We start from the raw sequence: 261,344 nt of genomic DNA, 5'->3' as shown, positions 1-261,344 counted from the left end.
ATTTCAAATCGGACTAGTAGTTCCTGAGATTAGCGCGTTCAAACAAACAAACAAACTCTTCAGGTTTATAATATTAGTATAGATTTAAAAAACAATAAGCAACTTCGATATAATATGGTAACCAAAGATTATCTATAACCACACAATAATTCACGAAACCCGACGGTAGTTCTTATAGCCTCATCTAATAATTTCCCGTGAGACTGTATTCTCACGTTTATTAGTATTACGAATGATTTATTTTCCTTCACCTGTGGCTAGCTTTGATTAACCTCATTCATAGTTCGGGTAAATGGATTTTGATATATAAACAAATACATAAATAGTTGTGTTTGAATATCTGCGCGATTAAATAATTCAAATCAACTGAAAATACTTATGTTTTACAAACCTATTTTACAATATTATCCATTTATATTATCTTTACGTAATATTGTAAAATAAAGTGATCCGACGCCGCTGTCTGTCTGTATGTCTATCTGTTTGTTCGCGATAAACTCAAAAACAACTGCACCGATTCTCATTCTGGTTTTATCTATGGATAGCGTGATTCTCAAGGAAGATTTTTGTATAAATTATTTAATTAGAGACAGCGCGAGCGAAGCCGTGGGTGGAAAGCTAGTTTATACTACATAAAACTTATTTAGAAAACTTCGTTGTTTTAATAATTTATTTCTTTCAAACTGTTCAGTAGCATTGTCTGTACATATGCATATAAACAATAGCATATATAAAACTACAATTCTTTTAGAAGTTACTGTTAACAACTTCTAGTCATAAAAATAATTGACCGTTCGTTCTGAAATCACGTAACGAGCCAATCAAATCTTTTGATGCCATTCACGTTATCATGACTCGACATTTTTCACCAAATCCGATATTCATATGGAATATTTTTAATGATCATTTCTTTTGTTCCACCGGGACAGAGCTTCCAATTTAGTATTAACTTTGACGTTAAGCTTTTTCACTTTAATACTACCTAGGTACCTACAATGAAACGCGATTTACGACAAATTGAAAGACCAACTTACGTTTTATACAACAACTTACATTTTATACAATAGGTAAGTAATAGTTTAATAATTATTTATTGATATAATATGAAATAGAACATGATCTACACACATTTTAGGGCGGTAAAGCATCTAACACTACCAGTGTTACAAATGTTTATGGGCGGTGGTGACCACTAAACATCAGGTGGACAACCAGCCTCTTAGCTCCTTCTATCATAGAAAAAAAATAGCTACAAATATAAAATATAAAAAAAAACTACGAGTAAATGCTGAAAGAACTTCGCCGTGACGATAACCTTTTAAAACGATTAACCGTTGAAAAAAACAATTTACCACTAAACATGTGAAAATCTAGAACGAAACACGTCTAGGGAATGCGGGATTTTTACGGCCGAACACATAAAACATAGGTTTTTACTCAACACGGCAACGCTACGAATATAAATAGGTTATAAAGACGATACCAGCCCAGGGGAATGGTATTTGTTGAAACTATGGTTAGTCGCAACGCGTCAACTTAATACAACAAACGCCCCATTTATCCGAATATATAGTACTTTCTAGAATACTACAGGGAAATTTTCGCTCCTCTTTCATGGATATTTTTGTAAAGAATACGATATTAATTGCTAGTCCAGCGTTGGTGTATTCGTGTGGATGATTTAATAAGTGCATTTTAAGTTTATCTATTTACATAATATTATGCTATATTTCTCTGGTACGTTTTATGGGCTTGTTGAATTTGATATTTTGGTTTTCAGGCATTTAAATGTATATTTTTTTAAAGAATAGAATAAGTAATTCGATCACGAGGTGGTAAATGCTAAAAATATGTTATGACCATTCAAAAGTGCTTCTAGAAGAATAATAGTCTTATTGAATAAATAAATGTTTGAGTTTGTTTGAGGCGGGATATGAACCCGCGTCTTTCCGCCAATCCAGGACGAACTTAAATATCCTTTAACTATTTCAGGAGTTTCCATTTAAAGCATTAAGAATATAATACAGTTCCATAAATACATTTAATTTAAATTGTATCAATAATTTCGTTTATCTAAATACAAAATGGCTTCCAAATATGAATATATAATATAATGAAATCAAATTAACATTTCTGCCTTATTTGTTCCCAGTACTGGCACATAGCGTTTGTTAATGAATTATTTGAATAAACATGTAAAAGCGACATGTTTAGAAGCAATTAAGAATTTCTGAATATCTAATAAGTAATTAATTGCTTGTATATTAGGAAAGGGAGGTTAGAAGCTTGGAAGAGGTTTTTATTGTTACTAACTCGCCACGAATCTTATCTTATAATATATAAAAATGAATCGCAAAATGTGTTGGTAAGCGCATAACTCGAGAACGGCTGAACCGATTTCAATAATTCTTTTTTTATTATATTCCTTGAACTACAAGGATGGTTCTTATGTAGAGAAAACGTAAATATTTATGTACCACGGGCGAAACCGGGGCGGACCGCTAGTACAAATATATAATTGTATACGTAGTATATTATTATTAGTCTGTGAAATAAATATAGAAATTAATAAGAATAAAAATTTTCATTGTGACTGTAGTAAATCCTCCAGTAGTACTTTATCTCGCATCTATACAATATACTTATACTGTACATTGTAATATTAATTGGTGTGGTACAATAAATGGTTAAATAAATAAATAATCTAGATTTTACCAGATAAAAGTAGTTTTTCAGCTTATTTAATAGGAAGTAACATATGGATTTCTTTTTTAAAATATTTTTTAGATTATATTAGATTACATTGGGCTGACTCTCTTCTACATAAATTTTTGATTTATTCTCTTTTATATGATAAATGAGTAAAGTGTGAATACAATTTAAATATAATTTTAAATTTAAATATGTTATTGATAAAATAATATATTATGGTCCTCCTAACAGGAAATAAATTTCAGTTATAATATTAAAATAAAATTACTTCAGTACGATTAAATTCAAAGTTCATCAACCTTTAAAACTCACGCATGATTTAAACGTTCTCAAAACTGAAAAAACCTCACAATATTCCAAACATATACATCATAATGAGAATTTGTAATGCCCTTTATAAAACCACGTAGGAATTTGTACAATAGCCTTTGTTAGACTGAACCAGCCTGGGGCAATGATATGTCCTTAATTAAAATCAAAATACGACGAATTTTTAGACAAACACAAGCTAATTATTTGGAAATATATTGAGGTTATGTTTCGCTTGTTCACAAAAGCTTTTATGCTATGGAAATTGTGTGTTACTTTTGCGTATATTTATTATTTATCTCCTTAATTAGGATTTGCTTATTCACAAATTTCCATTAGGCGTCTAATTTTAAATCGTATACTGAGCTTAACATAATATAATGTCTAAGATTACAACATCTTATTTCAATTTAAACTTGTATTTCTCCTCAGGAATCGCACCTTGCAATCTACATAATAATATATTTTAACGCACTAATAACTGGGCCACGATATAGAAAATTATTATAACTTTTGGGCCATTTTTTATATTCATATTTTTTTTAAATTTAACCAATCCAATCCATCAACAGCTTCCACAAAAACAATAACAAGTTGTACACGTGTGAAACAAATTTTTAAAAACTATTGCAACTATAGAAAATCAATCTAAATCACGGTAAAAAAGAACCGACATCCATTCAAATATGGGAATAGCCTCTCGTTAGAATGATCGCTTGGCCAAAACAATTTCAACAATCACCCTCCCCTACTATAGAACTATTAAATTAAATAATATAGCGGGGTAACTCGACACAGTTTTGAAATCAATCGAGTATACACTCGATACAGTTCATAACATGTTATGTATTAAAACATCGTAGTATATTAAAACATAGTTTTTATGTTGAACCAATATTTTTAACTACGATAAAAATACATGCAAGAACTTGTAACTTTGTTTTGAAAAACGACTTTCATTTCATTGTCATTCTCAAATATCGAAAGGTATTTCGAATCATGTAAATATTTACTATACCTAAAATACAATGTTGATATAATATGATAAATAAGAAAATAGCAAAGTAATGAAAAAAAATCTTTATAAAATACAATAAGCGGTTTCTTTAAAATAAGCTATCGATGCTACTAAGCATATCTACATTGTAGATAGCTTATACATAAGATATGCGAAACTCAAAGATATCAGTTCAAAATCATCAATGTTTATGATTAACAAGTAAACATCGTCTAATTTCCTTGTTTACAATAAGTTCAGGGGAATGTAAACAAGCTTACACGTGTTTAATTCTTAAAGTTAAATTAGTTCACAACTGCTTACATTGAGGAAACATACACCTTGCATACAGATTTATCACTAAAGAATTCCTTTATAAACTTTTACTGTGCTTGTAAATATTTATGATTTTTTATTGAGAAGTGTAAGATTTTAATAAGCAGTTTATGTAACGGGTAGTATATTATAGGTAGTATTAGGTAGGTAGGTAGTATTATAGGTAGTATTAGTCTGTGGTAACGGGATAAAAATTGTAGATAGGTTCTAGAGTAGAGCCTAGATGTAGATGTAACTTAGATACTAACGGTACAATATGTTCGAACTATGTATTAATTTTTGAGAATAGTCGTAAGTATCTAACAACCAAAAAATCGTCAGTATATATACAATAGGTATAGATTAAAAATAACGTTAGAAAATTGTAAAAAGATAAGTTACGGCCATAGTAACGATTTATAAATTAAATGGTTAGGGAGCCAGGTGCAAATTTGGTTAACTATTTCCTCTCAAGAGATAATTCGTCAGACGCATGAGAGTATAGTATTATAAAGCCTCGTGAACGTCAGCTGGCGCTCGGTTGGGGGGGTGAGCGGTTGTAGCCTCCCACGCACATAGGAAAAAAAATACATTCATTCATTCATTTCCTCTCAGCTAAAAATTTGTCAAATTGTAGCTAACCCAATATCTCAACGAAAAAAAATAGTCAGCTGGTTACAACATGGTGTATTATACGTCAGCTGGTGTCTCGAACATGAAAGTTAAATTTAAAGAAAAATTTATTATCCGTTATTTCCTCTCAAACAAAAATTTACCTGATGATAGCTTATATGTAACTGTGGATAAATATATATGTCAGCTGGCTGTATCTTGGTGGAAAAACCGTCAGCTGATACGGGAGGCTACAACCGCTCTTCCCCTCAACCGAGCTCCAGCTGACGTTCACGAGGCTTCATAATACTATACTTTGATGCATTTTACTAATTACCGCTTGAGAGGAACTTGGTCATAAAATCTGCTGCTGGCTCCCGGACCAAATGTGCTAATTTAATTACATATCGTTTACCACAACTTAATTAAACTTACATCAATGAAAAAGTAAAATCGCGATCGACATTCCCGTGACAATAATTCGAGAACCAATAGTAAATAGTTTGTTAGTCCCGATTGTAGCATATTGGAAGGTTGAATATCCCACAATTTTTCACTATGGCAGTCGCTACTGTAATTCTACACTCTTTCAACTATAGTCCTCATGACATGGGTTTGCTTAATTGGATACTGCGTTAAGAAGTTTTCAAGCATGTAAGCTGTTATAAAAAGCTTTCTTTGTTTAGATTTAGTTGAAAAATGAAGCTGATACACAATCATAGATGATAGAATTAGAATTGCTTGTACTTTGAGTGATAAATATCTTATGTGTGTGAATTTTGAATTCGCGTCGAAATTGCCGTGCGCGCCTTGGTTCGCATGTCTTCTATAAAATTACTATCCAACACAAAAAAATTCAGTTCGAATCAGTAAATCCGATAGATTAACGCATACAAAACAAACAACTTCAGCATTATAAACTAAGGCCCGGCGCAGATATGGCGAAGCTCAGCGCAGCGCATTTTTCATTGTCAAACTATTTTCGACATTGTTATTTTTGACATAATTAAAAATCAAATAATAACAATTTATTTCGGGGAGCATCGAAGCGTCAGACGCGAAAGGTAGCGCGGTGCGCTTTTTTGAACGTTATTTTAAAGAGGACAATGTCGATAATAGTTTGACAATGAAAAGTGCACTGCGCTGAACTTCGTCATATCGGCGCCAGCCCTTAGTGTCGATATCTTTTACTATTTCATACCTTTATCACTTGATTTTCTCGAGTCAATGACAATCAGAAGCTGGATTATAAGTGTGTAACGCAATCAGATAAGATATATTATAAAGTAATTCCGATAAAACAATGAAGAATTAATTGAAGTGTTCATCGATCTTATCAATGCGTCATTTGCTTTCATGATGGATTCTTGCAACGGGTGATTGATATTTTCAAATGAATATTTGTAGTACTTTTAGCTTTGTATAAGGGTTAGGAAATTTATTTCGCAAATAATCGAATTATCGATGTACCTATGTAGAGTTTAGTCATATTTTTAATTGCAATAAAAAAATAGGTTAAGGAAACTATCCAAATTTTAATGCGAATTTATAATACTTTTTCAGATCTTTAATAATCTTCTCTTTCTCGAATCGATCTTTAATAAAAGACGTGTGGCACTCGGGGACTGCCGCGGTAAAGCTCTTGCATGCTATGCCTTCAAGCCACACCTCCGCGCCCGTCGGAGTGGGGAGCGTGAGGTTTTTTCGTTACGGAATTTCTCGATTGGGTCCCGCGCTCAAGGCCCGCGATAGAAGCTATGCAATAGCTTAAAAAAAATATTTAATTGAAAGTATATTATTGTACCTATTGCATGATATTCAAGCATTGTGTTAAGTCATTTCTGTACTAGTACAGTTCCTAGAAACTTCACAGAAATAGTAATGTTAGTTTTTTTCAACAGGTTTTTTTAAAAGAAACTTATTTTCAGAAGTATTTCTGGACTAGGTGTCTATTGAGGCGTACACAATATTCGTAACTTTTCCTATATTCAAAGAACTGTGGCTTGATCTGAGATTTGACGCTTTACATTTTTTATGCTCTATTCATATTTGTTATATATGTAATTCGTCTTTTATGTCACATGGTAATATTTTGATGATTTTTAAATAATGGAATTGGTAGTAGGTATCCTCAACTCAGAGACAAATTCGTTTACAAGTTTTTGGGCTAGAATTAGAATGTGAATTACAGGACTTTGTTTTACATATTAACTTTCCGAAACTTCAGAAAGTTTTCAATTCCTACCACATTTTTTATTAATGTCAAATACTTAATTCGTAAACTAGTGCGTATGGTTGTATGTGTCCAAAACGCAAACAAGCACTTACGTATCGTGACAAAATTGAATTCTAGGCACAGCTTTTATGCAGTTTTGTTTGGACATTGCGGTCATAACTTACAAGCCCGTCCTGTACCGCGAATGAAAGTCGAAAATATGTCTCTACCACATGCGTCCAAGACTTTTTTATTTGTTCCCTGACGGCTAAATGGATTCCGCGCGGTTTAAAAGTCCTGTCCACTATATACGAGCGAGGGTAACTTTAAAATTGTGCCTAGTGATATTGGTTAAGCCGTCAAAGGCCGGATTGGACGAATGTAAATAGGTTTTCTAGATGATAGTTTTTATATATAACGAGCTGTTGGTCCTCGAAATTTTAGAGTACAAAGAAATGTTAAATGTTGTTTGATAAAAGTTTAAATTGATGTGGAATATTGTTTGTTTGGTTCTGTTTTAAATTTGAATGGAACTGACATTTTTCGTTTGCACATAAAAAAAGTTCTTTAAAATGTTTTTTGTTAGGTTTCGGAAATATATGAAACTCAATGAAAATCCCAGTATTATTGTTATCAATATGATAGTGTAGTATAATAAAACTAGAAGTTCATTATAGTCGGTGAGATATCAAAGAATTGCAATACAGTCACAGCTTAGTGTTAAAAGATAAGAAATTTCTTTAAAAACACTTGGATATGTTAATCGTGAGTTTGTTGATGGGAAAAACAGGAAATGTCGGTGTTTAAATTAGTTATTGTTTTAGTGTTAGTTGGTGTTGTTTCAGCCAATGAAAGTGAGTGAAAAAGTATAATTATTTGAAGTATAATAGTAAGTTTGAGTTCATTGCCGAAAACATAGAACTTTTAAAGAGAGAAATACATTTATCAAAGTGTTAGAAATAAAAAAAATGTATTTGAATTTTGTCTCTAAATGTGTGTAAATATTGAATGTACTCGTACCAAAAAATGTAAATGTATATTAAAATTTCAATACAATACAAGTTAAATAAATACAATTAGATATTATTGAAAATAGATGCACACAAAAAGTTAAACATCCGAAAACAATCAAACATTAAGAACATCAATCAATCTTCATTTAAATCGTTACACAATTTTTATTTCATATTTTTTAATTATATTTAATTAATTGTTATTTTTATCAGAAAAAATCGTCTGTTACTATGGCACATGGGCGACATATAGAAATGGTAATGGGAAGTTTGATGTTGGTAACATCAATCCAGATCTCTGTACACATTTAGTGTACACTTTTGTAGGAATCAATTCACAGGGAAATGTTGTTTCTTTGGATCCATATCTTGATTTACCAGATAATTGGGGTAGAGGTAAGTAAAACGTATCCTTAATAGCATTTTTCACTTTAAAAAAGGTACATGCTACATAGCAGGAATTACCTCTTTCTTTAGTAGTATTTTTAAAATTAATGAAACGGTAAATAAAACGCGTGTATATAATTTTGGGGTTCCTACGCATTAAAAATGTACTTACAAATTAACAATTTACATCTCCTGCTATCTATTAAAATTTATCGTTATCTAACTATAGTAATCCATATTATACAAATAAATAATTAAAATTCTAATCAATTAATCCAAAATTTTAATTAAAAATTTTCACATAATATTTTATCTGTAGTAATGTTATCAAGTTGCTATGTTTTATTAATATATAGACCAAAGATACTCCTAGTCCACCCCGTGGCTATGCCACCAACTTTTCTACTTAACTTCAAGAATTTCTTAACTCTTTGTATATTGTTTTCTGATAAATTAGCTAGAATATTCATATTTTACAGTAACGAAATTTATTTCTAAATATTTCAATCATAAAAAATAACTAATTAAGATCACAACGTGCATTATTCATTTTCTTCGTGATTTTGAAAGACTCTATATAACTCTTTATCTAACGTTATCTGAGAGCAATTTATTGCATATAATAAATATATCAAACATAATAATAAACATTAAATGTCATAGGTACCAAAAGCTATACAAAAATATTCAATCCTTAGTCAGCGATCAAAGGCGGCAAAAAAAATATATAAAAAAATCTCTACCACTCAAACTCTTTCATCAACATTGTTCCGAAAATATTTCAGATAATTTCCGCATTTTCAACGCATTGAAACAAAAGAACACAAAGCTGAAAACTATTCTGGCTGTCGGTGGCTGGAACGAAGCATCAGCAAAGTATTCGATTGTAAGTTTTTTAACCATTATTTATACATAATTTTCCATTTTAGTGGCTTTCCGTCCTGTCCACGGAGATTCACTAGAATAAATAATTAAATAAATAAATATTTCAGGACAATTTTCACACACGGCACGATCTGATCCTTACGCTTGTGTTAAGGAAACCAGATGGCTGATAAACATACATATATAATTTTAAATAAATACTTATATAGATAATTAACACCCAGACACAGAGTAAACATCTATGTTTATCACACACATATTTGCCTCGGGTGGGAATCGAACCCACGAACTCTGGCTTGTAAGGCAGGGCCACTAACAACCAAGCCCACCGGTCAGTCAAATGATAAAGTCAGGAATGAGATGTTTCATAGTAAAAAGTAGCCAATATCTCAATACCCAGGACTCTCTAGACTTCTAATTGCACGAAAATTGGGATTCAGATGTTACACCACTGTAAAAAGTAGCCTATGTCACTCTATGCTTTCCTAACTATCTCAAGACAAAAATCATATCAATAAATCGCTCCCCAACGATGGGAAACAAAGACAAACAAAAAATACACTTTGGCATTTAAAGGTACAGGTATATATTAGGTACTAAGGATTACTCTTCTTACACCAGATGGCAGCAAGTTCAGCCCTAAGAAAGAATTTCATATCAAGTGCAATCAAAATGATAATGACCCATGGTTTTGATGGCCTTGATATCGACTGGGAATATCCGAACCGGCGAGATTCTGTCAATGGAAAGGCCGATATTGAGAACTTTACCAAATTGCTGAAGGAATTGAGAACTGAGTTTGACAAATACGGGCTTTTGCTAAGCGCCGCTGTTGCTTCTACTCGAGACACTGCGTCACTATCATATGATATTCCATCTATAGGACAGTACGTTGTATTCCTTTTTATAAAAGAATTTATGTTTCTATATTTATTAATAATCTGATTTGTTTACTTAGTTCTAAATTTCCCTTTGAAACAATCTTTATTTTGGCACAATAATGAATTATGGCGCATTTTCATTGATCGTTAGCTTGTTAGCTTGCGAATTTTGATTAAAATACTTTTACATTATTCAATTTTATTCATGTGTACTTTTTTATTAGAGAGACAGTAGAAATAAATCAGTACTCACACCCCTGTATGCGAGCTCTATCGACTATAAATTGTTCCACAACTTTTCTAAAGTTTATCTTTGTATATGATTGGCACTTGAAAGAATTCAACAGTTAAATCGATGTTTCTGTAATAACCAGATATTTAGATCTCGTCGGCCTAATGACTTACGACATGTATGGTCCATGGGAAACTGTGACGGGTCACAATTCACCACTACATAAAGGAGAAGGGGATGAAAATATAGCTAGAGAAAACCTTAACACCGTTGATGTAGCTGTAGAGTATTGGCTGTCGCAAGGTATTGTATTTTATTAATCCTTACAACATTATTATTTTTTTTACGATGATCATATTTTGTTGACCTTGTTATTATAGCTATAGCATTGATATGATTTTACGAGCTTATTATATAACAAAAAAAAGACTAAAAAGTCATGATTTTTACTGACCAATTTATTAAAGTTGTTACCACATTAATTCTATACTAAATTATCTTATCTATTCTAATACTAATTCAATATGATTCAGGTTTTCCACCAGAAAAACTAGTGATTGGCCTACCATTTTACGGCCATACATTCACTTTAACAAATCCCAATATTTATTCGGTAAGAGCACCTTCATTTGGACCTGGTATTTCTGGCCCGTACACCGCTACTAGTGGAAACATTGGATACAATGAGGTAAGCTAATATCAATTTTAAGATAGTGTGTGAAGAAGTGATATAGAGCTTAAAATGAAAATTATACTAGGAATTCATAGGGCATTTAAAATACTACTTTTTCATAGGATCTCTTGAAACCATCTTCTTTTCTTCTTTATGGTCGTTAAATAGGCACAATCGTACGTCAAATAAAGAAGCACTTTCTTAATACACTATTATAAATAAAGCAGCTTTCACAACTTTTACACAGGGTATATTTTTTACTGTTTCGAACACTTTACAGCTAACAAGTCACGCTCGGTAAATTATCTGTTTTTAAAACTTCGTAACAAACAAGCTCCTTTATTTCAATAAAGTTCAGTGTCTCTAAACTAAACGAGCCTTAACTTCTACAAGTTTGATAAAAGTTGTCAACTCTTAAGGACCTCATTTACAAATTAAGAACTTTGACATATTTTGAAACAAGGAATGGACAAGTACTTGAATATATTTAATTATATTGTTTTTAATTACGGGATTTCAATTTATAGAAGAGTATAAAAAATGTATGTCAACTATTAATAGCATTAGAATATTTTTTCATCTTAATATATATAAATCTCGTGTCACAATGTTTGTCCTCAATGGACTCCTAAACCACTTAACCGATTATAATAAAATTCGCACACCATATGCAGTTCGATCCAACTTGAGAGATAGGATAGTTTAAACATGTAGGTAACACGGGCGAAGCCGGGGCGGACCGCTAGTAAAAATATATAAAGCAGCATAATATGACATTGCAACTATAAATATTATAATAAGTAATCTGTGCCATAAGTATTATTATTTATTACTGAAGTTTACAAATTCAAGATCTGCTTTATAATAAATTTTAGTGCGAGATTTTATCTGTGATATGTGCTATAATTATCAAAGATACCTAACGAAGAGAAGTTATTAATTATGCCCGTATTAAATACCGCAGAGAAAGTTATGAAATAGGTCACGAATCGTATGCGTAAACTTTCACCAAGTTATATTAATTTATCTCAAGCCCTGTGTAGTAGAATTAATTTCACATTATCACTGTCAGCTACAAAAATAATATAATTTCTTTCAGTTTTGCACTTTACTTCGTGAACAAGAATGGAACATTTATTTTGATAGCTTGGCAAAAGTTCCTTATGCTGTTCAGAACAGAAACTGGGTGTCATATGACGATGTAAATTCTCTTATTGCCAAAGCAAAATACGCTTTAAGTATGAACCTTGCTGGGGTCATGATTTGGAGTATAGAAACTGATGATTTCCATGGCTTGTGCAGTAATGAAACCTTTCCTCTATTGAGAGCGGTTAAGCGAACATTGTCTACTTCAAACTCTACTAGCTCTACTATAGGTCCTGTGTCTACGCCTACGACAAATAGTCCTATAACGACATCTGTGTCAACTACACAACATAGTACAAGTTCTACTAGTTCTGTTACGTCACCGGGTTCATCGAGTACTATTTCTACTGTAACAACTTCAGGTATTGTTACTATGACATACAATTTGAGATAATTATGCAAAGAATTGTTTTTACGTTTCTTGTGTACAGTTCTACTTGAGAATCAGTTCAGTTGTTTTTTGTTTATCCTTTAATTTTAACTTAATGTGTTTGTTTATTGATTACTCAATATAAGTATTTTATTTCCCTTCATAACATTAGCATCTATAATTATTGTATTATATACCTTAACTATTGGAATGCTTCTTCTCTTTCGATGTGCTGTAAAATTTTGCTTAATTCGCACGTCGTTTAAGATACGTTTTGTGTGTTTGCTTCTATACTATAAATAACTTCATTTCCTTTTTTTTAATTATTATAACCATATCATTGTTTTCAGCTCCATCAACTCCAACCACAGGCTTTACCTGTGAATCAGCTGGAATGTTCCCAAACCCAAAGGACTGCGGATCATTCTACGTGTGCATACAAAATTTAGATGGATCGTTCCTTCCACACTTCTTCACTTGCCCAGCAAACCTATATTGGGATGAGAATAAGATGTCATGCAATTATCGTTATGCAGTTTCTTGTTCAGTTTAAAAATAATAATTTTGACGTATCATAGAAGAAATCGTGTTAAATTGTTTTAAAGTAACATAACCAGAAGTGGTTTTAAGTTAAAGAATAGAAATGTACTTTATAAAAGATAAATCTTTGGTTTTATTGTTGACAATATGTTTCGAATTTAATTGCACATGTTATAGATGTTAAAAAATAAATAACTTACCATTATATACTGTGTTTTATTTGGTAACTGACTTGTTCTACTCCTGGTTGATCTATCTTAATACATTTTTCTAATTTTTTTCAAACATAATTTCCTCATTTCAAAAAGGTTAAAAACTTTGAAGACTGACTTTGATATATTATCACAGTGGGCTCATTTGATACAAAGAGATAAGAAACAGAAAGAATATTAAAGCTTACATTACCTAACGTTATCCGATAAGGCATTATCTTCAAATGTAAGGTTCAACATCAAACTTTGATCCGATTTCGTGTTTTAGACAGTTCAAATGTAATCCGATGGTTTCGCCTTAGGCTGCCTTAAAATCGGAACAATCTCTCTGTGTAACCTTTCATTATATTCTCTATTATTATAAGTCTATGATAAAATTGAAGAACAAAACATCGAAGTACAGTTTCTTGGCTTTGTTATTTTCTCTGCTTTCTTGAGTTAAATATCAGTCTGTATTCAAAAGCTGGAGGCTAATGTTATGCACTTCTATGTTAATTTTTCAATTACAAAATCTATTTAATTTAATATTGTTTAAGAAACACAAAGGAAAATATATTCACTTTTTGTGCAATACTAGTCCCGCGGTTTCACGCGCATTGCTCGGCTATTATTGGTCTAGAAGCGTGATGATGTTATCGCCTATAGCCTTCTTCGATAAATGGCCTATCAAACACTGAAATAATTTTTCAATTTGAACCGGTAGTTGCTTGAACCAAACAAACAAAATCTTCAGCTTTTTATTATTAGTTATAAAAGATCATACGAAATAATCCGGTACGTAAATCTGGTAAAGTACATATTGTAGTCTGTACATAATATAGTACCTACTAGCTTACCGCCTGCGGCTTCGCCCACTCTGTCTAAAGCCTAATAAATTATATACTACAACCTTCTTCTTGAATCGCTCTATCTATAACTAAAAAAACCGCATCAAAATCCGTTGCATAGTTTTAAAGTTTTAAGCATACAAAGGAACATAGGGACAGAAAAAGCGATCGTTTTATACTATGTAGTGATAAGATTGTAAGGTAACAAAAAGCCTCATGCAATATGATTACGCGAATACATCATAGAAGCAATGCGGAGTTCATAATTCCAAGCTCTCAACTGCACACAATCTGAATATGCAACAAAGAGATATAGCTCGAATTAACATGATATTATAGGGCATCCCATTTACATTAGCATCAAATGGAAATAAAGCCTGGAACAATTCCAACGATGATTTCGATTTCTCGACGTTTCAAAATGATCTCCACGAAATGCAAATTACGCGGTGCTAACGTACCTTGCCTTGTTACTTGCGGTGCCGTTTATTATATGCGATATTTTGTCGGAAGGTAATTATAATAATATTATTTATAGGTTTTAATAAAATATACATTAGGTGAGGATAAGTAATTTAACATATAAAATGAAGAAACAGTTGTAATATAAATTCTTTATAACTGTACAATTCTGTCCTTGCTAAGTTAGTGAAATATAATTCATGCCGAAATGTAAATCATGTTTATAAATAGGTAGCAGCAATTCTGAGTTAGGAGCCAGATATAAACTCGTAAGAAATTGTATTTCACTATAATAATAGTATTTCATTGCTCACTAAATAGTCGCTTTTCTCTATTCAGTCCATTAGCATTTATGTTTTTTAATTTCAAAATTTCACCTGAATATCGTATTGCATATGCCAAATTACAGATTTATTTTAAGTTTTCACTAAACCACCTTTTTATCAACTGGTTGAATCAATGTCAATGTAGAGACTTCAATCTAATCTCAATAAACGTTGTTCGATACTTTAACTAAAATAAATATATAAGAGCAAGCAACGATTTATCGTAAGCACTAAAACATACTTCAAACTGCAATTTGAGATTCAATCAGTTTCTTCTCAACATTGTCGTCTTCGATTGATAAAAACTGTGTAAATTCATCGGCTTTGTATAAATAGATAAGATTTTTCTTTTGCCTCGATTTTAATAAAGGTCCCTGATATTAATTGACTTTCAATTTTCATTTTCCTTTAGCAACATTTATTGAGTTTGAAGCAACTTCGTTTTATATAAGTGCTGGTTTTCATCGTTTGAATACCAAATGTTTAAAGTTATTATTTAAACAGCATAATATTAGGTAAAAAGGATACATGAAAATATATAGATATTGGAAGGTTTAATTCTCACTTATAATACCACAAGAGCTTCAAAATTATCGGGTATTTTCCGATAGGTTCGTTGCAAACAAATGAAGGAGTCAAGTTTTTAGTCAAGGTTAAAAAATCACTCGCGCTTCGCGCTCGTGATTTTTCCTGAAAGACTTGACGAATTTATTTGTTTGCAGGGAACCTTGAGGGAAATGCCAGATAATTTTGAAGCTCGTGTGGTATTCGGGAGATTATTTTTCCGTCGCAAATGTCGGCCAATAATTTCACAATTGAATTGAACCTGTCAGTTTGACGTCAACGACCAGAGAAAATTTTCAAAAAATTATCAGTATAATACCATGTAGGTTGTACCACGTGACGCCGAATGGTGCAATTCTATTGGTCGATATTTGGGTCGGAAAAATAATCATTATTATTCGCTTTAAGTAAAGCAATTGATGTTTTTTGTAAACGATTTGCTGACAATTAAGTGTGAGAAGAAAATACTTATCTGTCACTATCTTCTTAAGGGCTTGGTCTAGTAGTGCAAACAAATGCATCCTGTCATCCTATATGTAAATAATACAAATGTACTAAGGGAAAGTTACTCCACTTAATTTTTAAAAATTAAATCATTCGTATAATTTAATATTCGTAATAAGTACCAAAAATGACAATTTGAAACAATTTTCGTGAAAATTACACCGGATGATTTTTTTTATCAGTACACAAGATTTGCGAATACTTTCTATTGATATCTTCAACTTCATGTTTATATAACTGATCAACTTTTACAAAGAAATTTGGACGAAATATAAAAAAAAATAAGCTTTCCATACAAAATGCATATACATTAATATACATTAAATATACATTTTTTTCTACCTAAGTTTCTTAGTGAAAGTTGTTCAGTTTTAACTAATAAATCGGATAAACAAATTTTGTATATAATAAAAAAAGTGTAATGTTTGTGTTAAAAAATTATAAAATAGAAAAATACGCAAATGAAAACAAAAGATATTTATTTCTGACTAGCTTCCGCCCGCGACTCCGTCCGCGCGGATGTCAGTCTTCGCGTCTTCTACAGATTTATTATATTATGTATAATATATAGATTTATATTTATAAACCTAATAAATCTTTTGCTAGCATTATGATGCTTTATCGGTTGCACTGGATTTATCTCTTTTTTTTCAATCGCTTGAATGATATAGGATGGGTCCTTGATGGCATCGAATGCTGAAGTCTCGAATCAATCAATTCTGACAGTAGGCAATTTATGTAAAATCTTGATAATGGTCCATCATTTTATTTTGCCTAAACGTTACATACTTTTTTATATATTCTATTTTTAACGAATGATTCACTCCAGTCCAAACAGCAAATAAGCAGACTTCTGCTTCTGCAACGTTTAGTTGTCCCTGAATTCGGAAAAAATAGTCATGATTCTTATCTATGACAAAAGTGTTATTTTTTGCATTGTATTTCAAATATTAAATTTTTTTTTAACCGCATCTTCCGCATTCATGTCTTTTGCCGGAATTAGACATTTAACTTTTACTAGTCCCATTTTCCCTTTTTGATATGGGAGTGTATAAAGTAAATTTTTTAGATATTTCTCGTTATACTTTTAAAAAGTTATTATTGTCATTTTGCTCATTAGGTAAAGTAATTTCGATATCAGTTTTAAGTTTTTTGATTCCTGCAATAATAACGTCATAATCGCCTGCACATACTTATCGATTACACCCTGTATACAATCCACCATCCACATTCATAATGTTTTCCTGTCCTCCTCTCCTTTACGCTGTTCACCGATACATTTTAAATGAGTAAATCTGCTACCACTGAAGGATGTTTCATTGTGATCAGCAAATTTTCACCACTGTTGTCGATTATTTGTTTTTCATTTTTAATCAGCAATTGGGAATCATCAGTTTTGTTTTTTGCAGATTGGTGATGTACCCTAACAATACGTCGAAAAGGGAAAGCATCAACGAATTATCGTTTTCGTCCTCTTTTTTTATTCTTCGCGTCTCTGTTACTTCTGTTTGTTTAGTTCTCAACACCCACTGAATTTTCTATGTTATTGTGATCTTCCATTACATCTGAGTTTTGATGATGTGATGATAATCCATTCGTTTTAATATGGGTACTTAGAGTTGGTAGACTAAACTAGAAATGGCGGACTAAATTTGTCAGCGCGTCTGTAAGATCAGAATATAAAACCAACATCCTGTATTTAAGTTACAAAATTAATAATCAAACAACATGCCGCTACGTTGAAAATGACTAGAAGAAAAAATTAAAACACCTCGGATCAATTTTGGAGTAAACAAATCATTTTCCCCGTATGGGGATTTCCCCGGATGAACTTGGGAAGTTCAAGTTCTCAATACAAGTTTATATTATATTTCGTATTTCTCAAACGAAAAATAAACATTTTTGGAACTTCAAAAAAATTATATTATAAGAACATTTATGAGCTTACTTTAGTTTTAAAGAAATATACATCCCTTTACTGACACCCCGTAAAATAAAGAAATTGTTGCCAATCACCTTTGCAATCTATTTGGTTTCATTAACTTTATGTTCGAAGATAATTTTTTTTCTAGTAGTTACACGCGTATTTTTTTCGTTTATTTTCCATATCGAAATCAAATGTTTAAAAATACGAATATTTGCACAAAACTAAGATAAAAATAATCAATTAACAAAAATATTAAATTTAATGAAGTAGAGCAACTTTCACTTCGGTATGAAGGAAAATCGAGCGTAGAGCACACGTCAGAACGCTCCGGCCCAAGGAGCGCGACTAAAGAAATTCGCTAGGATTTTTCCTAATTATTTTAAATATATTTTAATATTTAAAGAATTATCAAAATTCAAAAAAAAAATTTTTTAAAGGATTAATACTCATTGGTCTTCAACCAACTCGAATAAATTAATGGAAAAAATAACTTTTAGCAGTATTTATCAATAGATTTTGTAAGGCAAAAAATGGGAAATTTAATGAATTTATAACGTTCTAATTAAGAAAATCATAAGTTTCTCGGCAATTGTATTCAGCAGTTTTTAATAACGACTATATAAGGATAATAATGTGCTGATCAGATTGTGTAAATTGTAATCGGTTGCAACGTAGTGAGTGCACAAACTTAGCTCGAAATGTCTTTGGGAGAAAGAGACTTATCTTGAAGGCCTGATTAAGGTAAAATAAAGTAACTTTATAAATGTGAAAAAATTCACGCGCATTGCGTATATAACACTAATTGATGAACAAGAAAAAAAAATTCAGTTTATCATTTCATTAGCCGGGAAAAAATTGTCAAATAACTTGTTGAAAACGCAATTTTGCTAGACTGCAGCCTTAATATAGATAATAGACAAGGAAATGTACAGGATGGAGGGATATAGGAATTGGGTTACTCTTTCACGCGGAACCAGCGGATATAAATAGAATAAAATAAAAATATTTTTCATAAAAAATTAAGTTTTATTCAAAATAATATTATTTTTTTATAAAAAAATGTGAGAAGTTGCAATAGACATTTTCATAGCTATAAGCGTGTTTAAAAATTTCTGCGATCGGTGGTGTTGACACCTGTGACTCCTGTGACATGACAACGGTGGCCGCTCACATCCAGGCCCTTCTTCCGATGTTCACACATGCGCCTCCTGTAAAAGACAAATTGCTTAACATTTCACTTAATTGTATCAGGTAAAATATTGATAACTAGCTGTGCCCCGCGGTTTTACAAGCGTGGCTCCGCTCCTGTTGGTCTTAGCGTGATGATAGCCTACAGCTTTCCTCGATTAATGGGCTATCTAACACCGAAATAACTTTTCAAATCGGACCAGTACTTCCTGAGATTAGCGCGTTCAAACAAACAAACAAACTTCAGCTTTATAATAAATTTGCATTACGAAAAAACTTAACTGTACGTCAAAACAAGCAAATTGATTTTACTATAAAACGTTTGTAGTACATTAGCGATACACAGTAAATCTCAAACATTATGTTCTGGGGTAATTAATGCCGAACATAAAATATTAAGCGCAGCGTATGCACATTATTTATTATATGAACTCCTCGAAATAAAGCTGTTGTCTATTTATAAGTGAAATGTAAGGTTAGGGTAAGGTTTAAGGTGCTTAAAAACAATTTTGAAAGCTTGTATGCAAAAAAAGATATGGTTTCTCTGTCTGTCGGTATATTTCCACATACTAAACTAATATCACTATATATAATTAGCTTAAATACTCTAATTAAGGAACAGGATACCTTTTATTCCGTTATTAACACGTAGAGCCGTCTTACAATCCAGATAAAAGTATTACTTATAGAGATGAGAGAAGTAGGTAGAGATAAACTACGATAACATGGCGCGCCCCTCCAAATTACTGTTTCAATGTGTGTAGTGACATCCTTACGAAGGAGTTTGTATGTAGTTGTACGTATTCGTCTTTAGTACTTTACGTCCAGATTTGTTGGTCAACTAATCATAAGTTGCCGAGCGCCCAAGACAACGCACGTGTCGTTTTCATAAAATACGTCAGTGCAGCGCCATTACTAATAATAATGAGCGATTAGAGCGTGACTAGTCGAGCAACAAATCCGTGGATTTGTTTTTGTTTGACGGCCGTCTCATTACGCACACATGCGTTGTGAATCTTGGTGGTGCATTGTAAATACTTTCAAACGTTTTGAATTTTGGAGGGGCGCGCCATGTTATCGTAGTTTATCTCTACTGACTAATAATAATTTTCTACTATTCAAATGATATTTTTATCGTTTTAATTAAAACTTTAAATCCAGCAATTTCAGTATTTTTTTCAACAAATCGAGCTAAAACGAAATTATTATTCTACTATTCAAATTTAAATTTAAATTAAGAACGACATTTTTTTATATTAGAACAGGATTAATTTGACAGCTGTTTCTTTAGTCAAAATTTAAGGGGAATAATAAAACGAGCGACTGAAAATAAAGTGAGCGACTGATTATGAGATACTGATTTAATAACTTGAGCGGTATGGATTTGAGTAAGCGACAAATAATCTAAACAAGCAACGAATATTAGTTGATAATAAAATACAGATTGAGCGTACTAAAGGAGGATTGTGATTAATCCATTTGATATATTAGAATTCTAACTGTGTGATTACATTACTATATGAGCGACTAAATTACTAGTTGAGCGAATAGATTACTAAGTGAGCGACTAAATTACGCTCATCTAGAGCGACTAAAAACACTAGAATAAATTGTTCAAATAGTTATTTGATAAAACTTTCAAAAACAAATTGAACTGATAGTACCTACTCTGTCCATTATAGTATTTTTCAAAGTGATTTTTCTATTCGAAATACCTCGATTAAGATAAAATGCCACTCAGTATAAATAAATCATATGCCAAATAATGAATATAATACAAGACGTAATTTTGTCACTCAAACAACTAATATTAGGTCACTCAAATATTATGAAGCTGCTCATTTTGTATTTTATGTAACGCAAATTAATGTTTGTTAGCTGTTGCTGATCTATTAATTTTTCATCGCTCGCAGTCAGTCGCTCACTTAGTAATTCTGTAACCCCAATTAATTATTTTTGATAACTAAAAATTTAATTTACAGTCACTCGTTTAAATACTACCCAAAATTTAACCAACCAGACCACAACGCATTTGTTTTTAATTCACATTCAGCCAAATGTTTAGCTAAATCGGTATTAGGGTATGTACACACTGCGGATTATTCGTAATCCGTTCTAAATAGTCTGTCATCCCTCTTACATGTACAACGGCTCATAAATTATGTTATTAAACACCGCACCAACGTTTGCCAGCAATTAAATATCAATTTTGCATTCATTTATCATTTTCGGTATACATACGTTATCTTTGATAATGCTGAGTTCGCAATTATCAAAGTTTCACGCGTATAAGTATTTAAACTATTTTCTGTATCGTTGTTTAATAAAAAATATATCTATAAATTTTTATATTATGCTGAGTTTGCATAATTATTAGGCTTTATATACATAACTGTATATCTATACTAATTTTATAAAGTTGAAGAGTTTGTTTGTTTGTTTGAACGCGCTAATTACAGGAACTACTGGTCCGATTTGAAAAATTCTTTCAGTGTTAGATAGCCCATTTATCGAGGAAGGCTATAGGCTATATTTATCATCACGCTAAGATCAACAGGAGCGGAGCAATGCGGGTGAAACCGCGGAGCACAGCTAGTTATTTAATAAATATCATCAAGAAAACGTAGCTTTTCTATTGTCTATTTAGAAATATAGTAAATAATACGAAATTAATTCCCGTTCTATTTGACGCAAGCAATTACGTAATCCTGTTAAACCGAGAAATGACAAAACACATCCAATGAATTCACCAACAAAGGTCTGTAATTTATTGGAGCCCCTTCGTTATAATGAAATTTAAAAATGCGTCTGACAATCGAATTGGGTCAAAGCGAATTGATGCCTGTCCTATTGTATCACTTTACATTGAAAATTGTTGTATATACTTAGTGTTTTTTGGTAGATAAGAGGGAGCATTCTTCTTCTCTTAATCAACGGCTCCAATAAGCAGGGACTCTGCCAATATCCAGTATATATGGGAGAGACAGGACTCAAATTTCAGTCAGATAGACTTGTCTTTGACATTTAAAATTTGGTACTGAGTGGAAAAATGCAGAAATTTTGATCAACTTGGAGCGGCTAGAACGAACACATAAGTCATAAGACAATACAAGAGAAAGCATGATATTATGGTCAACTAGCTTTCTACCCGTGGCTTCCCCTGCGTGGTTAAAGAAAATTCTCATGGGGTGTTTCATTGCAACAAATAAACATGCCACTCTCTGGTTTCCTAACTATCTTCAGAAACAAAATCATACCATTAAATAGCCCCAGAAAGAAAGACAAACAAAAACAATTTCGCTTTTTACAACGCGCGGTTTCGTCCGCGGACTTACGCGGGCAATCTGCAATACCATATATTTATATAGCTTATGTGTTATTCTGCTACATAAGCTACATCTGTGTTAAGTATCATCAATAACTGTTCAGTGGATTCCACAAGATAGAGTAACAATCATACTAGTAACAATATATTCGTACTAACTATAGCGTTTTAAGTAGGACTAGTAGGAAGTAGGATTGTACCAAATAAAGAAACACAACACCAAACATAAAACACGTTGAAAAACATAACGTTCACCTTCACATCTTATCTGTAACTGTATTTACGATTCTGGAAACTATGAATAAATAAACTTCCATCTCGTTTCTCGTCTCGTATAAAAACGTAAAACCAATTATTCCAAGACGGTGTTATTGTAGAAGGATAATGAAAATTATATTTTATTGTTGCTTTGTGACCTATTAATAGTTACTTTTTCTTGTCTGTTCATTTTTATGGAGCGTTTCTTTATTGTGAACTGTTTATTTAGAAAGCTTTCCGTCTGCGGTTTATTTGCATTATTTCTTTCTTTTTAAAGTAGCACAGATAATATAATACTGCTTATAGTTGAGTGCTGTAGTAAAATCGAAATTATTTGCAAATCCTATCCATATTTACTTTTAAATGGACTTTAAATACGAACCAACCATAAAAATATTATAATACTAGCGGTCCGCCCCGGCTTCGCCCGTGGTACATATTTACGTTTTCTCTACATAAGAACCATCCTCGTACTTCAACGAATATAATAAAAAAAGAATTATCGAAATCGGTTCAGCCGTTCTCAAGTTATGCGCTTACCAACACATTTTGGGATCCATTTTTATATTATAGATTAAACACTGCATAAATCTTATACATATGGGTGATTATACAAAAATGGGGTAACTCGATGTCATCAGCCAATTTAAACAAAGTCTTATTATATTTTATTCAAATAACAATCTATTTTAAAACAATGAAGCGTCCTTTATTTGGTCACTCAATTTCACTTCTTTATTTAAAATACAAATGAATAAAAATAATAAATTAATACCTCAAACGTCAGTACTTTGGCATGTCACAACTCCGAAATCCAACAATCAAGTGACTATCGTTTAAACATTATCATCGATTTAAGAAAACTTACTAATTCACTACAATCTTTGATGTACATAGTATTATATACTACAACTTTCATAACGCAATGTTTTCCATTTTATTTAAAAAATAAAATTAAACTTTGTCATCGTTTTCACTAGTCAGTCCGTTGTGTGTTTTTTAAATTCGAAATTCTCGCTAAATATCACCAAGTCGAGGTCAAATCCCTGTCTAAGTATTAATGTTGGTAATGAAGTTACTTGTGCACCGCATATTTTGACGGCCGTCATAACTGTACCAGCGCTAGGGTTGTGTTTGTCCTCTAAAATCTTGCTGCGCCAGTCAACATTTCAGTCCTATGGTGAGTCGTTATTTTATTGTTAATCCGATTTTTATTTTCATTTATAAATGGTTAACTATGATTTGTAAAAATATAGTTTGTTGATATTAGAAATTAGGCAAAAAAACCTAATTTGTGATTATAACCTCATATTAAGTCCCTTTTCATCAATCCGCTGGCATCAGTCCTTTGTCAGATATCGCGCCAGAGGACTGACGGGGCCCCATAGTACTGATGACTCTATCATTTTTGAGAACTTTTATCTTGATTGCTATTGGTATAAGCATTTCTATATTATATTTCAGTTAAAAACATCATGCGCCACGCTAAAAGAAACTGAATTTGACTAGGGAAGAAACATTTAAAAAAGAGTAGCAAAGAAAAGAGCTATTGAAACAAACTACTAATAATTTTATTAAAAAGATCTTATTTTCTTTTAATTATTGATTTTGATGCTTTCAGGGCATAGCTTTTTATATTTATCAGATAAATACGTATACGTATAATACTGTGAAGTAAAATTACCTCAAAATAACATAAAAGTTAATTAATATACTTAATAACATTATAAAAATGTCAAGGGGCTCTTATGAAAACTCAGATGAGACTTTCATTCGAGCCTTTGGTTTTTAATTTTATAATAATTAGTACTTTTAACATAAATATTGGTAGATTTTTAGGGCTCCGAACCTCAAAAGGAAAAAACAGAACCCTTATAGGATCACTTTGTTGTCCGTTTGTCTGTTAAGACGTTTTTTTGGAACGCGTGGAGGTATCAATCTGAAATTTATATTGGATACTCAAGATTAAGAACCCTTGGGGATGTAAAATAATCAAACTTATAACGCAACGCAATCAAAAGATACCTACATCCGTTAATACTGCAAATTTCCACAAAATTCAATATTCGCAAGGGAATAAAAAAACACACAGGATGCTTGCCGTGTATACAGTCTACTATAGTTTACTTCTACTCGGTAAATAGCAACGTCTTATAACACAGATAAAGGAAAAATTGCTAAAAGTGTAAATTTTAAGTTACAAACATAATAAACAATAGGTTTGTTAGGAGTCCAACTCGCACTTGGCCGTTTTTTTGTTTCTATTGTTTGTGAATTACTTAAAATATCAAGTAAAACTAATTCAAAGTAGTAAAAGTTAAGTAAGAGAGTAAGAATATTCACGTTGCGTTAAATGTCAGAAGGCTGTTTTGAAAATTGAGACATTGTTTTTCCCAGTATCACATATTATAAATTATCATTTTTAAACATGTTAAGTACGTAAAATACATGTGCCATTATTAAAACTGAGAGATTTGTAGTAATTTTCATTGAATTTCTTTAAGAATATTACAAGTTATAGTTTTTTATCAGTACCATGTTAGCCTCGTCAGTCCCCTGGAGGCCAAATCCAGAAAATTTAAAATATCTCACAATCTATTTAAAAAAGTGGCTGGCCCGATTTGGAACAATATATTCATTAGATTAGCTATCATATACACCCTAATTTGTAACAATCTGATATAAAAAATATAGTAAACAAAATATCCTCAAAAGTTACCCCATTTTTGTATAATGACCCATATATTATAAAATTCTCGTGTCACAATGATAGTCTGCATACTCCTCCGAAACGGGTGGACCGATTCTCATGAAATTTTCTGTGCATATCGGGTAAGTCTGAGAATCGGCCAACATCTATTTTTCATATGTACCACGGGCGAAGCCGGGGCGGACCGCTAGTAACATATAAGTCTTTAATTTTAATATCACTACATAGTATAAAACAAAGTCGCTTTCCCTGTCCCTATGTCCCTATGTCCTTATGTCCCTATGTCCCTTTGTACGCTTAAATCTTTGAAAATACGCAACGGATTTTGATGCGGTTTTTTTTAATAGATAGAGTGATTCAAGAGGAAGGTTTATATGTATAATAACATCCATTAAATAGTGGAGAAGTACTGTTATTTTTGAGGTTTCTAATGTGATGTCGTAAAAAATTACATTTTTTCCGCTTACATTGCAAACGCAGGCTGAACCCTACGAGTTTTATGAAAATAATGTACTAACTATTATACACATTGAAAAGGTCTACAGAAAAGTCCGCGATGGTATATGTCTATCTCTTCTGGGTAATCCACAATAACTTTTTTTTGTCATTTACTTTTTACGACAAATAATGGTTAATTTTCGATGCGATTTTAACCAATACAGCATTAATCCTTAACCAATTAAATACATTGTTCATTTAATATAGATCTATATGGCCTTTTACACCGTATGATTTAAGTGAATATTTTCGAAGATATTATTACAGATTTAAAAATTACGGGACGTAGCGTTTGCGACGGTACCGGCCGGCCGGGCCGCTATGTTTTTATATACAACGTTCACAGTTTTTCTGTAGTGTTTAGTATCAGCAGTGCACCCGTGCGAAGCCGGGGCGGGTCGCTAGTGTACCTATAAATATTAATTTAGAACCTATACAGCTAATACAATCAATTATCATCAAAACCATTAAAGTAACGCTTTGTCACCGAAATATCAGACTTCAATTACAGGTGGTTCAAATATCGTAGATAACCTCTTGGGATAATTGAATGTTCCGGATTCTATTAGAAAATGTCGAGACGCGCGAAATTCTGGCACCTTAACTCTTTTGTACCTTACTGCGATTAATCGCAACCAATCGCAATACAAGAACCACGCAGCTAACTGCGTCGTTCTTGTATTTGAGTTAAGTACATTGATATTAGATTTCTTTGGATATTACAGCACTTTACTGAAGTTATTATGGTTATGTATCATGTGTAAGTGAAAAAAAAAATGACTATCACTTTATATTGTTTGTAGTATCAATTAGGATATATTAATTGAACATACATTGGATGGCTTTTTTATTTGATGAAGCGAAACTGTCAGTTTTCTATATTTACGTTTTTCAGTCTGCTTAACATCTCATCATTCCAGCCTTTCAGGACGTCCACTGCAGGACATAGGCCTCCCCCAAAGATTTTCAAAACGACCGATCACCAGCGGCCTGAATCCAGCGGCTCCCCCCTTAACATCTATTTACAACAATTATTACAAGTACTGAACAAATCGTGAGAAAAAAATCCGAACATCTGTACAAAACTCGACCATAGAATGGATTGAGAGTTGCCAAGAAGTTATAACTATTTATACCTAACTTTCCGCAATTGAATTCAGGACTATATCCTAGTCTATTACTAGACCTATTGGAAAGAAATAAAGAAATAATTTATAAAACCAAATTTCAAGAAAGTAAGGTTCATATTAAAAGTAAAAATAATTGCACAGTCCCTGAAAGGGTGAAAACTGAAAACAACTCAGTGAAAGTTAAAACATATACATAACATATAAAACCGCTTGTATATTATTTTCTGTAACCTTTTATACTATAATGCTAATATCACCTATTATACTATAATTACTCTGTTATACTTACTTTGTAATGTACACACAACCACAAGCATTATTCCACAGTATTCCACTGTGAAAAAAAGACAGCTATATAGCGTCTAGCGCCATCACCTTCCCACACTGGAATTAACACTGCTTTAAGACATGATAACCCCCTAAGACATTATATTGTAAGCTCCTGTCAATTCGTTACATTATAGTGCCTAAGCCCCCGTCACTACATGATGACTCCATAGTAAGATTGTATGCCATCCAATTAGATTGTGATTGGCCGATCGATTGAGATTATGTAAGGTAGTCCTGGATATTCTAAGTGCAAGCATTGTTCAAATATGGATTTACGAAGTTTGAGTTGGGTTGATAGTTTTAGTTAATACTTAATACCTACTCTATGCTAGTGTGAAGGTGGTAATATTAAGTAGATAGTATATCTATTAGTCACCCGCTACCGGTTCAAATTTTCGTAGAATATTGTTATAGCTTTTCTCGATTTAGGTAGCACTTTATTTTTGTGTTGTAAATTTCAAAACCATTTTTATTTCCAATACAATGTATTTGTAATATTTCTTAAATGTTATTTAAGTTAACAACTGTGTTAATTTCGTTCTCAAATTATTCGTGTTATGCAACAAACACAGAATCTAAGCCTGCATAATAATTATCGACTATTAGTATAAAATTGAAATACATTAAGTTCTAAATTATACAACAGAACTCTACCATAAAGATACCCTCTTAATATTTAAAAAATAAACGTTACGTTCGTTATAAACGTTCTATTATAACCAAATTCATCCATCCAAAGTTTTAAAATTCAGAACCTCATCTCAAAAATAAATCGCGCGTAAGAATGATATAAGAAAATCCTTCATTAAATTCTAACGTTAGGTCCACACAAATCCATCTCGTGTTCGGCCCATTACACACATTCCAGTAATCCACAGCCAATGCATTGTAATGTGACATTATTCGCTCGGCCAGTTTTATTCGGTTGGACAAAACTCCGCCGGGATTCGTTTGACCCAGACGTCCTTACTTTCTTAAGTAATGCTGAATAGGTTAGGAAATAATATGCTTTTTTGTGGGAGTAGAAGGCTTCCTGAATTGGACTAGCTCGTATTGTGGAAGGTATAACTTCCAAAGAAGATGGATGTTAAATGCTGGTTTGCTTGGATGGTTGAACGTGCTAATTTTAGCAACTACTAGCTCGTACTGATTTTTAGTGTGGGCCATTTATGGAGGAGGGCTATCACCTACATAAATTAAAGCCTATATCCATAATGATACGACCAATAGAACATAGAAGAGAAGCAGCAATGAAATATATTGCAAACATGTGAAATGCACGTAGAACCCTGCTTTAATATCTGGTCATAATAAGTGTACCTATACACACATGACGTAAATATTTTTCTTTCTATGTGAAATATATATAGAATATAAGAATAACAAAGTAATATACCCCTGACACGGGAATTTATTGAATAAACCAGGCAATTTGCAACCCCATTATTAAAAATTATGTGTATAATTTGGCTGAGTAAGAAAGACGTCAATAAAATTAGGAAATGTCTCTTTCATTGTAACATCAAATGTGGGACCGGTAGTCCTGTAGCCGTTTGTCAATGTGCCTCCTTTATTTGGCTTGTTAAAGGTTTTCCTTATTTTTTTTACTTTCGCTGACTCAATAACGTTTGAAGAAACAAAAATAAACGACTTCCGAAGTTTTCGTATTGTGGTATTATCTTTACGCTAGGTTGGGGTTAGATTTCTTGGAAGAATGCTTTAGAAGAAAGCCGGTGTTTATTGAGTTTCATAGAAGAGCAAGCAAGATATTATGTTACTCTATACCTAAATATAGAGCCCCTAAAGAAGCACAAGAAAAAATATTTAATAGTTTATAGATAAGTTAACTCTACGTTAATATTAAGTATGCCAATAATAAGCGATACGTAGTTTTTGTTTACTTAGGTTTAGGCTTGTTTAGGTATTTTGGGAATATTATTGTTTCCTTACCACAATTCCATCTTTGTATGCTTTGATAAATTATCTACTTAATTCGCAGATTCAATGTTCCGAGAACTGTACTGAAAATAGGTTATGAGTTCGAACTTCAAGCAAGTAATCTATAATATTATAATCCATTTGGTTATCCATTGTTAATCCAAACAAAAGATCCCAAACGTAGACAGTCAGTAGTCGTGTTCAATTCGAATACTTTTAAATCTCATTTTAAATAGTCCCAGGTGCCGATACCAATTGAAAACAAAAATAACATTGCAACGAGCAAACAGGTCAAATGGAAGGAAATATAAAGGAACTGTCGCTTCACTTAATGCTTTTTTTAATTCTAGAGACGCTTAGCTGTAGCGACCTACTTCTTCTCTAATGTAATGAGGTTGAATTAGCTAGTTTATTTATGGGTTTTGTGAGGAACTGTTGGTAAACGATGTGATATGTTATTTAATAGTTCGTTGTTAAATGAAGCGGGTATAAATCTTGGGTTCGAGTTGCTCGAGCATTGAGATGACTTTATTCTGAACTAAACTGTTTGCAATTTGCTTAGCGTGTATAATCGAAATAATTCTAGTATTTACAAACTGGATTCTGCGGTTTTACTCACGACGTACCCTGTATACTATCCTAAACTTATCAGCTGATTTTCCGTTAAAGAAAACAAACATCCATACATCCATAATATATTCTTACAAACTTTCGCGTATATAAGTACTAGAGGTCCACCCCGGCTTCGCCCGTGGTACATATTTCGTAATAAAAGGTAGCCCATGCCCTTTCTCGGGTATCAAAATATCTCCATACCAAATTTCATGCAAATTGGTTCAGTAGTTTAGGCGTGATTGAGTAACAGACAGACAGACAGAGTTACTTTCGCATTTATAATATTAGTATGGATGAGTAGTAAGATTCGTTGTGTAAGTCCTTTGATATAATACGAAAAACGATAACATTCCTAAACAGCTAGTGATACAATAAATAAGTATTTCATCGTATAAAATATGTAAATAGGATACAAGAATGGATATAGACACGCTTGACCAGCCCCTCAGGCTAGTCAGGCGGTAAATAACAATGTAAATGAGAGGGTTTGGAGACAAAAGGATATGGGATCACATTAGGACGTGTTTTTACGTAATGTCGTGTTCTGAATATCATTGATATTCAATTTTATCAAAATAACTGACTCGGGAAAGGGTTGGACCCATTTTACAGATTCATAAGAACTTAATTCCGAATATTTACTAAAGTTTTAACGTAGATATTGTAAAATTGTATTTTCTATTCATTTTGATCTGTCAAATGCATTATGGATTGCTACTAAATAATAAATCGTACCTTTTTTAATCAAGTAAAGTTACAAATATGAAAATAGACAAGTTCATTGGTTCATCTGTTTGATAGACCCAATATTTTTTTATTAATAGAGATTGAGACTTTACTCTCTAGCGAATTCAAATCGAAATAAATTATATTTTGCGTATTTCAAGAATATTCTTTACCTTTGCCAGTATTAAACTGGATGTAAGTAAACAATTTTCTTTGCGCAGGAACTCCATGTATTATATTTGTCAAATCGTAATAAGCTGACGTAGATATAAGTTGACATGAAACTCGAGATCTCTCAGTTCCGGTTCAATTTATCGATATGAAAAGTCAACACTAGCGTATGTGATGAAACAGGGTTGTCACTTGCAGACTAACAAGAAGGCTTTTCTTTTAATTTTCGTTGACCATTTCTTTATTCCCGTAAATCCATTCTTTATCTATTACACGTATTTGCAAAGACACCTGTACAAAAATTCGTGGGCGGTGGTGATCGGTCACTATGTCATATATCTATGCCGCTACGTCTTAAAGTGGTAACGAAGTAAAAACCACTACTATAATGAAATTTAAACGTTATTGATATAACTATCATTCATCCTATTTTATTGGTCTTCGTTATAGTTAAATTAAAAATCTGGCACTGTCTTTAGTACAATAAAAAAATATAATTTCTATAATATTGGCAGCCCTATCTATTCTGAATAGATTGAAACAAGAAAGAAAACGATTGGAGTGTTTTTTCAGGATATCTATAAGTTTTCAATTTTTCTATCTAAAATATTGCTAGTTAGGTATATGAATTCATTATGAACATCTCTATCTAATATTGCATATGCATATTATTTTAAAACAAAGTTACCCGCACATACTGTTATAAAGTTTAAGGTGAACTGAACGAATTTTGTTGAGATTTTGTATGTGAAGTCCCGTGTCCCCAAGTGGGGTAAGGGGCAGATGCATTATCCATACATCTGTTTCACTGATCGATTTTCTTTAGGGACAAGTAGGTGATCGGCCTTCTGTGTCCTGCCAGACCGAGACATTTTTTTTTCTTCGTCTTCACCGGGAATCGAACCCAGGACCCCTCGGTTGTACGCTCACGCGTCAACCACTGTACCAAGGAGGCGGTCAGAGAGATTTTGTATGGTGGGATTAAATAATGCATGAATATCATGTAAATCGTGTAATATGTATATAGAGTAGTAGAGATACAGCTAGTATCTAAACATCAAGATAAAAGATGAATTCCTTCGAATTTCATGACCCGTGAGGGTACCTATCCACCATGTACCATTTTGTCTCATATGACAAGCATTAAGCCGCGAGGTTATTTACAAGGAAATAAAAATGTTTCGGCGCCATTTTTATAGTACTCCTTTGTGGCGGGAATATAAAAATATCTTCGCAAGTTGCGTACGTGTTTTGTTATCCATGTTTATTTACATAGAATTGAAATTTTACGATATATAAAAATGGGAACGGCATTGTTGGGTTTTTATGCTGTCATATTTGTAGCAGTGATTTTATTTCGCGTGATTATTATGCGTGAAAAGTTGTTTGTACCGAGCTTTATTTGATACGGAGTGTATATTAAAAATGTAATTCAGAATTAGCTTGATAATTTCGGCTTAAACATTCTACAACAGTCTTCTTTTATGATTCAACAACTTCTTTATATGCAAGCACTTATAACAAGAAAATATTGTTTTATCTATGTTGAAGAGAAAAGCATACATATTTAAATCAATTACAAATAATAAAGTTACCTTAATTTTAGGTAATGTACATAAATATTTTTTTATTATTATAATATTATATACTACAGCATACTACTCTATCTATACTTCAAAAAGTTACACCTTAAATCACTAAAAAGACATTTCAATTATAGATAATCGAATGATTAGCGAATTAATCGTAATCACCAATAATTATAAGTTGAAATAATAACTCATATCGCTCATTTGCTTCTATAACGTGACAAAGTCAAAATCTCAATTGTTGGGAAAACGCATTTGAAAGTTTAAAATTCCTGTAACTTTTTAATTATTATGCTTAGACTATTCAGCTCAATACAACATATTAAAACGTTCTCGTTTTTTTTAATCAAATTGTATTCAGAACAATAAGTCAGTTATTAAATTTATTATGATTATTTATTCCAGAAAGGGCCCTTCTTGTTGCGTTTTTCTTGTAAAAAGTGTGCAGTATTGCGTTACAAACAGATATGTACCATTTTTCTTGAAAAAAAAATTGAATAAAAATCTAAAACTTTACAAGTTATGTCGTATTGTTACGTTTTATTGATAATCAGTAATCTAAATGTATGGGCAATTTTAATTAAAACGTGTTACTGTAGTAGAATTTTTTTTATTTTTGTATTTTGTTTTACAAAATGAAAGATATTGATGCGAAATTATTGTGTAACTTTCACTGAAATACAAGTAATATACATATTTAAAAAAAATGTACAATTATAACCAGACATTAATATTTTTTGTTTTACTTTTACTCACAACTGTTGGCAATTATAATATTACGACCCGCCCCGAATTCACACGGGTGCAATCCTGATACTAAATCTGTAATAACTTCGAAAATATTTAGTAAAGGGCCATATACCTAGATCTGTATATTAAATCAACAATGTGAAATTGGATAAGGATTAATGCAGTATTGGTTAAAATCGCTTTAAAATTATCCATTGCTTCTTGATCTAAATTTCAGTAATCTTTCAGTATTTCACGGTGTTGTTCTTCGGAAAAAAAAATTGACACTTAAAAATGCAGGTTTCCTTGCAGGATTCTCTTTTAGTTGACGGGGTGGCACAGTTTTTTGTGATGCTTTCGATTCGTAGGACTGTCCTGCGTTTTTTAACTGATTTGTAATTTTTTTTTTCATTATTCTTTATTCAGTGGTATGTTTTCCTCATTTATGCTAGAAAATAAATTGATTGTTTAATTCATTTTTATTTCGAGAATCTGTATGATCTTTTCATTTTTCTAACTTAAGTGAACGTTCATTATTTTCTCGGACAATATTTACAAGCTTCCTAGACCGTGATTCCATCTGAAAAATAAAATATTAAGTAATCAGACAACATTTTTATCATTTATAATGCAACATTGTAGTGTATTCGTTGTAAAAATGTATTATTTTTTATCAAGAATGTGTTAACTTGAGATAACCAACATAAATACCAAACATTTTGTACTTTTATTATCAACTGTAACGGAACATCTTAAATTAACCAACAAAAAACATTGTTTATTTCAGCAACAACGGGACAATCCTATGTAAACCGTAGCATGCGAATACTATTTTTACTACAATAATGACCCACATCCAAATGTCCCGTTATAGCTGCAAATATAAATCAGTAAAAAAACAAAAGGCTATACTTACCTTTCAGCAAAACCGTGATACAATAAGCTGTTACGTTTTTACCGCAATCGGGCAGCAGTTTCTTTCTCAAGGGAGCAGTGACAACTGACTTAAACCGTTCTTGCATTAAATTCAAGAGCGAAAAGAGATTTCGCTAAACCGATAGTCACCGACCTTTTCCCTCATAACTCGGTCATTTTTGGAGCTAGAAATATCGCGTTTTAGCAGCAAGTAGAGCGCGATGCGCCGGATTCTACTGTATCATTATTCCATAACGATACATATGCTCGTTAACACGTTCTTGTCGCAAATGAGCGATATGCGGTATTTCCTCGCTCCACTAACAATTTATGAAGTGCTTAACTCCCACTGCTGTGAGCAAGTGGTTCCCAACATTTATATTATTATCTCTTTCCTTATTATTCGAGTACAACAAGGATAATACTCGGTCTTTTGGAAGGCTTACGTGGGTACAAAATTCAGTTCAATACATCAGAGCCTCTTTAGAGAAATTAATGTGTGGTAGACTAACTCTATTAATATGTAACTATTCTCGAGTATTTATATTTGTTATATTAATTAAGTTTTCTTGTAGTTTCCTCCACTTTATTGGAAAGTTGTTTAAAATCGTTTAGAATATTTTGTCAAAGCAAACGTTGTGATCATTTCCACACAATCATGTTTTTCCGCAGTAAAAGTCTGTAGCTGTATCTAACTCCAGCCTCCTAATTCAAGTCCGCTAGACTCAAAAAATTGTATGATTTCTGAGTCTAGCGGAATGATGAAATGATTTTGGTTGCAAAATAAAAAATTATGTAGTTAACAATCCGTAGTTAGTTTTACAAGTTCCGTATTAAGTTTACACATTGTATACTTGACTTCTAAAATGAACAGATTAACCAAATTAAATTTCAATCTCGTAATATTTGAGAACCTTAGATATTTTCATGACCGAAAGTTCAGGCAACTAACTCTAAAATATTGCTGTGGACGCCGCAAAATTAATAATCGGATTCTTTGGTAATCAACTTCGACTGGATATATATTATGAAATTACGTAACGTTCGATTTTGTAAAACATATTATGAATATAAGTATAGAATCGATTAAGATTTCTTGATTTTTCTATACTCGATATTAGAGTTTTCAATCGATTCTTTTCGTAGAGTTGTCATTTTGAATCTGTGGTGTGGATTTATTAAGATAAAGTTTACATTATTAAATTTTTATGTTTGTTGAGTTGAGTTTTGTGAACAGTAATAATTATTTTAAATAAGGTGTTTTGTGAAAGAAAATTGTCTGTGAAATAATTATTATTATTGAACTAGAGCTTAATTTCATGATTTCATAGTTACGAAATATAAAAAAAAAACTGCTTTACAGAATGTGAGATCTGTTCTCGTGTTTTAAGATGTTAATAGTGAATATTATTTTCTTTTCTCACATGTTCATGGTAAAATCTTTGCGCGAATATGATTATTAATAGAGATGATGCTTCAATATTCCTAAAAGTAAATTATATGGGAAACAAAGTTACGTCATTATACGAAACTTAAATGAAAGGACTTAACAATGCATATTAAACACGAAACGTCGGCTTAAATTGTAATTAACAAATCATACTTTGAAGCCTCGTCTATCAAAATGATTTATTTCAAACGTCAAGCTATTTTGACGTTCTATTGGCGCAGTGGTTTCAATACTGTATAGAGAGTGTAGATTCGATGATCGATCCCTATTTTGGTTAGAATATTATCTAATAGATAATGTATTTTTTATAGTGAACTCTAATACATACCTACTCGTGCTGTAGTCCAATTATTTTATAAAAAAGACGTGTGTCACTCGGGGACTGCCGCGGTAAAGCTATTGCATGCTATGCCTTCAAGCCACACCTCCGCGCCCGTCGGAGTCGGGAGCGTGAGGTTTTTTCGTTACGGAATTTCTGGATTCGGTCCCCACGCTCAAGGCCCGCGATAGAAGCTATGCAATAGCTTAAAAATGGATGATTACTATTAGGTACGCATTTTAGGGAGCTTTTGTTTACAAATGAGTGATAGATATTTTATATTTTTAGGTGTTCTTTTCCAGTTTCCAGTTTTCCACATCGTATCATTACCATTCGCGCCGCCATATTGGAAAAATGGCGCCTTAAAGCATTTTCTTAAGTATATCTTTTCCGTGATTTACGAGGTAAAACAGGAATGACTACCAGATGACTGGAGTATCTACTAGTATTTTTTTATATTCAATCTTAACTATGATCAATGTTTTGCGTTTCCAAAACTTGCCTATCGTGCCAAGATACGCAATCAGGCATTGTACAAACACATCATTACATTTGCATTATAATCTCCGAACAAAGTGCCAAAAGATAAGCATTCGCACGAACGAATCTCAGATCGTATGCGCCAACAGTGATTTGCATATATTACATGAATTTCAACTGCTACTACAAAACATACGATATTGTACTACAAACATACGATATTGTACCTCGAATAGCGAAACAATTTCGGGAATTGGAAATGGTAAAAATTTGTTATATTTTAACGCTGAGGTTTCCTTACCTCGCAGGTTCGTTTTGTTTTTCTTCGCGGTAATTTTGTGTCATGTTGTAGATTGTTTTATATGAATACAGATTCAATTTTATTATTCTAATAGCTTATACGCTTACCCCGTGCGTTCTATCTAGTTAGATCGAAACAAATTCCAGTTTGCGTTGCAAGCATCTTTATCTTTGTCATCATCTGTTTTCTTACCAAATATTATAGAGTCAGTAGAGCAATTTCACGGATAAAATTCTATTAATACTATTAATTAATTAAGGATACCTACGAAAACAGCTCTATCAATATAGATATTGAAATTCTATTTTAGTTACATCATTTGACTTTGAATAGTTTCTATCCAGTAATAGAAGAAAACTAAATATAGGCAAGTTTTAAATGGATGTGATTATAAATAAATCACAATTATGTAATTCAACAAAAAATAGTTCATTATACGATACATAAAACAGATTTTACAACATCAAATAATAAATTGGACCTACTCAAAACATTGTATACAAAACTATAACTTTGCAGTAGGTACTTATTCACTCATAAATATCCAACACGAAACTAGTGTTTTTATTTGAAGCCACTAATTGTTTCAAAATTTACTCGGACATGTCACCTCGGCACATAAATTTATTCTAAACTTCGTACATTTACATGAATAATTACCGTAGCTACGCTCCTTCATTTGCATTTTGAAATCCTTTAAAAGTGCTTAATATTCTGTACTTTTGTTTTGATATCTTTTAATGTAAATAAGACATTTTGAAATGCTGTTGGAACTTATTGGTTTTCGGTATAATTTATTAAAATTATCTTTGTGTGGATCTAAAATGTAAATTCATGTTGGAATATTCATTTGCTACGTTCAAATAGTTGTTAACATTTTGAAATTTTATAAATATTTTAGATTTATAATAAATGAGGATGGTTAGTGGTGAAATATTGTAAAGAGATTGTCATCGTAAACTGTTGAAAAATTATTTACATACTTTTACTGCTTACTATTATTTTTCTCTAAAGAAATTATGTTTTGGTAGATTATTATCTATCGAAATGAAACCATTTTTAATATAAGAAAGATTATCTTTAGTGACGTTTAATGCAAAGCCCTAGAATTGAGTTTATAGTAAGCAAATCGATTCCTATCAACGAGATGTTACTTTCAATCTGCGCCTATAAAGTTGTTTTACAAGCAATCGGCTTACGATATTATATTAGATTCTGATAAAAAAAGGCTTGAGGTGAAAATCAAATCAATCGGTCCGAGGGGCAAACATTTTCTTATAATATTATCTGGAATATATTCCGATTTACCGATTGCATAAGTAGGATTGTGTTGAATGTGTGAATCTATTTTGGAATTATTTTTGGAAAAACTAGTTTATTATAAACGCGAAAGTTTGTAAGAATGTATGGATGTCTCTTTCACGCAAAAACCACTGAACGGATTTTGATGATACTTGGCAGTGAACTAGCTTATGTACGATGAGCATAACACATGAGCTATGAATATTCGATTTTTAACAGCAAGTTACATAATATTTGTAATAATTAATTATTAAAAGTTTTTTTATTACTTAAATAAGTATGTTTTTTTACAACTAAACCGTGTAGGTATTAAATTCACTGATTAAATCACTCCAATTTTATTTTCCAAAACATATTTCATTCATAAAGTCTATCAATATCATCATAAACCGTATTATGAATACAATTTTTACGCATAAATCCCTTATCATAATTTTTCCCATCACCTTATCTATTGTTTAGGAACCTTGTAATTTATTTCTCATAAAATATTTGAGAGTTTCGTACAATATGCCTTTCTTAGCATAATAACGCACATGCGTTACATTTTCCCGTCAACTTTATCTTACGTCATCGGCATTTTTTATCTGTGCTCATAAATTAAATATGGCGCATGGAGTGCTGTGTTTTATATCTTACATTGTGATCGATAATTTTTAAATTAGGTTTATCAACATTTCAGGAGAACATTTTTCAATAATATTAATTGTATGTAATTAGTGGGATTGTAAATAACGGTATTTTTGTAAATAACGGTATTTTTGCCCTATTGCTCCACATTCATATTTTATTCATAAGTACCTATGCTTTACCTACATGGCAATGACAATTTAAAAAATAATTCAAATTCTGATACTTTACCAAAGTAAATAAAATAATGTTAACCTCAACTCTTTAAAAAACTTTTCTATCGTTTGTGAGGAATTTCCTTTAATTTTTCCGTTATTTTATTATTTATTTTGTCGATCGCGGTACCTAACAAAAATCCAACATCGTAAAACAGACGAAACTTAAAATCTTGTTTGTTAAATAAAAGTTTCAATAAATAGGTATTAGCAACGCATAGATTTTTAATTCAAATTGTACTCAAACTCTCGTTTTGTTCATTGTTCGATGTCTTTGTTTAAAATTCAAAGGAACTAGTGTAACGTTACTAAATGATTATCTATCATCCTATTACTATACGAATTTGATATAGACGGCGCTTATGTAGCGTATTCATTCATAATAATAACACGAGCTGGTATAAGCGATAGGCGATGAACTATGAATTTACAAAAAAAATATATATTATAGGTACATTGTTGAAAACATTTTTGGAAAATGACGTAGAAGATCCATCTCTAAGCAGGCGACAACAGAATGAACAACGATGCAATAATTTTTGTTTATCACGAACAGACAAACAGATAGATGAAGTGGTATTCTTTAAATTTGTTTTTTAAATCCGAAGAAAAGACTTATAATTTCTAATTGTAGAATATTCAAATAAAATTTACCACAAGTATATTCTTAATAGTTAGCCGTCTTTCGGCCGGATTCTGAACTGAGTAGGTATTTAAACCCGGTTAAGAACGTCATTGCAAACCTTAGTTGCAAACCATGCTTTATAATATACTAGCTTACCGCCCGCGGCTTCGCCCGCTTTGTCTAAAACATAATAAATTATATATTAAAACCTTCCTCTTGAATCACTCTATCTATTTAAAAAAACCGCGTCAAAATCCGTTGCGTAGTTTTAAAGATTTAAGCATACAAAGGGACATAGGGACAGAGAAAGCGACTTTGTTTTATACTATGTAGTGATATTGATTTTCTTAAGCGGCCTATAATGATGTACAAAAATCGCCTTTATCTAAACTATGAACCAAACAAACGACTATAATTGTGTTATCCTCCCTTCAAGATAGACTCCTTTAATGTCCCACCGTGATACATATTAATTTGCCTTGTTTGTAATTACATACATAGGTATACGATTTTCGCGAAATTGCTGTTCGACAGTAGCGTATAATATCACGTTTATAGACTTGTCCTTTAAAGTTAATTAACGAAAAACAAGATTTGAATTCATGGAAATAATTATAATTAAGAATTCTTTTATAGACTGATTTAGATTACATTAGGTAGGTGAACACATTACTATCATGCCCAACCAATTTATTTTATTAGCCTACAATTAACTATATTCCCAGAGTGATCAAACACAGGATATCACGCTAATACATAAGAAAGTGTAGTGTATGTATTTACCTATATGTACATGAAATGAAAACTCCCGTAGACTTAATAAACGTTTATTACAAGAAAGACGTCAGTCGATACAAGAAACACTCGACTATAATATCTATTTCTAAGTACCTTATACTGCAATACATACGCTTGTAACTTCTCTATAGACTAGCTGCGCCCCGCGGTTTCACCTGGGTGGCTCCCCCTCCTGTTGGTCTTAGCGTGATGATAATATTTAGTCTTATAGCCTTCCTCAGTAAAGGGGCTATTTTATCCAAATCTAAATTCCGAAAGAATTTTTCAAATCGGACCATTACTTCCTGAGATTAGCGCGTTGAAAGAAACAAAATCTTAAGCTTTATAATATCAGTATAGATTACAGTAGATAACTATTTCCTTTTTTATTCCCATACAATATTACTTAGAACTCTATTACAAATACAAAAGCTATAAACAAAAGCCAATACGTGCTGGTCATACTCAAGAATTCTATTTTCTTTCGCAAGATGTTGCTGCTAAATTATTAGCGACTTTTTGTGGGCTTGAACTACGTGGATTATTTTGGTCTACAAAAGGTTATAAGAAATTTAACGACATGTGTATGAGTTATGGTTTAATTTATATACAATGCTATACCTATTATAATAATTGGTGCACTACTAGCTGTGCAGAGCGGTACCACCAGCACGCGGACGAACCCGCGTGAAAAATCATGCATTTCTTTAGCTCATGTAATTCTGATGTATAAGCTATATTCCTGTAAAGTTTCAGTCGAATCTGTGCCGTAGTTTTTATGTGAACAAACATCCATACATATAAACTTTCGAGTTTATAATAGTACCTACTAGCTTTTCGCCCGCAGCTTCGCCCGTGTAGTCAAAGGAAAACCCGCATAGTTTCCGTTCCCAAAGGTTTTTGAGATAAAAATTAGTGTTATGTGTTAATCCAAGTTACTTTCTATGTGTTTGCCAAATTTAATGAAAATCGGTTCAGCAGTTTTTGCTTGAAGGAGTAACAAACATGCAAACTTTCGAGTTAATATTAGTATGGTTTATTACCTATTTTAATTATCAGTTAAATAAGCAGGTGTTATGTGTACGGAGAGTACGAATTCAGCAATTACTTCCGTTAATCGATGACGTCGCATCAACGAGCTATGCACTAATAATAGGGTCGACGCTGTCAGAATGAAGAATGTTACTAGGTATGCCAAATCCCTTGAAATTGTGTCTCAGTAAAGCCTGTATGTATACAAATACACTAGTTTTTGTCGTAGTCAAAAATACCAAGTAGTTTTGATTTTATACGCATTCAAAGTTTCGAAAAATATCGAGTCCCGCTAATAGTCACGTGACCGCTTGTGACGTCACGTCACAACGCGCCGCGCGGCCGCGCTTAGTATCAAGTCGGCAGCGCTGTAGTAGGTGTTATAGCTTGCGCAGTATTTTGATGGGTTTTCATCCGCGAATTTCATTAATAGTCCAATAATAGTAATTACTAATTATTATTCGTTTAATAAAATAACAGTCATGCCAAAGTTTCATCTTTATTTAACAGTTTCTCAAAATATTCTATACGATTGCGTTTTTGCACTGCTGATCTCTGAGGTTTATCTTCATTTTCCTGTTGACATTTGAATTTGTGTGGAACTATATCCTGTTTTTGTTTAATTCTTCCCCCGACCAACTTATATCTTATACTAGCGGTCCGCCCCGGCTTCGCCCGTGGTACATGTTAACGTTTTCTCTACATAAGAACCATCCTCGTACTTCAAGGAATATAATAAAAAAAGAATTATCGAAATCGGTTCAGCCGTTCTCGAGTTATGCGCTTACCAACACATTTTGCGATTCATTTTTATATATAAGATTAGCGGTCCGCCCCGGCTTCGCCCGTGGTACATATTTACGTTTTCACTACATAAAAACCATCCTCGTACTTCAAGGAATATAATAAAAAAAGAATTATCGAAATCGGTTCAGCCGTTCTCGAGTTATGCGCTTACCAACACATTTTGCGATTCATTTTTATATATAAGAAGAAGAAGATATATCTTCTTATATATAAAATTCTCGTGTCACAATGTTAGTCTGCAAACTCCTCCGAAACGGGTGGACCGATTCTCATGAAATTTTCTGTGCATATCGGGTAAGTCTGAGAATCGGCCAACATCTATTTTTCATATGTACCACGGGCGAAGCCGGGGCGGACCGCTAGTTTTAGTATAGTTCTCCATATCATTCTCAACTTAAAACAAGAAAAAATCTTACTAGCCATCTACCTATACCTAGCCCATACGAGCAGAGCAGAAGCACAATCTAGTATAGATTAAAACTTGTATAGAAAACAAAGGATAACGCAAAACAGCTGCAATTTTCTCAAAATATTATAATATGTAGTACTATGTAAGAACACGGAAAATTCTGACACCAAAGGTTTTGCACCTAACCATTTTTTGTTTACGTCCTTTGCAACTATAAAAAAAACAACTTATCCGGCGAATTGGTAGTTGTATTTTTACATTTAGGAACAACCCATGATTTTCTGGTATTTAGATTGGACATTTTTAAAAGTATTTAATTATAATTTCGACGGCACGGGCGCGCGATCGCTAGCGGACTGAGTGAGCCAGATTGAGCGTGTTGTGATGTGACGTCACACCATCACCGGGCGTTTACAACTTGTTTTACTTCTAAATCGGAAACTAATTGACGTATCGAAGTAATTTTTTCACTAGTATTATTTATTTTTGACAGAGAATATGGATTGCTAATAATCAAAATTAGTGAACATTCTCCATTGTAAGCTGCGTTTAATTTGAGAATAATGTATATTGCACGCCTCATAAGCGAAGCGTTGAGGTGGGTACTACTGTCACTTCGCGCAAAACATCTGATTTTTCAAACTTAAAATGTTTTATTAGTACAGAGATAACGAAAACAGCTCCCCTAGACAAGTGGCTTTCTTTAGCGTAAAGTCTGATAGAATAGATTATGAATGTATGAGATTGACGTAATCAATCGTCGTCGTCGTCGTAATCAAACGTCAATCTCATACATTCATAATCTATACTATTAAACTTTACGCTAATAGAAAGCCACTTGTCTAGGGGGGCTGGACGAATAATTTAATTATTAAATGCCCAGTGTCACCTTGTAGGAGCACGTCATACAATAAGCCTGTCCCAAATTTTGGCCATCCAATCTCAACTGAACCAATCACTATCAAGGAAGTATTCCTTTACTGTCCTGTGGGAGGGAATTTTGACCTGAGCTATGTCATGCGTCGAATAACTTTACTGTAATTAATATCTAGGTAGTATGTGTTAGGATTTTGGGGATAATCATTCTGGGATATATTCTGTTGCCTTGTAATTCTTCAGTCTGCAGTTCGCAGCAATTAATGGATAATATATTTCAAAAGTTTATATGGATACTCGCAAATAGATAACTTATTAATAAAAAATTTGCAGCGTCTAATCAAACATTGTTTAAAGTTAATTCTACATTTTTTATGAAAACAGGTGCATCGATTGTTATTCTTTAACTATTCACAGTTTTTATTACACAGTATAATATTTTTTATTCCCAAGATTAAACTAGCGTTATTTAATTCTGAAGTATCGATATCTTGCCGATCGCTCACATAGCCCATATTTTGCATTCCACCCCGGCTTAAACAAAAAATCTATTGAATTTTTCTGATGACGTCACTCGTCAGAGGTCCACACTTTATTGCGTCGTAACTCTTCACAAAAATTATCCAGAATTCTATGCGCTTATAACGTTTTATAAAATCACGACTTACGTTAGGTACTAACTAACGTTAATAATTTGGAATTTGAATTTGAATAATAATTATAAGTTATTAGTTTCGATACGACAGGCAAGAAGAGAGGCTTATAAAGAAACACAATCTTCATTTAATAGGTACTGAAAACAATACATTTTGATTTAGCCGAAATACTACCATTATTTCAGATCACGTTACAACAACCAATACAATTAATTACCCCCCAAATTATATAAAACTTCACAAAATAGTATTTCCAAGCTCACCGCTGACACCCCTGACCACACCACCGCAAGAAACGTGATCAAACCTCGGCACGACCAATTAGTTAGCACCATTAATTCAACCGATTTATTTGTTAACGTACAACCGATACGATTTTAATTGGTCCCGATTGGAATATAGGCCAATAATTGTATGAACGATTCGTTTATTTTTCAAGTTTGAAAATTAAGTTGGGACACGGTAAAATCTCTTAACGTCGCGGTCGTACTATGATATCTAAACTATATCTGTCTAATGAAAATAATAATATTACTACATTGATATTCTTTATTATTTCTATAGCATAAACTTTTGCATTCAATGAAAAACTAATGCTGACCTTCATATTCTTGTTTTAGCAATCCGTACACAAGAAAATATCGTTAAATAGTAGATAGTCTTGTATAAGAATTATAAATCTATACAAGAGCAATATTCCACTACAACCGAAGTTAAAAACGTCCTAATTTATGATCTCATATGCGTAGTCTAAGACTTATTCAACCATAACCTGGTACCTCGAATACATCTTAGATTTATCCTTCGAAATATTGCCCTATTGCAAATTGATCCTTAGAGTGCTCTATTCAGAACTGAGTTTCCTTTGCGTTACCTTGATTTATAGATAGTAAAATTGTGTTCACCGTACATGTGGAATACCCATCGTTCACACATAAGAGGCTATTTATCACGTTGATTTAGGTGACGACACCTCACATTGAGTGACTATTCCTTTGGTCACGGCTTTGTATAGTTGTCAAAGGAGCTGATAAGAGACTACAGTGTTATGGGTTAATCAAACAATGTGTTTTGATAGATTGTGTATGAATTGATATTTAGGGTGTTGTTACTACGGGAACTGGTTATTGCGTTCTGCGTACTTATGATTATACTAGGTTTCCGCCCGCGGCTTCGCCCGCGCAGTCAAAGAAAAACCCGCATAGTTCCCGTTCCCGTGGGATTTCCGGGATTGCGTCATTTTCCCGGGATAAAAAGTAGCCTATGTCCTTTCTCGGGTATCAAAATATCTCCATACCAAATTTCATGAAAAGTGGTTCAGTAGTTTAGGCGTGATTGAGTAACAGACAGACAGACAGAGTTACTTTCGCATTTATAATATTAGTAGATATGGATTCACAAACCTCATTGTTATTATTTCGTATTTATAAACAAAAGTATCTTTCTTCCTTTCAACAATTGTTATTCGATTATTTATCTGTATAGTTCTGGTCCTTTTGTATTCATCATAATTATTTGTGGAATAGATTGAATCATAGTAAGAATTGGAATATCCCATGGTGTTTTAACAAACAGTTAATCAGCTACCTATATTTTCTTGATTATTCTTAACAAGGCTTAATAAATGTTGTCAATATCTACTCCATTTCGTGTCTAAAGTCATATTGATTCATTATTTATTTATTTATTTATGATAAGGTACCTTACAGCTAGTGATACAATTTTTGAGATGAATAAATAAGTAGATACTTATATATATATATACTTATATAAGTAGATAACCTAGAAAAATAGGTATTTGATAAAATTAAGTTTTCCATTTGTTTATGTATAAAAAATAGGTACTTACCTAAACTTAGCAAGACAATAGAACATCTATTATTATCTATCTTACCACTTTCCTTACTTTAGAGTTTTTAGACTCTAGAGGATTATTGATAAAAACTCGAACAAACCTTATAGCTTTTCTAGAAGAAAATGTCAATATAGATTTTAAATCCCTACAGGATTTCTATAATGAAAAGATAGAGTACGGTAGATAATAAAACTTGTTAGTTACTACGTCATTATATGAAAATCTGTTTTATTTCCAAGTTTCAAAATGATGATGAAGAAAATATCAGGTTGTATATTATAAAATCTTCTTAATACTATTATAAAGGCGAAAGTTTGTAAGGATGTATGGATGTATGGATGTATGGATGTATGGATGTTTGTTACTTTTTCACGTAAAAACTACTGAACCGATTACAATGAAATTTAGCACACATATAGAGGGTAACTTGGATTAACACATAGGATAGGATAGGACCGATTGGTCAGTCATTTATTCAGCAGGTTCCATTGACGAGAAGGTTGCGTTATTTAACTCTCTACTTCTGAACCTATTTGACAAACATGCTCCTTTGCGCCCAGTCAAGGTGAAGCATTTACCAGCGCCATGGATGTCGGCTGAGCTCAAGCAACTTTAAAAAAAAAAGCACGTGCGAAATCAAAATTAAAGTTGCCCGATTCTGATGTCAACCGAGCAAAGTATCAGAGCATACGAAATCGCTGCAATACATTATGTAGGGATGCTCAACGACGCCACATCTCTGAATCGATCGAAAACGGCGATCCTTCCAAAATGTGGAAATTTCTCAAATCCCTTGGAATCGGCAAGGCTGCGCAAAGTTCCCTTCCAGATACGGTTTCTATCGATAAACTTAATTCCCATTTTTCTAATCCTCTCTTGGATTTTGACACTAATTCTAAAGCGCGCACCTTAAGCTTTCTCAATTCATTACCGTCTCCAGACTATCTTCCGTTTGTTTTAAGTCAATTTTCGGATTGTGGTGTTAAGAAGAGCATATTGTCCATTACCTCTAAGGCTGTTGGTAGTGATTGCATTGGTCGGTGCATGATTATTCCTATCCTTTCCATCATTAATCCTGTTATTACGCACATCCTTAACTCTTCTATTTCCACGGGCACATTTCCAGCTAATTGGAAAGATGCACACATCTTGCCCCTCCCTAAGACCTTAAATCCTGTATGTCCCTCAGACTTCCGACCCATTGCTATACTGCCTTTCCTGTCTAAAGTCTTGGAAAGGTTAGTGCAGGAGCAGTTAAGTCGCTTCCTTAATTCCCACAATCTCCTTAATCCTTATCAATCTGGATTCCGTCCAGGTCATAGCACGACCACTGCTCTTATTAAAATCACCGATGACATACGCCTGGGTTTCGACAATAAGCAGTTAACAATCCTTACGTTGCTAGACTTTAGCAATGCTTTTAACACCGTCGATCATGAGGTTTTGTTGGCTATGCTACGCTCTATTAACATATCTCCAACGACTATTGATTGGTTTCGTAGTTACTTGCAGGGACGTCGGCAGCGTGTTCTAGTGGAGAACCTAACCTCTTCCTGGAGCAATGTTCATGCCGGGGTTCCGCAAGGTGGCGTGTTGTCTCCTCTCCTTTTCTCAATATTTATCAACTCTATCTCCAATAACATAACTTCTCCTTATCATATGTACGCAGACGATTTCCAACTATATTCGCACGTGTCACTGCCTGAACTTCCTGAAGCGATTTTCCGTACTAATTCTGATCTCGCAGCCATCGTCAATTGGAGCAAGGAACATGGCTTGAAGGTAAATCCCGTAAAAACTAAAATCATTATACTTGGCAGTAAGCCGCTTATGAGCAAAATTAAATGGGATTGCTTGCCAGATGTTGTGGTTGATGGTTCTCGCATTCCTTTCAGCAAAACAGTTAAAAGCCTTGGTTTGTACCTTGACCAGAACTTATCTTGGTCGGAGCACATCATGCAAATTCGCAAGAAAATTTTTGCTGGTGCATCTTCGTTGCGCCGCCTGCGTAACTTCCTACCGATCTCCACCAAAATTGCGTTAGCCCAATCCCTTCTGCTTCCCTTCCTTGACTACGCCGATTCCTCATTCCCTGATCTTTTTGAGTACCAGTTAGACATCCTTGAGAGGCTGCAAAATTTCTGCATTAGATTTATTTTCGGATTGCGTAAATTTGACCATGTCTCGGAATATCGCAAAAAACTTAACTGGCTCCCCATCCGTCTTCGCCGGGACGCCCACATACTTCAGCTTCTGTACTGTGTTCTGTTTGACCCTAAAACACCTGTTTATCTTAAAAATCAGTTTAGTTATCTTAGTGAAAATAGCTCTATCTCTCTTCGCTCTTCCAATCTTCTAACTCTCTCTACACCGGTTCATCGCTCAAATTTCTACGGCTCCTCATTTACTGTTCGTGCTATACATCTTTGGAACGCTCTGCCTGAATCCATCAGGCGGGCGAAAAATATTAGTTGTTTTAAAGCTCTGGTTAAAAACCATTTCTTATCATTATAATTTTGTGTTGCTATATTTAATTTTATCTCTTGATATCATATTTTGTATGAGACATCATTTATTACTTATATTATAATATTTTGTGTGTTATTTGGTATATTTAGTATATGTATTTATATATATTTATTATATGTCTTATGTTATCTGTATATAAAAATTATATTTTATAGTGTTTGTATACAATACAAAAACTATAAAATATAATAGAAAAAATAAATAAATAAATATATATATATATATATATATATATATATATATATATATATATATATATATATATATATATATATATATTTATTTATTTATTTTCTATTCTATTATATTTTATAGTTTTTGTATTGTATACAAATTAGTTATTTGTACAATGTATCAATTTAGACATTGAATTTGCGCCAACGCGTACTCGTTCAACATTCGTTACAATCAGGGTTGCCTGGAAGAGATTGCTCTTGAGCAATAAGGCCGCCTTTTCGTGCATATGTGCCCGTGTGTTATTATTGTATAAAATTATAGTCTAAGTTTGTTTGCCCTGGTATGTATGTACAATAAAGCATAAATAAATAAATAGGTTTTATCCCGGAAATCCCACGGGAACGGGAACTATGCGGGTTTTCCTTTGAAAACGCGGGCGAAGCCGCGGGCGGAAATCTAGTATTTCATATTGTGAATTGTGATGCTAGATAAAGGTTAAATCGTTGAAATATATTTGAATACTAGCTGTGCAACACAGTTTCACCCGCATTGCTCCGCTCTTGTTGGACCTAACGTGATGATATATAGCCTATAAGCTTCCTCGGTAAATGGACTATCTAACACCTTAAGGATTTTTCAAATCGGACCAGTAGTTCCTGAGATTAGCGCGTTCAAATAATCAATCAATCAAACAAACAAACTCTTAAGCTTTATAATATTAGTGTAGGTGTTATTAAAATGATGCCTCTCATGAAATAATCTGCTCTTTTTGTACTGAAAACTGAAAAGTCACATAGTGATGATAACAATAATATGGCACAATTTAAGAACTTGTTATACAATAAATATCTTGTCTAACATGTTGTAGAACAAGGTTTTAGCTTTGTTCATATCTTACGATTTCGATATTATCGAAAGCTTGAAAATAAGCCTGAAAATGAGCCTGAAAATAAAAATAACAATACAAATCCCTTCATATTTCCCCATTATTACTTCATAGCTTGTTTATTTCAGTTCTGTAAAGTTTATGTAAGAGAAAGCAAACTATTTCTGAAGCAATAGCTAGGTTCAAATAAACTTGTGTACTGTAGGACATGAAAACTCTTACGGGACTCGCTCTATTGGAAGTATTACAACACAACACAAGAATATTGGTACAACTTCACATTTATTTTGAAATAAGCACTCTTTGTAACGTGAGCGTCATAAAATAATGTCCTAGATTTGGGTGGTTCAAGTTTCAACATTCAATATGGTTTATTAAAATGGACCTCATAGCGCAAGTTGTGACGGGGTAGATGTATCACACACTCACATCTACACACCCACATAGATATATTCACACATACAAGCTTAAAACTATACACGACAATGATGTTTGTTTAATTTTGCAAAAATGAGGTGAGCTACGTTAAGTTATTGTGTAGTCGTTAGTTACACATTAGCTACGCTAGCTTTGCTTAAGACACGACACGTTTGCTTGGAATTTAGGACAAAACAAATTTGATTAACAACCGTAAAACTTAAAATCGAAACATCTTAATAATATTAGTCCTTTTATAATATACTGCTTAAAATATATAGGATTTACATATTTTTTAAATTATTTATTTTAAATGCTATAAATTAAAACTGCCCAACATTCTTACCACGCATTGCACACTTTTTATATAAAGCATTGTACCTCACACATAGTGCTTATATAGTAATGGCCAGAGATGTTTTCTTTCATGAACCGGACCTCGCAGTTCGCGTTCCTGAATTCAGATCTATTCACATATTTATGCAAAGGAACGTTTTTGTTGGTGCTTGAAGAAATAGCGTCTGGTTAGTTTATTTCTATTTATTTGGAAAGTAGACCTTTTACACATGTTCAAAAAACATCTTTAGGTTTCTATAGCAGATGAAGTTTAATCTTCAGGTGATTACTATATCAGGTTTCAGGAGTAGAATTTTATATTGTAACATTAGGTGAGAAAGTATTGTAATCATAATAATATTATGTACCTACTTACCCTTCTTTTTGTTATACATTTCAATATTTTATCGTGTGGATGGACGCTTTATCCGTTGTATAAAATATTCCTGAGGGTTGAAAATGAAGAGTATTTGAAAGCTATGCGTGATTTATTTTGCATGTGCGGAGTTATGAGTGAAGGTGATTGTACTACGTTTCATAAAATTAAATAAACCACATAAATTCAGAAACGTGAGCTCTCTCTCCTTAAATCATAAAGTACATAATATGTACAGATAAAAAAACTGGTGATCTGATAAAAAAAAAAACCTCCGCCACGTACGAACATGCAGACAGACTGCATGTTCGAGATAAACTCAAAAACAACACTGATTTTCATTCTATTTTCACCAATAGATAGCGTGGTTCTTGGGTTTAATTTTTAATATAAATTTGTTAAGTTTTTGTCTGTACTTTGTATATCACGCGGGCGAAACCTTCAGCGGAAAGGTTATATTTTACATATACATTCATTCAACAGCTGGCATTATCAACAATATAATTACCGCATTACATACGATATTTCAGCACCTAACTTGACACCCGCACTTGGCAGCAAAAGTAACGATGCAAATATTATTGCGTTACAGACCAGTAGCAGTTAATGAAATAAATAGCCATGCTGTGTTCAACTGGCAACGACACTCAAATGTTAACGGGTAGGGTTGTCACTACGTGATTTTGTTTTATTTTGAAAAATATACATTGAACGGTTTGTTGCATAAATTATTTGTATGAAGCAATATTTATTTATATATTCTAATAGTTGAACATCTCTATATATTGTGTCTTGATTTTGTTTTGTATCTACGTTTTGTTTTGGTAATAGCGATCTAATATTACAGACACAATGCGATATGAAGTTGTATGTCAATTGAAGAGTTATTGCATATCGAAGGCACAAATATTATCAGAGATTTGTTTTGTAATCTGCTAGTTAATATAAACATGCACATGGCAAGAATCAGTATTTAATGGTACCAAAAAACATGTATAATCATGATGTAGCAACCCTAGGACCTTCCCTTATTTACGAGCTGTTTCAAGAATAGCCCAATGTTTTAACGCTATTATGTGCAGTTATAGTTTTGAGTTGTGAATTGTGGGCCTAGAACGTAGCCAAATGGCAAATATTATTTAACTCACTGCGCCCCCGGCTTTGCTTGGGTTATCATAGGCGGTTTGTTCTACTTAAAGATTATGAAGCTTATTAAATACGCGTTTTTGTAAGTGCTTCATATAGAAATTGTTGAATATAGATGAAAGAATGACAATTATTTTATGTGTTTGTGAGTTCGTTAATTAGAAATTAATGAACACAGAATGGCAATTATTAATGTTATTACTGAAAAATTGGTACTAACATAAAAATGTATTGGTCTACATACAACAATAAGGACAACAATTAAAAATCAACTTCAATTAGTCTGGGTGGACTCTGAACATCTCTTCTATATCTTTGTCAAAAGTCAAGCTGATTTTTAGTTCCTTAATCTTTCACTGAAAACAACGGTTGCCTACTTTGACAATTTCTTCAAAGTATAGCAATATAAACCGCCCTGTATATCAATGTTAAATAATATATTTTTACTCCACTCGATTTTTATTCGAACTTTCACTCATATTTCATAATGATGCGATTATTTAGAAGCTATTGTTTGCTCGCAAATCCTATTAAGAGTACATTGTGCGACAAAATTGGATGTCATGAAATTAAATTAAACCAAACATTATGTGAAATATAGACTTTGTAATGAGCACTAAAATTAAAATAAGCACCCTGTATATCTAAACTGAATGAAAATCTCTCTTTGGAATTAAATTCGGGTTTGTATTAGGCGCGGTATTCATTAATTACACTTACTTAATTAAGTTTTTATATGCGTAATTAAACGTTGGTTAGCAAATTATGCTTATTTCATCAGTTGAGTATCAAGAGAAATTATTATGTTAAATTAAAAATATGAAGTAAATTTATTGTTTTAGAAAAAAAAAACTATTAGGTTATAGGTAGGTACTAACTATATTGTAATAAAAATTATCTAGCCAAATTAAAAAGGCTTGAAAAAAATGATAAACCGCATGGTAGGTAGCTATTATTGTAGCTAAATAATGCGTAAAACAAAAAAAAATGTATGCGTGTACTAGAGTACACACGTAAGAAGTGAAACTTCTTTATGACCTTAAAAATGTCACGAGTATGGCGTAACGCAAAAATGTCACGCGTACGGCGTAACGCAAAAATGTCACGCGTACGGCGTAACGCAAAAATGTTACACTAAATTTTTGTCCAACCCCGATAAAAAAGTTTCACTTCAATAAAACGCAATAATTAAAATAAAATCTATTCGCGTTACTTATTTTACGTTACGAGGATAAAGTAAAAAGATTGCCGTATGACGTCTTCCCGCTTCCTGAGTCGGATTTGTAATCCCCGACACAATGTAAGTCGAAATTGAATGTACCTACTTATATTTATGAAATGTGTTTTGTCGCCTTAAATATTATTTGAGACTTATATTTTTACATTATTTGCACATTAACTATAATCTGTTTTCAGTTTAAGTACTAGATATCCGCACGCGGATTCGCCCGCGTTTTTAAAGAAAAACCCGCATATGCTTCTGGGTCTTCAGCTACCTACATACCAAATTTCATCGTAATCGGTTCAGTAGTATTTGCACAGTATTACAATATTATTTCCTACAGTAAGGAATCGCCTTTGATGTCGCGCGATGCCGCCGCCAGCGTAGGTACTTACGCTGCCACACGAAAATACGCTAGGGTTGCAACAAATGGGAAATAAAACAATTTTGATTGTTAATATTATGATGAAATCATTTATTCATATGTACATTCAAAATAATTGCGATTATTAAATCTGATGTAATTATTTGTTCATAAATATATAATTACAGATATTGCACTGCTAAATATTATTTACGTGGACACTTTATTTTTGGATGTTCTTAATTGTATATTATACCATTTAACTAAGTAATGCATTCGCATTGGGATGTACAATCTGATTAGAAAATAATGAGGACAACATATACATAGCTTTGATTTTAATTCAACAGATACAATTAATACAATCTTTCTGAAATTTTGTTTCCTTCTGGGATTTCAATGTAGATTTACATCCGTAAACGGAACAGTTTTTGCGCGTCATAATAGAATATGTAAGTACCTATGTATAATAAAATTATTACACAAAAAATACGACTGTCGTCCTTTCGCGATAGTTAATGCAAACTCAGCGTGATTGCATTAAGCGGCCCGCGTCGCCCGACCCCCCGCCAGTTCCCCTCCGTTTCTCTGCACAAGTACATTCGTCGCCATACTGTAGGATGGTAATACTGTGGTATTTGCGTGAAAGAGTAACAAACATCCATTCGTCCATTCATTTTTGAAGTCGGTTGTTTTTAACGTAGTTATTTTTATTTCCGGTTTCAATTTATCTCCAATATAGGCATCAACTGCTGCTTCTCTACATGGTCTTCTTTACTATCTGAACTTGACTAGTCGCTACCAAGATCATCACGACAATGGTCTTCGGCCAACCAAGCCTCGATCAGTCTCTTTCGTTTGTTGTCCATAATTATCTAAATAACTCTGTTTTTACCTGCAAATACAAATGAATATGTTATAAAATTTATAATTTTTAAGTCTGTAAGATTATTTTTAAAATCACAATATAATATTTGTAAAAAATAAATGAAACAGTCACAATCAAAAAACTTACAATCTTATATGAAACAGGTCTTTATATAGTCCACGAAACGAAGCGCGAGCGTTTACCTAAAAATTATAACAAATGAAAACTTCAAAACACTCGAGACGATTACAGTTCACTTTCTGCGAACTTCCCATTGCATTTCGTGCTTTTAATGTTCAAACTCGTTTAAAGTTTCTTTTTCACATTATTAATTAATAGAATTCTCTGCACATTTACTTTTAAGTCCTGCAAACGCGCTGACAGGTGTAGTTACAGAAATAAAAATAAAACCGAGTAATTTCCTGAGCTTTGCGGGATGAAAATATACGGGAGTGTTCTTGGATGTGAAGAAAGCTACGCATTATTTTCTTTCGTGTTTTTACAGAATGGCCAAGGGAGTAATGTGGTTTGAAAGATGTGCTTCATTCTGTTGTAATGAATTGGCTAAATAGTTTATAAGAATTTTATTCGTAGCGTGTAGAAATAACTATGCAAAAAACGAAATTAAGTAGTATTTTAGATCATAATCCATGTACATACCATACATTATTTATTACTTTTTTTATAAACATCTCTCCAAACCAACTTTTAAATCATGAACGTTTATGAGGTATGTTTGACATATTTATTCAATATTTTAAGCCAAATAACAAGCCCAAAATGGATAATCCATTTTAAAATAACAGATAATTTAAATATTAATTGACTGTTTAAATCCACGTGTTTGAAAGATTCCGACATGTAAACAATTCATTAAACGGATTGTCGATAATTCTGTGTAATTAAATTGTTGCTTCTTTAAATTAATGTCGCTGTTATTCAGTACTCATATATTATACGTTATTCGGATAACTTTTGGATATCTCTACTAATATTATTAATGCGAAAGTAACTCTGTCTGTCTGTCTGTTACGCTTTCCCGCTTAAACCTCTCAACCGATTTTGATTAAATATGGCACAGACAATCTTTAGACCTTGAGAAAGAACATAGGCTATATGTGTATTGTGTATATATATTATTATTTGTGTATGTATATAATAATGTAAGCTGAATATATGTAGGTATAGTATATATATAATAAAATTATTATTCTGGCACTTTTATTTATTTTGCACCACCATGTTATTGACTCATTTATTTTCCTCGTCTTTTCTGGGTTGCCTGGTAGAGATCGCTGCCAGCGATAAGGCCGCCTACTGTACATTGTTATATTGTATTTTTAAGTTTGTAAAATGTATTCTATAAGGTGTACAATAAAGTATTTTTCATTCATTCATTCATTCATAGGCTACCTTTTATCAAAACACCACGCGGGCGAAGCCGCGGGCGGAAGCTAGTATGTATATAAGAAAAGGAAGACAAAGAAAAATGATATAAGGATGAGGAAGTTAAAGAAATAGAGTAAAATAAATGATTCGATAAAAAACCTAAATTATTCCATAAACTAAGCACGTCAAAAATACAACTAATTCCCATTTCTAACGTCTTAAATTATTTCTTAATTCACTTAATTTCTGTGGACCACTAACGTTTAATTATATTTTATAAGCCACAATGATATTTTTAGACGCGCAAAATACAGCAAATATAAGCACCTGTATTTTCAATCCACCTATTTCAAACTCGTAATAGGACGATACAGTTGACAAATGGCTGTGCGAGCGAATTTCAATCATATTCACTTTATAATAGGAGAATTTTTCAATTACCCCAGCTTGATTTATGTTGGTCGACTTTTCTTGTAAATAAGCACAATATTGTACTGTTCTTTGTGTTTTTCTGTTTCATTACGAAATAACTAGAGATATTGTGTCTTTAGATGGAAACTTAAAAGGTTTTTAATGTTTTGAATGATATTGGAATTAGGGAATGCAATCCCGACTCGAGATTTCAAATTCGGGATCCCGCGGGATTAGAAATATCAATCCCGCGGGATCCCGGAATTTTCGGGATCCCGTCTAATTAAAAAAAAATGTTGAATTCAGATGACTGAAAAAGCTAATAACTGCTTGTTTGTGATAGGGGGCCATCCATAAATTACGTCACGCGAATTTTAGAACTTTTCAACCCCTCCCCCCCTCCTTGTCACAGGTTGTTACATTTTTAGTACCCCGTCCCCCCTAATGTGACGTCACTTATTTTTCAAACTTTTGCGTGTATCTAAAAATAATCAAAAGAAAACAGTTATTTTCATTTTTTTACTTATTTTTACTTATTAAATAATCTTAAATATCGAAAATTTAAAAAAAAAACCTAAATTTTAGTGTCCCACTTGCATTACAACATGACTCTAGAGTCTAGGAATTAAATGTTGCGTAAGAGATAATCTTATAGCGAGAGTGCGAAATTATTAATAAATACATATAGGTAGGTAGATTAAAATTTTTCTGTTCAAAGTTTTTTGCTCACGTACAAATTTCGTTTCGTTTTATTATGTCACGTCACAAAGCTTTAATTTGATCCCCCCTGCCCTTGTCACATTATGTCACATAAAGATGATACCCTCCCCCCCTATTAACGTGTGACTTAAGTTTTGGATGGCCTAGTGAGGTTAACTAAAAAATTGGTTGTTTGTAAAGTAGGTTTACGATCGAGATGTTTACGTGATAACATAATGCAGTGGCAGCGCTCGAGATGAGACGGGAGATCGGTCCGTCTCTCTCTCATTATACCTGCGATCGCGCTCGTGAGGTTTTGGTGTGACACAAGTTTCTGAACATGTCACCCGACTAAAACGATTTTAAAAACGTTATCACGTTAATAACATATTACTCGAAAGAAAATAAAAACCTTTATTCTTAATCTTCATCAACCAAATCAAATCAACTTAATCAATCTTACCAACTAAATAATAATCAGGTTGTAAGGAAATTAACGTAGATAAATTAAGTAATCAAAACAATAAGCTTATTTCAAGGGAATTAGGAAAAATTTAAAAGCTTGCGCCCTGAGTGGTTGTGTGTTGCGTCGCTGACCACTGCCGCCCAATCCCGTCAATCTCGAACGGGATCTCGTCATATGATGCGTCGGGATTGATCCCGAAAAATTACACGAGATCTCGCGAGATCGGGATCCCGCGGGATCGGGATTGCATTCCCTAATTGGAATGTGGAGTTGTTTATTTTTAATGAAACAACATTTGTTAATTAGTAAAAATTTCATATTAAATGTCTATTTTCGATTAACTGGTAGATTGAAAGCGTTTATCTCAGGAACTGATTGTTCGAGCGTAAAATCGAGGGGTCCTGAGTTCGATTCCCGGTGGAGATGACCGCTGATCACCTACTTGTCTCTAAATACAATCGATCAGTGAAACAGATGTATGCATAATGCATGTCAGATGCATTATGCCTTAGCCCACTAGAGAACACGGGTCATTACTTTTTATGAAGACCAATATGATTGAAGTATTAGGGAACGAAAAACATTGCAAAAACAGTGGCACTACCGCAACTTTTTAAGTCGAGGGTAAAAATAGTAAATAGTTCAAGTCATAAATCGTTAAATGCATAGTTAATTTGGAAATACTTAAGTTTATTAAGTGCTTTACATTAAACAGTAATAAAGTTTATGTGACGAAATTAATATCCAATTTAAATGTAGGAATGAATCTTCTTCAAAATGGCCGCTATAAAGACGGACATAAACAGAATTCTTACGATACACACGGGTCACAATTTCGTACATCAATGTATTAAAATTTATCAGATTATCTTATTTATTAAACATTGCCGAATTGTAAATATTACGTATGTTGTATAAGTTTATAGTCATAAATGGTGCGTTATATGCACAGGTTATATATTTGTCTGTGGAGTACCAGTAATACTGCCTAGAATAAGAACAGGTACTTCAAACATACGATAATTAAGTAAGAAGTCTTTGTTAAAATCATGTATGTAAGTTATGATAGAGCTACGTAAAATAAGACTACATCTCTTCTCCTCTTCTCCGTATCAAATCGGTTGATCTATACTACCCGCATAAAATTCCGTGTTTATTATAGTAGTAGGATAGTATCATTTGTATTTAAATATGCTCAACTTCCTTCAGCCCAAAGAACTTCCTAAAGCGCAATTCCAATTCATCCAGGCTAAATCGCATAAAATGTATTATCGAGTATAAATCCCAACCATGATGTTAACTTTGTTTATGATCTATAAACTTCCTACTGGGTGTATAATAGGCGGCTTGTAACTGTAGCGCTCAGAGAAATGTGGAGGGGATTACTGAGCTGTCACGTCATACCAATAAAGCTCAAATTCCCGTGACTTCTGCGCAAGTTCAGGCCAGCGCTAAAGAATTCGCCGCCAGTTATAACTGGTTCATTTTGCGAGTGCTTCCGCCGATAACCGTAATAATTTTATTCGTTCGATTTGTGAATACTTTATGTGATCATTCAATTAGGATAGTCTAGTAAAAGAAACGTAAACAGCTTATGTTATTGGTGTAATTTCAGTACTGCGATGTAGGGATCCGTGTATTCACATTTGACTCGATTTCGTAGAATTGAGCGTACTATTTTGGTGGATATTATTATCGGTAAAAGTTGTTTGATCGAGAAGTTTTCTAGGAATTATTATATTAGGTAAACTGATACTTAGTATCCATAAATTATCTTTTCAATTAGGCTTCTTTTAGAAACGCTTTTTTTCAATTAACTTCAAAAGACTTAGGTATTGCCTAAAACTATTTCATTAACTAAGAAATTGTTCACTATGGGTGATCTTTTTCTCTTTGTTAAAATATTTTATTGGAAGTAATTTATTTTTAAAAAGTTTTCTTTCTCCGCCCAAATTCCAAGTAATAAGTCTAAGAATGTTATTATATGAATTCTCATATTGGAACATGAAATTTAATCCGTTTTTAGGTTAGTTTGGCCATTTGTCGACATCCTTTAAGAAGAATAACAAAATGTGTTTCAGCAGACGCAATAAAAATATCCAAGAGTGCAAAATGTAGAAGCAATCAATTACAAGGAGGAAAATCAATCAGTGTTCGAGCGACCAAGGGAAGTATACATACCTCCAATAAAGATCTTTAATCTGATTGTTTTGGCTCGAACCCACAGTAAGTTACCGATACTGCAGTCAAGCTAAAATCCTCCCTGAGTTTAGACATCAATAAATTTATGTCCCAACTTTTAGTTTAGTGCTCAGTATAGGTCAATACAATCGACATGGGGGAATTTAAATCACAAAGTTTTGGATAAACACGGTCGAAATGTAAGGTTATTGGATATTTTGGACATATATTAAGGATAGGGAGTTTGATAAAGGTTGTTATTTTAACTGTTTGACTTGGAATTGGAAAATTTTGTATTTATATTCGTTGATCCTCAAACTTACAGGAAAAATAAGTGCCATACTGTTACAAATCGTTTGACTTTCGCTATTTTTCTGACGAGTTCGACTAACGCCCACGCGACTAAGCCGCCGGTACCAGCGTTCACACCATCGTTTTTCTTTTTGTCATTGCGTACTAAGAACCCTGTAGAACCGCCATCCTGTTACAAATGACTCGAAATTTTGTGTCAGTATCTCCCGGTCTATTAGTTTGATAATCAAGAAAATACGATGACAAGAAGCCATGACAGGCAAAAGCAAGTTGTTTACGCTGTGTAATAATAGGTATAAGATAGAAGTCTAAAAGATAAAGGAGAAAGACACCTTTCCGAAAAATTTAATGTATAATTTAAATTTGATAAATTGATTCTACGTTATTCTACGTCAGCAAAGATAATGTTACGTATTTGAACATTTATAGAATAATAATAAATATTATTATAACCACGACTATGCATTTGGATTCAACAAAAATAGTACGTATTGACGTCACGAGAAATACTGAATTTTATAACTCTCCCAATGTATGAGTTCACGTCCAAAACATATTAATATTCCTCAGTATTTCTCCATAATGGAATGACCACTAAATAATATTATTAGAAATTACGTTAGTCAGTATTTATGCTCTGCTGACTGATGTAAAAACAATGTTATTGTCAATAAAGTGGAATGCTCGTTATTTATTTGTGGAGTGATTTAGTTAGGGATTTAATTGTGCTGTGAATAAAGCTTACAATATTTATATAAAGGAAAGGTTTTGGACTACAGTGTTGTAGGTATTTATGTTGAAATCGAATACTTTGTATCACCTTGTTAAAAATATATACCTATGTTATTAATCTTATCGCATAGAATGTTTCTTTGGTAATAATTGTATTTTCCCCGAGTTTTTGATGTTTGACATATTTTTAAGGAATACTACCTTATTTCACGACTTAATATATTGTTAGACGTAACTTTTGATTTAATATTTTTGTGGATGAGTAGTTGTCAATATAGTTGTCACTGTTTCCTGTCCGAACATGCTTAGCTGTCGCATACTATAAATTGCCGCGTTCCTTTGACTCGTGGCGCATTCGTACGAATCGTGCCTAGGGGCTCTGACGCTGTTTATACGACGTTCGACCCAACTACCCTCACTTTACTAATAGTCGTTGACTAGCTGCGTTTTGTTATCAACTACCTACATCAATTAGGTAGCTGTGTAGAATCGCAGTACATTCTTATTACATTCAAACTAATATTTAACCCTCTCGCATATTTTATTTCTTACATCAGAAGTGGGATAGAATTCAAGCCTACACTTTTTAATTGTTTTGAGTTTACGTAGTTTTGTAACGGCATACTGGCGTTTGTGTTTTTTCGTGCGTTGTGTAAAGTAAAAGTTTGTTACGTGGATTATTGTAACGAGAATGTAGTTCATCGAAGGAATTGTGTGTAGTGATCCAAATCGCTAGTTGAACTCTGGCGTTGAGGTATTGTCTAGTCGCTGACGTATCGTAGTGATGCATTTCACTAGTCGTACGAGCGTAGATATACCAAGATACGCGAACGGAGTGCCTATGTCATGTGGAAATGGTTATTGTTCTGTCAGGTCAGTGTGGCCGAGGCAGGATGGTTGTGTAATCCCGAGATGAACTACCGTATAGTGTTTTAATACGAGAAAAGGCGTACGAGGACGTACGATTGTCAGTATGGCCGTGTTAGACGTAACTTTTGATTTAATATTTTTGTGGATGAGTAGTTGTCAATATAGTTGTCACTGTTTCCTGTCCGAACATGCTTAGCTGTCGCATACTATAAATTGCCGCGTTCCTTTGACTCGTGGCGCATTCGTACGAATCGTGCCTAGGGGCTCTGACGCTGTTTATACGACGTTCGACCCAACTACCCTCACTTTACTAATAGTCGTTGACTAGCTGCGTTTTGTTATCAACTACCTACATCAATTAGGTAGCTGTGTAGAATCGCAGTACATTCTTATTACATTCAAACTAATATTTAACCCTCTCGCATATTTTATTTCTTACAATATAAATAATAGTAAGTAGTGACCACTTCTTATTTCTTTCATAGTACTAGGCTGAACTGAAAAATAAAATTAAAAGATACAGAATGAATATATAGCCTTTAGCAATCATTGTAGGTGGGCAGAAGCCTGTAGAAAGGGCAGAAGACAAAGTCGAGATAATTTCACACATTCAAAGGAATTATCTATGCATTACAAATACATAGAAATAAAATTAACAAGTCTCTCCTTACACTACTATAAAATAGACATTAAATTGTATTATTACGTCTTCATACTCTGGAAACGAACTTAACCCTTAATATTGACGTTCACGTTAAACCGTTACAATTAAATTTTAAGAAAGATAAATCTGTTCACGCTAAAATATTCAAATCTTGTTCATAATGAGTAGGTTCTTAATGTGGATCGTTAGGGGAACAATGTCTTCTTTACTTTAGTAATTTAAATGATTTGGGTTTATTACGGAGGCGATCCGAGTAATGTCTGATTTGAATAATTTTTGGATGAAGGAAAATTTGCGAGATCACAATTTAGGTTCATCGTTTTGGGGTTATGCAATCAATGGGCTGATTCAATTTTGGCTTTTACTTTCATTTTTTATATAGAATTTTTGGTATGGAGGTTTGTATGTTTTTAGATTATAATAATAATTATGGCCCGTATTTATTGTAGAAATGAAATGTAAAAATAAATGTTTGAGTTTGAGTTTGAAAATTGTCATTAGGCCCTTACTATGAATTTAGATTTATGTTAATGTATAATTTTTATATAATTTTTTTGTTAATAAATAACATTTCTCATAGTCTAGAATGATTATACCTACTCTGGCATATTAATTTCAATTCACAATTAAGGAGACTATAAATCTATAAATACAAGTCTATAAATTGTGTAAACTTACTTTTATCAATTCTCAAAAGTTTGAACCTCAATTTGGAGCTAAATTATTTTCAATGTTATTTAGAATAAGTTTAGTTAATTGAAATAAAGCCAAGGTTTGACTCCACCTAATTACGGAATACTAATATTTTATACAGATAATGCTATTACGTTTCTTGGAAGTCTGTTGAATTGTGTTCAGGATAAGATGAAAGTTTTAAAATAAATTCAAATATTTGAAAGCTAAAGCTTGTGTTTTAAATTGTAAAGTCAAATTCTACCCTTTAAGTAACTACGATGAAAAAAAGAGCCAGTTGAAAAAAAATAATATATTTAATTGTTATCTGGATATATTATTCGACGACGCGGTTGGCGCAGTGGTAAAGTAACTGCCTACTGAGCCGACTGTCCCGGGTTCGATCCCCGGTCAGGGCAAATATTTGTGTGATGAACTCAATTATTTGTTCTTGGATCTGGGTGTTATTATCTATATATGAATTTATAAAATATTATATTTATCGTCGCCTAGTACCCACAACACAAGCCTTAATTGAGCTTACTGTGGGACTAGGTCGATTTGTGTAATAATGTCCTTTAATACTTATTTATATTTATTTATTTATTTATTTAATTCTGTCAATTGACATTAACATTATGAGTATTGTAAACTGATGATTCTGCTATAATTTTTTTTTAGTAATAATTATTGTAACAATCTTCTTCGATCTACGATAGTATAGATATTAAAATGTAACGTGTGTTAATAATTTTCTTTTCATACTTTCAAACAAGGCTCTTTTTCTTAAGTTCAGTCAAGCTTACTTAAATGTAAGTCCTTTAAATATATTTAAACGTTTTCGGAGAAAAATCGGAGGCGTGGCGAAACAGCACGTTAAATGTTGCCAAGAATTGAAATACCGAATTTTTGTAAACAAATTTTTGGCTTGAACTTCTCCTTTATCGTGACATTATTTTATCTAGACTCGTTTTAGAATGTGTAAAATAGATTTCGAATGTTACTTGTATTGTATATATGAATATTGCATTTGTAATTTCTATTGTTTATTGGTTATTGTTTGAAAAACAAACGGTTTTTAGATTAGTTTTGTGTGTTAGCTTGTGTTCTTTACGCTGCTAAATTCTTCCACATAATAAAACCTCAAGATAAATTACATTTTTAACCCGTTAAACCTTTAATGTCTATATCATTAAATTACTCATATAAATTAGTTTCATTTACTAAAAAAAACGTAACCTTCGTAACTAACTGACTACTTCCTCTACTCAAGTGCGCCATAAATTTTTTCACAACCTTGTTATTAAAACAAGAATAAGTCGCGTCTTAAACCCTATAATCCTATCATTTCCATACATATAAATTAGTCATCTAAATCAGTACTACTAAGTTAGGAAAAACGTAATCAATTGCCTTCCTCAAAATAAAGGTTATCTCAAGTGGAGAGTTTAATTCGAGAGTGCGCCATAAATTTCTTCACACGAATTGATTCGCTCTCTGTTGGTCTCCGATGTGGAAACAATCTCGCTACAGGATTGGCAACTATAAAAATAACGATTTATATTTCTTTTTACAATTTCCTCATGTTTCCATGTTTGGTTTGGTAGATGTTGTAGCTTTAATTAATCTGTTTTTTGTAATTAATTATTGGAAAATCAAATGCCTAATTCTTTTTACTCCTATTTCTTTACAATATTATAGATGGCTCCCCAAAATCGATTAGGTAGTTATTTTTTGTTTTTGGCTGCCTTATAAACTTGTCATGCCTTTACCTATACCTTTTGCCTATACCTTTTAAATTTTAAGGGATGACAATGAAATATATTTTACAGATGCGCATTCTAAATGTGGTTTGCGCAAACCATTGACTTTTGACCAAATCAGTCACGAGGAAGCACTAGATACACTATACTATTAGTTACGTAGTTTCAAATATTTAATATTTCACGTATTAAGTTACATTGCTATATTATACTTTACTTCAAAAAAAAAAAAAACAAGTTTTGGACAGCCCTAATCAGCAGTCTGCAGAATTGTATCGTTGCGATGTTCGGTAAAGTAAACGAATTTTTCTTATTTGTATGATGTTAAAGGTTTTCCTTTTACTAAGAGTTTTCCGTGGATTTTACATTTTTCGATAATATTTTTGTATATTGCGATATGAGTTATGTAATTCCATTTTCGTGGATCTTCGTATTTATTGATATTTTCCTGTTAGGTGTAGGTGTTATATTATATGAGGATTTATATTCATATTCGTTTATAACATTTATTGAGATACATTTTCATTGTATTATACATGTATATTTATTTGATTCGCCTACTACACATATGATTTAGATACTAAATGAAAACTGTTATCACAAGGAAAAACATTACATACTAAATGAAAACAATTATGACGACGAAGTGACGACGAATTTTTATGTTTTGTCTGTCCGCGCTCTTCCCAGCAACTGATAGTTTATAATTTGTTCTATCGAGGAAGGCCATAATAATAGCAATCTCACATGCGCTACGACCAATAATATTAATTATATATTATGTTGCATAAATGCAAGAACTAGGCAATCTTTTGAGAGCAGATCCATTGTCTCAAACTGAGCATAATTCATCAGTTAGAGGCAACAATAGAAGCAATTAAATAAGTAAGTTGTTTTTAATCGAAAAGAGAATAACAAAATACCTTCAAAAACGTAGGTACAGTCACGCAGTCACGTACAAAAGACCAAAATTGTTTCAAATGATTTAGGTACAGTCGCGCTCATCAAATTGTAACAAACTTTTCACAACACACGAATATAATATTCATGCCCAACAAAGTATTTAAGGAGCACGTTAAAATAAAAGTTTCCTTGTTTTGAACACGTCACACGGGCAATAAATTGAAAACGATTCAAGTTTCCAACACAAGATTCTGTCATAACGATCTAGGTACAGAGGCGGCTCGTGACAAAATTTTATGGGTGTTCACTTGAAATAAAACACTGAAAATACATGGTGTAAATCAGTACAATTAATTAAAAAAAATATATACTTATATATATAGATTCCGGGATTCAGGGATTCCGAAGACTCATCATGCCCCCATAAAGCAATTTGAAATGCACCACAAAATACGACACAATCTATTAACCTTCGTAAAATATGTCTGTTTTCATCGACACGGTCATTGAACTCGCGTATTGACTTTCGGTACGCGGAATCTAGTGCTTTACGAATGTCTTGTCGTCCGATAGACGCCAATTGCAGTTCATTCAACAAATGGTACCGAGATTGTGAATGTTTTTTCACCTTGATTAAAAGATGAGCTAAGTCGTCAACGCCCGTTTCAGTCCAAGCACTCTCACCTCCGCCGGCCGCGCCCGCTTTAAATAAAAGACACGGAAAACAAAATAGTTTGTTGCTTTCATCACAACCACACAACCACGGTGTTTTCACATATTGTTCAGATTTAAACACACGCGTATATGTTTTCGTTTTTGTCGTACATTTTTGCGTAAGATCAAGTTCAGGCCGTGGCGGTCCCTTAGCTTTACATTCAAGCCGAATTTGTAACGTTTTATCACACTTTTTAATGAACGCCACATTATAATTATTGTTCATTTTAACACTCACAAGTAATACTGATAACTACAGGCTATTTCAACACGTATTTTATAATTTTAATTAGAAAATTGCATGAATCGCGCGCGTGCATTGAAGTTGACTCGAGTGTTTGTTTATATTATAGAAGTGGAAACTGGCAACATCGCGCCGCGCGCGCGCGCAATCGCTGTCCTGCCTGGCGGTAAAAACGAACCGGCAACGTTTGCGGGTGCGGCGCTCCGAATTTTGCTACTTTTCCATAGAAAATCTTTTGTTTCACGCGCAGCGCCCTGGCAAAACCCTCTCTTTCACTCCTATTGGATTTCGTATTAGGAAATGTACTAAATCTTTTTTCATTGGAGCGCAATCGTGAGCGCACCGCTTCGCGCGTTACATAATATAGTAGGTATTATACAGGTTTATGTGATGATGGAATGATGGATATATTCATTGGTATTAACATTAGTTTTAAAGATTACGATTGATTTTAAATAGTAATAATTAATGTTAATAATTAAATTAAGGAGTATGATTTTATTATAATTATTTATGGGAGTTCACTGCACCAGCGCTCCTTAGGGCGAGCCGCCTCTGTCTAGGTACGTGACTTCCTGTGACTTGCGTACATGAGATTTTTGCCAAAACAACGACTCGTATAAATATTGGCGTGTCAAAAGTTTTGCACGCGACTGTACAGTGTGATAAATCATTTGACAATTTTTGAGATATATTTAGCGGATAATTTGAAATATGCAATACGTTTATGTATTTGGCTGTACTTCGAGAAGTTGGTGATTCAACTGCTTTGTATTAAATGTACCAACAGCTTAGGTAATTCTCGAGGTACGTAATGATTAGGATTTTAAAAGAATGATAAAAGTAGTTTTGTACTCGATTGTACGTTGATACATAATTTGATAATTTTTGAGATATATTTAGTGGATAATTATTTTAAATATGCAACACGTTTAAATGTGTACTTTGGGAAGTTGGTGAGTTGACTGCTTTGTTTAGAATTTATAGCACATCTCTATAGATAATGATTATTTTCAAGGTTTGTAATAATTTCGATTTTAAAAGAATGAGAAAATATTTTTTTGTACGCGACTGTACCTCCTCATCTTTTATCCATACTCTGTTATGATTCTAAAAACATTGCTTTTTATCTACCATTTTTAAAACCACCAAATATAAAGTCTCAACTCTCAAGAAAAGTTCCCGACCTTATTCCATTTCCTACACACATCACATGCCACTATCTGCCTCCTCACGGCGTTCATTAAAACTTAGTTTATTTTTTAATTAAAACTTTTATTTAGCTGCTCGCTAGAACGCCGAAACCAAATACATTTTTTATTTAACGCATTTGCATAATGTTTCAGAAAAATATACGTAAGTTAGCAATTTCAGTCGTTCAAAGCGACCAACAAAAGATTTTAGATGCATTTAAAATAGTGAGATTTGTTTAAAATTTAAATGAGTTGTTTATTTGCTTCGCGTTTTATGTAAATTGTAGTCGATTTTTAATTTTCACGTGGCTTTGGTTTTGAGAGCGGTAAATTGCCTTTTACAGCAGGAACATTTTAAAATTGGTGTGAAGCTGTTTTATACAAATAAACTGATTTACAGTTATTAAATAGGATTACGTTAAGTTTAAAGTGGTTTTTAAAAGGATTTAGGTTTCCATTTTATAATAATACTCTCAAATTTGACCTTATTTCAATTTGCGCTTTATAAATTAATATATTATAGGCCTACATAAAATCTGTCTTCTTAGCTCTAATATTACACGAGTAAGGATATAAAAAAATGTCACCGAATTAATTTGGATTAAAGCAGAAATCCTTTGCGTCATGCATTTCGCAGGCCTTGAGTTTTATATTAATTTCATTCATTTCATTTTAATTTATTACAGCACTCGAGATTTTAATCACGAAATTTTCATGTTTTTCCACCGCTTTAAGATACTGCGAAAGCTTGATTCAACTGACAATTTATTTTGGAATTATTTCACAATTGCTTTTTATTGGAGTGTTTGTTGGACGTTTTTATTGTGAAGTGTAATTTCAGATGAAGTGTTGGATAGCACTTTATCCTTTCTTTGTGGTATTTTTATTCAACTGTGAATGTTTTTATCGTAAAATTGAATGCATTATAATTTGTGTATAAGTCAGAAATACAAAGATATTACTGCAGGAAACAGTGTCTGATATCATTTGTCAGAGATATGAGATAATTTTGAAAGAACTCTACGTGTATACGTGCTCTGTTTGATAATAGTTTTCATACTTAAAATATTATAGTGACGGTTGTCTTTAGGAAGAAGGTTAGTGAGGAAGGTTATGTTAAGGTTGGTAGGTAATTTAAAAGATTTTGTAATGAAACTGCGGCTCATTATTTTATTATAAATAAAAATTACACATAATCTTAAACGTCGGTTAACGTACAGCTGTACATATTTTTCATAATCATGAGATACGTTAAATTTTCATTTTAGTTTTAATGTAAAGCAAACAAAACTGAATACATTTTTATTATCTACTGAAAATATTTGACAAATTCAAAAAGTTTTGTTGCCTGGCACAATGCACTATTACGTAGAATAAACTTTTATGAAAATCGTTTCTATTTACTGTTTTGTGGCGTATAACGGAACTGTTAAGTATTCTGGCAATGTACGGACTGCAAGAACGTATTTTTTGTATATTTAAAGCTTTTTAATGGGTCTTTGTTACTGATGCAGTCATTTAGTCGATGGTAAGACAATGCTCCTCGTTAAGTAAGTACTGAAACGAACGCCTATTGTTACAGTCGCTTACGATTTAAGACAATATACCTATTTATACGTTTTTAGATTGTTAAGGTGTTTGTTAAGATTTTTCATTTGTTACTCAATGGTTGCGTAATGCAGATCATTATTTTTGATTGCATGATGGCTACTATTAAAAAGAATAGACATTGACATATTATTATTCAAATGCTCCACGGTTTTCTCTGTTCATATGCCTATAGCCTTCCTCGATAAATGGACTATTTAACGCTAAAATAATTTTTCAAATCGCGCCCGTTGTTCCCGAGACTAGCGCGTTTGACCAAACAAACAAAGAAGCTCTATATTAACAAGCTTTCTAATATATATGTATTTACAGATTGAAATCGTCAGTTATGAGTTACCGTAGATGGTAAGTCCAAGTAGATTTTTACAGGAACCTTCATTTTCATGACGAAGATATTTATTAGCGGGTTGTATTTCCACTTTAAATAATTAACGTTTTGTATCAATTTATATTTATATTTTTACGCCATTACGTTGAGAGAAGTTTTTAAACGTACAAACTGACACATTTGGTAGTTTCAAAAGGATGTGATAACAGTCACATGTTTTTTGTATATTCACACAGACACTTTTAAAGCTAAAAACTAATCAAAAGCTACCAATAAAATATTCCTACATGCTTACGGAATACAAATGATTATATAAATCAATATCGTGAAATTCATACCGTCGATACATAATTTGAAACTATTTAAAATTCAAATCGCTACCCCGATATAATTTCCAACTTAATGCGCCAAGAATTTTAATGTTCGTCGGAATATTTTATCTGAAATTTACATAGAAATGACACGGTTATCATTTTATAAAATCATATTCGAATAGCGGATATTCGGTAACAGGTTTGGTAATTGTTAATACAAAATGGTTTTATTATTTTAATAATTCAGTATTTTTTTAAATATATTGACGGTATTTATTACCCTGATACACTTTATTATCAATTAAATTTATATAATTAATAAATATTATGTTAACTTTTACTTACGTTAATAATAAATCGTGCAGTGAAAATTTGTCATATTATGTTTTTAATGTATAGGAGATAAGATATCGTTTTTGGTTTACTTCATAGAGATCTAGAGAGATGCCAATCGCTTGCGCTGAGTACGAAACCGTGTCTCATAAAAAATTTACGCACACAACTGCAGTAAACAAAATCAAAACAATACTTCGCGTTGTGTGTGTGTCATCACACAAAAATATGAGAGCGACTATTCGTTCGCACACTAGATTGCAAGGGACGTACGTATACAGCACCGCTACAGTTTGTTCTCTTTTTGTACATATTGCTGCGACACCGGCCCCGCCCCCTAACCATCTGCCTTTAGTTTCTGTGATCTGTGGTTTACTTAATATTTATCTTAATACTATTATAAAGGCGAAAGTTTGTATGGATGTTTGTTACTCTTTCACGTAAAAACTACTGAACCGATTACAATGAAATTTAGCACACATATAGAGGGTAACTTGGATTAACACATAGGATAGGTTTTATCCCGGAAATCCCACGGGAACGGGAACTATGCGGGTTTTCCTTTGAAAAAGCGGGCGAAGCCGCGGGCGGAAATCTAGTTTTGCAATATATTTATGGGCAAAATTTTCGAAGCATATTCGTTATTTTACGTATATAAGCCATGAACCATACAATGTACATTAGGTAACACAGGATAAACATGACATGGCATGTAATTAAACATACAGTACTTTAAGTTGAATAAAAACGTGTAAAAGAATGTAAAACCTAAATACATATTGTTTTGTCCTTAGAAAATGTAGTAAAAAGGAGGAAGGTTTATTATTTACTAGTCTATACGGATAGAGATTTTATATTTTTAAATACATAAATGCAGCCAATCAGTTGTGTGTACCAAAACATCTATAGATATTAACATTCGATTCATTTTTGAACTTCTTTAGGCGCGTTGAGAGTAAAATTTGAAGGTCGCTTCATGGCAATACCGTCACGTCATTTAGTATCTTTTGATCTTTATTTTTTTTGGATGGTATTTTTGAATCTTGCTAATGAAGTTTCACTTCTGACACGTACTCGGCACACACGTTCTTTTTTTAAATAGATATATTTACAGTATGTTAGACCGATCAGTACTGAGTTGAACTAACAAATATAAATAATCAAGCGACATCTTTCAACTTTAAAATATAAATCTTTGAGAAAATTTTCCGATTTATAAAAATAGTATAACTAGGTGACCCGGCAAACTTGTTACGACCTCGAGAATTTTCTTTGCAATCAGTTTAAACAAGGTTTAAACATTTTCGATCCATTAAATACTTATTCTGCTTTTCAAAGTGTGGACAAATAATATAAATCTAACCAATAAAAATGGTTATTCCTCTGTTCTTATCATAAACTAATTCTATTCTTTACAGATTTATACCTAATGCTAATTCGTGTTTATTTACTTGCATTTCTACTAAGCCGATTTTATACAATTATTAATAGACGGACATCCGTCTTGTAGCTTCAATGGTATCTGATTCTTTTGCTAGATATTATTACATTGTTTTTTTACTTTTCTTTCTATTCTAATGATATTGATAGAAGAATAAAGGTTTTTGATGCTTGTTTGTGAGAATACTTTCCCCCATCGCATTCAAAATAAAAGTTACGTTCTTTCACGCAATAAGGGCCCGTGTGTTTCCATAATCTTAACATGTTATCGCAGCCGGATATCAATGCGTCTAATTGGGCATATAATATATGCTCGCCACTGACTAATGGCCCTCTTTAGTTCAATCTTGCGGTGATTGCTTGGAAAATAGTTGAAATGCCGTGATTTATTGCCTACACAGTGATTAGTTTTGTCCGTGTGAATGCTAATAAGTTGGGAATTAATAGTGTTTTAAGTGCTGCGTTTAATATGGATTAACTTTTTCCTTTGTTGAACCAATGTGTACTTGCTAATATTTTTACAAAATCTGCCTTTTAACTGGTATAGTTTATATTTACGATGTTACATTCCCTTAATACATTAAAACAATGCCTTTTTTGTCTTAATATTAACAATTGAAAGTAAAACAGAATCAAATACGTACTTAATCCAATTAATACAATTAATCCAATCCAATCAGTTTTTAAGATGCAATTGAATACCAATATCCACGTCAAAAAAAGATCGGTGAATTAAAAGAGATCACTTTGAGCAAATTAATATTTAATTTCTTCCCAACAATTCTCAAGCAGTAAATTCTACTTTTACTCTACTTTTCAATACAACCCATCTTCTACGGAAAAAACTAGTTCAAGATAAATTACAGTATATAAAAGTTGAAACTGCAACAAACCTTCAATAAACATTTGAAGCAAGTTTATTCGAGCTGCACGATATAACTTCATAAGTCAATACTCACCCAAGAAAAACTTTTAAACCCAATAAACAAGATACATTGCTTCGTTACTCTGCATCTCATAGTTACTCAATCATTTTTTGTCTTGCTCCCACTCAGCTAAGTACTCTGTAATCTATTTTTTGTCCCGCTCTGCTATTAGTGGCACCACAGTAAATAGAATGCGAACAGTAAGGTAACTAATCCATTTCAATAAATACTTATTTACGCACGATTGAAGCAATAGGGTTGTTACTTTGTAAGTCTTAAAACTTGTTACTACGCTATAACTTTGACGCAAAATAAGGCCGCCGTTGAACGAGGACGTTTCGTGATCTTTGTTTGAAGAGAGCACTCGCTACCGACAACACCGCAAATACTGCTTACGAGTCTTGTCGATGCACATGTTTGTGTGTGAGCTATTTATTTTTGTTACTTTACTGGTTGTATTCTATTTACTGTGGCAGCACTTTAAATGCTCGCGAATAGTTTTCATGTCCATTTTCCTTGGCAACTGCTGTGATGTCGATGTTTAAATCGTGATGCACTAAGAATGACTTTACTTTCAAGAAATATGCTTTCAAAGAAGCTATCGCTGAAATTTCTGGATCTTCTTCGAAGATTAAACGGTGAATGAAATAATTAAGTCGTTTTAAAAAGACAATATGTTTTTTAGAAATAAATAAGCATAATTTGCAGTGGTGCATTTTCTAAATATATGTATTTAGATTGATTTTTATGCCTCTGACATCTCGGTTAAAAGTAATCCATTATAAAATATTTAATAATAATAAACCAATGCATGATTATACCATTTTAAGCTACTATCTTTACTTTATATTAGTACCTACTAGATTTCCACCCGCGGCTTCGACCGCGTTTTCAAAGGTAAACCCGCATAGTTCCCGTTCCCGTGGGATTTCCGGGATAAAACTTATCCTATGTGTTAATCCAAATCTATGCTAAATTTCATAGTAATCAGTTCAGTAGTGTTTGCGTGAAAGAGTAACAAACACACACACACAAACTTTCGCATTTATAATATTAGTATTAGTATAAGTTATGCAAATGAAGGCACATTAAATCATGTTCAAAGCTTAATCAAAATTAACTACGCATTAAATAATTAAATAGGGTTATCTTATTAGTGAAATCTAAATTGCAAATTGTTTTAACAGCTTATATACTCGCTTTCTGAGAAATAACTGAACATAATGTTATTTCTAACTGACTTAACTATACTAAATACAATAATCTCCAAACCAATTTATGCTTTTGCGGCTAACTACTGTTTTACATACTATTTTGAAGTAAATAAAATGTGTTACTGAATTGTTCATAAATAATATGGCAAATTATTCTTGTTCAAATTGTATCAACAGCTTACAATTCAGCCTACTTGTTTATAGTTACGAGTTTCAAAATTTTCAGCATTTGTATACATAAGTACAATAGTTAAAAAAGCCTTATTTCAATTCCATTTAAAAAATAAATATGACTAATAAGGCAATCTGTTGTGGGGCGGAAATCGTCTTTACTCTTTATGTGTTATCTTATATATAAAAATGAATCGCAAAATGTGTTGGTAAGCGCATAACTCGAGAACGGCTGAACCGATTTCGATAATTCTTTTTTTATTATATTCCTTGAAGTACGAGGATGGTTCTTATGTATAGTTAGAGAAAACGTTATTATGTACCACGGGCGAAGCCGGGGCGGACCGCTAGTTTTAATATATATTTTCATGTAAATTTTGTTTCTTAATTATTACATACATACCTTCATATCCAAGTTTTCTTAATTCTTATTATAGTGTTCACAAACAAAACGCTCTCAATAAAAAAAAATGGCCGCCAATCACAAAACAATTCAAAACTCAGAAAGAATAAACGTTCCTTACAAATCCACTTATAGTTGAAATTTAAACCAAAATAAAGTTCGGGAGGCGGAAGTTAAAAATACGGCGCTTGGAAAATATGCAAAATATATTACGTACAGTAAATCAGATGTGAAAGAAAAAAGTTAGAACTGCACCTAAAATGGAGTTTTCATTGCAGAGAGAGATTTTTCATAATGCGCGTGTATATAGCGGTGTAAATGCAAACTGAGGCTTAAAACACGTAGGGTTGCCATGGTTTATTTAAATATTGCATAAATTTTTATTAATATTTATTTAATTATTAATTCATAGCACACAGAACTTGTTAAATTAATTAGTAAGTTGTTTTATGCGATAAAAAATGTTGTGCAAGTTGAAATACCATGAAACCATAAAATGCAAATAATTCACCAGTCTTGTTCTTAGTACAAGAACAGACCTGTTTAACGAGAACTTTAATGTTAAAATATAACATTATTTTAACGAACATTTTAACGAACAAATGAATAAGATCGCTCAACAATGAATTTAAACAACGTTGTTAGCAGTTTATGTTGATAAAAGCAGTGGATCATCAGTAGACACAGTATTAAAAACAAAGTCGCTGTCTGTCCGTTCCTATGTGTGCTTAAATATTTAAAACTATGCAACGGATATTGATGCAGTTTTTATTATTAGATAGAGTGGCTCGAGGAAAGTTTCAGTATTTAATTTATTAGGCTTTAAAAAAAGCGTAGTATACTTAATATACAGTCCCTAAAGCTCTAAATTTCTAGTCACCATACTGTCTTTGTGAGTTACAACGGTAAAGCGAGCAGAGGAACTACTGCGTTGAATTAAATAATGCGAATTTAATCTAGACCTTATTAATCCTCCTCAACCATATGAGGCTGAATCTTTCATGGGTACATTACTGCTCATGCTCTTTTCATATATGTTTATGCGGTTTTTGTAAGTTATAAAATATTGTGGGAATAGAGTGGGCTAATGTTTGTTGGAGTTTAGATTTTATTGGGGATATTTTTGCGTTGAAATTTAGGTAATGTAGGTGTTTGTAGGAGAACAAAGGAATAAGGATTTGGATGTAAAGTAAGGAGGTCTAAATGGTCATTTTGATTTTTAATCGCAATTCTTCAAATAGACAACTTTGTTCATCATGCATGTAATTGAGAATATTTAAAGGATCTTTAGACCTTTATATACGAGCAGTTTATGCTTTTGTTGAACATATTATTATAATTACCAAAAAGATTGTTATTAAATTTTTTTTAATCAAATTTAGTTTAGGGATTCTTCGAAAGAAGCATCAAAGAATGTGTTCTTCCAATATTTAAAACTTAGAATATTTCAGCAGTTTGCAAAACCTATCTTCTGAAAAAAATGCCAATATCTATAACATTCTATAATAACTAACCGATATTCAATTTGCACGTCTAATTTAAGCGTGGAAACAATAAAAAGTTTTTGCTCGAATAGAGAGGCGAGTCACGTAGTATCTATCAGGTCGGAACGTTTCAAAGAACTTGCGAAGATTGCAGTTTTCTTTATTTTATATTGACGTTCTTTATATTTAATATGGTAGCAAATTGTTATAATACGCTGATATATCTTTGTAAGTGTTTGATGTTATAGTTAAGATTGAATAGTGATTTTAATGAGCAGAATTATTCTATTTTTATAAGTTTTCAGGCCTCAATCACTGCATTGATTTGAAATTTTATGAAGACAGCTTTTATCAAGAAATCAAAGCTTGTTAGTCTATGATATATAAGTGAAGTATAATAGAAGATGTAGAATATAACTATAATAGAATAAGAATATAAGTAAGTGGGGTATGTTTGTCACGATAAATACAAGCGAACAACGCTGGGGGAGAGAGTGAATCATTTGAATAATATAAGTTATTGCTCGAATATGGACACGTATTATAGAAGTGCCCATGTTGTGAATAATTATTATGGGTTACCTATAGATTTTTAACTCTGAAACATTTTACATGCGTTATTAGAGCTACAACAACAGTTTATTGTTTGTTTTCAGCAAGGCTGTTTTATCAACCTGTACCTTATAATTGTTATATTCCGATTCAAATGCGCATTTGTAGTAAATAAATATAAAATTATTTGAATGATCTTGTGTTTATGTTTCATCATTGCACTTTATGTAAACAAACGGAGATTTCCCGTAAACAGTATTTCGTTCCGTGAACCCAATTATTTTTGAGTGTTTCTCCATTTCTCTTTATAGTGAGCGTAAAATACTAGATGTGACAATCATAAAGGTCTATTGTACGATCGTTTTTGTTCCACGAAACCTTGAAATTTGTGAAACTCGAAGCTTTTTCAATATTGTTATGCTTCGATTCATTATACGCTGTTGGATAGGTACCTAGGTAGGTATAAATAAAATGAAGTTCCTTAGCTTATATTATATAACGGATGATTTGTTTTTCTATACAAAATGTTTAAAACAACAATGTTTGTAAGATAAGGTACTGTAAACTTTATAACAGTTAGATTGATATGAAAAACACAGTAGGTAGGTATAGTAAACATTGTAATATTTTACTATTCTTTTTTTAACACATGTAGGTTTTCAAAGCGTTTGCAAACAAACTCTCTTTTAATTTAAAAACCGTTTCTTTTATTAATAAAGAATAACAAGCAAACCCTAGAAACAAAATTACGCCGTTCTTATACAACAAAAGATGGCAATTCCAAATAAAAAACCGACCAAAATTAGGATTCCGCCGTCCTCATCTACAATTCAACGGGTTGTAAAAACAATTTCAATCGGTCCAAATTGACGGCCATTCATTAAAATAGCTCTCGGAAAATGTTTGAACCTTTTTAAAATACACAAAAGTTTCAGCACTTAATTTAACTTCCAAGTTTTTTTGAACTGATATAAGGGTAATTGTTTATCAAGTGTTTCAATTTGGAAAGAGTTTTATGAGGAATAAGGTGGAACGTTTAAAAGTTTTATGATTTTAATGAGAATTTCATTTGGGAGTATGCGAGGGCAAATTAGATTTTAATATTTATTTAATACTTTTTGCATGGGAATGAAGTCGGAATTTTTGAAACGTATTTTTTTTAAAGTAGACGTATTTTTTCTTAGTACCTACAATGTGCTGATAAAATTCTATAATGCAGGTAGGTACATGCTTTTCCTTTCATTTGATTCATCAATTTTGTTTTCTACCACCATCACCATTCTAACACCATCGATATTAATTTAAAAGAAACGTGCATTTCGCGCTACTATAGAACATTCTAGAACAAAGGCGGCCATGTCGGATTGTTTCCAAAAAGTCTGTTAACACAAAGCGGTTTGACGTGGCACACCTTTATCGTTTAAAGGATTTCATATAGTTTATTCCTGGGTATTCGTTATAAATTGCTTGCGTTACATATTATTATGGAATGCTTTGAGGATTGTAAGTTCTTTAATTTGTATATCACTACATAGTATAAAACAAGTGATAACTGCGTTAAAAACAACCGACTTCAAACTTGCACTTGCAACATTTAGAAATACAGACAAAAATGCTCATAAAATAAAAACTACTGGGCCTATCCGAATAAAATTTTTATGGGACCAATTCGACACCATCCCGCATCGAACAAAAAAAGAATCACGTAAATCGGTTCAGAAACCTCGGAGTAATCGGTGTACATACATAAAAAAAAAAAAAAAAAAACATACCGGCCGAATTGATAACCTCCTCCTTTTTTTTGAAGTCGGTTAACAAAGTCGCTTTCTCTGTCCCTATGTCCCTTTGTATGTTTAAATCTTTAAAACTACGCAACATATTTTGATGCGGTTTTTTTTAATAGATAGAGTGATTCAAGAGGAAGGTTTTAGTATCTAATTTATTATGTTTTAGACAAAGCGGGCGAAGCCGCGGGCGGAAAGCTAGTTGTTAATAAGGTTTTATTTAAAATGTATTGTACAGACTTTTGAAAGCGGTTAATCTGAGCCATTAAATTTATATTGTAATAATTCACACCAAATAGGTAGTATAGTCACAGTGTAATGTTATAAACATATACATAAAGGTTAGATTGTATGATCTATCTATTGCAGAAGCATGTTATTTGAACCAATAAAGCTTTAACAAAAATTTTTATACGGCCGGTTTCTTAATTAAGTATTTGACGTTAAGAATGTCAACAATGTCAAACAATGCTAAAATAGTTTCTTGTGTGTTAAGTACATAAGCTAATTCAATTAACCATAATCAAATCAATTTTCAATTCAGTAACTGGCTTTTGTTATAATATGAAGTTTTGTTACCTGCAAACTATGCATAAACTAAACATAAACTAACCATTACCGATATTATGCATTTTGTAAAATTTACTAAAAAGTTCGAAGTAAAGTTCACTATTTGATTTATACCCGCGAGGTAGGGCATAAATAGTAGGCTTCCGTGAAATTGCTTCTCGCGTTCAACTAATGCATTTTTAATGTAAAACCTGGCTAAAGACCTAAAATTTATTTTTATAGCGTAAAAATGATGTACACATAAATAGGTATCAAACGCTTATTAACAAAACTGCAATTTTTCTGTAATAAATAAATTATTAAGCTATTGCATAGCTTCTATCGCGGGACTTGAATCGAGAAATTCCGTAACGAAAAAACCTCACGCTCCCCACTCCGACGGGCGGAGGTGTGGCTTGAAGGCATAGCATTAATTATTAAAAATAAATAGCTAGTAAAGATGAAGAGGACGGAGAGCATGAAAGGGAAGATCATGAAGAGGATGAAGAGGTTGAAGGTGACGAAGGGGATGAAGGGGATGAAGAGGTTGAAGGGGATGAAGGGGATGAAGAGGATGAAGGGGATGAAGAGGTTGAAGGGGATGAAGAGGATGAAGGGGATGAAGGGGATGAAGAGGTTGAAGGGGATGAAGAGGTTGAAGGGGATGAAGAGGTTGAAGGGGATGAAGATGTTGAATAGGATGAAGGGGATGAAGAGGTTGAAGGGGATGAAGAGGTTGAAGGGGATGAAGGGGATGAAGGGGATGAAGAGGTTGAAGGGGATGAAGGGGTTGAAGGGGATGAAGAGGTTGAAGGGGATGAAGAGGATGAAGGGGATGAAGAGGTTGAAGGGGATGGAGAGGTTGAAGGGGATGAAGAGGCTGAAGGGGTTGAAGGGGATGAAGAGGTTGAAGGGGATGAAGTCAATGGTGATGATGGTCTCAATCATCGTGATGACAAAAAAAACTTACAAAACAGTCCGTCTCTCGTAACTCTTCACCAATTGTTGCTGTTTGTCGAGCGCAATGAATGTTGCCCGCCCTATATCGTTCCTGCGCAGAAACTCGACACACTCCTGCGCTGTGTCCACACTATCCTCTACTATGTTGTCTAACGCCCCGCAACATGTCGATATGGCAACATCGTATTTAGCGTCTATGCCGCCGAGATCACCCTGTAAAAAATAAATAATTAATATAAATAAAAAAATAAATAGCTTTACCGCGGCCACACGTCGTTTTTTAGTATTTCTATGCTAAAGAAAAATAGTGAAAATCATGTCATAACATTTAAAAGCATCAATTATGAACCATGATATGGCCATTGAAAGGAGAATGTTTTACATTTTTAAATCTATAACTAACGGTTAGTTTTACGGAGCACAGCTGAATGCTATAAAATATATTTTACCGACGTACCTACGCTTGTAAGCTTATTACTTTTTCAAATTCGACATTTTACAACGTAAATACGAAAAAAACATATTCTATAAATACTAACTGAAAATCCTACTAATCCTACTAAATGCGAAAGTTTGTGAGGATGGATGTATGTGTAAATTTAGCCCGCTGTAATATTATAACAAACATGACGTTACTCTTTCACGCAAATACTACTAAACCGATTACAATGAAATTTAGCACACATATAGAGGGTAACTTGGATTAACACATAGGATAGGTTTTATCCCGGAAATCTGACGGGAACGGGAACTATGCGGGTTTTTCATTGAAAACGCGGGTGAAGCCGCGGGCGGAAAGCTAGTACTAAATATGTAACAAACAACAGACTGTGCAACAGATACAAGAGTTAAGGTTAATTATAAAAACAGGTACCTACCTTAAAATACGAATCATTAAAAAAAATAACAGTAAAATAGCATAAAAATAACAGTCTAAAATATCTAATTATAGAAAGAATTAAAAAGAAAATGCGTGAACGAGCCGGTAACAAAGGACAGGCCATCTGATAAGCGATGTATTGATAACGTAGGCGTGATGAAAACGAACCGCATGCGATCTGAGCTGTGAAAACTTCCGTATTTTATATTAGCCCTTGGAAGTTAATTATGGTGTTACTATATAGCGTGAACAATAGATAGATTTAGAGATATTTATTTCAAAGAATTGTTACAATTTCACTTCTAATGTTTTAACATAATGTTATAAACTTGTACAGTGTACACCTTGACAAATAAGTAAAATATTGCGGGTGAGTGGAGAATAATTTGTGTAATAATATCGTCCTACGACGGTATGTATGGCTGTGTTCGTGAGGAATGTTAACACGGACATTTTGTTTCCCTTATGACGCAGTGTTAAATAAACAAGTAAGTATGTAGGTACTATATTTCGATATTATTATTATTATAGAACATCGTCAAACCAGAAACGACTAAATATCACATGGCTTTGATATGGTGAATATATCCTTTATGAATGATTGCCCGAAGCTCCTTGAGAAACCAAAGACATATTATGTAATATCTATAAAGAGACGTGCTCAGATCTGAGAACCACTCAAAATATCTGATTTGTGTACCTATATGTACCTGTATTTGGTAATAGGTATAGCCAGAAATTACAGTAGTAAATATGGATAGGATATGGGAGTGATACAAATAAACCTTATTTTACTATCATTTTTGTAAATAACGTAATAAATATTTACAAATTAGTAGGCAGTTCGACATGTTTTTTTTTCTTTAACACGATACAATATAGGCACTATTACGAGTTTAAGGGCGCGTTCCCACCGTGTCGTGACGACAGATAATCGTGTAGTTTTAAGTGTCGTGGCTTATATGTTTAAATGGAGGTGTTCACATTTAGAACGACACAATTTACTGTCGTCTACGACAGTTTTTGCAGTGACGACACTTTGTCGTGACAGTGGGAACGGCAAGCACGACAGTCGTAAAACGATAAAAAAATTGTGGACGGCAACTCTATGACGTCCATTGAACTCAGGAGAGTAAGCGCACTAGTAATCACCAAGCGAACGCAGAGGCGACTAGATTTGTAGCTTGCTGATGATGTGTAAACGACAAAGCGACTGCCAGGAAACGATAAAATGTCGTCGCGATCTAATGGGAACAGCTAGATACGACAGTCGCTAAACGATAAAAAATGTTGACGACAAACAATCGTTATAATGGGAACAGGTAGAGACGACAGTCGTCGAACGATAAATTAGTCGTTACGACATAGTGGGAGCGCGCCCTAACGATAAGAGCAATATCAAGCCAGTTTTTACTGTGTCGCGATCACACAATTATATTCTGTAATTCAGACTAATTTATACAGTAGTGTAATTTTACACAGACATTAAGTATAGTGTTGTTGCACCATTTATCTATTCAAACTTTTATCATACGTAATTTCAAGGCAAAAAGTAACTAGCATACTAACCATAAACTAACCACATAGGTATACATGCATCTAAAAACTACTCACTTTCTGGAAAGGAACCGTAAACAAGTAAAGAGCAAAAAGAAACGTTCATTTGTGGATTGGGAGCCCCTAAAAATAGTAGGCATGTTGGCTTTTCAATTTCCGCATAGCTTTCCGTGGATTACCAAATTTATTAACACGCACACGTACGGCTCGGCCGTTGACTCTTTTAAGTAACGCTTTATTCTTTGGTATTTAGGCTTATATTGCCTATGCTGTGTAGCTATTTGTACTGTATTGATTATTATGTGTACCTTTGTTTATCTTTGTTTTATTGAAAAAAACAGGTTGTCTCATGTCTGTTGTATTCAAATTCAATAACTACAGCACCGTTTTTCATTATATTTTCACTGATGGATAGTTCGGTTTTCGAGGAAGGTTTTAGTATATAATTTATTGAGTTTAAGACGGCGCGGGCGAAGCTACGTGTTAAAGCCTAGTTTTAAATAAAAAGTGATCAGATGCCTCTTGCCAGTCAGTCGTTTCGTAAAAATACAACTGGTTTTCATGTAACATGCCTAATATTTAAATTTTATCCTTACACGTATCCTTTTTTCAGTAGCAAATATCCTTTATAAAGACTTGAAAGTTATTGCAAAGCGTATCATACATCTATATCTATGTAGATATGTACTAAACCTGTGTGAACTTTATTTAACGACTCTCACCTGCGTTCTTGCGTGTAATAATGAAAGAGATTTAACAATCTGGAGTAATAAGAAAACAACGATATATGTATGTACCAACAATACGTAGAGGGTCCCTAAATACTTATGAAAAGACCCACTGCGTATAAATATATAGACTAGCTTTTCGCCCGCAGCTTCGCTTGCGTAGTAAAAGAAAAATCGCATATTTCCCGTTTCCGTGGGATTAAAACTATCCTATGTTAATCCAAGTTACCCACTATGTCTGTGCCAAAATTTATGAAAATCGGTACAGCAATTTCACGTGAAGGAGTAACAAACAAACAAATATACAAAAATTCGCATTTATAATATTGGTAGGATTCCACAGATTGATTACGGATTCATCTGAATTTGTTGACTCGGAAAAAGGCGTAAACAAACATGGCTCCAAAACACAAATGGCTTTGAAAAGCTTTGTAATTAAATTTTCCGGTTAGAAAATTTTAAGGATTAATTTTACAACACACCTAAAAATAAAATAAAAATTTGAATGTCTGCAAATGGTTGTAAAACTTGCATTATTCCAATATGATCTAATTGCAAATATCGAATACAAAAATCACAAAGCAAATAACGCGTTTTATATAAAAATCGGTCGTGAAACACGAGCATGTCACGTACAATGTAGTTTGTGTGAAAATTGAACAAATACAAATGATTTATAATACCTCGAGAGGGCATCGACCTCGGATTATCGAGTATTGTTTAATTTTTAGTTCGGAACAAATATTGAAGGAAAATTAAATAAGTTTTGTTGTTTTGATTTATTGAGGGTAGATTAAAAGAATAATAATTATTATTGAATAATGATTTGTTTATATAATATTATACCGATCTAGTTTGTTGTGGATCGTGGATATGATTTTATTGTGTATAAATATTAAATAATATTATGTTAAGAAGTGATTTTCAATAACAGATATTTTAATATTTGTGGTAGGTATAAAGATTGTTTGTTTAAAATGAACCATATCTCTTTTATTCTTTAAATATTTATGCATAAACATATTAATTTTAATACCAATAACTTGATAGGTTCAACACATGTATAAATTCTCATTTTCAACCCGCGTCTTTCAGCTAATACTAATTCTGTTTAAAATAATTATTGAAGTGAAACTTCTTTATCGGGGTTGGAAAAAAATTTAGTGTAACATTTTTTCGTTACGCGCCATCTTGTTTTTATCCCTACCACGCGTGATTGACGTATTTCTGTAAAGTTGCATATAGTAAATTATTTTTTGAAAAATAAGGTCATAAAGAAGTTTCACTTCTTACGTGTGTACACTAGTACACGCACACATTTTTTTTTAATTATAATTAGCACAACAAATATGTGCTCCGCGGTTTCACCCGCGTGGCTCCGCTCCTGTTGGTCTTAGCGAGATGATATATAAAGCCTATAGCTTTCCTCGATAAATGGGCTATCTAACACCGATAATAATCTTTCAAATCGGACCAGTAGTTACCGAGATAAGTAGACCAAGACCAAACAAACAAACTCGTCTGCTTTATAATATCAGTATTCACATTCAGTATAGATAAAAGCGAAATATAGTTTATGAGTCCTTCATCAATCATATAAACACTAAAACCGATTCATATAACATCTAAGACACCTTCAACAATCCAAAAAAGTAAGCAATCATCAACACATTTACTCCATACACTACTGGACAAATTTAAACCAGAGTGTGTTTTAAAAACCTATTTCCAACCATATTTCAAGGATGCAGGCTCTTGTGCATCTTTCTGAAGATATATGTGCACATTTTGGAGCAATGGTAGTTTAATATTTGAACCCCTACGTGTATTAAATTTTGAAACGATGTTTTAAGTATTTCAAATTTGTCATAACGATTTAGATGTGTTGGAAGGTGATTTGGATAAGAAAAGGAGAACGTAGCTTCGAGTGACACTGTTTTATCCTTCAATAAATACATTGTAATAGAAATTAAATAAAAATTGTCTTTTGACGTGACAACGTCTTATAATTCGATAGAGCCGGCTGCACGCACGAAAAAACATGACTCATGCGGCGTTACCTCGCTCTGAGGCGTTCCATGTAAAGCGTCTTATTCACGGTCCATCCCCGACGTACGTCGGCTCAAGGCCGCGGTGCTGGATCTATCCTACTGACGATCGTGCGCGCATCAAGCATGGCAAGGGTTGCCAACTTTTATTTGAAGAAATAGAGTATATCTGATTTTAAAGGAGGTAAATAAAGAGTAAATAAATATTTTTAAAAATTCATTTTTTTGTACTTTTTGCAGTAACTAAGAATTTTTCATTATTTTTAAATGAATTATATGAATCCAAACATTCCAAATCTAAATTTATATATTTCAAGAGCTCATTTTTAATTAATTTTTAATGAAGCTCGGTTTCTCTCTTCCCGCCACTTCACATTCATGACCGAAAAGACTCTTTCAGTAAATGCTGAAGTGGCGGGAACAGAGAGTATATTATAGCTAATCATTTTTTTAAACAAACAAATTCGTCAAGACATTTTTTTTTTAATAAATTGCCATTTTTCTGCAGTGGACTTTTGCATAAAATCTGTGTTATTCAACAATTCGCCTTGGAGTTCTTTTAAAATAATAACTTCTGAATATAAACTGTCCATGTGTACAAGGTTGATCCAAAAGTAATGATAATTGGGATTTCCTGTGTACATAAAAATATAAAATAACCGTTTCTTGCTTGCTCATGTACTCACTAAGTTATCACAAAAAAATCATATCAATAGGCCACGTTTCCAAGTATTTACATTAATTTCTGTTGGCAACACTAATCTGCTATACGTCCGCGCTATTCACTGTCCATCTGCACGACGCTCGCGGTGGTGGGGGTGCTCGCTGGATGAAAAGTTGGTCGGGCACATCCAGCAAGATAATAATAATAATTATTGACGTACGTCAACACTATTTACTGTCGTTTTGCGTCGTGCATCGTGTATGACCTTGGCGGGACGTACGTCAAGATGGACCGTGAATACGACGCTTAAGGCTTGAAGTGCAAGCGAGACCGCGGAACGAGTGACAAAGAAGCACAATCGGCCTTAAGACGTTGTCACGTTCAACTATCGTCAGTAAACCGACTTTACAGACAACCAATTTCTTTTTAGCAAAAACTAATCGAATATTGCTTTATTAGAAACCAGTCTTCACATAGAAAGTGACTCCTAATAATCAAAGTAATCTAAAATTTACAAAACAACATAATACACAAACTACACACTACACAGTATAGTTAAGCACTTGCAAATTACCCTAAATTATGCGTTACTTCTAACTCCCATCTAAATAGCAAGCTTTAAATTATAACAGAGAATATAGTTTGAAACTCCCTTAAATATAATACAGTACTTAAGATTTGAATTGTGGCCTACATTTAAGCTCTCCTTAAGATCCATCTCAAGCTGTATCTCTCGTATAGAATGTTCGAACAAAAGACGTTCAAGATGTAAGAATTCTTCGTAATGGCGATTAAATCGAACAATTGGTGTGAAAATAAAATGTGAAACGTTTTAATGTACATAATAAGCGTGTGTTTTGAACAGGTAGGTACTTACATTCTATTGTAGGACATAAGTCAAATTACCATACCTATTAATCTTATTTGAATAATCTTTCTTACAAACGTAACTTCTTGAATCGTATTAGATTGGTCTTCATTGTAACTAAATAATATGAATGTTACTTATCAGCTGTCAGTCAATCAGTGGGATTTTCTTATGAGGGTACCTACAATTCGAACTACCCTCAATTTTTTATTATATTTTTATAACGTATCATCACGTACGTGTTTTCAATTTATTGTTGATAAATTAAAATATTTAAAATATTACTTAAGTTTAACTAATTAATAATTATCGCGAAATAATATATTCGATAAAAACAGAATATAACACATAATGGTATTGTGTACGTATGATAAGGTTGAAAAATCCACTCAAAATTTCAGTGAAAGTTTAATTCACAACCACCAACAAATATCTGCCATTACTTTAATTGTAAAAACTAAAAGAAGCACGAATATCAATTCATTGAACGTTTCTATTTATACTGTGACATAATTATAACATCAGTGTCAAGGTTCAACAACATTCAATACTTGTCAATTGTCAAACCAATACAAATAACAATCGATTTGCTAAAACGTTCGAGCGATGCATTAATCTACATTGAATACCGATAAAACGAAGAATAAAAGTTTTTGATTGTTTTCAGATACCAAGGTCTCCTCATCAAATACTTGAATGCTATAACTTTCATGGGCCCTCTTCACAATGGGTAGCGTTGGGTGAGTAGAAGCAATGATTGGCTTAAATGTCTATGATCGGCCGTCATTGTAGATAATTCATAATCGCTGTAACGGCAAACATCGGCGAATAGTTGGGCCAACGTTGCCCATTGTGAAGAGGGCCCATCAATCGTGTACAATCGTGACAAAAATACGTTCCGCTAGATGTATAGAATAGGCGCTGCGTATTGTCAAGCACAAAATCGCTTTCGAAGTTGACACGCGTAAACAAGAGTTGACGCGTTGAACGCCCACTCCACTTTGAAAGCGCTCGTATGTATTGCCGTCTATATTTTTCTGTTATTTTATATCGAACTAGGTAATTTTAATGCGTTTGTAACTGCTAGTGAATAGTGATACTAATATACTTACTGCTTGCTTTATAAATGGAGATGTTTAACTTTAAAGATGAACACACTTTTGTCAAAATACAATTTATATTTTAGCAGCGTAAGGTTAATTACTACTTTAACTACTTTACTACTTTAATTACAACATTGATAAGATAAAAAGATAGTTTGTTGAAAATATAGACGCAAATTAATATTCACGTTTAAATTTTTAGAACTTTTATAAAAAATAATGATCACAGATTAAATAACAAAATGACAGTTTGACATTACCACAGATTAAAAAGGTATAAATACGATACTTATTGAGAGCACAAAACAGGCAGGTATTTTTGTGTATAATTTATAATGGTATATAGGGATATAGAAAAATAATTTTCAGGACCGAAATAAGCTACATTAATAGCGAAAATAACATTTGCAATACGAATGTAAATTAGGGGTTAAAAACATATGAGTTTAGTAAGTCCTAAGCCTAAATGGATCTATTGTAGTCCACATGTCAGAGAATGGTCTGAGACCTTTTCACCTGTAAAAACAACAGACTTAAATACACAATACATCCCTTGATAATAATAGCAATATTTGATGTAACTGTACTAAGAAAGCGACTCATTTCCGACGGCTTCTATCAGCAATGTTAACCAAATATTAAACTGAATTAACCTTTTACTGTAAGCCTGTAAGGGATATGTAACTATGGCTTGAACATACCTTTAATCTTTGTGATGGGTTTGCATTTATAGAATTGGGGTTTTGGCTCATATTATATCATATTATCTTCTTATTGACTTCTCAAACTTAAAATATAATCAATATTATCTAATTACCATAGCAAATTGTTAATTTTCGATGAATTCAATTTAAATATAGTTTTATCTTACGTTTTATCTTACGTTCGTTATCTAGATGCAATTTATTTATAGTTGTAGCTATTATAGTACTTTTTAAATTCCACCACAGATAATATAATAACTATTAATATCACATTTAAGATCACATTATTTTAATTTGTCGCTGCCAATATTCATTTGATACAAATACTAGCTTTCCGCCCGCGGCTTTGCCTTCTTTGTCTATCACCTTGTAAATTATTTACTAAAACCTTCCTTGAGAATCACTTTGACTATTAAAAATAAATTCAACAAAATCCGTTGCGTAGTTTTAAATATTTAACCATACATAAGGATATAGGGACAGAGAAGGCGACTTAGTTTTATACTATGTAGTGATAATTCCTCCTCAACTATGGTATATTATAATGCTTATTAATAAACGTTTTCTTTGCATAAATAATCCTTCTCAGTTTCTATTGTAATTGTAAATTAACTCGGCATTGTTAGACAATGTTGTTTTAAGTTTTTCAATAAGACTACGAAAAGGTGGGCAGAATGTTTGAGTTCAAAGAAATATTCTGAGTACAGACAGCAAATAATATTCAATGATATACTAATATTTTTCTTTAGATCGAAAAAAATATAAGTTTGAAGAAATATGCATATAAAGGTGAATATAATTTATAAATATTAAATATTTAACTAAACTATCGTAGTAGTACCTACCTACCAGTTGTTATCTTTAGCGTATTATTATTTAGAATTGATTGTTCTTTTATTGTGCTATTATTAAATTTTTAAGTATAATATGAATTGTATGTGCCTAAGTATAGGCTAAAATAAATTATATTAATTTTATCGTCCTGTGCATTTTTAACTACATTTTGTATAATCGATGTAGTTTGTGAAATTGTACACAACATAGTTACTAATAATAATCATATAAGAGGAATTTTGAATCAATTAAGTGTTTCAGTTATATTCAAACTTATTAAAGGTGTTTTTCTTGCAGATTTATGAGTTAATGATCTTCTCTTATCACACGTCATCACCTTATCGTAAGTATTTATTCACTTCGCCTGGAAAGAATCGTCACAGTATCTATATATATATAAAACTCAAAGGTGACTGATATAGTGATCTATCAACGCACAGCCCAAACCACTGGACGTATCGGGCTGAAATTTGGCATGCAGGTAGATGTCATACCGTAGGCGTCCCCTAAGAAAGGATTTTAGAAAATTCATCCCCTAAAGGGGTAAAATAGGGGATGAAAGTTTGTACGATGAAAATTTATCTTTTCCACGCAGGCTAAGCTGCGGGCAACAGCTAGTTACAAATAATATTGTAATACTGTGGAATCGTAGTATAAATTACTTTATTTTCTATCCATACCGATTCCGTTTAATTATTTCAGTAATGCGGATAAATGCGGAAAGTTTGAGCATCTTAACCCTTGTCGATTCAAAAGTTTCGAGGTGATGGCCCGTGTTCAGAGGTGTTTTTAGTGCGGAGTTTGAAGTAAATTTAATGAGTTGAGACTTAAATATATTAGAATAAAAACGATATTTAATTAAATTTATTTAACAACTAATTATGGGTGGTATCCTTTTACTTAGTAGAACTGACCCAAATGTTTTAAACTGAATTATCGTTATCTTAATTATGAGCCCGTATAATTTGTTTCCACTGCACGGGCAGAGGCCATCTATGAGCTATTAAACTATACAGGTTGTAGATGTCTTCTAGCCTTTTGATACTTTAACATGATATTTGTAGAATAACGCATTGTTAACAGCTGATTAGGTACCTAATTCTAAAATGAATTTCATATTTGCATGCCCACTCTTACTGACATTAATTAATTACGATGAATTACACTTCCTCAATCATATTACTGTAGGTATTATTTGTATACGTAGTATATTATTATTAGTCTGTGGTATTATATATACACTGCTATCAATGTTCCTAAGAGTTGAGCACAGTCTCAAAAGTAAATGAACTCAGAGAACGGGGCAAACATCTTCAGAAAGCTTATTCTCACCAAAGGCTATTGTGTATAACTCACAAAGGTCTCATTAGAGCTACACTACATTTGCTCCGAGACACTTTTGATAACTCACTTGTTTTAAAAACTTCTGCAAACCTTTTCTTCGCCTGTAGTCTTCGAGTCGCAAAGACAGGTTTTTCTTTTAAAACTTTCTCGCTTTTATCAGTTATCAAGACTGTTTACTTCGACATTCTAGTTCTAATGTTTGCTTAGTGAGACGTGTATTTAAAAATAGATTAAATTTTCACCTTTAAAAATGTTGTGATGCGAAAAGTTGATAGGACTTGACGTTTAAATTGTCGTTAAGTTAAAAACAGATAGTTGAAACAGTTTAACTTTGAAATTTAAAACATTTAGTTATTCTTCTTATTTTAAAGTCGGACAATAGATTCGTGAACTGAAATTTAAAAAATATTTTATGTAATAATTAGTAGAATTATTATGTGTTGCTGTCTGTATAATTTTCTACCTAACCGCAACCAATGTGTATGTGTAAGTATTCAAATTTGTTTTTTTGCAAAAGTTTATAAGATAATAATATGAAGTGAATCAAAACAAGTATAGTTGCAGGCTGAGCTAGTTGAAAATATAAATTAAATTTCAACACATAAATGTAGGTACCTACGTAATGTTTTATCTTCTGAATTAAATATATAAACATGTACTAAAATAGGACGTGAAACACGAAAATATAAGCGACACATAATCATTTATTTCCAACACGATTACTTCATTTCAAAGTAAAGTCAGGGTGATTATGTATATTATAAGTGTATTACCAAAAGGTACACCCGTTCCTAGATAATCTACTAACTAATTGGAACCCTAATTTTAATAATTTCCGAGGGTCGACGATAGTCAAAAGCATTTTGAATCTCTAAGTAACAAGCTACGCTCTTTACTTTGATAAAATATTTTTAATTTTGAATATTTAATGTTGGATTACGGGGAATAATTTTAGTACTTAATGAAATTTTCATTGGTTTTTCGTGTTTTAGATCTATTCGTGACTTTTTAAAAGACCCACGTATTGGAATGATACACACGTACATGATACACGTCTTTTTGTATAAAAATATGTATTTGTCTAATGTATGTTTCATCGTGACATCGTAAACAAGGGCGAGAGGCGTTAGAAAAAAATCTGATTTGAATAATCGTTGGAAGTTTGAAGCTGCTATTTGATTGAATAACTAGCGCGTTTGTGACATAACGTTCAGTCAAAACGTTGAACGTTAGATTCAACAACTTGACGAGTTGTCATTTAGTCATTTAATTAAATGTCGTCATTCAACGAACGCGCTAGTTATCCAATCGAATAGCAGATTCAACCATCACAGCGACAAGGACACCACATTACAACAAATCATAGAAATATAATCGACGCAACGACAATCTATAAAGTGGTATGTGAACGTATTTGTGTGCCTTTCTGTCTGTTACAAAATAACAGTTTATGTGGATTGGCGGTGCGCCAGGCGATGTGCTTTGTATCAGGGTCGCACTTTGCTAGATAAGGTTTTTGTTGTGAGATGTAGCGGGGAGAAATTTTTCTTATTTTCAATTAGATAATATGTACCTTTAATATAATATAGTGAAGGAGCTTGTAAAAGTGAGGGTGTATAATATTATGGATTGGAAAAGTTGTTTCTATTTCAAGGAATTCACTATTCAGTTTCTTAAGTGCGTATTGATGCGAGTCATAAGTGCCTAGCGTTTTTGGTTTCATTTATATTATTTAATCAAAAGCTGATTCAGAAAATTTGTGAAAATTTTACTTTATAGTCATTCATTTTAAAATTAAGAAAACAAGATTGAGAAATCGATTTGTTGTTTTCATGTTCATGTTAATTTGTAAGTTATAAATTTAGATCTATGTTGCAAACGTTTTGCTAACGAATGAAAAGCTGTTTTGCTTTTGTATGAAAATACATTTGTCGATTATTTTATTCCTCAAGAATAAAAAAGTCTATTCGGAGTTTAGCTGGAAAATTTTTTTTGCACGTCGTTTATTTCCACGAATACGTGATTTATAGATGAGTTCTAAAATTATCAACAATATTAATACAATAATCGCTATACCTTAGTGCTTAGACCATACGTAAAAACTAACGCAGCCCTAATTTGAGAGCGGGCTAGCGCAGAATTTATTTTTTCGGTCGCCCATACGCATTCTCCATATTTACCACGCGTTCCCAAACTAGTGAATGTAATAGATTCTGTATTTTACTGGCATTTTTGTTAAAATCCATTACGGCTTTTAGGTTTCCGAAAGAGGGTTTAGCGCGATACTATCGGTCAAAGTGTAGAGATTCAGTCAAGATTTTCGATGTATGCGGATAGAAGTTTATTTTGAGCGGTTTTAAATGCTCTTTATAAATACCACATTAAACTGCAGTAAGTACTAACTAGAATTAAATCCATATATTTCTCTATCTTACCTATATTATGTCGTGTCAATAGTTCTTATTTTACTAACTTTTCATACGCTACACGGCATATTCTAAACTAGATTTCCGCCCGCGGCTTCGCCCGCGTTTTCAAAGGAAAACCCGCATAGTTCCCGTTCTCGTGGGATTTCCGGGATAAAACCTATCCTATGTGTTAATCCAAGTTACCCTCTATATGTGTGCTAAAATTCATTGTAATCAGTTCAGTAGTTTTTGCGTGAAAGAGTAACAAACATCCATACAAACTTTCACATTTATAATATTAATAGGATTCTAATGTCATCATCATCATTCCTTATTAATTATCGTATTAAAGTGAATGATAGAAACTTAGGTTTCATTTACCAAATAATTATTATATTCTCAATATACCCGAAGGTATATTCAACCAATATCCGGCCTCCTTTAAAATAGTTTTTTATAACGAAAACCAGAGACAAGGCACTCATAATCTAGAGGCCATCTCGATTGTTCACCGAGGCCATGTCAAGAGAGCCTAAGCACTCTTCATAAATAGATGTATATCTGACGTAAAGTGTATTTTAATACGGGGATAAGGATTTCGACTATCATGCTCGGATTATCGATTTTTCTAGAAAATTTGGTTTAAGGTGGATAAGCAACGTTTATATATAGTAGTTGGTTGGTTTGTAGTTCTTTAATGTTGTTTTTGAATTAGTCAGGAAGTGCTTTTCATGTTCCTAATAAGACTATACAGTTGAAATAAATACAGAAACAAATACAACTCTTTTAGAGTGATATATCAAAGTACAGTAGCACCTCGTTAAGTCGAACCTCGATAAGTCAAAAACCTCCAAATCTCGAAAAAATGTCTTGTTCCCCTTCCCTTCAAACCCGAAAACCTCCGTTACTTGAAATCTTGACCCTCTGTTAGTCGAAATTATCACCGAGTCCCTCCAAGCCATTTTGGTACATATTTTCACTCTATAACTCGAAAAATTAAATTTGACCTCTGTATCTCGAACATAGCAACGTTTTATTTTACAACCTTTATAACTTGATCATTTGGAATTTATTACCTCTATTGTTCGAACAAAAATAAGTTACCTACCGACTTTAACAACTTGCCGACAGTGCAAGTACACTATTGTTTCTTAGAAAACATTTTAGGAGTATACGATACCTAATAAATTTATGACTCACGTAAACACGTGTTTGCATTAAGTATCTGATAACGAAATTATCGATTCAGTAGCTCAGAAAACCGATACTAATGATTAAGATGACATAGAAGACGTGAATAGTAGTACATGCGCTCCATAGGTTTCCATCAAAGAGGCAAGAACCGCATTGAATACCTTACGGAATTTTATAGAGCAAACCAGTATCTCTGAAGAAGAAGAATTTTCTGCTCTTTATAGATTAGAAAATGCTAGAGAACAACCAAATTATCTAAAGCAAAAAAAAAATGATTTGAAATAATGTTGATTTGTAATAAATAAAAACATGTTTGTCACCCTTGCAAGTTGAATTTTAATGTACTTTACCTCTCTAACTCAAAATTTATAAGAATAAACCTCAAACTCTTTATGTCGAATCAAAATCCGCCTAAGTCGAAATCCTCCATAAGTTGAAAACTCTATTACTCGAATTTTTTGGCGTCTCCCTTGATATTCGACATATAGAGGTGCTACTGTATATGGACACGACAAATAAAGTAATTTTTCCCAACCTCTTGATCAATTATATACGTCAATTACTGATTACACGTCTAGTCCACATTTTAACATTTAAAATAATATAGGAGTTATGAAGAATAAACAATAACATTTGTTTACTTAATGCGTTAGTTTTGAACGTTAGTTACATATAAGTCCAATTACTAATTCGTATTATTGTGCGATAACATATGCGAATACATAACAGTTCAACACACAAATAAAAAACAAGATTTATTTGAAATACATTGTTAGAATGAAAAGTGAGATGTCGTAACCCTAAATAAAGGCAGGAATCGCTGACGTCAGTACTATCAAGTGAACACACTGCATAGACTCCATTACTATTATTACTTACGTCTTTGTTCTAAATCTAGTCGTGAATTTGGCAGACTTTTTGTTCAATCTTGAGGGATTTACTGTGTGCTATAATTGGATTTTATTGCGTGTAAAAATTATTTCTATTAATAATTTTAATATATGACAAGAAAATCAATTAACTACTATAAAATATAAATATATTTTTTAAATATCCAGAATTTATATTTATATTAATAATTTATCGTCATTTTCAGTTAATATTACAGTTAGCACAGACTAATAAGAATATACTACGTATACCAGTTAGCATGTTTGATCAGTCATTTAGTTTTGAGAAAGTTTTATATAAAAAGCTCCATACGAAATATGAACATACGAAATTCTGTGACATGAGCTTAATGTACAAATGGCAATTTTTTATGCAACTTTTTTATCTAGAAAATAGATGTTCATGTGCTTTTCGTTTTAATACACGTTTTGAGAACAAAACAGTCTTTGAGTGCACTTTTTTATTGTAAATATGTATTTTAATGTCCTCTACGATTGCACGTTTGTAGAATAAACAAATTTCCAAATTCTTACAGCACCTTATCGACATTTTGAAAACTTTCATATATTCATATTTGAAATAATCAAATATTCCTGTGAATGTAAACAACGGAGCCGCCGGGACGCGACAATCATCTTAAATATATATCGTGTCTAGAATTTATTCGGTCTGTTTTTAAATTCAATGTATTTTCTGTTTATTTTTCTAATAGTTGTTGAAGTTGGATGGATATTGTATGATTTGAGATGCGATTAAAGACAAATTGTTTAGACCTCTTAAGAGAATTCATCGGTATGTTGTAATGTTGATAGAAATTGAAGTTAAAAGAATAGTAGCTAATACTGCAGTAAAAGTCTACTTGCTTGTACCTACGGCTGTAGGCAAAATGCACAAAAATTTCACATGGTACAAATTTGAGTACTCAAATTCAATCACCTCGACTTTTCTAGAAGCACTTTTGAATCGTCTTACTACGAAAAATCTATTTAACATCACGATTTAATATCTCGATGCGATTTAACAGAAATGATAAGGCTCGAAAATAAACTAAGTATACTGTGTTTTTGTATAAAATTGTAATAAAATTTCCTATAACCTAGGTATATTAATAAGTTAAATTAATAAAAGAAAGAGCGTGTATCCCGAGCATACATGTCAGAAGTGAAACTGCTTTGGCAAGATTCAAAGATAACAAAATCATCGCCTTACCTCACGACGTGACGGTATTCCTATAGGCTAACTGGTAACTGGTATAATATGCGAGACGGGACCTTTAAGTTTTATTCTCAACGCACCTAAATAAGTTTTACTTCAAAAATTATCTGAACATCAAACAAATGTTTATATAAAGATATGTACTTAGTATTTCTAATTAAATAATATCCGCTATTTACATTAAATAAACTGTGTACTGGTTCCCGTTCATATAAATAAATTAGATTCTACGTTCGCTATTGACCTATTTTAAATTAATTATGGCAGTAGTGATGATTATTATGAGTTAGTTGTAACTCATTGTAAGGCTTCAATGAAGCGAAACGGTATAGGTTCTACATTTAATACGATTTCATATTATGATCGATATTTTTTACGTTCAAAATATTATAATCTTATGCTGGGAGTACTAATATATTTATAATCAGATCAATAAAAACATAATTTGGATGGGTGTGTTTATAATGAATAGTCTTTAAATTGCGTCTTTTAATATTTCTCTTGGCAATTGAATACTACTAACTAACTACATTCTAACTAACTACTTACATTCTCTGTAAGATGGAGAAAAACATAGGAAATCGACATGTCGAATAATGAAAAGCTGGACAGCATGTGACATCCGCCAATCCGCACTGGGCTAGCGTGGTGGATTATGGCCTGTACCCTCATAGGCCTGTGTTCCCTGAATCCCTGCAGTTGGAATATAATGCAATGATAATGAATATTCTTCTTTCTCGAACTTACTACTTACATTTAAAATAATAATCAATTCAAAATATGTTATCCTACCGACCACATTTCTCTTTTACAGCGTTTTCATAGCCCAAAATCCATTGAAACGCAAAGAAAACAAAAGCGTAGTTTACACGGGCGAAACGGAATTTCCAAATGTACCCGCTTTTTGCAGTTGTTTAATGTAACGAGGTCTTAACGAATGTGTTGCGGTTAAATCGACTAGGGTCGGTTGTTTAAAGAATGGTCGTAACCGCGTTTTAAAATTGAGAATTTTAAAAATTTCATTGCTAGAGCGGAGTTGTTTATTTTATGTGGAAGTTTAAGGTATTTATCATTACTGATGATAATGGTAAGGTATTGTTATTACAGTTTATCTATTATTAGCCCATCACGGCTCTACTCGGACTGACTACTAATAGGTACGCCGCTTTTTGCGGGTAAAATAATTTTTGAAATCGGTATATACGAAAGCATTTTTTTAAGTTTTAGGCAAAGCGAAAGCCTACGTTCACCTAAGCCTTGGTACTTTAGGCACTTAGGTATTTAGATTATTATAGAACATACTCTTTTTCCCCCAATAGAATTTCATAAGGTATAATATTTCAAAAGTGTTTAATTTTATTTGCATACGATTCAAAATTGTAATGAAAGAATTCTAATTTTACTCGTTTTATAGATACACCAATTTCAAAGAAGTGGCTAAAAGTAAATAAGATATCCTTGTAAATGATTAAAATACAAGGAAAAATAACCGCTAATAATAAAAATTAATCCCGATTGAACCGTAGCTTACTTAATATTAATATTTTATAAATAATAAGGAAAAAAGAAATAGGAAAATCTCTACTTATTTGGTATTCATACAGTTCTAGTAATTAAAAATAACTGCTTATGCTCTAGACGTCATGACATCTAACTGTAATTACACTTTTTTCTATAACACCTACTCATATCTATTTCCCACCGTAGAAAATATTTTATAATTTACAAATAAATTATATTCTCATTTGTCATGGGAAAATCGAACTACGGATCCATTAAATAAAGGTCAAAATACGATACACGTGGCAATTGAAATCTGTACTTTACTTCGACGTCATTCGATTGCATTACGACCGGCTTGGACATAAATTGCGACCACTGCCATTTATTTAGTTCTTGATACGATTCACTACACTAAAAACAATTTATTTTGTGGGAAACTTTATTAAAGATACTATAAAAATAAGGTCAAAGGAAAATGGCTGGTTATAGGGTACTGTAGTTATGAGAAAATAACTCAATGTTTTCTTAGTTTTGCTTTATTCTTCATGTATTAGGAGCCCGCCGCTTTCTTCGCTTGGTAAAAATTATATGAAACTAGCTGTTGCCCGCAGCTTCGCCTACGTGGAAAATAAAAATTTTCATGGTAATAATTTTCATCCCCTATTTTATCCCCTTGGTAGAATTGATCAAAATCCTTTCTTAGGGGACGCCTACGTTATGACATCTAACTGCATGCCAAATTTCAGCCCGATACGTCCAGTGGTTTGGGCTGTGCGTTGATAGATCACTATATCAGTCACCTTTGAGTTTTATATACATATATAGATTACTTCAGAAGTCATATACTTAGTCCTTCTCTGTACAAAAAGTACCTTTAATTATTCCAAAATTGCCCAAAATACTAAAATTCCATGTTAGCAACATCGACAAAGACTCAAAGAACCTTCAGTCTAGTTTAGATTGGTGGAAATAAAATTATTTTTAAGATAAATATTTACTTTCCATTTCCATAACAAGAATATAATAAATAGTGGTTAATAATAAAAAATATATGTGCGTGTACTAGTGTACACACGTAAGAAGTGAAACTTCCTTAAGGCCTTATTTTTCAAAAAATAATTTCCCACTTATATGCTACTTTACAGAAATACGTCGAATCAGGCGTGGTAGGGATAAGAAAAAGATGGCGCGTAACGGAAAAATGTCACGCGTAACGAAAAAATGTTACACTACATTTTTTCCAACCCCGATAAAGAAGTTTCACTTCAATAACCAAGAAACATCAAAAATACATTCAACAGCTATAGACATTTCAAACATTGGATCTATAAATCGCTTTAAAATCAAGACGTATGAAATTAAAATATTTTATGGAAGCGAAAGATTGTCGGTGTGAGGTCGTTAAATTCCCGACGCTTTTACGACACTGCCAATCCATATTTTGAAAAGACGTAAGATAAGAATTCTTTATCACCATGTGAGTTTATTGCATCAACTATATAAGTAATAAAAATTTAATGGTTTTATCACAATAGTGCTTCAATTAAACTCCTGTTTGAGGTTAACGCCTTTCTTGAAAGCTTTATTTATGTCGCTTTATTATTGAAAAATAACATTTTATAAACGACTAGCTGTGCTCCGCGGTTTGGCCCGCAGTGCTTCGCTCCTGTTGGTCTTAGCGAGTTGATATTATATAGCTTATAGCCTTTCTCGATGAATGGGCTATCTAACGCCTAAATAATTTTTCAAATCGGAGTAGTTCTCGAGATTAGCGCGTTCAAACAAACAAGCAAACAAACTCTTCAGCTTTATAATATTAGTACCTAAGATGTTTACACTTTAATATTATTATTAAGTTATAAGATACATAGAGGCTATTTACTGATCATTATATTTTATTTATTTTTTTACAGATGGAGTGTAGTTAATAGTAGTATTAATAATTTGTAGAAATACGACCTGATCGAAATTGAATAATTAATGTTTTTCGTCAATAAATTTTTTCCTATTAGTATATTATGGCAAAAGTTAATTTTACAAATAATCATAAAGAACGATGATGTAACGAAACCAGTCGTATATATAGTTTCTTGTAATAAAAATCTAAATAAAGTGGAACTAGTAAATTTTGTGTTTTTTTTTATTATAAAATGCATTTCCATCAAGAAGTAACAAAAAGTATAAATTATAATAACCATAGGTTTGAAAAATGATTGTTTAAAAAGGTAGGTATTATAATAACGATTTTCGAAAATTTCAGACTAGAATGAAGGATTTTTATAATAGTAACACTAAAATGCACCTTGGCTTAAATGTAGCGTACATTTTGAAGGAAGTTACGATTCGCGTCAAATTGTTAACTGGGTCTTAGAAGCTTCGAGAAAATTATTCTTTTGGTGCGAAAAATTGTTAAGCCTTTTCAGGTTAATTAATAGCAGAAAATGATGTATTTTTTCTGTATGTTTAATTTTGAGACATGTTATACCAACAATAAAATTAAATGAAAGATAATTATTATTACTAAAAAAAAAATGTAATATATAATATGTGTACCTTTTTGTATGTACTTGTTTTCTTGCAGAATTCAGTTAAAAATAAATGAATATAAAAATGTCTTCAGATTTTGTAGTCAGTAGAAGCTATATTTTCAGAATATTTTCAAAATAAGTTAATTTCTACAGTCATGAATATGGTACGAAATGGTACGTTTTTACCGCAATGATTCCGATAAAACCTTGGTTTTGGCGCTTTCCAAATTCCTGCGAGTGGCAAACGTGAAACAGATCGAAGCCTTTGAGTGACTTTGTGGTTTGCTGTGATGTATACATTCATCAACTTTATAGCAAAAGCTTGTTTTAAAAAAGAAACAGGAAAAATGTATGTATGCTGCCAATATATTATATAGTCTAAGCAAAGTACTATTTCTTCTCAAACTTCTTTATAAACGAAATAATAACCAAACTTATCTATCTCCATTATCAATTATCATATCAAGGAAAGCATTTAGGAATGAAGGTATTTATAAGACCTCACAATACAATATGCCTTGCAGTAACTATCCTATCCCCTTACACGATATATCACAGAAAAACTATAAAACCGCGAACATTAATAAAACTGTAGCTATAATCCCGCACTGTCCTAACAAAATTTTACCTCCAAGAACTTCCAGCAGTGATCATTAGTTATGCATTTTGTCGTAAAATATAGTATTGGGGTGCAAAATGACAGGTCTGATCGTGGGTATAAATAATCACCATTACGGGCCGCGTCGCGTTTGAGAAATAACCCTTTAGATGCAGCTGCAAGCGTTCAACTGGTAAATGTAATGTGGGAACATACACGCTATGTGAGTGGTGAGCAAGTATATTTAATATGCCTTGTTTTGACGTAGGTTTAGTTTTTAGCCTCTCAGCTAGACAACAACGCTGCGAGTTGCGTAGTGAATCAATATGCTAACAATTTACTGCATAAAACCAAATATTAAAATCAAATTAAGTGTTTACGAACGAGCATTGAGAGACATTGTTAAGCAGGAGCAGGATGAAATAAACATTATAATATATATTATATACACTTCTCCGTAACTGTATGATCTTATGGCAAATATATGTTTAATATTAATAAGTCTGACTCTAATGTGTGTCCTTTAGAGCGCCTGCACGTTATCAGCGCAGCAGAAGCGCGGCTGTGGCGCAACAGTCACACTGTCGAAATTTCAAAGATTGAACAGAAGCGCAGAATATGCGCGCTGCCATCCGGTGTGGCCACCGCCTACGTTCAAGTTAGGGATGAGCCAGCCAGCAGATGCGTCTTTAGCTTAAAGGAAATTTATTTGTCTACATTCTTAGTTCAGCAAAGGTAGGATCCGTGTGTCCGTTAGCTATTACGGCACGCTTGGACGGTGCTTAGAATTGTTGCTAATGTAAAACAACATTTTGTTCTTTTATTTGTATTTCGCCTTAGTTCCCGTTTTGTTTACACCCATTCAGATCCTCGGTTTTGTTTCTGAGAAATCTGTTGAGATGTCTGAATACTATGTACTTATGTATTCTTTTATGAGGCTCATGCAGGTACCTACGTACTGCAGTAAATAGTGAGTAGTATTGTAACAGTATATTATTTACTTTTTGGTTCTTGTCTTTTATTTTATTTTAAGGCTAGCTTTCCGCCCGCGGTTTCGTCTAAAACCTAATAAATTATATACTCATTACTCAACCTTCGTAAATCCATTGCGTATTTTAAAATATTTAAGCATACATAGGGACAGAGAATGTGACTTTGTTTTATACTATGTAGTGATAAGCCAAAGCTTATTGACCATGTGTACACCAATAATGTTTAAGGTATTTAATATTCATATTGTATGTGTTTATAATATACATTGTGCATAATAATGCTTGGATTTCTCAGAAATGGTCAGATTTTGGCTGCTGTTATTCTAATAACTTTCATATAGTTCAACTTAGTAAAGTGCAACAAAATTAGTTCACCAGCTTACAACAACAATCCATAGTGAATATGAAAACAGTTAATCTTTACCTTATACATGTTCAATATTAATGAAGATTATTAATTGAATTTTTTGTTTCTTTTCAGAAAAAAAGCAAAACATCGCGAGTAAAACAAAAATTTTATGAATGCAAGTAGGTAGATACTACAAACTGATACTAATCTGGGTGTATCCTATTTATCTTAAACTAGCGGTTTTTCCGCGGTTTTACCGGCAGTGCTCCGCTCCTGTTGGTCTTAGCGAGATGATATATAGCCTAAAGCCTTCCTCGATAAATGGGCTACTTAACACCTAAAGAATTTTTCCAATCGGACCCGTAGTTTCCAAGATTAACGCGTTCAAACAAACTCTTCAGCTTTATAATATTAGTATAGATTAGTATAGATATAATAATAGAACGAACATACTCAATTTTTAATTAAAGTAACTGAAATTAGATTTCGCTCCATTCCAAATAGATTAGCATACCTATTGCGTATGTTTAACAAATAAACGCTAACAATAGTGTTTGTACGTGGACTATAATTACAATTAATGTTATGTTTTAGCTTGGATATTAACTAAATATGGTTGAATTTCAGCTTACGGCAAATTTTGGTTTTGATACTTAGAACTGTAATGAAAATATAAGCACCGAATTTTACTAAGCAAAATATAATTTTGGTGTGCATTCAAATTTGTTATTGTATTTTAATTACAGTGGTGGCATATACTGTAATATTAGTTTACAATTTGTAAGATTTGAGTTGCATTTTGCGGTTCCTTTGTTGTTTTAAACATGTGGTTTTTTAGATAAATAATTTTATCGATAATTTTTTCTTCTTTATAGGTAAACTAATGACGTTAAGATTGTATTGTGTTTTATTTAATAAACAATATAATCAATTTTATATAATAACGTTATCATTTATTATACCATTAAATATCAACTATTTCATAACAAGGTCTGAATCCAACAGAAAAGCAATTCCAACGAAACTATGTGAGGTTAACTGACCACACATTTGCCGAATTTTAGACAGCTTCTAAACTATTCTATATGTTGGTGAAACCTTGAATAATTTTGTGTGAAGCTTAATGTTGGGCTGCTTGTTGATATCGTTTTTTCAGTAGTTGAGTTGTGTTGAAAAAACCCCCGTTACATATATAACGGTAAGTAATAATAATAATCTAAGTAATGAGCTAAATAGAGAATGCGAAAATTGTGAGTGAAATTTATAATAAATTTTTAACCTAGGTATAAACCAAAGTTAATTTGATTTCACCGAAAAATCGTTTATTATCTATGCAATAAACTATACCTATATATATTACTATATAATTAACTTATAATTTAAACTTAAAAAAAGACGTGTGTCACTCGGGGACTGCCGCGGTAAAGCTATTGCATAGCATGCCTTCAAGCCACATCTCCGCGCCCGTCGGAGTGGGGAGCGTGAGGTTTTTTTCGTTACGGAATTTCTGGATTCGGTCCCCGCGCTCAAGGTCCGCGATAGTAGCTATGCAATAGCTTAATATCCATACTAATATTATAAATGCGAAAGTAATTCTGTCTGTCTGTCTGTTACTCAATCACGCCTAAACTACTGAACCAATTTGCATGAAATTTGGTATGGAGATATTTTGATACCCGAGAAAGGACATAGGCTACCTTTTATTGCGAAATATGTACCACGGGCGAAGCCGGGGCGGACCACTAGTAATATTATAATAACATTAGGTAATTGTTTGTATTGATGCAAGAAAAAAGAAGGAAGTTTGTTTCTCACAATGAATTCTACTACTTACATTATATTTGAAATCTTCAGTATTATTGTTTTCTCTGTCTTCAAATTAGCTTGTTAATCTAATGTAGGATACGCAATATTAATTGTTGTATCTACAATGTTGACACACGTCCAGCATAAGCAGATGCTCATGGCACTTATCACTTTATACGAATATATGATACTAAATCACGTTTTAAAATGTAACAATTCTATAAAAAGAGAGTAATTTTTTTCTCTTTTCGGACGATATGGCCTTTTCTATATGACTATTTTCTAAGACTTTTTTTACTATATATTTGTTATTATACTTAGTTAAATAGCTGTAAGAATGTTGAACGGATATAAAAAAAACTTAAACTCTATTTTAGAAAATTTTGAATTATTCTTGTGTTTGTCGTTTTTCCCAAAGAGATGAATCAAAAAAGATGAATCCCAAAATGGTAGAAATTTATCCATTGTTTAACTTTTTATTAGTAAGGCCGTAAGTAATTTAATGTTAATGTTATTGGTAACAATTTTCAGACAAAATAAGTATGAAAAGTTATACAAACGTTTTGACCTGAATTCGAATCGTTCAAGTGTAAGTTAAGTTATTCAAAATACCTTTAGAAATCTTGTGAAATAGTTAGTATCTGTGTTTGATTGACGGAGGTTGAGAATTTGCTTGGAATGTTATAAAGCTCGTAATTATTAACTATGTACATAATTATTGTTTGTGTTATTTGATTAAGTGCTCTTTATAATAGAGGTATTACTCAAGAGAAAGTCACTATAATACTCAAATGAAAATAAGATAATTTTTTAACTGTTTAACTCATTAAGTTTGTAGTTGATAATTGATCAATCTATACTAATATTATAGAGCTGAAGAGTTTGTTTGTTTGAACGCGCAAATATCGGGAACTACTGATCCGATTTCAAAAATTCTTTCGGTGTTAGATAGCCCATTTATCGAGGAAGGTTATAGGATATCATCACGCTACAACCAACAGGATTGGAGCCACGGGGGTGAAACCGCGCGGAGCAGCTAGCTTAAGATATTATGATAATGTCATGTTTAAGGTTATTTTTCGTCCATTCATTCCTTTAAATTATATTAAAAAATGAAGAAGAAGTTTTTTGGTGTTTTTTTCTTTTAATAGGTCCTTCTTAAATGTTTAATTATATATTTACGCGCTAATGAGAAAGCGCCGGCGAAGGTCATAGCTTCGGATGAAGACCTGAAGAATTTTTTAGAAACCTGCCCTTAACCATTTATTTCAATAGCAATTCACTTCTTTTAGATATGTTATTAATTTTAAGTTTTGATCATGCCCTACATAATATTACATACGCTTTTATATCTTCAGTATCTACCACTTACAATTTTTTAACACACTTATACACTACACAATATAAATACCTTTTAATTTACATTATACGTGAGCTCTCAATAAATTATTTTACGTCAACTTCATATATAAATAATTATTATTACGACTTCATTATAAAAGGTTCCGCTCCCCTGTACTGCATTACTTTTTTCAGAACTGCCCGCAATGTTTTTAACAATTTTTGTCATGTTCCGATAGTTTTATTCTATAATTATCTTTATAATATTCATGTGAATAGTGTAATATTACTAAAAAAACTTAAGATAGGTATATGTATTGCCGCGATAATACTTTATATAACTTGTAAGTTGATATTATTTCGATCTAATCGATTACTTCGCTATTGTACTTTACTTAATATTTAAATTGTTTTATACTTGTTCTCAATGACTTCCAAACGTAATTTTATTAACATTTATTACCAAAACACTCGCGGCTTGCGAACTAAATTACCGGAACTGCATAAAAATATCGTATTAAGCAATTATGATATTATTATCTTAACGGAAAGTTGGTTGTGTGATGGAATTCTTGACTCAGAGATTTGTGATTCTCGCTATGACGTTTTCAGATTTGATAGGAAACATAAAATGAAAGGTGGAGGCGTTGTTATATGCGTTAAAAAAGCGTTTTGTGGTTACTTAACTCAAAATATTGTGTGCGGTAACGTGGAAAGTGTCTGGCTAACTATACCTGGTAAGTCTTTTAATTGTCAATTTGGTAAAAGTCAAGGTGACCTTCACATTGTTGCTGTGTACTTGCCTCCTAATTCTGATTTGCCTGGTAATATAAGATCTTTAAACGCAGCGTTACTGTCCTTGTATGAATGTTACCCTAATAACAAATATTTGATAGTGGGCGATTTTAATTTGCCGTTTATTACTTGGTTGAAGGATCACTCTTTTATTATTACAGATCCCTGTACCAATGATCTTTTAGATGCCTCTCTGGACCTAATGAATTTAACAACCTTAATTGGGGCTAATCAATACAACCTTTCACCTAACTGTTGTGGTAATATTTTAGATCTCGTGTTCTCTAATTTATCTATTGATTGTAATGATATTATTTCCTCCGATTCCCTAGTCAATATTGATCGATACCATCAACCATTTGTAATTACAATAAAAGATGTTTATATACAACCGTTACGTTCCCAGTTTTCAAAAATAAAAAAATTCTATAAGGCTGATTATACTGCAATAAATCGTGAAATTAGTAAAATAAATTGGACTGACGTTTTAAATTCCGCATCTATTAATATTTCCATCGATAAATTTTATAATGTTTTAAATTCTTTAATAGAGAAATACGTACCGTCTGTTAGGATTTCATCTCGTCGTCAATATCCGAAATGGTATACGCCTGCATTAATTAATTTAATAAAAGAAAAATATAAGTTTCACTTTCGTTGGAAGAAATACAAAAATCCAAACGATTACGCATCTTTTTCACTGCTTAGAACTAGAGTAAAAAAACTTCAGGACGAAGCGTACTTAAAATACATTTTACGTTGTCAAAAATCTATTAAAACCACGCCTAAAGAGTTCTGGACGTATATTAAAGACAAACGAAATAACTCTAGTTACCCATGCAGTATGATTTTCCGTGAACGCAACCTTACTGATGGTAACGACATTTGTTCAGCGTTTAGTGAATTTTTTTTATCCGTTTTTCAATCCGATGATAATACTGACCCAATTACTACTGTAGACGATTTTGAGCTTGCTGATAGCCTTTGCTCAATCACAATTAAAGATCAGGAGATTATTAAGCTATTTCGGGATTTGGACTATAGAAAGGGAGCCGGGGCCGATGGCATACCGGCTGTCTTCATTAAAAACTGTGGAACTAGTCTTAGAACACCTTTACGCATACTCTTCCAACGTTCCATAGCCGAAGGTATTTTTCCAGACTTATGGAAAAAGGCTTTAATTGTGCCCATACATAAAAAAGACTCGAAGAAAGATATAACTAACTATAGGGGCATATCACTACTTAATATATTTGCTAAAATGCTGGAAAAACTAGTATACCAAAAAATCTACACTCATACACTTAAATGTATTCCAACTAAACAACACGGCTTTATTAAATCACGGAACGTTACTACTAACTTATTAGACTTAACACATTACATAAATAACAACATGAGTGAAGGAGCACAGGTCGATGTAATTTACACAGATTTCGAGAAGGCATTTGATAGAGTAAGTCATAATGTTCTTATCCGTAAGCTTTATGCGGTGGGTATCAGGGGTGATCTTCTCAGATGGATAGAGTCTTATATCAGGAACCGCAGTCAATCGGTGATTCTAGGGGGGTTTAAATCAGATTTTGTTGATATTACTTCGGGCGTCCCGCAGGGATCGCATCTCGGTCCCTTATTGTATAACATTTACTTATTCGACATTGGTAACTGCTTTGTAAATTCTAATTTCTTACTTTATGCTGATGATAAAAAAATATTCAGAAAAGTCACTTCCTCTTACGATTGTCAATGTCTTCAAGATGATCTTAATAGATTAAGTGACTATTATAAATTAAATAAAATATCAATTAATATAAATAAATGCCAAAAAATAAGTTTTACCCGTAATAGAAATAATAATATTATTTGTTTTGATTATAAAATTAATAGTGAATCTATACCTGCTGTTACTTCAGTAAGGGACCTAGGTGTGATTCTGGACGTCAAACTTGCATATCGTACGCACGTGGATTTTATTGTTCATAAAGCCTACAAAAATCTAGGTTTCATCTTGCGACAAGCTGATCCATTTAACGACATTACTTGCTTGAAAGTTCTTTATTTTGCCTACGTACGTAGTGTTCTCGAATTTGCAAGTGTGATCTGGCGACCGCAATATAAATGTCACATTAAAAGATTGGAAGCGATACAAAAAATATTTGTGAACAAAATGAATTATAAAACAAAAAATTATTCGTTGAATTATGAACAGGCTTGCTCACATTATGGGTTAAATACTTTGGAGGATAGGAGAGATATAATAGATATTATGTTGTTATACGATATCGTGAACAACAAGTTTGACTATTCCACAGCGTTGGAAAATATAAAGTATCTTGTACCCACACAGCGTACTCGCCACACACGCCTATTCCACGTGCCGGCTACATCAACTAATTATCTAAAAATGTCACCGTTACACAGGCTCCCGGACATTTATAATAAAAAATTTTCTTCTGTGGATCCCTTCTATTTATCACGTACTAGTTTTAAAAAGCAAATTTTACAATTAATTAATACTGAAGCTCAGCTCACATAATAATATAATACATTAGCTTTTACACTCACACATTCTCATACACGCACTTTCACACACACACACACACACATACACACACAATCACATCCTACTTACCAGGTCTTACTTAATTTTACATTAAATTGGTTTTAATTTATTTGAATTCGAAGATATTTAAAACATTTCCTTTCTTTATAAATACTTATTGGGCTTGATCAATGCTTACTTATACCTACAAAAAATTAAAATCTTTCCTTTACCATTTGTAAATTCTTATACTAGTATTTGTTCACATACGTATATTATTTTTACTACCTATTGGTGTACCTTTTAATTGGCGTAGCTTAGTATTTATTCATCTCAAAAATTGTATCACTAGCTGTAAGGTACCTTATAATAAATAAATAAATAAATTAATTAGTTTTATCTCTTCTTATAGTAATATGCTCTAACACTAAATGATTTAGAATGACGGTGATATTAATATTTTGACCTATAAAACTATTTTCAAAATATTCTAGAACGGAATTGCTATACAAAAACATGGCAGAGAGAAGTGTAAAATGTCGCTTTGACGGCGCTAGCATCAAAGTCGTATATTGGCGGCAACGTGATAGCATTCTTTAGATTTGTATATGTTTCATATATTGAAGCGATATATTCGTTGAAAACTGGAAGATGGTTAAAAATGTATGCTGAAGTATCATAATCTAGGCCTGTTATATTACATTTGAAGTTAAATTTGAAATGTTAATTAATATGTTTACTTTTCGTTTTCGATTAGTACGTTACTACAACGTTGTTGTATTGTATTTAAATGTCTGAATTCCCGGAAATATAATTGAGTTTATATTTTGGACTTTATTTAGTGCACATCCAAAATTAAAAGAATAAAACTGAAAGTGTCTTGTCTTTACTAAAATAAGGAAAGGTAGGTAGGTTATGTGACCTAACAAGCTTTTTTTTTAAAACCCCTTGTTTCTACAAACTGTTACTATCCCAAAAACCATAATATAAGTGAATAAATTGACACAATATCATGCTCAATAAAATCAATTACAAGTTTCAGCAGTAGGATATTATCACTTTGCAAGACCATAAGAAAATCAAGACGAACTTCTCAATGGTTCAATGACAAAAACTAATTAGCAAGCACAAGTTCTGGGTTTGGTGCCTGTTAGAGGACGTAGCGGGTATACATAAAGGAAATAAAATTAAAAATAAATAAAGTCACCATTAAAAATGTATTTAATGTATCGGAAGAATTATTATAGATCAAGGAAAGACAAAAATGCTTTATGTTACCATGATACTAGTGAGACATGAAACTTTATCTAGTAGTAAATTGAATGACATACTTATAACAATCTCCTACTCAGGACATTGACGTGGTCTTATCCCACAAACTAATATAAATTTGGTATTTATAAATGTTTATCTAATCTAATATCTAATATATATTATAAAGGCGAAAGTTTGTAAGGATGTATGGATGTATGGATGTATGGATGTTTGTTACTCTTTCACGTAAAAACTACTGAACCGATTACAATGAAATTTAGCACACATATAGAGGGTAACTTGGATTAACACAAAGGATAGTTTTTATCCCGGAAATCCCACGGGAACGGGAACTATGCGGGTTTTCCTTTGCAAACGCGGGCGAAGCGAACTATAAATGCTATGATAAGTAAAAAATAATTTTCTCAATTGAACACGTACATTATTGCTTTTGTTATGTCAGGATAGTCGTAATATTATGTGTTAAATAGACTTTAAAGGTGATTTGGATTTTATTTAAAAAAAAGATTAATTTATCGCTAATATCTTATGACTTCACGTGACGTCGTTTAGTTGTATGTCATCAGTTTAACCACTAATAGTTCCTCATCGTAATTTATGTTTCAAAATACAAGTTTGAGTTCGTAATATTTAAAATTACCTATATGTATATACTGTTTTATTTTATAGCCATTTCTATCTCAAATAAATAATATATTTTAATGTATTAATAGATAGGTAGGTACAATTATTACAAAACATTACCTATGGCTTCCTCAAGCGATACAGGTAAGACATTTCAGTAATTTTAGTCTTAATTTTTTGGAATAAGTTAATTTAGGGAAACTTCTTTAGGCGCGTTGAGAGTAAAATTTCAAGGTCGCGTCATTTTGGTGTCTTTGAATCTTGCTAAAGAAGTTTCACTTCTGACACGTGTGCTCAGCACACACGCTCTTTTTTATTTCCAAATCTCTTTCACTATTGAAAAAACTTGATGATACTTGGCAGTAATGTAGCTTATGTATCTAAATACGATATAGATTGCTTTAATCCGCAGGTGAACCTACGAGTCACAGCTAGTAACGAATGCACCTCAGTCACACGAACCATTCTTAATCCGCAAACGGCCATCCATAAGACTGCAACATCTATAAGTCTTCGCGAAACATAACTTTGTTGGTTTATCGTACATCAAAATTGTTAAATGGTACCCAGTTAACAGTTGACGTAGAATGCTGGACAAACAACGATAAATTTAAGAGACAACGCAAGCTATCTCGGTGACGTAGTGCGAGTGAAAGCGAGGCATCCAGTTGTCTTGATATATTGTAGGTGTGATTTTGATTCGTGTTAATCCCATGTTAAACCATGTTTTGTAGTGTTGTAATCTTAGCGAAATGCTATAAGTGTTAATAGTAGGATGGGATGATTCATTTTTATGTCGTAATGATCTAATGAAACAAATGTTGGCTCTACTATCTATATTTACTATATATTATATATTTGATAAAATTATGATTTTGAATGTTCATTTTGATTAATTCCACTCTATCGTACACATTTTTTAATCTTGCAATACTTTTATGAAGCGGTATGTAATAAATTAAATGTTTAAAATAAAACTAATGAATTTAATGATTTTGAATTAATTTTATATCACTTTAATAATACACCAACGCTGTACGCAACAGAATAAACGTTCAAACGTTTGTTTCAACAACTCAAACCACACTCGAAAACAATTAAAAACACACGCTTTATACCGCTCAATCAGAACCCATTCAAACGACAGCCTAATTCAAATGAAATGGCACAAAACGTACAAATCACATCCGACAAATGAATTATTCATTCAGATGCATTAATAGCAGGTAAATATAACCTTAAGCCGGCTACTCACGCACCTGCAGCGGGGGCAATATTGGAATTGCAGCCTTAATTGGCTCCTTCATTGTGATGTGTATAGGCAAGCAGGGGCAACTTTGAGAACAGCTGAAATTGCTCCAACCAACCGAGATTGTTCCAATATTGCCCCTGCGGCTGGTACGTGAGTAGCCGGCTTAATATGTGTGTATGAGTGAGGCCTGGCTTCGAACGATAATATATCATCGATTGTTTACCAAGGGAGCTTGCATTGATATGTTTTTTATTTCGATTATTAAAGGCTTTTGTTGACGAGCGCTCGACTGAATAGAACGGTATTAAGCTGAAATTCAACAAAGGTGAGCAGATAGAATGGTTTTATGAATTTGTTCTATGAATGTTTTTTGGAAGTGGATTGGATATTGGATTCAACTTATAACGTTGAAGAGATGAAACATTGTTGTGGATTCTACAGCTTCCCAGTTTCGTAGTAAAATATACTCATGACTGTTAACAAGGCATTTGTTTATAAATTTTATTAATAACAGTCATGAGTATATTTTTACGATTCTCTATTTGTTCAGTGTTGGCAATGTTGGTAGAATATAATTTTCATACGGTAAGCTTACTTACTTACTACTTACTAGAGCGGCGCAGGGACCCAAAGAAGTCTTGGCCTTCGACAATAAGAGCCTCCATTTGACTCTAACGGTAAACAGACCAAAGAAAACTGATTTATTATTATCCATACTAATATTATAAATTCGAAAGTAACTCTGTCTGTCTGTCTGTTACTCAATCACGCCTAAACTACTGAACCAATTTTCATGAAATTTGGTATGGAGATATTTTGATACCCGAGAAAGGACATAGGCTACTTTTTATCCCGGGAAAATGACGCAATCCCGGAAATCCCACGGGAACGGGAACTATGCGGGTTTTTCTTTGACTGCGCGGGCGAAGCCGCGGGCGGAAACCTAGTATTATATATATTTTTCTTTCAATTTCCATCGTAAGTTATTGCAAGTACAATTAAAATCACAGAATTATGTTTCTGTAGTAATAATAGTAAATCTGGTTGAACATTGTTCAAAGATAGTAAAGTACCTACTGGAATTAATTTGATTTTTCCATTTAGGGCTGATTTTTCAATCCTTGGTTATTCTTATTCGTCGAATAACGTATTAAACTACCATTTCAAAAATGTATTATTTGCCTGTCTTTGACAGTTTACGAGTGACATTTTAATATTATCGTGTAATACTTTATTGGGCGGATAAGTTTTAACCATGGATTGAAAAATCGGCCCAAAATTAAACTCTCAATTACTTTCAAGTTAAACAATGTGTGGATATTTATAATTACCTGATGGTGACGATGATTAAGTATTTTGTATGCTTGGAATGTTCCAATTGGAAAATAATTATATGCCTGTATTGATGTTAAATTGGTTACAAATTACTCTATATTAAACTGTATTAGGGAACACTGATGCGCGAAACTATATCCATTCCATTTATAACCTTATTCCATGTAATTAAAAATATAATTTGTTTGTTCTAATTTAAGTTTTGATCTTTGAGATGTAATAATTACATGAAATAATATTATGTTATTCTTTAAATAAAACATTTTAAAGAAAATAATATCTTCTTGATTTTTATTTACAAGTAATTTGTATAGGTATGAGGGACTATAAAATGTACATTATTCTGTTTATAATATTTCAAAGCGCTACCAAAATTTATAAGCTATAAAAAGTAAGTGAATCTTATATATTCAACGTATTGGTAATCTCAATTATTATGTTATACACAGACTATGAACTCTAATTATGTTTTTAAAGCCTTATAATTCAACCGTATAAATGTACATAATAATAAGATAAGATGCTACAGGTAGTTCCATTTCAAAAGTAGGTACAAAGCATGCTTCATTGTGTATGTTGGAATTAAATCGATATCTTCGAGTAGAGAATAGTAGTGGCACATTTTAAGCTATTGCATAGCTTCTATCGCGGGCCTTGAGCGCGGGGACCGAATCCAGAAATTACGTAACGAAAAACCTCACGCTCCCCACTCCGACGGGCGCGGAGGTGTGGCTTGAAGGCACGCTATGCAATAGCTTTAACGCGCAGTCCCCGGGTGCCACACGTCTTTTTTTTGTACAAGTTTTACACTGTTCGATGCGAAAATTGTCAAAAAATAGGTATTCATTAATTATAGACATGTCGGATTATAAGGGTTGACGGATAGGCCAGGGGCCGGTGTAACGCGGGTCTACTGAAACTGCTATTACCTACTATTAAATCGGAATTGTTATTTTATGAAAACACTATAATTAAAACAAATATACGCTGTTGAATATAAATAACCTTCTCTTACCCTTTATAGAAAGAAAATTATTAACGGATACTTTAATCGCTCTATAATAAAGGTCATTGTTCTTGGCTTATAATAATTTATATTTGAGTACGTTATCCTTTTCTCTGTCCCTAAACCCGAATAGAATTCAAATCCTATTTAAGGTTAGATACACAAATATGCCTTTACGTGATCACATAGTCTTTTCAACCGACTTCATAAAAGGAGGTGCTCAATTTGACGGGTTTTTACGTTTGTCACCTCAGAACTTTCGACTGGGTGAACCGATTTTGATTATTATTTTCTATTTGAAAGCTTGTGTCTGTGTTCACTTTTTATTATGATCTGTTTCTGACATATTTTAAGGTGTTTTTTTTTGTTAAATATAATAATATTTATTTTTTTTATAATAAAAGTAGCTCATACAGCGGATGATAAAAAAGCCTATGTGTACAAGACTATAATGTCTGCTGAATTTTATACAGACCCATTAAATCCCTTGCATGTAAGAATTGCAAACACACATTCAATCTTTCATTCATAATATAAGGAAAAGGTATTTAGGTATGTAGGTATTTAAAATAAATGAAACAACTACAATCTCACAAGTAGAACTTTATTCTTAACCTTATTACAATATACACTAAATCACTTCAATATATTCCAGGCGAACATATACAATTATACTTATTTGACCATTTTTAAATAAGGCTCATTCTGTACTCAAAAACATTTAATAGTTACTTGAAGCAAATATTATTTCCAAGATCAAATTTTATTAAGGAAAGGAAATGTATGAAAAAACTGTTTACAATATAAATTCAATAAACACATTTGAGTTAAAATAATGAGACAGCTTCAATGTTTTATTATTTTACTCTTTACATAAAAGACATTCAAAGCCTTTGAAAGGCCATATTTATCAATTAAATAATCGAATGTCGTCTTTGTTTTCTGCACGAGTAGGTTTCATTTCAATAATAGACAAAGTAGGTAGTTTACAACGATTATCTATATTAATTAAAACAAGGATATACAAACGAGACCTTTTTAAATATTGCGTATGTAGAACTTCGTAGACAGCTACGCGAGTGTGCTACGCGCTACACTGGAGCTACGTGCTACGTATCTACGTAGCACCAGTGTATGTATTCAAAACTTATTAAAATTACGTACACACCGTATAATATATTTAAAGAAATTAGGTTCAACTAAATTAAATCATACTTTTTATTGATTTATTATGAGTTCAAGTAAGAATCACACACATAAAGAAAAATCGTTAGTAACTTTTTAAATATTTTATTCAATAAATTACACTTATTTACAAATATACAACTATCGTTTTATATAATTGAAGATACAATTTATATACACAAGTAATAAATAGACAAAGAGCATAAATAATAAAATAAAGTCTCTAAATTTCTACAAATAAGATCAAAATAATATGTGAATAATATCTTCAATTACATAATAACAAAAAGCTACTAGTAATGCACCTTTTCATTTGATTCAATACACAAATTAATAATTTTTACAACTATACGTTACACAGCCATAATTACCTAGGTTTAACAGTTATTCGAATAAATCTATTCTTTGTCATTAATTAAAAAAAAATAACAAAAAATGCATGTTTTTATTTATTATAGGAAATTATTACCAACAAATTGCCTGAATGTAATTCATACTTTTAACTTTGCCACATCATCAAAAACAAATAAAATACAAAAATTTCACATTTATTTTTATTCGTATGATGTACTCGTACAAAGTATTCTTGAAACGTGCCAAAACGGCAATTAATTAGCCCGTGTTGTGAATCATTCTATTTTCAACCTTATGACTATTGAAAGAAAATTAAATTTTAATTAGTTTATTAATTTTCCTAAATATACAACAACTTCAATATTACCGTATACCTTAAATTAACCAGCGCAATTATAAGTACATTTAAATTATTTACACAATTATAACAACGGTATATACAAGTAAAATTTTCTATATTCAGTCTATTATAATAATGTAACTTTATTGAGAATACAACAAGTTGGTTTTATATTCTTTATATTTTATAAAGGTACGTGTACACTGAATCGATATGAATAAAATATTAAATATTCTAAGAAATGCGGCTACTCATAATTTTAAGAAACGTTTTATAATACCTGACAATTAAGACATGACTTAATATACGCACTAGAAATTATTATTATGTAAAATAAATTAATTAATTTATTGCAAATCAGTTTTTAATTAAAAACATTCCATTCTTTATTATGGAAGTTATTATTTAAATATAAATTATGGAATTCACATAGGGAGTGCATAGGAATGCGTTATAAAACCGCATTTCATTGTTAAGTCCTTTGTAATTGGAAGTATGGACATTAACTATTAATGGCGTGTAAGTCCAAATTCCACACTGGGATCATTAAATTCCATGTTTATTTTTTTTGTCACATAATTACGGATCAAATAATAGATATTAAGAGTATTTTCATGAGGAAACTGTATTTAAAAAAATATTACCGAAAACCAATATGAAAAATTATGAACACGTACCTTCATAATCACTAATCTACGTCATTTTAACGATAAAAACAAAACAAGCAAATCCTTCAATAATTCCTTAAAATACATTTTAAAACCCTGACTTTTCTACACTCTTACATTATTATCATGACTATCTAATATTTTTGAATCAGCTATCTTATTTCTGTATAGTTTTGTAATAGAAATTTTAATAATAGTTGTAATAGTAACACACGAAGGGTTGGTATGCAAGCTTCTGTGGCGCCACCTGTAAGGAAAACAACGATTTGATGTATTGTGATAAAAATTATAGTAATACATTATTATTAATTTTTTGTACACAACGTAAATATATAAATAAAATAACCTCGTACAAAATAATCTATATACATAATATAATAAATCTGTAGAAGGGTCAATTCTGTACATTGAAAATATTGAAAAAATAAATAGCAGGGGGTATTACTGGATCGATACCAAACCCAAATATGTGATTAAAAAAATTTTTGTCTGTCTGTCTGTCTGTATGTGAAGACATCACGTGAAAACTAACAGTTCGATTTCGATGAAACTTGGTATAATTATACCTTATTATCCTGGGCGTAAAATAGGATACTTTTTATCCTGGAAAAATACGTAGAAAAAAAACAATCTTAATTTTTCAGTTTTATCCATAGACGTTGTTCTGTAGAATCGCGAACACACGTTGGGTATTATTATAGGCCTAGCCGTATTTGGGTCCAATAGATATTTATAAGATGTTATTGTCGGAGTTACTCAAAATGACCGACAAGACCGACATCCGCGCGGACGGAGTCGCGGGCGGAAGCTAGTAAGAAATAATATGCAACTGTAACTGGACAAAAGTATTATACCTACTCTTTGAAAATGGATATATTTTTTATTACTGTTTCTTTTGTGAATTCAATATTCAATAAATATATTGCAAAAAAATTGCCGCCATTACGTCGATTAAGAATAAACATCTACAACAACGCCCGATCACAGACATTTAAGCCCTTTATACTATCGTGATTTTCAACTTGCTCCACACTGCCAACTGTGAAAATGGCGCATAACGTACATTATAAACTAGCCTTAATTTTACAGTCAGGTTATGTAAACTATTTACCCATTCAAGTGCTCACACAGATTGAAAAGCCATTTTATTTACCTGTGAAACTCCGTCCCAGCGCCGAGACTGGGTTAGCATTCCTCTCCCGGAGGACGACAGCGTGACTTGCTGATTTCCACACATCGAATATTGAAGCTTCGCATCTGTAATATAATTTCGTGTATTGAATACCCTTGTGGATGCGTGGAATAGATGGTATTGCGATGGTAGTGATGCTCATTTTTCTTCTTAATAGCACGTCTTGTTATCTTGGTAATAACAAAATAAGAAAGATGTGGTAAGGAAGTCCCATGTTGTCTTATGACTTTCTACATATATTTCTATGATTAATTTTCTTTATAAATTAAAGGTAAGGCCTAACCGATATTTTTGTTAGTCTCAACTTGAACTAACTATTGCACCAAGGTGGCTAAGGGTACTACTAATTATAAGGGAAAGCAAATCTATCAGTCGATTAAGATTAGACGTATAAAGTACTGAATCTATTTTTAACCGATTTCAAAAAAAGAAGGAGATTCTCAATTCGGCTGGTATATTTTTTATGACATTAGGAACAGATATTGCTATTCATAACCTACGTTTACTAGACTTTGGAAAAGGATAGGCTACTTTTTGTCAAGGTAATTTGGTGCGAAAGTAAAAGGTGGAAATATGCTCTATAAATTTATAAAGAATAGAAAAAATTCGATCACGAGGCGGGACTCGAACCCGCATCCTTTCGCGCCTTTCCGGGGCTGATGCCTGACCAATTCGGCCACTCCAACTCGGACACACACGGCGCAGGGTCAAGTGATCGAATTTTTTCTATTCTTTATAAATTTATATTTATAAAGCATTTGAATGCCATAAAACCAAAAATATCAATTTCATATATGGCTCTCTCATGATAACCTAAAGTTCGGAGAGCTAAGTAATTAATAGAAATAGTTCACACTATATCTATTGTGTAAGGAAGACTTGCGTCTAATATTGGACATATAACTTGTCTCAGCAATTAGCAGTATCGCACATGTGGGCACGTGCTTTGTTAGATTTACCTCAGCGTGTCGAGTAATATTGGTACTGGGATGGAGACTAATATAGATTTAGACAATTAAAGTATATTTGTACAAAACTGGTATTAGATAAGAAAAATTGACTTATAACGTTCGTAAAATTCTCTCTGTACTCTGAATGAATTTACCTTACTTTAATGCTCACTGAAATTATAAAATTTGATTGAATTTTGTCATATTTGGGAAACAACATTGTGTAGTTAAATATTTTAGATACTAATTTTATATTTTAATCAATAAAACAATTCAAACTTAATTATTCCATTTATCGTCATTGTAAATTGACGAAGAACAAAGTACTTAATAGTGTTATTTATAATCTTCGAGGTTAACATAGACTGTTTAATAACAATAACAGCTTATGAATGAATGAATGAAAATGTTTTATTGCTTTGAAAATATATAAATACATAAAACAAAGACACGACTGAACAGAAACAGCAAAGGGCGGCCTTATCGCTAGGTAGCGTATCTCTACCAGGCAAGCCAACAATCAAAGGTCACAACATTTGATAAGCTGTTATTCCAGCATCATATTACCATATTATCTAATATTCTAATATTTCTAATATATATTATAAAGGCGAAAGTTTGTAAGGATGTATGGATGTTTGTAACTCTTTCACGTAAAAACTACTGAACCGATTACAATGAAATTTAGCACACATATAGAGGGTAACTTGGATTAACACATAGGATAGTTTTTATCCCGGAAATCCCACGGGAACGGGAACTATGCGGGTTTTCCTTTGCAAACGCGGGCGAAGCCGCGGGCGGAAATCTAGTCATAGCATAAATCTCTGTATCTCATACAAAAACACAAAAGTATTATAATCACCGTATCATAAGCATCGGTAGAGGTGAAAGCACAGCTGTTTCCAGTTCCAAAGTAGACAAACTCGACGCGTAGCCATTACTGAAGTTCGTCACGTGGTTCGCTGTGAAACTCGGCACCTGGGACAATTTAAATAATTGCGTGTAAAACTTTGGAGTTTATTTATTAAAGGTTACACTGTTGTTTATATCGGCGTACACAAACAAAAAAATCTTTTATGTATCAGAGAAAACACGCAAAAGGGGCAAAAGGGCAGAACAACTGCTGGGGGAGCTAGTTAATGTATGTAACTACTAGTCCGATTTGAAAAATCCTTTCGGCGTTTGATAGCCCATTTATCGAGGAAGGCTATAATATATATTATAGGCTATAATATCATCTCGCTAAAATCAACAAGAGCGAAGCACTGCAGGTAAAACCGCGAAGTGCAGCTAGTAACTAATAAAAACACCTCATGAAAAAAACTAAACGGTTGAAAAAAGAATTAGTTATATTATAAGCTTAATAATTTTAGACATAATATATTGAATTAAACAGTGTTAATATTTGCGGAGGCACGATTTGATCATTATGGCAAAAGTAATTATATATCTAATTGCTAATTTGAAAAAGATTGCTAAAGTTATGTCTCTTCGTGATTAGTTAGTTGGCAGTTAATTTGCTAGCAATATTCATAGATAAATTAATGTCTTACTATCTATGTTCACTGACGTTTTTGCTATTAATATTCCAACAATTCAAAGAAAGAATTAAAACAGGAATTTAAAAAATAAATAAATTAAAATTACTAGAAAATACATGTACATGGAATATGTAGCGGCCCTGCCTTCCAAGCCAGAGGTCGTGGGTTCCATTCCCACCCGGGGCATAATATATTTGTGTGATGAACATAAATGTTTTCTCTGTGTCTGTGTAATGTGTGTGGGTGTTAATTATCTATATAAGTATTTATTTAAAATTATATATGTATGTTAATCAGCTATCTGGTTTCCATAACACAAGCGAAAGCTTAGTATGGGATCAGATCGTGCCGTGTGTGAAAATTGTCCTGAAATATTTATTTATTAATATCATTATAATTACCCTCCCTTCCTACCTTCTTTTAGAAATTAGGTTAAAAAATGTACCTAAGCTAATCATTAATCAGTGCTAAAAAGGGTTTTCATTAAATAAATATTGTTCAACTTACTAACAACAGTCATTAGACCAGTCTAGGCTTTTCATAATAAAAGTTGAGTAAATGTTTGGTATTAATCGTAAATAACATTCAAACAAGCAATGTCGAAATGAAAAGGGGCTAATTACAAGTTTTATAAATGCATACATATAGATTATTATTTTATGTGTTGAGTATTATTTTGTGTTACTCTTTATGAACTACTGAATTTATTCCAACATAACCTAAGAGATGGACAAAGACTCATAATTTTAACGCAAATAAAATTTAAAAGGACGTTGGAAATCTGAGAAAAGATTTCCTGATAATACCTACATACAAACATTTTTTTTATAAATGTAGTACCATTAGTTTAAAACTGTTTTAAACGCGTTTAACTTGTAGCAAATAGTTGTTTTTCTAACCATTGAAAATGCTTCGTAACGAGAAACGGGTTTCAATAGTAACATATGAATTTTAAATAAACAATAAATCAAACAGAAGACTATATAAAATATTATTATTTCAAAAGTGTGCCAAGTATCATTGACTTCGTTAATTAAGGCAGAGTGTAATTTTAATGCAAGATAATTCTGAGTTATGAGAACATGTTTTAATTACTTGTGTCACGTTCAGTTCTATTTGTAGCCAGTATGTGGAAATGTTTTCTTGGATTTGTAATGTATCTTTACAAGGTATTTCTTTCGTTGTATAGAAAAAAAAATTCACAGGAAAAACAAAAAATTATATTATTAGTATTTATTTCAAAACTTATATTAATAGAGCTCTTATTTACTTTACATAAAAATTTAAATAATATTTCTTTATATAAAACCAAATAAAACAACAACTTACCATCTGTTCATTGACGTACCACGTGATATTAGCTGCTGGTAGGGAAGGAGGTGATGAGCAGTTCGCTTGTATGTGATCACCACCGACGTACGTCATCCGGTCTGATGTTATGTTGGGCCCGATGAACGGTGGTTCTGTGGGATAGAATTTTGTTCATATACTATTCATTGTTGTAATTGTTGACGATTTAAAACGTCCTAGACCAAACGCTTGAACTAGAATGTTCCATACAGTTTTCTAACCAAAAAGCCAAACACAATGAAAACCAATGATACCTTTGTATATTTGCTCACTCGAAACCTCGTATTTAAACATCCTTCCGAATTCCAACCAGAATTTGGCCAAACGGTCCCATAGAATCGATATTCAGTAACATTTTAAGAGAAAATGTCGTTAAAAAACGGAAAACTAGAGGGTTTAAAGGTTGTAATCCCGATTCGTTTATCTCTTCGCGCCACGTTTGCACGCAGGCCTTTTTATTTCCAATACTGAATCCTATTGTAGATTAAGACAATAAGCCCCGAGTTTTTAGTCTGACATAAGGCTAACGCCTGAGGCTATTAGTTTTAACAGCCTACGCAGTTACATACAAGCCTGTGCCTATTTCGTTGGAAAAGGAACCTTGACACCATTCGTGACGGTATATATTTTAAGTAAATGATACGATATTAGTAATTATTTACCAAAAGTACGACTAACTGACTCTTCGTTTGTTCGCCAAGGTATTTTACATTATGATACCTCTCGCGGATTAAAATTCTAGGAAAAATGAAATAACAGGAGAGGAATTAATTTAACACGTCATATCCTATTAAAAGTTCAAAGAGACTGCAAAATTAAACATGGAGGAGCAAGTCTTAGGTAAAGATTTTTAACTCATTTCCTCGAAATATATTTTCAATTATCGTACCAGTTAAGGTCTATAACGATTAACGTTATTCAATATAAAAATGCTAATTCCAAAGCATTTTTTGCTTTGGTTCGCGCAGTTGATACTATGAGGCTTCGTTAGTCATAGATTCTATCAAATGCGTTGGGATATTCAGTTAAGCCGTTTATTCTCTTTCAATGTTTCACAGTGGACCAAATAAGCTTACAAATGTCAATAAAAATTGGTATTTTTCTTTGTGATCGATTGACCATATAACGTTAGAGTTATTCTTGGTAAAAGCTAGATGAGACATTTAAAAAAATAAATTTATAATTATGCGTATTTTTCCGCCTGCGACTTCACCAACGTGCTTATAGTTAATGCTCATCGAAATGAGATGTTTCACCTCAATAAAAGTAGTCTATGTCACACTAAGCTATCTTGCCTGCCTGTGCCTATTTTGTTGGGAAAGATACCAGACACTAAAGCGCGTCACAGACGGTGAAGATACTATAATATTTTATCTTAAGATACTGTAATGTTTTATATTACAGTATCTTAAGATAAAATATTATAGTATCTTCACCGTGTGTGACGCGCTTTAAACTTATCATAGAATCGTTCGCAACGACGTGAAAGAAGGAAAAACGAGACTCTACAATCTCTACATTACCGTTTATGAAAACAAAATGAGATATTGATGAAAATGGGTTCACTGTACTATAATATAAATTATAATAGTCAATAGTTTTAAACTTAATTAAGATGTAGGCAGTTTACCTTCTGCCCTAGTTGTCTGGAAGAGATCACTACTAAGTGATAAGTCCGCCAAATACTCTATATTGTTTTTTGGTTTTATTCTTATACAGGGTTATTTGTAAAACACCAGCAACCTCGCAGGACAAGATAGCTAACATCATAAGTAACAGCATAGACTTACAAATGTTAGGAGAGTACAATAAAAGCTTAAAAAATCATTTAAAAATAATTTATTGCGTTATGCCAATAGTCATAGAACAAAATGTTGTCACTTTTCACTTATGATGTTAGCTATCTTGTCCTGCGAGGTTGCTGGTGTTTTACAAGTAACCCTGTATATTTTAGTACCTAATCCCTTTTGTGTATAAATAAATAGTATCGGACAAACGCAAAGTATAAAATCTCGTGCCCTTTATAGCAAAGGGCTTTAGTATTAAAATAAAACATACATGACAGGTTTTCAGATCTTCTGTCACTTCAGCAAATGGGACCAGCGTCAGAGGCAATATTTTTTTACAAAGATAAGTGTTGTAGCGTAACAATGTTAGTTTTTGCCTTCGCGACCTATTTTTGTATAGGTACGTTTACGATTTGTTTCTATATGTGAAGTTTCAGTGTTTTGTTATTTTTATGTTGAACTAGCCTTCCACCCGCGGCTTCGCCCGCGTTTTCAAAGCAAAACACGCATAGTTCCTGTTCCCGTGGGATTTACGACCTATCCTATACGATCGTTTAATTACTTGGCAGTCTATAAATTATTGTGTATGTATATAACATTCCATCATCATGTCATTTTTATTAAACTTAGAATTTATTCAAACAATACTGCTATATTTGCGTAATTGTATGTCAATCAATTAAACAATTAGAGATACGATTACTACATTAATAAGATTGTCTAGATATCCACCAAAAAGAACAAAAACAATCGTATAAATAAAACACCAAAATGCCCACAATGAAGGAATAAAGTTTTCCCGCCTGTTTTCTTAGCGCTGACAAGCGTTCTTCATTCAGGACCGAATCTATTCGGCTGTGAATGAGTTGAATTGAATAGGATCTTTCACTCAATTTGTAAACACGCCTAAACAATAATAGAATTCGTTTGATCCGGGATCGTTTGTTATTATAATGTGTTTACGGGAAAAGTCGTCTTATATAATATATTGGTCATAATTGAAAATGGTAGGTAAAATTTGTTAGGTGTACCGTCGAGACGAGGCAGGCACAAAAATTACATAGTATAAAACAAAGTCGCTTTCTCTGTCCCTTTGTCCCTTTGTATGCCGCAACGGATTTTGATAGTCAATAAATTTAATATAAACCTGTATATTATAATATACAGGCTAATTGATAAAATATAGCAATGTCATTCTTAATTGAAAATAATACATGCTATATATCTAAATATATTTTATTTAGTGATGGGTAGATAATATTATAATCAACAAATAAATAATAAAACGGAGATAGAACAAAGAAAATAATAAAATTTGAATAAAGCTTATTTAGCGCTTTGAATATGACTAAGATAAATACGGGAACAAGAGAGAAATAAGGAAATAGTCGGAAAGATTGTAATCTATTTATTTTCTTTTATATTTTGCTCATAAATAAATATCACTTAACCATATATTTGTATTGTATTTTATTACAATGTCGTAGCTTTCCGCCCGCGGCTTCGCCCGCGTTTAGAAAGAAAATCTCGCATAGATCCCATTCCCGTGGGATTTCCGGGATAAAACTTAGCCTATGTGTTAATCCAAGTTACCCTCTCATTATCTAATATATGTGTGCTAAATTTCATAGTAGTCGGTTCAGTAGTATTTGCGTGAAAAAGTAACAACCATACATACCTACACATACCTACACATACATCCATCCTCACAAACTTTCGCATTTATGATATCAGTTAGTAGATAATGCGATATTAAATATTGCATGCTTTATTTAAATGCCGGTAAAACGTCCTGCACCAAAACGAATAAATATACACATTATTCTATATACAATAAAGTCGTATATCCTATATCTATATCGAGGTCGTATACAGTTCAGGAAAATATAAAACGATCCACAATAAAAAGGTTGTAGAATTGAACAAATACTAAAAAACTACGTGGCGGATTGAAATCGAGTCGGCCTGTTTGTTTTTCGACTACGTGTCGACTATCGCAGCTGCTATGCATATGCAATATTTTAGCAATACTCATAAAAATATTGTGAAAGTGTACTCTTTATTGATTAGACTTTGAAGAGGGCAATTCGATTAGTGGAGAGTAAAAAAGTCGGTTGTATGGTAACGATGTTAGAGGACTTTTGATCGACTCGCTTTGGTAGTTATACTTTGATAATTGAAAATTTATATAATGTAATGTGTATATGTACGGTCACATGTACGGTACATATACATTATATGTACATGAATTTGTGTATGTAAAGATATCGCTTAGGACAATTAGAAAATGAACATATTAAAAGACAAGATATGACTATACTCGGCTTCGTTTCGTTGAGCGTTACATGCTTCCTTGACAAAAACTCTATGCTCTATCTAATGGTGAAAATCGTATCAAAATTTGTTGTGTGGTTTAGCAGAAAAAAGACTGCACAGGCAAAGGCGAAGGGTGACTTTCGCTATACATATTATAGTATGTAATGTAAATGAATAAACTATGTGTCTATTTCTTTCGTTACATAAATTAAGTAAGTAGCGTAGTTCCAAGTCTCAACTAATTACATTGAAAGGCAAGGAATGCACACATTATTAGTTAAATCGAGCGTCTTAACCGAAAAGCGAGTAAAGATTGTTCAGAGTAATTATTAACCTCCTATTAGCTCTTTACACAATGTACATTCACCGCACATGTAATTGTTAGTTATAAATACATGTATATGTTAGCTACAGTTGAAAGGAAATTCATTTCTCACCGTTTGAATATAACAAAGGAATTGTATAGACTTTGCCCTGCTAATTGTATGCACGGTTTATTAGATTTTAAAATAACGTTTCCAATTTCTCCAAACATAAAATAGAAGTAAAAACTCTTTATAAGTGGACATTTTTCAGTCTACATTAAAAAATCTGGGTATCTACACCCAGATTTTTTTATCTGTCGTCTACGGCAAAAACAATCCTATTTACACATTTTATTTATATTATCTACCTTAAAAATTGCGTTTATATTTTATAAGTATATTTTTCGTACATATAAGAGGAATATACACATTATTATATTAATAATTTGACCTCAACGATAATTATTAATTTATGAAAAATAATTACCATTAACAATTAAACAAAAATAACATTTTATTTCATTAATTATATAAGTAAATGTCTGATTGTCAACAAAAATAAATTATTTAATTCAAGTACGCTCTTAACAAAATGATTAAATGTGTAGTGTACTTGATAACCCCTCATCTCATTAAACATAAGCAAAATAAACGAATTCCCGTTCAAATCAGAATATTATAAACATTGAAAACACGGAAGCTATTAAATCAAAACAACGTACAATTTAGTATGCACAAGTCATTTGGAACGCTTGCAAAGCGGTTTAATTATTCATGTAAACACAGTTGATTTTCTTACATTTTTCAGCCCGTAACAGATTAAAAATACATTTCAGAAAGCTGATTAGATGTAGTGTTTTCAATTAATCTTTTATGTATAGATACGATCAGTAAACGATTATTGTACTTGAAGTTGTTATTTATAGCGTTATATATATATTAGCGTTATATCCGTGAACTTTTTATTGAAATTGTAGGCTTTAACCATTGAACTACCACTATTCTATCTGACAATTCTTAATTCTTAATAATGAATAACAATCCTATTTGGCCACATATTGGCTTCGTAGAGATCGCTTTGTAACCACTACGTTGTGCATTTGTGTTTGGTGTTGTGTTGTGTTGTGTTGCGTAGCGTTGCGATGCGTTGCTGTTGTTTTTGTATCGACAATACCATAGATAGAAATAGAAATAGAAAAATCTTTATTGAAAAAGTTTCAAAATAATAGAGTTAAAAATACTAAAACGATACTAAAAGATACTAAACTAGTAGCGCCTTCTTACCAAATGTATGCACTATACGGTTTGAAATAAAAAAGTTTGTTCATGTCTGAAACTCGCTTGTTTAAAGCGCGTCACACACGGTGAAGATACTATAATATTTTATCTTAAGATACTGTAATATTTTATATAATGACCCGAAATTTTGTGGGTCATTTGTAACAGGATGGCGGTTCTACAGGGGTCTTAGTACGCAATGACAAAAAGAAAAATGATGGTCAGAACGCTGATACCGGATACCTTAAGATACTGTAATATAAAATATTACAGTATCTTAAGATAACATATTATAGTATCTTCACCGTGTGTGACGCGCTTAATACATAATAGGTTATGTGCCCAGCACGCTTCTACTGCGTAGCTTTACGTAGCGTTGCGCAGCATTGCGTAGCGTTGTGTTGTTGTACTGTATTGTACTCTATTGTATTGTGCCTTAAAGTAAATACATACCAACAACCACCATCTCCGCCGCTTTGATGTCAGTGTGGAAGAGTGGTGCATCTGCAGACACTTCACACTGGTATTCCCCGGTTAATGTTCTATCTACTTCTGTTAGCACCACTCGATTCTGATCCGACCTTGCTACCTGTGAAACAAAGGAGTGACTTTTAACGAGTTTAAAATGTGGTTTATAATTATTAATAAATTCATTGTTTGTCTGTTTCTGTATTGCTCTATGTAAATAAACTTTAGATTAAATATATTTCCTGTTATGACTAGTATTTATTTATTTATTTATTTATTTGACACTTCATTACACACATTATTTTATAAAATATAAAAGTAAATAATAAATCACAAAGTTACAGCTTTAATATGTGTAACGGGGCGGCCTTATCACTTCAGAGTGATCTCTACCAGGCGACCCCTCAGGCAAAGGACAAGTGTTTGCTGTATAAAGGGAGGCATCAAAATTTATTAAAAAAAAAAAACTAAACAATATTTTACAAACATACATATTACTTAATAATTAATAATATATACCTACTAAATGATAAACATACACATATAAAAAAAATAGTTATTAATATTACTTAAAGTATTAAGGTCACTACTCGGAGCCATATTCCAGATCTAAATAATATTTATGTATTAGACGTTTATAAGAAGTTAAAGATTGTGCACGTCTTATATCCACAGGTAAAGAGTTGAAGCAAATGAATAACTTAGGAATTCAGTTTTTCGAGTAGCCACACGCAGTGTGAGTCTTTCTTTCGACCGTAGAGTATAAGTTTCATTCTGGAGGAATTCAAAGTTATTCTTAAGATATGCAGGCGATTTAGGGTCAAAAAGTACTTGATACAAAAGACGGAGAAAATGTATAGTATTCAAGTATTCAAAAATTTACTTAGAAATAACATGAATAAATTAACGTTTAATTAAAAAAAAATACAGAATGTAATTAAAGGGAGACGAGAAAATCTATTAAACACGTTTAATTTGGTTATTTTTGTTATAATAGGATTAAATTAGCGGTATTTTCAACTCAATTAAGGCATTACCCTTGTATTACGCCAATTACAACGTATTAAAATACTTCAGAATTTTCGACGCGTTAATCCCGTATTAGAATAACAATGAGTAAACAAGAACAAAATACAGCTAAATTTACTTATAAAAATATTTTTAACACAGTTTTATTAGCTTCATCTGTATGTTCATATCATTGAATTTGATCTACTTAAAACGGACAGAGTTCATTTAATTACACTTATCTATTTTACAGTAAAGTTTCATCTAAATCCGTCGAGCAGTTTTTCGTGAAAGCCTATCAAACGTACATCAACGTATACTTATAAATTTTTGTATTTATAACATTATCAGGATTATTAATAATTTGAATATTATACTACTACACTTAGAGCATATCTGTGCACCTTCCAGTTAATGTGTTCACATTAGCTCCACGTTTGGCCGGTTAATTAATAATACTATAAGTAAATACTATTTCTATACTTACATCAACCTTAATCTCAGCTACGGGGAACACTTTAGTAGCAGGCGATTCCTTAGGCACATATCTATAAAACTCAATCATGTTACGGTACCACCGTATAGAGTACAGTTGTGCACCTTCCAGTTCATACGTGCACATTAGCTCCGCGTTTTGGCCGGTTAATACCGCCTTGGGCACGTGGATTTGGAGAAATTTTAGCGTGCTGACCGTACCTGCAATAAGGGAAAATTTTATTTAGTTTTTTATTGTCACGGGTTATATGGTTTCATATTAAATGGAAATAGAATTTTTTATATACCATACGTACAGTACATAGTATGAATGTATAAAAAAGTTACATTCATTTTATTGGTTGATTTCTAAGGGTTACAATTTCGTAAAGGTAAGAAATAAAATCGTAATTTTTGAATTTTTGTTATGCTCTATTATGATAGAGCATAACAAATTTTAACCTTTATCTTACAAGCTACATTTTAATATAATGGTACCACAAAACAGGCGAGATTTTATTTAATTAATTTGACTTGTGGTGTGGTGTGGTAATGTGTAATAAATATAGTAGTAGGAAAACCTATTTCTTTCTGATGAAAGTAGTAGTGAAGTAAACGTTATGTGCAATGATAAAATTTCATAGAACTTTTGACTTTAACGCAACACAAAGCTATAAAACATTTAAAATGTTGTAAATAATCAGTACAAACTACTCTATTATAACAGAAGAAATTTCACGCGATTCTAGCCTTTAAACCGCCAAAGCAAAGGTGATATTCGTTTAAAAATTTAACAATTTCGAAACTTGTAACATTTTACGATTCGCAGTACTGAAGGTGGAGTAAATACAGAGTTTATGAGTCTCGTTAGAAGTTAGCTCGTAACGGTAAACGACAGGGAGGTTATCGCAGCTCCTCAAATCTTGCTCTTAATACTCTTTTGAGTTATTATTGCCTGGTACTTCAGGAGGCATGTTAAAACTTTCGCATTTTTTATCACCTAATAACGGGGACAGGAATTTGCTTATTCCTTGATGGTCTACTGTGAACGTATTTCCTTGGGTTTTATTTGAAGCTTTGAATTTAATAATAATAACCACTTGGTATATTTTTGAACCGAATATTTATCCGTTGTATTTTTAAAGTGAAACTTTTATTACATCGTATCAAACTTTTTGGTCTGTGTAGCGCATGTCGCGTACGTATCGCGGTTGCCGAGTAGGTACCTATCTACTCGGCAGCCGACCGCGCGACATGCGCTACACAAAGCAGTGTTCGGAACCGTTCGAACAGTTTCACTTTTACCGTGGTTTCATAAAACCACACAACATTTTTTTATACTTACACTTTCTCCGAAAATATATCATTTAAAGAAATTATTATTACAATTTTGTCATCCTCTCTTTAACTTATTATTATAATAATAATAAAAGTGTGAACAATCTGTTAATTTACAAAGCATATAATACACATGTAATACCCACGTTACAATATCTAATTAGATCTGTTATTTTCATCCTTAATCATTAGATGAGCTTCATTGAGTAAACGATTCGATATGTAACACCGAAAGAATTTTTCAAATCGGACCAGTAGTTTATTTATTTATTTATTTAACAATTTTATGTACCATTAAAAAATTTACAATCATATAATATTAACAGAAAGGGAGATTCCTGAGATTAGCGCGTTCAAGCAAACATACATACTCTTCAGCCTTATGATATTAGTATAGATTTATTGGTAGATTATTATAAAAGCGCAATACAAGTTTGAACAAAATCCCAATCGTCGAACACTGATAATCTTATTTCCATACACCCATTTGTCTTCATACAACACGTTTACATCGGGCAACCCACATTTTTATCGCATTAATACCAATAATTCCCTAGACATTAATTAATATGCCAACGAGAACAGTTTCACAGGTTTTACACAAATTACTGTTTATGTTCGCGACTTATTTAATATTTTATTCAGATTTATAGAAGCGTATCGGATAACGATACACATATTTTCGTTCATAACATGAAAGGTAAATTTTGCATTTATAAAATATTTTAATAAATGTGTTATCTGGTAGTTTTAATAAGTGACGTCATGAGATTTTTGTGGAATATCTTAAAATAGTTGACAAAATCGTTATAATATTGAAAATAAATATATCATAAACGCATAAAGTAGGTACACATAAAGATCTATGCTAATAAATAACTTTGGTAATAATAATAATTGGACATGGACATCGTACAATTTAGTCTCGGAATGAAATCGATACGTACTAAATTTTTATACAAGTAATTAAGCTATTGCATAGTTTCTATCGCGGGCCTTGAGCGCGGGGACCGAATCCAGAAATTCCGTAACGAAAAAACCTCACGCTCCCCACGGGGACGGGCACGGAGGTGTGGCTTGAAGGCATAGCATGCAATAGCTTTACCGCGGCAGTCCCCGAGTGCCACACGTCTTTTTTTATATTACAAAAAATCCTTGCCAATGACGCTGACAACAGCATTTTATAGACATTAAATATTTTTATTATTTAAATATTCCAGTTACTCTTCAAAAGATATTGTTTTCATATTATTTTGCATAACTACAGCATTTTATTTTGAAATATTCCAAAAACTTTGTTTACGCCGCTTTGTCGAAATTCTGAGAAACATTTTGGGTTCATTCCCGTAAAATATTGCTGAATTCTTATATTGTATCCATGCCATATAAATACTTTATAAAGTATTGAGTATTATTTTATTGTAATTAATTATTATAACTCTCATCAACATCGCGATGAAATAACGTTATAATGATTAATGTAAAAAAAAATGAATCGCCAAATATGTTGTTGTATTTTTTACTAGCGGTCCGCCCCGGCTTCGCCCGTGGTATATGTTTACGTTTTCTCTACATAAGAACCATCCTCGTACTTCAAGGAATATAATAAAAAAAGAATTATCGAAATCGGTTCAGCCGTTCTCGAGTTATGCGCTTACCAACACATTTTGCGATTCATTTTTATATATAAAAGTATATAAAAATGCGTCTATTGTGAAATGTGAAAATATTTGAACTTATTCTATAGAAAAATAAATATAGATATAAAACACAGATCGAAACCCGTACAATTTTAGTGGACATTTACTTACGCAAACTATGAGTTCGCAACGAATTTTATTCAACACGGCGCGATTCGTCGCAAACACAGATAAAAGCATTTTAAATCTCCAAATTTATGGTTTGTTTTTAAAAGAGTTATATTATTTACAGGGACGGATTAGGGCGCCATTTTTTAATAATATACAATTTGCAGAAACAGGTAAAGAATTAATACTAAAAAATACCTACCTATTTTTAATGATGCTTAATATTATATTTAAGTCAGTTATAGCAATGTATAAAGATTTTAAGATATTAACATTTTTTATTAGGTACTAAAATACTGACACAAAATAGACCATGAAATAAATGAATTATTGGTTATTCTAATAGCGTCTCAATATATCATAATACAAATCGCAAGTAGTAATTCGACAAACAACCTATTACATGTCACGTTCGCAGCCGACTCTTTACCCTTACAACTACTGTATTCTGAAGATATCGCCTTCGATTTCGCCCTAAGACCTTTTCCTATCAATACGGGCCTGTATGGATTTACCTACACTACGGACAATGTTATTATTCTATGGACGGATAGTTTATGCACGCTCACGGTACTTTGGTACTTTAGTGGTAATCGATACAATGTTTACGGATTTGTTACATGAATAAATGTATTAGTAACGTTAGAATATCGTTCAGAAATGGTAATCGTTTTTCAAATGGTGAGGTTTTATTTAAAATATCGTTTACAGCTTTGTTTTCAAAAGAGGAAGTGGTAGAATTAGATATGAAGTGATATCTTTATATATATAAAAATGAATCGCAAAATGTGTTGGTATTCATTTTTATATATATAAAGATATCACTATATATATAATAGCATAACTCGAGAACGGCTGAACCGATTTCGATAATTCTTTTTTTATTATATTCCTTGAAGTACGAGGATGGTTCTTATGTAGAGAAAACGTAAACATGTACCACGGGCGAAGCCGGGGCGGACCGCTAGTCTCATATATAAAAATGAATCGCAAAATGTGTTGGTAAGCGCATAACTCGAGAACGGCTGAACCGATTTTGATAATTCTTTTTTTATTATATTCCTGGAAGTACGAGGATGGTTCTTATGTAGAGAAAACTTAAACATGTACCACAGGCGAAGCCGGGGCGGACCGCTAGTTGTTAATAATAAAACGAATAAGAATTTTTAAGTTTTAATGTATTTGATGTACATAAGTGTCTGACTGTGTATTAATCATACTAAATACAAACTCGTACTATTCACACTCGTTTTATGTTATTGTATTATACAAGTTGAGATAATAATACTAATTCTAGAAGGTAAAACTAGAACTAAAACATGTATCTGTTAAAAAGTTCAATCTGAAAAAAAATTCAAATAATTTAATTAAATTATAGAAAGCAAATCTATTTAGCCACAAGCGTGTATTAATGATTGTGCAAGATTATTACCTGCACAATATACCTATAAAGGTCAAAATATTCAGCAATTTTCTTTATTCTTAACTTCCAGTATAATCAGTAGTGATAACTGATAAAATATTATATCCTCTTCTCAAACAAAAAGCACGTCTATAAACTATATCTAAACGGGATGTTTTGGCAAAGCTCAGCCGTTTCGTATACGTGATTCCGATGCAACTTTTATGTCGATACTAACTTTACTGCCAAAAGATTGTTTTGTTTACTCGTTTGGAGATAACACATAGGGATTATAGGGATGGAATATCGATGTTTTAGGAATGTCGATAGTTTTGGTGGCATATTGCATACAAGTTACACATTTGGTTTTTGTGTTGGTATATTAACAGCATTAGTAAGTTCTTGTATTTGTTTTTCGCGAGTATATCATTTAGAAATAAAATATTTTAACGAAACGAAACATCGGGATAATATATTATTATTAATATAATGAATAAATCGCGTTTAAAATTCATTAAAATCTTTAATTTCTAAGCATTTAGGAGGGATAAAGAAATAACTTTAAGCCATTTTGGTTACTTGTTTTCGTTTTGTAATACGTGAAAGGTTATTTTTTCATAAACTGTTTTAAGCCTAATATTAACGTGTTATAACACGTAAAGGTTTAATTAATAATTATAGAGAAAACAATTACTCTAGTGTAAACAATTTAGCTCTATCTTTAGTTGTAAGTTAAAAGTTTAGGACGATAAGAAACATTGTTAGTTATATTTGAATAAATATCATAAGCTTGTAAGAAATAAATCATATAGAATAAATATGAAAATATAGGTAATAAGATTTATTTATAAACATAATGAAGCAAAATGTGCTCTCAATTCTCGATATCAAAAAAGTATATCACAATCTCTTCAATGAGGATAATCATAATAATGGGCGTAAAACTATTTCTTAAGGAATATATAAAGTAAGAAACGTATAAAAATAGCAAGGTAATATTTAAGAAATATTGATATAAAATAATATATTTTCTTTATTATACTAACTGCTCGCCCCGGCTCTGTCCGGTCGTATTATTTATCGCAATTGAAATACTACAAACTATCCTATTTTTCAAGGTTGATAAAACTGCCAATGCAAAATTTAACTAAGTATTTTATTTATTTTGGTGACACGTAATTTACCTATATCTTATAATATGATAGAACTTTTGATAAAAAGCAAATTACATACTAATTCATTTCATGAAATTAATTCATCAAATTTATTTCATTCATTTATTACGATTATTTTGCTACAACTAACAATAACAAAAACTATGAAATACATGGTCCTAGTTATGCAATATAATTTCATCAGCATTACTGTTATATTCATTGGTTCGGAAACAGATAACTTACAGGAAAAATAACATGAGAGCTTGTTTATTGCGAAGCCATTTATATTATACTCACCTTTCGATGTCTAAGTAACTGGTAGGAATTAAATATATCAGTGTTGTTAAATAAGGTTACTAAAATGAGTCTAAATTGTATTCCATGAATAAAACTCTTTTTTCATGAATGAACATGAACATCGCAACTATATAATATCTGTATTTGAAATTGTGAGTCAAAATCTGGAAGGTTTAATTTTACCTATCGATATCAAAGTAACTGGTAGGAATTAAATATATCAGTGTTGTTAAATAAGATTACTAAAATGAGTCTGAATTATTGTATTCCATAAATAAAACTCTTTTTTCATGAATGAAAATGAACATAGCAACTATATAATTATATCTGTATTTGAAATTGTGAGTCAAAAGAAAAAAAAACAATAATATTACCTTGATAATTAATTTGAATAATGAAAACCTTTCTATAAACGTTACGTCTATATTTAAGTGAAGATGACATGATACCTTATCAATGAATATTTAGCCAGTTTTCAGGAACAAAATTGTATAGGATATAGATTTATTTTAGTCAATTGATAAACTAAGGAGCTTATACATCGACATAACCATAAAAATATAATATCTACTAATATGAAATCTCCTTTAAAAAATTGAAGACTACAAAAAGCTTTACAATTTCCTTTACCGTTATGTTTTAGTTTCCCACAAATTTGTTTCACAACAACAAATCCAAACTCAAAGCGAAATAAACCGAACTGATATTAAAAATACAAGTTATTATTTTCGTACAGCGAAATATTTCGACGCAGTCCCATTGTTAGATTATTTAAACAGTCCAACGAGTTTTACTGATATTTTCAAATTGATTTTCAACATGCGGCGCTTACAGTGCGATCCTAGTAATTTTATCTGAATAGTTTTGGATTGTTGAATTGTCAAGTAGCGTTAGATTGAATCTGGTTTGGTTTTATTTTTAATCGATGTATCTAATGTGTGACTTGTTTGTGGTTATGGTGTATACTGTTTTTGTATGTGTTAATCCATACTAATATTATAAATGCGAAAGTAACTCTGTCTGTCTGTCTGTTACTCAATCACGCCTAAACTACTGAACCAATTTTCATGAAATTTGGTATAGAGATATTTTGATACCCGAGAAAGGACATAGGCTACTTTTTATCCCGGGAAAAGGAGGCAAACCCGGAAATCCCACGGGAACGAGAACTATGCGGGTTTTTCTTTGACTGCGCGGGCGAAGCCGCGGGCGGAAACCTAGTTGAGAATATACATAAAAAGGTTTTGATTTTTGGGGATGATGTTATAATATTGCTCAATAATAGGCTTTAAAAATGTTAGGCTTCTGTTTTAGAATACAATAACGTTTATCTTACACCAGCCATCTCTATTTTTTACCATACAAAATTGAGTGTTGGTATCTAAGCTATAAATGATATCTAAATGATGCGCAAGGCTTGATGAACATATAAAAAAGTTATTCCCTTTTAAGACATATGCAAATAATATGAACATGGTAGATTACCTAAATATGTTTTAATCGATTAAATAACATTGTTTAACCGCCATCACTTACGCCTAACAAATGAGTCCATTTCATGACACTCACACAAGTACTATATATCCTTACATAAAAATTACACGTAATAACAGCAAAAGCCGCAGTGTGTAACAATAAATTTCGTTAAAGCGACAGGCGTTTCCTGCAGAGCGTATAATTAACGATTCGCATAAAAATATTGTCACAACTTTGTAGAGAAACAAACTTCCTTCGTGACGGAAGAAATATTATATGCTTATTAAATGTATTACCAAAAGGTTAATAAGGAACGTTTTGTTTTCAATCAATCTTTATAATACCGAATAAAATTATTTGTTTTTGAATGATTGTTATGTATAAACGTAATAGTAACTGGTCTGGATTAAAAATTCTACCACCTATGTATTTAAGGCGACATTATTACATATAGGCTTTGTTTATATCCCGGTTTAACGAACTCGAGCCTTATCTACCTACTATATTTTATTAGTCTTTTAACTTCTGTCACAAAAAACCGATATGGTGACTTTCATGTGTTTATTGATAGGATCGTAGAAAGAATCATTTAAGAAAAATATACTTAGATAGATATTTTGTACATTCAAAAGTTATAATTTCGCATTTATTATTTACTAGAGGTCCGCCCCGGCTTCGCCCGTGGTACATATTTCGCAATAAAAGGTAGCCTATGTCCTTTCTCGGGTATCAAAATATCTCCATACCAAATTTCATGCAAATTGGTTCAGTAGTTTAGGCGTGATTGAGTAACAGACAGACAGACAGAGTTACTTTCGCATTTATAATATTATATATGGATTATTATATCGTTACAATTTTTTGACCTACGCAAACAAGTTCATTAGATGAATGGAAAGACAATATGCTACTTATTTATTTGGCTCATTCGAAATAAATACTATAGTCTTTATCCACAAAGATTCAGAGGGTATTGTGTGTTTAAAGGAAAATAGAAAAATGCTTAACTTCGTTAGCCGGCTAAAAACGGTTTTTCCCGCCACTTTATCGACTTGCCCATTTCAGGTTCGTTTTGTTAGAAATTTTTAACCAAAACCCGTGATGTGGAATGAAATAAATATTTACTTTTATGTTTTATTTCTTTTTGGTCAGTGTAGAGGTTCAGTTTCACTTTTAAAATATTCTTTGATTCTTATAAATTAATTAAATAAATCTTATATATAAAATTCTCGTGTCACAATGTTAGTCTGCATACTCCTCCGAAACGGGTGGACCGATTCTCATGAAATTTTCTGTGCATATCGGGTAAGTCTGAGAATCGGCCAACATGTATTTTTCATATGTACCACGGGCGAAGCCGGGGCGGGCCGCTAGTATTATATAATATTAGCGTTTCCGAAAGTTTATAATAAGTTAATTTATAGCTTTAAGTACATTATAAAGTTACAATCTATATGCAAAAGTGAGTTCGTAGAAAATTACAAAATATTATTACATTGGTGGCTACCATATAATAATTTGACCATGTTTTATAACTTAAATAAAAACAATATTCACAGGCTGATGGACACAAAGTTTTTAAAAATTTTTGACTCCAAGACATGCAGTGAAGAACATATTCATTTTATTATGTTTTCCTTACGTACTGCTCTAATGTACTCCTGTGCTATATTTTATACCTTCCTGCAATCCAGTCAGATTTTATATTACCCTGTCAAAATAACAATACATACTTGAAACAAAGAACATAATACAAAACATTAAGCTATAATAACTTCAGTATAATAAATCTCTGATAATATACCGCGATACCATAAACTGCGAATTACAAGTCAATAACTGCGTTAAAAACAACCGACTTCAAACTTGCACTTGCAACATTTACAAAAATGCTCATAAAATAAAAACTACTGGGCCTATCTGAATAAAATTTTTATGGGACCAATTCGACACCATCCCGCATCGAACAAAAAAAGAATCACGTAAATCGGTTCAGAAACCACGGAGTAATCGGTGTACATACATAAAAAAAAAAAAAAAAAAAAACATACCGGCCGAATTGATAACCTCCTCCTTTTTTTTGAAGTCGGTTAATAAATGGTCCAAAACGAAAGTGTGTTAAATCCGAAGAAGTATTAAAAACTGATCCGGCCTGAAAAGTTGAGGGTGACAGTCATTAATCATGTTGTAAACTGTCATGATCTCCATAAAACAAATAGCTGTTTCACTTGACGTGAATACGGGGGTTTAAAATGTTATTCCTTTGTGGATGGCTTTTGAGAGAAGTAGGGTACCTCGTATTTTGGTCGGGTTATAGTTTAAAGTGTATGTAGTAATTTTTGTTGGTTGATTGCATTGGTAATGTATTTTGGTCGGGTTAAAGCTATTTTTTTTACAGAAGGTGTGTGATTTTTAATGTTGGATAGTATAGATTTTTATTAGATTAATTATATATTTTGTACTCGGATGATTAATATCATTGTTTCTCTTTTTCATCATCTTTTTCATGTTCAATTTATATTAAAAACATGTGAAGTGACGTACAAAGTCTATTTAAGATGATTTATACAATATTTTGACGAGGTAGTTCGATGTTAAATGATTAACTGATGGTAGCTCTACAATTCTTAGTAAGTATTAACACCATTTATTATTAAGTTATTAACAAATAAATGGTGTTTTGCTTTAGTCTAACAATTTTTTACATACTTATAATATACTGTAACTAGAAAATTATATTATATTCCTTAGAAGGGTATGAGACGACGCTTAAGCATAGCCTATGCAAGCCTACTATGGTTTCTGTCCTAATTACATTATAACATACTACATACATTGTTTAACCATTTATAAAAATATTGAATACTAGATTTCCGCCCGCGGCTTCGCCCGCGTTTTCTAAGGAAAACCCGCATAGTTCCCGTTCCCGTGGGATTTCCGGGATAAAACCTATCCTATGTGTTAATCCAAGTTACCCTCTATATGTGTGCTAAATTTCATTGTAATCGGTTTAGTAGTTTTTACGTCAAAGAGTAACAAACATCCATACATCCATACATCCATACATCCATACATCCATACAAACTTTCGCCTTTATAATAGTATTAAGATATTAAGATTAAGATTATGGGTATATAACTTGCAGAATATAGCATTTATATTACACTCTACAAAGAGAGATAATCTTCTATATAATAAAAATGAATCTCCAAATGTGTTGGTGAGTGCAAAACTCGAGAATAGCTAAATCGATTTCGTTAATTTTTTTTTATAATATTCCTTGAAATACGAGCATGGTTCTTATGGAAAGAAAACGTAACATGTACCACGGGCGAAACCGGGGCGGCCCGCTAGTAGAATATATAAATTGAATAGATAATTTGAAGTATCTTAAAACAAAAACAGTTTCAGAAAAAAACCTTATTACGGATCACTCGATTATTGTTGACGAATAAGAAAAATAACTAAATAAAAAACATAATTTGACTTCGAGAATTCAGTCCTTGGCTTATATATTCCCTGAAGCTATAATTTGTCTTCTCACATCACTCACTTATATAAAAATAACGAATTAACTTTCTACAAGTAAATATATTATATTCTCGAGTGAGGAATGTAATTTTATTCTAATATGAAACATATTGGAAATATTTTTCATGTTTGAAATGAATAGATACAAAATTGATCGAATCTACTAATTGGCTGATAGAATAATGTTTTAAATAAAATATAATTAAAATAGAACAAAAGTTATAACAATGAAGATATAGGACTTCTAGTAATTTTAGTGTAGTTTGATAAGGATATACTTGTACGTGTTTATATTCAAACTAGCGGTCCGCCCCGGCTTCGCCCGTGGTACATATGAAAAATAGATATTGGCCGATTCTCAGACTTACCCGATATGCACAGAAAATTTCATGAGAATCGGTCCACCCGTTTCGGAGGAGTATGCAGACTAACATTGTGACACGAGAATTTTATATATAAGAAGAAGATATATTCACGTATGTAGGTACGTCCTTTAAAGTATAAGTATGAATAAATGATATGGTATTTTTTGAATGGATTACAGATTGTATAATACATAATATTATGAGGTTCTTAATTAAATTCCTTAAAACAATATATTATCCATATAATATTCTATAAGTGTTAAAAAATATAACTGCCTGGTTGATATAAGGATATTCTATCTACTATGTACTAGAGCTACTTTTATGTATTCTGTGGTTTAGTCAATTTGTCAACTCAAAAATGAATATCCCATCAATTTTTAACAATGTACGTCACATAGACTATAAATTTGATATCGCATTAGCCGTATAAAATATGCGACCGTAAAACTCATCTATTGTACGAAGTTCCAACAATACTTAATCACTTAAGTTCCCGATAATGTCGTATAAAGTTACAATTTATAAGACGTGTGAATATTTAGTAAATACCGTTGTTCACTTTGTTGGGAAATATACGCGACTTTATAAGATGAAGTTGTTTATTCATACTTCTTAATATTGTAAAGTAAAAGTTTGTGAGGATGGATGTATGTTTGTGACTCTTTTACGACAAAACTATGACGATCTACGGATCGACGGATTTGGATGAAACTTTACGGCAATATAGGTAACTTTACGGCATCAAAATAAAATAAATGCTATAGAAATACTCGATTTTTCAGCTTGGATTCGGTAAAAAAAAATATCTTATGATATTGATTGACATACTTACACGTTAGGTGTAAAACTACAACTGAAAATCTGAATTTAATTCCAGGGTCAGTCATTAGTTAACAAATTACATTATTTAAATCTTACATTTGGAGTTTCTCTGTAGTAGAAATTAAACGAGTATTCTACGAGTTATTAATAAATTACAATCAAGTAAAAAGAAAAATCAGTATCAGAGATTATTATTATGTCTAGAGCCTATTAATAGATTCGAATTAATTCAGTAGGTGGATACATTAGACGTAAACATAATAATATTAACTTTTTAAGAAACTCTCTAATTTAAGAAAAATATTTGCGTGATTGTTTGAATATGAGTACACTGTTGGTAGATACCTATATTCATAAAAATAAGACATAGACATAGAAGAAGAACAACATCCTTTTTTATAGCGCTTTTACTGTCGCAAGAATGCCCCATATCAAACGTTATATTAAATTAATTATATTTTTAAAAGGGTCGTATTTATAAAACTCACTCAAATTGGTGAAAAACAATCTCACAATCATACGTACCCAACATTATACCTTTAGGACTGGCTTATAACTGTATTTATTTCTATAACGCAGTACGAGCAGTTAAATATTAGTACCTGAGCATTAGCGTGAAAATAGACTGAGCAAGAACCACGAACATAAAACTGGTCCACGAGTTTCGCGAAGATTTTTATTATTCAAAAGCTTTGCTCATGACGGCTTGATGAATGTTGTAAAGAAGTTGGAATTTTATTTCTAAAACGAATGGAATATAAAATTTACGATTCGACCGCGGGACCGTGAATTATATAATTTACTTGTTTTCTTTGAAACGACCATTTTTGAAATTTTATTTGCTTGTTATTTGAGTTTGGTTTTAGAAGTTTTGAGTTATGATCTTCTGGGATGAATGATTTGCATGGGATACTTTTCAGAAATGCAATTTAATTATTAACATAGTTGCATTACCTAGGTAATGTACCTACTTCCTTTACGGAATAAAAAAAAACGTGTGTGCTGAGCACACGTGTCAGTGAAACTTCTTTGGCAAGATTCAAAGATACCAAAATCGTCGCCTTACTCCATGACATGACGGTATTGCCTTTGAAATTTTATTCTCAACGCGCCTAAAGAAGTTTCACTTTAAAGATTGCGTGGTGATAATATAAGGTTGAATTAATATTTTACATTTGAAACTTATAACAATACTTAGAGTAAACACAATTATAGCCTTTCGTTTTGAATAGCTCTGCCCTTTATAGCTTACAAGTTAATATCTACGTATTAAAATTATTAAGACTTGCAAAGGCTCTAAACAACACAAGTGACTAATGCCAAATAGAATTAAGACCACGGCCTACATTAGCGGTAAGCCTCTACGCATTATTTGAAGTCGGGTATCGTTTTATACCCGAATCCTTGGCGTAAATAGGGTGTGAAGTTTATGTTCAATGGTATTAAATTGTGTGTAATGACGGAATTGAAAATATTTTAAAGATGGATACAATTTTTGTAATAATTATGTGTTTACGCGGGTTTTTTAAGTATTTATTGAGTGATTATTTATAAATCTATTGTAATTAAATTTATATGAATGAATGAATGAATGGATGAGAACTTTATTGTACACACCAAATTACAGACATTACATAAAATAGAATACACGTAAATTGCACAATGGGCGATGAATATTTAGCTGTTAAATTGATGACTGTTCGAGAAGAAAATAGATTTAATATTGGTTAATATATCAATAATTGTAATTTAGGTAAGGAAATTTGCTATAAGTAATTTATAAAAAACTTTCATAAGTAAGTTTTTAAAACATATTACGATTACGGTTCAATATTCAATTAACAAACTTTTTAGACAGTTTATAATTTGTAGTATTTTGAAGTTAATTCGCTGTAATTACAAACATAATAATTTGTTTAATAGCTGTGTTTTACCTGAAAATAAAACACATATTAAATACTTACCTATATTTGAAGCTTACTTATTGAGAAGGTACCTAGCTTTTTCCGCCTATTTTCCCTCTCTTTCTCGTTGTATATATGCTATCTCTCTCGCACACGGCACACCTCCCACCAGGTGGCGCGGCCGGCGCACGATAATGTGCAGGCGCTTGATCTTCTTCATTGAGTCGAAATCCTCAACAGGTGGACGTTAAGTGTAAGCTTCAAATATAGGTAAGTATTTAATATGTGTTTTATTTTCAGGTAAAACACAGCTATTAAACACTTGACCGTAATTTGAAGCTTACTTATTGAGACCTGTTTGTTACCCACCTGGTGTACAATATATGGACGCCAATGTGAATTTGAATAGGTACATAAGTAATTACTTATTTCTTTATTTGAAAGAGTAAGGTGTGCAGATAGTATACCAATAAATCACACAAATTTTTATATTATTTATATTAACAATCCCAGATGAAAAGTTAATCAAATAAGAACCAAAAAGTTAATCATAATGATTAAAAGTATTAGAACTTATGAGATTGGTTCAAGCGTACCTTAGTTAACCTTTTGGGCTTGAAAAGTTAAAGTTACTACAATTTTCACTATCTTTAGCGTAAATCTGCGAAAGCGCCAGTAACGACTTTCAATTACGCATTTAGATGTTACTTACAAAATGAAGCAACAGCTGATCCCGACGAGGCAAAAATACCTCAAACTCAAACCTTTATTTATTCAATTAGAACTCTGTAGAAGCACAATTGAATCATCTTAACATAGAATTACCACCTGTCTCAACTCACACAGTTTTAACCCAACCTGCTACAAGCGGACAAGAAGAGAACTTGGTCCTTACTTTTGGGGTCAGAAATAAATTTAAAAGGTCACCCCTTGAATAAGGCAATAAAATATCAAAACAGGTAAACGGTTTTAATTATAATACAGATTTTTAACATCCAACCAAACCGTGCGGTATCTATTAATGTTTAGAGCCAACGCCACCAATCATAATCTAAACATGGCTAGTACTTTCAGTACAATGCATGAATTATTTATTTAAAACTGATAGGTCATAAACTCTGTACTGGAAACAAATATACTGAACTTAAGAGACTAAAATGATAAGGAGCTTATCTGTGTCCCAAAACTGCAATTACTACAGCCAAGTACGTTACTTTTAATCAATTCGGTTTTAAGATATAATTATGATTTACATCAGAACTTATATACCGAAAGCCTCGGGACTACATAACGTGACTTATCTTCTTATTCTTATACTTATATAAAAATGAATCGCAAAATGTGTTGGTAAGCGCATAACTCGAGAACGGCTGAACCGATTTCGATAATTCTTTTTATATTCCTTGTAGTACGAGGATGGTTTTTATGTAGAGAAAACGTAAGTACCACGAGCGAAGCCGGGGCGGACCGCTAGTTTATAATAATAGTGTTTGTGCACAACACTAGGCAGTCAACAGCTATATGAACGTCAGATAGGAAAAGAGCCAAATTTATCCAGTCAGTAACAAAGGATTTTAACTATAGTTACTTTATTCTAATTCAACCAACTGCTACTAGCTACTCCGTATGTCTTTTGGATAGACGGAGGCAAATAGGATTTTTATTCCAACTATATCATTTGATATTTTGAAAATGTACTCCACATTTTCATACCGTGAGAGTCATTTTGCAGATTATAGTGGTGCAGCACTGAACACTGTCTATTAGGTGGCTGATGCTGCTGACCGGGCCTTCAGTTCCGCTTTCCAGAATACCTTCACCCTTCTAGGTGTTACTACTACTGAAATAGCGGTACTCTATCGCGTCGTTCAGGTCTCTAACTGACATAATGGCAAGAGAGATTATAAGCTTAACTATGCATTATTATGTTAAGGAATATGGTGGGTTTTGAATACTATCGTCGTCTGAAAGTATCTCCTTTCGATTAACTGCATTAAGGATGCAGATCTGATCCCATCTTTGTTCCGTAGGAATGCTACGACAGTCTAAACGTTACACTGAACAAAGAAAATTGCCCTGAATATAGTCGGTTGTTCCAACATCCGTAATATGGCTAGCCTAAGGTTAGTTATCCCTTGATTGTGACTGCTACCAATGGAGGCATTGCTCTTGTGTTGTCCACAGTTGTGCGAGTGCAAAAATGAAGAACTGAGCTCGTGGGGAGCTATGTCGAATGAATCTGTGTTAAGATTATGACAGTATAGGACAGTTAGCTGTGGATGCGAAGACAGGACATTACTTTATTCATCCGTAAACACGCGAGGCAGCCACGGACAGCGATATAGCAAGAACTAAACTAGCAAAGTTTAGTTCGCTTACCAGACTTTGTCATGTTTTAAATGCAGTATATCCTCTGAATAGCATTGCATTTATGACTATTGATAAACTTAATTCACCCGTAAACACGAGAAGCAGGCACGGATAGCGATATAGCAAGAACTAAACCAGCAAAGTTTAGTTCGATTACCAGACTTATATTTTAAAAGCCGTATAGCCTGTACATTTCATTTATTGCCCCCCCCCCCCCTCAAAGCAAAGAAATGAGAAGTCATTTGGCAGAGCTTTCTCGTTAAGGGTAGGGGTTCCAAGTAATATCTAATAATAAGAGGCTTTTGTTTGGAAAGATTGACTTTCCGTTATTTATCCTCTATCCTATGTAACTCAACAGTCAGTATTCTCAGCATTCGTTGAGTACTTAAACGTTTTACGTTAATAGTTGTATATAACTTTATTATACAATATAATAATCCTGGTGGGATGACAAAAAACTTGTCTAACAAACGATTATCCTAATCCCTCAGCGATTTATTGTTTGAGCCCCGAAGAAAAATCTCATGGGTGCAATAATGAGGTCAAATGGGTTGAAAAACGAGTCAAATAAATTGCCTACAAGACCGGGCAACTAAAATAGGCCTATGAGAGGTCAACTATACGTAATCAATCGTCATTTGTTACATTCAATCGCTTTGCGATTAAAAAATCTCTTCCGATGTTTGTATATGAAAATTGGTCGGCTAGTGCCATTTAATTACGATACCAAACATACCGTTGACACAAGGCTTGGTGACAATCCTCGAAACCACCGCCACAAATCATCTGCGAGATGATATTTGATCCGACTCGCCTTCCTTTGTTGTGATTAGGCTTTGCATTGGTAAATACAATTTGTTCAATTCCAATTTCCATAATTGGTAAACCAATGGTGGTTTCCTGATTCCTGAAGCGTAAACTTTTAGGATACGAAGTATCAATTTCATGCGCCCATTATTTGACGTATCTAACCTTTATTGTATTTTATTAGGTCATTTACTATACTGCCCACTGTGAAGTAGATTTCAAAACCTTTTTCTACCTACCTTAGAAGAGTGAAGATCCGATACGGTCATATCCAAAACTTCTTTCGTGGGTCCTCGTTGACAAAAGCAAATATCTATGATCATTTTAATGATCAATCCTTTGTATATTTGCACCAATCGCCATTAAAGCCCCGCGAGGGCTGATATATATTTGCACCATTTCCCCGTGGGGACGGTTGTTATCAAAGCCCCGCGAAGGCTGATATATATTTGCACCATGTCTCCGTGAGGTACTGTTGTAATCAAAGCCCCGCGAGGGCTGATATATATTTGCACCATTTCTCCATGAGGGACGGTTGTAATCAAAGCCCCGCGAGGGCTGATATATATTCGCACCATCTTTTCCGTGAGGGACGATTGTAATCAAAGCCCCGCGAGGGCCGATATATATTTGCACCATTTCCCTGCGAGCGACAGCTGCGCGAGGGATGTTTGTAACTAGAAATAAGTAGGGCCTGCCAAAAAATGCTTAAGAGACACCCTGCGAGGGTGAATTTGACCTGGCTAACCCCTGCGAGGAGTAGTGGCCACATTTATGTATTCTGCTTCGAGCAAGAATACACCTTAGTGCTAATATAAAAATAGCAGTAAATAATCATTTAAATAATATAGCAATTAACAAGGTCCTTTAACTTATTTTCCAATGTTAGCGACATTTAATAAATTCATAATTCAAATCAATTCACTAAATTTTAAAATGAACTTCGATTCATATTTATTTTTGTTCATGCAATCGATGTAACATTTAGTTGCTTTATATCCGTTAACATTCCTTACGAACGCAACCATACCGTCGTAGGACGTTATAATATTTAATTGCACAAAATAATCTCCACTCACCCGCAATTTTTTACTTTTTGTCAAGGTGTACAAGTTTATAATATTATTCTAAAACGTTAGAAGTGAATTGTAAATCCTTTGAAATAAGTGTATCTAAATCTAATTAATTATATTAAGATATCTCGATAATTATTATACGATAACCCTTTCAGCACAAGTTCAGTAAACCAAAGAATTTAATTGTAAAATTTTTGGTACTTACTCGTTTTAACAAAAAAGTTGCATCATTTGAACATAGGAAACGTAATTTTCAATCAAATTAGCCGTGTGTAATATGTCTATTTTCACATAAAAACGGATCAGAATAATACTCATAAAAGGACACGTATAGACTACGGATAGTTTTGAATGTGTGGAACATTCATGGTACGTATCTACTATACATGAGCGAATTCCATCATTATTCAGTTGAGCGGTAACTCCCGTACGATTTATAAAATAATATCACAACGTGTTCTGACATGTCGTGACTTCTTGGAGCTGACTCATCTCGTTCGATAATTTTTAGTAATAAACTATGATAGGAATTCCGAACCGTTCCTAGCGATAACGACAATGTAATAAAGTCGTAGCAATGGATTGTATGCCTGTAAAGCTTTGAGTTGGCTCATATCCATACTAAGTATTAATTGTAATTTTTCCACAAAAAATTCACTTGTACCCTTGTAATAAAAACACATTATTAAAAATGAAATAAAATATTAAAAATATCTATATACAAGAGAGGGTATTTGATATATCATATCAAATAATCACAAAAGTAATATTAACGATTCGAGTAAAGCCGAACGGTAACACCGTTAAAATAGCTTTACTCACAGTATTAAAAATTCAAATATTAATTAGTACATATTGCATAATGAAATATTTCAAAAGAAAAGTTACTATTTCAAGTAAAATGTAACGGTTGTATCGTTAATTTTAAATATCTTTATTCATGCTATTAAGTATTTAAGCATATTGAAAAATAAACTATTGCTGAAGGATTCATTAAAAACCTCAGCATTTTAAATAAAGTCCAACGATTATACCGTTGACTTTAAAGATTTTTACTCATTTTTAAGTAAAATATTATTAGAATAGATGTAAAAATAACTCACTGTACCGATCCGACGGGATACACTTTTTAACACTTTTAGCACTTGCTTTAAGCAATACTTAATACTTAATAGCACCAAGGTTGTAGTCTTGTAGACAACCTTCTCGCGGCGGAAGCTAGACGCCAATGAAGAAGATCAAGCGCCTGCACATTATCGTGCGCCGGCCGCGCCACCTGGTGGGAGGTGTGCCGTGTGCGAGAGAGATAGCATATATACAACGAGAAAGAGAGGGAAAATAGGCGGAAAAAGCTAGGTACCTTCTCAATAAGTAAGCTTCAAATTACGGTCAAGTGTTTAATAATAAGATTATAAGCAAACATAAACGTTTCGATTTACGGTAATTGACAGCTTTATTTTCAAGCTTATTTAAACAAAATCGCGGTTAAAATTCAATTGGATGAATGACGTTCATTAAATTTGGTTTATTGGTTAAATCAGGAGATTATTAAATACTAGTTATTACACGTAGATTTGTTTGTTTTTGTTTTAATTTTTACGTGTGATTTGTTTAAATGGTACAAATAACTAATATTTTGAAACAATGGTCATTATTCTATGATAAACCTGAAATATAATTTTTCTCTTTTTCTATATTAATTGTAATTCATTTAAATGCCCTTTAAAAAATTCCTAATGAATCGATTTCTATACCCTTGGAGGGACCCTTTGGAGAGCCTAGTTCAAGGGGATTCTGTGCAATAGGTCCCAGACGTAAAAATAAACTCTTAAAAAAAACGACACAAAGACCGATCAAAAAAAAATACGAAAAAACAATATCACAATTTATCAAATGAACTGCATAACCATAGAGATTATAAAATGCTATGTAGCAATAATTCTTAAAATATGTTCAGTAAAATTGCAATAACTAAATCCAGCCACGCTTTGCTGTAGGTACGTAGCTCGTTCTGATATTAATAATTATGAAGCGAAACGTCCTAAATTCTCCTCCCCATGGGAACTCTTAGATAAAAGTATGAAGACAATCTTATTTAAGAAATAAATTGTATACATCGTTTGTGTAAACTGAGATATAACTTATACGATGTCTAAAATTTAAAAAATACATATTTAGAAACCTAATGGCGGAGTAGTATTTGCATTTAAAGCTTTCAAAATATAATAATCAATAAGTAACTACACTAAATACTGCCTGTACTGTATAATATTATACATGTACTGTATCCAATTTGGAATTTGCATATTTAAAGGGTTAAAGTTTACTTGAGATACATATTTTTTATTTCCTTACACAACAATAGAATCTCTCTGTCCCTGTTTCTTTTACTTAAATTTCAATTTGCTATCGCAATGGTTATCAATCAGCCAGATAAACGTAATTTAAACAGTTTAAACAAGCTGAAATATATTCACCAAAAATAAGGCGAAAACATGAACTGAATAATGTGATATTAATGCATTTAAAGTCGATTCAGAAACTTCAAAAATTTTCACTTATATTTTCATAACTATCTTTTTATTCCGAACTTTTTCTTTCCACCCTATCATGCAAATTGTATTCAGAAATTTTACTTTGAAATCTTTTTTAAAATAACTTCATGAATTGCTTTTTATCCACTGGCTTTTCTTGTCTGTTTTGACTTGCCATTTCTTTTGTAAACTCAATAGATTTTAGTCAATTCACAGTTGGAATAATATTTTTGGTTAAAACATACTGTTTGAATTATTCTAACACTTAAAAATATAATGTATGATACATTCGATTTATATTATTGATGATGAAAACGTAACTTTTCCGATGGGAATCGTAAATTCTTTTTAAATACATAGTATATTTTATTAGTCGATGATTTCAGTTAAAATCTACTTGACCAAAAAAAAATGCATACATTTATACATTATTGTAAAAAAATACTACAGATTTTAAAATAACATTTCTTCCTACGTTTTTATTTTAAAGAGAATTAATATGATAAATGAATCTTTGTCAACTTTGTATTGGCCATAATAAATAAAGTTATGTTTTTGTTTTTATAATAACAGAACATTGGAAATATTGGTTGGTTTTCTTTCAATTGATATTTATAAAAAGAGATAAAAACATTGGCTCTTATTTAAGTTACGTTTAAAGTCACTTATATTATGATTTATGATAATTAAATTTATGTAGAACCCAGTGCTATATTCAATATTCATATTATGTTTTTAGTTACATCTAAAAGGAACTAAATCTACAAGAATTTATAAAGTCTGGTCTTTTCAGTAATGTTATATTTTGTTCATAAACTCACCCTTTTTGAACTAAAACAATAAAGAAATAATCAATGAGTAATCGAAAGTGAATTAATACAAAATCGCGAGGCAATCTATAAAAATTTCTTCGAACATTTTTCAAATGAATTCTGAAAATTCTATAAAGGTCTTATTACTTACATTACAAAAACAAGTGGAACGGAAAGAAGTTAATTGAAGCGACTTTTTCAATTAAAATAAATCGCTAAATAAGTCTTAAGACTTTGTCCGTATTTTACCGAGAAATTTTTAATACTTTATTGGCATGAAAATACTTCAAAGTAAGGGTTTCATGCTGGAATATTCCGTTCACATTTTTCTGAATTGATTTATGTAAGCAGTGCCTTTTATACCGTTTACGAAGATTTTATTAGCTGCTACAGATATTGAATTGCACGCAATTGAACTAGCGAAGGACTAAGATCTTTGAAGAAATGACTAGTCATTTTGTTCTATAGACATTTATAAAATCAACAGGGTTAATAATTAATAATTAAACTGTAAATTATACCATGACTTTATAGAGCGTTGACTTACGTAAGATAGCAGGCAAACACTAGCGGCAAGAAACTAACAATAGGGCAAAGTGGCGTGCCATGGGTGTCTGTGGGTGAGACCTACGTCCAACAGTGGGCCAACACAGGTTGAAGAGAGAAAATATACCTAACAATGGATTGAACTCTTAATTTCCAATCGATGTACCTCCAATTATTTCCTGAATTAATACAATATTTATAAAATCATCATGGTTAATGAGAAAATTGTAATTTTGATTTAAATCTTATTTATCACTTCAAGTATAATTTGGTATAATTTTATAGCGTGGCAATAAAGAGATTGGGGTATAATGGCTGGCGAATTTTAGATCGGGTTCAATGATCTTATAATATTATTCTAAGAAAAAATAACTTTGACTATATATACAGCCTTCCTTATAAATAATGTCTCGATAAAATTAATTATTTTCTGTACATTATAAAGATCGTTAGTCATCTATAAAATATTATGTAAAATGTATGTAATAACCGATTGATTTACTCATAAACTACTTGTTGTATACTTAATGTGTTTATTAGCTATTTTAATAGAAGTCCGGTTTCTGAATTGAGTACTTCATGTTAAGAACATCTCAACTTAAATGCTGCAAATATTTTCTTGTATGTGACATAAGCCATCTCTAACCATAATCAAATCATTTCTTCAGAAACCGGCCTTAAGTACCTAAACCTTAAACCATAATACTAAATAAATTATACAATAAAAATAATTATTGTCAACAACTTTGAGGAAGCTATCGGATAGTTGGTTCACCTCTTAACCCTTTAGCGACAGTCTGGCGGAAATTGTAGCTATCGCGGCTTCAATGGATACCAGTTACTACAATAATAATTGTAAACGCGTATTGTATTTGAATATTGAGTTAATTCCATATAGGTTTAATAATATTCCGTTTGTCTAGAAGAAATCGCTGTTTAGCGATAAGGCGTTTGTTACAATCCTAGATTAAGTCTCAAATTGTAATTTATTCAGAGCAATAAAGCATTAATAAATAAATAAATAAAAATAATATTACATAGTTTTTATAGAAGAATTAAATTTATACTGCAGTATCCAAGAAGCAGAAATTGTAGAGACATAATATTATAAAAACATAAAAACTTTACCACTTATTAACAAAAGATAAAACTTTCTTTCGGACAAAATAACTTTTTTCATCGAAGCCCCTGATGCAAACTAAAAGAAATAACGAATGTCATTAACTCATTAGATTCTATATTTATATGCACTCTCTTTAGCGTAAGTCTTAAAGAATCATAAATTACATTTCAATTTGGCTACTTAATATGTAACTATCACATCAAACTATCGAACACCAACAAAACGCTCAACGCAGAACATTCCAGAATTTTCTACACACATTCTATTTCCAGTCAGTGAGTAGAAAGATAACATCCAAGTGTTAACAAACGGGGAAGTTGTGAACTATCACACCATAAATACAAGTTAACATAAAGCCTTCTAGCGAAGAGTTCGAGCTGGTATTGTGGAGTTTAAATCTTTGATTTAGTAAAGTAAATGCGGAGACAGGTTTTTTTAAGTAGATGAATTAAAACGGTGGGATAATGTCTAAGAAATATAATTCTATCTATGTTTTTTAATCATTTTCACTTCTGTCAAGTTGTTTTATAATAAACAAACATAAAACAGGAATGGAGAAAATGTTGTCATTTTGTACGATAATGGGTGGATGACATCAAATACTATGAGCAACAAGCTAAAAAAATATGAGCATAACATTGGATATTGTTAAAAAATGTGAAAACATAATCAGCTTTGTGATTTGGTATCGATTACAAAATAATTATTCATTCTTATGAACTGTTTTTGTAAATATTGCTTACGCAAGTTCCGGTACTGTACGTACGTGTTGTTAGTTGTTATGGAACAACAAAAGCCGATATAATATTATATAAGCCGATAAATATTGAAACTAGACCCTAATTGTCCAATAAAAGTGCATTACCCACTCGACTGTACAAGTTTGAAACATTTATCATTAGACTGCACGAATTCTGGGCACGTACCTATATGCGGGCATAAATCTCCTTACATTCGAAGCTGAAGCACACTGCATGTACAGTTGTCCACATAAGCGAATTTAAGCAAATTTCCTCGTTCAACCGAACGGCTGAATGAATATTCAAAGTTACCTCTAACGTATGACATTCTGTAGCGTTACAGTTTCACTGTACGTTTGACCAGTAAAAGTTGCCGAAATTACGGTCACTCTTTTGAATGGTTTGGAATTTAGGATGATTCTTTAAAAATATAGGTTTCGAAAAGCAGTTCTTTGTTTTATATTATGGGATATTTATGTCTGAATATTCGTCACTAATTTGTTAGCCCAATTTTTTCAATAGCTTAATAACTTTTATACACAATAATATATTAAAACTTTACACATGTTAGTGTAACTGATGAAAAAATATTACATAATTAATATGTTTTCTAACACAATTTTATGCGTTTAATTAATAATCAAAAAAACTTCACGTGCTATTTTTTTATTACTAAAGTTAAAAAAAATCAATATTAAAAGGTATATTTCCACCTAAAATACCTAACGGACCATTCTCCACACGTTATTCAGCCTACAATCCCGAAAAATACTAGAAAAGGGAACATTTTCTTCAACATTTTAACAATAGCGAACAAATCTTCATTGTTCGAACTTACATAGTACTGTAATCAACACCCACTTTACGCTATACGGTCGAAGTAGGTTAAAAGCAAGTTGCATTAAGGTGTACAGTGTACTTTTTATAATGGGCGGATTATAATAAGCGGTGTATCGAATGTGTCATTTTGTAAGTGAATTTTAGCTTCATATTTTTCAGAGGTATAATTATATTAAGCTACCTGGTTGGATGAAGATTAAGTCTTAAAAATAGTGCTTTGCAGTTTTATTTTGGTATATTTCTGAACGTGAAAGTGTGTTTGTTTGTTTGGCTTCTCGTCGCTACGGAAAGATTTTATGATGTGAGATTCGTAACAGGAGATAGCTTTTTTTAATTGACAATAGGGAAGCTCTTAGGAGTCGTATACACAGTTACTTAGCTTACTATCGCGCTTATACTCGTACATCTCCTCCCAATTGTATTGGTATTATAAAGTAATAGATTGTGAGGTTTGGAGGATGAATATTTGATAATATGTTACTCTTTCACGCAAGAGCGACTAATCGCATCTGCATACAATTTTGGCACAAGTCTAGGTTATAATATTGTACCTAGTGTACTCTTTATTCTATTACCATGCAAAGCTGTGGACTGTAACTAGTAAAGCATATTTTAGTGAATCTCTTCTTTTCAAAGCAGTGAGCGAATTATTCGACGTGGTTAGGTACCACTTCGAATAATAAGATTTTTTATAGATTTTGATCAACAAGTTTGACATTTATAAAATACAATATTAATACACAAATGTTGTGAACTTATGCATTTTTAGTTATTCACATAATACTTATTTTTAAATTTAATACTTTTTTAATAGTTATTCAACCTCTTTCCAGAAGTTTATTCCTTTTATCGCATCACATATCGCATACAATTGAAATATGAGCGCCGAGTGGAGTTTATCTTTCATTCAACAAAAGGAATTGCTACATTAAAAAATTGTTAGCTTAAATATAAATATTATATTATTGAATTAACGCAATAGAAACATAATATACAAACATTTTATGTTAAAGTGTTATAAACCAAACTCCAAAACGATTTTTGTTTTTTTGTGCATTTTCCGTAATTCTTATTTCTTACTATAGTCGTATTATTTAATAAAAGATTTAATACTATTACAGGCCAGTCAGTTAAACATACAATTTGACACTGATATCCTCCTGACAGGCATATCAAAGCATAGCTTCGTGCAAGGAACATAACTCCTTTTGCTTTGTCCATTATATATTATTATTTAAGCCAAGGAAGCTCTTGAATATACAACACAATTGTTTCATTATAGAACTAAATTAATGTTATTTAATTACCGTTATTATATTATATAGTTTGGGATAAAGCCTATGTTTTAAAGCTTAGGATGCATAAATTTAAATCAATATAGCTGATAACATTTAAAATAATATACATAGAATCGAATAAATTTTAAACGCGTTTTAATCATTACATTTACATGCAGTCTTGTTTTCTTTGTAATATATCTATGTCTAACATGCAATCAACTTTTTAAAGGCAGTGTATTCATTTCATTTACATACAGATTTTCTTTGTAATATCTATATTATCTAGTATGCAATAAAATTTAAAATCAACTATTTACCAAAGTATAGCTTTTTGGATATATAATCCGTTTCGTATTTACTTTGCCGTATATTTGTCAATTGAACCCAATACTAGAGAGAAACCCATTATAGCGGGTCAGAGAGTTGAACCCAATAATTCAGAAAAAACCCATTATAGCGGAGAACTAAGGAGTCTTTATCTAAAGTATTAACTAAACTACAATGTATACTCATAAAATAAGAGTCAAAAATATTAAAGATAATTAGGTAGTCCTTAATAATAGTTGCCTTATAAAGTGATAGATGCTTTAGACTCAAATGTTCATTAGTCTTAACTAATCATTATTTATTAAATTTAAAAATGATAGTTTAATGAAACGAGAACCGCCATTCAGAAACAAACCTAGAAACTCTATAGGCCATTCGTACTGATGATAATTGCATCTATATACAATAATCATCAGTACGAATGGCCTTTAAACTATTAAGGTCAATCTATATAATAATAGAAAGATAAGAATTTCAAAATGAAATACTAAATCACCTCAATTCAACACAAACATACATCAACGAAACGATAACGTTCATTAGTACAAAGTGGTTCAATAAAAAGAGCCAAAATTGCCATCATCCTGATTTAGGTTGAATGTAGCAATTCGCAAACGATGACTCAACTTCTGTAGCTATATGCGAAGTGTGTAAACGTTACGTATACGTTGTGGTGTAAGTTACAAGAGTTTGGGACTTCACAATGGGCAGTGTTGGGCGAGTAGAGGCAATCGCGATAGTGGGCCTAAATGTCTACGATTGGCCATCATTGTAGATTCACATTACCATTCGTAATCGCCGTAGTGCAAACATCGACGATTATTTTTTGGCCTAATGCTGTCGATTGTGAAGAGGTATCCATAAGTGTATGTAATCATTCTTTATTTCGTTTTGGTCTTTGGTTACGTAATTATATTATTATTTAAAGAGAAACATACTTTTTAATATCGACGGGCCCGTTCTTATAAAAAGATTTCACCGTGCGTATCGCCATAACTTCTCTATACATTTGCATAACTAATTTACATTCATATCTTTTTTACTTTCTTCTATTCAGTTGACGACAAATGCTCCGTTTTACTATCATAAAATCTCGTTTTAAGACGCGTTCAATATTAACTAAACTCAGAACAGAAACGTTGCACCTTTCACGCGCCTTTCAAAGAACCGTATCGCTGTCACTCCTTACTCAAACGGCACGTAGGCAAATTCTCCAGATCGCTCACAGGAGACAGCGGGCTTCCGATTCTTTCTCCTTTACAAAATAGCTGCTATCACTCGCAACGTACACCCCAGAGTGAATACGCTTCATAAAATATATCAGATTCCACTGAATGCTATGAATGAACCAATTCCGTAAATAGAGTTAGTGAATCTTGTTATATGCTGAGTTTATTGCGTTCCAAAAAGTGGCTTTGTATTCGAGACGTGTTTCAGATTTCAACTGAAGGTGATTTACATACGTTTATATGTAAAATTGTTGTAAAATTCAATATTGTTTTATAAGTATTTAATAGTTTTGCCGAGTATTTGAGTTTTGATTTTATATCTGCTTTATAGTTTAAGTGATTTGAAATTTGAAAAGATAAATAAATAAATAAACTCATGTATTGATTAAGCTTTAACCATTAATTGAAAACTAATGGGTAAAGAATAGACTTTCTTGTTCTTAAGAATCTATTACAATAATCAATATAAGTTTTCCTAGTAATAATAATTATGTATCAACCCATCCAAGATACGCGCATAATATTGCAAAAAACGTTGCAAAAAAACTCAATTCGTTGCGTATTTTTAACCACACAGCGTGCAAAACAAAATAAAACATTACTTGAAATCATTGAAACCGATTCACAATTCAGTTTGAATGTTTCACTGAAACGTCCGACAAAGTATATATGAAAAAATTGTAGCAATCCAATACAATGCTATTAAATACGTCGCTTTAACTGAATGCTTCGAATTTCTGTTTATTCATCGTAAACAGTTCCCGAAACCCAAGTGCAAAATGGGAATAAGAATCTTTATCCAGGATAACAGGTACCCATAAAACATGCTAAGCCTCTGTCAGGCTTCCAGAAAATTCTATTCTTTGTGTTTTCTATCTGAGTAAACAGATACAAGGTCGGCGATATCATGATTTTTCTAGACCGTAATAAAATTCCAGTTTTCCCTTTATGGGCTTATTGTATATTGTCACATTATATTATCAATAGCTAGGGTAATAAAGTGGTGTTTGGTTAAATGCGTATTTATATAAATAAGTACACAAATTCTGAATAAGTTTCAAACTTTCCATTATTTCTTCCCTTTTTATATCGTGGTATATTGTATCACATGTTTCTACAGTCTTCATAAATTAAGTTAGCTGCTTTAAAGAAATGTGACACATCCTACACCTAATGTTAAAATTTCACATCCTATGTTTACTTACATCTTTACTTATAATGTTGCTTAAGTATATAATATAATATATTATACATATTATCAGAATATAGGTACATATTTTCCTTTTCAACTGACCAAAAATTGCAAGAAAGACTTAACAATAAGTATTTCGAGTGTATATGCTATTTCATTACGTAAGAAAATTTAAACTTCAAAGAATCAAATGTCCCTTACCAATAACTTCCATTAAGTAAAACCACGTAAAACTATATAAGTACTACCACTATAACGAACTACCTCCACACTCAAATTTCCGACCATGTCTAGCCGAATTACTAAACCTACGTTACTTTATTAATATGGACCGGAATCTCATTGAATGGGTTTCTAAGCTCCTCTGAATTTAAACGAATTCCTCTGATCAAGCGAACACTTTATCCGAACAAAACCACTGGGAATATTGATTACTAACGGTCCGCCCCGGCTTTGCCCGTAGTTATAATATACCATGCAATCAAATAATTACGTAATTTATCTAACGGTGAAGGAATACATCGTGAGAAAATCGATATGTTAGAAATCAAAAGTTCGACGACATTTGTCATCTGGTGGATCACCTGCACTTGGCCAGCGTGGTGGAAGCCTGTACCCTCATGAGAGGCTCGTGTCCCAGCAGTAGAAACGTATATGAGCTGATAACGACGTCAATTTCAAAGATTAAATAATTATTGAAATCGGTCCAATACTAACTGGGTTTAACGTGTTCAAACAAACAAACTCTTCAGATTTATACGTATTATTAAGTATAGATAGAGATTGTAGATGTGTACGTTAATTTAGTTTTGATCAATAGCTGTGTTGTTTTGTTATTCTAGCTATTGTCTTTGTTAATTCGGTTTTAATTATAACTGAATTGTTAGTACGGTGTTGTCACATTGTTCAGTATCATAAAGCCTAACAGTAATTAAATGTATTAGTATTATTTAGTTGTTATTTTAATCAGTTTAGAAGATTTGCGTTATTTCTAGGCCTTTTTTGTATTATATCATCCTAATTTCAGGATAACTGGTAAGGTCTAAATTAAACTTTTTGAAACGCTTATGAATCGTCATAAAATTCGTAGTTTATTATTTGATTTCAGTGCAAGTTAAGGCAACTGCGTGTGTTGTGTTAAAATTACATCTATAATTCAGTATATATATGCCATTTCTCTATACTTATTAAAAAACGCTTTTGCCCCGTCTTTATAAAAATTAACCACCGCGACCGCCCTGAAAACAAAAGATTCTACAATCTACAAACCTATAAAAAACCCTGTTGTTTATATTTTCAAATCATTACAATTGTACAAGATTATGTAATTACCGTCTTCTGTATTATATAGAGATAACCAAAATCATCTCTAATGTTACACATACCAAAATATACACCAATTAATAGTTTACGTACACATTGAGCCCAAAACAAATTTATCAACATTAAATTCATAATCCGCACAATATGAGCACATAAGTTAGTGAGCAAATTACCACAGACGCAAGTGCCAATTTCACTGAAGTTAGACTATATTTATTTTGGCAACCATATTGTTGTATTGTTGAATTATTTTATGCACTATTGCCAAGATTATTTGTTATCAAGATGACACTGTTACGAGAGACATTTTTTAAATGTTATTTTATTTTTCGTCATTACTAAGGGTGCAATTATGAAATCGTTTGTTTTAAATAGTAACAGTCAGGATAATTATATTGGTTTATCATTAAAATTATTTAAAAATTCTTACTTACTAAGCTGTCAATCTATACTAATATTATAAAGCTGAAGAGTTTGTTTGTTTGTTTGAACGCGCTAATCTCGGAAACTACTGGTCCGATTTGAAAAATTATTTCGGTGTTAGATAGCTCATTTATCGAGGAAGGCTATAGGCTATATATCATCACGCTACGACCAACGGAAGAGGAGTCACGGGGATGAAACCGCGCGGAGCAGCTAGTAATAAATATCTGTAAACACAACTTTTAGGACATTATAATATTTTGTTTACAATCATTTTACAATGCATCAATTTGAAAACAACTATTACCTATTAATATAAATAATAACATTAGTAGGTAAGTCATTTCAATATTATTTCGAAATTAACTGGTTCGTTACTTTACCCTCGATCTAATATTCAGACGTAAAATTCCACATAAAGACATGCCCCTATAAATCCACATTGAAATTTGTTCAAAAAAAGCATACAAAGATAATATTATGACGATTTCAGACGATGCACTTGAAAAAACAGCTACTCGTGTACTTATAGCTCATAATATATTTCATGTTTATTTTCTCAATCTATTGATAGAAATTCAATTAAAATAACGAATAGAACTAATTACCTTGAGCATTCATAATGAATTTTAATAATGAGACTAGCAATATCGTATACGAATAGTATAAATTAGTTTGGTCATTAAAGTTAACTTGATTGGTTAGAAGATATTATATTTTGTCGAAAATCGCTTGTTTTGAATGACATTTTTAAACATAGTTTATGAACTCATATAATAATTCTTATCATTATAAGCTGATTTTTTATCTATCATAATAAAGGAATAGTTATTTTTAACCCACTTATTTGTGTGGTTATCAAGTAAACGTAAACATAGAATAATTCGTAATGAAATTCTCATAAGTAGATAATTTTGCACTATAAACATTTTAAGACCTAACAATAACATAAACTATACCTTTTCACGGCATTTAAAAATACAATATCAAAGGTAATCCCAAAATAAACCTTTAAATGGGAGCTAAATAGAAGGTAAGATTGCTATCCTATATAAACAGTGATCATTCTAAAAAGGGTGTGCGGATCACCAAACTTAACCATTAGACCCTTTTAATCCTAAGTAAAGTTACTTTATAGCTGAACAACGAACTGAGCGTGGATGGCATATCAATTTCTTCAATAATTTGTACTATTTTCAATGTATTTTGAACTATTTGTAACGATTGAAACGCATCTGCAACTGTGTCTGGATACTGCAGCGCTTTAAGATCCAATGATGAATGTATTAGAGACGCTTGTAGGCTAAAAATGTAAAAAATGTGTAAAGTAAAGCAGAGAATGGCATCTTTCATGTAAAAGAGGCTTGATGTTAAAGCATTCTTGCACAAATTTAAAGAATTCAAAATTATTTAAGAATCCTTCTGATATGAGGAACATAAATTCTCTCTACCTCTTTATATTTAACGTATTTTATACCTTTTACAATATAAAAATATATGATTAACTAGCTTCTAACCGCAGCTTTAGTTCACACATACGTTAATCAATTTCTGTGCTAATAATTTCAATCCGATTCGATCAATTATTTATACGTGAAAGAACAATAAACGTTCCATACAGTCTCAAAAAACACGCATTTACAGAAGGATAATATTGATTCATAATAAATTAAATAAAACACAAAAAGTAAAGTTGCTTAAATATCATTATATATAAAATATTATATCAAATACTTATACGAAAGAACGAAACCCAAATAAGCAAACAGACCATACGTTCGAAATTGCTCACTAAATGAATAACCCCCATCAAACTGACTGAACTTAGTGATAAGCTTTTATACCCAATTCAAACTTACAACTAAACCATAGTATAAAGATAACAAGTAGGCCGACTCCCGGCGTTTAGGAGCGCACGGTACCTAAACTCGCGAGGCGCAGGGTTTTTACTTGTCAAGTTGATATTTTAAGTAATTATATAAAAAAACACCGACCGCTCACAGCAATGGCGCGGCCCTCACAAGAACCACAGAACGTTCCATTCCATGAGAAGGAACCGAGCGGCGTTGTGTGCGTGCGTCAAGCTTGTCTACGTACATGGATAGGGCATGGTCCAGCGCTCCGTGTTATGTTCGCGGCGCGATGTACCTTTGTTCGAAGATAACTTACTTGTTATCTTTATACTATGACTAAACGGACTGTCCTGCCTTGGCAGAGATTCAATTGGGTGTCGACTTTTTTGGCCCAATTACGTAGCCTTGAAATTATTCAGTAGACATCCCGTATCTACTATACTGATCTCGCAATTTTGTAATATTTGGCACTTGTGCTTCCTTTCTTGTTAAGTAGGTTTAGTGTTACAAAAGAGTGGCTAGTGTAGGTAGAGGTTTAATTTTACATGATATTGTGTAACAAATTTTTAAATTTTAGACGTTTTTGTGTTCGGTGCTTGTTAATTTCGGAAGAAGACAGTTACGAAGATACGCTTGGATTTGTTTTCAATATACATTTTCTAATGTACTCAATTTTTGCTTTATTTTTACTTTGTTGTATGTTTCATACAATTAATTAGTTGTGTATTATTTTCGCTACTATACATTTTCTATAAGAAAACGTTTTATTTCTTAATGCTAATGAATATTTCCTTTTGTTTCGTTTTTTACAAATGTGTATGGGTTGGTTGAACTATAGGATACTTTTAAGTTATTTGCACTTGAATAATATCTCTACCAACTAATATGTACCGATATCTTGATATGAAAGCCTGTATAAATCAGTATAACATTATGTATAGATAATTATCCTTTTCAATGGTCAGAATAAACTCAAACATTCATTTATTCAATTAGACTTCTTCTAGAAGCACTTTTGAAACGTCATAACATATTTTTTTACATTTACCACCGATTCGGAAAGCAGTACCTACGGAGAAGAACCGGCAAGAAACTCCATAGTTGTTACACTACACACTAACACTGAAATCCCAAATTATAAAGAAAACAATTCCAACGTAGCACTATCTCTAAGACCCTCTGGTAATAAAGAACACTGAATCTCCTTAAAACGTGTTCCAATAAAACATTTCCAAAGAGAATCGTAATTAGTAAGCCCGGTCTCCTGATGAATTGTGGGCCAAATGAACAACGAAAATAATACCTTTATACAGTAATTATCGAATAATCAAGAGAGTCATCGGTGAAATAATGGGGACATATCACTCTGCGACAGGGATGGAGCTATGGAAAACGTATCTTGCAACCTTGTCGCACTGTAAAATATGTAATTGAAACGTAATAAAATATGGCGCTTTTGAACGAAATTGCCGGGAAAGAATGTAAGTATTTAATAATTTTAAAGGCGAAAATTCTTTGCATATATTTTGCTTATTAATATGTTGTTATAAATAAGTTTTATGAATTCCACTTATCATATTATTACCTATTTATTTTTTATTTATTTATTTTATATCATACTAGCGGTCCGCCCCGGCTTCGCCCGTGGTACATGTTTACGTTTTCTCTACATAAAAACCATCCTCGTACTTCAAGGAATATAATAAAAAAAGAATTATCGAAATCGGTTCAGCCGTTCTCGAGTTATGCGCTTACCAACACATTTTGCGATTCATTTTTATATATAAGATTATGTATTGACTCATTTATCTAACAGTCTACAAACGCCATTTTTATATTATATTGTATTCAACTAATTTAATTATGTTTTATTCTCTACTATAACTTACTATGGCGGTACATTTTTTAGTTTATTATATAACTAGATTTCCGCCCGCGGCTTCGCCCGCGTTTTCAAAGGAAAACCCGCATAGTTCCCGTTCCCGTGGGATTTCCGGGATAAAACCTATCCTATGTGTTAATCCAAGTTACCCTCTATATGTGTGCTAAATTTCATTGTAATCGGTTCAGTAGTTTTTACGTGAAAGAGTAACAAACATCCATACATCCATACATCCATACAAACTTTCGCCTTTAAGATATGATTGTTAAAAAGCACACAGGAGATGTGCTCCACCCTGCATAATTAATTTATTAATAAATAAAGCATGACATGATTAACACGTATGCATATATTATGAAAACAGCTGCTGTAAGCTGCATGTCTATACTGCAGTAATATGAATTACTAGATTTCCGCCCGCGGCTTCGCCCGCGTTTGCAAAGGAAAACCCGCATAGTTCCCGTTCCCGTGGGATTTCCGGGATAAAAACTATCCTATGTGTTAATCCAAGTTACCCTCTATATGTGTGCTAAATTTCATTGTATTCGGTTCAGTAGTTTTTACGTGAAGGAGTAACAAACATCCATACATCCATACAAACTTTGGCCTTTATAATAGTATTAAGATATTAGATATTAGATTTACAAGAATATACATACTGTTAGACGTAACTTCTGATTTGATATTTATGTGGATGAATAGTTGTCATTTTAGTTGTCACTGTTTCCTGTCCGAACATGCTTAGCTGTTGAATAGTATAAATTGCCGCGTTCCTTTGACTCGGCGCGCATTCGTACGAATCGTGCCTAGGGGCTCGGACGCTGTTTATACGACGTTCGACCCAACTACCCTCACTTTACTAATAGTCGTTGACTAGCTGCGTTTTGTTATCAACTACCTACATCAATTAGGTAGCTGTGTAGAATCGCAGTACATTCTTATTACGTTCAAACTAATATTTAACTAACTTCGCATCATTTTGTTTCTTATATCAGAAGTGGGATAGAATTCAAGCCCATACTTTTTAAATGTGTTTTAGTTTACGTAGTTTTGTAACGGCATACTGGCGTTTGTGTTTTTTCGTGCGTTGTGTAAAGTAAAAGTTTGTTACGTGGATTATTGTAACGGGAATGTAGTTCATCGAAGGAATTGTGTGTAGTGATCCAAATCGCTAGTTGAACTCTGGCGTTGAGGTATTGTCTAGTCGCTGACGTATCGTAGTGATGTATTTCACTAGTCGTACGAGCGTAGATATACCAAGATACGCGAACGGAGTGCCTATGTCATGTGGACGTGGTTATTGTTCTGTCAGGTCAGTCTGGCCGAGGCAGGATGGTTGTGTAATCCCGAGATGAACTACCGTGTAGTGTTTTAATACGAGAAAAGGCGTACGAGGACGTACGATTGTCAGTATGGCCGTGTTAGACGTAACTTCTGATTTGATATTTATGTGGATGAATAGTTGTCATTTTAGTTGTCACTGTTTCCTGTCCGAACATGCTTAGCTGTTGAATAGTATAAATTGCCGCGTTCCTTTGACTCGTGGCGCATTCGTACGAATCGTGCCTAGGGGCTCGGACGCTGTTTATACGACGTTCGACCCAACTACCCTCACTTTACTAATAGTCGTTGACTAGCTGCGTTTTGTTATCAACTACCTACATCAATTAGGTAGCTGTGTAGAATCGCAGTACATTCTTATTACATTTCAAACTAATATTTTAACGCAGCCTCGCTTTTTATTTCTTATAATACAATATTATTGTAAACAAGCAAATCTTAATCATAAGAGGAATTGTATTTTATTTGAATTGTTTTCGAAGTATAAAATATAACTCATTTACTGTCGGTTTTTTTTTACACATGACTAAGTATGCTCGATCAAAATGATATATGACTGGTACATAGTACATACGAACAACTAGATTTGACTGCGGCCTCGCCCGCGTTTGAAAAAAAAACAGCATAATTCCCGTTCCCGTGAGATTTCTGGGATAAAAATAGCCTATGTCATCAGCTACCTATTCACCAAAATTCATAGTAATAGTTTCAGTAGTTTTTACATGAAATAATTACAAACATCCATCGATCCATACTCACAAGTTTTCGCATTTATAATAGTAGGATAAAAAATATAAAATTAACTGCGATGAAGTGCATCTATCAATATAGGTACAATAACCAATACTTGTAGTAACTATTCCGAAATCCGTGCCATACGAAAATATCACCAATTTCGGTTAGAACGCATTCCACATGCTAATTATCAATTAAGAATGAAAATCACCCATTCCATGAGCATTCCAAAGTCATTTGTTTTACGATAATAAGCTCTATCTATGGATTAGTTAAATGCAAGTTTGAATGCATTCATAGTTGAGCCATTTAAGCAGAACTGCTCTTTGTAACTTCTATTCCCTGAAGGTCCATTTAAATACTCTGATTTACTACGTTTTGGATACTTTTGACGTGAATACTGCAGTGGTTAGTTTATAAATGATGTCGTAACTATTGTTTTTTAGAAGGTTTATAAATTTAAATTATTAGAGGACTCGGATTAGTATAGTCGTATGTATCTATCTATCTATATACATATATAAAACTCAAAGGTGACTGATATAGTGATGTATCTACGCACAGCCCAAACCACTGGACGTATCGGGCTGAAATTTGGCATGCAGGTAGATGTTAGGAGCATCCGCTAAGAAAGGATTTCCCGAAATTCTTGCGGGAACGGGAAAAACGGGGATGCACGTACAAAGTCGTGGGCGGAAGCTAGTTTTACTACATTTGCATTAGTACTAGCTGTGCTCAATGCCGTATCTATTTATCCTATTTTTGGCTTCCTATTGAAACCGTATTTAGAGAACATAATTATTTGATAGTAAAAATAAACCAGAGTTGTATTCGTATCGGTATTAATCTTATAAAGTTTACTATCTCAGAAGTCATATATTTCGTAGTATATAAGTGCAGAAGAGTTTAAACATTGCACAGGAAAGCACTCCGCTGAAGAGTTTAACAAAATTTAACTTAACACCGAGATAGGAACTACTTAAACACAATTATGTTTATGTTTAAAACTAACTCGCTGAGTTTCGAAGCGAGATTAGCTAAATACTTGCGGTGGAGTCTTGTTAATTTGCTAGTAACCCGAAATGATAAATTGTCTTACTTGCAAGTGCTGGGATCCTTGGCATAACTGAATATTATATTGCTGTTTATAAAACTAGGCACCAGCCACCAATTTGTATTAAAATAAGACCTAAAATACAAAAGTACAAGCATGTTCCGAGTTGTAGAGCGATTGTCAAAAGAAGTAGAGTTCTAAACATTTTAGCTGGTGTATTTTTAATGTATATCTATTATCTAAATCTTAAAGCACTAAAGAAACAGTGTGGAATTAAATGCGTGCAGTAGGTTTTATATTCAACGGGGTGTTGGTGTTAAGTGCATTATATTGTCATAATATGATCTAATGGGACTGTAGGTATACCTACAACACGAATGTGAACAGAAACCAGTATTTATTTAATAAATTACTACAAAAGTCGTAATGATAAAACTTATTGCCAACCTTGATGAATATAAGATATTTTTAGCAAGATTCGTAATCAAGGAAAGGTTTGATTAAGTCCAATGCTGATAAAGTTAGATATATTAGATTTTGGTCAGTCCTTTTCCTTTTATTTAATCGGCTAAAAGGATCTACGAAAGCTATTAACCGCTTCAAAAAGTCTATTAAGCCGCATGCCACTAAAATGTAACATTATAAAAAAGAGCGTATGTACCGAGCTCACGTGTCAGAAGTGAAACTTCTTTGGCAAGATTCAAAGATACAAAAATCGTCGCCTTACTGATGTGACGGTATTGCCCTGACGCGACCTTGAAATTTTACTCTCAACGCGCCTGAAGTAAATACACTTCAAAACATAACGATGTACGTATACAGGGTGACTGGAAATTCGACGTGATCCTTCAAAGGGGTTATACTAGAGGTCATTTGCAACAAATTAAGTCCAGTTAACCAGGCGACACGGTGATGATTAAAAAATTGTCTTATGTTCGTCATTTTTCAACGTGATCGCTGTTCAATCTGTTCAGCCATTTTCATTACAATTAATAATACTAAATACAGAAAAACACGTAACGCTGCATTTAGATCAAACGAACGTAGAGCAAGAGCATACCTTCGTTATCTTTTAGTGTAAACGAAATTCGTATTCAGTGTTGTTCAGTATTGGTCTTGGTATTAGTATATTGCATAGAATCTTTTCGAACGCACTAAGAACAACAAAAGATTGCTCTACTCCTATTTACAGTAAAAGCATTTAACAAAGTGTGGTTAGAATGAGCATTCGCTCGTTTGATCTAAATGCGACGTTAAACCGCTTCATCAAACAAAAAATAATACCCATTGAACTAGTAAATCACAAGCAACTCACATAAAAATCGTAATATAATTCAGCCTATCATCTCATCGCAAGCAAGCCACAAATGTGCATTTCATTTGCAACCAATAAAGTAGTGCTTTCAAATGAAGATATTACACTAATGGATTTCAGACTAGGAAAAAACCTTCAAGTGAATGAAGTGTTAATGGGATTGCAACAGAAAGCATGTTACAACGCTGTTTATTTAAAAGAAATTCTAGCTTCTGAATTTATTTCATTTAATTCAATACGTTTGGAGTTCAACTATTTCTTAAGTGCTTTTATTGATTGTCCTTTTCATTTGATTAATGGTGTTATTTTCTTGTAGTATATTGTAGTATAGTATACTAACGAACTTCGAACGCGCATTTTAATGTTTTAATTGAAACAAAAATAAATAATTCTAGTTTGATTGTATGAATCCATACTAATATTATAAATGCGAAAGTAACTCTGTCTGTCTGTCTGTTACTCAATCACGCCTAAACTACTGAATCAATTTTCATGAAATTTGGTATGGAGATATTTTGATACCCGAGAAAGGACATAGGCTACGTTTTATGCGGGGAAAAATACCGGAAATGGGGTTTTTTTTTGACTGCGCGGGCGAAACCGCGGGCGGAAACCTAGTTGCTTATATAATATGTAAAGAATATGAACCTATTTCTAAATGATTAGAGAGCATCGTCTTCTTCGAGCATTCCCAGTCTGTTTAAATGTATATTTTTCTCTTCACATATTAAAATATCTAAGTACTGAAAGAAATAAAAAATATTAGGTAAATACACTCTGTAATCAAATAATGTTCCGATTATCTTCAATAAAGTGAATAGTTCTAAGGAATACGTCCATGATCCATTGATTTATTTCTCTGAGCAATATTTTTAATAAAATGTTTATTTTATGAAAAGGCAAAGAGCGGGTCAATTTGCTCTTTCAATAAGCCGCTTAAAGGGTCGAAAAGTGTATTTTCCTAGGAAATTTTAACGTGTAATGTTTCTTTTTAATTCTAGTCTTAAGACATGGATTTTGAGGCCGTAATATTATTTCATACTTTGTGGTGTACCTAGGTTTATATCTTGTATGAAAAATTGTTTCTATGTCTTAAGTTACAATTCAGTTTAAAATATTAAGCCGTTTTTAATCATAGGTACCTACTACACTTATTCCTTTTATCCCTGGTTGATTTGCTTCTTTACAAGTACGTGGATTAACTCAAAATATCTATTTATGATACTGATCTTTATCTTTAAGCTCTGTTAAAATATTATCTAAAGAATCACAACTATTATTATATATGATATTATATATATTATATATGATATATTAATTTTATTTTGTTCATTCACGCCTTATTTTTTGCTCACCCACCTCAATCAAAATCTCTCCTTACGCATATACATACGGTAGCCTGGAAGAGATCGCTACCTAGCGATAAGGCCGCCGTTTGTACATGTCTTTCTCTATTTTATGTTCTTTCTGTATTTGTACTTTCTTATGTGTGTGCAATAAAGTATAAAATAAATAAATAAATAAATAACTATTAATAACAATATAGTTCCCAAAATATGTTTGATACGTGACTTAAACTACGTGAATAAGTTAAAGATTCCTAATCTTGTTCCATAATACTAGTTTAGTTTAAATTAAAACTATCTAGCCTTATCATGGAATACATATTCAAGCATCCAGCTAGTTATACCACACTATTGCCAACATGACAAAAATCTCAAAACAAATAAACTTATGTAAAGTATGACGCTGCAAACAATTCCGTCCAGCTACCATATCCATATTTCGCATATAAATTAACTCATAACTCGAGTATTTGGGTCAAGAGCTTCTAAACCGTTTATTTGACTTCTGTCCGTACTTATGATTTTATAAACTTAGTGCGCTGCGATGTGTTCGTTGAATTATTCAGGTATTATTTTAATGAATTGGATTGTGGATTTTATGTAATGTTATTTTTATTTCTATTATCAACTCTGCTGGCAGTTGAAACGAAGATACCTAGGTAAATCTTTGCGATCTTTTTTTTAAACACCTATATATTACTAGCTATGCTCCGCGGGTTTACCCGCAGTGCTTCGCTTCTGTTAGTCTTAGCGAGATGATATATAGCTCATAGCCTTCTTCGATAAATGGGCTATCTAACAGCGAAATAATTTTTCAAATCGAAGCAGTAGTTGGCGAGATTAGCACATTCAAACAAACAAACAAAAAAAGCTTCTTCAGCTTTATAATATTAGTATAGATTAGCTTCACCTGTATACTGTATAGTCTATGGTATGTAACCAACTCCTTTAGACTTGAATTTGACCCTCTTTTCACGGATTTAATTCAATTTTTGTACTTACACTCGTCTTTTAGGCTATATATTATAAGTATAAATATTAATAACAAGACATAAATAATGTTTTCTACACATCCGCTTATAGTTGTAAAACAATAAATTATTGCTGTTAAAAAAAAATACACTATCTGGAGCACTGAAAATTATTAAATTTAGCGGTTTAAGTTACTCTTTTGCGAGAACTAATTAAAACCATGAAGTTGCGTGTCATAATTTCAATTTCTAGAACATTCCAGAAGAAAAATCCTTTTGTATGTTTTTTGATCGAAACAAGCAAAATAACTTCGAGTTTATTATTTATCGTGAATAATAGATATGGAATTAAAAACACATGAACAATGCTTGTAGATATTTCAAGGAATGTGTCAGAAGAATGTTTTGTTCAATCTCTCCCATATTATTTTCTTTGTATATGGTAAATTAAACCTCACAATTTATTATTAATCCTGTATTTTTAAAATTATTTGTAGGATATTTCACAATCATCTAGTGAAAAAATAAGGAAATCTATGTAATAGGTAGGTATGTAATCTCAACGATACCATAGATACTAGACGATACAAGGTTACTTAGTGAATTCAATGGGAATTTCATATCATACACCTGATATGAGTAAACCGAATATTTCCATTTTTTATAATATAAAATATTTTCCAAGTGGTCAGAAAAATATTCAACCTTACTACTGCGCTACTTCTTAAACCATCTTTTAAGTACCTATAAAATTATTTTTATCAATACTGACAGCAAAATTAACGATTGAGCCATAACGATACATCCATACTAATATTATAAATGCGAAAGTAACTCTGTCTGTCTGTCTGTTACTCAATCACGCCTTAACTACTGAACCAATTTGCATGAAATTTGGTATAGAGATATTTTGATACCCGAGAAAGGACATATGATAGGTTTTATCCCGGAAATCCTACGGGAACGGGTTTTTCTTTGAAAACGCGGGCGAAGCCGCGGGCGGAAAGCTAGTTTAAAATAAAGTCACAAACTACCACAGTATATCCTTCATTCAGTAGACCAAATTAATTCAGTATATTTGGTATTCAATGAAGCTGACTTGACTTAAGTAAGTGTACTGAGAAACAATTAACAAATTGAGATGTGTTAATCCGCACTCAAAGTTATGAGATCCAGTCTCTTTAATTAATTTGTGGGTTTGGAAGTTAATTCTCGTGTTTGAGATCGTTTCATTGTTTATGGTGAAAATTTTTGACTTTAAATTGGAAAAATATAATATGTGATCTTGGCATTGGAGTTTTAATTTTATACTATGACAACGGCTTGTTTATAAGTATAAACTAAGATTTATTGCATTGTAGGTGTGACAATAGTTCTTAGGAAATTCTTATTAGACTGTAATTTTTTTGCCAATTTAAACGTTTTTAAAAATTTCACATGGTCCATTTTTGATTCTCATCAAGTTATGGATATTTTTTTAAGTAAAATAGTTGGTTTACTGAGGCAAGTAGTAATTCAGATTCTAAAGAGTCTATATAAAATTATTGAACAAAATTTTACTCTACAAAGTCATTTCATTGTTTGAAATAAATAATCCTACCAAAAGAATTAACGGTGACAAAAATATGCAAAAAGTACCTGACGGAAAATCCAAAATGGCCGACACGAATTGCTACGGTTCCTTCAAGAGTGGATTATGCCTCATTATTTCTTAAGCTTAGTATTTGCAACATTTCTTACCATTGTTAAAAATTTTAGAGCACTCTTTGAACTCGGTTTTACCTTTTAAGTAACCTGAGGTGTAAAATCGAAATAATATACTTACGTAATTATTGGAAAACTTGCATTTATATGTTGGGAAATTTTAAAATAATTTTTAAATGAGACGCGGATGAATTTGTTTAAAATTTGTAAGTATATTATTATATTTAATGTAAATACTCACATACGGGCTGCGAACTTAATTTCAGACTTCAACATATTATTAAAGCTTTAAGTATAAAGTACAATTTAAACCAAAATTTATGAAAGGTATTTCAAAATACGTTTAATATTTTTAATATTATCGGCGAACGCTTTATACTTTTTATATTCTATGAACTACGGATATACTGAGAATTTTTAATATAAAAGCAAGAATTTCAATCAGGCCACTATCTTATCCCCATCTTTTTGCTATCGATGAAAAGAATAAAAATCACTGAAGAAAAAATCGCCTATAATCTCTTGATGCAATTTCATGAAAGAACGAAGTTTTAGACTTTAGTGGTATAATGTATCTACTCTATTCATAATAATATATTCGAATGTGTGTTTGTTTATCTTTCGCGTTGCTACACAGTGATTTGATGACATGATTTTGTGTCTGGGTATAGTTAAGAGGCTATATAGAGTGGGAAAGGCATAATCTATACTAAAATTATAAAGCTGAAGAGTTTGTTTGTTTCATTGAAAGCGAAGGTCAGGAACTAAGTACTGGTCAGATATGAAAAATCATTTCAGTGTTAGATAGCCCATTTATCGAGGAAGGCTATAAGCTATATATAATCACGCTTAGACTAATAGGAGCGGAGCGATGCGGGTAAAACTGCGGGGCACACCCTAGTTACGCATGTGTGTAATATTAAATGCGTTGTAGGAATATCAGTTTGTAATATTTCAATAGGAAATGGCTCTACGAGAAAATCAATTAGTGCATTTATTTTGCACGGGATTAATAGAGATTTCATGCTTTTATCGAGTGATTTATAGCAATGGATATTTTTATTCGAGTTTTATTTGCTTTTGGTCTATTTACATCGCGGAATTACTTGCAGTTACTATTTATTTCACCATTTAATAACTGCTTTCGCTTTTATGTTTTTATAGTAAGTGATATTTATTTGATTACGTGTATTGAAGTAAGCTTGAGAAATATTAATTAATATCAAAAAGAGCTAATTACGAAAGGCATGTTATGTACGTATGACTGTGAATATTATGTTTTTTTCCAAGGTATTTTATATTTGTACATTATTTTTGTTTCAAATAATGTTATAGTAAAAACTGTTTCGTTTATAAATTAAATATCATCTATATCATTACTAGTATTCTAAATAATATTATGTAGTTCGTAAAACCTTATTTATGTATTTAAAATAGTGCATTTATTTCGTACGGGTTTATATTTATTTATTTAAATAATAAATAAATAAGGTTTTATGAACTATTGTTTAGAATACTATTTACCCTTAATTTTATAAAGTAAAATTCTACTGTATCATTATTGAATATATCTTGTTTGCTAAATAACATCTTTGTTCACTTTATATTAACAAAGCCTAAACAAACTAAACCTGAAACAAAATCTTATTAAAAAGGTAACGACAGGAATATATCTGAGGTAGGATCATTTTTTCATCCCACGACAAAGGGGACAAAATGCTCCCGTGTCTTCGAATTAATGAGGCCATTTGTTCCGATAGTACCTTGGCCTTTGAATTGAATGGAATTCAATTTATTGGTGGTTACCGTAACGATCTTTGAGACGACGCTTATTACGTTTTTACAAGGTTTTTGTACGTAGTTTTTAGTTATCTGTGCTTATATTTTGGGCGCGGCCGCGGTTTAGCCATCGCGAAGTATCGTTTTTATCTGTAATAATCATGATCCCTGTTAGTACCTATAGGTATGAAAATTAATCCGTATTTCCCTTGGTTACATTTATCTAAATGTTTTGTAGAACAGCACGGATAAAATTAAATGGCTTAATTGCAATAGCAGCACTTTATTTTATCTAGATATATATTTCATTATTTAATAAGGTTAAACAGAACAATTTTGTAGTTTTGATGGTAATTCGTAGGCTTTACTTTGAAAAGTGCTTTGAAATCACTAAAATACGTTACAGAAAACACATAATTATTGCATTAAAAACTGGAAATATTATTGAAATAATATTTTCAGTTGTTTATTACGCCTTCTATCACAAAATTTGTTAGTACCTAGTAGATATTATAAACATTTTTCTTCTTACGTTAAAATCTTAAATTTCAAAGTGATCAATTTGGAGTAGTGTTGTCTGAGTTATGTGACGTCATTTATCAGCGTCTTCTTTTATATAGATGGCTTCAGGTACGCTAGTTTCCAAAGATATTTAATTTATTCAGAGCAGCGCATTTTACTGTAAAATTTTCTTCCATTTTCGCAACCATTTCACATTTTCATACTAAATTATACATTTAAGAACAAAATATAGTGATTTTGATTACTTCGCTCAATAGCCTGAAGGAAATGATTTAATGAACTGAAAAATAGCCTACGTCTTATTCTGGGTCTTCAGCTACCTACATATTAAATTTCATTGTAATCGGTTCAAGAGTATTTGCGTGAAAGAGTAACAAACGTCCATCCATCCTCATAAACTTTCGCATTTATAATATTAGTACCTACGATAAACTATAAACACGACTCAAATGGCATTATGCGTCAGAACTGGACAAACAAAAACATAAAGATTGTTGTTCGGAACATAATGGAGCCCATGCAATAATAATAATACAAAAATAATATTGTTACATCATATTAATATCCATTATGAGAATATCTGCTACATTAGATATGAACACATCGATTGTTATCATGTATTTTCTTGCCTTAATTCTTTGAACTGTATTTGATGTATTTTGTTATTTATTTGTGTATCTTGTAGTTTTCTCGTACCTAAAGACCCTTCAGATATTCCATCTTATATAGCTTTGTCTGGTAGGTAAAATCTGCATTAGATATCTTTATATAAAAGTGTGCCTAAAACTAGCGCTATTCTAAACAATAGAGTTGTTGAACAGACCCAGCTTTACACGAACTCAAAAAAATATTGTCTTGTTGTTCACTCAGAACATAAAGAAACCACGAATTCACCATATCGCACCCTAAACAATCCACATAAACAAATTCAATACACTCAAGACCATAAAAACTGGCAACTTTCGGTGTTCGCACTTCGTACCAGCTTTTATAGGCCCTCAGCCACACCAGCCACACAATGGACAGCGTTGGCCCAACAAATGATCGTCGATGTTTGCCGCCATTACGGTGATTATAAATAAACATCGACAATGACGGCCGATCATAGACATTTAGGCCCTCTAAACTATCGTGATTGCCTCTACTCGCCCAACGCTGCCCATTGCATCGATTGCCCATCACAATGCGTAATCCAATTTTTCGGACACAAATTGACCTATAAAAATGGCTGACAAAAACTGTCAACATATTTCTTCCGTGACGTAAATCTGAGTTAGATTAGCGAGGTTAAATTTGCGGTGGGATTATTCCTACGAATTGACTGATAAATAAAACAATTTTATCGCATTTTTATTGTTATTGGATTGCCTTTGAGTTTGTTGTTTGCTTAATTCGTTTGATGTGTATTTGAGTGAGTATATAAAGAAGTTTTAGTAAATAAGGACTATACGTATGTTAATAAACCTCTTAACACAAACATGTCTTCTGTTTCAATCATCATTCATGTCATTCTGGCAAAGGTGAGGCAGTATTTCAGCCCGGGACAGTTGCTCAACCTCTATCAAGCACAGGTCCGTTCGTGCATGGAATACTGCTCTCACCTCTGGGATGGATCTGCCAAATACCAGCTGGAGACACTTGAGGCGATAGAGAGGCGTGCCAAGAGGCTAATAAACGACGATGAGCTAGTAGGCAAAAAACTCCAGAGCCTCGCCCACCGTCGCAGAGTGGCAAGTTTATCGGTTTTTTACCGGATACACTTTGGAGAGTGCGCTGCGGAATTGCACGACCTAATTCCGCCATCCCCATTTTTCCATCGTTCGTCGAGGCGCACAGATTCTAGGCATCGCCACATGGTTGACGTTCCATTTACCCGGACAAAGCGGTTCGGATCGTCATTCTTTATTCGAACCGCTAGGGACTGGAACATGCTTCCTGAATCTGTGTTCCCCGACGAGTACAATTTGGAGGTCTTCAAGAGGAGAGTGAACAGGTACATTTTAGGGAAGCGCGCTCCATCTTAGGCCACATCTCAGCTTACCATCAGGCGAGATTGTGGCCAAGCGCTCCCCTATTGTACAATAAAAAAAAAAAAAAAAAAAAAAACATGTGATTTCCCTAGACTTAAATTAACCGCATTATATTTTGATCTTATGAACGTTATATTTCTGATCACGTTCGACAATTACTAGTACTTTTTATCTTACAAGTTACAACCTATGCAGATTTACTTGAATCTTGAATCTACTACATTCTTTAACCAATATAGAAAACGTATGTTCATGGAGGTATTATCGCTTTAGACCATGTCCTACAAACAACTTAAAACATTTAAGTATAATATTATTTATGCAACTAAATCAATAATGAATACACATACCACATAATATAACAGTACCAATATGTTATTTTACATTTTCCTCATACTTTGTTTTAGCACATAACCTCTGTACATCCCTTCGAGGTAAATAAGACATTTCTAATAAAGGCAAATTGGGCCAAACTGTTTACCTTCCCAAAATAAACATCTTTAGTAAACATCCTTCCTTTATGTAAGTAATTTATCAGCTCCTTTTATGAATATATTATTATGTGTACGTTACTGTATTCATTACATTTTATAAAGCCAATTTGACTATATTTTTAATCTAAAATCGATTACCTGCATTTCTCCTGTTGGTCTGCTCCTGTTGGTCTTAGCATGATGATATAAAGCCTTCCTCGATAAATGGGCTATCTCACATCAAAATTATTTTGAAATCGGACCAGTTTCTGAGATTAGCGCGTTCAAACAAACAAACAAACTCTTTAGCTTTATAATATTATAGTATAGATTACTCGAACACCACCTCCTAACCGTGATCGAAAATCGTGAAATTTAAGACACGTTCATCTTTAAACACCTATAACCATACCTCAATGCCTATAACAAGACTCGAATAAAACTGCAACTGGAAGAAATTTGCATAGAAATAACCTTATATTCATGGTGATGGTCAATTACCATCAGGCGACCCACCAGCTCGATTGCCCGGTCTTATACATATAAACATGATCATTTTAGCAGCCTATTTTTTGTCCTCTGCAGGGATCACCTATGAGAGTAGGTAGTTATCGTAATAAATAAATAAATAAATAAATAAATAAATAAATAAATAAATAAATATTATAGGACATTATTACACAAATCGACCTAGTCCCACAGTAAGCTCAATTAAGGCTTGTGTTGTGGGTACTAGGCGACGATAAATATAATATTTAATAAATACTTATATAGATAATAACACCCAGACCCAAGAACAAATAATTGAGTTCATCACACAAATATTTGCCCTGACCGGGGATCGAACCCGGGACCGTCGGCTCAGTAGGCAGTTATTTTACCACTGCACCAACCGCGTCGTCAAATAATATATTAAGTAATATATTAAGTATCTAAAATAATTATAGACTACGCACATTTTAATAACAAATATGCATGCAATTTCGTTTATTCAAATTAGTACATTAAAATTAAATTTGATAACTACAAACAACGGTAAAACAATGTTTGTTTGATATAAACACATCAATTCGATTAATTTATTTATAGTTAAAGTAAATTGTGATGGAATGCTTTTACCTTTTAAATAGTGAATGATTGATGGTTAAGTAATAAATTATTTGTAAAAACCGAAAAAGTTAAATGAAAGTTCTGTTAAATATAATATTATGTTAAATTTGAATTTGACTGACTGGTTGGCTTGGTTGGTAATTGGTGGTTCGATACCCACCCAGGGCAAATATTATATTTTGTGTGATGAATATCGATGTTTGCTCTGTGACTGGAATTATCTATCTATGTATTTATTTAAAATTATATACAATGTATGTTTATCAGCCATCCGGTTTCCATAACACAAGCGAAAAGCTTAGTATGGGATCAGATCGTGCCGTGTGTGAAAAATGTCCTGAAATATTTATTTATTTAAATAATCTTTTACAGTAGTGTTTAACAATATTCGTAACAGGATTCTACAGCATTAAGATTTGATTATATTATTAACTAGAGGTCCGCCCCGGCATCGCCCGTGGTACATATTTCGCAATAAAAAGTAGCATATATATCCTTTCTCGGGTATCAAAATATCTCCATACCAAATTTCATGCAAATTGGTTCAGTAGTTTAGGCGTGATTGAGTAACAGACAGACAGACAGTTACTTTCGCATTTATAATATTAGTATGGATTATGTTAAATTTGAATTTGACTGACTGGTTGGCTTGGTTGGTAGTTCGATTCCCACCCGGGGCAAATATATTTTGTGTGATGAATATCGATGTTTGCTCTGTGACTGGGTGTGAATTATCTATCTATAATATATGTATAGTATATATATTTAAAATTATATATTATGTATGTTTATCAGCCATCAGGTTTCCATAACACAAGCGAAAAGCTTAGTATGGGATCAGATCATGCCGTGTGTGAAAAATGTCCTGAAATATTTATTTATTTAAATAATGTTTTACAGTAGTGTTTAACATGATTCTACAGCATTAAGATAATAATAATTTGATTATATTATTAACTAGCTGCTCCGCGCGGTTTCACCCCCGTGGCTCCACCCCTGTTGGTCGTAGCGTGATGATATATAGCCTATATTCTATAACCTTCCTCGATAAATGGGCTATCTAACACCGAAATAATTTTTCAAATCGGACCAGTAGTTCCCGAGATTAGCGCGTTCAAACAAACAAACAAACAAACAAACAAACAAACTCTTCAGCTTTATAATATTAGTATAGATTAATGGCTGTTCTATCTCTTTCTATCATGACATTATTGTTATAAGCTAAAAGAAGCACTCTACCTATGTTAACTAAGAATTAAAATGTCCATGTACTTACAATAGCTTCTAACAAAAGTGTTTCAAAAGCAATTTTTTTCCCATAACATTGTCTATCGTATATTATATGCTTTGTGTTTTGTTGTTTATATGCCAGTTTATTGATGAATGCTAGCCTTGTATCCATAAGTCATAATTTACGCCTGTCATAGCGCTACAACGCATTCTGCTATAAAAATAGTGTCGATTATTATTGTATACGGTATACCAATAGTTGCGATATTTCCTTTGATATTTTCAGAAAATTATTTAATGAGTTCGAAAAATTACTCGACATGGGAAAGTCAATGGAGAATACTTTCTTTATCATAATATAAACGATTAGAATTGTTGACTCGAGCACTAAAGCAGAAAACAAATCAGATTTGTTTGTTTGCATCAATATTTTCATCAAATCAAATCAAATCAAATCAAATCAAATCGTAATCGTAATCGTAATCGTAATCGTAATCGTAATCGTAATCGTAATCGCAATCGCAATCGCAATCGTAATCGTAATCGTAATCGTAATCGTAATCGTAATCGTAATCGTAATCGTAATCGTAATCGTAATCGTAATCGTAATCGTAATCGTAATCGTAATCGTAATCGTAATCGTAATCGGAATCGTAATCGTAATCGTAATCGTAATCGTAATCGTAATCGTAATCGTAATCGTAATCGTAATCGTAACCGTAACCGTAACCGTAACCGTAACCGTAACCGTAACCGTAACCGTAACCGTAACCGTAACCGTAACCGTAACCGTTACCGTAGCCGTAGCCGTAGCCGTAGCCGTAGCCGTAGCCGTAGCCGCAGCCGCAGCCGTAGCCGTAGCCGTAGCCGTAGCCGTAGTCGTAGCCGTAGCCGTAGCCGTAGCCGTAGCCGTAGCCGTAGCCGTAGCCGTAGCCGTAGTCGTTGTCGTAGTCATAGTCATCGTCATAGTCATAGTCATCGTCATCCTCATCCTCATCCTCATCCTCACCCCCATCCTCATCCTTATTCTCATTCTCATCCTCACTTTCAATTTCATTTCATAAATTAAATAAAACTGCAATTTTTCGTTATATATTATTATATTATTCTAAACATTACTTAGGTACAATGAAATATCTACAAAGATACCATTTACGAACGTCTTTAAAAAGCAAGAGATTTTTTTCTACAATCTATCAATCAAAAGCTTCTTATGTCCATTCTATCCGCTATTTTAATAAAATTAGTTCTAGCAACTATTTTACCACCAAATATCCATCCCCATTACGCGATCGACACCAGCCATATAGTCCGAGAGCCGAATTGATTATATGTTATTTAATCAAATCACCTGTCGAATCTCTTTTGTGTTCCATCTCTCAATCTATCTATCGCGATAAGCCCGCCATTTGTCTTCGTCTAATGTGGGCTAATGTTTTACTAAATTATACTGATCGGCGCAGTAGAATTCGATGCAAGGGAAAAACGCCGAATGCGTATAGTATTTGGTTTCGTTATTGTAAAAAATCGTTTGACAGTGTTGATGGAAACCGTGGGGTATGTATCGATGATGAATGATTTAAGTGTTGAATATAGAAAAGCGTTAAAGTAAACATAAAACAGTTTACGCGACAACACAAGGATAATATGGGAAAAGAAAGAGTTTGGAGTCAATTATGCGTATCTATGTGGTAGTGTTTATTATTAGTAGTATTCTTTTGATAAGCGTTGAAGTCATATAACCAAGCTTATTAAAGGCGTTGAGTAGTGTCATTTATATTATCCATTTTACGGTTATCTAGTTCAGAGAAAGATTTTTTTGTGATCGACGACCGCACTACGACAGAAATGAAAACTTGTTTCTAGTATAGGAGCTTACTGTATTTTGCTGATATTATATCCTAACGATTTATTGGCAATGTTTAGTTAAATATTATGTTGTTTTATTCGTGAATTTATTAAATAAATATAGTTATTGTTCAAAATGAAAATACAGATATAATGTAATAATATAGTACATAACACTTGGTACCAGATTTTACATACTCAAGTAACAAAGCAATAAATCCATTACTGCTTAAAAAATATTCAATTAAAAATCTTTTTTTCCATCATATAGTCAATGGAAATGGAAAATATCTTTTTACTAGTGCGAAAATTTTTAAGCCGCTGTTACTGACCCGACATAAAGTTACTTCGTTAGGGGAGTTTTGGAATTCTGTTTTCACATGTCAGAAATTGAATTTTTAACTAATCTATAAGTTTTTTTTAATTTTATTTTATTGTACAAAGAACCGATTTTAAAATACAATTTGATAAAACCACTCTGTGTATGCTTAAGGCTATATTTTATTAAATAAATAAACAAAATAAACAGGTCAACCCGGACGGAGCCGGGACAAAATAGTAGTATATTAATAGCAAGAAAACTACAGCTACATTTTATGCTTCGACTTCATTCTGTACTCTTGTTAAACACACAAACTTGAGTTCACTGTAATTATAATTTCGTCCATTATTTTATTTAAACAAACTTTGAATTGAACACAATTTATATTCAGCAAAGTCCCTCATATTGTTCCCGAAGAAATAACTGAACAAAGTTGGCAAGCAATTTAAGTAATAACCTACAAATAGTCGACACAACTTATTTTGTCTTTAAGAATTCATAATTCAATTTATCTCGGAATTGCGGCGTTTTCATACGGGTCCTAATCGTCTACTTTTGTTCAATTGGACTTTGAAGATTGGACGTGACGAGATTTTAAATGGTTGTAACCAATTTAAAAAGCATACTTATAGTTATAACTAGGTATAGTCCAGGAGGAATCGGCGCATGAGTACCGAAAACTATTCCACCTCAATTTTTTTACGTGATCCTCTTCAAATTGCCCTACTGATGATATAAATGCATGTTGCCATGGGGCAACCCGGTGCCATATTGTTTAAACCGAAATTGTTTAAACAATTGCAAGGAATTGTTATTTTTCAACCGGACAAATTTTTTTTATATTTTTTATCGAAATACCAATAAAAAAGGTCCAATTACTTTTCACGATAAAGTTAATATTTTCAAAGATATGAATTTTTTAAGGTTTGAAAAATCTCAAATTTGGGTACTTTCGACCCATGAAAAATATATTTAAAAAAAAAATAATATATAAGTAATATTTTTTTTTCAATTCTCTATACAATAGTTAATAATATTGTTAATAGAGATTTAAGAAAATTTCATTGTTTATATCTGTTTTTTAATTGTTAACTTCGCGCGCTCACAAGTACGCGCCGCTTACCTTTAAGTATCGCCGTCTCTCTCTTACTCATGCGCTGCATCGGCCTCTCTGTGTCTTGAATCATTATTTATCATTTATCTTAAAAACTATCAACTTTATCAAGATTTTTAAAGAGAGCAATCAAGGTAGCACCGCAGATGAAGCTAGACAAATAATTTTTTCTCGTAGCTTTGGTACTAATATTAATCTGTCTAAAATTCCGTGCACATCAGATGCCTTGCAATTGCATGCACTTAGAGCTTCTGCTCAAACGTATATTTGGAAAAATGCATTGAATCCCCTATATAAAACATTAGATTTTACGAATTTCGGCTACAAATTAGAGAATGGTACTTTGCTACCTTTATTTATGAATAAAAGCCCATTCCCAACTAATCTTAAAAAACCGTGTAATTGTAAGAAAGCCTGTAAAACCAAAGCTTGTTATTGTAAAAAAAATAATATAAGTTGCATACTTCTATGTGGTTGTGATTCAGAAGACTGTAAGAATATAATATATAAAAATAATATTGATAATAAATAAATACTTATTTTTAAATCTTGTTTTATTATTTCATACTTCTCCATCTATAACTTTCGTTTGAAGAAGTTATTCAATGTAATTAATAAGGTAAAAGACCTAGTTATTGACACTTTAAATTTTATTTTAGTTAAAAAAAAAACAAATCAATTCTAATAAATTAATAAATATAATTTTTGAATTAAAAATTTTAAGATCTTTGGTTTTTTGAGAACATTTCATTCTTTTAATTAAAATCAAATTGCGAGTGTCAAACAACTAGGCCAGTGTCAATAACTGGGTCTTTTACCTTACTTTCTGTTTCAATAACAAAAAAGTAATATAAACTGACAAAAAAGTAATTTTAATTACATGTTTCAATTTATGCTTAAATAACTTTAAAAAAATTGATTTCAGAAAAAAATATATAAGAAACAAATTGTAGACAATTTAATTATTAATAAGATTGCTCTCTTTAGAAATCTTGATAAAGTTGATAGTTTTTAAGATAAATGATAAATAATGATTCAAGACACAGAGGCCGATGCAGCGCATGAGTAAGAGAGAGACGGCGATACTTAAAGGTAAGCGGCGCGTACTTGTGAGCGCGCGAAGTTAACAATTAAAAAACAGATATAAACAATGAAATTTTCTTAAATCTCTATTAACAATATTATTAACTATTGTATAGAGAATTGAAAAAAAAATATTACTTATATATTATTTTTTTTTTAAATATATTTTTCATGGGTCGAAAGTACCCAAATTTGAGATTTTTCAAACCTTAAAAAATTCATATCTTTGAAAATATTAACTTTATCGTGAAAAGTAATTGGACCTTTTTTATTGGTATTTCGATAAAAAATATAAAAAAAATTTGTCCGGTTGAAAAATAACAATTCCTTGCAATTGTTTAAACAATTTCGGTTTAAACAATATGGCACCGGGTTGCCCCATGGCAACATGCATTTATATCATCAGTAGGGCAATTTGAAGAGGATCACGTAAAAAAATTGAGGTGGAATAGTTTTCGGTACTCATGCGCCGATTCCTCCTGGACTAGTATAATGTTCATAACTATTTACATGACATACAGTATTAAATGTTAGTTTGTTTATTATTAGAACATAGGCCTGTGAAAAACGATTAAACATAATTAATTAATAATAACATACTAAATTATTAAGCAAGTCATGTTAAAGTAGTACTATTTTTATATGATGTGTTGTAAAAATAAACTATTATTGGGTACGGATAAAACTATCTACGGCCTACGTAAAACGTGCTACGCTCGTAGCAAAAGGAATTGAAATACTTTTTAATGTAGCTATTACGGCCTGGGTATTACTGACAAATAATGTAGTAAGATTTTTATAAAAAGTATCTTATTAGTGTTTAAACTAATTTTGTGTAAAAGTGTAAAATTGCTGTGAAAAGATAATATAAGTTTACATAGTTACCCATTTTCATCTTATTCTGATATAAATGGCTGCTTTGACACATTTAATTGGGTTTTACACGTAATATATATAAATACTAGCGGTCCGCCCCGGCTTCGCCCGTGGTACATATGAAAAATAGATGTTGGCCGATTCTCAGACTTACCCGATATGCACAGAAAATTTCATGAGAATCGGTCCACCCGTTTCGGAGGAGTATGCAGACTAACATTGTGACACGAGAATTTTATATATAAGAATTATACAACAGGAAGTTTCTGTATTAAGTCTTACAAGTTGATTTAATAGAATATTAAATAAATTTGTATGCCAGATGTGATGATAGAGTTTATAGCCAAAAACTTAGAGGTAAAAACACCTAACTAAATGTATATAACTCAGAGTAATTCAATAAATATCCTTTGGTCATAATAAATTAAGGTCTCATAATTCACAATGCTCGGATCATTTAAAAACCGTGACCCAAATTACTTTGAACCAAATACCTTCAGTCGTACTTGAAAGAATTCTGAATTATTCGAGAAAGTACGCGCATTATTTTCTGTTTTACTTAATTACAATAAATTATTAATATTATATCTTTACAATCAACATGAAAATTTATTGGATACTAGCTTTCCGAAGGAAACTGCTATAGGAATGAGATGTCGTTGTAACCTTACTTTTTCTAGATGTATCACGGAAAAAGTAGGTAACGTTTTGACGTGATAGAAAGCCAAACAAACATACTATCGCATTTATAATATTACTAGTGGTTCGCCCCACCGGTAGTATCTACAAAGTATATACGTATAGATTACATCACTCAGGAATGTCGATATCCAAAGTTGAAAGAATTTTTCAAATCGGGCTAGTAGTTACTGAGATTTTCGCGTCCAAACAAACAAACTCAACAGCTTTATAGTATCAGCATAGAGGCATAGATACTAAGGAAAGTATATAAGCAAATATGTAGTATAGAAAGGTATGTCTTTCGTTCCATTATTGAGTATGGTACAGATGAGTCTCACATCTGTTTCAGATCAATTTTATTTATAGGACATAGTTGATCAATCTTCTGTGCCCAGCCAGATGAATTTATACCGACTTCAAAAAAGGAGGAGGTTCTTAATTCGACTTTTTTGTATTCGACTCAATTCTTTTTTTTAGGCTTTGTTACCTCAGGACAAGATAAACCGATTTTGGTAATTTTCTTTTTTTTAATGCTGGTGCGGTGGTAAGGTCCCATTTAAGTTTGGTCTATACAATAATAATAATTATTTTAATTTCAAATTTTATGAACATTTATCTTCAGTTATTTATAACTGAGAGGCTAATACGGTGGAAACAAAATAAAATTGATGATAATAATGTGTTTGTAGGTATATAATATGGACATCTTTAACCCGGCGTCATTGTGGCTACTAAACAGAACTTGGTCGTTGTGGCCGGGTAAATTTTACCCATGTACATTATTGTGCTCTGAATCAAGCTTATGTCAATATCAGTTTTCTTTATTAGGGAAATAGGTAGTTAAATACATTATTAATAAAAATCAAACATTTATTTATCATAAAATGAGCATATTACTCATCAAATTAAATCTTTTTATTCTGCGATAATTTTTTTAGAACATAACTTAAAACGTTTATTCGAAAACATAACATAATAGATATTTAGAGACAAAACATAAAATTTTCTTTAAAACATAAACCTGAAATCATGAACTATATAAAACAAAGCTTATTTACTAATAATATACCGACTTTTTCGCTATCGAGATCAACGCAGCGTTTTCTGACCTTGTGCGGACGTTGGTCCGAGGTGGTGGAGACCATTTGGTGGAATTGTCTTTACCAATATAAAACTGCTGGTTACTTGTTGAAACAATTACTTCTTGCTCATCATCGCTGCATTCCTGTTCCGTATCACTGCCTTGACTTCGCTCTGAAATATGGTCGATTTCACCCTCGTCGTCTGAACTGCACTGTTCATTTTTACTGGCGTCAGCTTGTTCAAACAAGGCTAGGAGTCGACGTTGTTCGCTTTCGTAAGACAGGGTTCATAAAATTGTGCAAAACGATATGCAATTTATCAATAAACAATAAAAAACAACAAACACGCTGTCTTTATAAATGTTACGTGGCCATTGTGGCCGGGTATAACTTACCCGCGCGCTCTTTACACATGTCTACACTACGAGGTAGCCGAAGCAACACAAAATAGAGAAGAGAATATGCAAACAGAGGTCAACGACCGCAGCTACTGTAACGGACAAAAGACGTGCACATTTTGTTTTAAAATTATGACAGTTTTAAAATGCGTCGGGTATTAGATACCCGGCAACAATGACGCCGGGTTAATGTTAATAAATTTAATAATTTTTATTATTAAATAAGTTAAGCAATGAGTTTTTACAGTTATTGCGGTTAAAGCCGTGGATAATCAGTTATTTGCGGTTACAAATGCGGCAAAAGGTAATTCGATGATTTCAACATTTGCCTTTGTTACATTTGAACAATAGAATTAATAATAAACATTTTTTTCAATTTCCACTTGTTTCAAATCTGAAACAATACCTATACTTGACATAATTGCACAATCTAAAATTTTACAATCATTGTTGTTCTATAGGGGAATATTTCCCGGGTTTTCAGGGCTATTCAACCATACAACATTAATAAGATATATTTTTCAGGGCTTCCAAACTATTAACATTATTATCATTTGGAACAAAGGATCCCGAAATTCCTTTGTCAGTTTATTAAGCAGAAAGCCCAGTGATATAAATATTCCAGAAATATTTTGCGATCGTAAAATTCGAGGTCGTCTTATACACGTTTTTGGCATACAATATTTCGTCTATTCATATGAGAATAACCTATATTGTAATAAACTCGAACGGAATAATATTAAGTTTGTATCTTGTCTCATATTGCTATGAGGTATATTATATAATTTAGAATGTGATATTAATTTTGTTACTGTTCTTTTATTGTATGTTGTCTATACTTCTATGCTAATATTATAAAGAGGAAAGGTTTGTATGTATGTAAGTATGTATGTATGGTTTTCACGCATAAACTACTCGGCCGATTTTGATGAAATTTGGCACAGGTAATCTTTAGACCCTGAGAAAGAACATAGGCTACCTTTTATTGCCAAATATGTACCACGGGCGAAGCCGGGGCGGACCGCTAGTATTATATAATTTAGAATGTGATATTAATTATGTTACTGTTCTTTTATTGTATGTTGTATCATATAAGTCTGTGTTAATATGGTACGTGGGTAATTTAGATCCTATTTTGGTCTCATAATTTGTGTTATTTGGACATTTTTTTTTTATTTGATAAATGAACTCTAATCCTACTAATATTATAAATGCGAAAGCTTAGTGCGAAAGTTTGTGAGGATGGATGTGTGTACGTGTATGTTTGTAACTCTTTTGCGCAAATACTACTGAACCAATTACAATGAAATTTAGCACACACAGAGGATAACATGAATTAACACATAGGATAGGTTTTATCCCGGAAATCCCACGGGAACGGGAACTATACGGGTTTTTTTTTTTGAAAACGCTGGCGAAGCCGCCAGCGTTCTGCTATACATAAAACAGTGCCAGGACAAGTGACACGACAAGCTATTCTTTCAAAATGCCGGTTGATATCACTTTTAAAAATGCATACAAAGATCATGACAACAAACAATATTCAAGTTTTTTATTAAAGTTAATTTACTAGGCCAATATTGCTACATAGAGTTCTGCATGATATTATATAAGTTGTCAACGACTACTTAAGTTGTGCTTGCGAACTAAGTACTTAACCTAGCGGTTAACTCTGTTATAAATACTTAGTTTATACTTTAGTTGTATTAATTTTCATTTAAATATTTTTCCTATTTGAAAATAACTTTCAATTTTTTATTATAAAGTAGCTTTCAGCCCGAGGCTTCGCCAGCTATGTCTAGAACTTAATAGATTATAGACTAAAACCTTCCTCTTGGATATTTCAAAAAATTCAAAATTTGGATATTTAAAAAAACATTAAAATATGTTGCGTAGGTAATTTTAGAGACCTAAGCATAAAGACGAACAGACGTCGAAAATAGACTTGGTTTTGTAGATACGTATTGATGCTGTATAATTTTAAATTTAAAATAGCTTCGAATTTCCGTCTATACCAGATGCCTAAATCTAAGCTATATATCGTCATTATTTTTTAATTATAATTTTTCCATCCATCATTATAATTAAGAATTAAATAAGCTTCAAGGAAATATCCATCGAGGGAGTGGTAATAAATTGCATCTTAATTTGACTTTATAGCCCAATCCATACTAATATTATAAATGCGAAAGTAACTCTGTCTGTCTGTCTGTTACTCAATCACGCCTAAACTACTGAACCAATTTTCATGAAATTTGGTATGGAGATATTTTGATACCCGAGAAAGGACATAGGCTACTTTTTATCCCGGGAAAATGACGCAATCCCGGAAATCCCTCGGGAACGGGAACTATGATGGTTTTTCTTTGACTGCGCGGGCGAAGCCGCGGGCGGAAAGCTAGTTTTTAATATTTAACACTTTAATTATTAATGAACATACACGAAAGAATTAAAATATATACAAAGTTTTTCTAATAATATGTAATTACTCTTTGAATATGATTTTAAAACATAAATGACAAAGTTACAATTGAACAATATGTTTTGTAATACAGCCGTACAAATAAACGAGTTATAACATTTTATGAAAAGAATAAACTAAGAATAAGGAAAAATCATACAAATAAACACGTAATAAATGAAACCTAGTATAACTTCGTAATAAGTATTCATACTAATGCTATTTCGTTCTTATTCCGGCTACCACCCTAGTATAAGTCTGACATAACTGAGTTATAACGTATCTTTTAGCACATTGTGCTGTGTTTTACAAGTTTTAGAACCAATTTTCAATCTAAATTTGAGATAATAGCAATGAGAGTAATACGAGAAGTAGAAAAAGTTGAGCAAATTAATAATTTCATTGCGTACCTATTGAAATGGAAAATTTTGTATGAAATGTCAAAATATACGAAATTATGAAAAACCTTTTTGATATTTATAATGATTTATTTATTTACGACATGCGCCAAACCATACATACATAAAACACTTATTTATAAACTTATCACAATAATATAAACTTTCGTTGAAAATATAAATCTTCTAAGCCTGGAGTTGTATGTTTTGAGTACCAGTTATTTGGCAATTCTAGAGAATGAGATAGATCTCAAGGTGGGTTTATCTTCTGTTCTCCGGATATTGGATAGCGTTCTCTTTTATTTGCTTGCATACCTATTTAATGATATACTTAAATTATTTCAAATAAATATTTAAAAAATAAATAAACAGAACATCGTATAGTTATGATGAAACTTCACAACAAATTCGACGAAGTCAAACGAGCGTCAAAATGACAGCACCAAGGTTTAACCGTAGACAATTTCAATGTTTTTCATAATTTTATGAATGAATTGCTACGTTGCCGCTCCGCGCCTATTGCATAGCGTGAGCATAGTTACATCGACGTTATTCCAAATTTATTTGTAAGAAATTATGACATCCTTATTCTTTATTTATTCTTATCATATCTATGCATTGCATAAGGTTTGAATAAGCAAGTTTTTATTTGTACGGCTGTTATTGTTTAAGAAAACAATGTTGTCATAAACTGCTTTTTTCGGTTCATAGTTTTACAGGTACATAATATGATCTGTAAGTAAAAATTATATTTATAACTAGCTTTGCCCCGGGGGTTTCAACCACGTGGCTCTGGTCCTGTTGGACTTAGCACGATGATATATAATATTATATTATATATAGCCTATAGCCTTCCTCGATGAATGGGCTATCTAACACCGAAAGAATGTTTCAATAAGACAAGTAGTTCCTGAGATTAGTGCGTTCAAACAAACTCTTCAGCTTTATAATATTAAGTATAGATTTATATAAATGATATACAGTAAAAAGGGTTCGACGTCTATCATTGGCTTTATTAACATTTATCAATAAATAACTGGCACTTAAACTTATAAAGAATCTTTAATATGAAACACGTGTTAACATTACCTAGTTGCTATAGGTAATGTGAAACATGTTAACATTAACATTATCAATGATATCTAGGAAATTGGTCTGTTATTAGAACGATAAAAGCATACTTACAATATGCTATCAAGTTTCTACTATCGGAAAAGCCAGTGGCAAATATTTCATCCGATCTCATAATTCTGTATAGCATATTTGCGATAGTAATCGTAATTTATTGATCGTGGTCTAGTCTCTAGAGTTTTTATGTAGTTTATTTTTCTTTATTAATTGGTATTGGGAGGAAACTAGGGTATTAAAAGTGAAGTTGGATAGATTCAGATTTAGTTTTTAGGGACTTAAATGTAATAAAATATCTAAGGTAAGTATAAAGGCATAAATATAAATAATATGAAACTAGTAAAATAATGATAAGATACAGATAATGTTAACAGAAATTATCCATATTATTGGCATTGAAATTACGTACCAATGGGTTAAGGATAAAGACATAATAAATTATAAATATTGAATATGTTTAACGAGACATAAGAATCTGTTAAATGTATAATAATTTCCAAAAGTTATATAATCGAATAATACATTCATTCAAAACAATTAATGACTCAGGCCCCGGAATCACAGACACAATTGAAAATCTATTGTGTCGTGGACCGATCGGGCCGTTCGAGGCTCAATGGGTTAAGTGTAAAACAAAAAATAAATCATAAGACCTGGAATCGTTAGCGTGACTCAATGATCGAAAAACGCCCTAAATATACGTTAAACATGACCCAATTTGACAAATAATACACTATTGCTAGAAAACCCTTCAAGGTGGTTTAATTAATGCCTTATCTGAACATGGATCAAATGCCACATCCGATAAAGCACCTACGTTAACGACATTTTAAATAATTTGGGGTCTACAGAATTTTGGCCACGCAAGATCAAAGTCCTTACGTTAGGGGGAAATTACCAAGATATCTTACAATTTAGGGAAATTTGTAGGGAATGCTTATGTTAAAAATGCGAGGATTTTGGGGAACGACTTTGTTATTAACAAAGGTAAAGGTAAGGGTATTATTAAATTATTTTTATAAATTTATACGCCTATAACTATTTATGTGACACAAATATATAGATTTTATCTTATATTAACATTTAAGTATCAATAGTTATCATTAATTTTATAAACACGAGGATTTTCTTGTTAAATATAAATAATTAATTTTAAGTATATACAATCAATTTTTTCCGTATTACTCTACCTACTCTTAGAATTAACAACGCGTATATTTTGATACAAAGATAAAACTATTAAGAACATAAGTATTAAACTATTATTCTAATAAACATTTTAGATTTATCAATTAGTTCTTATAAATATTGTCTCCAAGAATCGAACCCGTATTAACAGACAGTTACAAATCTTACAGACTATAACTACACACATTAAAGCGCGTCACACACGGTGAAGATACTATAATATTTTATCTTAAGATACTGTTATATTTTATATTACAGTATCTTAACGCATCCGGTATCAGCGTTCGGACCATCATTTTTCTTTTTGTCATTGCCGTACTAAGACCTGTAGAACCGCCATCCTGTTACAAATGAGCAATGAAATTTCGCGTCATTTGTAACAGGATGGCGGTGGCAGTATCTTAAGATAAAATATTATAGTATCTTCACCGTGTGTGACGCGCTTTATGTAGATATTAATAATATATTACCTGTGCTTTAACTAAAACTTACCAATAAACTGGAACGTAGTACACGTAAAGCAAGATATCACAATATAGTACAGAAGAGTCATTTTGATCGTCTTCACCATCACTTGTTCACATTGTATTTCACTTAGCATTTAACTCATGACGTCATAGCTAACTATAAGTGACGTCATCAGTCTGCATGGTATCAGGTGATTTGAAGATTAACACCTGTATTACTTTTAAAACGTTGTAATGTAGTCATTCTTATGAGAGTTGGGTACCTGAAACAAAAATATTTATTATTAGAAACTTTAAGAAATTAATAGTACCTAATTTTAAAGCCCCGTCACACATGAAAGGTGATATAAGTTCAGCATATTATGTAAAATATGTCGATTTCTCGCCTTTTAGAATTAAAAGACATTTGGTGTCTTTTTGTTTTAATACAGCGCGGCGTCATATTATTATGACAAGACGGTCTTCATTTATACCAAAAGTAGGTAGCCTCTTTCAAGATCTTTTTGGAACTAATGACAGGTAAAAACCGGTAAAATTTCATGCCAAGAAATCAAATTATTGTATTTGTTTTGTACAATAATTTTTGTATGGCTCCTTAATTAAAAATTTCTAAATACCAGCTAGTTAACGACTATTCGATTTACTGCATTTTTAATAAATATAGCAATATTATATCCTTCTTCTTAAAGTTAATAGGGACAGCATTTATGAAGCTATTCAATTTATAAAAATTTAAGTTATATTATAATATGTCACTAGGTTTCATAAAAAAATCTTGGCGTCATTTTAAAAACCTAACAATGTTATGAGTATAGCTCTTGAAACGAGCCAAGACTGAGTTTCTACGTAATCTTGTACATAATAATGTTAAGAAAATTTGTAAGAAGTTTTTCGCAGAAATGTCTAGAAAGTTCTTGCGGTTTTGTTTGGTATAAAAGTCTTAATTTTATATAAAAAAACCGTTTAAACTACCTTTTTAATGGTGCAATGCAAACAATAAAGTAAACTTTTGATATGACGTCATGTACAAACAATTTATAAATACTTATTATTTATAAAATAATGTATCATCACTACATAGTATAAAACAAAGTCGCTTTCTCTGTCCCTATGTCCCTTTGTATGCTTAAATCTTTAAAACTACGCAACGGATTTTGATGCGGTGTTTTTAATAGATAGAGTGATTGAAGAGGAAGGTTTTAGTATATAATTTATTAGGTTTTAGACAAAGAGGGCGAAGCCGCGGGCGGTAAGCTAGTTATTAATAATTAGCTAAGCAACTACAGCTTACGATATTGTAACTTCGATTAGCTTTTCGTTTCACTCAATCATGTTTTACGACTGATAATTAAAATACCGATAAAAATCAAACCTTAACGCTCAACTTTACTATTACTATATATTAATACTTACTACCTACTATATACTATACTTTAAATTAATCTGAAAAAATAATTCTTAATCAAATTCCAAGGGCGGATCCAGCCTTAGTGCCAGGGGGGGGTCACATAGAAGTGGGCAATTTTCAAAAGCTATATTTTGGTAATTTAATTGATACGTAGATTTAAAAAAAATTTGTCAAGTGCGAGTCGGATTCGCGAACCAAGAGTTCCGTACAAACATTTTTATATGTTTTAATATTAAATTTATGCTCTTTGCAATTTTTCCTTAATCTGTGCTATAAGACGTAAGTTTCTATTAAATAAAGATTAAATATCAAGATTCTGTGTTCACGGGAAGTACCCTCTAGGTTTTGATTCCTGGCAACACTTGCGAATGTTGATAAGCATGAAATGTTTTAGCAATTTTTCCTCCATCTGTGCTGACATTGCTTTTAACCAAATTTCAGAACTCTGTGTTCACGGGAAGTAGTACAATACCTATAGATTTTGATTCCCTTGCGATAATGTCGAAATTTGCGATAATTTACAGCATAAACGTCTGTATTACAGCATATTCGGTATGAATTTCAGATTGATACCTCCACGCGTTCCTGAGAAAAAGGGTCTTGACAGGCAGACAAACTTGAAAAATATATATTTTTTGCAATTATTCCTGTATCTGTACTATAAAATGTTGCTTTGTACCGAATTTCAAGATTCTGAGTTTACGGAAAGTACCCTGTAGGTTTTGAGTTTTGATTCCCTTGCGAATGTCGAAATTTGCGAAATTTTTCAGCATTTACGGCTGTATCTTCTGATTCGTTGACATAGAAGTTTGATTTTATTATAGCGTAAAGGTATTATAGAGTTTTTGGTATGAATATCAAGTTAATACATGTCAGTTAATACAGCGTCCATGAGCAACAGGGTTGTACCACAATATACAGATACATACAGTAAGGAAACTTCATACAAAATGTTCGAAATGGCTCCCCCCCATCAAGCGTGTTTACAAGGGTATTGAGGGGGATCGATAGTAGCGGGTGACACATCCACAGATTTTGAATATAGTATGGAAAAAAGTTTAAAGTGATGTCAATTCACATTAAATAAATATCGATTGTTTCAGTTTGTAGCCCTTTCAATAAATATATTTGTAAATACCATATCTGAGTTCTGACTACAAGTTAAAAAGAGACTATTTTTTAATTTCTATAGATATGGCAGTATGAGTTTTATATTATGTTGACATATTTTCTATCAAAATGATAGCTACAAATAGTACCTATTAGGAGTCCAGTCTGTTTAAAGATCGCATCTATTTTTTACGCAATCTAGAAGAGCACGAAAATATAAAAAAAGGAAACCTTAAAAAAATCTTGTTTAAATTTATGTGCATAATTACGTAAATATTAGGGAAGAAAAAGATAGATATTATAATTATTGTATTTTTATCGATACGTGGCGTCTCCACTTTGTCAAGCACTAAGCCTGTCAAACTATTTTCTTTTTCTTCCTAAAATAAAAAGGTAGAGGTTCTATGCTCGTATAATAATAATTTTAATTTATTTTTGCATATTTTGTGTTTTTTAATTTAATTTAATTTATCGTTTTAAAAATAATTTAGTAGGTATACCTACATACAAGTATTGTAAATTCTGGTTTAAAATAATTATTGATTATATGTATAATACAAATATCAAGCATTATAAATAATTTAGGTACATTAAATAGCCTTCAGCGTCCATAACAAAACTAGATTTCGAAATATAGCACTGATAAAAACGTATTTACTTTTACAAGCTGTATTAATTCGGATTGTTTCTTCTTGTAAATTCATATTTAGGCTACACCATTTTTGTATTTTAACGGGTTTTAATCTCCAAATTACCACAAAATCAACTGTGAAAAAAAGCAAACAGAAATATACAGGCCGAATTGATAACCTTCTCCTTTATTTTTCAAGTCGGTTAAATATCAAAAAGTAACAGCCCTATAGCTATACGTCATAATTTCATGGGGGGGGCTTAGTTTCCTAACTGTATGTACGTAGTATATATCTGTCAACTGTGGTTGTACCTAAGTTAAAAATTTTTAAAAATATTTTTTTATAATATAATCTAAGGAAAAATTCATGCTTTTCGCAATTAGTAAACAAAGTCGTTGTCTCTGTGCCTATGTCCCTATGTATGACTAAATCTTTAAAACTACGCTACGAATTTTGATGCAGTTTTTTTTAAAGATAGAGTGATTCAAGTATATAATTTATAAGGATTTAGAGAAAGCGGGCGAAGCCGCGGGTGGTAAGCTAGTCTGCGTTATAAGACGTTTGATTGTACTAAATTTCATGACTCTGTGTACTCGGGAACTACCCTGTAGGTTTTGATTTCTTAGGGAGTGTCAAATTTTGCGAAAAATTTCAGCATTTACAGCTGCATCTTTTGATTGCGTTGGCTAAAACGTTTGAATTTTTCACAGCATCAAGGGACCGTAGACCGTAGGATTTCGACATTAGCAAGGGAATCAATACCTGCAGGGAGCACCCTGTCCCGTAAACACAGTCTTGAAATTGAGTAAAAAGTATCGTGTTATAGCACAAATGTAGTAATAACTGCAAAAACCCTAATTATTTAATTAAATTAAATAAAAATATACATGTATTTAATTGATATTCACATCAGAACTCAGGTCTATAATAACTTAAATCTGTTATTTAATTCAAATTCTATGTCAACGCAATCTAAAGAAAAAGCAATTAGAGCCGCATATTCTGTAATTCGCAACTATACTTGCAAGGGAATCATCAATCAAAACCTACAAGGTACTTCCCGTGAACACAGTCTTGAAATTTGGTTAAAAGCAACGACTTAAGCACTTACAAGCACAGATAAAGAAAAAAATCCTTTAAACAAAATTGTAAAATACAACATAATGAAAAAATATGTTTGCTCGGAGTCCTCGGTGCGCGAGTCCGACGCGCATTTGGCCGATTTTTTGTTGTAATTTGACTGTATTTTCTATTGTTCATTTAAAAAAAATTTTGCTATTTTATGTCTTATCCACGAACTGGGATATTTCGATATTTGAGGTTTTGTGTGAAAAGTGTAACAGCAAAAGTTGTAGAAAAAAAAATAATTAGATACAACTTTACCATTACACTTTATTCCGCAGTTATAGATTTTTTTAAAAATCGAAAAACCTGTTTTTTGTCCTTTAATTACGACCACAGGTCGACCCTAATAAACTTTTTCTATAATTTTTGTTATATTCTCTTCCGTTACCGTTTGTAATTGATTTCATTGTTCTATATTAATTTTATGTGTCAAAATTCAATAAAAACATCATGTTGAACAGTTAGACCGGGAGATACTGACACAAAATTTCGAGTCATTTGTAACAGGATGGCGGTTCTACAGGGGTCTTAGTACGCAATGACAAAAAGAAAAACGATGGCGTGAACGCTGGTACCGGCGGCTTAGTCGCGTGGGCGTTAGTCGAACTCGTCGGAAAATAGCGAAAGTCAAACGATTTGTAACAGTATGGCACTTATTTTTCCTGTAAGTTTGAGGATCAACAAATATAAATACAAAATTTCAAAGATCTAAGTGTTGGAAATCCTCACTTATATAAATTAATAATAAATTAAGTTTTCAAGTATAACAGCACTTTTTCCCCCTACTAGAAGTATGGCAAATATAATAATGGTCACATTTTATCAAATACTCTCCAAAAATCCAAATGCAATACTGGTACAAAAAGTTTGGCGAAATAAAAATTTTTTGCAGATTTTCGGCGGTATGGCGACCATTTGGAATCGTCCGAAAAGTATGGCATGGCGATTTTCGTAAATGGCTGCACGACGATAGTTACCTGTGCAAAAGTTAGCCTGGTACAAATGGTTGAATGATTGTTTTATTTAAATCAACACATTCGCGTCGGTATGGCGGGCTGTAAGTCACACCGGAAAAGTATGGCATGACACTACCGCCTACTACTTTTTTATGGGCTATCGGTAAATTCTAAAATTTTTGTGTTACAAATCGTTTGACTTTCGCTATTTTTCCGACGAGTTCGACAAACGCCCACGCGACTAAGACACCGGTACCAGCGTTCACACCATCATTTTTCTTTTTGTCATTGCGTACTAAGACCCCTGTAGAACCGCCATCCTTGTTACAAATGACTCGAAATTTTGTGTCAGTATCTCCCGGTCTAAGTATTAATTTGTTAATTTAAAAAAGTTAATATTAAATTAGTGGTCCACTTAGGTCTTGGACCTAGCCCAGGGGGGGGTCATGACCCCGTGACCCCCCCCCTGGATCCGCGCTTGTCAAATTCATGACTAAAAACGTATACCCATATATAAACATTTTATAGTACAAGCCTGTATATAGTAAAATACTTAACCATAAACATTTTGCCCTAAAATTGTACTAAAAAATCCCGGCGTTCCCAGTCTTTAGATAAGGTTATCTCGCTCGTAACACTAGATCAAAACAGAGAATATCAACGTAATCCAGATTTTGGAGAGTCTCCAAAAACATTGTATTCTTGTACAAGAAAATTGTGAGAGGTATTCAAATTTTATTTCTTTACTGCGTAGGTTTGGACGCCTCAAGTTTGCATGTTGTATTTTTGAAGATGACTTTATTATATGTGTATGTTATAAACTTATATGGATATTTAAATTGATAGGGCACACTTTGAAAATTCAACGTCAATTAACAGCAGATAATAAAATGTAATTTAGACGTAAGAGTCGAGTAGATTTTTATTCATATAGGTAGTACCTATTTTGTAGGTATGGTGTTATTAAATTATAATAAGATGGGCATAATTACGAACTTTTTCTTTCCGTTACTCTGCACTATATAGGTGTCAGAATAAAAATGATAGATTCTACCTACATAACAAATGAAATTCCAAGCAAACAAAATTTCAACTTTTAAATAAAGAAAGAGATAAATCTAAGTACATAGTACATACAAGGAAAAAGCGTAATAGTTTTAAGTAAAAAAAAGGAATAGAATCTCGATCGCAACCTCTCAATCACCATTGAAACCTTTCCCATTAAATAGAACTGAAAAGCAATTCCCTTGTACAAACAATCGTGGCTATACGTTCATCAGACTTCGAATGTCGAAACATTAACTTCGTTTAGGCGCCATTATAATTCAATATTCCACAATGTTTTATAAAGGAAAATTTGAGTAATTCATATTTGATACATTGGTGATTCGTTTTTGTTCCGTTTCATTAATATGAAGTTACTGGATATCTTACCGCGGTTTCGCCCGCGTTTACAAAGTAAAACCCGCATAGTTCCCGACATGTGGGATTTCCTGAAAAGAAAAGTAGCCTATGTCTTATTCTGAGTCTTCAGCTACCTACATACCAAATTTCATTGTAATCGGTTCAGTAGTAATTGCGTGAAAGAGTAACAAACAAACTTTCGCATTTTTAATATTAGTAGGATTAAATTCGTGACTGTAATTTTAGAATATACAATTCATTTTTATTAAAGCTTGCTATTTTAGTTTGTTGAGTTCTCTGATATAGTGGTGGGCTATAGCGTTAAAATTGAACAGTCTGGGTATCGATTTTCAATTGTCACGGAAGGAATGAATATTATATTTGTACCTACGAATGTTTTCCCAAAGCTACTTATTGTAATCGTGCATTTCTGAAAGTTAGTGTTCAATAAACACTGTTATTATCTAACTTTACCATGTAGGTTCACTGACAGTTATAATAATAAGACATTTATCATAATTAATGTATGATAAGTAGTAAATTGCAGGATGCATTTTTATTATAAGTAGGAAAAATATCGACTTTAGAAGTATAGCTATTATTTAAAATCACTGTGGTTCAAATACATTTGGTATTATAAACACCTTTGCTCATACCATCACGTAAAAATTCAACATAATATTAATGCGACATATTTTCCAGAAGCGAACGAAGTTAGCGGTTTTCTTACAAAATCGCGATATAAACGTTAAAAATAAAGAATATTCAACTACGTCAGCCAACTTATAATGAGTTGGAGGTAACTCGACATCCGGGGTCCTTAAATACAAAACAATGTCCTTTGTAGAGGACGTTTTGGAAATTTCGAAGCACATTAGTGAAGTTAGTACACTTGATATGGCTGTATGAATTTCTTTATAGAAGACGGTAAAATATTATGTAACATGATGTGACTATGAAGTATGATGATTGAAACGTTATAGTTGTTAAACTATTGTTCCTCCTTTAGATAATTCAGTAATTCAGGATTGATATTCTTCTTCTTTCTTCTTTGTTGATTCACTCTTGGCAGAGTGGTCGTGGTCACGTTGAGTCGTCCACATCGGTGGTAGAGGCGGACACAGCTTTCCGCACGATCTCCCGCCATCTCTTCCTGTTACTAGACTGTCTGGCGCAGTTTGATACGCGAATTCCTACAGCAGATTTCACTTGGTCGGTCCAGCGCATTGGTGACCTGCCGCGCGATCTGATTCCTTCCACCTTTCCTTGTACTACTAGCCGCTCAATGGAGTTGTTATCTCGCCTAGACACGTGTCCAAAGTATTGCAGTATGCGCGACTGTACTACGGTCGATAAACGCTGTTTGATGCCGAGCTCTTGGAGTATGGACTCGTTGGTCTCGTTGATATTACCTACATATTAACAGAACATTGAGGTTTCAAATTAGGATTTTTTACATAATATGATATTAGTGTCTAATTTGTACATAATGTTTTTAAAATGTAATATAGTTATTATGGTTTGTTTATATATAATATGTTTTGCGAATTGGTATCTGAAATATACATTACTTACAATATAAACAGGATATTAATAATTAAAGATATTGCTTAAAATACGATTTCCATTAATTTACATTTAAATCTGAAATTAAAATTACTAGGGTATTTTTAATACTCGGATAAAATTATGGCGTCCTCGTAAAATATAAGCCGATTTCCACCAAAATCTTTACATTCGAATGATCATCATTAAAGAGAATTATTACCAGAGAGACATTACGTTGATTTGACAGAAGATAAAGTAAAGCCGTGTGTACATTATCGTCACAGATTGTGAATAACTCGAATGTTCTACGAAGCGTGATAGACATAAATGTATACCCGCGGCTTTAGATTAAAAATTGGATATCAGAATGAACGAATAAATTCTAAATCTACATGGAATTATGCCGAAGCCGAGCCTAAAGAATTATAAAATATAATTCTTACAATAACTCGGCTTTCTCGTGCCAAATAATGAATATTCAAATTATTTCAATAACGCGTCTGCATAACAAAAATTCAATTTATTTTGAAATATTTTACTTAAAGTTATATTAAACCTTTACTTTTAAAAATAAAGAAAACAACAAAATGTAATTTGTAAACACACACACAAAGGGAAAAAAAACAAAACTGTCTTTTTAAAATGATCTTGATGTTGGTAACTTTTATATACTTTACATAATTTAAAACAACCACAAAATTGACCAAAACTGCATTATTACGTAATCAGAACACTGCACATTGGGAAGCATTTATTGGACTTCAGCAGGATTTAATCAGCTTACACTATATTGAAATATAGATACAAAACACAGTTTGTGTGAAAGCCACAGATTATTAACTTAGCTCTGTCAACGTTCGTTCTACTTGAACTATTTCCGTATAGCATTCGGAAAATACTGCTCATAGACTACAGGCCCATGTTGAAAAAATTATGGGTCATTTGACCCACCACCTGACCTATCTAGAATGATATAAGAGCATAAAATAATAAGATTCAGCACTATGACGTCACTCGTAAGCTGTCCACCTGAGTGCAGATGAGAATTCGAAAGTTCAGGTAGAGATTTTCTCCCCTTGTCTCCATGATTTTTGTACGGCGTTGCGGGATAATGGCTTACAAGCAGTATAGAAATAGTATGACACAGATGCCGTACAAAAATGGTGGTCCACAAAGTCGGAATTTATTTTTATTTTTCGACAGTTGCCGGGGTAAATTTGGTCATTTGATTTTGTACGGCATCTGTGTCATACTATTTCTATACTACTTTTAATCAATTATTCCGCAACGCCGTACAAAAATCATGGAGACAAGGGGAGAAAATCTCTACCTGAACCTTCGAATTCTCATCTGCACTCAGGTGGACAGCTTACAAGTGACGTCATAGTGCTGAATCTTATTATTTTATGCTCTTATATCGTTCTAGATAGGTCACCTGGTGGGTCAAATGACCCATAATTTTTTCAACACGGGCCTGTAGTCTATCAGGGACTATTCGCATAATAAGTATCATTTTCAACACTGTATTGGAAATTGCTTTGTATAAGTGATGTACGTACTGTGATTGTATACCTAATGAATTATGTAATGTGTTTTATAATGAAATAGTAGCTTTCCGCCCGCGGCTTCGCCCGCGTTTTCAAAGTAAAACCCGCATAGTTATAGTCTGGTAGAAACCTATCCTATGTATTAATCCAAGTTACCTTCTATATGTGTGCTAAATTTAATTGTAATCGGTTCAGTAGTATTTACGTGAAAGAGTAACAAACGTACACACCTACACATACACATACATCCTCATCCTCTCAAATTTCGCATTTATAATGTTAGTAGGAAGGACGTATGAAAATAAATAATTGTGTGCTTCTGTTACCTGTATTTAAGGCCATAATGTGATTTAATCTTATCTCTTATATATAAAAATGAATCGCAAAATGTGTTGGTAAGCGCATAACTCGAGAACGGCTGAACCGATTTCGATAATTCTTTTTTTATTATATTCCTTGAAGTACGAGGATGATTATTATGTAGAGAAAACGTAAATATGTACCACGGGCGAAGCCGGGGCGGACCGCTAGTATATTATAAGAAGAAAGAATGCAGTTATACAAGATGGGTAGATTAATAATGAACTAAGATATTACTTAAAATATGCTATAATTTAAACTAAAAATAACATGAATATCCGAACAAAATAATATCACTATCATCATAACAGTTTAAAATATTTAAACAATTACAGTAACTACGTGAATAAGACATAAACACTTGTAGAGTCTGGCAAGTATATAAGACGTTAATATATTTCTTCATTAAAATTTAAGTTCTCATTTGGTCAGAACAGCGTACCTAGGGAGTACCATTGCCCCAGGATTTATTAACTCAAGATATTATATAACATAGTACAGATTCTAATCTGATTAGGTATCATTGTATCAAACTGTATTTGATGGTGTATTGGTAAATCTCCGCACTCACAGAGGGCCATTATAAAAAATAAAATGTATGCAATAATTTTACTTGCAATTCAGAATTATTCGATAAGACGCCGTTTATTAAATTTTAGGTTCAGGATTTCAAAATTTATAGGTTTAAGTTTATATGTGATATTATGATAACAAGGTACTTTTATAAGACTGATAAATAAAGAGAAGTATTGAAATTTTGTTTCTTTATTAATTTAATAAATTAGGACACTAGCCGCGTAAAATAAAAGGCCCATCAGGTACTTTTAAAGTTACTTTTGTTTTATTTTTTATTTTTTTCCCAGGTATTATAAAAGAACCGGGTAACCCGGTTCTACCCGGTTCTGAGCTCGACTTGGAACCGGGTTTCAGAAACTTGGAACCGGACTCGGTTCTGCATGCCCTATAGGTACAACACCTATACCTACCATTATACTATAACTTTTGTATTGTTAACCTAAAAACAAGATTAATTAATTTTTTATTTTGTTTGAAGAATTAATTAATTAATTCTTCAAACATATAACTAGACATTGATATTCCAAGAAACCACCAGGTACACTAAATAAGTACGAAAGTTGAAGTTTCAAGGGATTTCAGAATGCTAGCAATAAATTGTCAGCAAATATAAGTGTCGCTGGTATCGCCGCTTCTGGCGCTTGTCATGTAAATAAGGTTCTGTGGAGAAATGCGAATCATTTCCATTTTTAGTGCTAGATGCTATAATATGATATACTGCTGTTAGGGCTGTCGCGCTTGCATTAATGTGTTGTAAGGATGACAACCCTTAACACTAATTTAAACTGGTATATTATATAGTAATGATAAAAGGGGCTAGATTTTTGAATTGGACTTTAAATGGATAGACTTCAGAAATTAAAGACTTTTTAACGGATTTTAAACGTGATTTATTCATTATATTATTTTCCCGACGTTTCGAACAATTTACAGCGAGCGTGGTCAAGGGGAGACTGTAAAGTGTTCGAAACGTCTTAAAAAGTCTTTAATTTCTAAATGTATAATACTCGCGAAAAATCAAACACTAGAAAATACTATGCGTACAGAATTTCTTAAATAGAGTACCTACTTTCTTGATTATTCCATAATATTTACCTTATGAAATACTAGTTTGTAACTTATAATAGAAATATGGAATCAAAATTATTATGACTCGTAACAACACATTTTTCGCTTAATAACCGAATACCATTTAACATCATCCGTACTATATTATTATAACGGCCTTGAATTATATTGTATTATTAAAAATTCAAAGACAGTTTGCATTCTTTATCGGAAATGATCAATTTACAAAAATATGTATATTTTTTCTCTGAAACGAACTTACAAACTCGAAATATGTATGATACAAATTCTCCTTACAAAGTACCCTTGAACAAATTTCTTCTTTCTTAATAAATGACTCCGTACTTCATATTTTCTTCGAATTTTCTGGTAGACTTAACAGGAATATATTTCGAGGAAGTACGTTTATTCCTTCTGAAGGGAAACAACCCTATCGCGATCTTGAACGTGCTTATAATATTCTATTTTTGTCTTACCAATTATAAGAATTGTCGTTGAAAAGTTTTCTTGTGATGTTCTTTCAAGTGTAAGTGAAAAGTAATCAATATTGTCTTTAAATAAATTTAGACTTGACGCTAAATAAACAAACGTTCTTAGTACACAAATATTAATAAGCATTAAAGATATAATTTATCAGCGTTCTCTTAGTTGATAGTTCCTATCTTCGGAAAAATAAAAAGGATAGGATGGTATTTTAATATCTACAAATTAAGAACAATATTTGTGTGTAAGTAACACAGATTTCTTATAGAAGAATTTATTTTGTCCTAAATAAACAGATAATGCAATACAATATTTCCTACCAAATTAAAAAATGGAGTTGGTTCCGATATTCATCATACTTTTCTGGTATTGTTAACGATCGTTCTTTCTTCATCCACGCCAACTGCATACCTGATTTTTTCGAAAGAATATGTAGTGTGTGTCACAGTATAATGTGTGTATTCACAGTAATCAAATATTGTAAATTCAGCGGTTTGTAGCGCGGCGAATGACGACACTCCTGCGAGAGCCAGTGGTCTGCCACTCGCCTAACTAAGCTAACGTTAATAAAGTATAAATGTATAAATATAATAAAGTAGTTCAGAACATACAGTATTTAATTTGAAGACCCCAGCCTCTGTACACTAAAAATACATACCCTGTGTGACCTAACAAATAAAACATTATTACCAGATCCTGGATTTTGTAGGTACGCCACAAAAATACGTTAACATAATATTCCAAGATCATAATTAAAACACGCATTTTTGCTACGTGGGTTGACATCTAAAAAGTTCAAGAAGGCAGTAAGCGTAACGTTCTTATTATTTCACGCCAGAAATGTTCAGGTAAAGCGAAATGTTATGAAAGATAACATCATCCCGTAAAGTATATGTAGTTAACATAAAACAACAAACTAAATTACCTCCACCTTAGTACCAGATGTTCTATATGGTAATTACAGGAATTCTAGGGTCTAAAGAACAAATACGAGTCGGCGGAGACGCCTAAAAACTAATTGTATTTAAATTGTAGACGCACAAGTAATGCCTAAATTACTTTGGTAAAACAAAACATTATTTAGAGGAGTGATTAATGTTCTGCTATCAATAAAAAGTTCCATAATGTAGGTAGTTCATTTATTTTAAACATAGGCTTTGTTTTTAGAGAACAGTCGCTTTGTAGAAAATTGTAATAGAATTAATCAGTTTCAAAGCAAACGTGTTTGTTATTAACTTTATTTCATCTACAATTAGGTACGATATTACGTCTATTATACAATATCTGAATATTAACCCGGCGTCATTGTTGCCGGGTATCTAATACCCGACGCATTTTAAATTTGTCATAATTTTAAAACAAAATGCGCACGTCTTTTGTCCGTTACAGTAGCTGCGGTCGTTGACCTCTGTTCGCATATTCTCTTCTCTATTTTGTGTTGCTTCGGCTACCTCGTAGTGTAGACATGTGTAAAGAGCGCGCGGGTAAGTTATACCCGGCCACAATGGCCACGTAACATTTATAAAGACAGCGTGTTTGTTGTTTTTTATTGTTTATTGATAAATTGCATATCGTTTTGCACAATTTTATGAACCATGTCTTACGAAAGCGAACAACGTCGACTACTAGCCTTGTTTGAACAAGCTGACGCCAGTGAAAATGAACATTGCAGTTCAGACGACGAGGATGAATTCGACCATATTTCAGAGCGAAGTCAAGGCAGTGATATACGGAACAGGAATGCAGCGATGATGAGCAAGAAGTAATTGTTTCAACAAGTAACCAACAGTTTTATATTGGTAAAGACAATTCCACCAAATGGTCTCCACCACCTCGGACCAACGTCCGCACAAGGTCAGAAAACGCTGCGTTGATCTCGATAGCGAATAAGTCGGTATATTATTAGTAAATAAGCTTTGTTTTATATAGTTCATGATTTCAGGTTTATGTTCTAAAGAAAATTTTATGTTTTGTCTCTAAATATCTATTATGTTATATTTCGAAGAAACGTTTTAAGTTATGTTCTAAAAAAATTATCGCAGAATAAACAGATTTAATTTGATGAGTAATATGCTCATTTTATGATAAATAAATGTTTGATTTTTATTAATTATGTATTTAACTACCTATTTCCCTATTATAGAAAACTAATATTGACATAAGCTTGATTCAGTGCACAATAATGTACATGGGTAAAATTTACCCGGCCACAACGACCAAGTTCTGTTTAGTAGCCACAATGACGCCGGGTTAAAGCCAAATAAAACCGATCTTTTCTACAATAAATCATTAGCTACATCATTCATAATCGTATCATATTTTCAATAAGTAATTTTATAATATTTATTTAATGTTACTATTCCACAACACTTCTAAATAACATTGTTAACCTCTCTATACAACATAGTAACATCTGACCTATATTACCGAACCAAAATCCAAATTTCTATTTACCAACCCGAAGCAAATTTCCTGAAGATCGGATCAGCGATACCAAAGTCATCGACTGTTACACGTGCGTCTAAATAAACAAACAAACCCTGGAACTCGTGCTTTGTTAATTAATTAACCGGGATTTGTATTGTTATAAGCTATAAGGTAAAAATCTAAAAGTTATTACACAATGGTATTGTTTTGCGAATTGCTCAAATTAATTATTATTGCAAAAATATAAGAGCAGCAGTAGTTTAGCATAAATCTATATCTATATAATATATAAAAGAAAGTCGTGTTAGTTACTCCACTTATAACTCAAGAACGGCTGAACCGATTTAGCTGAAAATTGGCAGGGAGGTAGTTTAGAGCTAGGAGAAGGACATAGGATACTAAATATGTACCACGGGCGAAGCCGGGGCGGACCAAATTTTATTAAACAATAAAGAATAGACTTGAACAAAAATTGATAAAAAAACGCGTTTACAACCCGTTAAAATTTTTTATTTCTAAACTTGAACAATCAGTTTTTAAAAGGCTCACAAATCTTCTCCGTAAAACTATGGTCTATTTTTACAGCAATAAAAATTAATTTAATATAAAATCAAAATAAGTAGGCTTGGGAAAACTAAACTAAAACCGCTTTCACTTAGCCATCCGATAGGGAATTCATATCAAGTTCGCGAGTAAAAACTTTTTGATGAGAGGCAATTTCGGCTACTTCGGCGATGGAAGTTTGCGAACTTCACACAAATTATACTAATCGCACGTCATCCTTAACTTTGGAAGGACCCTACATTTATCAATATCTCAGGGATAGAATATTGTAGAATATTGTGACGTAGGATGATAGAGCCGAACCTTAATCACAGATAATAAATATAATACTACTAGATTTCTGTCCGTTTTCAAAGAAAAACCCGCATAGTTCCCGTTCCTGGGGGATTTCCGGGATAAAAAGTAGCATATGTCTTATTCTGGGTTTTCAGCTGTCTACATACCAAATTTCATTGTAATCGGTTCAGTAGTATTTGCGTGAAAGAGTAACAAACACCCGTCCATCCTCACAAACATTCGCATTTATAATATTTGTAGGATACTAGTATACTATTTTATCTACAGATAGATACTCGTATATCAATATACCCTTAACATCAATATCAATTAAGTACAAAGTCAGTTTTGATGATTATGTTTTTACAAATGATTAGTCTCTCATTTCATTTTGAACTTTATACCAAAGTTGTAGAACTCAATTTCAACTGATACCTAACCTGATGTAAAATTTTATCCAATGAGCTGGCATACTCTTAATTTACCAATTATGTATGGAAAGTGGAAGATTAACATATTATACCATTTATAAAAGCTCCTGTTTTTAAGAATGACAATTAAGATTCAAATCATGACGTGGACGTTTTAATAAAAGAAATTTCCTCATAAATTAAGTTGGCAACTTGTTATTTTGTAGCGAAGACAAAGTTTCTCAACAAATTAAAGTTCACGGTAAGGGGAGGGGGGAGGGGATTCAATTAGTTTTTTGCAAGGCTTGAAAGCAATTGATAGGTACTAATACCTACTCCTGGTGATAGAATGAAAATAGCAATGATGCAGCAAACAAGGAAGGGGTTTTTGTATTATTTGATGAACTTGAAAAGAAACACTTTTCACTTGAAAAGTCTTTCTTTTCTTAGAAGCACTTGCTTCTAAGACCAGTTAAGTCAGCCATAAAAACTTCTCTTAAAAAATAGCACAGAAAATCTATTGTCATCCAGACTGAATCACATAAAATGAACAATTTAATACTAAAACCCTAACAATGTACTGTACTAATTTTTTAGACGTGAAAGGATATAATAATATGGATGGATGTAGCTGATCGGATCTGTAAAATATTATTTGGTTCAGAGTTAGATTAATGTCTTGATTAACATATTGGTTACTTCTACCGCCGTTCTACGGCATACCCGTGAGTGACGCTGCAAATCCCAGCTTGTCATTAGTAGATAAATAATACCTATATAAAAAAATTAAAGAAAACAACAACAACAATATCCTGTAGTTAAGTGTAGTACCTAAACCTTACTAGTAACTTACTCAGTATACAATACGATTATCCTTAATTGTTTTGTTTTGTCAAAGAAATCCAATATTCCCACAAATAAAGAAACTCAGCATCGTCAAAACGTAGCAATTATTTTCCTAGATAAAGTAATCACTACGAAAAATAATATAATATTGTTATTATAATGAAAAAAGTAATTAAAAGCAATTACCTACACATACCAAAAATACTATGTTCTGTTTGAGTAGATTATATCTTACTAGCTTACCACCCGCGGCTTCGCCCGCTTTGTCTAAAACCTAATAAATTAAGTATATACTAAAACCTTCCTCTTGAATCACTCTATCTATTTAAAAAACCGTATCAAAATCCGTTGCGTAGTTTTAAATATTTAAGCATATATAGGGACATAGGGACAGAGAAAGCGACTTTGTTTTATATTAAGTAGTGTTATTACGATCTCGTTTCACGGTGAGCGGTCCCGACCCATTGTCTTTCTGAATTGTTTTAACAGATTTATGTATTGTATTTGTAAGCAAAATAATATAAAATGTTTGATATATCGGGTGAGAATGGGATACGTGGGTCTTATAATATGGGTCATAGGTGTTTTGTAAATTCAATAGGATTATTGAGTTTAAGAATGGACGGCTTTTAATAAGTTCGGAATGTGATGTTTTAAATTTTAAGGACTTTTTACTTTTGATTTGCTAATATCGAGTATAGTTATAATACTTATGTACCTGCCGTGTTAATCCATTTTGTATGATCGTAAATAATTTTATTGGTGTGGTCTGTGGGTATATGTATTAAATTGATAAATAAATAAATACTTGTTTTTTCAATCATATTCTCATTATGCCTTAAACATTGTTTCATTGTTTACAGTTAAATTAACATGAAAAAATTAATTCACGTTTTTATACATACCTAATATATTATTAACCCTAGAACTACAACATCCAAATTTAATTAAATGAACCACAACATGGGTCCTGGGTGACCCCAAAATAAAAAAATGATTACTTACAAAATATTAAACTTTAATAAATTTAAACAATTATTACAAGGTTTTTTGGATATTACTGGAATGTTTAAGGGAAAAAAATTTAGTACAAATCTGAAAATCTAGATACAATAGTGACAAATAGGTAACCTGTGTTGTGCACATTTTTTTTTGGAGCACTTTACACATTTCTCCCTGCCCTTCCTATCTTTGGCTCTAGTGCATAAATAGCAGTGGGAACTTGAAGTTGATCGAGCTTGGGCTACCTGAGCACTGTTTTAGTCATCTACTCCCAAAACATGAAGCATTATCACTTTAAGAAATTGGGGCAAATTTTTGACCTCATCAAGGCAGCGTTTCACGTAGGGCTGTACTAATTGAAGGATTAGGTTTCTTAGAAAGTAGTTCCTTTTCAGTTTACTCCTGCGAATGTTTGCCTTGAGTATTACATAGAAATTTACACCTCCAGCAGCAAGCATGCCGTAGTAAAATCTTAGCGGCCACCTTCGTGTTTTTCTTACTGTTGTCTTAGAATGACTCTCTTTTATGGTTTCAGAAAGTCTGTCAATTTGTGCATTGGTATGCATCACAATAATAACCAATATTTAGTTTGAAAAAAAAAAGCTTCCACGCTTCTAACTCGGTTTTTGCGTCGCGTGCGATACCTTTAGGACCAGGTTGATTTATCACGATGTTTCTACTTGCAGTGCGTGTATTAGGAACAGTGAACGGAGTTCTTCGTCAAGTATAACCATTTTTGCCCATACAGAAATCAGACAGAAGAACATCATCATCATCTGATCCAGATTCAACATCAAACAAATCATCTTCATCGGAGTGTTCATTTTTTGCAGTTTCAGATCCATCTTCGTCCGAAAAACTGGAGGTTTCACCTTCATATTCCTCCAAAAGTTGCTCAATTTCATTACTTTCAAGGGCTCGTGACGTTGAGGCCATATTGAAAGGCTATTCGTGAAATAAACGTGAAATCACACAAAAATAATCACAAAAAAATAGTTTCGATAACCACAACACGGGTCGCGGGCGACCCCAAACTGCTATATCTCCGAACCTAATGGGCGTGGGCACCCCGCCATGCGTCATGGGCCACTGATTACCAATTACGGAAGGTACCTAGATGCACAATGTTGTAGGTGCAAAAATCGCTAAATTAAAATAAAAATACGTGTGCGTGGGGTCACCCATGACCCAATGTTGTGGTTCTAGGGTTAATAATGCATACTTTAATAAATATTTGTGACTAACTTTAATTAATTCCTTTCAAAAAGCATACCTATCTACAAAACGATGGATCAATAACGATGAAGATCATTAATAACTAAAAGGGACATTCTTACTCCTAACAAGTAACAAAACGCGAAGTCACTAGAACCAAATAAAAGGTGTTATTCCAAGGCCTGGGATTAAGTTTGTTTTTCAAGACGCGCCTAATCTATAGCCCGATCAACCGTTAAGATGGGTATTTTCGAGGACCGTAAGTTACCGGCCTTATTTGGGTTTGAAGTATAATTTATTGTCTTCAATTCGATCGAAAGGAAAGGTTGAGCTATAAATTGGACGCAGCTGTGTTACGGACATAATCTCAGAATTAGGCAACAAAAGAGCCGATTTGCGAATGTTCACCTCGATTTGTTATAGCTACAAAAATTTCCGAATGCCCGCGTTAATTGAACGTCGGTTTCAATTGATTTGTGGCTGAGTATTGGCTGCGTGGGTTTTACTTTTTTTTTGGTAAATCTTTTAATGTGATTATGAATGTCAGATCCGACGCACGAACGCTAATGCATTTGTCTGCTTGCCATTTTGAAAATCTTTTTGCGTGATGCATTTTTATTTTAAATCCCTTTTACATTGTCGTTTTTCATAAGCAGTATTATGGTGATATTTTAATATACTATTTTAAAGGCTTTTAGGATATATAAAATGGAATGGATTTGAAGGTAGTTAAGTAATTTGATACATAATTGGATTCAACGTTAAAAAAGGGTTATCGTTCAAATAACGCAGTATGTTTCCACGTATACAGAATATCGAAGCAGAAAATGGTATATAATGGTACTCATAAATAGCAACCGATTCATCCAACATAACAAATAGGCTCTCTATGAGTAAATATTTATCTTCTATATAACGTTAGCCTTAAAATTCGACGCTAGATCTTGAGAAATAACCGACTATTTCACTACCAAATGATCGCGTGTCACAAAGCCAAATCTACAACATATTGTTATATACTGTGGTTATATATTTCCATACGACAGGCGAAACGCTTACATTATTGACAGATAGAATGTTGCAATTGTTTGACATTCGAGAGTCTTCCATGCTATATTGGCAGGCCATTTGACTACCGCAATGACGAGGGTAAAAAGATCTCTCCCACGGAATAGGGTATACTGGTGGTCAGCGGATCTTGCGCGGCTCCGATCAGCCTGCGTTATTGCTAGACGCCAATACACCAAATACAGACGAAGAAGGAGGCGTGCAGACTACTCCACCGTGGAAGAGGCTGAACGCTACATCCTGTATCAGAATGCCAAAAAAGCTCTAAGAGACGCTATCGCAGCCGCAGAAGAAAGAGCCTGGGCTGAATTACTCAACACACTTAACCTGGATCCCTGGGGGCGCCCTTACATGCTCGTTATGAACAAGCTGCGTCCTTGGGCCCCTCCGATTACAGCAAGATTAGAGCCAGCACTGCTCAAAAAAGTAGTAACTACTTTATTTCCGAGCCGTAATACAACCAATTCTGTGGACCGACTTGGGTGTGACGATCAGGAGGAAATAGCCTGCGAGGAAACGATCCCGGACGTGACCTTAGCGGAACTGAAGGTGGCGGTAGACCGCCTGAAAAGGAAAACCACTTCCCCGGGCCCCGATGGCGTGCATGGCCGAGTGTGGTCCCCTGCCCTCTCATATGGACTTGACCAGCGATTCTGTGAGCTACTAACCGAATGCTTCAAGAGCGGGAGGTTCCCAGATCGCTGGAAGGTGGGACGCCTCGTACTATTAAGAAAGAGTGGCAAACCGGCCGACTCGCCATCGGCGTATAGGCCGATCGTCCTACTCGATGAAGCTGGTAAGCTGTTTGAACGTGTTATCTCCAGCCGCATACAAAATCATCTAGCACGGATAGGACCAGATCTCGACGATGCCCAGTATGGTTTTAGGCGAGGACGTTCAACGGTTGATGCCATAGCTCGCCTGCGTGACATTTCGGAAGGATGCGTTTCCCAAGGTGGGGTAGCACTGGCAATATCCTTGGATATTTCCAATGCATTTAACACCCTTCCTTGGGACAAAATCTTAGATGGCCTGACCCGACACCGTGTGCCGGAGTACCTTCACCGTATCATCTCTTCGTATCTTCGAGAGCGTCAAATTATCTTCCCAAAACAAGACGGCTTGACGGGTAGGCATAGGGTTGCGCGCGGTGTTCCACAGGGTTCTGTTCTGGGGCCTCTTCTGTGGAACATCGGGTACAATCACGTGCTGCAAGGACGGCTGCCGCAAGGAGTAAGCGCCATCTGCTACGCCGATGACACTCTAGTGGTGTCCACGGGCCGTGACTTTAGAGAGGCGCGACTCCGAGCCACGGCTGGAGTGGCACAGGTGGTTAACAGAATTAAGAACCTCGGGCTTAAAGTAGCCCTCGACAAATCGGAGGCTATATGCTTTCACGGCCATCGCAGAGCACCACCAACAGAAGAAGCAATCGTGGTTAGTGGAGTGCCCATCCGAATCGGGTCCAGACTGAAATACCTCGGTCTGGTGCTCGATCCGCGATGGACATTCCAAGCCCACTTCTCGACACTGGCTGTGAAGCTTACCACCACGGCAGCAGCTCTTAGCCGTATCATGCCGAACATTGGAGGACCAAGCGGGGCATGTCGTAAACTCTTTGCCAATGTTGTGCGCTCACAGGCGCTGTATGGATGCCCTATATGGGCCGACAAGCTATTAACGCGCAACACGATTGTGCTAAGGCGGTCGCAGCGGGTTATAGCTATCAGGGTCGCAAGGGCGTATCGCACCGTATCTTACGATGCGGTTTGCGTCATAGCGGGTACTGCACCCTGGCACCTCGAAGCGGCCGCCCTGGCGGAAGTCTATTGGCGCAGAGCGGAAGCAAGAGAGAGGGAGGAAGAGCTGCCTACCGAAACGCTCGAAGGTTGGAAGCGAGAGGCTCGCGACGTAGTGTTCCACAAATGGCGCCAGGAACTCGATTCATCTTGCGTAGGGGCCTGGACTCTCAGCGCGCTCAGCCCTGTGCTGAGAGAGTGGGCAGAGAGAAGGTGGGGGTCGCTAAGCTACCGGCTTGTGCAGGTCCTGTCGGGCCACGGATGCTTTGGCAGCTACCTGCACAGGATAGGTCGGGAACCGGCCCCCTCCTGCCATCACTGCGGCGACCAGCTGGACACGGCTCAACACACACTGGCCGAGTGCCCGGCCTGGACGGTGGAGCGAAGGCCTCTTGAAGCCTTGCTGCGAGAGGAAGAGCTGACCCTGCAGGGTCTCGCAAAAATAATGGTCAGTGGGGACACTCATTGGAAGTCGGTCGTGGCCTTTTGCGAGGCTGTGATGAAAGCAAAGGAGGTTGCAGAGAGGGCCCGGGAGAATGACCCATCGGCGGATCCTCTGCGCCAACGCAGACCTGGCAGACGCAGGCGTCTTTATGCCCAGCATCAGCCCTAAAATACCATTGGACGAACTAGCGCAGGGGGAGGTTTACGTAGAAACGAGCATATTGTAGCTATGCTCGCTGTAAGTAAACCGGCCCCCCCTGCGACAGGAGGTGGATAGCCCGGCAATAGGGCGGCGCTATTTTATGATACCGACGTCTATTGCCACCTTATGGGCGCGGGCGAGTCGCCAAGCTGCGGCATTCATCACGTAGGCGGTGGGGGTACAAGGCCTGGCTGTTAACCCCTGCCGCCGAAGGTGATCGGTGGCCACCGTTGGGTTTTAGTGGGTATGGCTTTCGCGAGTCCCACATACCCCCTCACGCAGGAAAACTGCAGAGGGGGATGCGTAAATGCATTTCCCAACGTTAAAAAAAAAAAAAAAAAAAAAAGGCCATTTGACACGTTTGTGTAGTTATATTATGTTTATATATCGTTTACTAGCTGCCCCGCGGTTTTATCCGCATTGCTCCAATTATATTGTTCTTAGTTCGTCCGATTTGAATAATTAGTTTACTGTTAGCTATTCCATTTACCGAAGAATATAGCTAGGTATATATAAATAAAACTATATATACTATATTATATAATTAATAAAACTATATATAATTATCAATAGGCTATATATACCATCACGCTAAGACTAATAGGAGCAGAGCAATGCGAGTAAAACCACTCATCTAGTATAGCGATACATGCTGAATTATTAATATTTTCGAGCATATAACATTCTTTACTGCTTATACGAAAACTTAAGTAATAAAATCCTTCCTTTCGACCGCCTATTGGATCCCAAAAAGGCAACCTAACCTCGTGAAACAAACGTTCCTTCATAAATCGTTTTAAAATGTTCCCGTTCAAAATTCCAAAAACCCGCATGTTGCATACAAACTATGCAACCAAGCGTAATGTATTGATTTTATAGTTCCTCCTCAAAGTTTGCTATTGAATATCATAGTTGCACTTTGTTAAATTTGTAGCCTGTTGTAATAATTGTTGGTTTGGTAAGTTGGAAGGTTCTGGAAATTTATACGATGCCACACGATTAACTATATAATACTGCTTAAGGAAATGTAATGAGGGTATTTTAATACAATCTACTATTTTTAAAATCTAGCTGGAACCTGCGTTTTTAGTCACGTAGCCGGTAAAAATCTAGACTCATATCTAGGTATAGGTATCTGTAAGTAACAAATATCATACAAACCAATCAGCTATTTTTGAATGCAAGAGTAACGAACATACATTTTTGCAAACTTTCGCGTTTGTTATATTACTTTGAAGGGCTTTATTAGCTTAACCTATTCTTCACGAGAATTTAAATCTACGACTTTTATATACAAAATATATTATAGTTCCTGTCTCTCAAAGCGTTCTGCTCTATTATACAATTTTTTTACATAGTATAACATATCTGTATAACGATAAATCAAATAAATGTTAAAACACGAGTTGATATGAAACTTTTATTTACTCAAAACCATATTTTCCTACTTTGACAATATTTAATATTCACTCACACATCAAACAAATTGCAATGTTTTCAAAATCATTTATTTGATGATGGAAATAAAAAAATTGAACTATTTATTTACTTACATTAAGTATCTAACTTGATAATCAAATTAAACTTTAGACTATATACTTAGTACTTACCTACATAAACTACTATATACGGTGTATCTATGTATGTAGATAGTGTATCTAATCAATACTAGTCTATGTGAAGGTGAAACAATATCTTACTGTATGAAACAATAGGGAATATTATATACAATATAATTATTAGGTACCTATATAGGTATCAGTTTGATTGAGGTGTGATTGATACTTGCGATATTATGCCTGATTTTTTTCATACAGAATATTTAGATGCCAGTTTCATGTATAGAAAGTTAAAGGCATCATAGTAGAGACATATTTAAATGAATACACGTGGTAAAATAAAGTGTATTTTTTTTCTAGTAAAAGTAAGCATAATATATACCATATTATTAGAAATTACACGCGAGGCCGGGTCAAATATTAGTTTGAATGTAATAAAAATGTTGAAAAATGTTGAATGTAAAATGTTGTAAAAATGTTGCAAAAATGTTGAATGTAATAAGAATCACAGGATTCTACACAGCTACCTAATTGATGTAGGTAGTTGATAAGTGATAACAAAACGCAGCAAGTCAACGACTATTAATAAAGTGAGGGTAGTTGGGTTAAACGTCGTATAATTGTTTATATCGTCTGAGCCCCTAGGCACGATTCGTACGAATGCGCCATGATTCAAAGGAAAGCAGCAATTTATAGTTTTCGACAGCTAAACATGTTTTGACAGGAAATAGTACAACTATTCATCCACAAAAATCTAAAGTACGTCTTACAATATTATCTAATATAATGTGCATAATATAATGTACTTTTTGTGTAAGTATCATAGTTACTTTTTTTTTATTTTCATGTTTATATTTAAATTCTAATTTTATTTACAAAATTTTATTTACTAAATATTTCGCTTTTTTACCGTTTGGTTGCCTGGCAGAGATCACTGCTTAGTGATAAGGCCGCCGATTGTACTACATCTTTCTTGTACCATATTTTCTTTTTATTGTTTCCTATTTTTAAGTGAATGTATTACAATAAAGTGTAATAAATAAATAAATAAATAAAATCTAAGACCGATGAGATGTGATAATTTATGTTCGGACCGCCCTGCCTATTTCCTAAATTGAACATTTTTCTTTCCTCCTTAATTAACATCATGAGACCGAAGTGTGTGATCAAAATCTATTTTGGTGTCAGTTAAATTAAATATCATATAGATAATAAATAATAATAAATCATTATTGTTTTATTATTTACTAGCTTTCCGCGCTCAGCATCGTCCGCTTTGTAGAAAACTTAACAAATTATATACCAAAATCTTCCTCAAGAACTTTTAAAAAAACTTCATCAAAATCTGTTGCGTAGCATTTTATAATTAATAATATTTCAAATCAGACCCGTAGTTCGTGCGCGATCAACTTAATAAACAAACTATTCAACTTTATAATATTACTAGCTTTCCGCCCGCGGCTTCGCCCGCTTTGTCTTAAACCTAAATTTAATACTAAAACCTTCCTCTTGAATATCACTCTACCTAATAAATAACCGAATCAAAATCGGACAATTTTACAAACGACATAAGGACAGAGTAGGTAAGCTACCTTGAATTATACTATGTAGTGATACAGTTTAAATAAAGGGTATATAATATAGCTACCAATTAAAATAAAACTTTTCACATTAAACAACTAATAAAAGGAAATAACTGCGTTCCCTTGTGAGGTACGGATGAATGCATTTCATATTTGCTTCAATCGATTTTCTTTACGGGTAAGTGGTCAGCATTCTATGTTTTACTATGGGCTATTTTAACTTTATAAATCGAAATTTTGATATAGGATTTGGTTTGAAAGTCTTCATATACTAATAATAATTATATTAATTGATTGCTAAGTGATAAGGCCGCCTTATAAATTAAATATAAGTACCTACCTAATGTATTTTATGTGAAAACAAATACAATATATTTTATTCTCAACACCAAATACTGTACTTATTTTGTACTGTACTGTTGGTACTTACCAACAATTAAAAGTATATTATGTATAATTGTATATCTTTACAAAATCACGAAATAAATACGCTATCAATTGCACACGTAATTATATAAAAGCTATACAAAATTTCAGCGCTATTATCGCTTTCACAATTTAAAACAAAAAGTGACGAAAAATATTCAGCGCTGTTTTCGCTGCAATTACATTTCGCTCCCTTGGTATTTAAATAAGGACGATAATTACAATTTTAGTTGAGTAAATTTAATTGTATGCTTTTGGCACGAAATGTACGGGATTACACAATGGACTAATTTGATAATACGAACACTTTTTTTCACAGTAACTGCAAGGCTGTTGCCGCTCTTTCTAATTTTGTTGTACCCACTCCAGAGATAATATCAAATTTTATATCTACAACAATATCAAATTTTATATCTACAATATCTACATTATTATTGTGAGAAAAACTTTAACTAATTTGAAGGTTAAGCATGTAACAACTTAACAACAATCCAAAGCACTCTGATAGTTTTAAAAATATAGATACGAAATACAAACTCCGACGCAATTATTTACGGGTTCGAAAAACAGATAAAAACACTATAGAAGAACTTATAAATGTTAATGTTGACCTTAGGTAATAAAACAGTATGAAGATGTCACTAATAACACTAACCAATTGCTATGTAAACCATGAATATATGTACAAGAATAATCGATTCATATGGGTTAGATAAATTTGATAGTATTGTAGGTAAAGCCAGTAAAATTGGGGTTTATCGTATATGGACTGAGGATTATTCAAACTAAAAGCCGAACTCTTAGCTTTTGCCTTTGAAACTAGATAAGTAATCCTAATACTCGATAAACACTGAAGTACGAGAAGGTTTTTTTATATGTGTTACTCTTTGTCACAAAGATTAATCAAAAAATCAGAATGGATAACAAAACCGTACGTCGCTTCAAGTTGTAAATAATATTATTATACTGAAATTGTAGCAGCAATTTGCACCTTTACAATTGTTACTTCTTTATTTTAATGGAAATTTTATTAGAGTCTTTAGCCTTAAGCATGTTCGAATCCGATCGATCGATTTATTTCTATTCATTAAAAATGTCTCATTGATTATGAAGCATTTGAATGCTTTAGAACTAAATTCCAAGTTAAAAAGCACACATTTAAATATTCACATTACAGTATATTATTCTTGTATCTCGAAAACACAGTTATTTAAACATTTATCTTAACAATAGAAATAGAAAGAAACATTGCATTCAATACAATTTGAAAACTGCGCTTCAGTAGTTTCCACCCTTTCAAACTCAAATTGAGTCAAAGTTATTGATGATAGCTATTTTTAAGTTTTATTCGACGACAATATAAACTCAACTATTACACTTTTGAAATATTTATAAATACATAGGTACGTCTTCCTTCCGTAAATCATAGTTACCTAACATAAATGCAAAGGTGTGTTTGTTCGTATGTCTTTCAATCACGTCGTACCAGGGCATTTTATGATATTTTGATTTTATCTCTGGAAATAAAAGGCCAGAGAGTGGTGTAGGAGGTGGAACATCGTATCCCATGAAAATTTCCCTTAAAAACGCGGGTGAAGCCGAGCGAAGGTGAAGGTGAAGCGAAGCGGGCGAAAAACTAGTGGCTACATAATACACCAACATATTAAATTACGCAGTTTATTAATAAATCAGCTGTCCTGTTCAGTACTGTTATTACTACGTACATATTCACAACATAATCCTGTCCAGTTAAAACTAGATTATATTCTTTACTGATTTAAAATCAAATAACATACAGTAACAAATTCAAATCCCCGCGCATCTATTCAACAGCATCGTTAGAACTGTAAGTAGCTCCAACAATTGACCTATTTTTTCAACACACGACTAATGAAGTTTACTTTGAGAGACGAGGATTCGTAATGAGAGGACGTTCGACTGGGAATCCCGATTGCGAAGGTTGTTTTTTTTAAAGCGGTAGTTTGATTAAAGAGGATAAACGTTGGCTTAAATTCTTCCGGATTGTGAGGATTACGTTCATAATTCCTGGGTTCAGTTCTATCGATTAGTTTGAAATGAGCAGTTTGATAATAATCTATACTATAATATTATAAAGCTGAAGAGTTTGTTAGTTTGTTTGAACGCGCTAATCTCGGGAACTACTGGTCTGATTTGAAAAATTATTTCGGTGTTAGATAGCCCATATATCGAGGAATATATATATAAGGCCATATATGAGGCGATATATTATCATCTCGCTAAGACCAACAAGAGCGGATCACTGCGGGTAAAACCGCGAAGCACAGCTAGTTAATTATAAGGGAGTGGGAGGACGTAGTTTAATTACGTTTTTAGTATAGGAAATTACAGATAATTTTACTTATTACCTATAGTTAATTGGTTGTCAATACTGAAAAATAATTAGATTCAATTAGCCTCTGTAGTAAATTTATTGAAATTAAAATACCAATTATTACTATCGATAGTTTGATTATAATATAACATTTTAATAAATAAATATTTCACAGAATTATAAAGATCACAATCTGATTTTCCAGAAGTCATTATTTATAATATTATTTTAATTAAAACTCGGAATGGAAAATTAATTGAAATTTGTCATTTAATTACCATGTCCCATAACTTTGACGATAATGCAAGCAAAAGAGCATATGATTATACTATAAACTCAGGTATTTTGAAATAAGAAGAATCGAGAAAATGGACAATTTAATTTGCATCAAATTGTTAAAGAAACTAGCAATTATATATTATTTGTAAGGCAGAAAAGTAATAAATGGTTGCGATGAGATAAAATAATTATCATCACTGTGTATTTATTTTGGTAACGACCGCTTATGAGCTAAAGGAAGAAAAAGCTTTGGCAGGGTAAAAGTTTTTAGTTTGTGTGTTTGAACTTCTTTAGTTCTAGCACATGCTGATGTCATCGAGATATTTTCCTACGCTGATGGAAGCGTGATAATGTGAAAATTAAATAAAAAGGAGCATATTGTGTACTGTGCACACGTGTCAAAAGTGGAACACCTTAGCCAAGATTCAATGATACCAAAATCGTTGCCTTACTTCATGACGTGATGGTATTGCCATGACGCGACCTTTAAATTTTACTCTCTAAGAAGTTTTACTTCAAGTCAATTACCTAGTTGTTTGCTTGTCTAGTAAAATATCTTTCACTTACTCGACCTTTTGATTATACTCATAAACCTTATCATTGGGTCAGTACTGATATAGAAAAAGCAATACAAAAAGTATTTTACAAGTAATAAAAAACATGTCTTTTATATATTAGAAAATCAAGAGACCAGTCTACTATGGAGATTCACCAAACAAAAACAAAAACGAAACAAACGTTTGAACTCTTTCCTTCACACTATCTAGTTGAATGGAAAATCCAATACAGTTTGAGGAAACAGACGAAACACCGACAGCTATACGTGCTCTCCTAGTATTCAAGTCAATGTCTAATAACATTCTGAAACCAGACTATTGAAAGATAAAAACTACTGAAAGGTATTATTGAAATTATATAGCCTATATAGCCTATAGAGCCTTCTTCAATAAATGGGCTATCTAACACTGAAATAATTTTTCAAATCGGACCAGCAGCTCCACACAGAACGACCAACCTCGCGAAGCAATTGCTGCGCGAAGCAGCTCGGTCAGTGTGGACTGTATATATTACAAAGTAAGTACTCTGTGGTGTGGACGGTGTGAGGGTGAAGGTCAGCCGAGAAAAGCTCGTTTACCACTATTTAAACAATAATCTATGATTCTATATATCTATCCACACGTCACAACTTCCAAATCTATTCTCCATTTTAATTTTAACGCGTTTGAATCGATTTTAAGATATACTATTTAATATTTATAAATAACCACCCTTTAAGGCAAGGTAAAATTCCATTAAAATTATAACTAAGCAATTGGAGTTAATATTTCCCAATAATAAAGGTTGTATGATTTCTTAACGAGCGATATCTCGAAAGGGAAAGTTTATTTATTCATGTTGTGGATACATTAAATAGAAATAATTTCCCGCAATGAGCTAATTGAATTCGTAGTTAATTACACATTTCTCAATAATACACCTACGTTAAAGCAATACACATCCTTATTTATGTTTCGATAACGTCGAATTTCCCATGAGAGAACTGGGGTCTATAATGAGAATTTGTTATGACTGTTACTATAACAAATTAGATTGTTAGTCTTAATAAAGGCTTCGTTTGTACAACTCTTTATAGCTACGGGCTATGATTCTTATTGATTTCAGATACTGTTATACAATTTTGAAGATAACAACGTTTTCTATCTTTCATAGGAAGGTGTATCTTTTCTATTGTGAGGCGAATTCTACATTGTTAAAATTCCCCTTTTACGTGATTTGAACTGATTCCTAACTTCCTATAAGTGTTGTTATAATATTGCTATTGTTGTTTATATGTGGTTGTTGGTAATAAGCAGATTATAACAATATAACATAAGTATATTATGTTTTGTTTTTGCGGGAAGTTTTCCTGCCTGAGATGACTTGCCATATACTGACATTTGTACAAATTATTTTATGCTATTTTTATTCTTTTGTATTTCATAAAAGCACATTTACAATAAATAATAAATAAGTAATTTTTTGGTGATTCACAGTTGATATGATAATATGGTGTATTCATAGAGCTTCAAGAAAAAAGCGTCTTTCCTTATAGCTTAGCAACACTCCCACACCTTTCCAAATTCAGTAGATGCTTATGGGCGTCGATCATCGATCACAAACTCGGCTTACCGTTGTTGTGTAATAAAATATAAAAAAAAAATAAGAATAGAGAGTGAATAAATTTATTTTTGTATGTTGAAAAGTAGCTGAAATATAATAGCCCTCGCCAATAAATGGCTTATTCAACACAATAATTTTGTTTTAATTGGAACCAGTAATTCCTGAGATGAACACGTACATACAAACAAATTCTTCAGCTTTGTATTACTATTTTCTACATGTGAACTTATCAGGTATAATTAATAAAAATTACTCATCAGTTTCATGTTTCATTTTATGTACCTAAGTACAATAAGCAGCATACAAAATTGTCCTGGGTACCATTTATCCATACCTATACATTGTTACAAAGCAAAGCCGGAGGCAGAAACTAGACAAAAACAATCCCCAATACATTAATAACGCTAATATTATTTACACGGGTCCAAAAGCAAACGAATCCATTACTTCTGTTTATTTTGCAAGCTAGTCTCTGATTTCTGTTTACGTTTGATCATATATTGATCGTAACCTATAGCTTATTATAATTTATTCATGGGCCGTTACATGTAAGTTATGGTTACGTAAAAATTAATTCGAAAGGGCTCTCTGTTACCTGCTTGATAGAAAGGGTAGGAGATAAAGTACGGCTAGTTTGGACGTGTAGTTTAACTGTGTTGTGTTTAGTACGTGTTGTGTAACTATTAAGCGCGTCACACACGGTGAAGATACTATAATATTTTATGTTAAGATTCTCTAATATAAAATATTACAGTATCTTAAGGTATCCGGTATCAGCGTTCTGACCATCATTTTTCTTTTTGTCATTGCGTACTAAGACCCCTGTAGAACCGCCATCCTGTTACAAATGACCCGAAATTTTGTGTCAGTGTTTATAATAGGAATATTATTTGTGATTTATTCATAATTAACTGTAACTTACATTATGATGGTTGGTTCAAAATCATTAATTGTTCATGCACATTTCTAAGGAAATTAATCTTTTAAAACACTGACATTTATTAATAACTAGCGGGCTGCCCCGGCTTCGCCCATGGTACATATTTACGTTTTCTCTACATAGAAACCATCCTCGTACTTCAAGGAATATAATAAAAAAAGAATTATCGAAATCGGTTCAGCCGTTCTCGAGTTATGCGCTTACCAACACATTTTGCGATTCATTTTTATATATAAGATTGTTCATTTTTTTTATAAATAGGCTACTCGCTCTGTTTGGGCCCGCCTATTTCCCAATTGATAATAAAGAACACTGCGCACAAGACATTACACGTATTCAAAAAGAAATATATTGACACATAAAAACTTTAGCCTATAAAAAGTTCTAAATTCTTTCTCTTACAAAATTGACTAGATTCAATTGGACTTTGAACACTTCTGTAATTCTTTTAATTTTATTCCTCATTCAAATACAAAAACCATTTTAGCATAATATAGTTATAAAACCAGTATTGCTTAAACTTTCAAAAGCGGCGTAATCCCGAGGTCTTTAACGCACAATTTTGGGTCTAATTGAAGGGTAATGGTCTAGAAATATTGTAAACAGCTTGTAAATATTTTGGTACAAAAACCGGGCTAAACTCGTACATAATCTCATTTTTTAGGCTTAAGTTCTTAAGGAGTAAATATTATCTTATCCATACAAAGTAGGTAGGTAATAAGACAAAAATGCTTTCTATTATATTTTTATAAGATAGATCTGTTTAGAAATAAATTGACTACGATCATTGTATAAAACGTATTATTATCTATTACTTTGCTATTAGGTATATAATATCCCATCAAAAACATCCTGTAAAAAACCCAAGTCTCGCAGCTCAGTCTTTCTACCGTCAAAAGTTGTGAGATCCATGTAATACCAAGTCGGTTAATCTATTTAGTGTCTACTTGAAGGACCTTCTGTCTTAAGTTATTACATAAGTTATTATCATGCCAATATTAAAAATATTTAACGTTTTAAACAAATAGATCGACTTGGACATCGCTTGATTTGATTATTAGTATGTATCACACTACACAGCACGACGGGCCAGCGACCAACAGGAACGAGAGTTTCAATCGCGTGAGGCGCGAGAGACTAGAATCTAATATAATATTGTAATATTCATTTTGTTTTCATGCGATGTCCAAGTCGATCTATTTGTTTAAAACGTTAAATATTTTTAATATTGGCATGATAATAACTTATGTAATAACTTAAGACAGAAGGTCCTTCAAGTAGACACTAAATAGATTAACCGACTTGGTATTACATGGATCTCACAACTTTTGACGGTAGAAAGACTGAGCTGCGAGACTTGGGTTTTTTACAGGATGTTTTTGATGGGATCTCACTTCTTTTTGTAGAGCCTTTCTTTTTGATACCATCTACTCAGTCATAAAGTAAAATAGAGGCCAGTCTGTCTGTAAGGAGGCTAGTCGCGCCAACAATTTATATATATAACAGATTTAAATTATAATATATTGTTTTATTAGATTTTCGTACTTCAAGACATGTCCAATCATGTGTTTTTCATTACGTCGACCATTTTACAAGTAATAATGTTGTTCAGTTTCATGGGCTAAACACACCCTTACCCACCCTATACCCCCTCCCTTGCCTCATATGGTACTGTACCTATCTACACCTATTAAATTTATAACCACCACCAACCACCAACTGCATAAATAACTTTGTAATCCCATATATTTATATGGGATTACAAAGTTATTGATGCAGTTGGTGTATTTGGAAAACTGGACCGAAATTACAAAATATTTAAGTTTTCCCATGATTAAGACACTAAACTCTATATGTATTCCAAATATGAAGCTTCTAAGTCTGCTAGAAGTGCCTTGGACTTTTGATGATCGGTGAGTCAGTGAGTGACAAAATTTAGAAACTTTAACAAGTTGTCATTCTTAAACTACTGGTTCAAATTGACTGAAATTTTAAATATTCCGTGTTTATACAATGCCGGATTAGTTACTGAAGATTCAGGTTTCTTGCTTTATCCACAACCGAATTATAGGGGGTCGAAAAAGGCCCGAATTGCTTCGAGAAAAGGATGGTACGGCCGTGCCGCTTTTTTTTTGCTCGACTTGGCGGGGGCACTGCCGTGCCCCCAGATATTGATTTGTTCCTCCCATATAATCGACTTGGGTTCTTTCTTTATATTTCAAATTGAATGGTAATATAGAAATTGTGTACTTACTTTATGCTTGAATACTTTTCAGGCTCTATGTATAGGTATTAATGTTTTTCGATATACACGCTTAAACTTATGAAATTACTAGCTTTCCGCCCGCGGCTTCGCCCGCGTTTTCAAAGAAAAACCCGCATAGTTCCCGTTCCCGTGGGATTTCCGGGATAAAACCTTTCCTATGTGTTAATCCAAGTTACCCTCTATATGTGTGCTAAATTTCATTGTAATCGGTTCAGTAATATTTGCGTGAAAGAGTAACAAACATCCATACATCCATACTTACAAACTTTCGCCTTTATAATAGTATAGTAGGATTGTATTGTCAGCAATCCTTGAGAAGTGTACAAGATTTGAATTAAATCAGTCACTTTTAAAAAGGTTAATATTGAGTCTAAAGTCGGTTACATACAAACGTACAGGTGAGGCTTATAAAAGTGTTAAAAAAAACTATAAATTGTATAAATGGATTATCCAGCTTAATACGAAACTTAAAACTAGACCAAAAGTTTCGTAGGAACGTGTCGCAAGATTTAACTAGAGTTAGAAAAACAAGAATGAATCACGGCTATCTAAAATCTCTGGGCATGTCGTTTGAGCATTTGCGACGTGCCGGGAAACTAATATGGCTTCAAATGACATCCAGCAAGATACGAACGGTTAACTTTTTGTTTTGACTCTAACTGCAGCTTGGAACACTTCCAATGAAACATTTTTGATATTATTCGTGAATAGTGCTAAGTTTGGGGGAAATGTATTTGGAAATATATGTAACTCAACGGATTGTCTAAAGCAAAAATAATAGTAATACAAAGTATCTATGAAAAAAAGTACGATTGATCCTTATCAATTGGAAGGAATTTAATGTAATGATTTTAACTTAATATAGACAACAAGAGCGTTATATGAATTCAATTGTTAGTACTTCAAACTGTTTTACCTCAATCATATACTGAATTGTTTATCGGTTATATTCATATTATTTTTGCACAGAAACCGGAAAATTCTTATCACTATGATAGAAATAGTAAAACCAACATCTATTACCACCAAATACACATAATTTGATCCGTTCGTATAAATACGTATCTAAATCCACAAGAAATCCGACAAAGCTCATTTAAAAAGGTAATTCTTTGCCACATCTGTTCACTTCCCATACGATATGAAATGGTCTGGTCTGGAACCTTTTAAGTTTTTCTGAGATATTGTATGATAGCATAATGCGTTGGACGTTGCTTTTGTTGATGATATTGTTCAATAAATCTTACGGAACTTTGTGGGTATAAATGTGTATATGTATTTCAAATTGTAGGCCAAATATTTGTGGTTGTGTGGAGTATTGTAAATTGGAGGGCTTAGAAATGGTAAGGAAACGCTTTTTGATATAAGAGCCATTCGATCAAAATAGTAGTGAAATAATTATATTATAAACATTTAAAATTATGTAACCGCTAAAGTATCTATCCATAAATGCATTCTAGGTTGTCTAAAACTTTCTACATCACTTTTTTGATATAAGAGCCATTCGATCACAAAAATTGTAGTGAAATATATAAACATTTCAAATTTTCTAGCCGCTAAAGTATCTAATAGATACTGCTGCATCCTAGGTTGTCAAAAACTTTCTACATCAAAATAATCAAAAAATATCACAGGAAAAATACAATCATTTAAATGATTGTATTGTAGATTGTAAAACCTTTACAATTTAACTTCATCAGTCCCTTCCAATACCGATATTTGTATCTCAAAAAAGCCCGAAATTCCTACAAAAAACGAGACAGTACAAAAGTAATTAAGCAAGCCAGTTCTAGCCCGGGCAAGGCACGTTCGTTCATTAATATGCTAATACTGTAGCATCGACCGAATTGTTAAAAAGAAGCCTAACCCTTGGGACGTAGTTTATTTTGATACTTGTAATTGAAGATTCAATTAATATTGAGATTCTGTTGTGGATTGTTTGGAATTTAATTGTACGCCTGTAGACTTATTAAGACATCTTTTGTACTATAGGTAATACAATTTATTCAATTATCTATACTAATATCTATACTAATATTATAAGGCTGAAGAGTTTGTTTATTTCAACGTGCTAATTTCAGGAACTACTGGTCGGTGGTCCAATTTGAAAAATTCATTTGGTGTTAGATAGCCCATTTATCGAGGAAGGCTATATTATCATTACGCTAAAATCAACAAGAGCGAAGTACTGCGGGTTAAACCGCGGGGCTTAGCTAGTGTACTGATAAAAGTAATGTATGATTGAATATTTAATTATGCTACATTAGTAACAAGTATGTTTGAGTGGGAGATTTTATTTAATTTTTCAAGTTTATTTAAAGAAAAATTTGACAAAGAACAAATATTGTTATTTCTATAATATTCCAATTACGTCATAGAGCGTTATTAAAATAAGGCATTTTTTTATAATACAAGAAGAAGAATAAAGATAACTGAATGGAAACAGTTTATATTTAAAAAATAATAATGACCAAATATTTCCCACTTTCTGATACCTAATCAATACTCATGTTTCCCGCAAGATATCCGTAATTTAAAATCGGTTAAAAATCACGTTCTATCGCCCTAAACAGAACTAACTTACAAGAAAAAATTAACATACCATCAAGTAAAACCATCACGTCCTCATTTGCCTGAAATCCTAATAAAATATTGTCAAGCGTTTATTCCGAGCAGTGTTCGCTGTATCAGGGTTTATAATCTAAAAAAATCTCTGTAAAATATGAGCGGTGTATTTTATAGCAATTATCTTTAATGAGATTTGCGGTTGGACGGGCACGTATCAAATTCTAATGTTAATATCCAACGTCTTAAGATGGAATGAGTGTTATGCCATAGTCCATAATTGAAGTATGTTTTTGATTATGGCCTTCGTCTTGTGGTTTTACTGATACGTTTTCATGATCAATATTTAGATTGAGTAGGTTAATGTTGTCAAAATAGTCACTTTCTCTTGTCAAGGGAGTGCGAGGTTAATTTTGGATTACTGTAATCTTAGAGATTTATTATATTTAAAACTAACTTAAGACAATGTGTGTTTCGGATGTCACGACGAATTTTTACTGTGTTGGAACTTGGAAGTATTCGGTACATGCATTCATATTTAAGTAATTAAATTAATAAATTTATTCAATACCCATTAATTATATAATTATACATCTAATTATTATTTATTTATGAGCCTTTAAATAACAATTCTGAAACTGCTACTCAAACAATATAAACAAAAATCGGTATGAAAAGTGTTTATTCGACGTTTATTCTGTCCATAGCTTTTTAGCAGAACACACACGAAACAAGTCAATCAGAGCAACTTTTGCTGGCAAAAATGCTATTTCGGTAAAGAATGGGAAAAACAGCAGTGAATTGAGCGACCAGTTTTCATTTGTACATAAAAAGGGCATAATAAAGGTTGTGTGTTGTGGCACAATCAGGTAAATTGGCTGAATAAATATGGATAACATTTGGTACACATAATTGTAATTAAAGACGCATAATATTATCTCATATTTTGCTCATTTGAAAGATTCTGATCTTTTTACTCAACTACTATTAAAAAGGGTTTTGATTTCAGACTGATATAGGTTAGAACCTTAGTTAGAACCTTATCTTTGACAGGTTTAGGTAAAAAATATGTGTAGCTTAAATTACGACGAAAAAGGAAACTCAGTATATAAGTAAATTCTTTCACTTAGAAAATAGGCATCTTATTTTTAAACTTTATATCTCCAATAATTTAAAAAGTAACCAAGAATACGATATTGGTATATAACACATAAGATAGATAATATATTAGGTAAAGGTCTAAGATATTATACAGCAGCCTAAAATTAGGAAAATAATACGTTTAAACTTTTAGAAGTTAATACTCTGTCTTAGTAAATAACACTCATATTTCTCAGCTGCATAATTTTAGTTCACCAACATAGTAATTAGTTAGCAAGAACTTTATATTCAAGGCTGTAACTCATTTCCTTTTTTAAATATAAATTTTGAGAACATATTTTAACTTTAGAAACCTCAATAAACAAATGATAATAAAACACTTTTGTTATAAATATGAAAATCCTACTTGCAAGTGATTTTGCATACGAATAGAAGTAACGTATATACTAACCATAATTTTCTGCACATTTTAGCAATCATAATTTGTTTCTATGACGTAAAAACATCGACTCTTTAAAAATATTGAATGTCAATCCATACTAATATTATAAATGCGAAAGTAACTCTGTCTGTCTGTCTGTTACTCAATCACGCCTTAACTACTGAACCAATTTGCATGAAATTTGGTATGGAGATATTTTGATACCCGAGAAAGGACATAGGCTACCTTTTATTGCGAAATATGTACCACGAGCGAAGCCGGGGCGGACCTCTAGTAAGTAATATATTCTAAAGAAATGTTACATTATAGTATAATGTTGGCAACCCTATAGATTGTATCGAGTCGCGGCCTTAACAATAACTATCGTTGGCTTATATTCATTAGAGCTTCTTAGAACGAAGTATTAACATAGTTTTATAATGAGAATATTAATTTACATATTCGTGATAGATTTGTCACGATGTTTGATAAATTATTATCACATTGGGGTAGATAAATTATTTTCATGCACGCTCATCTCGTCCCCATAAGTTGTTATGAAATCTGTGGTCCTATGCAAGTCAGTCAAGTCCTCAGAGGAATAAACCTATAGAGTTCTTATATTGAGACAGAACAAAATACATATTTTCTAATCTACTTACTCTTAGTCAATAACAGCATAAGTCAGATTGAGATAGCGATAGAGTATCTGCACTGTCTTTAAACGTAGCGCGCCGGCAGTCAGTTTGTTTTCCAACCAGCTGGTGGGCTCAGTGCGTCAAGTGTTTTTAACGAAATATTTAGAAAATATAAAGTGTATAGTGTTTCTTTTTATTTGTCAGTGTGCTAAAATGACTATTGTATGTTTAGCTACCGGCTATTACTAGTCGAATGGGAGTTTTGGATGAAAACAATGAAAAAATATCTTTCCATCGGTAAGTGATTTTCAGCAAATTGATAAATATTTATGTTCTAACCCTATTTGAAGGTTTTATCAAGCGCTTTTTTATAAGTTTATGTTGTAACTGTAACATTTACCCACTTTATGGGGTTGTGGAATACAAAAGAATTAAATAATTTTTAAAAAATGTCACAATATTATCACGTTTGGCATTTTGTTTACCACCGTAGTGTTGTAACACATCTAGCGTATATTATCGATTTATGACAAAAAATCTATTTCATATTAACGTTGATTTATTTATTTTGTTTCTTATATCAGATTTATATGTAGTTGTTGTAGCAAATAATAGATGTAAATTTTCTACAGCAGGAAAATAAAAAATACCACGTGGTTGTTTTATTTGACTTATCTGTTTAGTTTGTTGTTTCTCTTTTAGATTATTAATAAATTCATTTTGTTTTAGATTTCCAGAGCTAAATAAAAAATGGGTATAAAACATGAGACGTGTAGATTGGACGCCGTCGAAATTTGCTAGATTGTGTTCACTGCATTTCGAGCCTGCGTGTTATCAAGATGGATACTCTAGAAGAATTGTGCAATCTTACGCTTACGTTTTTTTTTGTTCCTTTAGATAATAAATACATTTGTGTGTGAGTGAATTTTTATTTGGAAATTTTTTTACACATTTACTTTAAATGTGTAACTATGTGAAAATTAAACGGTTGATTAAATGACAGTTCTCATAGATGAGAAACTACTATTGAAATACATACTTAATATACATGCGTTTTCAAAGAAAAACCCGCATAGTTCCCATTCCTGTGGGATTTACGGGATCAAAAGTAATTTTTCCAAATTTCATTGTAATCGGTTTAGTAGTATTCGCGTGAAAAAGTAACAAACATCCATCCTCACAAACTTTCGCTTTATTAGTAGGATGTAAGGAAAATGTTTTCTTTAAGACTGTCCTTTTATGAACTTGTTAAAATTCATGCTGACTGTGCCTTTCTCCTCACTCCTTTAACTTTACCTATCATCATTTCCATCTTTATTTTAAATTAGTTACATTTCAAGTTTTAAAATTTATTTTAAAATATACTAGCTTTTCGCCCGCGTTTTTAAAGAAAATCCCGCACAGTTCCCGTTCACGTGGGATTTCCGGTATAAAACCTATCCTATGTGTGTATGTACAAAATTTCATTGTAATCGGTTTAGCAGTGAAAGAGAAAGTTATCCATTCTCGCATAATTTCGCATTTATTATATTCGTAGGATTAAACAAATAATGTATTCAACTGAAATTAATGATTAATTTTGTTTTTTTTTTTATTATTTATTATTTCACGAAACCGTAAATGCAAAATGCATTCACGATTTTATCGATTGAAGCACATCCCATCACTATCACCTTCTATCTATCTAAATACGTACCTATAGTAAAAATGGTGCCATGACTATGCTGAAACGTAGCTTGTAGTCTATAGCTATCTCATTCTTTCATACGACGTTTTCTTTAGATAGAGAGAAACAAATATATGTAAATTGTATACGCTCGATACAAGTACTCTATAGGTTTATTCCTCTGAGGTCAAGTCAGTGTGGTATTTAAATCTGCAACTGCACTTTTAAATACCACACTGACATGCACAGTATATTATTATAAATATAGTATATTATTATAATACCTGTATATTGTATAAACTGTATGTATAGTACTTTGCAGAATATTCCATGCTGACCACGCTCGCTGTAAATAAAAGTGTTCTTCAAGATAATAATACGATGCAGAAGTCGCATTTAAAATCCGTTATCCTTTCCTTATCTATTGCTATTAAAAATGCGTTTGAAATTTTCATCGAAGTTTAGCGAATATGTTGTGTAACACATAAAAAGCTTTAACCAACGTAAAAAGTATCGAAAATACCTCGTTTATACAGGGTGTCCCAAAACTCAACGTCAAGCCAAAACAGGGCGACAGGATTGATTGTAACCATCATGAGAAAAATCTGAAAAAAAATCTATCCCATGCAGTTTGAAAATTATGGGCATTTAAGAAAAACCTAAAAATTTGGTCAACCTGTAACTATTTTTCGGTTATTGTGGTTAATTTTTATTATTTTTGTTCATTTAAACTTTGGAACCGTAACCCTAAATAACATTTCTAGAATCACAGTCAAAAATAATGACACAATTGCCCCAAGTTTCCTTGAATTGAAGACTATTTGTTAAACTATGAATTTAAAATTTTTAAAATTTGTCGACTTTGACGGCCCCTCCTTTAAAAAAAATGTACTAGAGTGCCTTGGCAAGTGGCATTAAAAGTTGGCGCATTTAATCAGGATTGTAAAATAGTACAATACTTGTTAGTTTCATACTAAAAAAAATGAATGAAAAAATAAAAACCTCAAGTAACCCGATTTTTGCTAACCCATTTTATTCAGTTAAAATGTTTTTTATTCGCACAAACTCTTGGTAGGTTCTTAGTTTTACGGCAAAATGATGAGAGAGATGGATAGTGGACATGTTTGCCATGAGTGAGCGAGACAGATAGTGACGCCACTTTTACCAAAGTCAACAAAAGTAAGTAAAATTAAAAAAATAATTAAAAATCTTGACCTAGTTTACTTTAGGTTTATTGAAATAAAAGTCAGATAGGGAAATAACATTTTTTATTACAATAAATGTTCAACTTGTTTACCATCAGCCTCAATACACGCCCTACATCTTCTTAAAAAAGATCTACTTATTAGCCGGGCTGATATCTTCGAGAGTTGGTGTCCTCAGCAGCTTGAGAAATTCGTTCACGCAGCTCGGCTACGCTCTCAATGGGCTTTGAATAAATTTTTTCTTTGAGAACGCCCCAATAAAAAAAATCCAGGGGATTTAAATCTGGGGAACGGGCTGGCCACGAGATAGTGCCTGAACGTCCAATCCACCTTCCCGGATATTCCTGGTCAAGAAAATCTCTTACTTGCACTAAACACGATCGGAACGAAACGGCGTCACTATCTGTCTCGCTCACTCATGGCAAACATGTCCACTATCCATCTCTCTCATCATTTTGCCGTAAAACTAAGAACCTACCAAGAGTTTGTGCGAATAAAAAACATTTTAACTGAATAATATGGGTTAGCAAAAATCGGGTTACTTGAGGTTTTTATTTTTTCATTCATTTTTTTTAGTATGAAACTAACAAGTATTGTACTATTTTAAAATCCTGATTAAATGCGCCAACTTTTAATGCCACTTGCCAAGGCACTCTAGTACATTTTTTTTAAAGGAGGGGCCGTCAAAGTCGACAAATTTTGAAAATTTTAAATTCATAGTTTAACAAATAGTCTTCAATTCAAGGAAACTTGGGGCAATTGTGTCATTATTTTTGACTGTGATTCTAGAAATGTTATTTAGGGTTACGATTCCAAAGTTTAAATGAACAAAAATAATAAAAATTAACCACAATAACCGAAAAATAGTTACAGGTTGACCAAATTTTTAGGTTTTTCTTAAATGCCCATAATTTTCAAACTGCATGGGATAGATTTTTTTTCAGATTTTTCTCATGATGGTTACAATCAATCCTGTCGCCCCGTTTTGGCTTGACGTTGAGTTTTGGGACACCCTGTATAATAGAATAGTGGGGTATTAATTAAACGGTGTATCGCTTAGTCAGTCCGTTAGCGGGAATGTATTATTTAGCGATTTTGTAATTAAAACGCTCAACTAAGCACTCTGGTTTACGCTATTGTTACCTACTGAATATTTGACATTTAGTGTGTGGTATTTACACAGGTTATTTACCTTTCTAAAAATAAATATCATCTAGTTTATAAAAGCTTTTTTATTTTGAGAGCTTTTTTAAGCTTTTTTTTCAGAGCACGAAATTAGTAGAGTGGAATTAAAATATTTGAAGCCTAGGGTCAAACATGAGTTACATTGTTTTCAAAAATCAACTTAATAAGGTATGAAAGCAATGACAAGATTTTGTATGCGAGTGAAATCGCAGTTCTCAACTAGTGTATGCGGGTAGTTGGATATCACTCTCGTGTGAATCCCTCTATATTAGCGTTTAGCACAGCAGAGGCAAATTAGTCAACGGCGTACTACAAGACTGAAAGCAAGTCTTGTTATAAAGGTAAGCTAGCTTTAAAGGGCAGTATTATAACATACAATAGGTATAGGTATTATCTAAATGGTATATGGGAGGACTCTAATATTATTAAGGTCTTAACCCGCGACAGAATTTACTTAATACATACCTAATAAGCTTCTATGTTTACGAAATTATTAACTAACAACCTAGAACAATATGTCTGAAGTACTTCTGGACCGATTTCAAAAACTAATTTGTTATGCACAAGCCTAATTATTTAATTCTATAATAGTTGAGAAAAATTCCGTCTTTTGTGTTTGTAATAGTCAAGAAGAGCATTTTAATTAAAAACTGACGCCAAAAGGTAAGAAAATTAGAAAACTTAACGTCCATTAACGTTTGACAATTCGCGCGAAGACAGGACAACCTCTTTCGGGTCAGCCACAGACATGTATCAAGATAGACTAAGCGAGTGTATGTACTTCCCGTGTCCAAACTAAGTTTATGAAACTTACTTGACGCTGGCCTACACTCAGTCCGCGCTTGCAGTTCGCCAAGGAAAGACGTGAAGCAGAATAAAGTAAAATGCCGAATTGCGCCGTTATAAACTGTAGAAACTCCACAGCTGTGAGTGGCCGAGTTAGCATAGATGTTTCCTTCCACCGGTAAGTAATTTTCTAATCAGAATATGCACTATTTATTTTAAAATCAAATAAAGAATATCTGTGGAAAACGATCGTGACAAACACGGATACCAAATCATACGAAATGATTCCGAATACATTGCGGCTTTTACTTGGCACGGTAAAGATCGCGTCGTATGATAACAAGCAATGAATAGCATCTTCTCATTTTTCTGTTCTCATTTTTCTGTCCAATTTTGTGGTTAGTGATGTTCATTTGATGAAACAGTTCTCGATTCTAATCGATTTTATAATCGAACAGAAAAATGATAATTTGAAGGAGCAATTTTTCAGAAAAAAAGGCATAGATTTTTTTTGTCATTTAATACGACTTGACCTAGAACTTTAAGTATTTTAATACAAAGGTACTAAAAATAAATATTATGACATGGACGCCATTAGTTAAAGTGTCATCTTGGGAGTTTTTTAAGAAAACTCCTTATTGCTTAGACTATGTTTGTTTTTTCAGTTTTCCAAGTAACCCGAACATAAAAGGAAAATGGATCGATGCAACGGGACATAAAGATTGATTGATTGACAGTTTCATTACTTTCTTTCGATTGCCTCTCTAGTACGTAGTACATGGTAACTCAATGGGCATATGTAAGAAAAAGCTAAAACACATTTGTTTACTTGTTAGAATATTAAAAGGTTTATAACTTTATTTTATCATCCCTCTGTCTATGGTAATTATCATTTTTCTGTCTTGAATCGATTTAGTAATCGATTACGATTCATTTATTTGACTACCTCTTAGACATAGATCTAGTTTGATCTGATTTACTTCGATGGGATAGGACGATACTAGAATCGCCGCGCGAGTGGCGGCCTAATCGATTTAGCGTAAAATGAAATTAACATCACTAAAAAGCGCTCGTGACGTCATAACGCGTCAAGGTCAGTACAAAAAATATGACACGCTTGGTTTTCATACAGATCGCGGTACTTGCGTTGTCTACTTAAATATACATGTCTGTGGGGTCAGCCATATTTCGATAAATATAAACAAGTTGTATCTCATGCGTGATCCAGTGGCCATTATAATGTGAATCAAAGTTATAACACCGGTTAATTACGATGACTACATTCAGTTTAAATCCCCTTGAATTGCGTAATCCTTTCTAATTTGCGAGTTGTCAAGTCGAGTTGCGAGCTAAGACCGTGATAAATTTCAACGTATTCTTTATGGGATAAGCTGGGAATGTAATTACATTAAAACTATTACGTTTAATGTGTTTATTCGGTCCAATGTTCTGTTTTAATTGGTTATAAAGTGCGGATAATGTGTTTGTTAGAACGATTATGGAGTTTTTAATACCGTGTTTGATAACGGATAAAAGGTTGTTTCTGTAATGTTTATAAAGAGATTATGGTTTCCTTTTTATTGCGTTAACGTTGTTTTACATAATTAAAAAAAACTCAAACATTTATTTATTCAATTAGACTTCTTTTAGAAGCACTTTCGAATCGTCATTACCATAGGTCATTACAATATATTTTTAACATTTACCATACAAAAAGGTATTTTAAATATATTTTGCACTTGTTATGAAGTAAACAGCTTTAAAATATAGTTATATTCACTGAAATAGACCTATATCGTTCCATTTCTATCTAGCAATTCAGGATCAAAATCCCATTTGAGATTAGGACGAAATCCGAAAGTTTTCGTTTGTCTTGCAATCGCGATACGCGTTCGCCGTGTAAGTTCTTATTACATATACCTAAATACTTGTATAGTCTAAGTTTAACGCTCAGTTTTCATACGGGCTTTTATTGCAAATTTTCGTATATATTTTATTTTTGTTACAGATTTCCGTAAAGTCAATTTAATATTTGAAACCGAAAATACGTACATAATATTTTTGGTTTTATGGCATTTATAAATTTATACGTAATATATACTTTGTTACATAATATTTATATATATTACTCTTTTTTGGCGAAAATTCATAAATACGCAAAATAACATGATGAATATTCAGTCAATGAGGTGTTTTATTTTTATTTCATACATATTTACTATTATTTTGTAATCTTGTATTTTTGTGTGCAATATAGAATTTTTAATTAATTCGTTTACTCAATTAGATGACATTTAAAAGCGATTTCATTGTTAAATGTAACTAACAGGGAGCACATATAATATATATATTTGAACACATCACCCTGCAGCGAGATGAAAAGATTTATTCCCCAGAACATTCCGGTTTAATACTGCAATTCTTTGTAAATCTTCACACTTGAAATCACCAGAATGGACAGATATTTTAGTATTAGAATTACGTGACCAAAATACTGGCATTATTTCAAACGACTGCGACCAGTTCTAGAATAGAACATCGTTTGGGTGGAAACTATGACAAAGGGTAAAAAAACTTCGCGATATATTGAGCACCAATACCTACATATTCTATAAATACAATAGTGAATATTTGTGGTTTTAAAACGTAGGTACTTTTTTAAAGAGACTGCAACAAGAGGTTCTAAGTTGTGTTTCCTTGACTTTTAATACTAATTTTTATTGTATGTACTAAGCTGGCATTAAACTCAAACTCAAACATATATTTATTCAATTAGACTTCTTATAGAAGCACTTTTGAAACGTCATTACTTAATATTTTAACATTTACCACCGATTCGGAAAGCAGTATCTACGGAGAAGAACCGGCAAGAAACTCCATAGTTGCTCTTTAGTTTTTAATTTGCATATTTAAAATTATTCCAGCTATTATCATTTATTTTTTTAGTTCATTGTCAAGAATTTTTCAGCTTAATTTTTATTTGTTTTTGATAATTTTATACAAACTGTTTTTTATAATAATTATAATGCCAAGTTAAATTTTAGCTACCTTTGTCTAATGCATGTTCTTAACAATTTTTGTTACAACTATTTAAATGTCAATTAAAACCAGTTCAAACGTAAAATTAAACGGAAAAGTGACGGAAAACATACAATGCATTACCTAAATGTTTTTCATAAATATGAAATCTACCTGCACAAGAAAGATAAAATACCTCGAAATACAACGTTCGAGGCAACGTGATGCACAATTCTATGCTCGTTCAAATAATATTTTCTCTTATAAATCAATGATTTTTCTTTGAAAACTTGTTTCTGGAATAGTTGATTATTTACTGAAGATAACTAAGAGTGAATAGTTATTTTTAACTATGCTTTTATGTTATAGTTGAATCAATATTATATTTGTATAATTTGATGAAAGGTCGTTTTAATATTTATTTATTAAACAAGTAATTTGGTTAATAAACTTATGTTTTTATATTTACATTTTCATCGTAGACCAGTGTGTAGATTATTCATATAACAGTCATTGTCTACAAATTAAACAAACATTTATTCGTTATAATATTTTTTTACAACAACAAAACAGGTACATACTCTAAAATCTTATATTGTATTACCATTCAAATTCCTTACATCCTTCAAGTCTTGAATATTACAATACGAGTACCAACTTATTTAACTTTTTCATAATCCCACTGATACAAATACAAAAAATGCTTATAAGAATAGCTAATAAAATTTCCTATCGCTTCAGGAAGGTATATTTGATTTAGGCCGTGTTCACACACGACAAATGACGTATTTGTGAAGCTTGCTGCCGCGCAGATGAGCAAATACAGTTCACAGTTCGTTTAGCGCCTTAGAAAAAGAAATATTTTATTCTTTGTAGCTTGACGTGTTTCGTAAAATTAGCAGGCTTGCTTGTAAGGTGTGATGGTATTTTTTGTTACGTTTTAATAATATGTTTTATGTTAGTTCATATTTTAAAGAGTAATAATATTAAAACGTTTTGCTCGATTTCTACATATCTCTATGTGAAAAGGAGCATTCTATAGAACAAAGTCGCATTTCTTTATTGCAGTATAAACTTTGAAATAAGTGTTTTTTCCTCTATGGAGAACTATTGGAATTATAAATCTCACTATTTAAAACTCTCTTAAATCATGTTCTCATAAGCTTGTACCATTCTAATACATATATCACATGACATTTCAACAAAATGTTCCTCCAAAATTAAATGGAACGAGACAGAATTAATAACACTTACAACGAATGCCCAGCGAAAGCATCACAATACATATTCCATTTCGAGTTCGTCCGCACGTTCCGTCAATCTACTTAACAAATGTACCTTTTATTATAAGACCTGTATGCTCTGAAACTTTTTCGTAGCCCTTAACAGGGTCCCTTAAGTATATTTTGTATCTTATTCAGAATCCCAGATTTGTAAAGGTCAGCCGAATTGGCCGGTAGAGCAAAATTTTATTTTAGGATAAAAGCTATGAGATAGTTTGGGTAAAATGTTATTATCATTTTATACGGCTTAGTATGGAATGTTTTTGGGTCCTAATAAGCGAGCCACTTGTATTTTTTGTTACGTAATAATGAATAAAGAGGTATAAATAAAACACATTCGTGTGCACAAAAATGGTAGAGCCATTTCGGTAAGGCTTTTGTGTTTTGCTGTTGAAATGGTTTTTTTTCTACAATCATACAATACCTACGTTATAATACTGATAGGTACATTATAATATACAGAGAAACTATGGTATATAAATAACGATATACCTATATACTATCGCACAGGTTTCCTTTACAGGTATATCTATCAGGTGTCTATTCCACACACGTTAAGGTCTACCTGCACAGTGCACATTTTTTTCTTTTCTTATATTCAACATTATTATACAGATAGATTTTCTGTTATATCTAAGTATAGTGATGTAGGAGAGTAGATCTTTAAATAAGAAATTTGTACAATACTTGCAAAAATATTCTCTATTTATAAGAATAATATACCTGTATAGATGAACCTGTCAAGTATACCGTTGCATGTGTGCGAGCCATAAGACAGGTTTTATGAGAATAAAAAACATTATATTAGTACATAATTTAAGTAATGCTTTTCAAAGCTATTTAGCTTAATTGAAATTGTCAGTTATTGGTGTTAACATATTTCAAATAAGCAATATTCAAAACATAATCGGCTGTCAGTATATTAATTGTAAAACACAAAATAAATGATCGACTGTTTTTATAAAGCCGCGTTTTTGTTGTTTTAGTCGCGCCTCTAATACAAAGCCAAATAATAATTGAATTGGGATTTTATTCATTCTTTTGAAAGGTTAAAATAATAACAATAAAAGCAAAAACAATTTCATTCGATTCCTCCATTTTACAACACTTTAAATTTTCCGATAACTCGCTTAAAATAATTTTTAATAAATAGATAGTAGCTTCCTTATCACTATCACTACATAGTATAAAACAAAGTCGCTTTCTCTGTTCCTATGTCCCTTTGTACGCTTAAATCTTTGAAACTACACAACGGATTTTAATTCAAGTGTGATTCAAGAGGAAGGTTTATATGTATAATAACATCCATTAAATAGTGGAAAAGTACTGTTATTTTTGAGTTTTCTAATGTGATGTCGTAAATAATTACATTTTTTCCGCTTACATTGCAAACGCAGGCTCAACCCTACGAGTTTTATCAAAATAATGTACTAAGTATTGTACACATTGAAAAGGTCTACAGAAAAGTCCGTGATGGTATATGTCTATCTCTTATGGATAACCCACAATAACCTATTTTTGTCATTAATTTTTACGACAAATAATGGCTAATTTTCGAAGCGATTTTAACCAATACAGCATTAATCCTTAACCAATTAAATACCTTAAATACATTGTTCATTTAATATAGATCTATATGGCCCTTTATACTGTATGATTTAAGTGAATATTTTCGAAGGTATTACAGATTTAAAAATTGCGGGACGTAGCGTTTGCGGCGGTACCGGCCGGCCGCCATTGCACCCGTGCGAAGCCGGGGCGGGTCGCTAGTAGAAAATAATACATAACAATAATAATACAAAAACATATTTTGTTCTCAATATAGAGTTTCAGGCTATGGTTGGTATGTAGGTTGGCAGATGTCACATGCCTTCAAACATTTCGTTCGCAAGGAAACGGTTTCTTCTAGATGTTTTCATTTTAAATGGGGTGAGTGGCAATGGTGTCACATATAACTTTTAATATCAATATAAACTATTGAAAAAATAAATGCACATTTGCACTTTGAGTCTTAACCGTTGAACACTATTAGTTCTAAGAATTAAATTTATATTAGTAAAAAGTAAAAGTAGTAAAAAATAAGGTATATGGCATAATATGCAGTCATATGAGTTCACTGTAATAAGCGACGTCATGGAAACAAAACAATTGTATTTAATTTTGTTTTGTAAAAAGAATAACGTGAAATGCCTTGCATTAATTTTCAATTGTGCAAGAATGCTTAATTTATTACCACAAAATTGCAACGAAAGTTTCTCTTAAACTATTCTTTTGCTATCTTTGGAATACCTTCGTGAAGTTGACAGTTTTTACATTAGCAACTGTCTGTGTGAATCTTAACTTTTGAATATTGAAGTAGTATCCTTCTATTGAAACTCTGTGAAATCTCTCTTAAAATTACTATTTCCTAACTAAATCCTTAATTAATTTAAAACTTACCAAGTTATTGTTGAAAAAATAATAGGTATAACTCATACCTTTCATAAACAGTTTTTTGCTTGCTTCTCAATCATTTATATAAAACTAGCGGTCCGCCCCGGCTTCGCCCGTGGTACATATAAAAAATAGATGTTGGCCGATTCTCAGACTTACCCGATATGCACAGAAAATTTCATGAGAATCGGTCCACCCGTTTCGGAGGAGTATGCAGACTAACATTGTGACACGAGAATTTCATTTATATAAAATTTTATGTGTAGGATTTTCACTCGCTTTTGTTTTCTTAAAATAAAACTTCGTAGGCTGTTTTGACAATCGTCAAGTGATTCGACAATCGACAATCGACAAGGATAAAATTGAAATTCGGTTAAAATGAAAATTTGTGAACGTATCACTTCAAAGGTGTCGTGTATACTATACACGAATAATATAATGATATAAATATACACTGTATAGGCACATTTCATTATATTATGAAGAGAAGGAATACATAAAAGGATATAAAAAGAATGCTTTAAGTATATTTAAAGAAGCTTTATTTCAATCGCGTGCACATTTTTTTCTTTTTTTATATTCAACATTATTATACAGACAGACTTTCTGTTGTAATATTTGCAAAAATATTCACTATTTATATTGGTCCGGGAGCCAGCAGCAGATTTTATGACCAAGTTCCTCTCAAGCGGTAATTAGTAAAATGCATCAAAGTATAGTATTATGAAGCCTCGTGAACGTCAGCTGGAGCTCGGTTGGGGGGAAGAGCGGTTGTAGCCTCCCGTATCAGCTGACGGTTTTTCCACCAAGATACAGCCAGCTGACATATATATTTATCCACAGTTACATATAAGCTATCATCAGGTAAATTTTTGTTTGAGAGGAAATAACGGAAAATAAATTTTTCTTTAAATTTAACTTTCATGTTCGAGACACCAGCTGACGTATAATACACCATGTTGTAACCAGCTGACTATTTTTTTTCGTTGAGATATTGGGTTAGCTACAATTTGACAAATTTTTAGCTGAGAGGAAATGAATGAATGAATGTATTTTTTTTCCTATGTGCGTGGGAGGCTCACCCCCCAACCGAGCGCCAGCTGACGTTCACGAGGCTTTATAATACTATACTCTCATGCGTCTGACGAATGATCTCTTGAGAGGAAATAGTTAACCAAATTTGCACCTGGCTCCCTAACCATATTATAAGAATAATGTACCAGATAAATCATATCATATTACATGAAACCCCATGTCCTTTTGTGTATGGGATAGATGCATTCCACACCCATATTCTTACAAGCAAGTATGGTCCCTTTATAAGACTTTTCGTCACAGGAATTTGAATCAAAACCTCTACGCGTACCTTAGATTTGTTATACACTAGCTTTCTCCCTGCGGCTTCGCCCGCTTTGTCTAAAACCTAATAAATTATATACTAAAACCTTCCACTTGAATCAATGTATCTATTAAAAGATAAAAAAAAATCCATTGCGTAGTTTTAAAGATTTAAGCATACATAGGGACAGAGAAAGAGACTTTGCTTTAGACTATGTAGTGATGGTGAAAATGCAACTTATACGTACACAATTAAATACTTTATTTCTATTATAATCGCGAAAACAAAGGAACTTCACTGGTTATTTGAGCATGCTTGCCTCGAATCGGGTCACGATCCCAACTGAGAGGCGGCCGCAACTTTATAACCTGGGTTAGGTTTTCTGTTTAAACGTGTTTTCTGTTTTCTACAAGTAATTAGATTTTCAAGGATTATTGTCCTTAATTTCTGTTTCATAATTATGCAGCTAATTAAAGCAGCCGTATTTTAAAACGTTGAAAGAACATAGGGATGTATAAATATGGATAAATTATATTTATTTGTATACCTATCTGTAAGTAATTACACAATATAATCTGTCTTTATAGAACTCCCTTTTTTGTGAAGATTCTATAATTATAAAAGTTAAATGTGTTTACATTTGATTGTACGTTTTATTACAACAATATTTTTTTGTTGCGAGTTATTTATATTCAGTTTATGGCACGTGTAAAATTTGTACATTCTCATCGTGATAATAATAATTCTTTCCAAAAAAGGAAATCAATTTATCGTTATACCAATCTTTTCGATCTTTCTTAAAATATCTTATCATGGACGACATCTTGCCAATTACTTAATAGGAAATAGGTACCTACTTATGTAATTCTAAATTCGTTGCATGCTATTTATTCTAAAACACAAAATATTATTTTTGTCGTAAATTATTGTTTCTGTATTTTAACGATTCAAGTTGGATGAAATAAATGTTTGGGAAACAAATGTTTGAGTTCTGAGAATAGGTATATATCGTACTAGCGGTCCGCCCCGGCTTCGCCCGTGGTACATATTTCGCAATAAAAGGTAGCCTTATATATATAGCCAATTATAGTAGGTATGTTCTTTCTCAGGGTCTAAAGATTATCTGTGCCAAATTTCATCAAAATCGGTCCAGTAGTTTATGCGTGAAAACCATACATACATACATACAAACCTTTCCTCTTTATAATATTAGTATAGATACACATGAAAATATGAACTATAGATACAAATAATACATACGGATATAAAATATTTTCAACACAAAAGGAATCCTTTACCCCGGTACTTAAAATGAAGTCTTTAATTTATTACACCCTCCCAGCGGGAGCTACACACAACGTCTTTGTTGTTTAAGAATACTCTGAAAAAATAAGAAAAATTCGCATGGTTGCCTCCTCGGAGAATTATGTCTCACTTTAAATTTATTACCTTATAAACTTTATGGGCTCCGCTTTTGCTTTAATGCTATTTTATTATAGTTTAAAAAATTAATCATATCTTGTATGTGAAGTTGTGTGGGAAATCGTGCAATTGGTTTAGTAGTGTTCTTTTTGGTATCGGTATCATGTTTTACCGCGTATCAAATCTATAAATTAATCTTATATATCTTATCTTTATTATAAAGCTGAAGAGTTTGTGTGTTTGTTTAAACGCGCTAATCTCATGAACTACATTTGAAAAATTCTCTGTGTTAGATAGCCCATTCATAGACGAAGGCTATAGGCTACATATAGTTTAATATATAAATAAAATTTCTTAAAACACTACAGAAAGAAACTAGACTAAAAGAAATTTCACATTAACTTGTTGTGTTGAATTATTATCTAACTCGAAATGGTACACATTTCTCACCCACATTCACTGTTAAACTTTATAATGTACGAAAATAAAACAAAGTTTTGATTAATTTATACATCGATGAATAATATTAAAAGTAAGACATAATAATTATAATACGTACTCAAAGGTAAATTTTGAAGCCCAAATATAACATCTAAAATTATAATAATCAAAGAAGATATTTCTCATAACTTTTGCTTATTTTCAGGACATGAAGTAAATAAAAAATCTTATTGATATGAAAATATACGTCTATTGATAGCATATTATGAAAACAAGATTGTTGTGGTGAGCTCGAGTATCGTAGAGATTTACCGTAGAAATGCTACGAGATTTACTGCATTTATTCTGCTTGTTCGGAAAATGATTTCGAAATATTATTTTAAAGTAAACATGCATTTTATATGGTATATTAGGTAGGAAAGCTTGGAAATATTATTAAAACCTATTTAAAGATCAGCAATAAGTATATATAAATGAGACTTGGATAAAATCCTTTATTAATTCAGAAAATAAAGTATCTAATACGATCTACATTCATAAAATTCATCTTGACAACGAAACATAGGAAAAATATAGACGTTCAAATCAAAATGAAACAGTAACGTGCGTATGTACGAAATTAAACCTTATTATAAATCATTACGATTATATTTCATATTTACTTGAATTCTAATGATTTATAAATGAAAATTTTTTGAATAATTTAAAAAAATCGATCAAGTAACGTAATTTGAACCTGCTTCTTTCGCCTTGCCGGTGAAACATGACCTCTCGACCACCCGTAAAAATTTTCTCATTTGTAAACACTCCATTACAAAGTAACATTTCACACCTATCGACATATTTTATTGACAGCTAACCACACTGAAGAAAATGACAGAAATGATTAGGTGAGTCCCTATAGAGCAAGGAGCCTCGCGAAGCAATTACTGCGCGAAGCAGCGAGGTCAGTGTGGACGTGGCTCGGCCGAGGAAGATGAAAGTCCGACAGATAGACGGCGCAGTAGTAAAATAATAGCTATGTCTTATTAAAACTACACAAAACAAAAAATCGAAAAATCGTATTGTTTAATAATTTATCTCTATTAAGTATTACGGTGTTAGAACAAACGAGCATAGAGCTAGAGGAATAGCATTCTTTGGTGATCTTTTAGTGTAAACTCGTATACAGTGTTGTTCAGTATTAGAAAATTGCATAGAATCTTTTCGAACGCACTAAGAACAACGAATAAATGCTCTACACCTGTTTACACTAAACGAATTTGACATAGTAGAGTTAGATTGAGCATTCGCTCGTTTGTTCTAAATACAACAACTCTACCTTTATAATATAGCACACTCTAATACTATAATTATTTATTACTTCAGCATCCAGTTAATATTAAACCATTTATCATTCAATTTTAATACCAAACCGTTGGTATTTAAATAATATTTTGAATGCCAATAATATATTGTTTTAATTAATATTGAAACACGAACAAGCGACATGTTATTGACATGTCAAAATGGTATATCGGGCTTATTGGCAGTTCTCAAAATACAACTATTTTATGTAGTGTAGTGTGTAGTGTGTTTTCCGTCAGCAAGCGGCTTTGTTATAATGGAAAATTCACGGAAATTTGTTCGTTGTACATGTGTGCGTTTATATGAGTGTGTGTATTTCATGAATATAATGTCATTTGGTTCTCTGTAGTGTTTTTATTTGAATTTTCCCTACTGTTAGATTTAAAGTTTGTGAATTTGAATTGATTTGATTAAAGTTTGAAAAGGCTTGTGTTACATACAAGAAAATATAATATTTTAAGCAGCGTTTAAATGTGGTATATACTTAAGCACAAGCTTATGATTTGCAATAATTTATTAATTTCGTTTTAAAATAAAAATAACGATAATATTCTAGCATTCTTTTGTTTTATATTATTTCAATTAACAATATCTCTCTATAATAATTAATTACATCAATACACTCTATAAAATTGATTTATCTTTAAGATTGGAAGTTATTGAGGAATTACTATGTTATTAGAAATGGACCCAATTTGGATGACTGAAATTTCTATTATCTATTTTCTAAATACTAATTGTGAAGATTATTCATAACCGGATTATTTCAATACGCAGTTCGTAATAAATATAAATATATTTTGAATATTGAAATTGAATTACACAAAAAAGGGTTTTATATTATAATCAGTGAATAAAATGTTTTACAAGATTCATCAATTAACATTAAAACCTTACAACATTCCAAGTATAATTAACATTTAAGAAATTACATTAAACTCTAAAGTAATCTTTATTCACTGAACCGAATAATGATTCTGAATAAACCTTTTAGGTTAAATAATAATTTATTTAAATGTCTAATTCAATAACGAGTAGTTTCATCTCAAACGGTATTAAGGGCCATTTCCTAAATCCAACCTGAAAGAGAATAAATTAATACTAAGGATGGACAAATTAATCTAACCGTTGTGAAATCAAGTGTAATTTATGTACCTACATAATATTATATTATAATTTGTTGATGAATTAATAGGCTATTTTCAGAAAAATAAAATGACATATGAAAATCTGTATAACGAGAGACATTTTCTTATAATTTGTGTTATAATAATTTGATATTCTTTATTTTTGAATAAACAAACACATGAAATTAAATATTTTATGGTCGTATTATTATTTGTGAAGATAATATTATAAATCGTGTAAAATAATTATTATAGTTTGTATAAACTGGGTAGGAAGGAAATAACAATAAAATCAGAAAACTAATAAGGCGCATTACCTATATAAATATTCACCTTGTACAGACATAGAATTCCTACAAAAAATATTTAAGTGTATATTTAATAAATAAATAATAATATATTTTCGTACCAATTTGGTAAATTGTTAAGTAATTTGAATTTTTTATTGTAATTGTCTCTTGTAAGAATTAATTATTTACTTACCGCTATCATAAGAATCTCAATTTATTCCACAATTATTTGAATAACTTTCATACGTAGTAATCATTCTTATAATATTAATATATCAACAACAAATTTATTCCAACAATATGAAAAAGCAACTTACCAAAACAAAAGCACACACACAAAATCGTTTCACATCACTGTAATAATTTTAATTAAACAAACTGCGATCTATGCAAATTAATTTTCACGTATTCGTACAACAGTCACGAATCCCAGAGGTGATATGAAAGTAACGTGCTCTCGCGGCGAAGAACCAAGTTAGACTGACGTTGCTCGTTCCGTGTGCGAATTTGAAACCCTTGCGCTATATGGGATTCACTTTTGAAAAAAAGAATCTACAATTGTTTATATGGGATATGGGAATGTAATGCGTAGGCTGTGAATGTTATTTACATGTTCGTAGCTGCTACGTTGCTACGCTGTAGCACGTCTACGAAATTGCTTTCAAAGGATCTGTGTGAACAATGAATCGGTAACGTTGCTTGTGTTAGATATTGTTTTAACTACTTTTGTGTGCTTCGGTTGTAGAAGCTCTGCAATAAACATTTTCATTACACTAATAGCATGCAGTCATCTCGCCTCGTCCAAGTGCAAGTATATAATGTTTCCTTTAAAGTTTAATATTATAACTAATAATAATAATTTAACGTCAACATTCCACATAATACTTTAAAAAATAGAGATTATTAGGACGCTACTTTAATATGTTAATATTTAAAATAAAATATACATGCAAGAGTCACGTATGACTAAGATATAATGTATTATATATCATGTTAGACTGTAAGATTCTGTGGTTATGGTAACCTGAAATAAACGTAATAAATAAATAATAAATACATTTTGAACACATCACATACAATACCTATACCCAAAAATCAAACTATCGGTGTATTACCGAAACTTTCCGCTTTGACCGCTTTTCGATCAGGGTCAACCCTCCAACCCGAGTCTCAAGTTACAAAGAACGTCTTTTGTTTACCGATAGCAGTAGTTGAAAGCGTATGAATAGGCCTTTGTATTAACTCACTCATTGCTAATAGTTAGTCGGATTGAATGAATGTATGACATAATATGGATTTGCTAGTGATTCTGTGGAAGATGTATACTTAAGTATGAGTTGTATTGGCATGTTGTACTGGTATGTAATCTACACTTCTCTTAAATTATAATGGGATTGGATCGGCACTCAGAGCGCCGAGACAAACGTCAAAACGCAAAGGAATAGAATCCGCTATCGATACTAATTATTGCCATAAGCGTATGATGTCGTCGTCGTTGATAGTGTGACCGAACCATTACTAAAATGTTATGGAGCTTATATCAATAATAAGCGTTAACAGTTTCTATTCCTTAGCGTTATTATATATTACTAGAGGTCCGCCCCGGCTTCACCCGTGGTAAATATTATTTCGCAATAAAAGATAGCCTGTCCTTTCTCGGGTATCAAAATATCTCCATACCAAATTTCATGCAAATTGGTTCAGTAGTTTAGGCGTGATTGAGTAACAGACAGACAGACAGAGTTACTTTCGCATTTATAATATTAGTATGGATTTATCTCTGACATTCGTCTAGGCCTGCTGTAAACCTTACGTCATGCTCTATCAGAAAGCTTTCACATTTTATCTTGCTTCAATGAGTGAATAAAAAGAGTGAGTTAGTTTTATTATTATTTTTGTTAATGTTTACCATACTCATTAAACTTTTCAAATAGTTTTATTAGTAGAATAAACGTATTTCATAATAATTCCTACGGCAAACTGGTGGAAAGCATTACCAACTAAAATTTAGTGCAATCGAATTTCACTGAAAAACTATAGCTTCGAGTACTGTGATAAATAAACTTCACAAGATCTAGGATTTGCTTCTAAAACTCTCATTACATAAAATTAAATGAAATTCACTGCAGACCAGCAATTAAATTAAGAAAATGCCCTCCACCCGTGAATTCGTTAATTACTTCGAATTTATCCAATTTTTAAGTCAACCTTACTTAAGGGTCCTGAATCTTAATGAATCAGTCTTAACTTTGATTAAATTGAGCCACTGGTCTTTTCATAGTGACTAAAACAGTTATTCTGTTTTCGTATTAACACTTTCTCTTTGAAACAATGAAAACTAAAAAAAAAACAGTGTTTTAGTCTTATCTATCACAGACTCAGTAGAGTCAAATTATGTGTATATTATTGTGTATCGTCGATATTTATTGTGTATCGTATTCTTTAACTAGCTGTGCCCCACGGTTTTAACCGCATTTCATTATCTTATCGGTAATGATAATAGCCTATAGTCTTCCACAATAAATGAGCTATCTAACACTGAAATAATTTTTGAAATCGGACTCATAGTTGCTGATATTAGCGTGTTAAACCAAACAAACTCTTCTCTTATGAATTCATTCGATGTGTATTTGTAGAATTAATGTAAAACTCTCAATCAACTAGTACAAATCTAATTTGACAAAAAGCTAATGAACTGTGACACAAGTCTATCCTAAAAAAGACCAACAGTTAAACACAGGTAATTAAGAAGTTAACACTAACCACAAAAAACTAGTCTACAATTAAGCTGGCCACTACGTGTGAGGTGAAAGAAGAATATTTAATTTACCTTCTAAAGAGTTGTCTATGTCTATCCTTTGTTGTATGTAAATGTATGAATTAAACGCTTTTTAACAACATACAATAATGTATTCACTGTGCTTTATGCATATTTCCAAGTAAGTTGTTAATCAAAAACACTGTTACCTTTGAAAATTTACAGACTAACATGTCTTTTTGCGTTTGTGTGACTTCAAGATAGTTTATGTTATGGGTATAATTACACAGCTATGTTTATTATTTTTAACAATTTTATGTACCATTACAAATGTTACAATGATATCATAATATTAAAAGAAAAGGAAAACATGCATTGCACACAAGGCAACCTTATCGCGAAATCAATTATTTTTAAATACATAATATAATAATATTATACTCTTTTTCTTTCTTTAATAGCAAATTTGGAAGGAAAAGTAACATAAAGCTACAGTTTACTTACTTAAACTATAGTAATATTATGAAGAGTTTGTTGGTTTGGACGCGCTAATCTCAAGAACTACTGATCCGATTTGAAAATTATTTCGGTGTTAGATAGCCCTGTTATCGAGGAAGGCTATTAGATATAATATATCATCACGCTAAAACCAACAGGAGCGGAGCAATGCGGATAAAACCGGGGGGCACAACTAGTAATATATACTAGTACTAGCGGTCCGCCCCGGCTTCGCCCGTGGTACCTACATGTTTAAACTATCCTATCTCTCAAGTTGGATCGAACTGCACATGGTGTGCGAATTTTATTATAATCGGTTAAGTGGTTTAGGAGTCCATTGAGAATTAAGAAGATATTATTATATTATCTGTGAACAAAGCATAATAAGCAAAGTAAATCAATTGCTATAGCTCCACAAAGGTGAACACAAAATTAATCTCTTATTTTTTGGCTCAAACTCCGTAGTGTCAAACAAATATAACAAGGGTTAGTAAGCTCGATTAAATTAACAATATTGCCAATATTCAGGGCGACACGGACCAATCAAACCGAATTGGAACAGAGTCCGCGAGTTTCTGCTTAATTGTTTTTATTATTCACAAACTCCTGGGAATTCGGTCGAGTTATAGACAATGTGGGTATGTGGTGTCTTTATTGGTGACCTTTATTTTGGTTAGCAATTTAGAATATGTGACTTTGGATCGAGTATTGATAGATTTGTATGTTAACTATATAGTTTATAGGCTTTATAAAAATATTTGAATTGACGCGATATGAAGTAGCTACTACTACAATCAATCTTTCGATGGTATCTATTACACTATTACACTTGAGTGATGTAGTTCTATTCCAACGGTTTTCTTCATTTAAATAACTAAAAACTAAAAGTTTAACAAAACGCCATATAAATGTAGATATATTTTAATGCCATAATTTTATTTCATTTTCAGTATGTACAAAATATAACCAAAATCTTTATTACATTTTAGGTTTTTAAATCAAGATATAAATATCTCTTACCCATGTATCCTAAAAAGTAGTAACCATTTTATTCTTGTATATAGAAATATCGCCATAAACTAAACAAAAGACCCCTTAAAATTTATCAATCATTAAATTTCTCACCCGCCTAAATATGACTGATGAAAGGGGCTTATCTAGTTCGCGAATAATTTCATTAGACGCCACCTAGCGACGTTGATTGATATCACGCAGATAGAAAAAAAGTTGAAGAACCTTTTTAAGAAAATTCTATAGAGGAAGTAAGAGCAAGGAAAATTTAAATTCAGTTAATACTTGTAATTAACATTGTTAATATGATACTTTAAACTGATATCGAAACTTTACACAATGAGTTATATGACAATTATAACTTTTTAAAAATAAAACAAACAAACAAACAAACAAACAAAAATACTTTATTGTGCACCACAGAGAAAAGTACAAGTAAGGACATAATACATTGTTAATAAAAGAGCACAACAGGCGGTCTTATCGCTCAGACAGCGATCTCTTCCAGACAACCTGGTGGACAAGGAGACGCAGTGCAAAAGTAGTAAAATAAAACTAGAAATATCCAAAAATTTTAGATTGACGGGACGAAATTGCTCGATTTAAATTAATAGATAATGCTTGTATCTCCCAAACAACTGTCATTTACAAATAGTCACTTAAAGCTTCTTTTATTTTGACCAAATGAAAACCAAACCTTCAGAAAAGGGAAAGAAAAAATAACCTGTAAAACATTATTAGATTTTGTTTAATTTCGAGATTTTTCATATTATAATTAAAATAATAAATTAAGCAATGAAGAACCTCAAGTAATACAATATTAAATGAAATATAACCTATAATTATTTGCTGTGACGTAAATTATCGATATGTCATCAACACCGGTTGCTTGCGGTTTTAACTTTATAAGTGATGGATTGAACCATGTTGATAGTCACGTGTATTGATTTATCGATTGCTTATGGAATATTTTGTAGAAGTATTACTGACATTTTCTGTAATTAATGCTTTTTAGTAATCCATAGTATGCAAAATACTATATTTATTCTATAGGCACATATTTTAAATAAATACCTTATTGGTAAAACTTTAATATTAATATTATTAATATTTAAAATATTTGTTCGTAATAAACAGCTATCTATTTTTGTTCCTTTTTCACCCCCTTATTATTTATAGATTAATTTTTAAGGATAAGTAGATAGATATAAATTCCAACCACTATTTTTATGTACGACTAAAATTTGTGAAATTAAAAAACAACTATTCTTGTATTTAATTAGGTTTTGATGGAATAAATAGAGTATACTTCAACAATATTACAAAAGATCAATCAGAAATAAAGGAAGAAATAATACATTGGCCCATAAAATTGATATACAGCCAAACAGACAGTGTTACTTAGATTAATTAGATTAGATAATTTATCAAAACGATATATTTAGTGAACAAAAACTGTGTCAGGACTACATCGCTAAATTTTCCCCATAAAATTGGGGAGCGTGTAATAGCGATTATTAGTATTTTTGCATATGAGTATAAAGAAATATAAAGAATAGAAAAAAAATAATAATTTGGTTATAGGTAATATGAATTCAAAATGTTGGTATGGATGAAAAAAACCTCTAATTAAGATTCTTTATAAGTAGACCTGACTTTACGTTGTTAAACTCATAAACAGTTTCCTTTTAATGTAATCGTTTTCAAAAATTAAAGGAGAATGGCGAAACTGGGCCTAACAAAATTAGGGCCTTACAGAAATCATAATATATTTAAAATTCATTTTGTTATTTTTAATAATTCTTGGTAAAATATTGACTTCTGATTCTATGGGAAAACAAATGTTTGAAAAAAAAGATAATGTGTTCACTAACGGCATTGTTATTTAGATTTCTATGACTACCGGTCTTATCAAGCAGAGATTGTCAGTGCTGTCAGGAGTAAAATAGTCGATATATCGATTAAAACGAATGAATATTTATTTTCATTTTTAGTTTTATATAAAATTCAAATGCTTTATAAATCAGAAATATAAGTTAACTGCGTTACATATTTTATTTTTAACTTTTTAGCACGCTATTTATTTAGGTAATTCTATACATTTTTACTCATGGCGGCCGCACTTTGTAAGAATATTTCTGAAATGTAGCTGGCCGCTTCAATTTTAATTACAATGTCATGTTTGTCGTTTGACTTTTGACATTTGATTGAGGTTTTTCGTTTCGTGGTTAACTTATTTTCTTCATCTTTATCGACTTTCGCTACGTACGGACACTGACGATCTCTGTTATTACTACCAACCAACGCTTGCACACCGGACTTTGATTACCTGCCTTTACGACTCACAACTGCTACCCTACCTGGACACCGACTTTGTATCAGATTTTTCATTTACAAATATGAACTGCATCAACTGTGGTATTAATGCTAATCGTAACAATGCTATACGTATGCATTTGTTACAAGATAACGCAATAATATCAATTATACAACGGTGGGCTGCTCCTCTAACGGTTAGTGGATTAGTATTATCTAATGTATTTAGTACTAGCTATTGAAATCAAACAAAAACGTAAACACACATTGTTTTATTATATACTAGCGGTCCACCCCGGCTTCGCCCGTGGTACCTACATGTTTTAAGTTTAAACTATCTCTCAAGTTGGATCGAACTCCACATGGTATGCGAATTTTATTATAATCGGTTAAGTGGTTTAGAAGTCTGTTGAGGACAAACATATTCACTTTCTTTTGTCCAATTGTAATATTAATTCTTTATTTGTAGATCACTCACTCTGATCACATATGTGATGCATGCTGGAAACTTGCAAATGATTCTTTGAATATTGAAAATCATGAAGATGACACTGTAACTTTGGGTCATCAACGTGTATGCATTTATTGTGGACGTTCTGTATTGCGCACAAGGTTTCATTTACTAAGAACTGATTCTCAACGCGATCAAAGAATTAGAGCAGTGATATTAGAGTGGATATTACCTCGTCATTTAAGTTATTGAGTGTTTTGATATTTTAAGTAAAAAGTTGCCAATCCTAATCTTCTTTTTAAATCTCAAAGTAAAAATGAAAGGTGTTTTAACAAAGTATTTCTTTACAGATTGGAAATAGAGCAACATATCTATGTCATTCTTGCTGGGTGAGGGCTCTCATAGGAAGGGAAGCAATAACAGTTTATTATTGTAATTGTTTAGTAGGAAGAAGAACTGTAGGTTGCTGCTGTCACGTTATGTGCATAATATGGTACCTTAGCTGGGCAAGGTATCAACCAGATTTAATGCCGCCAGCACAGTTTCTGGATGATGTGTTAATTGTTTATGATGATAATGATGAATAAACGATTTATGAAAAAACGTGTTTTATTTTATATATAAGTACCTACGATGTTTTGGTAGGTACTCTAAAAGAATAAAAGTTCGATCCAATATCTCTATTACCTAACTGTTCTTCTGTTACACTCTTTATCTAAATAATGTATATTATAGGATATAAACTTACCTCTACTTAGAAAGAAACAAAGCTATTCATTGAACTCGAGCAAACCTAACCTCAATTTTAGTGACGTTACATGCTCAATATCTCTGCTATCCCATAGAACAGATCTTTAATTGTTATATTTATAGAATCTGTATATTTTTATCTATTTAACCCCACATAAATCATCAGTGTAACGATCAGGCCCAAAGTCCTATGGGAGTTCGCCATTCTCCTTTGCACATTTATGATAATAATTAACTTAGCTATTCTGTGCTTATATATTTTATAATTAGAAATGATGTAATTTATAAATTCATTGAATAATACTTTCAAATGCATCATTCTAATAACATTCATCATTCTAATAACGTTAAATATACCAAAACTCTATCATAATAAGATTCATCTAAACACTGTCTCATTGTACAACATACATAATATTATATTATACACATTGGAATGCCATTACAAATACATGTCAATAAGTAATGACATTCCAATATTCACACCAAAGGTATCATAAAAAAGGCAACACTGACAAGGAAATTCAATACTTTAAATAATATACATAATATTATAATCGCTAGCAATACGACCACACTCAAGAAGACGTAAGGCTTAGACGGAGCTTATAGAGATAGCAATGCCACTTTATTATCAGGCTAATATGTGCGCTGATAACTGAAGTCAAGTACGACGATAATCTTTTTAGATGAATAATGTTTACAAATGCTACATTTGCTGCGGGAAATGTGACGGGAGGCAATTTGAAAGTAAGAGAAGCATGCTTTTAGGAGTTATGTTATCATATTATATACGAAGACGAATAATAAACTGATATTTTAATACACATCATATTTTATTTTTGATAAAGTTATTCTTGATAACATAATACCGTTTTACTTGAATTATAAGTTACGGCTACCTGAAAAAGTGCCAAAAATGATTTTAACATTTTATAGTAAAGAAACACATAATTTACTAGTTCCACTAAATGCAGTGCCATCAAGAGGTAACATTGCAAAGTATAAATGATATTTTAACATTTTGTCAATAACTTCAGTGTTCAATGTTTTTGCTAAGCATTGTCGAAAGAACTTCATCACTCATTCGAAATCATTTTTCTATGTGTTCGTTAAGGTATCCATTAAAAATACCCACATTTCTTGCAAGGTAAATAAAACTGCACTCTATTCAATTTAGATTAATCAAAATCGGCTTGCAATTTTACATATACATATATAGCTATATTTGCAATAGTAAACAGCGCTTGAAATACAATATGATGTTTGGTAATTGTTATATTACAGGCCAGAGGACTGACAATGTTGAAGCCGCCTGATAGCTATTGAAATGCTTAGCTGACTGGGTCTTTATATGTCCCCCGAAGCAAGAAACCTGCAACCAATAGATTAACAATACCTGAAGATGTCAGCTCAAATCGTATACCAAAACCGTAGAGACACTTGGTTCCCTTAAATAAATGTTCCGACACGGTCTTGCAAATCTTCCGGCTTCCAATCTCAACCAATTTCAGCTTAATCGTTTAACGATGATGAATAAACTAACCCGAAGAAGTGGCAAATCCGAACCGGTCAAAACCGGTAAAGAAGGTAGAAAAATCGCATTCCTGTTGACTAAACTTAAACACTACCACAAGATAATCAAATAAACGAGGCGACGTTTAACCGCCATCTTCGGAGACGCAATTTCCTTAAATTGGAACTCCGAGCGACCTATCAAAGGAACCTGGTTCTAACATAGTATAAAGAGAACCAGTAAGATATCTTCTAACCAAGGTACATCGCCCCGTTTGTGTGTACGCGGAGCACTTGGCTACGCCTTCATTAATGTACGTACGCAAGCTTGACGCTCGCACACAACGCCGCTCGGTTCCTTCTCATGGACCGCTCTCCTGAGGGCCGCGCCATTGCTGTAAGCGGTCGGTGTTTGTTTATCCAATTATTAAAAATATCAATGTGACAAGTTACAACCTCCTCGCGAGTTTAGGTACCGTTTGCTCCTAAACGCCGGGATTTGGCATACTTGTTCTCTATATACTATGGTTCTAACGTACAAAGAATCCAATATAATTAAATTGCTTATATCCTTTGTTCGTCGAGCAAAAACATCGCTTTTGGAAACTGCGCTGGATAGTAGATGTCTTTGAATTATACTATTTTTCATTGAACTCAATTTGTTTGTAGCGTTAATAATGAGAGCTTATTTATTGTCCTGAAATGGAAGGTAATGAAACGGACGAAATCGCTAAAGTTGGAACACCTTTAGGCATTTATGAAAACTGAATGGATTTTTTGTTATTATCCTGAAATTCGTAATCTGTTACCTAATATTTTTTACAAAGTAAACATAATAAATAATAGATTAATATTTTATATATTAAATCAAAGGTTTTACTCGATTTTCCGAACGCTTTTTCTTCTATAATTATTATGATTATAGCTCCATAATAAATTATGAACATGCAGTACCATGGTTTTAATATCGAACGTCTTGCGAAACCAAACATTTTCTATTAAAAATAAATATTCCAAGAAAACTGTATTTAAATACAGTGCACTATTTCAAGTAGTATCACTTCAAAGGAGAAAGTTATGAATCTCAACATCTCAATAACAGCGAAGCACATTAAACGACTCTTAAGAAAAAATAAGTCAAGTTTGAAATTTCTCTCGAGTTAAGCGTAGTGCACATCTGCTCCGCGAATCCAAAGTGCATTCACACGGTACTATTTCTTTAGAACTACTGGGGATTATTTTAAAGCTTATTTTAATGGTAGCAATTCTTGAAACTACGTAGCGGATTGTTACAATGTGCACTGCGCTTTTGATAACTCATTTCGTTGTTTTAATTGTGGCCGACGAACGGGATAATTGGCTTAGAATGAGTTGTTTTAAGTTCTAATTTCGCTTGAATTGGATATTAATGTTAATTTTTAAGTGGTTTTAGCAGCTTTTGAGTAGTAAAGAGATAATTTCGTTTCATTAAAGGATATTTTTTTTACTTTGGTAGTAATAGTTCTATTTCATTCTTTATCTTTACGATAATTTCACTGCTTTTTATTATGAAATCACCAAGAGAAAGCGAGTATGTATACTTTTTGTTAAGTTGCGGGAAAAAGCTAGTTGTATACAGGGTGTAATCGTTAAGTGTGCACAGACGATTATTCCGTAACTATTGCAGATATCAAAAAACTTTAAACACATATCAAAAGTACATGTACAAGTACAGTTTAATGTAAAATTTTAGGATATTTCCCGTTTTATTTTTAAAAAGTTAATAGTGTCATTTTACTCATTAGGTAGTACTTTCGATATCAGTTTAGAGTATTTTGATATCTGAAATAGTTACGGAATAATTGCCTGTGCACACTTAACGATTACACCCTGTATACGTTTCAATTACTCTCCCTTACTCCATTTTACGACCCAAACGAAACTAAATAAAACAATATAGGAGCTAAACTAAAATCGCATTGCAATTTGACGCAGGTGTCACAACACGCTCAGTGGAGCATCTGCGACATCCTCACAGAGTAATTCATTTTACTTGAAGCATCTTTTGAATTGTGCAGTTAAACAATAGACTTTAATGTTGTGTATTTTTGGTGGAATTTCGTTTGCGTAGCGCATTCTGTGAATGAGCTGAGTCAGAGATACAGATTATGAGTAAAGGCGTTAAAGTTAGACTTCATAATAACAAATTTCATTGAAATCCTATAGACATGATTTGGAACGAAACAGACATATTTATTTTTACTTATATACATGTGTATAATTTTTAAAATACTGTAAAATATCAAATATCATATTCATATCATATTATCAATTTAATCCTTTTTATTACACACTAAAATAAAAATAAAATAACATTATTGTAACCAATTTATTCCATAGTAACTATATTTAGACGAAATAGTACTTCTAGCGACTCTACGCCTCATCTTCAATGTTTCGCTATGCAGACTTCTTTCCGGACTCTGTCTTACAAGATCTGGACATCTGAAACAAAACATACATCTAATAAATAATTAAAGGACATAAAATAAATCTATAGTAATTAGTAAGTATAATATTGTAAAACAAATGACAAGTTTTTTTGTTTGTTTATTTGAACGCGCTAATCTCATGTACTACTAGTCCGATTTGAAAAAATATTTCAGTGTTAGATAGCCTATTTATCGAGGAAGGCTATATTTTATTACGCTAAGATCAACAGGTCGGAGCCACAAGGGTGAAACCGCAGAGCGCAGCTAGTGATTAATATAGGATAAAAAATCCATTTGCAGAGGCGATAGTTTGCAGACCTTACTTCTCTACAAAAGGATTTCTGACTGTAAAAGGTATGGGATAAGGAATAAACTGAAGAGGGGAATAAAAGCAAAGACACGGTAGGGTAAGGAAAAGGAAGGCTTTAAGATTCCACATTCACTGAACGAAACGAAACTCAGGCCCCGGAATCACAGACACAATAGAAAATCTATTGTGTCGTGGACCGATCGGGCCGTTCGGGGCTCAATGGGTTAAGTCAGAGCAAGCAAAGGGGTAAGTGGTCACCACCGCCCATAAACACTTGTAACACTGGTAGTGTTACATTGCATTGCATTCGTGATAGTTTAAACATTACTAATAAGAGTGTGTATGCCGAGCACATGTGTCAGAAGTGAAACTTCTTTGGCAAGATTCAAAGATACTAAAATCGTCTCCTTATGCCGTGGCGTGACCTTGAAATTTTACTCTCAACGCGCCTAAAGAAAATTCACTTCAAAAATAACATTTTTATGAACTGCTATAAATGTTTCCGCGATATTTTTATCTACGAGCTAAATTTGATTGATGCTAAATAAATTTGATTGAATTTTTTGATGCGATTGAATTCTCTACGCTTGGCGTATTTCAAAACCTTAATATCAGAAGTAGATGAAAATGGGGTATGAATTGATAAATTCTATTTTTAGCCACACTTTCTGCAGTTA

General features: G+C 32.4%; 3 protein-coding genes and 2 long non-coding RNA genes across 6 annotated transcripts in view; 3 read left to right on the top strand and 2 right to left on the bottom strand.

Annotated features, from left to right (window-relative positions):
• The first annotated feature begins 7,891 nt into the window (after positions 1 to 7,891).
• LOC149478409 (chitinase-3-like protein 1) lies at positions 7,892 to 13,400 on the top strand. The gene is made up of 8 exons (XM_089709219.1): positions 7,892 to 8,014; positions 8,387 to 8,569; positions 9,346 to 9,446; positions 10,067 to 10,332; positions 10,701 to 10,861; positions 11,092 to 11,246; positions 12,331 to 12,739; positions 13,098 to 13,400. The coding sequence occupies exons 1-8, from the start codon at positions 7,954 to 7,956 to the stop codon at positions 13,298 to 13,300; spliced, it is 1,539 nt and encodes a 512-aa protein (XP_089565345.1). The 5' UTR covers positions 7,892 to 7,953; the 3' UTR covers positions 13,301 to 13,400.
• Positions 13,401 to 116,213: 102,813 nt separating this feature from the next.
• LOC149478406 (uncharacterized) lies at positions 116,214 to 249,046 on the bottom strand. The gene is made up of 8 exons (XM_089709368.1): positions 248,905 to 249,046; positions 192,310 to 192,547; positions 129,182 to 129,390; positions 127,672 to 127,807; positions 121,512 to 121,645; positions 119,504 to 119,619; positions 117,650 to 117,753; positions 116,214 to 116,743 (listed from the first exon to the last, which is right to left on the bottom strand). The coding sequence occupies exons 2-8, from the start codon at positions 192,416 to 192,418 to the stop codon at positions 116,649 to 116,651; spliced, it is 903 nt and encodes a 300-aa protein (XP_089565494.1). The 5' UTR covers positions 192,419 to 192,547; positions 248,905 to 249,046; the 3' UTR covers positions 116,214 to 116,648.
• LOC149478408 (uncharacterized) lies at positions 230,983 to 231,965 on the top strand. Its single transcript, XR_016317436.1, has 2 exons — positions 230,983 to 231,342; positions 231,775 to 231,965. It is a non-coding gene; the product is annotated as an uncharacterized LOC149478408 (long non-coding RNA).
• On the top strand, positions 233,241 to 234,759 carry LOC149478407 (uncharacterized). Its single transcript, XR_016317433.1, has 2 exons — positions 233,241 to 233,676; positions 234,594 to 234,759. It is a non-coding gene; the product is annotated as an uncharacterized LOC149478407 (long non-coding RNA).
• An 11,189-nt stretch (positions 249,047 to 260,235) lies between the features above and the next one.
• LOC149478405 (lysozyme-like) overlaps positions 260,236 to 261,344 on the bottom strand; it is a 16,483-nt gene continuing 15,374 nt past the window's right edge. For both annotated transcript variants that reach the window (XM_089709237.1, XM_089709236.1), the window contains exon 5: positions 260,236 to 260,370. In XM_089709237.1, the coding sequence (XP_089565363.1) occupies positions 260,241 to 260,370 (130 nt within the window). In that variant the 3' untranslated portion in view covers positions 260,236 to 260,240. The remainder of the gene's footprint in view (positions 260,371 to 261,344) is intronic.

This window comes from Colias philodice, chromosome 22 (genome assembly GCF_061535455.1).
Source record: "Colias philodice isolate Cphi_HAF_F1 chromosome 22, ilColPhil1 Martin Lab GWU primary, whole genome shotgun sequence".
Classification (NCBI taxonomy): Eukaryota; Metazoa; Arthropoda; class Insecta; order Lepidoptera; family Pieridae; genus Colias; species Colias philodice.
The sequence above is the reverse complement of the archived record's forward strand: the minus strand, read 5'-3'. Positions and strand labels throughout refer to the sequence as shown.

Bases quoted from the DNA above. Each gene is read 5' to 3' on its own strand.
- LOC149478409 (XM_089709219.1), top strand. From the start codon at position 7,954: ATGTCGGTGTTTAAATTAGTTATTGTTTTAGTGTTAGTTGGTGTTGTT. The intron at 10,333-10,700 runs GTACGTTGTATT...TGTAATAACCAG, and splicing joins GATATTCCATCTATAGGACA to ATATTTAGATCTCGTCGGCC. The intron at 10,862-11,091 runs GTATTGTATTTT...AATATGATTCAG, and splicing joins AGAGTATTGGCTGTCGCAAG to GTTTTCCACCAGAAAAACTA.
- LOC149478406 (XM_089709368.1), bottom strand. From the start codon at position 192,418: ATGCTAAGTGAAATACAATGTGAACAAGTGATGGTGAAGACGATCAAA. The intron at 127,808-129,181 runs GTAAGTATAGAA...TTTGTTTCACAG, and splicing joins TAGCTGAGATTAAGGTTGAT to GTAGCAAGGTCGGATCAGAA. The intron at 117,754-119,503 runs GTGATTATAATA...ATTATATTACAG, and splicing joins CTACCGATGCTTATGATACG to ATGCGAAGCTTCAATATTCG.